The 244,957-nt window shown below is 41.0% G+C and overlaps 6 protein-coding genes across 14 annotated transcripts in view; 4 read left to right on the top strand and 2 right to left on the bottom strand.

Annotated features, from left to right (window-relative positions):
* STAG1 (stromal antigen 1) overlaps positions 1 to 53,866 on the top strand; it is a 177,924-nt gene extending 124,058 nt beyond the window's left edge. For 4 of the 6 annotated variants that reach the window (XM_032193432.1, XM_032193435.1, XM_032193433.1 and 1 more), the window contains 21 exons: positions 1,751 to 1,865; positions 4,783 to 4,900; positions 6,039 to 6,142; positions 9,070 to 9,162; positions 9,285 to 9,374; positions 9,556 to 9,759; positions 11,789 to 11,859; positions 17,170 to 17,257; positions 19,172 to 19,252; positions 27,860 to 27,952; positions 31,340 to 31,514; positions 33,879 to 34,018; positions 34,921 to 35,022; positions 36,608 to 36,756; positions 39,339 to 39,467; positions 43,752 to 43,957; positions 47,235 to 47,406; positions 50,393 to 50,503; positions 51,446 to 51,560; positions 53,282 to 53,362; positions 53,456 to 53,866. In XM_032193432.1, the coding sequence (XP_032049323.1) occupies positions 1,751 to 1,865; positions 4,783 to 4,900; positions 6,039 to 6,142; positions 9,070 to 9,162; positions 9,285 to 9,374; positions 9,556 to 9,759; positions 11,789 to 11,859; positions 17,170 to 17,257; positions 19,172 to 19,252; positions 27,860 to 27,952; positions 31,340 to 31,514; positions 33,879 to 34,018; positions 34,921 to 35,022; positions 36,608 to 36,756; positions 39,339 to 39,467; positions 43,752 to 43,957; positions 47,235 to 47,406; positions 50,393 to 50,503; positions 51,446 to 51,560; positions 53,282 to 53,362; positions 53,456 to 53,479 (2,461 nt within the window). In that variant the 3' untranslated portion in view covers positions 53,480 to 53,866. The remainder of the gene's footprint in view (positions 1 to 1,750; positions 1,866 to 4,782; positions 4,901 to 6,038; positions 6,143 to 9,069; positions 9,163 to 9,284; positions 9,375 to 9,555; positions 9,760 to 11,788; positions 11,860 to 17,169; positions 17,258 to 19,171; positions 19,253 to 27,859; positions 27,953 to 31,339; positions 31,515 to 33,878; positions 34,019 to 34,920; positions 35,023 to 36,607; positions 36,757 to 39,338; positions 39,468 to 43,751; positions 43,958 to 47,234; positions 47,407 to 50,392; positions 50,504 to 51,445; positions 51,561 to 53,281; positions 53,363 to 53,455) is intronic. The other 2 variants (XM_032193436.1, XM_032193437.1) reach the window with 1 other exon arrangement.
* Positions 53,867 to 58,450: 4,584 nt separating this feature from the next.
* Positions 58,451 to 86,387, bottom strand: PCCB (propionyl-CoA carboxylase subunit beta). The gene is made up of 15 exons (XM_032193438.1): positions 86,208 to 86,387; positions 84,628 to 84,747; positions 82,564 to 82,632; positions 80,629 to 80,685; positions 77,120 to 77,233; positions 74,324 to 74,434; positions 72,959 to 73,067; positions 71,894 to 72,014; positions 68,080 to 68,161; positions 65,895 to 66,018; positions 64,823 to 64,930; positions 61,260 to 61,360; positions 59,992 to 60,090; positions 59,693 to 59,786; positions 58,451 to 58,632 (listed from the first exon to the last, which is right to left on the bottom strand). The coding sequence occupies exons 1-15, from the start codon at positions 86,385 to 86,387 to the stop codon at positions 58,511 to 58,513; spliced, it is 1,611 nt and encodes a 536-aa protein (XP_032049329.1). The 3' UTR covers positions 58,451 to 58,510.
* Positions 86,388 to 97,572: 11,185 nt separating this feature from the next.
* Positions 97,573 to 113,187, top strand: MSL2 (MSL complex subunit 2). The gene is made up of 2 exons (XM_032192872.1): positions 97,573 to 97,717; positions 109,755 to 113,187. Exons 1-2 carry the CDS (start codon positions 97,576 to 97,578, stop codon positions 111,350 to 111,352), a joined length of 1,740 nt encoding a protein of 579 aa, XP_032048763.1. The 5' UTR covers positions 97,573 to 97,575; the 3' UTR covers positions 111,353 to 113,187.
* Positions 113,188 to 114,610: 1,423 nt separating this feature from the next.
* PPP2R3A (protein phosphatase 2 regulatory subunit B''alpha) lies at positions 114,611 to 165,996 on the bottom strand. 2 transcript variants are annotated; one of them, XM_032192870.1, is made up of 14 exons: positions 165,917 to 165,996; positions 152,286 to 154,731; positions 142,382 to 142,642; positions 140,450 to 140,553; positions 138,171 to 138,273; positions 136,457 to 136,531; positions 131,290 to 131,376; positions 129,501 to 129,657; positions 127,635 to 127,683; positions 127,023 to 127,112; positions 125,605 to 125,780; positions 124,967 to 125,085; positions 123,246 to 123,352; positions 114,611 to 115,001 (listed from the first exon to the last, which is right to left on the bottom strand). In XM_032192870.1, exons 2-14 carry the CDS (start codon positions 154,266 to 154,268, stop codon positions 114,911 to 114,913), a joined length of 3,402 nt encoding a protein of 1,133 aa, XP_032048761.1. In that variant the 5' UTR covers positions 154,269 to 154,731; positions 165,917 to 165,996; the 3' UTR covers positions 114,611 to 114,910. The 2 variants fall into 2 exon arrangements, with proteins under 2 accessions (XP_032048761.1, XP_032048762.1); XM_032192871.1 differs by lacking the exon at positions 114,611 to 115,001 and adding an exon at positions 116,681 to 120,073.
* Positions 165,997 to 168,664: 2,668 nt separating this feature from the next.
* On the top strand, positions 168,665 to 177,554 carry DBR1 (debranching RNA lariats 1). The gene is made up of 8 exons (XM_032193474.1): positions 168,665 to 168,861; positions 168,948 to 169,072; positions 169,172 to 169,252; positions 170,557 to 170,642; positions 171,872 to 172,096; positions 172,945 to 173,025; positions 173,942 to 174,087; positions 174,630 to 177,554. Exons 1-8 carry the CDS (start codon positions 168,665 to 168,667, stop codon positions 175,303 to 175,305), a joined length of 1,617 nt encoding a protein of 538 aa, XP_032049365.1. The 3' UTR covers positions 175,306 to 177,554.
* A 1,051-nt stretch (positions 177,555 to 178,605) lies between these two features.
* ARMC8 (armadillo repeat containing 8) lies at positions 178,606 to 240,128 on the top strand. 3 transcript variants are annotated; one of them, XM_032193035.1, is made up of 22 exons: positions 178,607 to 178,723; positions 180,446 to 180,522; positions 194,768 to 194,839; positions 207,782 to 207,924; positions 208,026 to 208,123; positions 209,953 to 210,045; positions 215,183 to 215,263; positions 218,955 to 219,030; positions 219,121 to 219,211; positions 222,546 to 222,606; positions 224,545 to 224,745; positions 227,413 to 227,508; positions 229,291 to 229,373; positions 229,705 to 229,786; positions 230,449 to 230,535; positions 232,631 to 232,723; positions 233,222 to 233,371; positions 235,229 to 235,324; positions 236,997 to 237,092; positions 237,499 to 237,571; positions 238,889 to 238,982; positions 239,797 to 240,128. In XM_032193035.1, the coding sequence occupies exons 1-22, from the start codon at positions 178,676 to 178,678 to the stop codon at positions 239,828 to 239,830; spliced, it is 2,025 nt and encodes a 674-aa protein (XP_032048926.1). In that variant the 5' UTR covers positions 178,607 to 178,675; the 3' UTR covers positions 239,831 to 240,128. The 3 variants fall into 3 exon arrangements, with proteins under 3 accessions (XP_032048927.1, XP_032048926.1, XP_032048928.1); XM_032193037.1 differs by lacking the exon at positions 178,607 to 178,723 and adding an exon at positions 179,197 to 179,214; XM_032193036.1 differs by lacking the exon at positions 194,768 to 194,839 and having other exon boundaries at positions 178,606 to 178,723.
* Positions 240,129 to 244,957: the final 4,829 nt, after the last annotated feature.

Here is a 244,957-nt window from a genome sequence, read left to right on the forward strand (position 1 = left end):
TTCCATGGATGTGAATCATACTGCACTGATGACTGTGCGCAGCACATTGCCACATCATGGTAGTTAACCTTCTGATTTTAGGGTTTGCAGTTAAATGTCTTTTAGTAGTAGTGTTCTTTTTCCCTCAGTGATTGGGAGATCAAAATTCTTTAATATACTTATAGATACTATACTATCTACTATATAGATACTGCCAAGATACACAACAGGAAAAAAAATCAATTAAAAATATCAGTTTTTCTTTGCCTTTTTTTTTTTTTTATTATTTTTCTGTGGTTTATTTGTGATCTAGGAATCTACATTCTACCTGTAAGCTTTTGTGTGTGGATTTATGGAATTACATCTCTGTGATCAGACATTGTCTGTTTTAAGGAATTAATTTACAAAATTTGGTTACATTTAGTCCCCTACATGATGTTTTACAAGGAAATGGTTTTTTTTAAAGTTACATACTGAAATTCCCTTATAAATTATATGTGAAAAATAACTTCAAAACATGAACAGATGGTAAATAAATTTGTTTTAAGACATATCTATACCTTAGTGTAAAGACAAAACTTTATCCTAACTTTTCTTTACAATGAGATACTATGCTATGTTCTGTTAAAATGTCTCTCTATGTATAAGTAAATAACATCAAGGAAAAAATGTCCCAATCCTAAGATGTTTTCTCTTTGTTTCTGCTGACATGTGTTAATTTTAAATAGAATCTAAATTCTATTAAATTGTTAATTTTAAATAGAATCTACTCGAAGAATTTGGGATGGGATTTATCTTGAATAATTTTATACATTTAAATACCACTTTCCAAGTGAAAGCTAGTCAGTGGCTTCCCCCTCTGTAGTTAGCAAAGGAAGGCAAATGATACAGAAGATCACTGACTGAGCCCTGAGGTGGATATTTAAGATATTTCAGCACCTGCTGAGGTGCTTGTCTCTCACCTGTTAGATGAGCAGGGGAAAAAGCATGATGTCTTTACCTAAAATGCAAATGTGTGAATAATTTATCCTTTTCAATGAATTCTGTGAGTGAAATCAGAATACTGGGTTTCACATTTAGAATTTGTTTCATGGCTGCAGCTTCTCTGTAAAAGCAAGGAGCAGTTTTTAAACTTCTCAAAGTAAAACAATCATTGCTGTAGCTGAAATGTAGGTATATCTGAGATCTCAGTAAGCTGCTAACTTTGAGTGGTGAGAGTAGTTTGGAGCTAGCCATGTATCAGAGAACTCAATGCAGAATGTATAATTCACCTGGGGAAAAAAAAAAAGTAACTTGACTGGTAGCTTGCGTTATCATTTGTGCCGCTACTGGTACCCAAGGTTGTTTGTTTAGTGTGATGTTAGGTTTATTTATACCACATGTTAGTCAGCACCACTACAGTGAAGATACAACCATAGTTCTTAAGACCTTGTAAGTGCTACCACCATTGTAAGATTTGATAACTAAAAATATAAAATTTTGTAAATTAGGCAAATATATAAAGCTATACAAAATCCTTCAGTATAAATATGTTCTAGAGAGCTTTTTCCTGTATGAAATTCCTCCAGCCCTGTGAACTTGAAGACTGAAGATAAATTTCTCTCTTCAGGCAGAAAGAGGTCATGCCCTCTTTCCCTTGAAAAAAGAGCTTGAGATACTTTTGCTGTGCTTTATGAACAAATCTGCTGTATCAGGAATGACTGTTCATCACGTTTTTGAAGAAATAAGATTTGTGTTGATAAACATCACAGCTCCTTTTGCTTATTTTTAGACTGTTCAGCAGACATGATCCCCAAGCTGAAGAGGCTCTAGCAAAGAGGAGGGGGCGAAATAGTCCAAATGGAAACCTCATTAGAATGTTGGTTCTTTTCTTTCTTGAAAGTGAGGTAAAAAAAAACATTTTTAATTTTCACTTGTTTAATAGAACCTGGAACTTAAGTAGTGACTTAGCAACATACAGTAACAAGTTGGTTGTTTTTTCATAATTTCAGAAATACTGTATGTCCTTTACTCTGCCCCCATCTCCTTGTCCATCAAGCAAATTCAATCCAAAAATCTTCTGCATGGTCTAGTTTGTTCTTGCATGTCCCCAGGGTATGTACTTACTGCTTCATTGCTGGTAGTACAGTGTCTACCAGGTTTCATTGCTACGTAGAAATGTTACTGGATGTTTTGTTTTTTTTTTAGATGACCAAGTTAGGAGTATAATTCTGGGGTTACTCTTTGTGAAGTAAAATTATTTGAACCAGAAAGGAACAAAATTACAATCAGAATCATGTCATAATTTGGAACGGAAAGGATCTGAGGGGCAATTTAGGTCAAAGTGGAGTCAGCTATGATACAAGATGAGGTTGCTCAGGGCTTTATGCAGCTACAGCTTAAAAACATCTGAGGATGGAGACTGCAGGCGTATATACAATTGTGTTTGATGGCCACATTCATGATGGGATTGTGCTAACAGTTAATGTCTATCGAGGTTACATATATGGGATATTTTATGGTAAAAGTGCTAACAGTAACTTAGGCAAGGAAAGGCAGTTGAATGGAGGAAAAATTGAAAAGATAAACTGTCAGGTACAGAAAGCTTTGAAGATACTAAGGGAGAAAGGTTTAAAAATGATACATTTGATTCAGTAATTAATAGGTGGCAAAGGAGGACTGAAAAAAAGAGTGACAGAAACATTTCTCAATAGAATGAATGGTAGTATTTTTTGTATAAAAAGCAAAAAAAGGAAGGTATTGCTACCAGGTGTTTGAATTTTTATGAGTGCTTGAACTAAAGACTTGACTGTGAAGATGAAAATAAATAATCAGAGATTCTGAGAAGGAAGGATAATATTTAGGTACAGTGTTAATGTTTAGTTAATGTTAGCTCTGTTTAGAAAGACCTTAAGAACCAACAAGACTGGATGAAACATTGCTGCCTGTGTGGGCCTCCAGTCAGCTATCTAAATGTATTTCTAGCTACAGCTTCTTCAAAAACTAGATTATAATAGATCATTCTGTCTTCTAGTGAAAATCCTGAGCTGAATGCAGAGAAATGATGAAGTTTTTGCTACCTGATGTAAATCACCCAGTGATAGGTCATTAGGTGAAGAGATCAAATAGCCATGGGCCTTAGATATGCCCACAGCCACTAGAAGATGAGAAAAACCACATGCCCAAATAGACTAATTGGCAGAGAATGAGGAATATTTGTTCCTTAGATAAGATACAGCATAAGAAAATGGGCTTACTTGCCTGCTTCATTAGGACAAACATATTCTTTCAGATTTCAGTGTCAAAGTTGGTGTTCATTGCCCGTCCCTCACTAGAAGCTGTTATCTGTTGATGTGGCGCCCGTGCTGAACTATCGTTCCTAGTGTCTTCATGCCTTAAATCCATGCGTGTGTGGTGGGGAGTTACCTAGAATTATCTTGTCCATGCATATGACAAGAGAATGAACTCGTTTTTGCTCCCAAAGCCATGATCAGCAAAATGTTTTCTCATCGAAGCCATACGCTGCTTGCTGAGACCCTTCTCTCTCAGGATTAGCTTTTGCTATCTCTGTTTTTGAGAAGGTTGTTTCAAACGAAGTAGGATATCATGACTCCAGTGTAAATAAAGAGCTAGAAATCTGGGAGTTTCCATCTGCATGGGATGAGAAGATATAATCACTGCAGTCTGAGAAGGTGCATTCAGAAGGCAGTAAAGGTGCCTCTATGACAAGCATCAGAAAGCTGACATTTTCCTCAAAGTTTACAGAAACTGAAAAATAAATAGACGTACTAGCATCCCGTTCCATAATCTCTTAGGTGTTTTCCAGTTTAGAAGTCATTTCCATGTCTGGCAAGCAATTCAGCTCTGCACAACATGTTTGTTACTTTTTGATAGTGTTTAAAGATTAGTTTCTAAATCTGTAGAAGCCCATGTATCATTTTTCTCAGTTTACAACAGTTGTGCTCATTCATATAGAACCCTTTTTTGCAATTAAAAATAAGTTACTGTTCATTCTATACCCCCTGAAATCAGTAGGATTTCTACTGCTGTTTTCCGAGAAACCAGAATTAGTATACAACACTTCTGGCACTCCATCTGTTGTAGACAAATCACAAAACTATACCTGTTGATGACTTTGGGTTGTTACATGGTTATTTCAAAATGTAAATGCACATATAGCTAGCATGAAATTTGTAAGTATCTTATTTTATAATTACTGTAGTCCTAACATTTTAAATGCTCTGTCTCAGTTATTGTTGTATTGTTTGAATTGTGTTGATAAATACTGCTTTTTTTTTTTTCCTGTCTCAGTAGTTAGATGTAATACAAACACCGTTATACAAATTTTCATTTTGTTGTCTGTTGCATTCACACTGACACTGAATATTATACTAAAATTAAAAAATATTTCCATATCCATGTTCTGCACAGAAAAATAAATGCCTGTTCAGAAAGAATGCATTACAGACCCTTCTTAGTCTCATGTCTCACCACCTCTCCTTTTTATAATACAGTAGGAAAGTGAGAATGTGTAAGTTTTTGTCTCCTAAGTCAGAACTTTGAGAGGTTTTTCACAACAAGCTACTTTATGGAAAGAGAAGCTCAATTTATTTTACTTCCATTTTCCATTGAAGTTTATTGCCATTGTCATGCAATTGTATCATTCAGATGAAGGAAGACCTTCCAGAGTTAGTTTCAGACTGAATTTTCTTTCCCCCTCGTGTAAGAAGACATGGACACAGTTCATGCCTAAATGCTTGTGACAGTTGAGGAACTACAGCTTGTACCAGAACACTGTATTGACCATTGCTTTGGATTTTCTAGTTGCATGAACACGCAGCCTACTTGGTGGACAGTTTGTGGGAGAGCTCTCAAGAACTGTTGAAAGACTGGGAATGCATGACAGAATTGCTCTTGGAGGAACCAGTCCAAGGAGAAGAAGGTATTTGTTTAACCTCTCTGCTGTACTGATATTGCGCAATATTTTTAAATATGCCTTAAAAAGGTGCTTCACTGTGGCAGATAGAAGTATTTGTTGTGGTTTGTTTAGACAGCATATTTGAGGAAGTACAAATTACTTAGATTTTAATTTCATCCATTTTTAATGCACTCTGCTTCAGAAGCAGCAGTTTTGCATTACACTTTACAACTCATGAAGTCTGCTGTAGTGTTGTTGCCTAATATTAAAGTCTAGGGTTCTTGTCTGAATGTTTAAATGACTAGTGCATACATGAACATTTCAGTAAATTCAGTCGCTAATACAATTTTGAGTAAACAGACACTTCAGGTGGTGTTAGTTAAATATGGGGATTTTCCAGACAGTGTTAAATCCTAGTGAATTCTTAAAATGAAAAAAATAAGAGAATTCTTTTGCAATTAATTTTGTATCTTCTTTAGTTAAGAATATATCTGTGGGCATCAGGTAGCCAGGGAGGTTGGTAGCAAAGAGTTGCTAATGTTTGTCATTCAAAGTCCCTTATAATTCTTTAGGATTTTCCTTCTTCAAGTACCTTCACAGTGGTTAGGTGGTTGAAAAACCAATGTAGTCAGTTGTCTCTGTGTTTCAATGTCTTACTTTCGGTATTCACTGCTACAGTTGTGGTCTTTTATTTATATGATAATTTCCTTAGGAAAGGACCTGGCACTTTGGTTCTTTTGAGGTTTCTGTATAGCCTAGCAGTGTTTGGCCCTCTAGATGTGAACAGAAGTACTTCAAAAAGACCAGAAATAATACTTAATGATTGTGCGAATATTTTGTAAGGAGTGACAGTGAATAGTCAGTCCCTCTCTGTCCTCCATGACACTCATTATTTTATAGATCTTTGTTGTATTCCTCCCCTTCATTCATCATTTTTCCAGACTGCCTTTCTCTGGACTTCTTTCAGTTCTGCCATATCCATTTTAAGGTGATGTGACTGGTAATGCACAGAGTGAGCAAGCAAGCTTTCGTTTTATGAACAAAATGATGTCTTTTTTTCTCTCTTCCCTGTATTTTACAACTGCATTCACAGATTTATCTTCTTTAGGATGCCTTTCAGGCATCATCAAAGCTGATCTTTGTTGTTCTCTTCCCTCCATAGCAATGTCTGACCGGCAGGAGAGTGCTCTTATTGAACTGATGGTGTGTACAATCAGACAAGCTGCTGAAGCACACCCTCCAGTAGGCAGAGGCACTGGCAAAAGAGTAAGTGGTACTATAATGGGTAGCTCAGACCTGTGTGTGTTATTATGTTACCATATTAACATAAAATATTTTTCTTTAATACCACATTTTGACACTTCTAAATGGGATTTCTATAGTTGGTGTTTCATGTGAACGTTTTTTGAAGAAATATAATGTTCTGTTTTTAGATTTAATTTTTTTCTTTTTCACTTTGGGTTTTGCTTTGATGAGTTAAGTAATGCAAACTTACAGCATGAAAATATTTTTTAAATTATTTTTAAATTTCCTTTTTATCATACCCCTGGCTTAGACTTGGAATCTACCAGCATTTACAGCCTTCACTGCTCATCTAGATTAGAACTGAGAGTATAGAGCTCAGGAATAGAACAAGATTATCTTTGGCTGTCTTCATAAAAAGTAATGTGCTGCTAATATGGACATTCAATTTGAAGAAGAAGCCAACAGTAGCTTCATCTCAAGAGTAGTTAAGTACCGGAAAATAGGCTGGGCTGAGTGATTGTGCAGTTTCCATTGCTGGTGGTTTTCAAGCTCTGACTGGACAAAACCCTGAGCACCATGGTCTGACCCCAGAGCTGATTCTGAGGAGGAGGGAGGGATGGGACTGCAACCTTGCAAGGTCCATCCCAACCTGAATGCTTCAGTGGTGTTATATATCCATCCTCTTAGGCCTTTTCCATTGAGTGCTCATAAAATTTCAAAATTTGATATACTGACCATACTGTTTTCTAGGTTCTTTTTTATTTATTATATAGTGGCTCTTTGGAGATCTACATCAGCTGGATTCCATCCCTAAGGCTAGGCATGCACTTTAAGCGTTTGAGTGTAAGTCATCAGGTCAGGGTAATCAACAGCTTTCACCTGTATTCTCTATAAATACAGCGTTCACACTCCAAAAGAGTCTTAGCTTCTCAAACTTCTTTCCCTGATTTTTTTAGTCCCCCTCTTATTTAGATTAGAATGTAATGAAATAAAACCGTGTGAACATTTGGTACTTCTTTTAGGTTTTGCTCTGAATAATCATAACTAGATTATTAAAGGAATCCTCAGACCTACTTAAGGTGAAATTTAGAGATAGACTTATCACACTTCATTGCTAAACTAAACACAGCTACTTAGCTTCTTAATTTTTATGTACCAAAACCAGATTAGCGTCATGTCCTATAACAGCATGCCAGGAAATGTTCCAGGAAGCCATCAATTTAAACTTGCTTTTTGTACTTTACTTTATAATGCATATTCTAATAAATTCATAATTTATTAAAACATTTCAGGGATAAGGGGGGCAATCTACAAAGGTACTTTCTCAGATTTGCATGGGCATGTAAACATCTGCTGTTACTAAAACCATATTGCAAGTATAACTTCATGTTTTGCCTCTAGCTGTAAACCATTCTAGAAGATGAAACAATATTTAAATTAAAGGAAATATTCATGTTTGTATTCTCTGTTTGGAACACTAAATAATGTTACTATTAGCTTTCTGGGTAATTTTTCTCTGTCGAAAGATCTACATTTCAGTTGACTTCAGAAAATTTCTTAGTCTTAGATTTTCAATGTCTCTATTTTTAGAAAGGTAAAGAATAAATGTCAACTTCTGAAGGATGATCAAAAGAGCGTCAAGATCCTTAGGGACCCAGCTTAAGTAATAGTGCCACTGAACTGAGCAATATTAGGTCACCAGGATACGACTGGGTTGTTCAAGTGTGGGATCCTGAGTTGCTAACTGCCTGAGTTGCTAGCTGCATTCGTCTTGCCTTCTGATGAGCCAGCAGCTTTTGTTGGCATGGGCGAGAGCTGCACTGTGTGCTTGTACGGGAGTTGTATTTGCTGCCCTGTGTTTCCATCTGCTGTGTACTATGGAAGTGTTTTCTGACCTTACTGACAAACATTTAGCTGTTCCCCTTCACTTCCATGGTCATTTGGGGTTCCTGCTTACCCAATAGGCTACTTGTCATCCAAGCACGTTTTGTTTCCCACTGACTCAGAGGTGTAGGTATGACATTGAGCTTTTGCTTCTTTTCAGTTAGATCATGAGTTGTGGGTTGGTAACTTCAGAGATCTCTTGACTTGTCAGTAGAGGTGTGTCATGTTCTCATGATCTCACTAGCCTATTCTCTGAGCTGAAATGGGAGCAGATTTCTAATTATGCACTCACGTTCTTGTGAAATAGTTTCCACTCTGACTTTAGCTTGTAACCCTTACTGTGCAGTCTGGCAGCTTTGCTATATGTAAATCTTCAGCTAATTTTAATATTTTGTTATAATTGTTTTCAAAAGTATTCTATGTGACCACTCTCCTTTTCTGAAGCCAAGAAGCCAACTCGAAGCTTTTATGAATCGTGCTGTATTTATTATTATCTATCTATTCATTGTTTTAAGGTGGTTTTGTGATGACAGCATTTGTAGCTTCAACATATCTGTCACTGAAATTTGTAAATGAGTTCTGTGAACTTGGATGCATGTTCTCATTGAGAATTACATTCCAGTCAAGAGATGAGGCCATTAATCTGTTAATGAAAATCACTGTTACAGTGAGGTTTGGTTTTGGCTTTCTTAATTATACTTCAGTTCGCCCTGAGGTCCTACAATGAACACTTTGTTTAATGTGTGAGAGGCAGAGCGCAATTCATTTGGAAGCAGTAACAAAAGTTCCACTGACTTGGGTTATATTTGAATTTCAACCCTAAAAACATGTTAATGTGTAGCAACAATATCAGTCTGTGATATTTTTGTTTTCAATCACTTCTTTTAGGACACATGGTCCTATTTAATCACTCTTCAATCTAAATGTTTCTGAATGTTTTTCCCTCCTCTTTTGATTTATTAAAAATGTACTTGCATGAGTTTTTGTTTTTAATATCAACATCAAAAATATTAATACTATATGAAGAAATTATATTTACTGTAGCTATTTTTGATCACTTGCAGGTCTTGACAGCAAAAGAAAGAAAAACGCAGATAGATGACAGAAATAAATTGACTGAGCATTTCATTATTGCACTTCCTATGTTGCTTTCAAAGGTACCTTTTTCTACAAAATAAATTGCTCACTGGCATTTACAACTGACTTAAAACTTTTTTATTTTGTAGCGTAGATGTTTATTTTTACTTCACTGTTTTGTTTTGTTTCAATGATGTTCTAGTATTCCGCTGATGCAGAGAAGGTTGCAAATCTCCTGCAAATCCCTCAGTATTTTGATCTGGAAATCTATAGCACTGGCAGAATGGAAAAGGTATAGTACCTTGGGCAAGAATGCTGGTTGCTTTCAAGTATCTGATAGCTATTGTAGTCACACAGCACTGTGCCTTCATTTGGCATATTAGCAATCTAACCTGGTGTATTTTTGACTGACTTTTTCTTTGAGTTTCATTGTTCAGACAAGGTGAAAGCTGAGCTTCTTTTCTGATCTACAGCATCTGGATGCCTTACTGAAACAGATTAAGTTTGTTGTGGAAAAGCATGTGGAATCGGATGTTCTTGAAGCCTGCAGCAAAACCTACAGCATACTCTGTAGTGAAGAATATACAATCCAAAACAGAGTTGACATAGCCCACAGCCAACTTATTGATGAATTTGTGGATCGATTCAACCATTCTGTAGAGGATCTGCTGCAGGAGGTTTGTTTCCTTAAAATGAATTTAGTTAGACTATGTAAAGTACATTATGATAGACTGGAGAAAAATATTCCTATATTCCTATTAAGTCATGAAGTTATCTATGTGAAGAGACAGTACAGCAACAACTGTATCATAATTATTTGGAACTATTTCTTCATGTGGAAAATTCCCTGGACTAGCATTAAATCTGCAAAGAATTGATGCTGTAAAACAAAGACCACGGGAAAATCCTACTTCTGAAAATGTATTCTAGTATTTAAACAGTTCACATGTGAAATGAAATGGATGAATAGGTGAAAGCTGAGGAAAAATACAGAAAAAGGTGCATTTACATTTATGCTTGGGGTGATTCCAGTAGTCCCAAATGGACTGCAGAATTAAAATTGGATTATGTCTTGAATGGAAGAGAGGATTTAGTCAAATATTTATGATGGCCTATTGAAAGAGCTCTGGAAAGTAGGAAATAAAGATACAGGTCTGAAACCTGGAGGTGTCTGGGATTTTCTTCCCCTGAAGAATTTAATCTTCAGAATGCATAACACAGAATACATTAAATAAGGATAGAAACCTTACTCCTTTTTTTTTGCTTTACATAAATTTGTGTAGCACTACCTAATTTGTTATAATTCTCCTGCTTTTTAAACATAACTTAGGGGATGCATAGATCTTTTTCTGCACATCATATTGTCATGCATTGTGATAAATCCACTTAATTTTTGACGTACATTTCTAGAAAATTAAGCTACAGTCTTTATTTTAGAACTGTGTATTAAATAAATTATTGTTTTTTTGTCTTTAAGTAATATGTTATACAGACAAACTTGTCATTTCAGACTAGATAAAAACTAAGTAAATAAAAATAAAATTTTATTTATAGAGTAAATACAAATAAAGATGTATGACATGGAGAAAGATGTGGAGACAAAAATAAGACAAAAGTGAGAGTAAGCAAGAAAAAGTATAGCAATAGCAAGGATTTAAAATGCTGGCCTCTTTGATATTCTCTGCTGGATGATTCTTTGCAGAATAACTGATTTTCTTAAGCTTATTTTATAATTTCAAATAGGTTTTATATTTGAAAATTTGTATGCTTGTAGTCAAGCAAGTATTACATTATTTTATGGCTTCCCACTAGGTTGATAATGAGAGAAACATTGATTGACAATTGCATCTGAAGGCAGGGAGATGTTTTAATTGTTGGCCTTTAGCTGGAAAACAGCTAAACAACTGTTCCGATTGATCAAAACAAAATGGAGAAGAATTGCTCTAAGTGGATTATCTATTTCAGAAAATTGCTGGAAAAATTAAGTTTAAGAAGCGCCTTATTTCCACATATTTTTCAGTTTACGATAAATATTAGGATAATGATATTTTAAAATGTAAAAAAATGAAAAATTCAAGATTTGTTTGACTTGTGCAGTATTTATTATTGGACTGTTGTTTCCTTAGATTTGTAAATCTTAAAACCAAAAACAAATAACAAAAAAAGCTTCCATCCAGTTCTGAATATTTGTCATTCTGTGCAATGTAATTGTCATGTATTACAATGTGTGACACAGTGAATAGCAATGAAGGATATGAAAAAAAGGAATTTTCCCACTGACCATTTTGAAATACTTTCTATTGACATCTGCAGGCATCTGGTTCAGAGTGAGGCAAGCATTCAGCTTTATACTGGTAGCACATGGTTAAATTGCAGTTCAGTAATTTCTGTAAAATTAGATAGTTTGTGTGTTTGTTTGTTTTGTTTTTTTTTGTCCAGGGAATGGTTTCTACTACTGGAGGGTTCTGTTTTTTTTTTTAATTTTATTTTATTTTTTGCATATTGTTGAGTGATCTTGCTTTTCCTAGTGCTATGCAGTAGTTATTTAATTATTATTATTACAGAATCTAGATAAAAGTCACCGTAAAATTTAGATTCCATTTTGCTGTCAACATAAAACCTCAAAGAAATGTGCTCCTCTCCATGCAGAAATGTACTCTCGGGTGAACTGCTGAACTCCATTCATTAATTTCTTTTCATTTTCAGGGAGAAGAAGCTGATGACGATGACATATACAATGTTCTTTCAACATTAAAGAGGTTAACCTCTTTTCACAAGTATGTGTTTTGTTCCCTTGAAAATTTGCAGCTATCATTTCAGCAAGTATCAGCTGGTGTCTGGTGTTAAAAAATGAGAAAATTTAAGGTGTAAAATATGAAATAGAGATCAATGAATGACTGGTGGCACTTGTACTACTTCTTGGATTCATTAGTGTCCTTGGCTAGTTAATGGCTACCTTTACAGGTTTAGTTTGCAAATGGCATAGCCTCCCTTGCACTAAATGATTTTATACCTGTTCTACCACAAAAATGATACTCTCCTGCATGTCATATAGTCAGTGCACAAGGGACACTTCTTATCTCTGACACCTGTGGATGCAAAATAAATCTTCGCTTTGACCTTCAGCTTAGGAAAGCCCTGGAGGAAGTTTTCTGTTTCTCAATGCCTTTGAAGTGTTTCTGCTCAAAATTAGGAAAATGAGCAGTAGTAATAATTAATGATTGACGATAAAAATTTGGAAGATGCTTTCTCTTCCTGCAGAAGTGCCAGGAATAGTTTCTTATGGATTTGTTGACAACATTTTTATTTTGTGGGTTACACAGATTCTCCTTCACTAAGCTCAGAGTGAACCAGCCAGCTGGAACCAGGCAGCAGCTTTCCAGGGTTCTGCTGCTCTCAGTTCTACCTTTGGGCACTCTCATAACTTGTAGAGCAACCTGGAAATTTTCACTTGAATTGTCTGAATTTTGGTATATAGCACAAAGAACTAATCTTCCCCTTGTATCAACTATAGGAAGTAACTGCTCTTGTTCAGCATGTAGGAAAGCTTCATATTCAGATGTCTGAGAGCCACAAAGCATTTCTTCCTTATGACAGGATTTGAGAGGATCCTTTTTCTGCCACCTCTTTTATACCGGTTAGTGGTTTTGGATTGGGGGTTTTCGTTCTCTTTCCTTATTGTGCTTAGTATTCACGTATCTTGAATCCTGTATTGGATCACTCTATGATACGGTTCTGAACTGTCTGCTCTCTGTTTCCGTTCAACAGGAGTCCCACAGAGATCATTAAATTGTGTCTAATTTCTGTAGTGCAGCAGGCTGACACGTGCAAATTAGGTTTTCAGTCTCCCTGGTAACACACTGGAGCCACTTCTGCTTTTCCTGAGAGGACTGGTGAAAGCTGTAGTTCACAGTGAAGAAAAAAGCACAAATTTAAAGACTTCCCTGAGGTTCTCCCATATTTATTTTTTTCCTTTACGTTTCCAGATCTCTAGAGAGAGATTTCAGGTTCTAAACAAAGCTTTGTGGAATGACACACAAATTAGGGTAAGGGACATCTACCTTCATCTTTAAACAATAGGAAAGAGAAAAGAATTAAATCTTAAAAGAGATGAAGAGCATCTGTGTATCATTTCTCAGCAGATTTATTACAAATAACAAATTATTATATAAAGATTATAGTTCAGTGGGAATTTCTGACTAATATCTGCTTGCATCTAAAGAAGTAATGAAATCTTTTCATTACTCTACTGAATGTTACATCTGCCATGACTTATTTGTGAAGGGAAACAATCATACTATCTGACACAGAATTTTTGCCAAATCCTTAGCTATGAGGTTAGGATCTTCAATTCTAAAGTTGCATTGAGCATTCTAATCTCAAAGTACAGTTGCTCTTGTCTGATACTGTCACTGTCTGTCATCTACTGCAAGCCAAAGTCAATGGAAGAAGTTGAAGTTGCAGGCTAACAACAGATCTTTCAGATCTTATAAAACTGCTCTGACAAAGGAAAGCAGCTGTTGGGGGCTTTGAATAGAAACAAGTCTCTCTTGTGTTTCAGTGAAATTTACCTTATTTGTGCTTATATTTCCTTTGTAGTTACTGCTTCTTCATACTCTAGGAAAAAGTTGGAATGACCATGGCAGGAATTATCAGAAAAGCCTTCCAGACCAAAAAACCTTCTGTACTGAGATTTCCCAAGCCTGAGCTAATCCTCTTTCCAAGTGGATCATCTCCTGACGATTTTTCATTTGGGAATGACTTAACTTTTAAGTGGATCCTTAGAAGATCAAGAGGGATATTCTGTAGACCATATTTGCTGCCTAGTTTTCCTCCCATTTAAGTTAATTTAAATCAAGTTTGTTAATGAAGTCAGTCAGTACTAGAAAAGATCCATCTCCCTATATGCTGGAACAGTGCAACCAATTCAGTGGGAGATGGATGTTTTGGAAAGGCCAGAAAGCTACTTCAAAAAGAGTTTGCAGTACACTTTATAATTGAGGTCTTCATCAAACAAGGATATTCGTATTTCAATATGAATGAAATTCAACATTACAATGTTTATTTCCAAGTTTTCAGAATGTAATAATAAATTCTTTGAGGTCTTCTGAACAGAACACCTGGAGTAAACATCTAAGCTTGTTTTCTAAGATTATTTTCTTTGCCAGGGTCTCACTGACATTATAGCATTTTTTTCTCTCCTTATGTACATGGAAATAATCTTTCCATATAAACTCTTTCCAAATAGTCTCAATTCATCTGAGCTTTCACAATCAGTGCTGTAGCAGTTTGTATATCCGCAGTTGTTATTTAATCACTCCAGTTGATTCCATGACATGAATCTCAAGTATCACCTCTTTTCCTCTGGATGTGCCGTTTTCCATACTCCCTTGTGTATAGAACATTGTTTCTTATTTAGAAATCAGGATTGTTGGTATTACTGCCCAGTAGTCCTCAAACATAATACAGAATTTGATTCCTTCCTGCCTCCACTCTGATTTCAGAAGCTTGGTGATGGCTATAGTAACTCTCCAGTCATGACTTGCGGGATCAGGCAGGGCTCTTCCCAGGATAGATATGTTCATGATCAGATATTCTCTTCCTGTTAGAGAAACCCCTCACTTAACCTTATTTTTCCAGTAGTTGACCAATACATCGTAACAGATTCCTTCAGACTAAGTTATTCAATCTGGAAGAAGTAGAAATGATGATAAATGAAACCTCAGTAGAGAAATAAGACTGCATCCAGCAGAGCTGTTCAAAGCCCCAGGTACTGCTTTTGTGACTTTGTGCTGTGTTAATAAGAGAACAGTTTCATGGGCAGAGAGATCACTTCTTCTCCCAGGAATTTTTGTAGGCTGCTTTCCACACTGTCAGAAACACTGCGGCGCTGGTACCTTTACTTCATCTGGCTACTTTCTGGTTGAAATATGTCCCAAGAGACAGTGCTTACCCATAGGGATGAAAATAAACCTCCTTTGATGAAGTGTTGGGCCTTGTTTTCTGTAGTCCAGGAAGACTCTGAAATGGAAGGGATTAAAATAAGGAAAATGCTGTGTTGTATGAATTTTCATTCTTGGAGCCTCCGTGTTGGAAAATCTGAACCTTTGTGGAGGATTGGGTTGTGTCCAGTGTATCTTTCACTATCATTTTGGTTGCTGAGTAGTTCAAAAGAAAAAAGTGTACTAGAATATGCCTAAATTTAATGTGGAAGCTTTTATTCAAGGAAGTTTATATTGAAAAAAACACTCTGAAAATTGTCTCTAGTTAGTATTTTTCAGCTTTGGAAGCTGGATAGCTCTTCCTGAGGACAGTTGCAAGGCCAAGCTCCAAGCAAAAAGCTAAGGTGCCCCCAGCTGTCAGGATAATGGGGAATGCCCCCTGTGACAGCTGCCTGACAGGAAGGGCTCTAAAATGAAAACACAGACATGAGACAATTTTTCATCTTGAATTCTCTGTAGAGTAAGCTATGGCGATATCTGCATCTGCACACCAAGGAGATTTTACTGCTTTAATTACAGTGCTGTAATCAAGGATGTACAACTCTGCCTTGCTAGCAACCCTGTGATTTGCTGAGGCAGGATCTGTGTGCTTTATATGACTAATCAGAGGCATTTCTCTGACAGCCTATCATTTATCTATAAAACATTTTACTTCCACACTTTGAAGATAAATCCAGAAGGGGGGGAGATGTTGATTTTTTGTTGGGGGGGGGGCATTGTTTGTTTTGCTTTGGTTTAGATTTTCCTATAGTTTTTCTTCTGTTCATGGATCTTAATTAGAAGCTAAGATGCACCTTTGTTTAATGGCACAACCCTAGAGAGCATACTTTATTTATTTTCAGCTCAAGGACATTAAGTGCAACATTTTCTGTGCAAATTTTATCAGTGAGGTTTTCCAGATTATGGGGCCAACACACTCCAGACTGAGAAGCATTTCATACTAAGGGTCTCAGCAGGATCTCAGAGCTCCTGATTCACCCTCTGTTCGTTACAGAAGTAGAGAATTTTTCTTTCTCACTGAGCAGGGTAGTTAATTATTTAAACAAAGTCAGGCAGCTCCAACACAGGGCAGAAGCAGAGGGGTGGGAAAAGTGAACATATCTTGGTGATGAAGGTGCTGGGATGAAAGGGAGCCAGACAGATGAGACTGCTTTATCTAATTTAGACTAGCCAATTCAGTCTGAGCATCCCTTCTTCCAGGTGAGTATTTTAATCACCATATTTTTTATTATTTTGAGGTGGCATTCTCTGTTATAAACATATAAATGGTTTCAAATTTTCAGTTTTACTCGACTAGAGAACAGTATTAAAATTAAATTTGTTATGAAATATAATTCTTGTCTTTCATGTAACCTTAATGTTTTGTAATTTATTTAGCATTTCTCAGTTCTTTATTAAAAAACTATAACATAAGCTGTTGGAGATGTGTAAGACTATAAAGTAAATGTTGCTAATCTCGTTTGTATTCCTCTCCCTGACAAATCAGGTTGGTACAATTGAAATGTGAAACACTGAATGGAGGGAGTGGTTAACACCATCTCTGTCTCATATACATGTATATCATTCTGACTTCAGATATTACAGGATGTTTAGTGATAAAACATAATATTTTTTGCCAAATGATAAGGCAGAAGATTATGTAATTTTTCCTTAAAGCAATTTTTCATTCAGTATACACTACTGCAGTTGGGCTATAGTTGCTGTTGCATGCCGGAGAAGTGCCTTCTGAAGTTCTGCCAAGGTTTAGAACAAAAGAAGCAACAATTACGATTTAGAGGCAACACTGAGAAGGGGATTGTAGCTACATTTAAGTAACTTTGAAGTTGCATGGTATGCATCAAGTTTACCTCCTTCCTACAGAAATCCAATGTAGTAGAATATTATTTTCCTCTATCACCAGAAAACCTAACTTATGCTTTTAACATGATGTGAACTAATTGTGCAGCTGCCTTGTCAGCATGCTCTATTGTCTCGGCTTTGCAAAAATACCAAACTGTTCACAGAGCTGCCAGGTCAGAGTATATTCTTGCTGTGATGTGAAGTTTTGAGAAATATAACTAATCTCTTTATTATCTCTTGTTCTAGCGCTCATGATCTCACAAAATGGGATCTGTTCAGTAACTGCTACAGATTACTAAGAACTGGAATTGAACACGGAGCTATGCCTGAACAGGTACCAACAGCAACATGTGTCTTGCGTCATCTGAGGATTCAGTGTTTAAAAGACTCTAGTGATAGAGAAGTTCAAGGAATTAATGCACTAGTGGCAGTTATTTAGGGAAATTGTGGAGTCTTAAATGAAGTTACTCTTCTAGTGAAGCGTTGTCCAGGAGGTGGAAAATCTTGGATACTGCTCTTGTTTTTTCTTTTTACTCTGTGTGATTTTGAGCTACTTGCCTCACCTTTCACCTTTCTCATTTGTAAAGTAAGAAATAACTAATGTTCCTGGCTGTAAAAAGCACTCCATAACTCATGATTTTTACACAGAAACCCATCATTTGTAAACCTTGGCTGCAGTTCAAATTGTTGCAGTTATTTTGCATTGAAGGTACAATGGATGCTTATGAAAACCATGAACCTTTCTCATTTCAGTTAGAAGCTAGTTGTTAATTCTAATCCAACTTCATTTAGGGGAAAAAAAAAATCCATTACATCTGTTGAAGTGTTTTTCAGGTAGGAGGTGTTGGTAGGTCTGAAGCTTTTCTCACAGCCAACGGAGGTGAAAGTAGCTGGAGCCATAATAGAGACTGACTCTCCTAGCCAAACTCACTGCCACATGCCTGTTTCGAAGCCAAGGCTTTAAGCTGTGGGACCTTCTGCTCTCTCAGTGTTTGCTACTTAATGCTGGAATTGTGCTGCCTGGAGGGAAGGGGCCAGCAGATAAAAAAAAAAAAAATGTTTTTGCAACTGCCAGCCATCTTTTCAGCTTCTGGGCTTAGTAGATACATGTGTAAGCTCCTCAAATACTTCTGTAAGGCATTGAAAAAAACTTCAGAAACCTGAACTCTCCTCAGTATTTCTTTCCTCAGTCCACTGGAAGGAGTTTGCTGGAAAGGAACAGTTTGGCTTTTAGTAATATATTAAAAAAAATCATCTTTTAAAGCAGTTAAAAGCTGTTACAAACTTGACTTAGTATGCACAGAATCATTAACTGTTGGAAGCATCTTCATACTGAAAAGACTGTGGAATTTTTAGTACCTGTTATAGAACTGAAATTTTAAAAAGGCATTGATGCTTTTTAGGACATCACAAATACTAATCCTGTCTTTCCGTGAGAAAAATATTTCATAGAATCATAGAATCATAGAATATCCTGAGTTGGAAGGGACCCTTAAGGATCATCAAGTCCAACTCTCGACACCGCACAGGTCTACCCAAAAGTTCAGACCATGTGCCTAAGTTCACAGTCCAATCTCTTCTTAAATTCAGACAGGCTCGGTGCAGTGACCACTTCCCTGGGGAGCCTGTTCCAGTGTGCAACCACCCTCTCTGTGAAGAACCCCCTCCTGACGTCCAGCCTAAATTTCCCCTGCCTCAGCTTAACCCCGTTCCCGCGGGTCCTGTCACTAGTGTTAATGGAGAAAAGGTCTCCTGCCTCTTGACAACCCCTTACGAGGAAGTTGTAGACTGCGATGAGGTCTCCCCTCAGCCTCCTCTTCTCCAGAAGAGGAGGCTGATTTATTACTCTTTTTCGTTTTTAAAAATTGGGCTACTAGTTCATTTGATAACGGAACAAATTTCAAGGCATTTTTACGAGTGAAGTAAGATTTATAGGTATTTAAACAGATACTTTTGAACTGAGATATGTACATGTTGGGTTGTACATCTGTCATGCTGTGATGTCACCTTTTGCTGTATTCCCAGGCACAGTTTTCTGTTTTGTTTTGTTTCCTAGCATATCCACAGTATTTTTTTCATTGTAATAGGCTAGTTTCTTATTGCACCAACCTGACTCTTGAAAACAAAAGATACTATCTGAGAGCTGCTCCTGTTTTTCTCCTCAAAATGCGTTATGCATTTTACATACACTTCACTGATTTGTTTGGTATTTCCAATATGCTCAGATTCTGTGTTTCCTCTGTTACAGATAGTTGTTCAGGCACTGCAGTGTTCGCATTACTCTATTCTCTGGCAGCTGGTAAAAATCACTGAAGGCTCCCCTTCCAAAGTAAGTAGATTATACAAACTTTGCTGAAGAAACACAGCTTAACCTAAAAAGACATAAGACCTGATTCTTTTTAACTCCACCAAGTACAGTCATTTCATGCCCTTGTGAAGCTGATACAAAGTTTGTGTTTTGACTTACTCACTACTTTAAGATCTGTTTAATATCATGCATATGTCTCAGTAAGCCAAACAAACAGTAGAGGCTTGTCTCCATCAGGATTTGATACTAGCTGATTTTTATATTTTCATTGCTGAAGATACTTAATGCACTTTATTGTGAGTTTGCTGTTTGCATGAATAAGTTGACAATGCTTGCCTAACAGTTGCAGGCAATGCTACTGATTTGTACACCACAGATAGCTTAGTATTTTTGTGCATTTAGCTTGTTTACCTTTTACATACGTCTTTCATATTGCTAAATATAAATGTAGACTTACTATCAGGTGACAATACTAATAAAAAGCAAGTGTATGCAAGTGTCATGCACTAAGGACAATGTTGCATGTAACTTGATCATTATACTTAGCTTTTCCAGGGCCTTTCCTTTGCAATTTCTCAGTGAGAGGCCAATACCTGGTCTTTTAGGACTTCTTCAGAAGTAATACATCACATTAAAGTTGTATGAAAACTGTAATAGTAAGTGTACTTCTCCATCAGCTTCAAGTGCTATCCTAAAGTACTAATAAAATCAGTGTTTTATGTACTTAAAATGATAATTCTATTGTAATTTTTTTCAGTGTTGACATTGACATTTAAAAGCTACTAGAAAATAATTACTGTTACTACTTATTCTGAATTTTGGAGGTGTTTTCTCAATCTCTTTGACATGGTAGTAGTATTTAGTATCACATTTTGTTAGAAATGGCTCAATCTTCAAAACAGGATTAGGCAGACAGGACTGTTCTTTGCTGACACGAATTGTTAAAACATTCCTAACACATTTCAATTCCTTATACCTGGAAAGACTGGATATATCCCGTTTGGTTTAAATGAATTCAGAATCTCATCACAATAAAGCATCTCAAGTCCTCCTAGCTAGCAGCATTGTTTTCCTTAGGGAGAAATTTCACTTTGACAGAAGGAGATAAATAACTAAAACAAAATTCAGGAGGCCATATAACACATTAGCCTGTAAGTCCATAAAACCAACACAGCAAAGCCTGTTCTAATGGTTCCCTAGTAAAGAAAACTGGACTGCTGGTTATCTGTACTGGGTGCAGGGAGGTAAGAACTTTGAGCACTTTGGTCGACCATTCAAGCCTAGGTGCTGTCTTCAACAGCTTTATTAAATTCCTTCCCAAGTGCTCTGATTGTTGGGGATTTGCTAGGTGACTTACCCCCTCCTGAAGATTCCCAGCAACTATGTCCTCCTGCTTTCTGGGCCTTTGAGCAGTGGATGCTATCTTGCCCTGGTCTGCTTGTTGCCCAGAGCATTCAGTGAGATTATCATCTCCCTTCACTGCATTTTTCCATTTTTTTTAAATAAATACAGTGAAATGGTGCAGTATAATATTGATAATGCAGAGTGATAACCAGTACCAATACTGGAAAAAAGGTTTTGTGTTTTCTTGTCTCTAAATTTTAGCAAAAGAAGCATACTTAACATAAAATGCATATAGTAGCCAATGTATATGTCATCTGTCTGCACAAGACCTGGTCAAGAGCTTTGCATTTTGGTTTCCAAGTATTAATGTGGTCTGTTGTTTGCAATGTCGACAGGGTGGTCCAGTTAAACTGAACAAGAAAAGGCTCTTTACTTTGGTGAATGGGTTTTTCTTGCAGACAAGCTCGGTGCAGTTGTATATTTTTTCCTACTTTCAAAATAGGATACATTTATGTGATACATTGTTTTATGAAATGGATGAAAAACAGCTTTGACCTTCTAGTACTATTCATGCATTCTGTTCTGACTCATATTAGTCATTCTGTGGATCATAGGAATTTAAAAGACTATGAAAGTTCTGTGGTGAACAACCATCTGAAGTACAAGTCAATTATGTTTCTGGAATCCCCAGTGAAAATCATAATCACTCTAAGCTAGAGAGCTCTTATTACTTTAATGTTTGGGTTTTCACCCCACACCTACAAAAGTAATCAATGTTTTGCATCCTTAGTTCTACAGAGCACTCCATTAATGTCCTTCAGCTCTTCCTACCTGGCCAGGAGCCACAGCTTTGCCCACATGTGTTTGTCCTATGTGTTCTTATATGAAACTTTTAATTTTAATTTGGTGACTGTGTAAATGAATCCAGAGTGCAGTGTATCAATCCTTTAATCTGTTAGATCATTTTACCCATGGTTGTTTGCCATGATTTAGGCTTGCTTATAAGTTAGCAGGCATTAAATGGAATCAATCACTTCAGAAGTAAGATGTATGGGAAGACAAAATCATTAACGGGGAGCATATCAGAATGAAGAATGGTGTATTTCATTAGCATATTGAAGTTATGCAGGCTCTTAAATGAACATTTCTGACACGTAATATGTAGATCCATCTACCTTTTTAGTGGTCCTTTGCTGTAGCTGTAGCTTTTCTATACATCTAAGGACATATGGAGGTGATGCTTTGTAGACTGAAGTAGTATCTTTAATAGACCAATGAATATAGCTGTAAAAAAATATAGGATTTTGGGCACATAAGCCCTTGAGGTTTAAAATAACAGAAGATTTCAATACAAAATATAAGGTGAGAATAATTTTATGGTTTCCATTTAGATACAGACCAGGTAAGCTGTCTGTAAAAGAAAAGGAGAAAGTTGTTCGTACCTATAGGAAGGTGGGAGCAAGAGAATTGGAGGTGATAAGTTACCAGGTGGGAAATAGGAGCTGGATAGTGGGAAGGGAAGGGAAGGGAAGGGACAGATGAAAAGGCTAACGGGGAGAAAATAATTTATAATAGGCTGTAAAACTAATCTGTCCAAGTCTTTGTTTGTCTTGTATCTAGTAAATTTATGAATTGTGTTCCAAGGCTCGTGTTTAGAAGGTGATTTTTTAGATTTCCCTTGAGCATCCAGGCTGAGAGGTCAGAGATGGAGGGATTGATTTGTAAGAAATGTTCATCCACTACCAGCTGGGTCATACTCACAAATGGTAGTTGCTTGTTGCTCTTTCAAAGTGAGTTCTTTGAGCAAAATTCAAAATTGCTTAATAATTTTGTAAATAATTTGGTTCTGGGGTAAGGTCATACATGAAAACTAGGGATATACATCTGGGAACAGAATCTTTTAAGAATGAAGTTATTCTTTATCTGGTGTTTAGAAGGCTCTTCCAGAAATACAGCCTCTCTCACAAAAGGATTGCCCTTGTTTGGAAGCTGTCTGTTTACATCACCATGGTGGGCATTATGCCCAAGCCCAGGATGCATTTATTGCTTTCTGAGGGACACTTTATATTACAGCTGTTGGGCATGTCTTGAATTCTGGCTGACTACATGAGGCTAGGGGTGCTGGTCTGTAGGCTTAATATGTGTGGCAGGGAAAAGCTGTTAGACTCTTGCTGAAATCAAATCAGAGTCAAGACAGCTTACTGATTTATTAAAGACACGTAATTGACCTGCAAGCAGTGAAATACATCTCCAGGATCAGTATCAGCAATACAGCAGGTAAACCACGATATTTGACACTTCAGAAATGCTAAATTAACATACACACATTTTGAAGTACCCTGCTGGTAACTATTCACAAGTGACTCTAATCCCCTCCCCAACATACACAATTCAGAGTTACACACACATTTAATTACATATGTACACCTCCGCTCCCACAGGATGTGGGAAGTATATGTCCACTGCCCTTCTTTAGGGAGCAGGAGATCCCCTACTTACACACGGCTGCTCTTGGACATGAGGGTGCTCCAGCTTCATGTGTATCCACGCCACTTCCTCCAGTCCGCAAATCCATATGCCAGTGCAAAGCACTCTACAGAGTCATCTGGACACCCTTGAGGTGTGCGTTCTCACGTGTTGTGCCCCGGACTGGCAGTCCTTCAACAGGATGCAGGCTACTTAGGGCTTGCAGCAAGGAGGATGCCCCACGAGGCCTAGGGAACGGTGGCAGCGCTGCGTGTCTGGCGTGGTTTCACTGCCCCGCCACTCCACCCCAAGGGGGCTCCTTGCTCACAAATTTTCATGACTCATAATTCTTTTCAAAGTGATTTCTGCTTTTCTCAAAGGCTTCTTGGTAATCTGGTTACTGTTCAATCTGGTCATTTTAAGCAGCTTCATTGTTAAGTTTCCTTTTAGCATTATCGGTTTTTAGGCAAACACCCGCTCAGAGCGCTTGGTGGTGGCTGTTGCGTCCACACACACACTGTTGCACTCATGTTCTCATCATATCAGCTGTTGGCATTCAGGCTTGTTACCAAGAGGATGCTCTGCAGATTTCCCCACACTGTAATACAGTTTGCAGACTGCAAGTTTGATCATAATACTTAAGAGAGTGATATAGCACAGAATATTTTAAGGACATTTTAATGGAAGGGTTGTAATTACTGATTATTTGAAGTAGTAAGAAAGTCCAAATTCTCTGCCAAATAAGATTCCACCAGTTAACCTAAATACATCACAGAGTTGAGACAGAGTTATTTCAAAACTCTTTTTTAAGGTGTGCTGTGGAAAAAAAATGGCATCCTGTAGTGTCATCTTGGTGTCTAAAATCTGAAAGGAAACATTGGCGGGTAAGGATGACATGTTTATGCCTGGAAGTATCCCTACTCTGGTGCTCTAATCGTTGGCCTTGCCTCTTGTAAGTGTTCAGAAGAGGCTGAGGCCAGGACCGTGGCTGTCGGTGAGCAGAGCAGGGCTCTTCGTGGTAACCTGCACATTGCTGGGGGGAGGTGATTTATATTGTGCCATTTGTGGGACCGGTCTGTTGTAGCCTAAAGAAAAAGCTTTCTTCAAATTAAAAGGGGCTTGAAGGTAGTTTCTAAGGAAACTGATGATCTCCCAGTGAGAGTTCTCTTGTCTGTAGATCATGGGGAACAAGTCCAGTGTTCTGAGCTAGAAGACAGGTATTAGATTATACAGTTTTTTTTTTTCCATCTAGATCTATGCATGCATGCAATAAACCAGGTGCCTGGGACCATTGTACAATGCACTGTACATGTACATAATGAAACGGAAATACCTGTAGAAGAATAGAGTCCTGAATCTTAGAACAGTAAGAAAAAGGATGAATAGAGCAGGCATTCATAGCCAAGAAATAGGCAAAACAGTTCTGAACGAGCAGCAGCCAGACTAGCCAAATGCATAGCTGTTACTAACTGATTAGTAGGCAGAGGAATTAGTGGAGAGGAATTAAAGGATTTCAGGAACAACGTAGTGACTTGGTGACTTCATATTTATATTGGCACAATGAAAGAAAGCACAAAATGCTGAAGGGAAGAAAAGAGTCACAAGATGCAAAAGGTTGTGCTCCCCAGTAGCGTTGAGAGCTAAGGGTTCTTGAACATTGTAATGTCTCTCAAAGAACTGGAGTTGCAAGAAGAAGGAAGTGAATACTCAATACAAATAGTTTAGAGGAAAGGCAATGGTAAAATATGAAGAAACGCCACTAGCAAAAGTACAGCATTTCTAAATAGCTTCAATGGAAAAAAAAAAAAACAACTTCAGTTTAAAGCTAGAAAATAATTGCAAAATTTTAGGTAAGTCTTGTGAGCACAGTTGTTCCATTACAGTTGGTGGCAAAAACAGTTTAAGTCCTTGCTTTTAGTGGCTCGTTCTTGTTCCATGTACTAGTTAAATTTTATATAATCTGTACAGTTCTGGAAAGGATTATTTTTATCCTGTAATCCAGTTCACAGTGTGACCCTGTGGCTTTAGCCTAGCAACCTAGAGGACAGTAAATTTTTTATACAATTTTTTTTTTTTTTTGCTGAAGCCCACATACCATGTAATCACACCTCAAGAACCTTGGCTGTGTGCCTTAGAGTGGTGAAAGACTTGAAAATCTAATTCATTTTTTTCCTTACCATTTTCTTAAACAAACAAACAAGCAAGCAAAAAAGAAAAAAAAAAATCATTACCACTCTGTAGTAGTCTGGAGACTTCTCCAAATTTAGCAAAGTTCCAGATGGCCCTGTTGCACTGTTCAGGGGGGCTTTCTTTTGCTGTTTCTGACTTTCCAAATTGAATGTTTGTCATGCCAGCAAGCAAGAGGATAATAAATAGCATGTACCTAGGTGTTATTCAGCTGTTGACAGAAAGAAAAATGGGAGACATGCAATTTTTAACCTTTATCTAGGATTTTTTTGTAGGTTTTAGTTTCTCTTTTGAATTCATTAGCATCTAAATGGAAGATAATTATGATGAAAAGTAATTTCTATAGATAGAAAGAAATTGAAGTGATTGTAATACCAATGCTTAAAGGTATAAATCATATGATTATGTAACATAGCAAACATGTAAGCCTAGCATCAGTCCTAGGTAGAATACTTGGAATGGCTGATAGAAAACAGTACAAGGCTGAAGGACACAAAGAACATGGCCAACAAATGAGACTGGAAGGAACAAGGAAATTTGTTCTTGAGAAGATCGCATTTTTGACTGATAAAAACACTATTTTGAAATAGGAATTTCTGTGGACATTAGTATCACATTGCATTTCAGGTTAATATGTGTATTTAATGTAATTTATATTCAGTAGCTCCAAACTTGTTAATATATTAGTTAAAAGTTGAAATTGGGAAATCATCACACAATGCAACAGCTTCTGATACGTTCCAAGAGGAATCCGTTTGCAGCTATAAAGTGATCATTATTTTTAACAATTATGAGGGAAGGTAAAGCAAAACTTTTTAAAATGTGGATCAATTGATAAACAAATTACAATTAAATAAGCAAAGAGGCATTTTAATGCAGCCAAATAGAAGACATATCTGGAAACAAGAATGCTGATCAGTGCAAAGTTGTGACTTAGAAGAGAGCAGAGCTACCTAACATGTCACGTAATTGTGGTGTAATGCAGTTGCAGAAATGGATCCTTGCCTTTATTAACAGAGAAAAATGATTAGGAGTAAGAAGGCAATATAACTTATAGATCTTCAGAGTCCAGATTAGAAAACCACGCTTAAGTCTATTGAAAATTACAAGAGGTTCAGAGATTTAGGAACATACTGATTGCTTCAGTGCACTTGCAGACCTGTCTTCTGTTGTGAATCAGTACAGAAAAAGCATATGGGCCACAAAAAGGCTTTCAGTAAACAAATAATAACAAGATCTTACGATAGGATGCAATACAAGAAATTAACGCTAGAAATGAGCTGTATGGATTGAGCATCCATCATAATCGAAAATTGGTGCATATGCACTATGTAGATTCTTCAGATTTAGGTTAGATGTTGTTCTGTAGGGCACACTGTCTTCCATCAGAAAGCTGATACAGGTAGGTACCATGGAGGGAATGTCAGCAGCAGTGGTATGCCAGCAGCCTCAGTGCGAATTAATGGCTGTGATGAACCCTCCTCTTTATGAGATCTCTGATGGTGAAACCTGGGAAGTGAAAGATCTTCAAAGCAACGATTGCAGGTGAATGTAAGCAATGCAGCCGGACAGAGGCAGACAGGGTAGAAGCTGTATTTGTATCACCTGAGCAATGCAGAGTAGCAGAATCTATAAATCAGTGCTGACAAAGCTGGTCATTTTGACAAAACTTGAAGCTAACACAAAGTCCTAGTGATTTGTGGTTTGTATTTTTTTTCTCTGTGTTGAGATTGGTCCTAATGTAAACAGAGTAATTAAATAGGTGCCCAGCTATGCAGTTTTCAGTAAATTTCTTGGTTACAAGACAGAGGCTGTCGTAGCTTTTCACATAGGAGCTTTTCACAAATATTTTCTTCTGTAATTTCTTACTTCCAGGTGGCTGCTTGCTACATACTTAGGATTATGCTCCAGTATCTTATGTTTTATTTTGATTTGTTTTCACCAGTTCACTTTGTTTTCCGTAAAAAAATATGTATTCATCAGGGTATGTCATAGGTCAAAGTACCCAGCTTTCCTATTGAACCTGCCACTTCTGGTACAGCTAACATATACATGGATTGTCTCTAGATGAAGGTGATCAAACCAGGCGTTTGTTTATTTTATTTTATTTTTTTTACCTACAAATCATTCTTCCTCCAGATTTACAAACCTCCCTCCTTCTTCCTTAAGTCATTAGATTTCTGTGATATGCCCTCACATTTCCAATATCTGCACATAGTTAGGAGAATGTTTTTGTTGAACTTGAGACACCTTATTGGTGTTTTTTGTTCACATTGATTAATCTACATACAGAATTCTTTATAAACCACTATGTGTGCTGACCTTGATGTATTGAACATTTTCTTCTGAAACACTTATACTCTACATCCAAATAAAATACAGATAATTTTACCTCAGGAATGTATTGTTTTATTATTAGTATTTATTACAAGGAACTTTGAGCCATTCTTCTGAAAATTAATGACTTGTTTTACTCTGTGCTATATGAATAACATACATTTCATGGCCTCTCTCTTTGTTTTGCTAATGTATAGTATTGAATATATGAAATTATCGCCATCCTCTTATTTTGATTTTTCCTAGCAAACTTTTATTAATATTTATATATTTCCCTTTTATTCCTTATTCTAGGAGGACTTACTGGTATTGAGGAAAACTGTGAAATCCTTTCTGGCTGTCTGCCAGCAGTGTCTATCAAATGTCAACACTCCAGTAAAAGAACAGGTAAGAGAAATGTCTGTCACATGCTTTTACAAAAGTGTGAGTATTAAACTGTAGGAAAACTCAAAATGACACTTAATACACCAAACTTAAAATAAAGTCATGTGTGCCTTCTGTCTAAGTAAAACTGAACAAACACTTCATAAAATGAACTGTATTAAAATTATGTTCAAAGCACAACTAATGTCACATTCACTTTTGATATAATAGCGGATGCTTAGGCTCATGTTCAGCTGTCTGAAGGCATTTAACTGAATCACCAAAAATTAAAGTCTATTCCTTTACTTAATTACTGTATAAAAAGACAGAAACAGGCACTTTTAGAGGATGATTGAGGCCTCAAATTGGCTAAATCTTTCTCTGTGTATTTCTGGATAAGTCAAATGTCTGAATTTAGATTGGAAAAATTGAAGCCTTGATATTTATCATTATTTTGTCATCCTAATAATTCCATTAAATGTAGCAATTCATGCTAATATTGTGTCTCTTTTACCCATGGTGGCTAATGAGAGAAAACTGACATTTCTAGCAGTACACATCATACTTCTGTATGTTTTCTAGCAGGAAATCTATGTTAATTAATTTTACAAAAATACTCTGAATTACACTAAGAATGTAGTTTCACACTATGCAAAATTAGTTGCTTGACTGATAGGTATGTCGCCTTGGTAAATCAGAATAAAATATCCAGTTACACAGTGCCTTCATTATATAAAAAACAAGGGTTTTTTTTTTAGATTCTCATGAATGTAGTCATTACAACTCAGGTTGCTATGCTTCCCTGTTTGGAAAGCTGACTGAAAACATAAGTGCATACATTTCTCTGCATGTGAGTGCATGCCAAAGGTTTGTATTTATGAAATATAATTATAGTAAGGTATCCATTTTAGGGGATTCACTGTAGTTATCCAGGTATCTGTGTTAGATTTTTGGAAAGCCACACATGCACAGAGTGAGAAGCTTCTCCTATATATGTATAGAAATTGAAATAAATTAAACCCAAGGACTTGTTGAAATAATTTGTGAAGTAATTTTGTAGAGATACAATAAACAATAGCTGCTTTGTTTGCAAAGATGTTAGGAATGTTTGCTGATTTCTATCAGGTCTGTTGACATCTTCTAGTTGTCTAAAATTGCATTTCTGCGTCAGCACTTCCACGATTTTGCAAAGACTGTAACTAAGTGGCACACATGTACTTGCTTATGTTTGTGTTTTGTTTTTTTTTTAAGATAATACTTCTTAAAAGATAGTTTTATTTTTTCAAAAGATAGTTCTGCTTAGTATTTACGCTGTGTTCTGCAAGTTGATGAATATGAATATTAAAGGCTCAGAGATCTTCTTACCTTACGTATTTTTAAAGGACTCCTTTATGTCATTGTCTTACAGCAGATTTAAGTTTAGTAATTCTATTTAGTATTCTGAGTAGTTACTCTTAACATAGAATATATTTTATTAACATTGTATAATGTAAAAATAACATCTAACTTCATGAAAATACTAACGATTCTAGCATAAACTAGGTTTAATGTTGCTTCTACATCAACAAATGGTAAATGATCCTTGCCATGGTTTTGTGCTTGATGTATTTTGAAATGTTTTAATTCTCTTTCTCTCAAATCTTCTTTTAATTGGTAATTTAAACGTTTCTTAGAAGCTCCTTTTCAGTTCACAATTCTGTGAAAGCTTTCAAGACTCTGCTAGACAAAGCCATGGCCAACCAGATGTAGAGACAGCAAGAGTCCCAGTCAGAGTAGGTTGGGCTAGAGACCTTCCAACTAATTCTTCTATGAACTTTTTAATTTTCTTCCTTAAAAAGTCTCTTTCTGCAAGTGCAGGAACTGTTCCTTAATCCTTTTATTTTGCTAGATCTTTGGAGAATTCATGTTGTATTTTCTCAGTAGCTTATTTGTTTCTTAATCTATACATTCTTCTCAGAGAGAGTCAATTACATATCGAAGGAGAGAAAAGAGTGTTAAGTATTTGTTAGAAATAGAACTGAAACATTACAAATTTTCTTAGACTGAGTGAAATAGATCTGTGACTAGACATATTTACAATAGACATTTGTACATGCTGTCTTTATATTGATCAGAAAAAAAACTTTCACTGTGTAATTTGTACCCACCTGCTTTTTAGAGGTCTACATTAGTATTAGCTTGAATGTCAAATGTCAAATGCATATCAAAGGAGTTTAGAGCAGCTGAAATCATCACTGAAACCAATCCCAATATTTTTTGGATGCTGTGAAGAAAAATCCCAAATACTGGCACCTGTCTCCAAAGTCTAAATTGATCATGGTTTACAACTATTTGCATTTTGTTCTTGTGTAAGTGTAGCTCATTCAGATTTTATAACATACTCCACAAGATGAGTGAGCTGGTGTGACATTTAGAATTCACAAAGAATTCATGGTGGAGGTTTGTAAAGCAGGTTGCTACCACTCACAACTTTTCTGAGGGTTCAAAAGTATGTTTAAATAGACATTTAACTGTATTCTTCTTCACAGTTAAATAAAAACTTGATCTAAAGTCCATCTTAAACGCTAATAGGTGGGAGTTTATAAAAGCATGCATTCAGCTGTTTATAGAGGGGAATATAGGACTGAATTAAAGCCTACGCTGGATTTCATGAATCAGGCAGGGCTATTCTGCAGTCTGTGTTCATTTGAAAACCCCTTTGGCCTACCTCCTACCTGGAAATTGTGATTGATATTGCCTGGAGTGAGACTCCTGCAGGCTCCTGGGAAAGACAGCATTTCCAGCGCTAATCTTCTAGGAGTCTTTTTGCACATTTGTACTTTCAACCTTCCCCTCTTTCTCTGTTCTCAGAATCAAAGGTTAAAGATAAAGAAATGAAAATGATTAAGAAATACTTTCTGAAAGATGCTCAGGTGTTGAATGTAATGCAGATGAATACAGCTGGCTATAATGCTCCAACATAAGCCATTGGAAAGAACAATATTATTCTCATGCATGGGAGTATGCAGATAAACCCTTGAAAGAAACAGAATTATTTATAGCTACTTTTTTTCTGTTCCCAGGTAATAAGGGTATAACAGTAATGAGTAAAAATCATTAAAAATTCTGCCCTGATTGACTGTTACCTAGATTTGAAAGCCATGCAGAGTTACTTGGTTGTTTCCGCAGAGAACTGTGAGTGAAATTCTGCAAGGATTTCATTGCTTACATCTGTTTTCCTGTATTTTCAGGATCTGAGAATGACTCAGCTTGGATTTTGCCTTATAATGTTACTCTTTTTTTTTTCTCGTTTAACTTTTCTATCTGTTTAATAATAGTGGGAAAATGTCCAGAAATCAGATAAATCGTATTTTGTTTTGCACTTACTTGACTTATGCTTCTTACTCTTAATACATCTCTTTTACCTTTCAGGCTTTCATGTTGCTTTGTGATCTCTTGATGATTTTTAGTCATCAGCTGATGACTGGAGGTAGAGAAGGTCTTCAGCCTTTGGTGTTTAATCCAGACTCAGGCCTTCAGTCAGAACTTCTCAGTTTCGTGATGGACCATGTCTTCATTGACCAAGATGATGAAAACCAGAGCATGGGTATGTTTAGCCTTCATGTTTTCTACTTTTATCTTTTTTCATAACAAACACATAAGAGAGAATAAAACAGAATTTTCAGAAAAGTTTGCTCAAAAATGTTTTCAGAATTACTATTCTTTATTGGTGGGGGAGGTTTAAGTGTGAATATGAAGTATTCAATGTTATATCTGTTAAAGAAGAAACAGTAGTTACAAAGTTCACTTCATTAAAATGGGTGTTTTTAGAAGACATGGAACTGGCCTGTAAACTACATTTTATTAATCCATACAAAATTATTTACTGATCTTTTCCTTAGTATTTATTTTCAAAAATACTGAAGTCTTAGTTCAGTGACAGACTTCGTTTAGTATGGCTTCAAGGGAAAAAGTATGCCAGAAGAGTACATGGAAGAAAAATCCTTTCAAGTTTCAAAACAGAGTTACAGGACTGTGAGGTGAATCTTACCATCAAAGCTCTAGGCAAGGATAGTCTTAAGAAACTCTGGTGTTACTAAATAAATACCCACTCTGCTCCCCCCCCCCCCCCCAAAATAAATAAATAAATAAATCAAGCTCAGGATTGATTTGAAATTGTTGGAGACTGGGAGACTGCTTGGAGAAGTATTGCGTGTGCTTGCTTTATTGTTATTTCCTAGGCGTCCGTGTGTGTGTGAAAGTTTTGAGAAAAAAACTTTCTCTTTGAGAAGCAGGAGTTAAAGCATCTCTTCTTCCTCAGAAGGATGACTGGAGATTTTTGGCTTTCAGTCGGGGAGGGGTGGATTTGTCATTGACATCTGTTTTTAAATAACTCACTTCTGCTGTGTGTTACAAATGCCTAAGTGAGATACAGAGGTACCCAGCTTCTGAATCCTAAATATCTTTGGACAAGCGATGGATTCCCAGATGGTCAAAAAATATGAAACACCTGCTGAATGTGTACTGTAGTGTTCTTTTTGCAAATTTTGTGAATTTCCATTGAACTCAGTTACTTGTATGTTATGGTGGCATATAAGTGCTATTTTTGATCTGTTAAGACAGTAGTGGATAGAACTACGGTCTCAGAGAATTTACTCTTGCTCTAAAGGTCCTTTCATCCTTCTAGCTAACATCTTTTTTGAGCATCTTTTTAAGGGTTATAGTGGCCTAAGAAGAATGCATTTTGACACACAACTTCACCAGAAATCCACAGTGCAAGTTAATCATACTTTGTGAGTTCAAAGTTCAGAGTAATAAGAATAGATTTTAGGAGGACAGTATTTATTTTTCTTGGCTCTTGAGGAACATTAGGGTTTTTAACATCCTGTGATTGGACTGGGAAGACAGCAAAAAGATGGATGAATATCTTTTTATGTAATCTCCATTCCCTAATGCTACTCTGACTCCATGAAGTCAGTGTGATGATTTACAACTTTTGGCATTAAGAACATATCAGTAACTATAAAAAGAAATGAAGAAAAATGGGGGGATAGGGGGATGCTATTGGGCTTCAATTCTATGGGTTAAATCATCCAAAAAACAGCATATATACATACGCACAGTCAACTCCACTGTTTGTAAGAGGTGTCCTGTTGGACAATACCTGACTTACACACTGTGGCTCTGTGGAAACTACAGTAAGAGTGCAGCAAAAGAGTCCTTGTGACACTGTGTTCCTCCTGCCCCCTACACAGGCCTGTATTTCTTCAGACTGGTTGGAAGACTTCCATTAAGAATGATCTCTTCTAAATACCACAGAATATTTGCTATTATTACAGTTGTTATAGCTGATTTCATTTTCTTCTATAAAATGTGTAATACAGTTTTACTATATGATAATATATTTCACATGTGTATAGTTTCATTTTCATTCACAGAATGGAGCCTTACATGGGGATTTAATACATATGACGTTAGCACTCGATGTCTCTTCCAACTGAATTTTATTTCCTGTTGTTTATAGCTGCTGTAAGACCGTGGATTTCATACCTGCAATCCAAGGCATGCAGAAGAAACACTGGCTTCTAATTTCTCTATATTAAATATTTATAGTTCAGTTTTGTTAAAGAAGCATCTTCAAATGTCCTTTGATTTCAGAAGCTAAACACAAAGCATTCAACAACTCTTCATTATGGCCTTTCACAGGGTAAAAAAATAAATGATTCAGTTCCATGTGGATTGTGTTCAGTATTACTCAGGACTATGGCATCCTTGGTGAATGGTTTGTCATCTTCCTGAACTTTTCTGAAGGTCCTAACATTCAAGAATAATCATTTTTGATTTTAGCTTCTCCTGCAACAATTGTTGCTTCATTTTAAATAATTGATTTTTTTCTAAAAGCTACTCTTTAATAATGTTGTTTTAGAATATAACATAATATAAATTTTTTTATTGTTGTTGATGCTTTCAGAGGGAGATGAAGAAGATGAAGCTAACAAAATAGAAGCCTTACATAAGAGAAGAAACCTCTTGGCTGCCTTCAGCAAGCTGATAATTTATGACATTGTGGACATGCATGCAGCGGCTGATATCTTCAAACACTATATGAAGGTACAGCTCTGTGTATTCTCCCCCTCCTAAGTGAACACAGATTGTTGTGTCAGGTCACTTGTTTTTCTCCCTTCAGTGCAGTAGGTAAAGATTGAACACTTGAAAGCTTTTCCAGCCTTGTTTGATTTCCGTACTAGTTTTTCCTTTTTAAATTATACCTGTCACTGAGAAGCAGTAAGCTCGGAATTTGCCTTCCTACACAGCAGGAGTGCCTTGTTAAAGGCAGCATCAAAAGTTGGTCCTACATGGTGCCAAGTAGTTTTAGAGAGACTTACTTTGCAGAGAATTTCTTATCCTGCTCCTCAAATGTGTTCCTAGAATCTACAACAACAGTTGTTTGTTCAATGTCATATTTCACTGGGAGTCTCTCAATCTTGGTGCTTGCCAGAACAAGGAAGCGGATTTTTTTTTTTCCTATGGGAAAAGATCATTTTAAACAGGAAAGCAGTAAAAAAGCTTGGTGTTGTAAGTGGGTCTGTCTGCAGTACCTGAATGTTTTATCAACTATCAACACAGGGTGTTTCCATGCAATATTTAGGCCCAATGAAATTCAGAAAGACTTGCTGTTCAGCTGCGACTTTACCCTGTACTTGCAATTTACCTATCAGAAGACATGTATGTTAGCACTCCTTACACTGCCAAGCTACATAAAGCCCCTCAGTATATGTCAGATTGCCAGGTGTACCCCACCTGTCTCTCTGTAAGAGATGAGTCATCACAGAAGACAGAGCAGCAGTTTCAAGCTGTATTTGAAATTGTTTTTTGGTCTTTTTAAAAATAATAATAAAAAAAATACCTTTTCAATACAAGAACTGCAAGTAATCTTTCCATAAGAAAAGCTGTGAAAAATTATATACGAGTTTCAATTTTAAAAGGATTTTTTTGCCCACATTTTTTCCTAGTACTACAATGACTATGGAGATATCATTAAGGAAACCCTGAGCAAAACAAGGCAAATTGATAAAATCCAGTGTGCAAAGACACTCATTCTCAGTTTGCAACAGGTAAGAATATTGTTTTTTTTTTATTAGAAGTCCTTCATTGCAACAAATGCTGGACAGGATATTTCTCTGGTGGCCTTTACATTGAAGCAAAAAATACACTTCTGTTAAAAGACTATCTTGCTCCTCAGTTCAAGTTATCACCATTGCTTTGTCTCTTTAACCTCTGTATTCTTAAGGCAACAATAGGCAAAGTTTTGCCAGATTAAAATGGAAGAAAGGGAGAAAAAAGCCTTGATGGCAGTTTGGTCCAAGCTGATTCATAGTGTTTATTTACTGGTACCTTTCAAGCAAGAAGAATTAGGATGACTTTTTCTCCTCATAATTAGCTGGAAGTAATGCATCTTCTTTCTATTTTGTCTAAATATTGATTGATTTTTCAAACTTTGAGATAATTAGTTTGTCTTTCGGTATTATTAAGCATGTTTTTTTCCTCTGAACAGTTTACTTTATATCAACCATAAACTCTTAGTTTGATACAAAAACCATCATTGTTCTGCTGGCAGCACAAAGTGTGTGTTTCACTAAATACTGTTTGGGCACTGGCAATTCCAGCTATACCCATTACGCAGAGAAATTTCTTACATAAGTTAGATGTTTTCAAATTGGCCGGGCCATCCAAAATTCACTCCATAGTACAAAGTGATTTCTTACAACAATCTGAAAGCTGAGTGAGATCTGTGAAAATGTGAGAAAAACAGAATGCAACAGAATACACGATGGCAAGTGTAAAATTAGTTCCTGTCAGAACCTGGAGAGAAGAAGAAACCAGGTGCCATACCTGTCAATTGTGTACAGCCTAACACCGTGTCATGAAAAAAAATATGTATTAGATAAGCTATTGGCAAGTTTCTAAGTGATGGGTAGCAGCCTGTATCAATTTTTCAAGGAGAAATCATGTAAAATTGAGCAGCTTTCATTAGTTATATGATAATAGATCCTGTGGATAGGAGAGAAGGAGTATATTTAATGAAATTTGATTTAATATTTTTGTTGACATAGTCTCCTTTGATAGTGTCATTAGCAAGTTAGGAAAGCGTGGTCTAAATGGCAGTAACATAAGTAGATACAGAAGTGATTGGAAAATTACTGAGTAAATCATTGTGCTGAAATGGCATTGTCAAGCAAGCTTTGAAGGTATTTACCCTGTAACACTGTTCAGATATTCATTGTCTTGCATGATGGAATAGAAAATTTGGTTCCTAAATTCCTAGATTATACTGATCTGCTGGGTGGTGCAGGTACTTTAGAAAGCAGCATAAGAATGTAAAATCATCCTGATGAGTTCAGAAAACAATGGATGCAGTCCAATGAAGGTATGTGCAAAATGCTGCTTGAAACTTATTTTCCACACAAGTACAAGGTGGGGGCCAGTTGATGAATATCAATTACAAAGAAGAAGGTCTGGGAACTGAAGCAGATTAGAAAATGAACGTAAGTGAACTCTGTAAGATCTTTGCTAAAAAAAAAAAAAAAAAAAAAGTGATCATAATGTCCATTCGTAGCCCTAGCTGGTTAAGAACAAAAGTCTTTGTCAAAAACTGTGTTTTCTAGCTCACGGATTTTAACAACTGTATTCTTTCTCTAGCTGTTCAATGAGCTTGTTCAGGAGCAAGGTCCTAATTTGGACAGGACATCTGCCCATGTTAGTGGAATTAAGGAATTGGCCCGTCGGTTTGCCCTCACTTTTGGCTTGGATCAGATCAAGACAAGAGAAGCTGTGGCCACACTACACAAGTGAGTGGTGGTAAATAAACTAGATTTTTATATTACTTAGGTTAGAAGTTTTGCTCAGTATACCTCTTCTACAGGGACATAATCTTAACCTGGTCCTGGAATAATGATTTATTTCTTCTAATTCAGGTAGAAAAATAATGGGGGGTAAATACATATCTGTCTATATAAGAAAGGAAGAAAAACTAGCTGCTGCCTGTTTATTTGTGTGATTGGAATGACCATGTTTATCTATCTCAGGTAAAACCTTAGGTATCATACACAGCTGTGAGGACTGTATCTAACAAGCGTAGATAGCTCTTTGTAACACAACATCGTGGATTCTGTATGCACATAGAGTTTTTATAAAAAGATACTCCAAAAATATTTTGTGCTCTATTTTTTTTAAGCAGATTGAGGCTTTTTATGTAACTAGTGCGTAGGAAAGCATAGAAAGGTGCTTCTAAATTTAAATTATGACATCCACATGCCATAAAAAAGTTAAAATATTAACATTGGCTGTCTCAGAGTGTTTAGACTAAGACTAGTAAAGCAATGATCAGGGCTTTGAATCTGAAAGGATGTGAATAATAGAATGAATATGGCCAGGAAAAAAACAAGAGTGATGCAGAAGTTTGGAGGAGATGAAGTAAAAATAAGTCCTATATGAAGATGGCTATCAGAAGAATTGTACCTGCTAGTTTACACTTCCCTCCTAAGTCTGGACAGAAACCCCAGATTCTCCTTCTTACCCACCTTAAGCTTTCAGCAGATATCTGGGGAACTCTTGGAGAGTTGTAATGTTTGTCCAAACAAAAGGTGACGTCTTAGCACTACTCGAGTCCAGATGGCACCAGTGTAGGTGGTGAGTGTGACCGTTCCAGTCACATTGCTAAATAGTGTGTCATACTCCAGATGGGAAAAGTGTGAGATATTTCAGACCAAAAAGTAATGTGAGTTCCTTCATATCTCAAGCTAAGCATGCTGTTGTTTTGTGTTGAAGACGGCATCTTTTTTATTCTGCCTTCAGATTGGTTAATTATGACAGTTATTTATCCTCATGATGTATAGGTAAGGTGATACGTATTTTCTGTCACGCTTAGTCCTCACCATCATTTTTTGCTGCTTCCTTAAGCATCCAGGTCTGAGGCCATCTGCACCAATTTTTTTCTAAAGTAGTTCTCAGTGTGAGGAGGCAGCTTCTTCCCACACTGTCATCAGTCACTGGTCATGTCATCAGTACTAGCGAAGACTTCCAGTGAAAAAAACACATAGATCCTGAAAGAGTCTTCTGATAATCTGTCTTATCTCAGTACCCTCAGCCTTGCATGCCCCATAACTTCTCATGTACCGAGAACAACTGGCCCATGTTGTCAGTCCTTTCCCAGAATTCAGGGGGAATGTTGTAATACGCAGTGAACCTGGATCCCTCTGAGAAGAAGAAAGTTCCTTTAGCTGTAATAAATGGTTCAAAGTGACTGAAACTGAAGGTGAGTAATGAAAATAAAGGAAAACAGATGTAATCACCAGGCCCAGTCTTGTCCGCTTTGTCAAGTACATTTTTGAGCATCCTTTATGCTCTTCTCAAGGCTTTTTTCATAGCATAAATACCTTTGTTCTGACAAGAGAACCTTTCAGCAAGCAGACTGTGAGAGGGCATGTGAGCAGACTAGGATGGCACAACATCTACTCCTCTGCCATGGTCACTACAATACAATTGCCAGGAGAACCAGAGCTGCAGATACTCCATGCATGTCCCTGAGAAAGGTCCCCATTCCTGGCATCTCAGCAGTGTTGCCATCCTGGCTGTTACACCTCAAGCTACAGTGCTCACTGTTTGCGTAAAGGCATCTGACAGCCAGTCGTAGGCACAGGTCTTGTCACTATAGTTTCAAGATGTATGAATGTACTTGGGCATTTTTAGGCTCAAATATACCAGTACCAACAGTTTTTTCAAGATTTATAGTCATTCTGTGCTTGCCATCCACTCTCTCCTGCACTCTTTTCTGGAGTGCAGGACCTGAAAGGAAATCAATATGCTGCTAGACACTTAACTGTGAGAAGGAAAAGAAAGGTCCAGACATGCATTTGCCTTTATTGGGTAATGTGAAAATAAATTGTTTTATTTAATCTTAAATGATAAAGCAAAGATAAGGGACTTACACATGGATCAGTGTCCGGTAAGTAAATTCTCTTCTCTGACTCTTGACACATATGTTTCATCTTGTTATTTCTGATATCTTGTGCAAGCTTATGCTTCGTGCAAAAACAAGAGCAAGCCAACTGGCCATTCCTGCTTAAGGCAGTGGCTTTCAGCACCTGCCAAGTTTCTTACATTGTGATAAGTTCTTTTTAACCAGGCAACTGGCAATATCTTGTCTTTGAGTTTGAGTCCTCATAAATTCAGAGGGAGCATTTGATTCCCCTTAAATCCAAAAGCTGCTGTTTGCTAGCAATGAAAAAAAAAAAAAAAAAAAAAAAAAAAAAACCACAGAAAAAGTTAGGATTATCACAGTTTGGATTTGGGGCAGCATTTGGAGGTGATGGGATGACTTTTTTTTATGTTCTAACAAACATCTAAAAATTTTGAAACTTCTTTACTGCAGAGATGGAATAGAGTTTGCCTTCAAATATCAGAATCAAAAAGGACAAGACTATCCACCTCCTAACCTTGCATTCCTTGAAGTGCTTAGTGAATTTTCTTCTAAACTCCTGCGACAGGACAAAAAGACTGTGTAAGTAATAGTCTTGCTTTCTTCTGTGGGTTTTGCTGAGTTGTGTTAATCAGTGTAGTGTGTGTTTAAACTCTCTGCTTTGACATTTTCATTATCTACTGGGGGTTACAGGAAGTCCCAGTGAGACTTTTCACATACTTATTCATCGATTTGTATTTTAAAGTAATAAAAATAAATGAGAAAAGGAGAATCAAATCCATTGATTGTTAGGTGAGCTTTAGAACTTACAAAACAAGGTTCCTTAAAATTTCCCATGGGGCACAGAAAATACAAAAGAATAATTTTTCAGGCTAGCAGAAAAAGGAATGAACTGTTAGTAACACAGAAAATTTACAGGCCTGTAAACATTGCAGTAACATCTCTTTCTGTTAGATATTTATATAAAATATAAGCATTTATTTTTGTTTAGATTTAATATATTGAGTTAAAGTGGGCAATAAAGCATCATCAAGGTTTCTGTTACTGGCACAACAGCATAGAAAGACAGGGTGAGAAACAGCACTGTTGTTAGTTGGGACAGAGGAAGGTGACAGAGATCTCAGGGGCTAAAACAAGCAGCCTGAATTTGGTATGTCAGGCAATGACTGCAGATGAAATACCTGAAAATGAAATAAATCAGGTATTATTGATAAGAACTGAATAAGCAGAAGGAAATACTGAGCAACATTTGAAACAGCGTCCAAGGGTAGCTTTGGATATTAAAAGAATTGGTGAAGAGAAAACTGCATTAGTGAAGGCAAGTTCAGAGTAAAAATGTGTTGTCAGCATCACTGCAGAGATTACAGTCTATGTTCCTAATATGTTCTGTAACAAATAGCTGGGATTTGGCCACAGCATAAAGGTAGTAAGGGAAAAAGGAAAAGTGCAGTCAAACATCGTCCTAGCACTATGTGCCCAGTGCAGAACCAAGTTCTTTGAAGAGTTTTATAACCATTTAAAAATATAATTGCCAGATCTTCTCATTTATGGTTGTAACTATCTTTCCACTTGGTTTTCTGACCAAATAGAACTAGCTGAACTGGCTCTTCCTGTCAAGTGTTTCAGTAGTTTTTCAGTCAAGATATTTGTTTTAAAGGACCTTTCTATTGGGGTTAATAATTATGAATTTTATAGCTCTGGGCTTGTTCTGTGTTACAAAAAAATGCATGCATCTTGGTTAACTTTGTGTAAATTTTAATGTATAAACAGTTGAACCAATTTATTTAATTGTATAAGTAATTTGTCAAATCAGCAAACACAGTACAAGAAGTGGTTGAACCAGCTTGAGAATGAGATGATCTAGTTGAGCTAGCTTGGCACTTGGTTTTTCAGTCTGCCCTTCATTGTGTATAGCCTTGAGTTTTGTCACCCTCTATTTTCTTCTTCAGGACAGGACTTATCAGTACAAGGATTTTACAGCTTCCTTTCTAGCCAAAGCATGGGTTCTCCTGCATCTGTTAGCTTAAGTGTCTTTAGCCTGATTCCAGTTGTATTTATTGAAGCTTACTCTTCCTGCACAGTTGTCATCCCTTCCACAAGATTCTCTTCAAGTGTCTAAAGTCTGAATTCGTATTGCATGTACACAGTGTGCATGACAGCTTTATTAACCTGATCCTTTATATGAAATTCAGTGTTTCAAGGAGTCTCATTCCTTAGCATTCCACATCACCATTTATTTTTTTTCTTATGTTTTTGTCAGGACTGCAAAGATTGCTGTGGTGGAAACCATTTCTCCTGATTTTATCTGACTTTCTTGTAGTCATCTGTATCTGAGCTATTTATTTTAGCTGCATTTTGAAGATTAATGGAAAAAAAGAAAAACAAGCAAACAAACAAACAAACAAAAAACAGGGCATGATTTCTTAGATCTGTTCTAAATTACTGTTTTAAGATGAGTTCAGACATGCCCTAGATTCCATTGGCTGTTGTGGCTGAGTAGAGTCAAGATTACTTGCTTACGGGCAAAGATGGTTTTCTGGGGATCTCTGCGTTCCTTCCCTTGAGAGATCTGTCATGTTCGCACCCATCAGGCAGTGGGTGCGTTGCCCATAGTGCTTCGCTGACAGTTCATTCCCAGCTATGCTCTGGACAGTTGATTTGCCCTTCTCTGTAGAATGACTCCTCCAATCCAGAGGGACCTCGCCCCCTCCCTGCAAAGGGGTAGCCTACGACCAGGAAGGTACATGACCACCATCTGGTGGAGAAGTCCTGTGTACAGGATCATTTACCTCCCTCCCTGGCTTGATCTCCTTCTGCCAAGTGACTGTAGTTAAGCTCAGCAATGGGCTGTTAGTCTGGAGGGAAGAGTGCTCTAGAATAACCCTGCAAGTCTCACCAGCATATCTCCTGTCTTCCAGAAGCCCTCCAGCTTGCCTCCCCTACTTAAAATTATCTACTCAATATGTCTGCATGTGCCATCTGCCCTTGGTGCAAAATACCATTCCTGTCACAGTTCAGCAAACACTGCTCTCTAGCTAGGCTTCTACTTCCTGGTTTATTGCTTTATTGTTACTGTTACTTGGGGGGAGAAATGGGAGATTTTTTCAGTTTGGGGGTGAGGCAGTAACACTGGTTTAATTTAGTTTTGCTGTCTGATTTATTGATTTGACTAATTCTTTTATATGTAAGCCCCAGAATTAGTGATAGCCATTTATAGATTTATTCACATCTATGGGTATATCATAAACTATACATTTCAGGGGCCAGGCTCTTACAGTTAGCAGGAAAGTACTAACACAGTTACAAACATGCAGGGCAGATAAAGGCAAGGAAATCCACAGGAATTCATCTAAGACGGTACAGAGGTGAAATGCCTATGGAGATGTTTCTCTCCAATAGACGACTTAGACTAGACAACTGACTGCTGGAGCACCAGCACATGTTCTTACTGCCACAAGTTTGGAGTTCCTAACCTGGCTGAAGCTGGTAAGAACTGCCAATATGAAGCTGCTCTAAAATGGTGAGCAAAAGTTGTCTCAGGTTTGGCATCAAATAAGTAGAGAATGACCAAGTGGTACATTTTGTCTTTCTTTACAGTTTGGGCATAACCTGTGCACTCAGGTTGTGTGAATATAAATTGGTTGCAGGAAAACTTCTTACATTTCAAGGCAGTTCTGCAGATAAGTTCTGTGAAATCAGGAGGCACTCGCATGTTGTGCTGTTCAGTACTGTGAGAGAGAGCAAATAAATCAAGAATTTCCTATTCATTCCAAGGTTTGGATATTACTGGCTGTATACGTGGAAAGGGGAAGCAGTCACAGTACTGAATAAAAGAAACAGAAAAATGTCAGTTTCTTGAGTAAAGTGATCCTATTCACCAAATAGAAACAAAATCCCATTAAAAAAAGTTTGATGTGTTTGTTACCCAGACATATATAGTGTGGCTCCTTCTCCTATTCTTTCATCTAGACTGCGCAAGAAGTTTGAGCCTGTCATGAGCTTAACTGAGCAAAAGGGAGATGAAGAATTTGTTTCCTTACTGAATTTGTGGGTTTGACTCTCAAGTGATGATAACCTGGCAGCGTGGTGTTGAATGAGATTGTAATCAAGGTGTACGTTGTCATATATTTGTTGAAAGACAGAAGTAATGTTGAAGTATCCTGAGTTCGGTTGCCTAACTTCTGAATGCTTGGTTCTGTAGCTTGAAACTCATTAGAATCATTTTATATGGATTTGCTTACTCATTTTATGGACAATCTTAACTAAACAATCGTTGGAAAAAGAAAGCAATTCAAATGCCCTCCAGGCCATATACAAGAAGAAAGTTGTTTGGTTCTGATAAATTAATACATGTTTTGGACTTCTCCATAGCAATGGAACAGATCTTCAATATTTTAAATGAAAAATAACTGCTTGCATTTAAGGAAACCTTTCTTTTCCTGTTACAAGATGCAAAAGAATCTAAGAGTCTTCACAATAGTGGTTCTAATTCAGTCTGTCTGTTGACACAGTAGCAATATATAGAAGTGGCTTCCTTGCTATGCAAAACAGAAAAGGAATTCAAGTAAAGCGTGCTGTGAATGATTGCAGACAAATGTGGGAGGAAGATGTCAGGGAGAGAACGTTTTGTATTGTTTATCTGAGTAACCTGCACGCAATTAACCGTGTTACTTTGTTTTGAGGGAATTATGTGAATTCTTAATCAGTTAAAGATACAGTGCCTTATCAGCGTATGTTATTAAATTAAACTAAGGAAACACCATGTGGGATTACTGTTAAGCTGTCAACAATATGAAGAGGCCTTGCAGATTAATTACAGGGAAAGCAACATGCTGAGCCTCTGCACTCATTGTCTTCTATTTTCAGTCACTCCTACTTAGAGAAGTTTCTGACAGAACAGATGATGGAAAGAAGAGAAGATGTATGGCTTCCACTAATTTCCTATAGAAACTCACTAGTTACGGGTGGCGAAGACGACAGAATGTCTGTCAACAGCGGAAGCAGCAGCAGCAAAGCCTCTTCAGTGAGAAATAAGAAAGGGCGACCGCCGCTACACAAAAAGAGAGTAGAAGGTTTGTATGGTTTATGTTGCCTACTTGAGGAATTTCTCATTTTGTACATACATTACAGCTTTCCTTATACTTTGTACGTAGAAATAACAAGACGCTTGTTCTGCAAGCTTAAACACTTCCTTATGAGAAATGTCATCACAAGTCCTTATTGCTGCTTGTCCACACTAAGATTTGCTGATTGAGAACTACTGAAAGCTTTTATTGAAGTTGGAAACAGGAGGTGATTGTAGAGCTACCTGTTCTACACCTTTCTCAGTCACCGATTCTTGTTTTTTCTACCTGTGTTTCAGCCTGGAGAAGTTGTTAATAAGGTGTTAGAGCAAACCCAAGGCAGAAATTCAGATACAGATCACTATTTTTGTAGGACCATTGAAGTATGCTAAAAAGATGCGTGTTTTTGTTCAAAATGGTATCAATACCCGGTGTATTTATTCTTTCTGTGATTTGAGGAGCATTAATCAGGAATTTGGCCATGATATCCAATTTTTTTTACAAGATTGCATCTGTTCCTGGTTAATCTGCATGAAATCACAGGATGTCATGCACATTTATGTGAATATATGTTTACTGTTTCAGTACAGTAAGGTATAAGTGGGATCTGTAAACTTCAGAGATTTTTCCAAGGTTGGAATCTACTGTAGTAACCTCTCAGTGAAGAATCTAAAGCCAATTCTCCTGAGTATACAGCCATTTACCAAAATACCTGACTTCAAAAGTTGGTCTGTATGCACTCCTACTGTCAGGTCCATTCTCTCCCCTGCAGCTTGTGCTGAGCAGTACATGAGATACGTCTTTCAGTTTCTAACAGCCAACCTAGAGTCTAGGTAAATAAAGCACTGCTTGCTTCAGACATTATTTTGCTTCCTTCAGGTTGCTTTGTTTTTCACAGAATTCAGCTGCTCACGATTTTTTCTTTCTTCATGTTATTATTTTCATTATTCTACCAATATCCTTATTTTTCTTGGAAAGTGTAGTAATATCCTTGCTTCCCTATAAGGCGAGTCGTAGGCTTAGGCTTTATGACATTGTTTGATCCACCTCTTTTCATTTCCTCTTCTTTCAGTGATTAATAGAAAAGTTTATTTGCAACACTTTCCTTTTGACTATCACCTTTCCTCATAACAGCTGTGGTCCTGAATTTTTCACCAACATCACTAACTTAAAATAATGGAGGCCCAAATCCATGGTTATTCAGCTGTTTGTTCGGTTCCTGAAAAAACTGAATGTACAGCAGTTTCCAATGAGCTGCGGTACAGACTATGCCAAGACTTTTTGTGGGTCTGACATCTACAGAGTATATGAGGGTCTGCTTACATCTTATCAGCACTGTGTCATCAGAAGACACCAAGGATTTATCTTACCTTAGGCAGCGTTCCAGTGTCACTGTTCACTACAGTAACCTGAAATTCCCCCATTAGTAATTGGTGGCCAGAGAGAGGACAGATAAACACTGCCTCTCCTGGAGTGCTCATGTGGGTGGGATATGTGCATGTCCTTTGAGCACTGTAAATACAGCTCTCGGTTACAGTGTGACATCTAAGAATAACACGTTTTAAAGACTACCACTTAGGAAGTGACTCCCTTCTCCATTCTTCTATGTGAAACCTAACAGACCTTAAATTCACAGATCACTATGCAGACCTTTATTACTCATAAAAGCTTTTCTGTACAACCTCAGCATATAGGATCAGGGAGGATGCAAGGGGTTTATTTTGTGTGTACAAATAATGAGCTCATGAAATAATCAGAGATGTAATCCTCTTCACAGAAAATAGCTACTTACTGTTTTCTGGTCTGTAGAACTTGAGCTGTGAAGAATCAGTCTTATGAACAGTTGGATGCCTACAAATTACCTGATGGTCTGTACACAGCATGTACAGGGGTCTTTGTTTTATTTTATCTTTACATATTTTTATAACCCTTCCAAAAGTCCTACCATTAATTTCCATTTGTCATTAAAATCACAAATGCGGACCTCTCTTTGAATCCTACTAAGACTAAAAAGAAAAAAAAAATCCACTCTAAAGGAACTAAAGCAAAGACTTGGTCACTGCAGAAACTATCATAGTATCGAAGAACCAGAGCTAGAACCCCATGGTTCCTTTCACCTAAATCCAGTGTCTGTTGGGTTCAGCAGACTGTCCAGGTTGGAGAACATTCCCTGTTGTTACTGAAAGTCAATCTGCTCCCTGTATTAGACAGTTCTTACATTTCTTTACAATGCCTTAAGAAAGTGAAACATGAATAGGATTTAAAAAGAAATAGCATTATAAAAGGTAAATTCAAGGACAAATAGGCAACTTTTAGACAACTTTTAAGCCTAAAGGGTAGTAAAAGGTATAGAAAAAAATGAAAAGATACATTGAGATCCCCACCTGCCATCTCACTATATATTTCTTCCTGTTAGTAAATCTGTGATCTTGTCTTCTCCTGTCCTGTAATCTTGTCTTTCACTTGCTCCAGCAACTTCTGCATGTCTCTTGCCTACACGCTTGTCTGCTCTCTCACATGCTCCTCTCCTTCTCAAGCCCTCCACTCTCCCCTCTGGTTTGCTCCCTTCTCAATATGAGCACAGCATCCCATTTACACCTTCAGTCAGCTTTCCATCTCCATTTCTCCCTTCTGCTCTAAACTCTAAATATACTATCTGAAATCATAGTTCAGAGTTCACACCAGCCAGACCACTCCTTATTTAAAATGTCCCCTCTGTACTTCACTGAAATGGTTCTTACTGAAGCTTCTAACAGTGTATTCTGACCAGATTTGGGGTTTTATCCTCCCTCATTTTGGTGTTTCACTATGTCATTTGCTTTATGCATACGAGATTCATGGTCTTATATTTAAGTTACCAGCTAAATACTTAGAAATTATCTGCTAAATGTGTGCAAGGCACCTGACCGTTTAGGCAGTGCTGGAATGCAATATTTGTTTGCAATGTTTTTTGTTTTGTTTTGTTAAATATTTCTACTTTTAATAATACTGCTGAGAATAACTAGTAGTAATCCTTCCTTAAAATAACACAAAATTTATCATTTTGAGTATTTACCCAGTTGATCTCTTAAAGGCACACTATTTCAATAGATACTAAACTATTAAAAACATAAATTTGCAGAAGGTGTTGCCACTAAAATGAACTGTATTGAAGTGTGTCAGTAGATGGAAGGCTTTAATTACTAACTTAAGGTTCAGTGAGTTTGCTGGAGGGATGCTAAAGGCAGTAATACTGCGCTGCTTATTATTACAAATGAATCAGTAATTTTAAATGTTTCTTTCCTAGATGAGAGTCTAGAAGGCTCATGGCTGAACAGGAATGAAAACATACATACTCCAGGGACACTGCAAGCACCACAGCTCACCTCAACTGTCTTGAGAGAGAACACTAGACAAATGGGAGAGCAGATCCAGGAGCACGAGTCAGAGCAGGGATCTGAACAAGATTTTTTACACAAGTAAGTGTTGGAACATCCCTACTAAATACAGTGACAGCCAGGCAAAGGCCTGTTACTTATACAGATAATCTGTGGTTCCATAGACACAGTGTTTATCTGAAAAAACAACTGGAAAGGTCTTGGCTATAGCTCAACAATACTTTTATTATTTTAAACTCTCAGGAAAAATATGTTGTAATGAAATCAGGGTAGAAATTCTTTGTTAAAACTATCTCAGACCATAACCATGTGATTATGGTTAAATCTTTGTAGTGTTTGTGGCCTCAGGCTGGATTGAACCGTTTCTCTAAAGACCTGTTAGATTTTCCTTTCTTTCCTTCTGCCCTTGTACAGTTAAGGTTCTCCAGACATCTTAACTGATTTCTTGTAAATTAACCCTTCAGTCCAACTCTAGCTACTGAATTAGTAATTTCCACTTCTGGGCAATTTTGCAGGCAGTTTTATTTGGCCCTAAATCATGTACACATTTTTGTCAGTCAACTCCATTTAAATCCATTTAGAGGGGAAAAAATGGTGGTGGTTATCTGTCAGTAGTTTATTTAAGAACAAAGATTTCAGAGACTGCTATTATTTGCTAATTCTACTAATTTGAAGATAAAGTAGTAACTGTTTTGGATACTATTTTTGTAACTTTTATAGCTAACTTTACTGATCTGGTTTATCTGTATAAAAGAGCAGTATTATGCTGGCCAGATGAGTCAGGTTTCTGCCAATGTAGTGTAGTAAACCTGGCCATGGTTTTCCTCTTACTTCTGTCCATCATGTTTTTCTTGATATGTATTCACCAGCTTCCCAGTTCTTCCCAAATGTGCAGTCACCCTGCTGTATCCTAAATTCTACTGCTTCATCCTACATTCTCTAATCATAGAATTTTTTACATTGAAATAATTATTACCAATGGTCATTATGCCTTGGGACGTTAAATATCCTCCAGTCTCCAATGTCAGTGGTGTACATACAAGCTATTAAAGCTTGTGGCCATAGGTGCTCGTAAAATCTGAGCAACATAAAAGAAATGTCCTCTTGAAGGCGCAGCCTGGTCTCCCTTGGCTGTGTGTGCAACGTGCGCAGGCAGCAGCGGAACAGATGAAGCCCTGATATGATCCGTGAGTCAGTGCTCAGCACAAGAGATAGTTACAGCTCAGCTGGCTACAAATAACTCTTTATTTTTGGAGCACTTATTTGTTGCTTCCATAAATGGGTTGAGCCACCTTTCTTTCCCCATACTAAGCATGTGACCACCACAAGACAGAGTGAGGTAGGGTGGGAGGATTTCTGGGCTGCTTCACGCTGCAGCAGGGACTCGCATGGTCCTGAGTGAAGGACATGGGCTCAAGTTTTCCCAGCTGGTGCTCCCTGGAAGGAACGAGGGTTGGCACATAAAGGTATGAGCGCAAGGCAAGTGGGGGCATGGATTTTATTTTCTCACCTCTACTGTTCAGTCTGGCAGAAAACTCCAGCTGGCCACAAAGAAAGCACAGCTGAGGAAGAACCCCTGTTAAGTCAGACCCCCATAGTATCTTTTCACCTTACTCCCATGGCACGTGTGATCTGAGTTCATGTCTCTTGCTTGCCTTCCTGCAGCCAAGGATTTGCCTCCCCAGATGTTGCTGTAACTTCTAGGTTAGAAGGAAGACTTTGTGGTTCTCAGTTTCTCCTTTTTTTCTAATCTGCAGTAAAAACAAAAAATAATTGATGAAGTGAGAGCCTTTTTCCTGACCCTCTCTGATCTAACCTTGGTGTGCTGCACACTAAGCTAAGTCTCTCTCTGTGAATATTTAATCATTTAGGGAAAGTGGGACAGCTTCCACTCACTCACCATGTTTCACCCTCCTGAGCCTGATGAGCAGGACCCGCCGTAAGATGTGGGAGAACCTTATTTCTGGGGGGGAGTTGAGCCACGCTTTTCACCTGGGGCTCGAACCCCTGTTTCTCCTATCTCAGATGAATGCTGCAAGCAGAGTACTATTGAGCATCACTCTCCTCTGTTTTTTTTCAAAGAGCTGGATTCCACATGCAAGTTGACAATGTGAACTAAAGGAGAGGGGAGGAAGTGTTTCCTTTCAGCCTGCCTTCAGTTTGTCTTCCCCACACATGCTATAGGTCACCTTAGCTTCCCATTTAACATGCTCTCACATGAGGCCCAAGATACATTACAGCTGGATCATGATGACCCTTGTGAACTGAGCCCAAGGATCCTGTGCGTTCTGTAGGAAAAAATCACTTAAAATTAGTTATGCTTACCTGCTGCACATAGGCATCTAATGCTGCTTTTAAAATGATGGTTGAACTTAATGTCATGGTTACGGTCTTTTCCAGCCTAAATGATTTTATGATTCTATGAAAAATGAGGGTCAAAAATATGCTTACTGCAGTCTGAGATTACGTCATTAAAAACTGGTGTTGCTCTTGAAGAGCTGCACTTCTTTTCCTACTGTCTCTTTGCGCTGCAACACACAAAACATACCAAATATATTGCTGTCTACTGCTGGATTGAGTTGGTGTTAAGTACAGCCTTTCAGCATTTACATGTGGGTAAGTTACTAGATGCTGAAGTTGATGGGGGCTAAATACTTAAAAGCAATTTGTTTTTCACTTTGTGTGACATTTTTGTCTTAAAATGTGTGTCAGTTATTAATTTGGATCTATTCTGACTCATATTTTGCCTGATCTGAGGCAGTGAAGTAGGATTTAATGAATTTTAGAACGACTCCCATTTCAGGTGCATGCCACATTAATAAATGAGTAATGTTAGCATTTTATGTAGCTGTTTTTATTACAACAATTAATGGATTTTTTTGTGCACATGCAGTGGGAGGAGACAAATTGCAGAAGGGAATCCAGAAGACTTGTACAATGATGGATGTGATTTAAATATCTTAATCTGAAACATACCCAGACACAAAACTTGAGGAGATATTGTCTAAACATAGCCAACTCAAAATTGTTAGTGTTCTCAGTCATAATGCTGCTTTATGTTTGTTAGTCCCCAGATGCAGATATCTTGGTTGGGCCAACAGAAGCTAGAAGATTTAAATCGAAAGGACAGGACAGGAATGAACTACATGAAAGGGAGAACTGGTGTAAGGCATGCAGTGTAAGTGTGTTCAGAGCATCCTCATCTCCAGATCAGATTCATTTTAGGTGCCGAAGTTGCATTTAAATGTTACCTTTTCTGGGTTGTTGCTAGTAATTTCTGTGACATTTAACTCTTCTTAATAAAGGCAGAGTAACAGCTTTGTCATGTTGGGATGGGTACAGGGCCATATGGCCCCTCTAGCCCTGTGTCCTTCCTCTAACCATGGCTGTGAGCAGGTGCCTGGTGAACAGGGCAAATGTGCGGAACAATCTTCCATAATTCTCTGCCAGCCTTCAACTATTGTGAGGCAGTTTCCATGAAATGCTGTTATGTCTATTAAGTAATTTGCAGTGAATTTTTCTTCTAAGTTGTTGTCCAGTCTTCCCGTGAACCTGTTTAAGCTTCTTTTATCTACATCATCTTTTACCAAGGCGTCCCACTGGGATACACATGGGCGAATGCTGAAGCGTTCTGTTGTGCAAAGTGCTCCGTGCTCTGGTGCTGATCTAACCAAGTCTTCCAGCATGTCAGTGCTCTTCAGGACGGGGGACAGAGTCTCTTGCAAGATCAAGTCCTTACGGCATTAAAAACTGGTTTGGGATTCCATGGTGGATTCCCAGGCATTTACCAATGATCTTGACAAACAGCGTTAACTCCTTTTTGTAAAAGGGCAAGCAAACACAGTGAGGTTATTGCCTTTTTCTTGTTAAGGACAGTTTTAATTACTGTTTATAATGATACTACACTAGACTTCTTGCTTTTGCCTCTGCAAGTGCTAGGTTTGTCTTTACATAAGATTTTCTTCAAGCTAATATTAAGAAAATATGCTGGCTTGATTCTTAACATTTGATTTTATGTGAAGATATTAAGGGATAGGATTTGAGCATTGTTCTTAATGAGAAAGTTCATGGTTGGGAAATTCAAATGCTTGAAAATTATTTCTTTCTCTTTATTAAACAGACGAGGTCTAATGGAAGATGACGCTGAGCCCATCTTTGAAGATGTAATGATGTCTTCACGAGGTCAGCTAGAGGATATGAATGAGGAATTTGAGGACACAATGGTCATTGATCTGGTCAGTAAATCTTATTAATAGCAAGTTTAAGATGGTTGAAAGATAATTTAAAAGGCATTTTTAGGTGTAAACAAAAATGTCCAAAATTTGAGCCTAATTTCTTGTTATCTGAGCATTAAAAAGTGGAAATTATCTGAATATTCCATGGAACCCAAAACTGCAGATTCAGGCCCAACTGATGTTTTTTCATAGAAATACAAGAAGTACTGCTTAGCACTCTTCATGATGTTCTAGATTCAGGCTGTAGCAAGTGCCTGAAGCACTCGTTCACCTTTAACTTGTCACCCTATGAGAATTTGGTTGTGAATTATAGCGTATCAGTTGTATCAGTGCAGATCACACCTCTCAGGTGAGTGCTAAAGGAAGAGCTGAGCTGACTTGCTCTGCAGTCAGCCAAGTGCTAGATCCACTAAAGGGCAGAGGGAGTGCTAGTGGGGAAAAGAGGTGAGACCAGCACACCCCGTCTGATTGAACATCACACAAAGCTGCCTGCTCAGCATCACAGAGTGCAAAAGGATGGTCCAAAATCCAGTAACAACTTTTGACTCAGGCTGTTGCTTGACATCATGAAGAGTTTAGAAATTTATAATCCAAAGTTATCCTGGGTGGTGTTTCGTTCCCTGTGCCATTGTCACAGGCATCACTAACTCTCTTGCTGACAGGTCTTTATGAAACTTCACTGTGATCACAGCGTTGTTTCTGTTCTTTAGTTCGTTTGTTTTCTGGGAGGTAGGGTGGATAGGGGATCCTTAATCATGCTGTCATCCAGTTTACAGCCACACAGAGTTGTGCTGGCACAGCAGAATGGAGAAAGCTGTAGCGGATAGGCACTGAGAGAGTACCTTACACTACTGGTATTGCTCCTAACTAGGTGGCATCATGAGATTGCAACTTCGGCTCTTTTTGTGATAATGTGACTGACTAAAGGCAGGATTGTGTTTACAAAGACCATAACCTTACTATAGCCTCTGTCTACTGAATGAATTCTTTTCTTGTAAAATGGGAAGGAGGATCAGTTTGCATTATACACTTCACTAGTTTTTATGCTTTCATATTTCTCCTTTAATATCCAAATTATAAGGCGTAGGTTATTTTAGGACTAGGCTATAATATCTTGGAAAGAAAATGTAGGCAATAATTCAGTTGCTGAGATTATTACTAGCATTCAAATGATTATCAAGTAAGTTAAGTCTTTCTTTAAGTGGCAATCCATGGAAAGGAAATGAAGGAATTGTTCAAGCCAGTGCAGGTCACATTTATTCTTAACATTTCTATGGCAGGACAACACAGGTCAGTCCTCAGAAGTATTCTAACATCATAAGGACTGTTTAAAAAAATCCACTTTCTGACCATGTCAGAGCTGGGATTTCATCATAAATGTAAAAGCATAAAGCAGACAGTTTCTATGCAGTCTGGCACACAGTCTTAATACAAGAACACCGTTAAGTCAGCAAGGGCCATATGCAAGTCCTTAGCCATGAGGATGGTCTTAAACCTACTTTAGTATCCATCAGTTTTTATCCCATTCCTTAAATAAAATGTGAATTTAAGAAGTACTCTCATGTGTCAGAGCCTATATTTGTATCTGAGCTTTTATGGAAATCCATGCATAGCTATTTTTTAAAGGAGCAGGTAAAGACATTAGTGCCTGTTAGCCACAGGAGTCCTTTATAGCCAGTTAACTGATCTCATGTACTAAAATGTCTGACTCACCTCTTTAGCCACCTTCAAGAAACCGACGAGAACGGGCTGAACTGAGGCCAGACTTCTTTGACTCCGCAGCTATCATTGAGGATGATTCAGTAAGACTTTACTAGTACTCGCTGTTTATCTGAGGTTCTTTTATGATTACTGCTGCACTTAATTAATTACTGTCTTTTAAATCATTTTTCTAGGGATTTGGAATGCCTATGTTCTGAAGTCTGCTGAAGACATTTTACAAATTTGGAACTCTATTGTTTAGAGCTAGAGGCCTATATACTGTGATAGCTTGTATGAAAACCACATTTTTGATGTGATACGGTTTGATTTTTAACCAAATGATTAAGGTCAATCCCTTTTTGTAGTGACAGAAAGAAGAGGAACTTCTTAATGACACAAAGGAATGTTGGCCAATCCAGTCACCTCAGAAAGGCTGACCTAAAAAATCATTTGTATCCCTGTTCTTGACTGTCCTAATACAGATTTTTTTTTTCTGGATGAGGAGGAAGTTTTAAATTGTTAAGACAGCTGTCAAAATAAACACTGTTCTACATATGTTTTCTGAAAACAACATTGAGTGAAAACAGAACTTTTTACCTTTATTTTTCTGCTGTACAATTTAAAACAGTTTTAACATTTGCCTTTTTATGTTTTAAAAGCTAGCCATTTTTATTAAACCTATGCCTATCAGCCATTGACTAGCAATGATGCTATAAGCAGGTCATTCTGGCTACAGAAAAGTGTTTTTGAACACACTGGATTTGATTAACATTATGGTACGCTTATGTCCTCTCATAGGCATTGAGAAGAACACTCTTATAGAAGAGGTTAGAATTCTAATGACGTGCATCTCTGCCAAAAAATTTCAGATTCTGATATGATAAACCCAGATTTTATACTCTTGAGAAGATTTATTTTTATTTATAATGGGACATAAAGTAAGAGATGTCCATGAAGCCACTTTTCCAACAGATGCTGTGTAACATTCATTTTATATAGCACATGGGGACACAAAAACAGTAAATTTTCTATTGGTACTTGCTCTGTGCATTTTTAGCAACTTATACCAGCAAATAAAGTATTCTCAGTAAAACACACAAATGGTTCTCAAGTAATCACTTTGCTGTTTTTACTACCTACTTCAAGCCCTGCCAGTCCAAGGTACATAAACAGCAACTTTCCTATTTAAAAAACAAAACAAAGCAAAACAATAATTCAAGGGTGGGGAAAAGGAATCACTTTAGCATACTAAAAGCAATTTTAACTGTACCATAAAAAAGTCTACTTTCCATGCCGTAAATACCCTTTTGCGCTATTTTTGTAAATTAATTTTGCCAGTTAGAAGTACTGTATGTGCTGCATAGAAATTTGTGCTTAGATGGTGAAGTTCTTAAGCTTACAATGGAATACAGCTACATTTTCAGTGTTAACTGTGCATATTAAGAGTAATTATTTGAAAAAAATACGATTTTTCAAAAAAGTAAAAAAGTCAAAAAAAAAAAAAAACACAAAAACCCAAAACATTCTCAGCTAATTCATTGTAATAAGAGATTTTTCAATGTCTTCAATAATTTGGAATTTCATTATGCTTCGATTTTATGACTCTGCCTAGTAGCTGCTACTTAGTTAAAACTGGCCTGATATCAGAGGTGCTGGCCATCCACAACTTGCACTGACTCTAGTATCTCTAAGAATCAGCCCCAAAATGTTAATCTTCCTTTCTGCATTCTAATGTTAGCATTTGAGATACAAAGCAGATTGACCCACTTGGAGCACAGCAGTTTTAGAGGTGCTTATTTTTTTTTATTTTTTTTTTTAGCAACAGCAAAATAATCATGGAGCTTTTTTTATTTTACAAGCTTATTTAAAAACAAAACAACATTAATACCCAGTGCTTACTTGCTGGGAGGGAAAAGAATCTAAAAACAAACCAGCATTTCACAAAGCTGAGGTTTGTTTTTTTTGTACAACATGTGCAGTTCTCAGACAGAAAAAAAATGTTGCCAAAAATGTTTGACTAGGTAATTCAGCCATTCCTCTGAAATCGGTTGGGTAATGTATAAAACATGAGAAGTGGCTCAAACTTAATAAAATAACATTACCTCCCTTTCTCTTCTGTCCATCCCAAAGGTAATAGGGGTGGGTAGGAATGGCTGCATTAAATTGTCATCACGATAACTCTGTGAGCATAGTAGCATAATAAATGCTGCCCGGTTTGAGTCATAGTCTCAGACGAACCTTGTGCTTCACAGTCCTCTGTGTGGAAAACTGATTCCTAATTTAACATTGTAGAATACTGTATAACAAACATTTATTATCACGGTACCTGCAATGGGTTTCCAGTTCAGTTTGCAGTCAATAGGTTTTTGTATTATGAGTGTCTCCTTGATTGGTTTTGCTAGTAATTCTGTAAATTGTACATTTACAATATGAGGTTTTTTTTTTTCCTTTTGTACAATTTAAAACTGATGCTTCACCTTTCATTTAATAAACTATTCAAAATCATGAGTATGATGAGCACCCTGTTCACTACAACTTTTTAAATACTGCTTTGGGCCTTCACATCCTGTCATCCCAGGTATTAGTATTATTATTAATATATTATTATAATATATTATTAGTAACTAGATGAAATACTGGAAGATAGTTCTCATGTAATATAGGCTTCACAACCAAATTTCTTACACCTACCTTAGCTGATCAGCCTAGAAGAAAAGGAAAACCCTGTCTGTTCTTTTTAAGTTTTTCTCTGCTGCAGTATATTTTTGTTTTTTGGTTGATCTTGGGGGTTTTATTGTGGGAGTGCTGTAAATTTGGTAGCTCATCACACAGTTTGGGAGAGTTGCACTGTAAAAAAGCCTGAGTGTTCTCTGTCTTTGCCATACTGTAAAGCTTCTAATGTTTAAAATGTCACAAAGTTTGAGAAAAAATTTTCTCCTGTCATGTACGTCTCAAATGATCTGGACCATGTAGAAAGAAACAGATGTGGTTAAGGCCTGGAAGGGCTAACCATCAACTGGGCTAAAGGAAATTTTGCAGGTTCACTAAATTAAATGCTTTTTGTTATTCCCATGTCTCAGAGAAAGAAATGCTATTTTTGTCCAACCCATGAATGATTTCATCTTTGTAGTGCCAAAGAAAAGTGATTTACTTGTCATCTGGCATGCCTCCCAAAGAAAAATCATCTGAGACAGAAAAAGTAACAAGATCCAGCAGGTGAGGAATGGGGGATTCAAGGAAAAGACAGTACTGTCTTTTCAGAAGGATTCATGGTCTGAACTGCATTCTGGGTCTACAGAGACACAGCCTGAACGCTGACTCTCCGACTGCTTCTAAGTTATGCGTAACTCCTGATGCAAAACGGAACACAGTAAGTTGCTTGCCATGCTTCTAAGTTCAAGGACTTCTGTTTGTTGAAAGGATTTTTATATCTTATGTTTCTGCAGGGGACTGGAATTCAAGAGAAGCTTGGATAGCGTGGCCAGATCAGCTTTCCAGTGTGTTTCCAAAGCACTGTGCAGGTAGAGCAACTGAGTGCTTGGAAATCAACAGGATATACAAGCCAAATTCTTGCAGTGGCAAGGGGTAGAAGAGAGGATGAAGTCTACTTAACAAAGGTTAGGAAACAAGAACAGTTGGTTATGCTTTTTCCTTTGTGGCATAACAGTTGGGGGATCTCATTTAGTGTCTCCTGACTCTGGTCAAACTGAAAAAAACTATGTGCGTATTATTTTGCTGACATAACTTTTGCCTCTAGACTTGGGACAGCCACTCTCTCAGCTACTGATTAGCTTTGAAAAATTCTCTTATTCCTTCTTGATTAACTCTTACAAACTCTAGATTAAACCATTTCTCACCATACAAGAACTCACTTCATCGCAAGGACACACCCCCATATCTACATTTCAGCTTACCTTGCCTTATTGTTGCAGCAAGCTGTTTCCCAGGGCCCTAGGAGCAGGCAGTGCTGAGGTGCAACCAGGTACATTCATGCAGCTTCAGTGTGTTTGCGGCCAGGACAGTATAGCTGTAACCTGAATACATTGCCTCCAGTTATTACAAAGCTAGGATCATACTTGAAACAGTCCTTCTGTACTGTCTTTTCAGGTTTTTTTTGTTTGTTTGTTTGTTTTTTGTGGGTATACTCTGCAGGCTCCATGGCTGAAGCCACCAGGACACCAGCCTGCACCTACCTGGGAAGAGATGCTCCCTGGAAAGTTGCCATCTTATCTCTTTCTTCCACTTCACGTGCTTGGGGAGTGAACAGGAGCAGCTGTGATGTGCAGGTGTAGTAATTCTCTACCTTATAACATTGTACTGTTAATTACTGAGGTTGCTCACAACAGACAGGTCATTACAGGACTTCACACGCTTGGCATGTGTTTGCAGTAGCGCTAAACATGATAGTAGCTGTTACTCACTAGCTTCTGGGGCTGTAGTTACAATGCAGCTCCTAATGTTACTGGGCTGTGCTCAGCCTGAACATCTACTGGAGTGGTTCCTTGCAAGTCTGGCAAATAATCATAGGAAAAAATTACGCTGGAAGGCACCTCTGGAGGTTTCTATCTCAACCCCTGTTGAGGGGAAAAAAATTGTGTCCCCCATTGGAATGTCCCTTTTTTTCAGTTTGGGCAAATTGCCTTGTGGCCTTCAAGGGGAATCTGGCGCCATCTTCCTTATACCACCTGTGCCCCCACAGCGTGGGTACAACTTGATACCCACCTGGGACCCAGCACTGCTTCAGCCAGGAAGTAAAATCTACAACTTGGGAAAGTCTAACAGAGGAACAGAACAGCTTAGCCTGAGATCTGCAAAGCTTGGATTCCAGTGCACCAAAATCCAAGCCAAGGATTTCTTCTCTGTTAATCCACGGTGCAGCAAGTAGTCAGATTCCAAGGGTGCAGACCCAGGGCTGTGCTTTAACTGCACAGACGTCTGAAGTTTCAGCAGCGAGAGGTCACTGCTACTCTGCCTGACTGAGTCACCTCAAGGGCTCAAAGAAGCATTCAACCTTAAACAATTAGTAACAGCTTGTCTGCAGCAGGCATTGCGGGTTATGCAAAAAAATGGTTTACAAAGATGAACCAGTAAGATCCCAAATTAAATGAGATACGTACTATGATTTATTGATGATCATTAACAAAATCAAAGTAAAATACTTCTATTGCAAGGTAGAAAGCCACATAAACAAAGTATTTGTATTCAGAATAGTGCCATGTCTTCCAGCATGGCCAAGTCCCTCCTTACACTCACAGTGGGATATTAGCATGTTTCTTCCAGGGACTGGACTGTGTTTTACTAGCCAGCACATCAAGGTCACGGCAGATGCGCGTGCGGGTGGTTGAAGGCTGGATGATATCATCAACAAACCCTGTAAAAGCAAACAAAAAACAGCCAACCATGAAGAGGTTGCCTGTCAACCTTCTATATATAGGTTGTGATGTAAATTTTCAAAATCAAAATAATATTTGAATAAACAGTTCACAAGTTACAAATTAACTTAAGAATTTAAAAATAGCCTAAAGAGGAAATACTCCAAGTTATAAAATTAGACGCAGTTGTTTGTTTGTTTGTTTGTTTAAAAAAAGCAAAAGCTAGCAAGCCAAAAAATTTTAGGGGGAAGGGACTTTATTGAGTACTGCACCTGTTACTGCAGAGTTTCAGGCATACCATCTCCACGAATCTACTATTAATTAGTCTAATTAGTCTGACTTAAAGGTTCAGAATTGCTGATTAGAAGAAGAATCCTTTAACTTTGCATGTACATCAGTCTATTTTTTTCTGGCTCAAACAGCAATAATAGTCTACTACAAAACCAGAAGGAGCGATGCTGTAGATACTAGTTGTGGTGGAAAAGATCTTGGATTGAGACTTCTCAGCTCTATGGCACTATTTACAGGAATTAAATGTAGTACAAAACCAATAGAGTAAGCCAGCATAACTGAAAACATGTAGAGCTGACTACAGAGTCTACAGAGCTGCCTTCCAGAGCACAGTTAGTGCTTTGAAGCTGGAAGTAAAAATTCTTTTGAAAGAAAACCAGGAAAAATCATCCCAAGGATTCCTGGACTTCATCACTGAATTGGACTGTGACCATTTCTTAAGGCTACTGATCTGCATCTAGACCCATCAAGTAAATTGTCAAAGCACCTGTAATTTTTAACTAACAGTCTTGCGTTTCGTGGTGCTTCTATTGCCTACAAAATTGGAAGTAAGCTTTTCAGTGCAGTCCCTATATCTCAGCAGTTTCTTCCCATAAGAAGCCTTTTGGATGTGTTTTTGGTCTAGACGTGGCTTTCCTTCTCATGCACAAGTTATGGTATGACTTGCCTAAATAACTTACTAGCAAAAAGTTTACTCAGTAGCTACACATTTATCTACATGCAGTGTCAAACTCAAAACAAGGGACACAATGTGTAAGATAACGATACCTCTCATGGCTGCAGGAAAGGGGTTTGCAAATTTTTCCACATATTCTGCCTCTGCATCTGTCTCTTTTCCTCTGAAAATGATCTGGACAGCCCCCTAGAAAGATAAAGTTCACAGGTAAGTGAAAGTCTTCAGCCCACACAGCAGGAACCTGTCTGCTTTACCAGCTTCCTCCCTGCTCCCCCGTGTGCACACAGGTAAGTTGTTTCAGAGAAGACAGTCTTCATCTGGCAAAGCTGCCAATGTAAAGACTGTGATGGCTGCTGCACACCATCATGAGAGTCAGCCTGCGTTTATTCACCTTGGCACCCATCACTGCCACCTCTGCAGTAGGCCAGGCATAGTTCGCATCTCCTCTTAAATGCTTTGAACTCATCACATCATAGGCACCCCCGTAGGCCTGGAACAAAAACCAAGGGATTAATTAACATGAAGGGACCTCACAGAAGCAATAGCTTACTTTCTTCCTGCACCTTTTACCATTCCAAAAACAAGCAAGTGGGGCTAGACTTGTACCTGTAGGAGAGTGTGCAGAGCCTACAGGCTGTGATTTGGTCCATCAACACAACCGTACAAGGCTCTTGGCTTTTGCAAACACACGTGTTCAAGACATTTTCACTTCTTTGGTCAAAATCATGAAGAATTGTAAGAACTCCACTAAAACAATCTCTTCAGACTAGACATCACAAACTAGAACCACAAAAGAGCAGGGAAGGGAGCTGCTGAAATGCAAGGCCATTCTTGATGGCAGATAAAAGAGGAGTATGTGTATCTGCAGCACTAGGCCTCACCCTGCACATGCACTCAAACAAACCGACTGCCCTGCTTCTGGAATCTCCAGGCCAGGGAGCGCAGCACTCAGATCTGCAATGCTCCACTCTGGTACTGGAAGTGGTCCAGACAGCAATGGTAAATGGATACTGCAGAACTGCAGAGCAAACTGCAGCAGAGTCTGTTTCAAGGCATTCCTAAAAACTACAGCAAGGATGCAAGCTTGGGAAAAAAAAAGTAATATTCAGAAGGAACAGGGAAGGCAAAGGGATGGAAAGCTGAAAAGTTTTTTTTTTTTTTTTTTGCTTTTTGCCATCCTAAGTCTACCAGAAAAAAGCTCATCAGGAAAATAAAAAAAAAACAACACAACTAAACAAACAAGCAGAAAGAGAACAGGAGGGACAAACCAGCAAGAAAAAAAGTGGAGAGAGATTTAGCTAAGTCTTTGGGAGCATAATGTACCTCATAGAAAAAGAGAAAGCAAGAAAATTAAGGGGAGTATAGGAGAAGCATATCGAGGAAAAGAAACAACACAAGCGTTAAGCCTGTGAGGAAAGCAGAAAGACACAATCAGCACTGCTTCTGGAAAAGGAGACTGAAGTTGCAAGAGTACGGTGGCAATATTCTAAGAATAAAAGAAATGGCCTCTTGTACACTGACAAAGATAGGACAAATGGAGGTATAACAACTACAGAAAGCAGGGGGATAGACGTACAAAGCTTCACAAAAGTAAACTTGCTGTTAATAAAAATACAAACTCATTTTATAAACCACCACCATGGAATTATACCAACTCACTTTTCTGGTGATGACAGTAATTTTAGGCACAGTTGCTTCTGCAAAGGCAAACAGTAGTTTGGCACCATGACGGATGATTCCGCCATACTCCTGAGCCGTACCTACAAAAGACAGAAACATTTTTCACTCCAGGAGGTTCACAAAAAAAGGATATGCTTTTGGGCAAGTGTCATCATCTATTACCAGCAGCAAACAACAACCAAAATGGTGTTAATATCCAGGAGCAGGTAGTATCGCAGGTGATGTTCTCCATAAGATGCTGAGCAGTTCTACAAAACACCTCACCAAAAGAAGCATAAAGTAAGTCTCTGTGCGTGTAAGGTCACAGCAGTGTAACACTCACCAGATGGTATCATCCCAGGAACAAAATTCAGTTGCATAATTTTGAAGACTCCAAATATGATTAGCAGAGAAACATGCAACCTAGATTCACTTCTCCAGAAACCCACACTTCCAAAAGCCTTTTTTCTAGACCATATTGTCTACCAGACCAAAGACCTGTGCTAGTCTTCCTTCAAGCAAGCCCAAGATGATAGACCTTAGAGGACAGAGCACGAAGTCCTCTGTAAGCAATCTCAAAGCTGGTAGTTCATGAGAACGAACATATGCAGCAAGTAGGAATACAGGTCATACATTTTTAGAGGCAATCCTACAAAGTTCTATGACAAGAACAGGCCTAGCTGATAGTCTGAGTCATGACTTCTCTGAAGATACAATCAGAGTATTCAGCAGCTGTAGACTTTTATCAAGGCGCAGCTCCAGCAAATCAATACCTTAAAAAAAAAAAAATACACTATCTTTGACCTCTTTGCAAAAAACGTAACAAAACCAAAATTGACGGTAATGCAATTATCAGGTTCAAATTCCTACCTGTGAGACCCACAGAAGATGGAAGACTTGTTTAGGTTTTTTGTATTTGCCTACGCTATTGAACTTGCAGAAGGAAATGGTCAAACCAAAAGTCTGACAAGATGAAAAAGCAAAAATGCACAAGATTCCAAAAGAAAAACATACAGTGATGAGCAAAAGCTGAGGTAATTACATGCAAAAATGAAAATAGGTAAATCCATGTCAACACTTGGGATCAGTCAGAGCCTTAAGGATAACTGATTGCTTTCTGTTAAAGCAAGCCAGGGGTAAAAACAAAACAAAAACAAAGAACTTCAAGCTGCACGTGACCCCAGCTTTTGGAGCCACCCATACGTTCAGAAGACTTGTCTCAGTGTCAAGATCTTAGGCCCCATACTTGCAAGAGCAACTCCAACCTTTCTGAGGAAGAAGTTCTGCAGCAACTATTTTCCCTCTTGCTGGCACAGTGTTCACAAGACAGATGATTCTGATCCAAGCACCAAAAGCCCCAGCTGCAACAGCCAGTTGAGAGAATACGACCACCACAGGAGGTGTAACAAATTGATAAGTAACTTTGGAAAAGCCTTTACAGAATTCATAGAAATGACAGAAAAACACTGCATAGATAGCAAGAAAGACAGCTAATTAATTCATCACCAAAAGACTAAGTAACTGCCAGAGGACACTTGGTATTGCTCTGCCTTGTGTACCCACAGACCACGCACGTGGAGGCAGTGCCTCTGGTTACCGTCTGTCATGATGGTGCCAGCAGTAAGGAACACGGATGGGATGAATCATGGGTGAGGACTGGCACTTGGAAACAGCAATCTCACGTAGTTCATTTCTAGGATTTCTGAATTTCATACCTCTGTGTATGTAACTCCCCAGTTATTTCCTAGCAGTTCATTCACCTGCTGACTTTTTTTTTTCCTCTTTCAGCACCTGAGGTTAACCTCTTAGAGCAATTTGGGGTCTTTTTAGTGAAAGGTTTAAAAAATAGAGGATTTTAAGTTAAATATGTTTTGTGAGATATTTTTTTTTTTTAAACTTACTTGGTAGTCTTATTTGGTGGCTTGACTTCAATGTTTCCACTCAAGTGTAATTTGAGTGTCCAATAGTGTATGCCTACACTTAAAAATGTCCGTTCTTAACTGCAATTTCACTTTGGGTTCTTGTATTTCCCTCCAGAGCGTTGGACTTGTCAAAAGTACAAAGGCTTTACAGTGGCAGACATCTGAACAGCCAGGTCTTATCCCTGGAAGCTGTCAGAAAACATCTAAGATGCTCAACCTACACCCAGAAGCTGGCAAGTACAAACCCTTCAATCTAGTCCCAATCTTAGTTTCTAATTCAGACTTAAATTCATTCAGAGTATGTTTCTTGAACTGAAATTCCTAATGGTAATGTACAAATTTTTCCAAACTCTGCAAAATACAACAGTGTAGAGTCACTAAAAAGCCTCAGATCATATTTTCTTTAGCTTTCTCTATTCTGTATTTATCTTCCATTTGTCTACTTTAAGACAACATTCAATTATGCCATAAAAAAATACTATTTCTAACTGGCTACATGGAAATAACTTTGTTCTTGGGTTGTATGTGGCCACACAGTGGCTACTGAAGTGCTAAGGAGAACCAAGTTGTTTCTTGATCCAAATAAGAATAGGAGAGTGTGTCTACAGGAGAGAAGGGAAAGGAAGCAAGAACAAAGAGGAAGTTATCTTCTGTATTGCCTCATTGCTAAAACATGCAAAATGTATTGCATTAAGATACGAAATTGAATGTTGACTAGTGGCATTGACTGCATTAGTCCAGTACCTCCAACAACAAGCAGATTTTGAACACAAAATGCATTTTCAAGGTGCCCTCAACTGACACTCCTAGCACAGCTTTGACCTGCGGCCTCCCTGCCCACAGGAGGATCAGCGGAGCTGCTCTCCCACAGAATCCCACCCGCAGGGCTGGAAGCTGGGTACTGGACTGCTCGCCACTGCATCTGGGGAAGCCCCTGCCTTTGCAGAGCACTCTGGTAGCACTGCCTAGCCTATAGGCACATAAATAAAACAGATGAGTCTTTAAATGGACATGGAGTCTCATCACAGCAAAGAACATTAGTGTTATTTCCATGTCATTTATGGCACGGACATCATCTCCAGAGAGCACAGGGTTTTTACCCTAGATAGGCCACCAGCAGCAGCTTTGCAGTTGTACTGGAATCCCAGCCAGGAGGGCAGCTTAACTCTCCTAGACCAACAGGCCTTCACCTCACCCTCAGCCCTGGCCAAGTGGTCGTCCCAGTGTCTGTAAGCAGTCTGCTAACTAGTTCAGAACTAACTTGCTGTACAAACTGCCCTCTCTTCAGTGAAGCCCTGCAGAGCTCTGTCATCTTAAAACACACTTGCAGAAATATTATTGGCTTATTTAAGCAATCATTTGTTCTGGAATATAACCTGCATATCACATCCTATTGTGATGAGTGGTGTACTTACAATATAGAGTTTTTTGTTTGTTTGTTTGTTTGTTTGTTTGTTTCTTTCTTTCTTTCTTTCTTTCTTTCTTTCTTTCCCCAAACAGTAGCATTTTAAAATCCATCTTATTTAAGGTCCAGTATAATAAACAATCTTCTTAGGGAGTTATTGAAACAGGTTTTTACACTGCCACCTTCTCCTACCTCCCCTGCCCCAAAACTAACTGAAATAAAATGACAAGGCATACCTGGCAAAAATCCAGGAACATCCACAAAAGTAATCAGAGGAATGTTGAAAGCATCACAAAAACGAACAAAGCGGGCTCCTTTCACGGAAGAATTTATGTCTAAACAGCCTAAAGTTAAGAAAACAGGGTAAGGTGTTAATGATCTGCTAATGGCAGTAATTCAAGGCAACATCAAATTCACACTGTATTTTAGCTGTACTGTCTTGAGAAGAAAAAAATCTTATCTATAGCTAATGTAGAGATTATAATGAATTTTGCTGTTTCAGCACTAAGATTGAAGTACGAATTACATTTCTACAAGCAGTCATTTCATTTTTCTGAAATAACCTACAATTTCAATATCCTCTGGCAACAACCATTGTGCATAGAGAGCTCCTATCCCAAGAAGTCTCAGGTTAAATCATATTCTTGTAATTTACAAAAAAATCTTCTGTTATAATTTTATCTGCATTGATTTTTTTTTCCAGGTCATTCACTGGAACTATGCAAAAAAATTTTTGCAAAAAAAATCTCTCCCCAGTTAAAAAGGGAAGGGTGATCTTAGCTACAGGTGTTTGTAACTTTATATCTAAATTACTTGAGATTGAGCCCCACACTTGTACGTCTGAAACTTTCATTTCAGAAATTTGCATTTTCAGAAGAGCTACACTACAGAAGAGCTTTAGGTATCTAAATGCTGTGGAATTTAAGTATGCAGTTTCCATGTTATGTTTAATCCAATTAATTACAGGCTGCTGCCAAGTCAGTGGTGGTCTTCTGCCCACCCTGTTTATGTGCTGCTACCACTTCCCTTGTGCTAGATACAGCAATCCTTTTGTTACATGTTTTTTTGATTCAGTAAAGAATTGTGTGGGTTTTTCTCAGGCAGTTTTACAACTCTCAGCAAGCAAGTTACAAAAATGCATGACGAGATTCAAGACAAAGGAAGTGGTAGAAAAACGCAGTATGATTGAGTGGCAGACAATACAAACCCTAACCAGTTAATTTCATAGCCAGGCAGCAAGCGTGCAAAAAAAGACAAAACACAGTTCATTAAAAAGTTTCACATCAGACTCCTACAGCTGTTTCTAACCTGATGCTACTTTGGGTTGGTTGCCCACGATCCCAACAGTTCTTCCATTCATCCTTGCAAATCCAACAACAATGTTTCTGGCATAGGAAGGCATGATCTCGAAGAATTCCCTTTCATCGACAATCTGCAAGAGAATTAGGCAGTGCCCTCAGGATGACATGTTTATTTCTCTACATAGGCAAACACAAAATCAGCTGTTAGTATCAGAAATCTTAACATTTCAGAATTTGCCGAAAAAGAAAAAAAATGGAGAAAAAATATTTTTGTCATCATCTTTGAAAGAAACGTCTAGTTCTGCATTTATTATCAAAATTGCCACTTAAGCATTCCATCAGATAAAATCATCTTTAAGAGACTTCCTCTGTAGTAAGCCTGTTTTCCTAGCTTGTAACAAATAAAGATCTCAAGCCAGATGCTAAGAACTTGTTTCTCACAAGGCAACTACTGGCGAACTGCACTTTTAGAATAACAGTTTCCAGTGATAAAAAGCAAACAGTACTTCTTGAACTCGGGAACTTTCCACTATATATTTTTAATACCTACGCTATTTCTTTGCAAGTTCAGAGCGCTTTATTAATAATAGAGACCAACGTAAGATGCTCTGCTGCAGCCAAAGAGCTGTGCACATCTCTGAGGTCACTGATGTTGTGTATGATAGAGGGGAACGGAGAAACACTTATCTGCAGCAGAGGGAATAAACGAGCTACATCAAACACACCTAACTGGAAACACAAATCCTTGGTCGCTGCACTTCTCTCTGAGGTTGAAGTTCCAGTGCGTGCTCTGCAAAGTGACATCCACTGGTGTGTAAAGCAGCATCAAAATTCACATGTTCAAAAAAAGATCATAATTATACATGGAGCACTGGCGACACCTATACATGGCTGCCAAGTGTTTTCTACTATAACTCCTTGTTTTCAACTATTTATGACAACTTCACATATACGCACTGCAGTTTGACAGTCCTTCCAGAGAATGAGGCAAATGAAAAGGTGCAAAAAATCTATTATTTAATGTATTATTAATACTTTATTTCCTTTCCTAATACTTCTGAGAGTCTGTAGGTGTTTGTTTTTATCCCTAATTCACTTAAGAATGTTTTTAAATCTCAGCTTTTCACTTGGAACAGATAGTACTGAAATTCAGAATGGAAGAAACTACGGATTAAAAGCGTATCCCGAGCTTTCCTTTTTCCCCTAAAATTAATCTAAGGGCAGCCAGTTGCAAATTGAGAAGTGTTCACTGAGTAAGGGGTTGGAGAGAGACAGTCAACTAAAATAGCAAAAGGGAAAAATCTGGAAAAATGCTACAAACCTGAACTCTCCCCAGCCACCGTATACAAGCATACACAGAGTGCCTGTGAAACTGCGTTACTCCATCACCTCAGAACCCTCAATCACCTGCCATTCAGCATCTGACTGGTAGAAGTACCAGATGGAAATTGTAATATTCAAAATGCAGACTCCCCAGGTGCTCTGCACCTTACAAACCTGTTCTCTGCACATTTGTTTACAATGTAGTAAGTTGTTATAACTGTAAAAAATGAATTGCTCACTTAGGCAAACGAATTACCAACATTGCTTATGTTTCTTTCATAAAATCTCCATTATTTATATATTACAATACCAGTTTTTGGTTAAAAAAGAAAAAAAAAAAAGTTTCTTTCCCAACCACCCTCCCAGGAGACGTGCCTCACTCAGTGAAATATTGATGCTAGAGTTTGCAAGCTTTTGAGTGCTTGACTTAGAATTAAAAAGACATTCTTGCATTTTGTGTATGTAAGTGACTCAGAATAATTGGTGACGTGTAGCCCTTTGAAAGTCCTCTATGAAGTTTATTACCTTTTATGAAAAAAGTGATAAAATTCAAGACAGCAGTTAACAAAGGGAGGTTCAACTTTACATGGAAAACTGAGTTATAGCATCTTTTATCTGTACAGTTATGCATGCAGCATGCAGAGATATATCCTGAAAAGAAACACTGAGATTCCTTTCATGTGCTAAAATCTTGTTTCTGTAGCTTTTGTTGTCCCTTCATGCATGACCACTACACAGGGGAAAAATAAGTAACCTGTACAGACTAAAAATCTTAAGTGGCAGGTTATTAGCTTCTTTCCATTATTTACATCTATATATACACAGAATGTAAGATATTTATACTTTTCTCAGCAGACTGGCAGACTTACAGCGTGTATGATATCCAGCATGTCGTAGGCTTTAGTAGATTCCATTGGGACAATTGTGTCCAGCTCAGGAACCAAACGGTCACTGCAGAAAATAAGGGTAAAAGCAACAGTATTTCCAGATCAGGTGAACACCAAGAAAAGAACACAGGCAAGCAATTCCCACTCTGAAACTTCATGGGAGCTGCTCCTCGAATGTGGGGAAGGAGACAACACTCGCTGAAGCCCCTGGTGCCGCCAGCCACTGAGGGGATGATTTGCTGCTCTGAGCTCCTTGGGGAGGAAAAAGCCTAACTGACCTCATCCTGAAAGAGACATCTCTTTTGCTGGTACCTCTGCCCATGAGCTCACCCCCTGGACATCCACTTTCTCGTCTCTGACCAGAGGAGCCACTGTTGATTGCCTGTGCTGAGTGCCAGGAGGCAGACTGCAGGGGCACTGGAGGCAGGTCCAGCAGCACTTGGGGAAACCATTGGGCAGATGCTCAAGTGTTCACCAGAGGCAGCACAGCCTGATTTCCCTGGAGTTACAGCTGCAGGGCTGGGATGGTTTCTCCTGACAAGGTTTCCTTGTCATGTACCTGGACCTACTGCACATAACAAATTTAGTAGCTGCATATTTACAACTCTGTGCAGCATGGACTTTCCCTGCCCATGCTGTCATTTGACTAAAACTGTCATTTGACTAAACTTAACCACAGGAAACTTTTCCATACTTGCCTCCCCTGCACCAACCAAGCAGAGAATGGTGGGAGGAGAAAGCACGTCCATTCACAGCCTCTTTGGTGTAATGGCTGGGGCTGCAGGATCCTTACCATTATTTGAGTTATCTCAACAACGGTGCACTTCATGTGGAGCTTCACATTTACCAAAATTGTGCCACCCTGTTAGCAGCTCACACTATCAGCTACCTCCGTCTTCAGTTTTATTAGTTTTGTTAAGGACTTCAAAAGTGTTTGCACTCACTGGGCCTCTGGGCTAATTCGCAGTCCCAAGGGGTGTCAATTTTTATGAGTCACCGCTGAAAAGGCTTCCAGGAATATATTTGTACTATTCCTTACAAAACCACTCTTCTCTATCTGTTATAAATTGTGTTTCTGCAAAGTTTTTCTTGGATTACTATTTTAATGATGCCATGATTCATACACTTAAAACGATACAACCCAAGGCTCTACACATCCAATTTAAAACTGAAGTAAATGATCTGCAGTTTGTCAGAATCAGGCAAAAAGTAGTAACATCAGTCCCTCAGCTGTCTCTGTGCTCACATGCAGGGACTAGGCAGGCACAGCTCCATGCATAGAGAGAGTAACCCAGTGAATCTTACAGCGATGTTTCCAGTTCATTTCCACAATTAAGAGTATTCCATGCAAATAAATTTATAAAATGTTACAATGAAACCTTAATCAGCTGAAAGTAACCAAATCAGGATACTGAACCCCAAGCTACAATGAGTCTAAAGCTTTTGTTTTCCCATGAAGTAGGTACAAATGTGTTTTAAATTCTGTCTATTACTTATGGATCATATTCTCAGGTATCCCAAGGGATAAGGAAAATGGAAAATAGAAATTATTGCTCCCATAAATTCACAGAGATAGAGAGGGAAATTATAATGGCAGTAAAATCAACAACCATTGGTAAAATGAACACATTACCCAGGAGAAAAAAATTGTCACAGATAAGGGACATCTGGAGCTTTCTAGTAGGGTCACTGGACACAAAAGGCTGAGAATTGTGTTTAAGATCTCGTTTATCAGAAAAGATTTGTTCTTCATCATCAAAGCAGTCATCTGAAGACCGAGAGCTTGAGAAAACTGTCACCCAGATCGTTTTCTATTACACAGAAGTATGAAATTGCACGAGGTTACCAGCAGTCAGTAAGTACCTCCTCCAGAAAGTGTATGCATACTTCAGGCTTTCAAGGAAACCGAACTTGCTTACAGTCAAAAACACCATTAGTTAAAATCACACCACACAATGTAGAACTAGACGTTCTTCAAAGCTGGCGGCCGTAAGCACCATAGGAACCCTCTAACTTTTTACAGTATTCAAGCCACTGGCATTAGAAACAAAAAACTAACCAGCATGAGTTTCAGCAAACAAACCTGACATTTCTCAACACCCCAAAGAACCTAACTGGAGAGGGAAAGAAAAAATAGAGAGGGAGAGTGCTTCTGGAGTTAACAGTGAAGATGAGAGTATTTCACATTTCATTTACATTATTAGTGGCAATTCTTCTGGCATAAAAATGGAGCAAGGAGAATTAAATTACTCTAGTGGAATGGGTTTTGACTGAAGGATCAACCACAATTCAAAGCAAAAGGAGTCCACTCAGATGTCAGCGTGCTCAGGTGAAATATTACCAATATAAGTACTAAGAAAACAAAACTGGAGAAATACTGGAGATGCTGCTATACAAACAGGTAAATTTACCAAGCAGATCTGTCTTCACATGTATAAAGACAACTAAGTTGAACTTCTTAATACAAATTACTGAGTATTTATTATACTGTGATCCTCTAATAATATATCCGGTGCTACATAAAAAATTGTCTCATTTAATAAAGAACTAATCTCTCAATTAGTAGCTACAGGGTAACTGAAGCTTCTCACAAGCAAATAAACTGCCCATCATAAGATACAATGATTAAAAAATGGACTGTTGCTTCCATAATGAAATTCAAACATCACATTCAAGTCTACAGAAGCTAAGTATCTCTTACAACATGTTGAATGCTTAGAAAACAAGTGCTTACCTCAGAGATAATCCCCCAAATTTACCAAACAATACAAGAAATTTGCTCTTGTTTCTCATTATCAAGATAGAGCAGTCTTCCGGTTTAATAAACTCTTAAAGATTAACATCATAGAAAATTTAAGGACATGTAACTAACTGATTTTGTCTGACCATTCTCAAAACAGCAACTGGCAAATTTATTTCTCTTAACAGTGAACAATGTATTTCAGACACCAAAACAGTGATCTGTGAAATTGGTCTGAAAAATCTCCCCAAATTGTTTCAAAGATATTGCAAAGAACGGTGAGCACAAAGAGAGGATAACTGTCCCAACTCCCACGTTCAAATCTACGCAAAGACAAACACCACACACACCTAAAACCAAAAGGAAGAACGAGTGTAGGAGCAGCTCCCACACAGGGAAGTGTGGCAACCTTTCAGGGTTTACCTCCAGAAAGGGCTGAACGAGGGGTGCAGCTGGCTCAGGTTAAAAGGCGTTTATTCCACTGACATTCTGTCTTTACTTCCACGAGCAAGGTTTCCTACTGAAGCAGTCCCATGCTGGCTCTCTCTGTCTCAGAAAAAATCTGATTAATATCCCAAAGGCCTTTCTTCACTGTCAACTACATAATGGGCCTGATAGACAGCAACCTAACACAAAAAATGTTTAGCCTCCTTTACCTCTGTTGCTACCACACCTCTAACCTTAACGAACCAAACTTACCCAACAGACACATTACTGACAAAGCAGGGCAAGATCCCCACTTTGGTGCACTGTGCAACCTTCTGCCTCACTGTGTTCGTTTGAAGGACTGTGAATCTGGATACAGATTACTTTTCCCCAAGTCCTGTATACAGCCTGCCTAACACTGCTTTCAGAAAATAAAACGTTAAATCTAACAATGAGCATGTACGTATATACACATGCACAATGAAACACCTCCCAGATTGCCACACTACAGCACAGGAGTATCAGCCAAGTGCCTGGGCACAAGACACTCATTTCTTTACACTCCTTGTGCCAGAGAAGCCATGAAATTCAGTGGTCAGAGACCGCAGATCTCAGCCAGTGTCCTCTTACCTGGGGTCGTGGCATTCACAGACTGGAGCAGGGTCACGGTTGCTAAGAGGTAAATAATTAAAGAACTCCCGGAGATTAAGTAAAGCATCTATATCATTCTCAAAGGCCCTGTGTGCGACGCCTGGAAAGAAGCAATTATTGTAATTATTTTGCAATGTTTCATTTTCGAGTATGTATCCATAAAGATACAAAGAACTAACAGCAAGATCTTTTAAACATAGTCTATTAACAATTGGGAATTTCAAACAACCAAATCTGACCAGCTAAAAATGCCTACAAAATGCATGGCTATATTAGCCTTTTTCCATAGCAGGCCTGGATTGTTGATTTTATATTTAAAATAACGTGAACTGGTTTATCAGCTGTCACAGGCCTAGCAGGATCCCAACCTCCTGGAATTCAATCCAGGTTGTGGACTCGAGCTTTGAGCTGCATGCTCTTCTGTAAAGGCTGGATCCAAAGGGGGTGGGTGTGCACACGCACGTGTGTGTGCCTGGTTTTGTTTCATCAGCAGCACAGTTCACACAGAATTTGAGATCCCAAATGAGCCTCAAGAAGATTCACAAGTCACCAAGTCTCCCCAGAAGAATTTTTTTTTTTTTTAAATAGAGCTCCATCTCACAATGGCACTTGGTTTTCAGTTGGGAAGTTCAACCAGCCATGCTACTAGGCAAACAAGGCATCGTTAACAATCTTTTCGACCTATGCAAATTTCTGGAAACAAGCAGAAAACTCACCACCCCAAACCTGCCTTGGGAGCTCTGCCCTCCTACAACCTTTTCACTTCTGGAATCTTCTGGATTTGCTACTTTCTCCTCAAAATACCAGAACTCTCCCGCACTCCTACTTTTCCTATTTTGTCTTCCATTACTAAAAGGGACTGCTAAGAGAGCCCTACATGCAGTAAGATCACGAGTCTAAGTAGAGCTTTAACGCTTAGACTCAACTGAAGCAATGCCCGTGACTGCAAAGATCTGTATTAGGTAATCAGCTGTGGAGCCAGAACAACTCTGTCATATACTCTGAAGAACAATTAGCACATGAAGTAAACTATCCAGGCCTCACCAGACACAGCTGTGTGCGTCTTCGCACCCCCAAGCTGCTCTTGTGTGACATCTTCATTGGTAACAGACTTAACTACATCTGGGCCAGTGATGAAAAGATAGGACGTATCCTAGGGGAGGGAATAAAGCAAAAACAGTCAGTAAATACTAGACCCAAGCTGAAAAAGCACCTAAGGAAAAGTGACGGTCTCTAGAGACTTTCTCCAAAATAAGAAAACAGTATAACATAAGGAAGAAATTCCTAAAAAAAATCCCTATTGTATTATACTACAAATCCACAGAAAAGTCAGTTATCTACAGGTTACTTGGGAAAGTTATTCTTGACGTTCCATGAAGAATAAAACTGCATCCAATTTAATTTAACCTAGCCTCAATATGGAGACATACTTTGCCATTTCCATACACCTTTTATTTTCAATTTCTGTACTACTCTCTCTGCATACAATATCTGTTTATGCAGAAAAATAATTTAAGACAAAAACGAATTGTTATGTAAAGACTACAGCATGTGCTGCTATTTCCTATGACAAACCAGGAAAGACTTGTTAGCACTGAAATACACCTGAAGAAAGACAGATGGAAGAACTTTTTGCTGAGTATCCATGGAACTTTAAATTGAATAGGAAAGAATAATTATGGTTCTACCAGTCAAAGTACTAGTATGAAATGCCTAAAAAATACAAGGGGATGAAATGTTTGTCTCATCCCACCTATAAACACTGAATTTGGATGTTACAAAACTCATTAACAAAAATTCTTCTGAAGCTCTTTATAGGCATTATTCTTTCTCTAAAAATCAATTGAGACAGCCTTTTTCAATATTTCCCTGTCTGTGTTTGAGCAGGAACTGTCACAACCTACCTGCAATCAATACCTGCCAGGAGCACAACAAATCTAACAGTTTATAAAATGAGGTAATGGTGGGTGTTCAAAACCAGGTTGTACACTTGCCATGCTACCTGATCGTATGGAATTGGCAACCTTGGCATTCCATTTGGTAATGGATTGGACGATTTGGTAATATATTAAGTACTCTTATATCAAATGCTTTAGACTGACTTTCTTTAAAACTGACACTTAATACAGAAACTATGCAGTTTTGTTGTTGTTTTTAAATGAGTATCTTCAACAAAGTGCTTTTTAACAAAAAAATTAATCATCTCTTTCTCTATCCTATGTGCAAAATAATGGAACAGACTATTCCGGTCCTGCTGACAATGACATTAATGATATTCCTGCAGCAAATTCCAAGCCTTTACTGTTCCAAAGCAGGAGACCCTCACCAACCAAATCCCTGATCCACAATCAGTCTGACTGTGACTGATCAATGCAACGAGCAGCACATCAGGACACACTGCACCCTTACCTTCACCATGAATGTGAAATCAGTTAAAGCAGGTGAATACACGGCTCCGCCAGCACAAGGGCCCATAATGAGGGAAATCTGAGGAACTACCCCAGAGCACAGAACATTTCTCTGCAATAGACAAAAAACAGACATCTAGTTTTTACACGCCCACCCAAAAAAAAGTGTCTGTATCTTTAAATCTGTTCAGACATTCTGCAAGAATTCACAATCACAAACAGGAGAAGACAGCTGGGTTTATTTACTGGGAGACAAACAGCTGGAAAGAATGCCTTGATGCAAATAAAAGCAAGATAATTGTTTCTACTGTTTTGCTTCTTTCTGTTCCTGAGCACAAAAGTACAAACTATCAACAGGCAGGAGAAGGTCACCACACCATACGAACTCTACTGTTTTAGTCACTATCTTAATCTCCCACATTCTTGCACTAAATCCTCCATACTTGCTCAAAACGATAACAGAAGCAAATTAAGTGTACTTACCTCCCAAAAGTGAACTGCAACCTGGTCCCTTAATTGGACAGAAGGGGCCATTGCACCCATACTGAGAACAAATCCATTATGCAATACTGCAAGGAAATGTCCTAAGCATGAACTCACTTGTCATGTTTTCCAAGTTGCAATAAATTTGATCTTTCTGTGCATCATTTCCAGCCTTATATTGGAGGAATAAAGGTCCAGAGGGATAAGAAATTCAGTATTAGAAGCGGTTGGCAATAACACCTGGAATACTGAAACTGTCTAAAGTGAGTATGACAGATCTGGAGCACTTCCCAGAACTTAGTGATACACTTTAAGCATCAGTTAAACCTATAGTTTCTGCACCTCATGTTTTTTTGAAGAAATACTAAAACTTGGTAGAAAGGGAAGTCCATGTAAGGGCTCTTTTAATCTCATGTAAGGCCTCTTTCAATCAAAAACAAGACTGGCTGGCTTCTCATGGCTACATTTGGAGCTTCGTATTCTGTTTTGGGCCCCAACAAGTCTGACAAACTGGAACGCATCCAGGAGATATCACCAAGACTGTCAGAGACAGTAGGAGTAGGCAGTGTCCAAAGAGAGGCTGCAGGAATGGGGTTTGTTCAGCCTGGCGAACTAAAACCAAAGGGAGAGCCTTCTGCTACTTGCTGTTATGCTGAAGGGTTCTTATACAGAGGACTGAGTCAGACTCTTCAAAGACCCATTTTTTGGGAAGCAATGGGTTCAAGTCATAGCAAGAGAAATTTCAACTAGATAAAAGAAAAAAAAAAAAATTGAAAAAAAAATCTATGAGGATGGTTTAGCACTGGAACACAGGCCCAGCAAGGCTGTCAAATCTCCATCCCTAGAGATATTCATAACATGACAGGACAAGATTAAGCAACCTGGTTTACCTTTAAAGCTGACCCTGCTTTGAGCAGAGTGTTGGCCTATGAACCTCCAGATATCCCTTCTGACCTGAATTATTCTGTAATTCTATTCTAAAGTGGTAAAGCTGATGGTTGGCCATGGTCAGCCATTAATCAAAGAAACAGAAAAGCAAGAGAAAAGTTAATTTTGAAAAAAAAAAAAAAAAAAAAAAAAAAAACCATTGCCCCAAACATACCACATGGTTGTAAAAAAGAAAGAACTGGAAACAGGATGAACTTTGTCCTTTTGGTCAGTGCTACAAAAATCAGATGGCATTGACTCATTCAGGTGCCATTATGTTAAAAAAGAAAAACAAAAGCCAAAAACACACATGCAAAACTAAAGCAAAAAGAAAACTTCCAGTAAGATGACTGATGATGATTCTCAGGATCTATCCGTCACTTGCTTTCAAAACAATTCTAAAACGTGTTGGTGATTATTACTTTTCCACCATTTGCAGTAAATGACATATCTCATTCCTACTGAAAGCACATCATGTTTGTGTTATGTTCACTTACTTTAAAACTGTGTGTTTTGGAAGGCATAAAAAATAATGTCATTTCAGTGTAAAAAAGTCTTTAGAATGAAAAATACAGTAGAAACAAAATTTTCACCAGTCTAATCAGTCCTGGCTGTCCTCAAACAGTAAGATTAATGAGTTCCATTGTACTGCAAACTGTTCATCGCACAGAAACCTCTGATTTGCATTTTTTTTTCTTCTCTCATTGACCCACCATCTTGATAGAACTTGGTGCTTCTGATCTGAGTTCTCACATCATCTTCAAGCGCGCAGTGTTTGATTTACTCTACATCCCCCTTTCTGCAGCAGAAAACTCACCATTATCAGCCCTACTGAAAGCAAATCTGCTCTGTCAATTCTTGACATGTCTGTATCTCAGACAGGACACAGGGACAACTAGCGGTGGATTGCAACCATCACTCACCTAACAAAACACTAGAGCGTGCCCACTTGTCTCAGAAAACACATCAACACTTTGTGAGAAATTACAGCCCAACACATGCAATTTGTACTCAGCGTGAATCACAAAATTAAATAGTTGTTTGGGCTTCTCTTCCAATTAAGGAAATTGCCTGTTCTTTCGACAAAGCTCACTATCTAGTGAAACTCCTACAGAGCTTTTAATCAGCTCACGGTATTGGACAAGGTTTAGCATTACTACTGTTTAACAGATGGGTAAATGGAACTAACAAGTAATTTGACTAAAGCCAAAACCAAGAAGAACCAAGAGGACAGCCTGTGTCTTGCAAACTGCTTTATCCACCAGGTAACACTGGCTGAAATAGGATGACAGCATCCTAAAAGTTTACTTATAAACACCAACTTAAAAACAGGCTTTGTCCTTCTTTATGGATGGCAAGCCTTCTGGTCATCCAGCAGGCTACTTACCAAAAATATATCTGCATAGCCAGCCAGTGACTCCACTCCCTCCTGAATACGGGCTCCTCCTGAGTCATTCAACCCAATCACAGGCGCACCAACCAGGGCAGCTTGATCCATGACCTGGAGATGAATACAAAATCCTCGTTATTTACCTAGGTAAGCTAAAGCAGCCCCCACCTTCCTCGTCAAAGTGTACATCCCCTAGAAAAAAATCCACCTAACAGAATTTGAACTGCTTGCGTAGCGCTTAGCTTCTTCTCCTTCTCTTGTGTTAATTAGCAGTCCCTAACTGCTTACGGACACACCATGTTTTGTCTCATTCAGACTGTAGGCACATTTAATCCCTCACGTCCATCAATATTTATCTGCCTTACTAGCTCTGCATCACCCAGTGCTTGTGCTAATTGACACAGTCACAGAGGTTTGGACCAGAAAGGGCCAGAGACTTCTCTGTTCATGAGAAGTCTCAATTGCACCTAAACCAGTCCCTTGTGCAAGTCCAACCTATTCTTCAATGTTTACTGCAGTGGTGACCATGTAATCTCCATAAGCATTATATCTAACACTTGACTATCGTTCTTCACAGAATCATCTAGGTTGGCAGAGACCTCCAAGATCACCTAGTCCAACCTCTGACCTTACACTAACAAGTCCTCCACTAAACCATATCACTAAGCTCTACATCTAAATGTCTTTTAAAGACCTCGTTACAAGTTCTTTGAAAAGACTACATTTTTGAAATTTAGAACCATTACTTCCTTCTCAACACACGGTAGACAGGGAGACACTCTGTCATTTACGAATGCCTCTGCCTTCATAAACACCCAAGTACCTCAATCTCCCCTCTGTCTTCTTATTTCCCTTCATGTTCCTACACTAAGCAACATCAATTCAATCACATGGTCTTTCTACAACCTGTTCTCCAGCTCTCTGATCATTTTGGTAACTTGCCTCAAGATCATACGCAATACCGCAGCAGAGTATTGAGTGGGAAGATTAAATTCCTTACATGTTATTTTAAATATCCTTGCTTATTAGATCCCAGCAAAACATCTGCTATTTTCATAACATTGGCATATTATATTAAAATCTGCTTCAACTCCTAAATATTTTTTCTGTAAAACTACACGTGGTCAATCAATCTCCATTTTGGTATTTTAAGTTGCTTTTTCCTGCCCTTTCAGTCACTGTTACTCAATTATATCTTATTTCGGACTATTTTTAACTTTTTAAAAGTCAGTCCCGTCTTCCAGAGGTCTTGCAGCATCCACGTTGGATTTTATATTGCCTATAGAAACACAGTAAGCATACTCGGTCACGTTCAAATCAGTAGCACCTCAGCAGTACAACTCCAACCAGAACACGAATCAGAAATAACCGTCTCTTGAGTGTCTGCAAGTAGAAACAGCTGAGAGCTAACAAAGTAAACCAGGGTTCTTCAAGCTTTGTGCCTGGGTGCCCATTTAAAAGTTGGAACATCGCCGTGGCAGACATGGGGAATGACTTTCCAATTTAAATAAAATCCCAGGTTTAAAAGCCATCTGTGTGGGTTGCAAGCAGAGGCACTGTGAGCCGCGAGTGGCCTTGTTTACTTAGAGAAATGTTAGGCATGGAGTTATCAAATGTCTTATTAGAAATCAGTTGGCATTTATTGCTTCTTCCCAGAAGGCCTGTTATCCTATCAGGTCAGGTTAGTGAAACAAGTTCACCAACACTTTTTACTGCCTTCCAAGGACTTACAAGACGGATTAATTACTTATTTCAAGGTGTTTCCACCTAAATTCCTAAAATGAAAACCTAAAATAAAGCACACATCAGTATGCACATTTAGACTACTGAAAATGTGCTTATAGACTTGAGAATAGACTTTTTTTTTCTGTACTGCCAGTTTTTTGGGGAACATTTCAGGCTTCACTCTCAAAAACACTTATTTTTCTTCATCTCATGGACTCAACAATTGTCTTGAAACTTGACATCATAGGTGCACATTAAATAAATAGGTTCTGAAGTGTTCTCCACCACAAGTGGAACACATACTACCCTGAAGAGCCACACTAAATCCCTATTGCTTCAGGGAAACCACAGGCATTTAATGTGGTCTGAAAGACCATAAGGCTCTTCTGCAAAAGGAGTAGGCAATCTGTAGCCCAGACGTACCTCCCTGGTAGATGTGCTGCAAGATACCAAATAGCCCTGCCCCTCTGTAACTCCAGGTAAAAAGCCCATGGCAGATGATCACCACCAAAGTGGCAGATCTCCAGAAAAGTCCCACTGAGCAAAAGCAACTTCACCCCTACATTCTGTGACATTTTACTTGCCTCAAGCAACCGGTAAGGTTTGCAGGAGCCAAGATTGTCTCCCAGAACTGATTTCTGCTTCCCACAATCCAGCCCAGTAAGAGCTAAAAGAAACGTGACAGACAGCACACACCCAGACAGTCTTCTCTGAGCTCTGCGCTGCCCAAGCTGCAGCCTCAGACTGAGCAGTTAATGCACCCAGACCCTTCAAACTTTGGAGTCTACCACTGAGACTGATGCCAACTGAATGCAGTAACAACAAGAAAGACTCTTATTTTTTCTAGATTTGCTAGAATACTCTCTCTGCTTCTTTAGAAAACTGAAGTTAAAAAAAAACAAAAGGCAGGAAGCATCCCATCATTCCAGTACCAGTACTTCCCTCCCATCACAAAGAGACACTGCAAAGCTCCAGTGTAAAAGGATAACACAAATGTTTTTCCCAATATCAATACCTGGTAAAGCCAAGTATTTATGATCCAGCCCAAAGTCTTTGTGTCTTCCAGTTTTATACCCTTCACTGCTTAAGGGTGTATGCTAAGAAGTAGTAATTCCAGCAGGAAAAAAGGCCTTGTGCTCAATACCTTGATTCCAACTGCACAACAAGAAAAATTCTGGAATTTTCCCTCAGCCCATGCCACTGAACACCCATGCATGAAAGAGCCGTTGTCCTCCACACCCCTGGGATTCAAACACCAGCTTTTCCCATGAGACGAGCAGGCAAACAAGAATAGCCACAAGTGCCTAATAACAGAAGCTCTGAGTATCAAGGTGACCTCTAAGTTGTAAAACTGTTTGTCTTCAGATTCCTTACTTGTTACATTTGCTTTTTATAAATGCTACACTTCACATAGCACTGTTTGTAGGAAGAAGTTTCTTCCAAGTCATTCCATATTTCTCCAGTAGACAATGGCTACTTAATCTATATTCATAGTTCGCAAGTCTCTCTAAGCTTTTGTACCATAGCAGAAAGTCAACTTAAATAAAGTGTATATTATTTAGGAAAGCCCTCTTATACTTGGAAAGCTTCCAAAGGGTACCTCTCTGCTCAACGGTGCTGTCACATCTTACCAAACAGAAGGAGACAGGCATTTTCAGATTGCCAGGGACATACACCATAGCCCACTAAGTCAGTCACAAATCATCTTCTCCAGCACAACATATTGGAAAAAAGGACACTGACAATCTTTTTGTCATTGTTTTTTTACTGGGAAATATTACCTTGCAGATCTTCTGGGCGTGAGCTCCGGATAAACTACCTCCAAATACAGTAAAATCCTGGAAGCAAAACAAATTCGGAGATTAGGGAAAGAATCATTTCAATAAGCAGATGAATTAATCCCAATAACTGACCCTGATATAAAATGTTGCAAGTAAACAGAATAATCTCGCAATGCTCTACATTTGGTGAGCTGCTCCAAGGCAATCTGACTTCCTACAGCAGCCTGCAGATCACTCTTGTTCAATCCAAGTCTTCTTTACACGTAAAAAGATCTTTTATACAAATTTGCCAGTGAATTCTATGTTAAAATCACAAACTTGCTATGTCTCACTTACTTTTATTATTCTTCAAGCAAACACTCTCTACAAATATATGTTCCTCCTTCATGGAGGAACTTACCAATAGTGGAGTAGACTGGAGTAAGCCTGAGAAAATTCATGTCAAGGAGGATCCTGCTGCAAGGAGCAGCAGTAAGATAAATCTGCAAACAGGCAGAAATCCAGAACTGAAAATGTGATGTTGCTCTATACTATACTCATGAGTTATGCTCCAAGAGTTTATTATTCTTTCATGGGTGCTGCAGTGACTGTGTCAGACAAAACTGAGTGTTGGTGCTACCCCTGGGCCTGGGCAGATTTTGAACAAACAGGAGGCCCTGGGAGTAATCCAGAAGGGAAAAGGGAGATTGACACCTACTGGCACCAACAGAGCAGGTCAACATCTGGTGAGTTTCACTGATGCATTCCCACTGAGATGAAGAAACTCTAAAAATGGTGTTGACAGAGAACACCATGACTAGCAGTTGAACTAAAAAGGAAGTGACATCTCAGGCAGCAGCTGAATTTGGAGAGGAACACATTTTTTTTAATTTTTTTCTCTCTCTCTCTCCTTTTTTTTTTTTTTAAATGAGGGCACACATTTAAATTCTTTTCATATGAAAACTGACCTTTAATCTTGTTCTTTGAACAAGGCCTCTGTTCAGCTTCTATCTTATGTTCAGGCCCTGGTATCAAAAATGCCTTTCCCTGGAAGGACTACATACCAAAGACAAAACAGGCAGGGTGCACACCTCGCTCCAAGGTCACAAAGCAAAAACCATTAGTGCCTATGGTGGCGATTTGAACCAGGGCTACTTCGCTGCCCAGAACAGAGGGACAGGTATAAATGAATGACAAGAAAGCTCTTCTTTCACCGTGCTAAGACTTAACTAAAAGAAATCTCCATCTATGGTGTTCCCTCTGAAATATTTTTAACACAAAAAGTACAATTAATCTCTCTCTTTGACTAATTACAGATTTCAAATCTGAAAAAAAAAAAAAAAAAAAGTTCAAGGTTGCTTGGGTACCCTCTACCAGCAGTTCCAGCTGACACCTCCGGCAGGAAGCCCTGGCTCCGCAGCTTCAGACGGGATGGCAGCTCCCAGAGCTCCCAGTAAGGTGGCTCCCCGAGCTCCCAGTAAGATGCCCGCTGACACTTGTGTTGCTTCAAGAACCCAGCCATGCACAGCCAGCTGCAGTGACACAGCCCAAATTCTCACATGCTTCCAGCACATTGTGCTCGCTGGTTCCTCCACGAATTCACTCCTTGCATTTTGGGGGGGCTCCTCCAGTCTCTCAGCATATCAACACCCCATGGCATTACACTGAAGCAGTGACAGTTTCTGACTTCAGAACATTCTCACTGGCTCCGCATTTGCTTCATCTCAACTTTGTCCATGACCTCATCTCTTGCCAAAAAAAAGTTTTTAGAAAGGCTTTTTTTGCCTCTTCTTGTCTGAAAGTGCCCTGCTTCTCCCCACAGGATGTTGTATTTATCTCATGTTAATTGGCAGAAGGTAAACAGGTATATTACTACATGGTCATGGTGAAATGTCGTTAGTTTATTTCAAAAGATAAGTTAATGCTATTTAAAGAAAATGAGAAGCAGGAACATACCTGACTGAAAACATAAGCCAGTCTCCCATTAATCCGTCCACGGCCAGTCACCACACTGTCTCCAGGGTACTACATTAAAAATAAGTAAAATTAATTTAAAACAATAATTTAAAAAATCAGAGCAGCAATGACACCCATTAAAAGAAAAACACATTAATCTGTATTGACTCCTAGGTCAGGGCAAAGACCACTGTTCTCAAAGGGCTGGGCTTTCATGTTTGCAGTGGGGGATCCACAATGACTTGCCTCAGTTCTGAAAAGGAAGAGTGGAGGTAATGCCATGTATTAGTTGTGTATGCACATAAAGATTTGTGTATTTTGCAATTTCCCCGCAAATTTCAGTACATCTGGAGTTAAGGCAAACCATGCCCTCATAGATAGGATGTACCTTTTATTAGAACCAGCTGATGATTTTGAAAGAAGAGACACAGTGCATGAACCTTTCTTCAGGTCATAAATATAGCTGAAAACACTTAAGCTGGATCTGTCCTATTTTTCAGTCTGCAAATATGGGAAGAAGAAAGAATTGGAAGAGGAAACACAGCCTGTGAATCTTAAACATCTCCTTATCAATATAGTCTTGCTTTTGACTAAATATATAGATGTCTTTCAAAACAGCAGCAGAAAAATGAACTTTACTGCTCTGTCACAAAGGGATTCCAGGCATTTCAATGCTTTTTGCTGTTTGCAGAAAAAGCGTATCGTGTAGGGTCCACTCTAAGGCCCATTTACACACAAGGTAATCTGTTCTCAGGAAGGTCACACCTGTTTCTGGGCTCTTCTCAAGCTGCACTGCTACCAGTTTATGGTTTTTGGCGTACAGGAAAGCAGAAAACGCATCTCCAGTTCCAGCCTTCGTATCTCAAAGATGACTTCTAACTGCCCAGGCAGCCCATAGAGTGTCCTGGAAGCGACTGCAATCCTCACACTACCTTCAGAAACTTCCAAAAACCCAGAGAAATTCAATGCTAAACTAATGTTCCAGCTCACTGCCCACCAAATAAGTCACCTGTCATGAAACACAATCTGTAGCTCACTGAAAGGTGAATTTTGAAGGACACGGAAAAAATTAACCCTGTTGTCACCCTGGGGACTTTGCTGCTCCTCCTATCTTCAGAAACAGCACCTTGTTATCAGAACTGTGGGATGCAGCATTGAACACCGTGATGAAAGGCAGCACAGGAGTTCATTCAATTTGCTGGGGAACAGTAAGAAAGAAAAAAAAAGGTGTTTGCTCCTGCACTCAACCAGAGCAGAGAACATCTAGCATGACACCCACAGCGTGCAGCTGCAACTTGAAGGACTACAGAATGGTCAATGGTTGAATTAGCGCATAAACAGAAGCTGCAGCCACCGTATGCAGCACCGGGCAGCAACACACATGGAGCAACTTCTCACCACATCCCAAAACAGTACAACCCCCAGGAAAGAGGGCCTTTTGCTACAGGAGGACTCACACTGAACAGGCTCATCTGCACTAGCCGTCTACACATCCCAGCATGTTTGTCAGCCACTTCTGTACTGCACTGCAACAAAATACTTTGCCTGTGTAGGGATTTTTTCAGGCATTGATGTTACTGTGAGAGACTTCAGGGAACCACAGATTGTTCCTCTATATGACAAACCTCACGTACCATGTTGGTTCAGGATACAGGGCCACGTATCACAAACTGCATAAGCGAAGCAGATTGCAGCTTGTTAACAGACCAGTATAACTGCTTGAATTTCCAGACGCATCAGATTATAAGGCCCTAAAGGGTTTTATGACTCTGTAGTTTGGCAAGTATAAATATAGATCTGAATTATTATTTATCTAAGACATATCCAAGGAGATATTTGAACCAAACAGGTCATCTTCTAAAAAAGTTATTAAGTTTAAACAATGGAAAAATAAACCATGTGAACAGTTAAAAGGAAATTACAAGTGACAAAAGCGCATTTGCAAACCCCTTCCAAACCCAAAACAGTAAGATAAGCTGTGTGTGAACAGAAGAGTATTTTCAACTGCTTGGATGGCTGAACAGCAAAGGACAAAGAAAAAAGAGTTATATGAAATCAAAATACCTTATTCTTGCTAGAGTCCATCCCAAAGTCAGAACATCTGTGTTCCACAAACATGTCATATTCATCAAAACTGTCAGGGTCCAGCAACAGAAGAATTCGTTCTCTTGCTGTCAGCTTTCCCTGAAATGGAGCAAGCAACAATTAATGCAGCCATCGGGTAGATCTGGCTCTGCTGACCATCGGTGGACATAGTTGAATGAAACAGTCCCTTGCTTCATCTGCTATATTGGCCCCACTAAGCAACTGCACGCCCCTAATCTGGAAATAAGTGATTATCCTCCTTAAAAACAAAGATAACACAAGCCAAGCTTTGAAAAGAAGGCTGGCTATTTGAACAGCACTGCCACAAGATAAAGGAAACAATCTCAGCGTCTTTTCAACAAGATATAATAGCATCACAGCTATTTTTGCTTACGCATTTGAACGATATTAAGGCCTTTGTTCTATTCCGAACCATGGAGCCATTCCGCAGCTAAACCAGCCTTTACCAACAGTTCAGGACCCTCAATGACATTTGACCGTGTCAAGCGAAAAGAAAAAGGAAATATAACAGCCTGCAGGGATTTTCTGACAAGTTCCTTTGGTTCTTTTTCTGTTGGACACCAACACAGGCAAAAGTACAGCAAGGGCCAAGAACCTAATTAACTAACCAGGTACGCATGGCCCTTGCTCAGTACTAATGATGCCAAGCAGCAATAAGTGATGATTCTTTTTGTAAACTTTGCCTTCTAAACAAATTTACTTCCAAGCCAGGTAAGCATCCGCATACAGAGGTCAGGGCTTGCTACAAAGCACGAGGTGTGCACCCGCACTGCCTTCTTCCTGGGGACTCTGCCTCAACACGACATTCAAGCACCAGGGCTCCCCTACAGAGCTTCTGGCCTGAGGGTTAAAAAGTTCACGAAGAGAACAAACGTAGGATGAACGCGAGCTGTACGTTTAATCTGTATGAAACACGGGATATGATGTTCGAGGGCCCTCGATGAGCAGAAATGCTTGTATATCAGTATGTCAGTGTCCCCAACTAACTTGGTAAGCCCTGAACTCCTTCCGATGCTGTGTGTCTCCGGGAGGGAACTCGCTGACGGGCACAGTGGGCACCCACACAGCCTGCAGGTGAGCGGCTACTGCTGCCAGGCCACCGAGTACCTCTGGGGCCCGTCCAGAAACACCGAACAGCAGCAGGGAAACGGTGCTGCCACCTCCTCGGCACTGCCTAAATTCTGAGGCTCACAATTCAGCAGTCGTCGTCCCTCCCATCTGCCCTCTCCCCTGCCCTGTTTCCATTGCTCCAGCTCCGCGCTGTCCCCTCGGGTCCCTCGCTCCAGACCCTCGCCGCCGCTCTCCCTGCCCTGCCCCTCGCCCCAGCGCTCCGCAGCCGACGGAAACCCTCCTTTTGGCACGGCGAGCAACAGGTACCGCCGCTCTGAGGGGCCGCCCCGGCCAAGCTCCCCTACGGGACAGCTCCTGACACCCAACCCACAACCGGCCCGCGGCGGGGCGAGGGCGCTGGGGGCCGGCTCCCCTGTCCTGTCCCGCCGTGCCGTGCCGCCCCCCGGTGGGACGGCCCCGCTGCTCACCCGCTTGTGCTGCGCCTCGATGCGGGCCGTGCCGCCGCCCAGCAGCGCGGCTCGCCGCTTCTCCTCGATGCGCTGCGGCACGGCGGGCGGGCGGCCCCCCGAGGCGGCCCCGCGGCTCCCCGCAGCCGCCCGGCCCCGCACCGCCCCCGCCGCCCGCCGCAGCAGGCGCAGCGCCGCCATGGCCCCCACCAGCACCCGCACCCGCACCCACACCGGCGCCTGCGCACGGCCCGGCCCGGCCCGGCCCCGCGCCTCCCCGCGGCCGGGGGACGCCGCGGCGCTGCCCCTCAGGCGGCCGCGGGCAGCCGCCGGGCCCCGTCACGGCGCTGCCCTGCCCCAGCGGGCTGCCCGCAGCTCCCCCCGCCTCCGGGCGGAGCGGGCGCCTCAGGAAATTTGCCTCGCAGAGCAGGCTGCGAGAGAAAGCGTTTGGTAGGCGTTGGGCTGCCGCGTTGTGCTTCTGGGAGCCAGAAAGTATTTGCTGTGAAAACGCAGCCCTGTGGTACGGAGGAGCCGATTCCCTCTCTCATGGTAACAGGCCATCTGGCTCTTGTCACAGCACGCTTTTGTAAGGATAAAAAAAATTAAGATCCCATAGGGAGGTAGAGGCTTAGCCTGTCTGGGGATCACAAGGTGCGCGGGCCGAGCGGCCGTGGTGCAGGGCATCCTCCATCCTGACACCGTCAGTTCCCAGCAGGTCTCGGTTTTGCTCCAAACTAAACACGATTTCATGTTACCTCCTGTAGCCGACCTGAGATGCCAGCTGCTGAGACACCACGGGGCAGCTGAAAGGAACTGAACTCACGCTGGGTGAGCATTGGCTTGTGTGTCAACATCCTAAGCACAACCAGGAACGTAAGCATGGCCATGTAGATCTCACAAGGGTGTCTGAAGAATCTCCAAAATTGTTGGATTTCGTAGCATATACAAGCTACCGTACAATAATTCACCTTGGAAGAGCTCTCAGGCTCCAGTCTAGCCACCTGCTCAGAACAGAGACAGCACTGAATTTATGCTAGTTTTCTCAGGGTTTTGTCAGTTTGATCTTGAAAGCCCACAAGGATTGGGACTGGCATGCCTTTGAGTCCCTATTTCAGTCTGACTGGCCTCCCAGGGGAGACTAATTTCCCTAGGAAACTACTCAGTTTAGGTCAACTAACTCTTATCCTTGAACTACACACCTCAATAAAGAGAGGAGACAGAGACAGGCTCTTCACTACTGGAAGGCTGCTAATAGGGGTGTCCTCAAAGTCTTCTCCTCTCCAGGCTAATGAGGAAAAAGCTGCCTTTCCTCCTAAGACACCCTCCAGCCTGCAGCCACCATGGCATCCCTCTTCTGGTCATCTACCGAGCCTCAGTGCAATGCCCAACCGTGGAAACAACCATACTGTAAGAGATGCTGTGAGAAGCCTTTCCCAAGTCCAGGTGGATGACAGCCACTGCTCTTCCCTCACCCACAGAGCTTGTCGGCTCATTATTAGGAGGCGCTGAGGTTGGTCAAGCATGATTCACCCTTGGTAAATCTACACTGGTTATTCCCAATCACCTTCTCCTTCATGTGCCCCAGGAAGGCATCCAAGAGGATTTGCCCCATAGTTTTCTTCAGAGACCAAAGTGCAACTGACTGCCCTGTGGTTCCCTCACAGCATCCTCCTTGTTCTTTTTGTTGATGGGTGTAATGCTGGCCTTTCCCTAGCCAGTGATCTCCCCTGGTCTCCACAACCTTTCAGAGATGCCTTGCTATGACAGCAGGCAGCTCTCAGCACACTCGGATGTCTCCTGTCTCATCCCCCAGACTGTGAGGGTCCAGCTTTCTCAGTAACCGCTGACTTCCTCCTCCTCCAGCAGCAATTGTGCCTCTTTGCATCCTGCCTCAAGGCATGAAGACCTGGGGAGATCTTGTCAGTGAAGACCAAGAAAAGGCAGGCACTGAGTACCTCACGCACACCCTGGCTAGCGTGGGACTGTTTGGGGCTGTAAAGTTTCCAGCCCTCCACACCCCAGCCAGAATAACTGCAAGATATCAGCTGCATTCCTGCCTATCTGAGGCAGCTGCTCCTCCACAGCAGCTGAATAGGTACATGACACTCCCTGACTAGGAGTCAGTCAAAAAACAAGAAGTGTAGGTTCTCCCTGATCGAGAAATAGCCAAAGCAGCAAGCAGATAGCAGGACATGTTTGAAGTGAAAGCCTCCGCTGTCCCTCAGTGGAAACTATTTGTTATGCTGCAGGTTGGTCAAGTATCACTCAGGCTGGCTCCAACAGCTTCTTCATTAAAGACGCTTGTGAAGAGCAATTCTGCAGCTTTAGAAATTAAACCAACCACTATTAAGAACACAGATCATATGCAAGGAAGGTTAGAAAACTGCATTCTGGGAACTAAGAGACTTCAGAAAGACCCCATCCTGGAAGAGAAAGTTGACTTGCCTCAACGGCATGGCAAAGGGGATACTAGAAGCAAAGAAGCATTCTTCAAATAGTTGAAGTGCTGCCCAACAGAGGAGTAGAGGGGAAATGGAATTTAAACTGTTGTAGGTTACGCGTAAACAACAACTACAGAGTGGAGAAGCCAAAAAAGACTTTTAGGAACTTGCTAGAAGTATGAAAACTAGTAAACACTTTTTCAAATACATGAGGAAAAGGAGGCATGCCAGAGAATCTGGCAGTCAGACAAATCAAGATTAAAGGGATCACTCAGAGATTATAAAAGCATTGCAGAAAAAAATATATATACATATAATCTTTTATATTTGAATTCAGTGCAAAAGAACTTAATATTTCTGTGCCAAGAACTCTTTTTACTTGATGAAGGGACACACTGGAGGTTCTGTTTTACCCTGAAGACTGGGAGATTAAGTTATAGAATAAACCATTAACACTGATTAGAAGCTCTTGAAACTAAGTTGTCAATGGATGAAAAGGATGGTCCTGGCATGAACAAACAGCTGTTTAGGAGACAAAAAGTAAGAGTAAAGTGTAGGTTTTCACAGTGAAAAGAGTTTACCGGTGAGTCCCAGAGGACTGAGTTGGGACCTATTCTGTTTACCACAGCTATGAAAGATACAGAGAAAGCTTAGTGAACTGCAGTTTCCTGCTGAGACCAAGTGATTTGGTTAACAACAGTTACGATGCTTGGCAAAATAATCACAGAAGGACCTCACAGAACTCAGAAAATGCTGAAATCCAAGTAGATGTCAAGTGATGCACCGGGGGGAAAAAAATGCCAAGAATACATAGGCATCAGACTCTGTAACTGTCTATTACCAAAAGGAACAAGTTCATAATACCTCTGCAAAAAACAGGAGTTCAGTTTTCAACAGTGGTGAAAAAGTAAACTGAGTACTAGTAAGGATTATAAAGGTGATCAAAACAGAAAACATGTTATGCCTCAGAATAGAGGCATATCTCTAATATTGTGGGCAGTTCTCATCTCCTCTAGCACATTGTGCCCCACTCTTGAAAATGAGACATATTTATGTAAATTTATACACTCTCTAGTACTTATATACACACACACAAAAACATACAACCAGAAAGAGAGAAAAGAACAGAGCTGATAAAGTGTACAAAGTGACTTCTGTAGTTCTGTAAGAGAAGAAAGTGAATAGTCATCTACCTGGAAAAGGCACAGCTGAGGTAGCATTACAGACACCTACAAAATCAGGCTTGGCATAGGAGGGTGGCTGGGGCCTGACCAGTCACCATCTATTCCAACATAAGTATTACAGGCTTCAACTGGAACAAGCAAGTGGATGATACACTAAAAAAAAAAAAAAAAACAAAGAGGTATTTTCCATACCATACAGAGCTGAAGTAAGGAAATACCAGAGGATACTGTGTGTGCCAGAAGTATTTGGAAAACACCTGCACGAATTAATGGAAGATAAATTTATCTAAGACTATAAAATACAAAGGTATTACTGCTGTCTTCAGATATATCCAAGATACAAACTGCTGGGAGATAGGAAACTATGCTAGGAAACTAACACTATACGCTTTTATTATTACTGTCCCCTACATATTTGCTGGTGGCTGCTTTTGGAAGCAGGATACTGGGCTAAGTTCTGACACAGTCATTCTTACAGTCCTGTATTGTTGTTTTAAGTTAGATATTGTCTTAGAGATGTGACAGAAATGTCACAGTTACCCATGCAGTCAGCAACAAAAATTCCCCAGGTAATTTCTCAAGAAACGCAATTCAGTGAAAGAGGAGAAAGGATTTGGAGGCCAAATCCAGTTACAAGAGGGCTTTGAACCACGAGAAAGCAGTCTCCCGCTATCCATTTTATCATGTTCAGGCAAACGGTAATTTGTGTATATTTTTGGTAAATAGAAGCAGTCAATAAAAAACAGCTCCGTCATCAATTTGTATTCCTATAAGAAACGGCCCAAGGTCATGACTGTTGGTTGATTTGTTAACTCAGGAGGGTAACTTGGGCATATAAAAGGTAAATTCTTTTTCCCAGCAAAGTATGTACAGCAGCACTCTCAGTAAACCTAAATGAAGCAGTGGAGCACGTCCAGAGGTGAGCAAGTGTTTCTGCACTAGCAGTTTGGCTCAGAATCAGCCTGAATAATTAGTGCTAATCCCAGATCATCTCTACTTGCTACGTGCTGTTCCAAACTGAACTAAAGTGAAAGTCCTGTTCTGGCAGGACTCCTACGCTCCTGGAAGCCCAGGTGCTGAACCAACTCACAGCACAGATGAGCTAGAGATTCACAAAAATCAGCAGACCTCAGACAAGATAAAAAGCCAAATCTGGATTCATAAATATTAAAACCAGATCAGGGATCACATCAGACATGCTGTACAACACAAGGTTGTCTCAGTTGTATATTTTATTGCTATCAAATATTGGTATTACATTGTTTAAAACTGAGAACTTTATATTCTTTTTTTCTGATGTGGTAAAATAATGAGTCTGTACTGTTTTCTCAAGACTCTGTCAGAAGACCTCTGAGTAAAGATAAAGCATTTGTCAGGGGAGTAACTACAAAGTATCTGTTGAAATGGGCAGTTGTAGTCTTCCAGCTTCAAAACCAAGAAAAAAACAGCACGGGAATTAGCAATCTAACTATCATCAGGCAGAAGATTTTTCATTAAAATACAGAAGGTCAAAAATGTGTTAGTCAAAGGAAAGGTGCACGGAGGGCATGCAGATCTAGGAAGTCACAGTAATATGTATTTGCCTGGAGGGGTAATTAAGCAGTCAAGGAAATTAGTAAGACCAGTGTTTTCCAGCAGTGCTTCTGTCCTGTTTGCAACTCAGATCCAAAGGGGAGAAGTCAGAATATCCCTGTTTTGATAATAATAATAGTTAAACCACCACGCTAAAAAATAGCCCATGTTTCTGAAAGAAGGGCTCCTTTATGGCAGTTTCTGTAGTGCTGGTCAACATTGCTGCTCATGAGCAGCTGGGGGATGACCAAAAGGGAGAGGAGCAAAAAAACAGAATTTGCTCAAAGGTCCAAATTGATTTTTGATTTTGAGCTCTTGCAGTGTGACTTGGAAACAGTCATCATCCTGAGCTGGCTAGCGCATGGGAAAGCTAGAACAAGAAGAAAGTGGCACTTCATCTGAACTGAAAGAGGCCCTGAGATTTTCCTGGCATTCATGGAAAATAACAAGAACTCTGAGCCTAAAGTAACAACAGTTGATTTTGGATTTGTGGTACTGTATTTGTAAGAAAAGGCTGGAAGAACTTTTATTTCTTTGTTTGGCAATAACATGAAAAAGGAAACAGCTTCAGCGAGGAGATGGACAGCTGTGAGCTTTATCAGTATCATTCCACATCTAATACATATGTTGGAAATCTGCTTTGTGACATTTTCAAAGATACAGTAAACAGATTTATTTTTTACATTAGCCACAATATAGTCTAAACACACAGTTTATTTAAATACCACTACAGGGAAGAGAAAAAAAAAAAAAAAAATGAAAAGGGTACTTTTATAAATATAAAGTAGCTCAACATAGAACATGTCTAGCATCTAGTAAAAGCTCTAGGGCCCAGTTCTGGAAAAAGGAGGAATTGATCTCATTGATCTCATCTGACAGAACTTGGGAGTTACAAAGATCAGCCCCATGGCTTCTGCCTATACCTACACAATTTAATAACAACAGGAGGAACTTGATTACCAGAGATCTAATATGATATGCAAAATGCGTGACCGTACTTGATGCCGATTCAGATAGAACAATTATTAGGCCAGGCATGCTCACACAGCTGGAGAAGAGATTGCAGTTACACCCACTAGCCTGTTTCAGGTTCATGAAGTGCTGGGACAACAGTCATCCTGCAAAGGAGAAAAGCTGTACCGAATAATAAATGCTGAGGAACATGTCCTACAAATTCAGTCTATTATAATTCCTTTTAAACTCATCACCCAAATGAAGTAACTGAATTGTGAGTGACTGGCTGGTAGCCAACAACAAGAAAAACTCGCAGCAGGAGAGGGTAACATTTGTACTGAGATCCCCAGCACCTTAAAATTCCTGGGGAATATGAAGTGTCAAGGCCTTATGAATCCAAACCAGAAACAAATTCCTGCTTGGTTATCAGGTGTTTCTGTAAAGCAGCAGATAGTTTAAAAATAAAGTAACCACAGTTGCAGGGCACTGGTGGGCCTAACAAATACTCTTATAGAACTGCTCAGGGTTGTGTATTTCAACATTCAATAACAGTGTAAAAAAAAAAAAACTTTCTAGCTTAGAACAGGTACCAGTAAAGATACAAATTGCATTGCACTGCTTCAGGTCTTGAGCTTGATTACATAGATGCCTTTTTTCTTTTTTTTTTTGGAAGGCTAGTTGCAAGTACAGACTCCAATAAAGAAGCAGGGATTGGTTTCTTCATAAATAGATGTGTACTTGAAATAAAGGGCCACCACAGCTCCTCCTATAGCTTGTAAAAATAAGATATCCCTAGACGTGGCATTGAAGGCATGACCTTCTCAAAGCAAAGATAACCAGTCTTAGAGAGAGACCCTCATATTAGACCAGTAAGCAACTGGAATTCCTTTTGGAAAATGTGGCCACTCCAGAATAACACGTGAGAACACTTTTGGACACATAGGGAAAAAAACTTGTTACAATGGGAAAGTCTGTTCATTCATGAATGCAAGATGAGGCAAAACCAAGGGATGGGGGGATGCCTGTATGCCATTTTACCAAGACTCTGAAGTCACATTTTTATACTACCTCAGAAATTTGGGGGTGACAAAACTAAAAAAGATATTTTTGTACGACAAAATGGAAGAATAATTAGGTAGGAAGGAAGGAAGGAAGGAAGGGGCACAAACAAGGTAATTGATGTTTTGTTGAGGTCTTGTTGGGATGGTAGCAGGGGGGTGCAGGTAACGAAGGATCACCTCACAGGAAGGCCCACAAGCTTTGCAGAGTAACACTGACCATCTTCACTTCCTTCTGATTGCTTTTTGGCAAAACTCAGTCTTAGTCTTTCTTGGAAGCTGTGAGAAGGTTTGGTTTTGCTCATTTCTTCTGTAGTTACTGTGATTTAGTATTTATTAGTGTTTGCCTTTTTTATTATTATTATTAATTAATTGATAACATTGGCTCTGAAAACACAAGCACCATTGACTATGTTAGACTGTGACTGTTACAATCACTCCAGTCTTACCCTGTCTCTCTTTTCATGATATCTGGCACACAATGACACAGAGGAAAACATGTGTCAAACCCAACAAGCCAGCAATTAGAATCAAGTTTGTCATTGCCATTGGTCTCCTATTTGTCTGGAGAAAAACAAAACAAAACACCAAACCACCAGTTTCATCATGTCAGGCTTTCTGGAGCAGCATACATGGTCACTTTTTTTTTTTTTCTTTCCCTTTTCAGCTGATTTAGTAAGTCAGTGACTTTCCCTTAAAGACGCAGCACTACACTAATTATATGGTTTAGGATATGCCACTTTCACAACAGAAGGATCTCTTGACACAGGGAGCTCCATCACCTCATGGTTTATGTAATACATTTACGATGAACCATCCATTGAGATCTAAATAGTTATTCTGTTCAAGTGCTGTAGTAAAGACTCAAAGGCTTAAAACAAGTTCATAGGCCATATTCTAACCTAATCTAAATGAAGTGTCTAGTTCTTCCCAAATGCAGCCATGGGCAGAATTTTCAAAGGAACTGGAAATGAAATAACATCCCTATTCTAACCTTATTCTGATTCATTTTACACTGAAAATAGACAAAAGGTTGTAAATCAAAAGATTAGCACACCAGCTCAGACTCTATGCGACCAAATAACGCATTGATCCGTGACCACAGTCACCTGAGGGCTGGTCAGTCAGATGGGCAGGGAGGGGTGTGCAACTGCAGAGGTAGCTGATGGGTAGTCTTTAACCCCCCTTGTAAAGAGAAGGTGCTTATTTGCTGGCCAAGACTGAGGAATTTGGTACACTGAAACAGCACCAGGTCTGAAATATTGAGTTGATTTTTACACACAAGGAAAATATATAAGAACTTTTTTTTTTTTTTTTTTAAGTAGCATTCTCAATAAATTTTATAAATACATAGCCAATCTAGTAAAGGCTACTGAAAGCTGCTTCCACTGGCATATGAAATAGTTTGTTGAGTGTTTCAGGGCTTGCTTATTATCCAGCACATACCACCAGCTGAAGAGATAGACAAGCAATAGGAATACTTGCACCACAAGGCTTTTAGTACCAGGGAGCTGCACAATTGGCTACCCCACAGGGGAAGGCAAGCCTGGAGCTTGCAACAAGGCAGGCAGGGGCAGTACAGACACTGACAAGAAACACAGTGCCACAGTACCCAAACAAAAAGAGCAGAACAGGTCCAGCAACAGCAAAAAGAGCCAGCCCAGCAATTGCCATACCTCCGCAGTGATGAGGTGGGTCCAAGGTAAGAGCAGGAAATCAGCAGGCCAGGCACAGCAAAGCTCAGGAAAGGGTAAGGTCTTGAGCTTGGAGGCAGCTCCTAGGGCAAAACAGAGAGGGCATAGCTGAAACTTCTCACAACAGGGCTCTTTCCTCAGCAGTCTGACCAAGGTCACACAGCTGTACCACATCAGAGCTGGCCTCAAGCTCAGGCAGGCAGCCAAACCTCTGAGGGCAAGGGGGGAAGACCCTAACTAGACCCTAGTATTAATTGTACTACTCTGTGTCCTAGTGATCACAAACAGCTGAGGGCCTCAAGAATTGCTCCTGAGTACAGTGATGCTGATAGAAGCAATCACAGAGGTTGGAAAAATTATATCTGCCTCTTGGACTGTGCTAATAGAAACCTGGACCCTCAGGTCAAGCATTTGAATAAAACAAAAGTCAGATGCAGCAGATCAACTGGCAATACTTAAAAAAAAAAAAGCACCATGGGCTTTCCTTGGTCAGAAGCGTATCAGCTACCCAGTCTTGCTATCACATTTTTGTATTAGGTTATTACTGCAATTTTGAAGAGTAAGATTTACTTGTAGTTCTACAGGAAGCTTGCATTAACTATCCTGCGAGGCTTGCAGTTGTTCTCAGGTAGAACCCCAACCTATGTCCATCACAAAATGTAAGAATAATGCCATCTACACCCTAAGGTTAAAGCTGTGTATGGGGATACTGAAGCTTGGTCCTGGAACACTACAGATGCCAACTGCTCAATCTAGGTCATGCACAATGTCCTGAAGGACTACATCACAGAAGTCAGACAAGACTGGTAAAACCCTTTGGATGTCAGCTGTCAAGTTAGCTCCTCAGACAGCAGCCAGAGCAGAGGGATGTAGTCAGGGAAGGGTTGAGAAAAGCATTCAGGACACTGGGTTTGTACTAGAGGCTGTGATGGCAGCAGGGAAATGGTGTCTTGGGAGGGGTGTGCTTTGAATGTACACCAAGGATTGGGATAATGGCTGAAATGCTTGGAAGTTGGAAGTTTGAATCTACCCTGGAAAGCTGCACCTAAGTCTTGTAAGGTGGGCTAAAGGCAGACTAGGTGGACTAAATCAGGTGTGTGTTGGCCTGTGTCTGGTGCCAGGGACCCCTCGTGTGTATGCGTTTCTGGCAGAAGATGGGATACAGGGACATATATAGGAGAATATACTGGTGTTATACTTGAATGTTACTTCAGTTTGTTGTTGTGGTTTGGTACATAAGCTATTTATGGAATGTGGCTGTGCAGTGACAAGGACCAGAAGTGCTGTGTGTGTGTAGTTGGAGTCAAGACCTAAGTTCCTGCGTCCTGTTTGCACGTTAACGTTGCGGTGGGCTGGGACGCTGGGGGATTCACGAGAGGAGCCAGGGAAAACAAAAAGTCCCAGCGTCACTCCTAGGTTATTCCAGCATGGGCAAACCTAGGTGAACACGGAGAGAGCAGAAGTTCTGTCAGAGAACGTTCCAAAGGGCCACGCACGTTCGCAAGCAGAACTCTGCCTCGGTGGCGCTGGCAGCACTGCAGCGCGGGGCCTGTGCGCGGGGAGCGTTTCCCTCAGCGCTGCTCGCAGCGGGAATGCCACAAGCTGCGGGCACACAGCCCCCACCGCCGCCTGGCACCGGGGGGGGGGTCACCAGCCCCGCTCCTCACGGCTGCCCGGGGCCCGCGGGGCGCCCCCAGAGGCGCGGCGTGCCCGGGGCGGGGCGGCGGCGCTGAGGGGACGGCGCTGAGGCGGCGGGGCCCCGCTAGAGGGCGCTGCCCCCCCCCACCCGCGGGAGGCGGGAGGCGGAGGGGGGGGGCCGCGGCCCCGGCCCCGGCGGCGGCGCATGCGCGGCGGCGGCGCTGGGCGGCCGCGGCGATGGCCCCGCAGTGACGGTTGGCGCTGGGTAACGGTCGCCGTCGCCATCGCGGCGCGGATCGGGCGGCGGACCCTGCCCCGCCGGCGGCGCCCGCCCCGCGGCCGCGCAGCCAGGAGCGCCGGCCCGGCCCCGCGGAGGAGGCCGCGGTGATGCGGCCGCGCTGAGGCCCGGGTGCATCCGCCTCCCTCCCTCCCCCCCCCACCCCCCCTCACCTCAGCGGGCGGCCCGGCCCCGCCGCCGCCGCCCCGCGCTGCCCCCGCCGCCCCCGGGGACGCGTCGGCCGGGCTCGGAGCGCAGCGGGGCGGAGCGCAGCGGCAGCGGCAGCGGCAGGGCCCGGCCCGCCATGGCCCGCGGCCTGGAGTAGCGCCGCCGCCGCCGCCGCCCCTCGGAGCGCCGCGGCCGCCCGGCAGCCAGGCCCCGGCGGGGCCGGAGGAGCAGCGGGGCCGGGCCCCGCGCCGCGCTGCCCCCCCCGCCCCCCCCGCCGCCGCCGCGCGGCTCCGGGCGGCCCCGGCCCAAGGTGACACCCGGGCTGCCCCCGGCCCGGCCCCGGCCCCGGCCCCGGCCCGCGCCCTCGTCTCGGCCCGGAGCCGGCGGCGCGCGAGCGGCGGCGATGAACCCGGTGAACGCCACTGCTCTCTACGTTTCCGCGAGCCGCCTGGTGCTCAACTACGACCCCGGGGACCCGCAGTCCTTCTCCGAGATTAACAAGCTCCTGCCCTACTTCAGGCAGTCCCTCTCCTGCTGCGTTTGCGGTGAGGAACCCTTCTTTGTTCCCGGCGCGGCGGGGCCCCGGGGCTCGGCGCGGCCCTCGGGCGGGCTGCCCGCACCGCCACCGGGGAGCCCCGGGGAGGAGGGGGGCGGTGGGGGCGGCTCCGGGCGGCGCCTTCCCCGGCACCCCCCTGCCCCCAGGCGAGCAGGGGGCGTGCGGCTGGGATCGGGGGGTGGTCGGGGGGGGGGGGGGGGCGGGGGGTTGTGGTGCCGAGGAGGGGGCCGGGAGCAGGTGTGGGCCGAGCCCGGGGGGGGTGGAGGGAAGGAACACAAACACACGCCCCCAAAAACGTAAAGAACACAAAGTAATGCAGGTGGAGGGCCAGGAATGTCAAGCGCACAAAAGAAATCCGAAGGCTGTTAGTGCGCCGAGCAGATAATTAGCCCGTGACAACAACCGCCGCGGCGAGCACGCAGGCCGGCAGCCTCCCGCCGTTTCCCCGCTGCGTTTTTCCCCCCGAAAAAAAATAAAAATAATAATAATAAAAAATAAAAAGCGATCTGCGGCTGGTGGGCAGAGAGGCAGGCAGCCGGAACCTCGGCGCTGCCTCCTCCTGCGCCCTGAGCTGGGGGCACGTGGCCGTGCGGGGCAGGAGGCTCGGGGTGCGCTGTCAGCCCCCGCCGCCAGCTCGCCCCGCAGGCAGCTGCGGGAGGGCGGCCGAGCTGTCAGAGCCCTGGCTTTGTGCGTCCTGTTGTTCTCCGCTGATCCCAAGCCCCGGCCCTGCGTGTGTTTTTGTTGTCTTCCCAGGCGGGACTCGTGGCCTTCCCGCTGGCGGGTGTTTTTTCTTTACTAGCGTGTGTGGTCCCGGCAAGGCTTAATCGAATTAGTGGCGTTCGCGAAGTTAAATGTTGTATTTATTTACAAGATCGGGACTTCAACTGTTGAGGCTGCTAAACAAGTCTCGGAGGCTTCCTATCCTGTAGCGGTAGCTCCTCCCACTTAGAGTCTTAGAAAATAGAGATCAGTTTGTACTGGGAAAGAGGGAGCCTGTTCCCAGGATCACGGCATCGTCATTTCCTGATATAATTTGTCTAAGTTTTTTTTTTTTTTCCTCGCATAACCACTGTCAGTATTAATGCAACTCGGCTCTTTATCTTTCACGTATTACCTTGGGCCCTGTTACTTCCAACGTTTAACTGTGTTTCCTTCCATAAATCATTGTTGCTTTTGCTCACTCATTAGTTTCTGCCTAAAAATATACTAATATTTCTGTGGTGTTTTTTTTTTTATTATTATTATTTTATTAAGATACTTATGTAGAGACTGTGTGTCTGATGTGTCCATAGGGACTCACTACTGTACTGCCGGACCTCTCCACTCTGAGCCCAGTCCTCTGAAATGCATTCTTTGTTCTCCTTGCCTTGACTTCTTTCCTTCTTGGCCTTTTGCAGTCTTATTTTTGCACTCTGTGCTATTGGAATTGTCTATCTATAATTTGTCCCTGCCCAAATTCCTGAGCTACTTTCCCCTCTTCAGTTTTCTTGCGTGGCTTTTCTGTCACTTTCAGTTTGAGGGGGCAGCCTGTGCTCGTTTAGGTTTTCTTCTATGGGCTCGTGCATCTGTGGATACTCAGACCTACAAACTACTTCTTGATGGTTCTGCTTCATCTTTTATTCAAATTTTAGGGTTGCTGCTTTGGCTTTTTTTTTTTTTTTTTTTTTCCCCTACTGTGTCTGACTTTCAGATAACTGTAGCTGCTATTTGTTTCAAATGTTTTGTCTATAAGTGATTCCCCAAGATTATCTCTCAGCGTCTGGACCTCTGTGGCCCAGTAGCATACAGAGGCCTCAGCAAGTTCCTGGTTCTTTATGAGGCTGGGTGCTATGCACCCAGACCCTAAAATAAAGTTTCTGTCCTGCAGAGTTAGTGAAGTGCTGTTCTTGAACCTGCAGGCAGTTAGTCATGGGAGAGCGCTTCTGTCCGATACAGAACTGCCCGTGCTGGTGTCAACCAGCAGTCGTAAATCTTTGGCTCAGACTGGTAAAGGCAAATTGACATTCTTGTTTGCTTTTTGTGTTCCTTTTCTCTCTCTTCTGTCATGGGTGAATGTTGGTGCCTCTTCTCTCTTCAGCCCTCTGACCTTGCTGCGGTATTTCCAAAACGTTTTTTTTTTTTTTTTTCTTGTACACATGGGGGCTAAGAGCTGCTACGCTTCCTGGCTATGTGAGGTCATTTAAAGCCCATCTTCTGCCTTCCTTCCAGCCATCAGGACCTTTTTAATTTTAGACAGCACTTAGACAGATAAAGGTTGAAGTAGTGAGGCAAAGATCACTTTGTGAGATGTCATTGATCACAGGAGCGGGTGCTTTGACCGTGCAAAACCTAACAGTGTGTTTTGAACACACGTAAAGCTTTTCCGACATTTGCTCTTTTTGCCCATCTGTAGTCCGTAAACCGTGAGATCCAAATGCTGGGGTGCGGGTTTGAGTACATGGGACATTGCGTGTCCGGTGCTTTCCTTGCTCAGAACTTGGTGAAATGAGGTCTTGACTGTAAAGGTCTAAAAATCATGCTTTGTTGGAGAAATGCTGCCTGAATTATCAGTGATGCATAACCCCCTGCACTTTGCAGAGTTGCGTTTGTTCAAGTCCCGTGCAGGACTTCTAGCACTTCCCTTGGGATTTCACTCCCCAATTTAGCGCTCCTCATGTCATCAGCTGCAGTATTTAATCTCTCAGAATGCACCCCACTATGCTCTGTTATTCTGTAGGTATTAATTCTGCAGTCAAGACTGTCCGTTTAATTTTACAGAAGTGTTTTTAGAGGTGACAGCTACGTAAATCAGCTGACAGTATTGTGCTTTCACTATTTTCTTAATGCACTAGACATAAACCAGCTGATTTTCTTCTGAGCTGATAGATTTTTAAACCAGCTCTCGCAGCAGGGGTGGCAGAAGTGTTTGGACCCACGTAATTATGAAGTTCTAATTAAAGTTATGATTTTAGACTCAAATTGGCACGCCCAAACTTACATCAGCAGAAAGCTGTAATGTAAATACAGCCTGGCGTTGTGAATCAGTCAGCTAGATCTGTTCTGGGTGGATTTGAGGTCTCCTAACGGCTCCTACCTAACGGGCTGGAAAGGTGCAGTTCCCCCGATGGTACGGCAGCGTGTGTGCTTTTGGGATGTGAGTGTGGTCATGCGCTCGTTTTCTAGACAGCGCTGTAGGCAGTGTGTTGTCCTCACGGGATGCGTAAGGTGACGTTTCCTAGAGATTTTTAAACTTAAAAATAACTCCTCTGAGCGTGCTTTAGAGAGAAGGTGTATGCCATCCGTGTTTTGAGGACGTGAAATCTGCATTTCAGCCTCTAGACTAAAGTGCTTGTTGTTAAACGGTGTGCTGATACCTCGTTTCATTTAAAAATAGCCTTGTAGGATTTATGCAACAAACTTTAATGTTTTAAAAACACTGCCTATTGGGATAAAAATCTTCTTAAGAGTGACTCGCTCTGTTTCGAATGCTGTGTAGGTTACTGCAAGTCACTCAGAATCTCAGTTGGCGCTGCCACATTAACACACTTTTTTTGCAATTCAGTTAAAATGTTTAAGTGACAGATTTTGCCAGTCAGATCAGCTGAGCTTTTTATCCTTGGAAGACTTCACCCTGGAACCTCTGACGGATATTTAAAAACGTTTGACAGATTGTCGCTGCCGATTTAGAATGCGGAAGCGCTGGAAAGGTTGCGGGGCTCCAGCGTAACGCCGCGTTGGGGCGGGCACCCAGAGGCTGCTGGGGCTGTGGAAATGCAGGATGAGAACCGAGCTCTTGTCCTAAGCATCCTGTAATCTAAGTAACGGGATGTGAGACAACATGTGGCTTCAAAGAGATTAAGGGGTGGGAAGGAACAAAGAAACAATGTGGTGGTGCTGACCGGTGCCCTACACGGCTCCGCTGGATGCTTTGAAATAGCTCCGGAGAGTTTTAGGTAGGGGGCTGATGGCTCCGTGGTCAGGTAGCATCGTGGAAGCAACTGCCAGCATGGGAATGGCATGATTTAAATAAAAAGAAGTACTTTGTTGACTTGTTTTCTTTTCTTTGATGATCAGTATAGGGATGTTACTTCCAGGCTGCTCTTGTATAAATGTTTTAGCCTGTTTTTTGAAACTTTTACGCTGTAGATAGAAGTTGAGCCTTACAGAGTTGATTCAACTAGCTAGGTTTGAATTTTCTCCAGAGTTGGTGTTACATCAAGTCGTGTAAGCACCTGCATCTCTCTTCTACCCTGTCTGTGTTGGCAGCCTGGTGATGGTTCCTCCTCTTCTTCCTCGCCCCTTTTTCATTGCTTCGCCCTGCGCTGCTCCGCGGCGTGCCCTCCTCCAGACCCCCTGTCTGTCTGCAGCTCTCAGCAGCAGCGCTACGGATCCCAAGTAGCGCTTACGGCTTTGGGCTGTGCTTTGCCACTGGCAAGTTGTGAAGTAGCCTTTTTTAACAGCAGAGCAATTTCTTTAAACTTCCGTAATGAGCGTTTCTACCTAAGGGAAGAAGCTCCAGAAGCCAGTGGAATGCAAGCGAGTTACGGGCCTGTGGTACTGAGGTATCACATACTGTGGTAGAGTTGCTGATGGTACTGAGGCAATTGGAGGCATGCAGCAGCTATGCGACGTCCTTTGGAGAAGGAAGGGTTGTTGTGTGACACCTAAATAGATATAAAACTTCTAGAAAATTCAATTTCTTGTCATGGAGATGGAAAAAAAAAAAAAAAAAAAAAAAAGGAAGGAACAAATTCCCACTGCTAAAAACCATAATTATATGCATGATACTAGACTTACTGTTTGGGTTTTGAGCCGTTCCTGAGTGAGTTAAGCCTGGATATCAGTGTTTTAAAGAGAAAAAGCATATTTAAATTTTGTGATGGAAGAATGGAGGGTACGATTCTCATTCTTTGTCCGTTCTCCTTTTATTAGAGAGGGTGAAGGCTGATTTGTGCCAGATCAGTTGCCTTTTGTGTTTGAAAGTAATATGCGTTGGTGACTCTTTCTAGGTATTTTTTGTTGACATTTTCTTCTTTTTTCCATTTTAACTGTCAAAAAATACTGTCCAGCTATCACATACATGTATGGGTGGCTTTTAAGTGTGTTATTTCCCCCCTAAAAATTACATGCAATGGTTACCAAAACACTTCTGACTTTCTGAAGAATGTGCAAAATAACCAGAATCTGAAACGGCTATCACGGAGCATGAAATACAGGACAAAGTACCTATAAAATATCTTCTGTTGCAAGTATTCTTTTCCTTCAGCTTTTGGATATAACCAGCCTATGAAATTTCCACTCTCGTATCTCTGAATGCACCAATTTTTAGCCAATATCATGTTGGTTGATTTTTCTTCCTCTTTATCTCCTCAATTAAATTCACCGTTTCCCTTTCCTGTTTGAAACCCTGCACGTGACTCTTGGGAGAAGTGCTTTTTCAAGGTTGTCTGCTTTGTACTGCCTGAGTTTTGACAACACAAAGCTGTACCAGTTGAATTTCAGTGGGTTTCTTAACGAAAGATACTCTAAAAATACTCCTGTCTTAAAACAAAATTGGAAGCATAGGAGGAAGAGAAGTTCTGTGGTTTCCACCCTGAGGGCTGGTTGGTGCCAGACTTGAAAAGGAGGTGGCAAAGCGAGGGTTACAGTATTGTCTTCTGACTTGATTGGTGTGTTTCTCATTGAGGCAATGGGAGATGGACTAGTTCTGATGATCGCCTGAGGATATTGATTAAACGGATTACGTTTCAGAGTGTTTAAAGAAAAGTTAATATGTTGCCAACAGGCACCTTTGTTGGGACAACTTAATTGCCCAGGTCTATGGACTTAGGGAGTCCAAACACAGATTTCTTTGGTTTGTTTTCTTACTATGTTATGATTTACAGGTTAGTTTGAGTAAATACGGAGTAAGGAGGTGCTTGATATTAGGTTGGAATTCTGCATGAGGCCAAAAAAGATTCTTGACGTTTCCATGTAACTTGAGAAATAATGCACAGCACGTCGAGCACTGTACTTTCCAAGGAGTTAGAATTGTCCAGCTTTTACCACAGATTTTGCTTTGAAGTCCTTCAGTGATAACTTTGTGGATCTCCGTCTCCTGAGCCTTGTGATCATGGCCCAGTGCTCGCTCCTTCTCCAGTGGGCTTGAAGAGCAGTTGTCTTGAAGGTCGTGCAGTTCACTTTGATGGCGTAAGATGTTTTGTTTGGTGGGGGGAAAAAACAGTTTTCATTACTTCTTGTTTGCCTTGAGAATGTGATAATTAAGTAGGCCTACAAGGTTCAAAGCATGTTTTAACTCTTTTGAGTGCTTATAGTGTATGCAAGCATGCTAAAAGTGTCTTGTACCCCCAGTAGATGTGTCAACATTGCCATTTAAAGCCTCTTAAAATATAGCAGCCTTGACTTTTGGATGACATAGTTACAGCAAAACTTTGCCACCAAGGCCATCACAGTCATTGCAAGTTAGGTGTTGAAAGCCTGCTTAGTTTAGGTGTCCTTCTTCGTTTCATCCCTTCCTTGCAGCTGGGAATCCCCCGTGCTCGTCAGGCAGAGTGAAAGCAGTAGATGGCCGTGGCTGTTGAGCTTTCCACTTGCTTGCTGTGCACTATAAAGTGCGGGTCACTTCTAGTGATGTGAATGCAACTGAGGATTAAAGATTTTGTTTTGGCAGACCAATACTTGAGATTAACCCCAGTGCTACATTCATTTATACTCGTAACAAAATTTGACTTCGTAATTTTGTCCCAGTTGGCTTCATCAAAATAGGATTTAACAGGTTACAGCAGTCTTAAAACTTGAAGTCTTTAAACATGCAGTATGTAATGTTACAGTAAGATTTGCCAGGGGCGTTTCATGTGTGGGGCGTTTACCCCCTTTTCTAGGGCACTGTGTTTCTGCCTTTGTTCAAGGTAGATGAGAATGAAGGGAGATGGCCTGTTTTGAATCAAGGTCCTCTTTTTTTTTTTTTTTTTTTTTTGTATTTCACCCATTTGGAGCACATTTGCTGGATACTACACCTAATAGTCATGTTGATTCCCAATTCTTCTCCTCCTTTGGTCCGTGAGATACAATTTGCAGATGCTTCCCTTCTTCCTGCAGCTGTGAAGTAATGCTCATTAAGGAACACAATAGGAAGTATTCCTTGTGGTCTAAATGACCTCCCTCCTGGCAGCAGCCTTTCCAGGACAGCTGTGGTATTTTGTAAATAATATATTAACAGTATTTTCTTTGTCTATGCTGCTTATGAAGTGTAAGTGCTCATATTCGAGTAGATGTTGGTGAACCTTTCGGAGAGTAGGGTAGTTAAGATCTGATGTTGTTTAGGGAAATGTGAAGCCTCTTACTGGAGGCTTTGTAAGAACATGATTTTGCTTTTGGTGTATTAATATCCCCCTTGCAAAAGAGGGTGAGCAGAGATGAGGCGAAGTTTAGTAATACCAAGTTATCTAGGGTAGTAAAAATGAAGGTCTGCATTGAGTAAACGTGGCAGGATCTGATGAGGATGAATGACTGCACAGTAAAATGGCAAATTAAATTTAGCTCAGATAAATATAGAATGATAAACATGGAGAAAAATATTACAAACTTCTCAGAGCTCATTGGTTTTATATCTTACAGACTTAAATAAATTTGTGAATGTATAGAAAGTGGCACCATTGATGGCTACCAGCCAAAAGCAAGATCTTGGCTTCTGAATAGAAAACTCCGTGGAAGTGTCAGCTCAGTACTGGCTATCCATCGAAAGTAAAACAAGTGTTAAAAATCAGAAACTGAATAGAGAATGTAGCGGTGAACTTCACTGCGGCGCTGAATGAAGCTGTGTCTGCCAGAACCCCTCACTCTGGGAGGGAGAACGTGGGGAAATGCAGTACGTGGCTGGGAGACCCGCGGTGGTGTGGAGGGGAGGGGCAGGGACCGACTGCGGCCTCGTCCAGCACGCGACCCGGAGACTGCCGAGTGAAACCAGCCGGAGTAACGATTCAAAGCAAAAAGGTTATTCTCAGCACGGTGCCCAGGGAACTTCTTGTCAAAGCCTGTTGTGACTGATAACACGTTAAATAGCTTGGGAGGGGAGGCAAACCTCTGGGGAGAGTCTGAGGCTTACTGAGTACGTGGAAATGCCATCTCCTGTGAGGAGCATCTCAGCGAGTGATGGCCAAAGGCTGGGCAAGCACTTGGGGTTTGTTTCCTCCTTCCTACTCTGTGCCCACGGCATCTGCTTTGGGCCACCAGGGAGAGGGGATGTTGTGCTAGGTGGATCTTTGGTCTGACCAGTGGGGTCGTTCTTAGGAGTTTGAGGGTGGGCTGGATCATCTCCGAATCATTTCCGTTGTATTGTCTTGGTGAAGTTTATAGTCTTACCTGAGGGGCTTTGCTAATTTGCAGCAGCAATGAATGTTACGCCCAGGGAGCCTGTGGAGCCACAGGTTTGGAATATTCCAAAGCTTAGTACCTCCAGAGTCTTGGTAGTAGCTCAGGTGTTGGCTTTCTGGGACACTGCTGTTGACTTAACAGCATTCCCCAAATACTAAAACTAATGAAATCTAAATTTCTGGAAATTGCATCTCGTGGTCGGTTTTTTTTTTTTTTTTTTTTGTTTGTTTGTTTGTTTTTAAGTTTAACAGTACTAAAACTGACCTGTGATAGGTGCCACAGAATCCATAAAGAAAGAAACTTTGCAGAATGAATATTCAATGAGATGTGAGCTCAAGCTGAAAATATTCCCATGGTTCAGGCATTCCCAATGTCTCTTCTGTGTAGGTTGCTGGCATTTACTGAGGGTAGAACTCACTGTGTTCTTTCCTCTGGGGAGCATGTAAAGTGTTTTGTTTTGTCTGTCCATCTGTCTTTCTCTTCTCAGCTTCTGGATTATTTTATTTTTCTTCCAGATTTTTGTATCCTCTTTTAGCTTTCATACCCATTCAGCAGTTTCAGCCAAATTTATTTTGGGATAAGTGTAATTTTTGGGGCTAAATGAAATGCACAGTTGGCAATGAGATTTAAAAAAAAAAAAATCTAATTAAAAGTCAAATTGTGACTGTAAATTGTTCATTTCGTCTCATCTGTAAGTATTTTAATACTTGGTAATCTGCCACACACTGATCATTGTAGCTCCAAGTAGCAAAACCAGGCTGAAGAGGACCAAGGCTGAAGAGGACCAAGGCGCACACCCAGCTGCTTTGTTTCGCTGGGTGCTAATGCTGGAGGCCTTTTGGTGGTGGAAGTGCTGTGGATGCATGCGCACTTTTATAATGGATTCTGCAGTCTCGGAGCATTAAATGAGAAGTGTTGCGGGCGTTTGCCTCTTGCTTTGGTCAGAGCAGAGTTTCTGCTGTGCCTGGTGGGAATACCCAAGATCCTGAAGGGCCAGACAGTCGTTGAACTCCTTCTGCCCAAGGACATGGCTTGTGAGACCAGCTGGTGTGATTTAAAGCTTTCTTTTGTTTCTTCCCCAATGGAAATTCCTGACTTTGCTCACAAACGCAAATCCTATCTGATGACCACCATGGACATCTCTGCCTGCCTTGCTGTTTAAATAGTGTCATTGAAAGGGAACTTCAGCATTTTCATTGCAGGTTACATTGTGTGGCTTCAGGTTCTTCTTGGCTGTAAATCTTCACTGCTTAGCTCAAAGAGGGTTTTGCTGTTGTCTTTGTAGGGTCTTCTGGGGTCAGCGTTCCTCAGTCAGCTCTTCCTCATTAGATGAGCAAAGAAAAGTTAAATATCTAATCTTTGGTCATAAAATGCGTTTTTCCAGCCAAATATTGCTGTAATTGTGTGTTGAACCTTTCGCTGTTCTGCAGCTTCTTCTATTTGCTGTTCCTCCTGTATCACTTTTAGGTAGCTGTGATCAAATCCTGCCCATTTCTGTACGGTCACTCTTCCACTTCCAGTGTAATGAGTTCTTACTTGTCATTCTGTTGATGTCCGTCACCTGGTAACTTTATAAAGAATCTATTTTCCCTCAATGTATTAAAAAAAAAAAAAAAAAAAACAAAAAAAACAATGATGCCTTAGGCACTGACCCGTTATCTGCTGCTCAAAACTCAGCTTAAATCAGGCCACTTCTGAAAGGTGGCTCGGACAGAGGAGGGCTGCTGCAAGTATCAAGGGATTTGGGCTGCAGAGGGAACAGGGGATAGATAGTCTCCATCAGCTCATTCACAGAATTCAGGATTGTCGTGAAATGACTGTGCTAATGCAAGTTTCCTGTTACTTCAAACACACAGAAAGTTGAATTTTCAAAAATTTTCAGCGGTGAAGAGTAGGGAGGGCTTGGTTGGGAACGGGGTGGAACATTTGGGCAAAAGATACAGAGTGTAGGGGCAAGTTTTGTGTTTGGAGGCTACTGCAGCTAAGGATCAGAACAGCAGGTCTTGTTCTCCTGCCTGACGGACTGGATTCTAGACTAAGCTAATACAACATAGAAAAGTTGTTTTTTCTTATGTAGTTCATAAGTTGGTGCACTCAGCTAGATTCAGCAAATTGTATCCCTCTGAAGGGCTATCACAAGAATCCAGAAGGGAAGGTTCACATGATTAAAATTTCCTTGGAAGCGGCTGATGAGAGAAAATACCTTTGATTAGGACTTTTTATCTCAGTCTGTTTTACTATATGCACTTTGCTTTCTCTTCCCAAATTGCAGAATTTTATTCATGTATTCCTAACAGCATATTTGTACTGGGGTGGGAAATCTGGGAGAGGATTCACTGATTGCTGTAGCTCATCCAGCAAAGGCTCCTCACGGGGAGACAGTCCTGATCAAAGCTGAAAATCTGCTGCTGGAAAGAAGGGGAAGAAGCCCGCTTCTGTAGCTGGCTATAGATACTCTGAAGTTTACTTAGAAGTTAGAATGTCTTTCTGGCCTAGAGTTGGCTAAAAATAACAAAGCAATACTGTTGTTTTATGGATGTAGTTACTAGCTGGATTATTTCTATGCAGAATTTCAACTTTTATCCTTATGTGTTACAGGGCTGGTTCTTAACATAAGCAAAAACATCCTTCCAGACCTAGTTTCAGAGATCTGGAGATCTGACAGGTTTTCAGCACTAGGTGTCTAACGCCTGTGCTGTCAGGTGACTTGAGTCCATTAGCAACAGTTTTTTTTTATTTTTTTTTTCTTAGCAGTAAGATCTCAGAGAACATCTCTTGTGATTTCCTCACCCCTGCACAGGACACGCGAGCTGTTGTTGACACTTGAAGTATTTAAGCATCATGGCTGTGACTACTACAATCTTAGGTGTTATTTCACTGTTACGTGTCTGTGCCTTGGGAAACGGGGAGCCACCGCTCCCTAGGACTTGTTAATAGTCGCCCTGTGCCAAAACAGAAAGTGCAACAAAAGCTAGCTATTAAGGAGCAATAAATATATTTATATTCATTTTTATTGAAATACAGTATTAGGTGTTTTATTTGGTGTTTGTAAGAATTCGTGGGGGGCATTTAACTGTTCTTGTTGCTCACAAAGCTGAAATCTTTGTGCTTTATTCATGGCGTTGACTGTCACAAAGCTATGCTCTATTTTTAGTCCCGGCCAAATGAAAAGTAAAACAAAGTCTCTGCTGTGTGTTCTTTCCTTTTGGGGTTGGTATTTCATCATTTTTACATTCCTTTTAGGGTTTCCCTTTGCTCAGTTTCCATTTGTTTTCACTAATTTCATTAAAATCTCTGCAGTAGCTCTTCATGGGGGTTTGTTGTTGCACTTTTGGAAAATTCATAGAAATCTTGTGTGTTTTGTAACTTTCAATGGAAGAAACTGCTGAAGGGAATGAAGGGGCTGGTACTGTTTTAGCTAAGAGGGTTTCTAAAGGCTGCAGCAGCATGACAAATTATGGTGGGATGTTCCTTTGTGTTTTTTTTCTAATGTTTTAAAATCAGATATGGCAGCTGTGAGAATTTTTAGACTATTGTTTGGATGGTATGTTTTCTTGTGACTTGCTCAACTTTTTCAGGCATTTTTTTTTGGTTTATGTTACAAGGAATTCATCCTATGTTATCCTGGAAATGTGGCTTGAGTTCATTGTAGTCTTTCTTTTTTTTTCCCTTAGGAAATTTGCTACAAGACCCTATTGCTCCCACAAACTCCACATGTCAGCATTATGTCTGCAAACCTTGTAAAGGCAAGAAGATGATGATGAAACCATCATGTAGCTGGTGCAAGGACTACGAACAGTTTGAGGAGAATAAGCAGCTAAGCATTTTAGTGAACTGCTATAAGAAACTCTGTGAATACATAACGCAAACTCCACTGGCACGAGATATTATCCAAGCAGTTGATTGTTCTGCAGATCTTTTGGCTTTGCTCAAAGATGGATCACCACTCCACGAAGAGACGGAAAAATCTTCCGATACAGCCTTGGCTTTGTGTTTGACACATTCCCCAGTACCTTCAACCTCAGAACTTACAAACGATCCTCCAGCTAGTTTTACGTCAGTACCTGAAAGCACACACAACGCTGATGTTAGAGGTTCTGTTATCAACGGGTTGCCCAATTGTAATGGGCTTTCAGTGGATAAACTTGGAGTGAATATCCCTTCTCCTGAACACACGAACACGATTGATGTGTGCAGTACTGGAGAGTATATAAAAAATGAAGATATCTCTAGCAGCCTGCAGCCTGTGTGTGATACCGTTTCTACTAGTGACTTGTGTACGACAGGCATTGACATCTGCAGCTTCAGCGAAGACATAAAACCAGGTGGATCGCTTCTCCTTAGTGTTGAGGAAGTTCTACGGAGCTTAGAGACCGTTTCAAATACCGAAGTCTGTGGTTCTAATTTGCAGCCCAGCTTGGAGACAAACATGACTAATGGCCCTTTCCTGCAACTTTCTCCCCCACCCCTTAGCCATAACATTTTCATGTCCTCAGATGCTTCTCCTCATGGAATCTCGTGTACAGCAGCAACGCCTAAGGTGGTTAAGTTAAACAGAAAGCGGTCTCGGTCGGAAAGCGACAGTGAAAAGGTTCAACCTCTGCCCATTTCCAGCATCATCTGTGGCCCAACGTTGGGAGCGTCGGCTCCTGTAACAGTGAAACAGGAAAACAAAATGTCTTTGCAGCCTATTGCAACTGTACCTAACGGAGGCACTACTCCCAAAATCAGTAAAACTGTGCTCCTGTCTAACAAAAGCATGAAAAAGAATTTAGAACATGCCCCTAAGAAATCTCACCCAAAAGCCAAACCGGGAGTGCTGAAAACAAAAGACAAAGCAAAGGAGAAAGTTCCTAGCAGTAACGTTATGCCAGGAAGCCCAACAAAAACTGTGTATAAAAAGCCACAAGAAAAGAAGGGGTGTAAATGTGGTCGTGCCACCCAAAATCCAAGTGTTCTTACATGCCGTGGCCAACGCTGCCCTTGCTACTCTAACCGCAAAGCCTGCCTTGACTGCATATGCCGTGGTTGCCAAAACTCCTATATGGCTAATGGGGAGAAGAAGCTGGAGGCATTTGCAGTGCCAGAAAAGGCCTTGGAGCAGACTAGGCTTACTTTGGGCATTAATGTGACAAGCATTGCGGTGCGCAATGCCAGCACAAGCACCAGTGTAATCAATGTGACAGGGTCACCAGTAACGACATTTTTAGCTGCCAGTACACACGATGATAAAAGCTTGGATGAAGCTATAGACATGAGATATGACTGTTGAATCTTTCTTTCTTTTCCCTGCCATCAGTAGGGGAACTGCGACAGTTTTAAGGCAGCTATGGTTCTGTTTAACTTGCTGGAGCTCCTGCGTTTAGATCACTTGTATCAAGTGTTTTTCATTGCTATGTTATGTGTATTAGTGTCTGGGAAATAGTTGCAGATAATGGAGGAGTTACCCTAAAACTGTTTTCTAGTTCTTACAGCACCTCATAGTTTGAGATGAATTGCTGATGTAAATGATTTTATCACAAGATCTTTGGCAAGGAATATATTAACCTCATTGTACACGGTCATGCTTTGTGCTCAGTCAAAGCTTCCGCGTAAATGTAGCCAAGTGGTATCTAGTTAGTCCATTTCAACTGTGCTAGATTATGATGTAGAAAAGTAATTATCAATCAGTTACAGACACTACTGCTAGAAAATCACCTAGTGTTCCTGTAGGAAATGCAGCTTTAAGCTGGGGAAACCAGTCTGAAAAGGCCCTTGGGTAACTTTTGATTGTGAGAATTGGCAATGGAGCAGTTTAAAAATGAAAAGATTGGGAATATAGTGAGAAAGCTAATAGCCCCAAAAGAGTCAGTCTCCAAACAAGGGTCAGGAAGATCAGTTGCTTAGACGTGAAGGTTGAACTGCTGGCTCCAGTGTGCTGTCCCGTTAATACCAGAGTTTGCTTTTTCCTTGACAATTCCACAGGTTGTTTTCCTGATCCGTCATTGCCCCTGTGCCAGCTCCGTTTGTTTGACATGTTGTTATTTTGATTGGGGCGGGAAAATTGTTTATACACAAAGCTAGTTTTATTAGCACCATTCTCTTTTTTGTGGGTTACAGAGTAGAGAGGTTCTGTGGCTGTTCCCCCCGCCCCAGGCAATGTCTGCAATATACAGAGACTTCCAGCAATTACCACTGCTGATTTTTTTACCTTGTGGGTAGTGCTTTGCTGACAGGTATCTTTCAGCTGGGGCAGATGATTATTTTATCTAACAAATATCCAAAATATCTGACCTTAGAAATCAATCTGTATAATTCACCCAGAATCCATTTCGTTCTTCTGTGATGTATTGAAAGTTGCTTTCAAAGGGTGATGCTTTTTGACCTGGGCTGAAAGGCTTCAAATGGAAAAAATAACACAACGTTGGCAAAGAGCTTATCTCAAAAAGCATTAAAAATGAAAGCACCTTTGTAGAAATGCAGCTTTATAAAAAAAAAAAAAAAAAAAGTTTTATTTCATCGTAATTCCTAAATTAGAGTAGAAGCATTTAGTCTTGCATTTAAGATTTCATTGGCAACCAAAAAAAAAAATCAGTTACTTTGTGAAAGCGGAAGTTTCTCCTCTTTGAATGATACAGCACAAATGGGCTGACTAGAACACAAAACATTACCTTCTAATTTAAAAGGCAATTCCTGTTTCAACAGCATGTTAAATAGTACGTGAATTTTTCAAGTTAGTTATAACTGCTTCCATCTTTCCTTTAATTCATCTAACGAAATCTGCAGCGCTTTCTGACCTAACGTTAGGTGTATTTTGATTTGGCACAAAGCATATACAATGATGGTTACTCACCTAAGAAATAAGCAAAAACCTTTGGACACAAATGACACCTCCTTTTGTTTTGTAGTGTACCATGGTGTCATTTTCTGTGAATGTGGTCAGATCTTTTTGTTGGTTTTGGTTTGTTTCTCCCCCCGTCTTTTTTGTGGGGTGGGTAGGGTGGGGGGTTAAAGCCATAGGAAGAAAAATGTGATGTACGTGTCCAGTCTGTACTTTTTTGTTTTTGTTTTGCAAGAAGAGTTGAAAAATATTTTTGATAATGAGTAAATGGTGGAAAATGCTTCTTAGTATTCTTGTCTTTATTTGCCAACCCAAGTACCTAAGATCTGTGTTTTTTAGCCCTCATGAGATTTAATGATGTCCTATTAAAATGTATTTAGTTAAACTTGTATGTGATTTTTGTGTTGACCCAAGAGGATCCTACCATTTTCTGACACGGTGGTTTGGTCGTGACCTACTGATGTAAATCTGTTTATTAGTCCACTACGTGTAAGAGAAGTAGCCAACCCGGAGTGTGGTTTAAGGGGAGTGAGATGTGCAGCATGGGTTGCTCCTAAATGCTTTTGCAGAGCTGTTAAGTTTTGCTGGGATTGTTGATGGTACATTTACTAGGACTTGGATTACATTCTGTGCGTAGTACCTTCGCTCCACAAATGCGGGAGGACTTGGAATCTTCAATTGCTCACTGCTGCATTGAATATGGTACCAACATTTGGTGTTTTAGGTCAAGTGTGTTTGGAACCGTTGACAGGGGAGCCCTGATCGTTACTGTAAAAGTGCAAATGGTAGATTCAGGTTGTTTCTAAAAACATTTCCTTTTATGCTGCCACGTTCTTGAAATGTATATTAAAATTCTAATTGATTTAATAAATGTTAGTTTTCTAATTCTATTTTGCAACTGCTAAGGGCATCAGTGTGGCATATGTTGAACTTATTGTCTAAATACTACTTAGTCTGTTGATGACTAATTCTGTAATTGTTTAAATTAGGGCTTGTTTGGTTTGCTTTTTCTTTTAAACCTCCCGGCTAGTAGTTGTTGAATAAGCTGACTGATGGAAAGGATCATAATGTTTCTGAAAAGAATTGCAGTGGTTCTAGTTTAAGAAGCTTTAGTTTCCATTTTACAGGGACCTTACAGCGTGGTGTTTGGGGACCTTCCCACCGTTGCTCATTGTCAAAAGGAGTTAAGTGAAAACTCCGTCCAGCATAGCCCACGGCAAGGCCTCGCTCCCTGTTGGCCATATGTGGAGAAGCACTGGGGAATCACTGACAGAGAGCAGTTGCAGTGATAATTTTAGCTCTAGCTTAGCCTGTCTGGCCTGGGCTGCGGGATTTCCCCTGTTGCTGCCGACCTGGCGTTCCTGCTGTGGTGCTGTTGATGAGGGGAACTTTGCTCAGCGCTGGCACAGAGGAGGCTCCTCGGGGGTTTCTTTTCATATAGGAAGGGTGTGATACTTCAGCCTTCTTCCCCGTCCGCCTCAGGAAGTGATAACTTCCAAACTTTAATCAAATTCTGTTGTTCGTAGAGCTGGATTGGAAGGAAAAAGCAGCAAATGCCTTGCTATGGCAGTCTTCCTGCCTGGAAATGTCTTGAAGAGATGGAAAGAACAGAGCTTCCTCTGGAAGGGGCAAACTTTTGATCATTTTTGATGTGTACCAGTACAAAGCTAGCCTAGTGCTTCTGGTCATCTCAATCCGAACATATGGAGGACACTCTTTCAAGAAAGAGAAAACATTTAAACTTTCATTTTAAATAGAAAGGCTCTTTCCATGTATCATGCATCACTGAAATCACTGGGTTGGAATTAAAGGCTGGAGGGAGGAGGGGAAGGGAAGTGAAACGGGAAACAAACGCTTGGTTTGTGTTGACTTGGCTGCTCCATAGCAGATCATTCGTGCAGGTGATGTTCTCTCACCTGTCCACCCCTAACATACGGTACCTGGGAACAGTGGGGTCGCTGCAGGCTCTTCTGTTACTGTTGAAGTCCCTGCAGAAGTTCTTGTGCACACTCACAAATTTGAAAACACTCCCACAAACGGAGGAGGCAGGTAACAGATGCTGTCTTCTGCAGCTGCTTCAATTTGTGTCATCGTGGAGTTCCTGTGTATGTAAGACAGAAAAGGAACGAAGGTGACCTCCCCCCTCCCCCTCCCCCCCCCCCAAGTACCATCAAATTTTGAATTGTCAGAAAAGAACCTTGTAGAGATGCAATGTACCAGCAGTCTGAAATAAAACCTGAAAACCCTGCTTTCAAAGGCAAGTACTTCTTGCACAGCAAGAAGCTTGGGGTTCAGTGAAACTAATGGACTTTGAAGAAAAAGATCATACAGATGTGGCACATGAATCTTGCAAAGAATTCTGGTATGATCCAGACTAAAAGCATCTCTTTACTGCATGTAAGCACACACCCCAGCCATTTTTTATGTATTACTTTTTATACAATCATATTTACAGTAAAATCTCAAATTGCTAGCAGTAACTTTCCTGAGGAGTGAAACAACAAAAAACAACAGCTTTGTATACGTTAGAATATCTTCAGATGTATGCAGCATAGCTGATGAAATTCACTCTGAAAGCTGTAATACTTCTTATAGTACTGATCATGTTGCAAGCACATCTTCTTTGTCCGGTCTTAACTATTTCATTTTTAGAATTGAATTGCATTTGGTATTTTCAAGAAAACCAGAGGTCCCTACTGAAAAGTGTGCAATACACAGATATCCACGGGAAGAACGCTGAGCTGTCAGTCGCATGGATGAAGTCATAAGATAACACAGCGATTCTGCTTGAGCATTTGCATATAAAGAAATCATTTTTGTTTTGTTTTGTTTTTTCCTTCTTTCCATGCCACTTGCCAAGGATCCAGGAGACGTCTGTTTTAAGGAGAGATTAAAATGAGGGACTTCAGAATTTTGGTAAGTCTGCACAGGGATGGTGCTCCACGTTGAGGAAGATGTGAGGAAGCTAAGTGCTAGGATGGCTTCTTTTCCACAGTACTTTATAGAAGAAAGCCTAGCCTTTTGGTTTTGGTAGGCTTGCTGGATGGTGTGAGCTCAGTAGCAATAGGGAAGACAATTTTGGGACAGCAGCTGGAGATTAAGTGAAAAAAAAGACTCTATGCCACTACCATGAGACAGGTTTTACTTCTTCAACTCAGAAGTCCTTTATTTGCCAAAAAGAAAAAGAAATTACAAAGTAAAAATACAAAGATAAAACCATGCCAGCACAAAACGTCTCCAAACTACTTTTACAAAGTATGAGAACCTTTATTATTTAAATATTCAGTTTCTAAAACCATCACCCATATACCATCAAAAGATTAAAAGGGTAAGCATCGTTTACATGTTTTTATTACAGCAGCTCACGCTCTTCACTGAGGTTCATTTTTAATTGCATAGACCTAGGTTACTGTGATTTCGAAGTGCCATACTCCAGAAGTACACACCGTTACAATGACACTTCAGTGACCTCTTTTTTTTTCTTTTGGTCTTTCAGACATGTTTCAGAAACTAAGCACAGTACCTCGGTTGGAGTATTTCAAGTCAGTTTTCTTAAATTCTTAGCTCACGAAAGCAGGAAGGTTTTCTGCCATGTTTTCTGTAAACCTGAGACTGACTGGAATTTCTTTTTGCTGTCCGTGTCTGTTTTGCAACACTGCCGCTTGGTGGCAGACCAGCAGAAGGGGAACTACGCCACTGCCTGGGCTTTGCGGACAAAAGCTGTAGTGAAGGAATTACTACTGATATTAAAAAAAAAAAAAAAAGAAAAAAAAAGTCAAGCTAGTACCATTTGAGCAGTAATGCATGTGGTTGTATCAAACCACATCTCCTGTCTTAGTACTGCGGGGAGAGAGTGTTTGTGAATATAAAAACAATAAGTGAGGTTTTCTATAAGGACACAGGGCGTATTTTTGCTAGATAAAATCAGATTAGAGGGAACAAATATAGACATATTCTTTTATCATGCAAAACTGAATTTTACTCATTTTTCTGACTATTTATAAGGAAAAAGGAATCCAGCTCATAGTAGATTTCTGAGATAGACTTCCAATGAAAAATGCACGATCTGTCTTTAAAGTATGCAACATCTGAAGTGGCACTGAGGAGGTGAAGTCAAAATCAGGTGGGTTCCTACAAGCTTTCTGTGCTATAATTCTTACATTGCTTTATTTTAGAGAGCTTTGTAGCCTCTGAAACTGGTGTGTGTTGCAGTTGAACAGACTGGTGTCTGTATTGGCAAACATCCTGCTCTTTTTATGTTCTGACTATCCTAGAAAGAGAAACTCTGAAAGTGTGACAGGAGTTCCCAAATGTACTATGCTTAGATGCTGCAACTTTAGAAACCTTCCATCCAGAGAAGCTACAAGCAGGGGGAAGTTGCAAGTCGGATGTAGAATATATGTCATTTATTAATTGATCTGTGGTTGTTGAGTTATGATTATTTGTACATGTATTTGCCCAGGTATGTGAGAAAGGGTGGAATTCTACTCCAGAAGGAAATACTACAAATTACTGCATATTTTGCTTTGAGATCATAGTGGTGGTTTCTATAACTTGTCTTTGTATGTGATGCAGAACATTTGCTGTAAGGTTGTTTGTTTGTTTTAATTTATTATTATTATTCCTTCGATTAGCTTTGATGTGTTGCCCTGCTAGAAAAAAATTAATTGGGTTTGAATCACTCTACTTTCTCAGAGAAGTGGTTGAAGTAAGAGGAAGGTTCAAATTCAGCCCAGAATGGGTTATGTTCTTGTTCTGTTGAGTAATCTTTGTCTTTGGAAAGACTGAAAATTTCATCAAGCTATGAGTTATGGGCTACTAAACCCAGATACTGAAGAAAAGAGTTGCAATGGTTGCCTTGGTTCTTTCAGGTGAAAAGTGGACAGGGCTGATTACGCTTGGCAGTTGTGCAACTTCTATCCTATATACATTTCTGCAGCCATTCCTAGTTTTTTTCTGCATTTGGGTCTTTGTGGAGTCTTTCCCAGTAAAGCTTTTCCTCTCTGGGTTATGGCGATGATGGAGACGTAACTCAAACATCCTGATGTTGAGCAGAGCTGCTCTTGTGTTCTTGTTGCATTCAAAGAGGCATTTAAGGGGCTTACCCATTATGGGGCTTGGTCAGAGTGGTGTCTCTCCTCTCACACCCCCTTAAATCTTCTACTGCAGAATGCAAGATACCTCAAAGTGCCTTTGTTAAGAACCTGGGCATCCAGAGTTTCTCAAATATATTAAAAAAAAAAAAAAATATGCATCCCAGGATCCTGGATTTTTCCATATATGCATCTAGGTAAAATAGCAGCTTTGTTCGTGGAAAAGAGAACAGGTCTTAAGCCCAGCATAACTAAAAACTCTCTTTTGTATTTCGATCTTGATGAGCGAGTAACCTCAACAAGGTAGCAGTATGTCCCACCTAGGCATCAGGAGGCAGGCATGCCACTTCAAAGGCTCCTGGAAAAGTTGAAGCTGCATTGTAGTGAATTGTAGTGATCAGCCAATTACTTATTTGATTATTAATAACACTTAAGAGGTATCATCTAGGGATTAATGTACCATTGTGCTAGCATTTTTATGTGCAAACTGTGCTGGGCTACTAGTGTCTGTGTGTATACACAAGTTGCCCATTAACTGACTGGGTTCTGCCTTTAGCGCAGACGTGGAGCTGCCCGCTCGGAGATCTGATACTGGCAGTTGTCTCTCTGGTATTCTGGCAGCAATTCACGCAGGGATGTCCCGAAGAGTCACGATTTGATATTCATTTGGTGAGGCAACAGGAAATGCGGTGTGCACATACCAACCAAGCATTACATGCTTGGGCACAGTTACGATAGTTAAAATCAAGTATGACAGGTGAAACCTCTGCCAAACAGGAGAAGGTGAGTCCCGAATCTATTCCTTTATCATTTATGGCAGCCAGAAGTGAGGACTGATACAGTTACAGCGAAGACTGTTACAGTCACCTCTGTGCTGAATCACAAATAGCTACTAGTGGGAAAGGAGGGACAGCTCCAGCAGCAGATCATGTGCTGTTACTGGAGACACCAGCTGGAATTCCACAGGGAGTCAGTTTAGTTTTGTCCTTGCAGCAAAAATTCATCAGTTACACCGTTTCCTCTCCAAAACTAGGTCTATTTCATGGGTGGGAAAAAAAAGTCAGCAATATTTAGGGATTGTTTCTTTTACAAGATAAAGAATGCCTCTGTTAACAGAAATTTACCACACTATGTTAGGGCTGATGGTTTTTCTTCATGATCTCAGCTTAGTCTCTTGCAGAAGGCTACAGATTAGCAAGATTACAAGAGATAGGAAGAGCACAAGAAGGAAACAGAATTGATGCACACAAAACACAGCAGTTTCAGCACACCAGCTGGATGTCTCTTGTAAATATGGTACAAAGTAATTTTATGGAGACAAAACACTAGCCTGATTCATAGGGAAGATCCTCACACGCACAGGAGAATGTGTGTTGTAAATTCTCAGATAAACATTATATCATACAGTACTTTAACTAACTGTCCACAGACTGATGAGTAAAATTTGTTCAGCATCATCTATGAAAGCTTTAAATAGCAAAAAGGGACCCCACTCTTTCCCTCTGCAGGCACAGTGCCTTGGTTTCCAGGACACTAGCAAAAATAAGGACTTCATTATGACTTGCATTTCAAAGATTTCTAGATGTACCTTTAAGTTAATTTGGCAGTTCATGTCACGGGTATTAAGTCACAAAGAGACAGGACTGAACTGACTGAGAGATGACCACTGTAGATGTTGCATGCAGTTCTTAGTTTATCGTTAGATGCTGGCATTTATTGCACATCTGGGGACATTTATATGGAAAGATATAAAGGAAACAAGGTGCAATCACCATTTTTAATGAGCGTGCACAATAACACATTGTAGAAAGCCTTTTTATAGAAATTATGTCATTTCAGTTATACAAGAAGAGAAAAAGGGTTCTCAAGTTACAGTGTACAAAATAAAGCACATTGCGCCAATGATGGACTTAAGAAAAACCCCTAAGTGTCCCGGGGCTGACTGCTATCCAGTTTGACAGATATTGATTACACGTTCTCCATTTCTCTTTGCTGAGAGATCTGAGATAACTAGTTTGACTTGTCTCCAGTTTCAGAGGGAGATAAGACTTCATCTGTCTCATAGTCTTCTTCAAATGATCTGCAAAGATAAAAGGTGGGTCTTTAAAAGCTGTATTTTGGTGAGAGCATTTTTCAGGTAAGTTATTTCAGTGGCCACTAAACCATTTGGCTACAATACAGTAACATGCAGGATGTTAATCTCAAGGAGGATTTTTATAAGGCATTGAAAACAGTGTGGCAGTAATCAGTATTCTGACAGCTGACATGACTTTGTGCTCCCATCCATCCTCATTCCTAGGTTCTGAAACAACTTTTCACTGGTGTTTAGCATCTTAAAATTTGAATACAGTTTTAGTAACAGTTGTCAGTATCTTGCAGTAGCCTTAATAGTTCAGTGTAGGAATAGAGTTGCTCAGCCACAGATTCAGGTCCTAAAGGAGATTTGGCTTGCTCAGACTTGCTCAAAAACCCCTGGTTTCCAAAGCATCTTTTGGCTTAGAAGACACTTTGCCATTTGCAGAAAAACAACGGTGGCCACACTGTCATATTCCTCTCTCACTTGGTTTGAAGTTTAATATCCAGGTCTTAGTGCTCATGGCTTAGGGAGGCTTGCCTGCAAGTTCTCATCTCTACCTGGTTGCATATTCGGGCTAGTCAGGTTCTATGCTCTGCAGCAGAGGATGGTGCTTTGGGGCTTTCCTCCCCTTCCTGTTGGTGAGAAATGACGTTTACCAATTTTTTTTCCCCAGCCTCAGCACATCACAGGTTATTCTCTGAACTCCCAAGAAACTCAAAGTCTTCCTTCAGTTCTGGAGGCCGTGCTTGTTACACAGGCAATGGTGCAGCGTGTCTTCCAAGGGCGAGTGCAGCAATAAACGGCGATGAACTCTGATATCCGTGTCGGCAGCGCCAAGAAAGAACTGCCTGCCACTTCTTGTGGTGTTCTTCCCTCTGCTGACCTCTGCGCAGGCAAAAGTCCTCAGGAGCCACTTCTGCCTGCCAGGCTGTGCCTCCTGCCATGGGGAGGGTTCTGTGTACGTGGCACCTGGTGAGTGTCCACTGCTGCCAGGCAGGCCGTGGCTTGAGCTGTGAGAAAGCATTTCTGCTCTGAGAGCCTCTGTGGTCGGGTTCAACTCGTGCTTCTGCCTTCAAACAACATGCACGTGCATTTGCCAGGAAGCAGGCTCGCTTCATCAAAACCTGTACGCAGATGTGTAAACCAGGAAACGTGGCTGAGAAGTGTTCAGATCACCTTAAGCTTCCAGTGAAACAGCATGCTCCAAGGGGTAGTTCCGAGCAAAAAGACATCTTGTCTTCTTTTTGGTGATTGTATTGTGCTTGTGTTTTCCAACAGGTATTTAATTTACCATAGCAGTGCTTAGAAATTTCTGAATCTGCCACTCGGAATCAGAAATAAACACCACAAGATCCTCCTACCTTACAACACCAGGTGGACAGCGTCTGACCAGCTATCAACAGAGTCACAGCATCCGTGAAGTCACGCTGAGTATCCACTATGTCTTGGTGAGATTCCTCTTCCACAAGCAGCGCTCCTCTCATGGGCAAGTCTGCAGGCACCCAGACACTGGTTTTAGGAACCTTCCATCCAGTGAAGCTATGGGCAGGGTTAAGTCTGAAATGTGATGCAGACTGCCCCAATAATTCATTTGTGACTGCTGAATGATGGTTATTTTCATGTGTATTAGGAAGACAAATAATGGATTTCAGATTCTGTCAGCTAACATAGCCAAAAAATCTTCTGCTCCCTCTAAGAGCTCATAAATCCTCTTGGTTTTGTCCCCACTCTGTTTCTGTCATCCTCAAAGGACAGCAGAAATGATGATTGTGCAAAAACCCAATGCCTCTTTCTAGCAAACTTGTTTGGGCATCCAGCTCTGTTTTTCTTTTTCCCGTCCTTTTTTCCTGTGTGCTCTGTTGCTATGTTCCACAAATGAGATCTAATCCTGCTGCCATGACTACAGAGCTTTTCAGGGGCTCTTAAAAGCAAGCAGCAAGGTTGCTGACATGCTCTTTACAGGAAGAGACGGAGCTGTTTCAGACAGACTTCAAAAATGAGACGTCACCTGCCAATTCAGTTTTTGGTGAGTTTGGTGATCTGTGGTCCTGCAAAGCTTTTATGGCAGACTCCTATTTCTTTTCTGTGCTAAGCATACAGGTGTTGCAGAATGGCTGCAGGGAATATAACAATTTTATCTTCCATCCTGTGTTACCTCATCTTTCATTGTGAAGGCCACAAAAAGGCAAGGCAGCTCAAAGCAGCTCGTTGTTGTTTGGATGCACATCACAGGGAGAAAGGGAAACACAGCTCTCAGCAGCTTAGCAAATTTCTGTGGCTAATTACTAGATGCTACTGTTATCCAAGACGTTTCCAGTGTGGGAAGTTTTGAAAATTATGCAATTGTCTCAGCACTCTTATTTAAATGGCTCTATGAATACTGTTCAAATGGACAAAATTCTGAATCATGCAAGATTAACATGGGGTGAAAGCACAACCTACTTCCTTGGATGTGTGTTAGAGTAACCATAAAGAGATTCTAGAGAAATACTCTCAAGAAGGTACAACCGCAGCCACAAGTCTAAAGGATAATTACAGCAAACCTGCATTAGGAAACTCTGTGGGATGCCCTTGCATGCGGCATTCCTTGAGCTCCTGCTCTGCCTAAATTGATTGATTCTAAGGATAGCTGGAGGGTCTGTCCACAATTTTACAGACATTTACAAACATAAGTGTAAATATTGCAGAAACCAACAGCTTTAAATAAAAAAAAAAATCAAAACAAAATTGGTAAATGAATTAAAATGTTGAAAGAGCTTATAAAGAGCACAGACTAACAGGCATATAAAGTCTAGCAGAAAGTAAAGTTATTTGACTAAAACAAAGTTTCCACCACAATCATAAGTCTAAGAGCTACAGCTTCTGATCCATGATAGTGTGCATGATTAATACATGCCCAGGACTAGCAAAAGTCATTTGAGCTCTTTTTTGTATGGTTGCCAGAAGAAAAAGGCTTTGTCCTTTTTCTCAGCTATCTTCACATCTGTAGCGTGTGTAGCTAATTCAAACGGCTGCCACAAAGAACTCAGGATGTCCCAAGCCCCTTGTGTCAAATATACCAGTAGTGCCTTTTGGAGCAACCACTTCAGGCTTCGCCATGCTCCCATGCTGAGAGTCCAGACCTCAGCTGGAGCCAGGCAGCGTGTCCCCAGTGCAGTGCGACGCCCATGCTTACCCTTCTTGTAACTGCTCGTTCCCAGACTCCTCAGCCACAAGAATCTCATACTCTTCAGCAGCATACCTGTCCCAGTCGGAGGGTTCAGGGCCATCATTTTCAATATCCTAAAGAGAGCAGATGGTCAAGCACACCGTGTCTATACCTCTCTACAACTATGTTTACAATAAGGTCATGTGTGAAGCACCAGTTCTAGGGAGCAACTGTATAGAAACAGGTAGTCAAAAATGTTAATTGAAAGATTCATAATTAAAGTGTTTTAACATCTGCACATAAATGACTAAGAAAAAATACATCACATAGTCTACAAAAGTCTGTGACCCGAACTGCCAACGAACAGAGCCTTCTCCATTTCGGAAGTGCTGAATATTAATAACTGCATGTTTGCTTTGCTCTAGCTCAGAAAGCCATGCATCTGTGCACTTTGTAATTGGTTAAGGGACTTAGTAATTTAAGATCTTTAATTAATTGTTAATCATAACTGATCATTTGTGGAACTCTTGACAGTTTGCTAAGCTTGGGGAAATTTAAGAAATGGTTACAAAATAATACCCCTGTAAATAATTGGCCCTCTGCTATTTACTGTAGGATGGGGGGGATAAGTAATACCTCCTGCTCCCACCTGCCTGCTCTTATGATGATCCAGTTTAAAAAAAAAAAAAAAAAAAAAAAAAGGCTCTGGTTTGGGATACATTTAAGCCTAGAATTATGGAACCACAAAGTTCTTCTTACAGGTAATGTGGGAACATCTGGGAAGGAACCAGAGTTGATTTTGGCATCCCCACCACTTTGCTGTACTTTGACCAGTTAAGAGCTTTCTGAAGATAAATTTTTAAGCTGTACTTATCTGGTTTCAGTGGATAGGTGAAGGGAACCTGAGAGGAGGGACTTCACACCAACAACTGACAAAGCTCAGGTCTCAGAACTACAGCTAGTCTGACTAACAACTGGAAAATACAGAAGTGACAACCTCTTACATGTTTGCTGGGTAGGAAGAGAGGATGGTGACTGCAGCCAGGCACAATGTGCAATATCTGAGCTTTCCATCTAGTCTACCACCTGTGGTTAGATAAGTTGGCATCTCATCTGCCTTGGTGCCTGTGGTGTAAAGGAGGTCTCTGGTTCTGTTTAGGCTACTGAAAAATTGCTAATGCCCTTTTAAGGATTAGAATCCAACCAGACTACTTAATAAATCTTCCCATGTAGCCTATTTATTTATGAGTGCAGTTCTGTAGGAGACATGAAAAGACAATTGGGATCTGAAGTTTTCAGATCTCACAGCTCTAAAGGAACCAAGTTCCTTTCTAGTGCTAGTCTTTCAGCCTGATGAATGAGTGCAACTCAGCAGGCTTAGGTCATTCTCTCTAGAATCACAGTGCTACACAGTGCTGGTGTAATAGGATCAGTGAAGGCAATCAAATCATAGAATAGTGGAATAATTTGGGTTGGAAGATACCCAGGACATTTTTATTCCCAGCTTCTGGTCAAATCAGGGTTTGCTATAAGGTCCAATGGGGAAGGGTCAAAGCTTTGTCCAGTCACATCTTGAAATTTTCCAAGGACAGAATGTGCACAGCCTCTCTGGGCAACCTCTTCCAGTGTATAACTGCCCTAACTGTGAAAAAGGATTTCTTATACTCCATTGGATTTTCCCTATATCCAGTTTCATTCCAAAGATGGGTTTGAAAAGGCCTGTATTTAGAAATAAAAGTGATTTATACCTTTTGCACTGCAAAGGGATCCCTCTGTTCGTTGTCCAGATATTTCTCTAAATTGAAGAAGGTGTTGAAAAATACATGAGCCATTCTGCACCTCTTCAAGTCTCGCAGGGTTACTCTTCCTGCAGAAAAAATAACATGACACTGTGCTAAGTTTTTCCTCAGTAAGAGACCAGACCTGGTCTGGTCAGTCTTGTAACAGCTTTGTAACACCACAATGCTGTAATATTGCAAAACTTCCAACTCAGTCAAGAACTTTAACATTATTTAATACATGGGTGTGTATTAGTTCTAAATCTCACACACATATGGAGGTCTTTCACAGTCACGTAAAATGTGAAAGAATGTGAGGGAGGGTGGTAGTTTCACAATCTAGGCTGTCAGTACGTTCCACAGCTGGAATATACAAGACGTGTTGCTCCAGTTCCAGCAAGTTCATTCATAAGGCCTCTCTCTTGGAAGCATTTCAAACCTGTTTATGTATAACACTAAGGCACAACAGCCATAGATTTTACTCTGTACAGTACTTTCAACCCTGTGATTCTAACACAAGACTCTACCTACAGATGGGTTTCACAGTAACGTTACTTTCTCAATCCACCATAGATCAAAGAGCACGGAAACTCCCATTAAGGACTCACCCTCCCTCTCTGGTTTAACAAGGTCAAGCATCTGACACAGCAAGTCCTGAAATGGCAGTGGTTCTATGCCCATCACTTCCATCCGTTCACATTGCTCCTCATAGAAGTATTCCAGTTCATACATGGAGAGCACCCCGTCCCCATCCAGGTCCATGCACCGAAACCAGTACTCAATGCTGGGAAAGAAGAGACAGGATTAGAGAAAGCACGGTGACCGACCCCCACCCCCATTCTCTAATTCTCCTGCCCAAAGGCTGGCATAAAACCAGGAACGCAAATACCCTTTGGGAAGGATGAGGGCACAGGCCAATACTCAAGAGCACCTCCTGTTAGTCTCCTTTTAGGTGACTTGTGAGTGCAGCCACGCTCATGACCTGTGTCACCAGGCGGCTGTAGCAAGTGCCCAGTGTGCAGCAGCTCAACTGGCTCACACAGCTCATGGTGTCCCTGTCCAATTCAGCGGCAAAACTTGTCTGAATACAACTGACCCTGAACCCAGGACTCTGGCTGTACCTGAGTGACCCTGGTGAGTGATGAGGTGGGCATGGTATGCACTGATTTTCTCGGCTCCTTTATAGAAAAGGCAGTGCTTTAAGGCAGCTGCAGAAGTTAAGTTCTTCGCATCTTTACTCATAAAATTCCTTCTCCTAGTAACTGTGTGCAGACCTAGTTCAGCTCTGCACAATAGCCTCCCACCGGCAGTACAAACCAAACCCACTGTCAGGTTTTACACAGTGACACCATGAGGTTTCCCCACAGCCCCTTCCTAGGCACTTGCTACACGCATGAAGGGAACGTTCCTATTTGTGGCAGACCTCACAGGGGTTACCCTGTTGCCAAGAGCAGGCCAGGAGCTGCAGCCCCTGCTACCACGGACCCCCCACTGCAGCACATGCCAGCCCTCGCAGCTTGGCTGAGCCATCAGCTCGCCTGGTCACAAAGCTGCACTCTGCCCGGGGAAGCAGGGGCTCAGTGCTGACAGATGGTATCTCTGGCTGCTTCTGCATAAAGGGCCAGGGACTGCCCTTGTGAGGAGCCATCCTGCCTGCAGTCAGTGAGATCAGGACCTGTAGGGCAGTGTGATGGAGACCAAACAAATTCAGTTCTTCTTGCAGATCACTACTGCTCTCCAAGCACTTCCTCAGTGATAAACCACTACTAACCTTGTGCACACAGGGCAACAGAAGTGACTGATGACTACCCAAGACACTTAACATTAAAAGAAAACTCTGCTTTAAGCAATTTCTCCTCAAAAAAGGCAAATGATTGGACCAAATGTTGGCAGTAAGTTTTTTTCTTCCTAATAATCATGGAAACCCAAGCTGCTGTCTGTTGTGGAGAGCAGTAGGTCACAGAAATTTCTGTAAACTTAACTGCACTCCTTAATAATTTTATTAGGGCACAGGAATCAGTCAAACCTTGTAGCACTCCTTTTGTCTTCCTCCGAAATGAGCAGCCACACAAAATCAGCATAACTCATGCGGCCTTCCTTCTGAATTTCATTTCCTCTGGAAAACACATGAAAAAAAAAAAGGCTCCTAAATACTCAGAATGTTATCAACACATTTTTTAAAAGCCCTGAATAATTTGTGAGAGAAAATGGGACATCACTGCCCATTCAGCCTGTATTCTCTGCACTCTACAGCAACAGTCCTTCTGCTCTTCCCTTCAGGCACAGCGTTTGCTACCTCGCTTGCCATATACACTCCCACAGCAAGTGCTGGGCTGTTTTATTTTTTGGAGGCTTTGTACTAGTGCTCTCCAGCTATCTCTGTGCTGTGTGGGGCACAAACACACAGTGCCTGCACGTTCCCACTGGCTACAGACAGTTTGTTCTACAATGAGGTGTGTAAATGATCGTCCTGTGGGATTTCTGAAGATACCCAAAAGTCCCACTCCATTTTCACGCAGCTCCAACCGGAGCACCATGTTGGAAACCATACTGGGCAGTAGGATCTGAGAGTATCCTGCATTTCTAATCGGCCTGACAAAAATTCACTTCCATTCCCAGCCAGTACACTACTCCTCACCTCACCACAGCGCCGCTGAATATTCGCTCAATGATCCTGCTCGATAAAGCTGGAAACAAAGAAAACAGAGAAAATGAAGCTACAGGTCACAGGGATAACTACATGCAGTTGTTTATGCTGAACCCACATGAAGTAATATTCCATTGCTAAAAGAAAGCTCTACCTACACTGCCTGCCTAGCCACTTTACAGGTCTCTGTTTCACAGCATTTTGTACAAACCAAAGATTATACTGCCAGCGTGTCTGCCTTTGGATCCTACCAAGCACTGTTATATCCTGAAAGTATGGTAACTGTACGGGATGTGGCTTGTTGCACATGGGCAGTATTGCTCCTAGTTCGCTGCAGGAGGACTGATAGAAGCAGACTACTTCAACGTGTACTGCAAAGGGCGTTCAGCTATCAAGCAAAACCCACACATCAAAACGTTTGTTAGCAGAGCACAACGTATGGCAGTCCTGCGGGGACTGACACCTCCCCTTCACACCACCCCTTCTCCCTTCAGCTCCACAGCATGCAGTGCTCCCAAGCCTCCTGTGTAACAAACACTCCACTCCCACGCTCCAGCCTCCCCAAAGGGACCAAGTTTCAGGCAGCACCTATCTGAAGCTGGGCACTCCTCATCCTCAGCCCATTCAGGCCTCAAATCAGCCTCCTCACCCCTGTGACTGCCATACTCACCCAGAACCCCCACAGCCTTCCCACAAATGCCTTCACTCAGAGGACAAGGGCCACCACACCACTCCAACACACGTGCATTCCTACAGCATTGTCATTCTCATATCCCTTTCTTTCTTCCTTGTTTCAGCCCACTAGGATCTTGGCTCCTACAAAGCATTGTGTCCCCCTCAGACCTCCAGCAATTTCTGGCAATTTTCACACCTCCAGACCCCTGCAGCCCAACGCACTGCAACACCTTAACCCCTGGCACCTCCAAATCACACGTGGTGTCCGAAGATCTCCTGTTTCTCCAGGCCTGACCCTCTGTCCTAAAGCTACTTCCCCCAAAAGGACAGCAACCACACAGAGCAGTTCCAGACAGCTTTGTCTTCACAATCAATGTGCTGGTCAACAGCTTGAGCTCTTGTCCAAGACACGAAATCATGAATCGTAACTGTAAGTGTATGGGCATATATCATGCTCCAAGATCACAATCTTAAACACAGCCAAACTGACTGGGTGCCTCCATCTAGCCCAGCAAACAACCCATACAAACCATAACCACACATTCAGTGCCTCTTCACTAGCATACTTTTTCAGCCTCGAACCACTTGCAGAGCACAGACTTCCTGAGCCAGAGGAAGTGCCTTTGGATTATTCAACCCCTTGTGGATTTTTATCCCATTAATTTATCCATCACACTCGAACCTCTGAAAATTTTTAGCTTCTGCTCAACTTGAGGCAAATAGTTCCAGACTGGACTTGAGAGACAGTCTCCAGAGTGCATCTGCAAACTGAAATTCATCAAGCTCCGAGAAGCCTCTGAAATTTCTCTCATACACAACAAGATTGTATTTCAGCAGTTCATGGGGGCTTTTGCTCCTTGTCCATAGTTCAAGTACCTGCAAAACCCTCAGCAAATACAAAGGTAGTTTCAGGGCACTATTTCTAGATTGTCCTTCTGGCAGTGACCCACTGTAGCTCCCTCTCTAGCTACTCAAATGGAAAACAGTATCTACTGCATTTCTCTGTGTTTAAGCCCCTAAAACTAGGTCTGTAAATCAGCATTTGTGTAAGAGAAGGATGGCTCCACTTAAATTTTTTTTTGAGGCATCAAATTAACTGCATTAAAGCTAGGCTTTACTCTTTAGTAGGAGCATTCTATTTTCAGCAACACCTCCTCCCACCACAGCTTGCAGGCAGCATACCTTGATCACTGTACCTAGCCAGATCCTTCTGGCTGATATAAAGGTCATGGTCAGTGTCCAGCTCCCAGAATTTACAGTATATAACATAGAAGTGCTCGTAGGAGAAATAATCTGTGATCTGATTTATGTCATCCTCTTCTTCCAGGAGAGCAAGAGTCTGAAACAGTACAAATAAAGTGGGAAATTAAACCTAGACAAAAAAGCATTTCAGCAGCTCAAGCCCTTCAACCTCTAACGAAGCTGGGTGAACACTGAGAGCTAATCCAAAACGTAGCCTTTCCCACTGCAGGAGATTTTGTTGCTGTGTGTGATATTTAACAGGCAGTCACAGAGCATCTAGCTTGACTATCCTGGTTAGCATATGTGTAGAATACTTTTGCCAGTCCTGTGAACAATTCCTGTTAATTTTCAGCTATAGCGAAGAGTCACGCAGACGAACAAGAACACAACTGCTTTCTCAGCTGGGATCCGTTATTTGTGAACTACCTCTGACCTGTACCAGAGGCTCCTAGAGCCATTTACCACAGCAAATCCACAGTTCTCCACAGCAACTGAGATCGATCTTGATCCTGACACTGCACACATCCCAGTGTGCAAGATCAAGTCCTGCTCCAGACACACGCCTGGACGGGGGAAGGAGGCAATCACACTGAACGTCCTGGGCTGTTGCTGACAGGAATCAGTCTGCTTTAACTGGGACAGATTTCCAACCAGGATGTTTGTTACCGTATCTTATTAAGAACCAGTTAGTGACAGCATCCTTGTTTCATTCCCACTTTACAGCTACCTCTGTCCTTCCCTCTGCTCCACCTTCCCACTGGTGTCTCACAGGGTGTCTCACGTTCACCTGTGGCACCCCCCTGCCTGTCCTTCCCCTAGCACTGGGGCTTGGACGGGCACAAGACTGAAGGGAGTACTGATTACTAGCTGGTGTGATCAGTGGTGCAGAAGAGGTCTGAAAGGAGGCAGAGCATGAATTCATGCCCAAGGCTTTCAAGAAAGCACACTACATCTGAAGGGGCCGACAGGATGCAGCAGGGAGATCTCACTGCTTTAGCTGTGTCTCATCTTGACCATTCAGCCTAAAGACTTATGGCTTTTTAGGTTGGGCTGGAGCTCAGCAGCCTTGTACAATTTTAACCCAGTGCTCTTTTGGGCAAAATATACAAAGAAGAGAGACCCTTATCCTGAAACCTTTGTCCAACACCCCCTGCTGTGATACATCCCAGGGACTGTAACAAGTGCCATGCTTCATTTGTCAGTTTTTCTGGAGAAGCCTACTGCAGAATTAGAAATCAGTACAAACTGGATGGTGCATCCTGAGATGCACAGTCTTGCAACCACACAGCACAACATGCCTGACCAACTGTCAGGCGGCTGATTGCCAGCTGAGAGGCAGGAAATTGGCTGTCCTACCCCCCACAGATCATAGGCAATCCACCAGCTATTCTTGGCTGCTCCATGAGCCACTTAACATAGGTGCACTGCTGTCTTGCTTCCCTTCCTCTTTGGCTAGATCAGGAGCCAAGAGCCAATCTGCCTGACGCAGCTTCAAAGCGGGTGCACACTGTCACCCTTCTGGCACATCTTCTGGCCAGTACCCTCTCGGCTGCCCTGGTTCTTGTACTCCTCTCATCTCGACTCCAGCACAACTCCTCCACCAGTTCTGGCACCGAGCATTTGGCCCACCTCGATATGAGCCAGGCAGTTCCCTCACTACACAGCACACAGGAGCAGGAACACAGGGACCTGTGCATTCTACATCTTCTTCAGGCAGAAACCAACGTACTTGCAAGAAGTTGCTTTTCCTCAGCTCTGTTAGAGTGATCTTCCCAGACCAGGATCGATTGACTGTGTAGAATATTCTCTGTATAACCTGCAACATAAACAGCATTCTTTGAACCAAGTCCTTAAACACAGCAGTTAGGGAATTGAAAGAGGATGTTTATTTGGTTTATTCACTCATCCTAAGGAGACCTCTTTTTGAAAACTATTTTTTTTGTACATGCTGTTATCCTTAATTCACTATGCAGTTTGAAAGTAACATTTGTTTCTGAAACAATATTATCCATTTCCACTCTGCAAATATTTTCACTGCTCTTAATTCACATCTTTGAGCAAGCAGATGCATTATTTATGTCAAGTAATATGTTCAAAGCGCAGACAAATCACTCAAACAGTTTCTCACGCTTTAGGCACTGCAGCTCCCACGATCTCAACAGATAGCGTTCTGCATTTCTGAAAAAATCGGGACTTTTGAAGAGGAAACAGGACATGTAGATGAAAGCAGCAAGTGTTGTCTGACCTATTGTGTCTGTAACAATGCCTCATCTTCTTGGTGGCTCCACTCAAAGTAATCAATACAGATTATCTGGCTGCATTTGTCTTGGATGTGTTTACATCATTCAACTCCTCCACTGATCTACCTCTCAGGAAAGCAGATAAAAAGCACTGTAGGGAGTGTACACGCTCCTGAGAACTCAAGGGGAACAGTGCACACTATGAGGCCGAGCGCTCACAGGGACCTAAAGAGCAAGTTGAACCCTCCCTGGTCCACCCCTTGTTAGCAGGCCAAGCATCAACAACATGGAGCAGGGAAAATGCAAGGGTACGATCAAGTGCATGCAAGGATAAACTTAGTGTGAACGAGATCATATAAACCACTCTAATATGACATCTTCAACATGAGAAATTAGAAACCAAATTAATGACTACCAGCACTGAAATCTATGGAATATAATTCTTGTCAACAAAACATAACGCAAACAAACCTGTGATGTCTCTGACATGTTGACATTTTATCCTAGGATTTTGGTAAACCTTAATAGCACATGCTACTCCAGCGTGAAAATTAACTTTACAAAACAGGGATATAATAAGGGATTAAATCTAGTTAACAGATAGACTGGGACTGGTTTCTTTCTGAGCCTAAGTGTAGTTCCGAGTGGGCTATCACCATTTAAGGGCCGTGCTTTGACTCAGTCACACGAGGACAGGTTCTTAGTCCAGAACAGATTTGCAAACAAGTATGAGATCATTGCTAACAGCCTGCTTTGAATACACGGATTGGTGAAGTAGTAAACATTGATGAGCACAAATAGTTTTGGGAGCAACAAGACTGATTTGAGGTCTCAAAATGTATCCCAAAATGAGAGAACTAGCAGTCAACTTAGCTCATCATGATACCTGTTGGTGCCTATCCCGCTCCTCAGAAGCCTACATAGGGATATGGGGAGGTATGGGACAGCAGGAGAACTTTTTGTCCCTTAAAATACAAAAACTAAAAGCTGAAATCAGCCTACTTCAGACTGACACGATTCTTTTTTTTTTTTTTTTTTTTTTTTTAAATAAGTACTCCTAATTATTAACCAACAGAACAACTTTCAGAGAAACACAGCAGGATCTTCAATCAAGGATGGATGTCTTTCTAAAGTTGGGTGTCAATTCAATTAAAAAAAACATATACGTCCTAACTATAGCAATCATTGAGCAATGTTCTATAGCCCATGCAACGCAAGGGTTCAGCCTAGGTAACGACAGGGGTCTTTTCCACTTTTAAACAATTAAGAAGCTGTCTCATTCTTCTTCAGTGCCACTGGCAGCCACTGCAATTCTGGACTATTCTTGAACTTGGTTTGGCCTTTGCTTCCAGGTTGCCAAAGAGTTCAGTGGCTGAAGAGTGTCTTACCTCATACATGACCCAGTACCACACCTGTCAACTCTGCAGCAGTTTGCAGCAATACAGGCTTCTCACACCATTTCAAGGACTCAGAAATAAAAGTCCCACAACAGAAAAAGGACCCCCTAACTACCAACATTTTTCTTTTCCTCTGCTGGCTGGCTAATAGAAGACAACAAAGTATCTCAACACTATGTTGGTGACATGCAAGAAACCTTTCTTCTATCAGATCAGATTGATAAAGATGTGTCTTCTGCTCTCTCCTCATACATCAGGCATACAGAGCAAAAATGTCTTCTTTACCATGTCTGGTCACTCAGTGCAGGTTTTATTATTCAAGTAACGGTCCAGTTTCAGTGGGTAGTACAGTGTCTATGTATGTATAAAGTATCATTACTTCTCTCTTTGCCAAGTTACAAAGACAAAGCTGTCAACAACAACAAAAGCATTTCGAAAACATCCTAGGGCATTGTCACACAGCCTGAGACGATCTGCAACACTCAAGCCACAGCCAGTGTCTGCTGTAACAGAAAATCAATTCCTGTGGCCTCCCTGTTTTGTCTCTCACGGAGAGCAACAGCTGCATGATCGCAGCTGCACCGCGGGCTTCGAAACCAGGCCCCAGGCGCAGGCTGCTATGAGCAATTCTGCTCAGCAGCTATGACCTTACTGAAAGCCATAACTCTGGCTCTGTTCTGCCCAGTGTGGAAGGCTGTTTATTCCAAATTCATAAGCCTTCAGAAGGGGAAGCCCCTTCCCTATCTGCCCAGTCCTGTCACGTAATCTACATCCAGGTCCAAAACCACTGATAGGTCAGTTCTAGACTTTTTCACCAGTCCTCCCACAGAAGAAAAACACCACCATTCTGGGAAAATAAATAAATAAATAAACAAATAAAAATAAATCAAGGCTTTATTAAACCCTGCAGGCCATCTTCACTTTCCACATTCAAATTGGTAATACTGCTTGAGCTGAGCGTTTTTCAACAAGCAGGAAGTTTTTCCAAGTTATTTTTATTTGCCTCAGCAACAGCATGCAGTGCTAACATTGAGCTTTCTTTGCACACTCTGGGAGAAGTCACGTTTTAAAGCTTTCATATGAAATGTCTCATGATATTCTGCGCCATCTTCACCAGCTTCAGGAGTCTGTTGAAAAAACGCAAGTATTTTAGTATGCTGGCAATACAACAGCTCACATATACTGATGCAGATTAAAGTACAGCTTATTGTATCCAAAAGGCACCTCTAAAAGGTGCAAAAAAAGGCAAAACAAAGAATTTGAAACATCTTATCCATACTAGACTGTTAGCTTACTCTCAGGTGATTTCAACCAAGCGATGCTGTATCCAACAATGAACACAAATGCCAGTGTCTCCTTATGGCCCTCATCTGCAACAAAAAATGAAATGTAATTCCTGCTCTTGCAGCAAATACAGCACTGTCACTATAAGTGTAAGGCACTCTACCTTGAAGGGATTGAAAGGATCCAAGCAGTCTCAAAATCCAAGGACAAAGCTGTTTCCTTCATTACCTCCCGGTGGAAATGCTGAATTTCATGACATTAAAGACAGAAGTGCCAAACTGTCTGTGGGTGGAGATGTGAGAAATCGGAATTCCTGGTGTCAGAGAGAAGAGCCACTGCTGCTGTGGGCCACGTACTGTCACTCCACATGGGAACAACCTGACCCAGTGGACTGTATCTCCTGAGGTCTTGACTCTGCTCCAACTCAGTGATCTGGCCAAGGCCAAACACAGAGCTCAGAAGGAACGTGTCTGTCAGCACAGACACCCAGAACAGCATTGTCCTGCCAGCATGAGGAGTCTGTGAAGGACACTGCAGCTTTGTAAGATTCGCTGCCACACACCATCCACCTCAAACACCAGCACCATCATTTCCTGGGTGCCTGAGAGCAAGCTTAGACGGTCACCACTGTCAGAGTATTGTGTGTAAGGGTTTCTAAAGGCTCTCAAGCTGAAGTAAGGAAGCACAGTGGAGATGAGCAGAATCAAGAAGCACTGAGGAGCTTTATGTACACACAAAGCATCCAGTTCTGTGACCAAATTTATGGTGGTCACACAGGACCTCATTCAGACACAAGGGAAGTTGTAGAAAGGAACAGATGTTGCTCTTCTTAGTAGCAGCCTGGACTTCAGTTTTGAAGCAGAACCTCAGCTTCACACGGCTGATCTCTCAGACCAGAGCATGCACAGCACGTGGTGAGGTCCAGAAACCGCAGCAATTCACCCATTTGTGTGCCTTCATAATCTCCTGGACATTGTTACACCTACTCTGACCAGGTACTATGCTTAAGGTACCTTGTTCCATGGGGACTGAAGGTGCTGACAATACACTGGTGTTCACTGTGGTATTCAAGCACATGTAGACATTCGAAATTGTTTCTTATTAAAGATTTTCATAAAACATTAGTGTGATGGTTCAGGATACGCCCAGAGCAACGGAGTGTTTTTCTGCCATCTGCTCTTTACAGGAAAGGGACAAGCTTGTGCCTGCCAGTAATCTCTCAGCTGCCAACACGTGGTGCAGCTGGCCCCCACGCAGAGCCTGGCAAGCCAATAGGAGGCAGCTCTCTTTAGGCCTTTCTTTATCTGAATTTGTTATCACTGCAGAGATAAAACACCCTATATTTATACCTTTTATTCATATTCATACCCAACATGAGACAAGTTAGAGGCTTAAAATAAAATCCTGGAAACTTATTCAGGTAAAGCGCAAGTCTAACTCCTTACTGCAACGTTGGAACAAAGCTACAGAACAACAAACAGTAGTCACAAAAGCTCAGCAGTTCAGAAAGACTAGACAGGCTTTCTGGCACATGAGATACAGGAGGGATGGACATTGGTATAAAAGATGCTTTGTACCATAGAACAATCTGATTCTCCGTGCCTAAATGACAGAAATCTTCAAACATGAGACCTTCCATATTTGGTCAGTCCAGCAGAACTAGGGGTAACTTAGCAGCTCTCAAAGACCAAAGAAAGACCACTCTTAGGTTCCTTCATCATGATTAAAGGCCAAAGTTGTTTTTAAAGATTTGCTTAAGGCCAGAAAGAATGACCATTACGCTTTTGACTGACCACTTGGCTGACACAGACTGAATAATTTTTTGTTTTGAAGTAGTTCTTAACAAAACTCATTGCTAGCAATATGAAAAACATAGTTTTTTAAGTAACTGAATGATCTGCTGATGGGCACAATGACAAGTAACAAAGGAGAATTGGCTCAGCAGTGTCACAGGAGATCAAAGAAGCCAGCCTACCGTTGTAATATACCGGGAATGGAACTCCGGAGCGTCCTTCAGGAACGTCAGGCCAGGATGCGTTTCTACCACATCCTGCAAGAGCAAATAAAATGAAACATTTTCTTCTCCTTTTACTTAATGTTCAGATGTTACTGGGTTTACAAACCAATACTTTTGCTTATTTTTGAAACAGTATTTGCAGCATTAACAAAAAAATATGAAATGGTATCTTTTAATCTATAAAGTGAACCTTCTAGAAGTAAAAGTAGAATACATGTTCTGGGCAATACGCACCTGTTGGGCCATTTTGATTTACTTAAGGACAGAAAAACAAAGGAAGAGAGTTAGTGAGAGGATGAAAACTCATTTTTAGTGAATGAGACAAAAAATTAGATTACCATGCAACCATCTCTTCAAAACCATTTTTCCATTCATTGAAGATATTAATATTTGTCAGAGATAAGTGTCAGAAATGAATTTTCTTTGAAAGGCTAAAAAAGTTGCTTTTCATGTCCTCCACAAAAATGACAGCTCTTGTGAACCTTAGAATGCATACAGATGTGACCAATGCTTTTCCAAAATTTACTTGTATAATGTATGGAGATTTGTTTTTCTCAAGATCAGCTTTTTGTAAGCCAAGCACTCACTTGTGATGCCAAATCTGCCAAGAAATGCATGACCAAAGACAAAGAAACCGCTCAGATCTTGAATGAATCACCTCAGGTCCTATATGCATCAGAACGTCTGTGTAATTTTGGTATGTCTGACTCCTCTACTCCTTAAGAGGTGTTCAGAATTTTGCTCTGTTTATACCATGACGTGGCAAAGGGATAGAGTAGATACAGTGCCCTTAGGGGTGTAATATGACCAGGTTTTGGCCAGTCTAACTTGACGTCTAATACGATGGTGTCGTATGGTATAATATTGCTAGTCTCTGGTTGACTGACAAACAAGATTGTACACGCCTTTGGCTGAGCCAGCAGCTAAGAAGCAGAGCTGCTATCAGCCAGGAAAGGCAATACGCCCAGTGGAGAAAAGGTGAGAAGTAACATGAGAAAATTTACCCATCAGTCCCAGTTAAACTTGTCTGAGACACAAACATCCAGTGCAGACAAAATCTTTCCCCAGTAAAGCAACTAAAACATGGGTTTTGCACAGAAGGCAGAGTGTGTTAAATCTAAGAATATTATGGAGTGGCTTCAAAACAGTATCAATAGATAATCAGAGGAGCAGATGGACCTGATTTACAGAGAAACTACAAAAAAGATAAATCTATCCAGTGCTTGCCTAAATGGCCACAATACTTTGCTTTCATACTTGCTTTGTTAAAAATATGACACCTGAATTAAAGGGAAGGAAAGAAAGAAATTAAATTAGGATGCATAGAGCTTTGCCTGAATATCAGGAAGAAATGAAATCAGGATGAGGAGACTTTAGCCTGAATATTAGGAAAGGTATCATCAGTGTAATTTATGTACTAACAGGTGCAGAGGCACACACAGAGCAATTGGGACGGCAAAACTTTCTGCACAGATTTCCAGGGGATATTGCACCTGATAGCCTGGCTCAACAATTCAATTGTAATTGCAATGTCAAGCAACCCACCCAGGTGCTGTTCAACCAAAGGTCTGCGTATCCTTGGAAAACATTTAAAGACATGAGAATAGAACAGTTGTACAAAAGGAACACTGCTCCCTGTCCCCATCAATTCACTGCCGAACAGCTGATGTACCTGAAGGAGCGGGATGAAGTCCTCCTGCTCAAGGTAGTCACAGCTAGGCTTCGCTACAAGGTAGGTGAACCTGGATGCATCATCATGGCAGTTACGTAGGATTCTGCAGGAGAGATGAAAAGTTACTCCAGCTGCTTTGCGTCCATCACAGATCACAGCCAGATAATCCAGAGCCTTATCACATGTTATGCAATACACTTGCAATATGTATTATGCAAAGTTGACCTCAATACTAGTATCAGTTTGCTTCTTCAGCAGCACCAAGGCACTTCTGCTCCGTGGAGCTTTCTTTACATTACTATCACTGTGGTAAACAAAACGTTTCTTTCTGAAGACTGTTCTTATTTGATTCCACAGCACCTTAGGAAGTAACCTGACTTTTCAAAAATGCTGCATGCTCACTGACCTCATTTGAAGTCCAGAGGACCAACCTAATAAGATGCCGTAACGGATGTGCTTCCCAATTTAATCTTTTAATACATTTCATTATTTGAAGATGCTGTCCAACTGCAGTGACTAAGTTTTGAACCAGAAAAATCACTCCCCAAAAGGGGAATGAGCATCACTTATTAATTATGTCATGACTGGCTGCTGTGCAGAGGAAGTCATGGAGAATAGCCTAATGAAAGAGTGAGCAGGGTTGAGAACTGAGAGACACAAACATTGAACCATAGCGCTGAAATGCCTCTAGTTTTCTGCAGAGATCACACTAACAGGCCTGATACTAAAAAAAAACAAAACAAACAACAACAAAACAAAACCAAAAACTAGTGGCTGACAAACAATTCTGTCAGCTGCACATTTGTATCATGCTGTCAATTAACAGATACATTCTAAATCAGCTGAAGAAAAGAGGTGCTTTTCATTTTTTTTTAATTTATAAATCATGCAACATAACAATGGGTTCCAAAGCCATGTTTTAGTGCCAAACTAAAAGCTCTGATTTTCAGAAGTGTTCTACACCTAGCAATGCCTATTGACTTCAAATGAGATCAGGAAGCACACAGCAATTTGAAAAAATAGGTTACTTACTAAGATGCTTAAATATAGACTTCAGTGATTACAGATTCCTGTTTTAAAATTACGGCTGTGTTCATGCAGTTGTAGTGCAACTTTACAAAGAACACTACTTTTATCTCTGAGTATCACGTTTCCAGAAGTAATTTTGCAACCGTTGGGGGGCAGGACAAAGTGGGGAAAAAAATCTTTCTAAAAGAGAAATTAAAGTGAGGAAAACATTAGGCTTTTAAATGGTATGGATTAAAGGAATAGAGAAAAGGTGTGTGACCGCAGTCTGCGAATATCTGAAGGATGTACAAGTCAGAGGAAGTGAAAATATGTGGTATCACACGTGAGGGATTGAGGGATTAATTAGAAGTAATTGCAGGAACCTAAGAGAGAAAAAATACCATCCATGTCAAAAAAAAAACAAACATTTACTGATCAGTCATCCCTAATATTTTTGTAATTTTGCCAGGGTAACTAGAAGATGTTTTAACAATATTATCACAGGAAATAGTTTGGAAACTCGGGGTTAAAGACTATTTCAAAAATCTGAGGGGTTATCATTACATCAAAAGATAGAAGTCTCTGGATAGGAGGTGGAGATATTATTCAGGTGTTTCACAAAGATTAAGTTGCCCTGGAGGAAGAAGATTAGGCAAGAGGACAAGTCTGTTCCATCTTGCACCTCTGAATCCCAACATGATACATGCAGAGCTCTCAATTTGAAAAAGAAGCTTCAACAATGGTATGTGGAAACAACGATCGAAACCCACAGATTTGACTGTAAAAGTGTGCTTGAGGAAGGTAGGAACTATCAAAGCTTAGTTTGGTCCACTTGTGTGGTGCTTCTTTATTTCACAATCCTTCTTCCTGCCCCGCAACAGTTTTCCTCTCCCCATTCCTACGTGGCACTCACTTAATGCACCAGCATATCAACAAGGCATCAGATAAATATACCCAAGAACCACTGACATCTGTCAGCTCTCTCTGAATATCTGACATTTCTTGGGACTCTGTTAATATATTCTATATGCCAACCAGAACAACATTTCATCATCTATACAACTCATGCAAATTTTTTTGATGCAGCATGAAAATCAGTGTTTGGGAATTTATACGGAAGGAAACTTAAGCTGACAGAGATCTTTAGGCTGTTTATTTTCCTCTAAAGAACGGACAAAGATTTGAAAAGTATGGTGGAAGAAGAACAGAGAAACATCTATGGCAAATTTTTCCTTTTTCAAGAAAGGGAGTTCTGCATTTGTTACACTCACTTTCTCCACAAAGATACAAATGAGTGTACAGATACGCATCCTGTCCTTTCTCCTCCTGAGGCACTGAACATGGGTGCTTTCCAGTAGAGTGGGCAGCCACAAATCTGTAACGAAACACAGGAACAAAGAGGAATACAACAGCAGTCACAAGCAGAGCCTGCTTATACACCAACTCCACACTTTCACGTATGGGAAATGAAGCAGTAATGACATACAGGTGAGTCAAAAAGCTTTTTGCTGTGTGCCATGGTTCAGAATCCACCCATAACATTCTACTTTGTTGCATGCCTTTGTAGGCAGCTGAGAAATACATCCTGTCAGGACCAGAGACTCTCTCAAGCTCTTAAGTTCTGATTTTCACTATTTAGCAAAGCAAATGGAGAGGCACCTCCAGAAGACCACTCACACCAGCTACCTTGCTGACGTACCTGATAACGGGATAACCCGCTCTTTGTATGGGCTGACTTCTCATTGACAGCAAGGGAACTCCAGTTCTCATCACAGACAGTTAATGACTGAATATCTGAAGGTGAAGTGATTCCAGTCCCATAGCTTTCAGTGCAGTGCCTTTTACCCTGAACAGCCCATTTCCCAACGCTGCTAGATCTCAGCAGGATAACCAAAAATGAGTGTCCAAATGGAAAGTGGCCAACTCCAGCAGAAGGACTGCCCAAACACAACCTTTTAACTAGCTGCTGCCTTAGCATTTCTATCTGGGTAGCTTTCAGAGCAGTAATCAGTGAAAGCTCATGCATTTTGGGCTTTCTAGTGCCTCAGAAAAGCAGGCTTAAAATTACTTCAAACACTGAGTTGCTGATACCTTCAAGAAGCCTCTGCTTTACTGCAGAGATCTTGCTAGCCACCTGTACGGCTCCAGCCAAGGCATCAGAACATCTGCAGAACACAGACCTTGGATGGAGTGCCGCTGATCGGGCAGGGTGCAGGTGGGAAGGATGTCACGCTAAATGGGAGGAAGAATGTTTGGAAGAAATCGTTGAGTTAACCCCTTCTATTTTCCCCACAAACCCTATTCAACCTCATCTAGTAAATGAGATGGCTTACAAATGTGCCGCTTGATTCCTCTAAAAGCAAACATAACACAAACCAAACCCCAGTCTCTCCTTTTGGAAAAAGCTTCCTTCTGAGGAAACAAGTGCTCCCCTTGGACAGAACATCACTGCTCAACCTGCAGCGCCAGGGAGGCATTCATGCACGGGGCAAGCTGAGCATATGAGATGCGTCTGACAACTGCCAGTTTTAGATCAGCATTACTAAAAACTATGGTTGAAGGAGAGGAAAATAGAACAGCCCATCTGCACCGTGCTCCCACACAAGTGCTGTGTTTTGTTCCCTGAAGCCAGGAACTCATTAGCAGACTGTAGCTACGCCAAGTCTGCTGACACGTGCATTATGGATATTGAACATATGCATCTCAGTGCATCAGGGTTGACTAAGCATTCCCTCTTCTGCTGTGTCCGAGGTGGCGTAGGCTGGAAGTTGCTTTCTCAAGCAATACTGTTACAGTGTACACAGGTCATGTCCAGATTAGGGGGACAGCCAGCCACAGAAAGGGTAACCGATACTATCTGAAGCCACAGAGGCACTTAATTTTCTGCTATCATCTAAGCATAATTATGGAGAAACAGGAAAACAAATACATTTTTATCTTGTAAGAAACCTGAAAGAACCATTTTGTGAATTACAGCAAGATGGAGTGTACACATCAGGCGTGACACTCAGCAATCTTTTCCCACAGCCACTTTAACTGAGATTATTTTTATCTTCTTCATTTAAAAGAAAAAACAAAAAACCTTCAGAGCAAAATAATACAGGCTCTTTTTCACTAAAGAATGAGAAGAAGAAGTGTTTTAATAGCTTTACATTCATTCTTTCTCCCTCTCCAAAAAGTAAAGAAACCCAGGGAGTGGTTACCTTTGCAATTTTCCCCATTTCACAGATGTTTGCTTTCTCATCCTCAAACTCTGTAAAGGCTTCTTCAATCCTGGCAATGATCTCTTCATGATTAGTGCAGACATTCGGAAGTCCTTTAGGGAAGTAGAAACGTGGAATGTTTATGGACAAAGGGGTACTGCTGGTGGCTTTATTCACAGGCAGGAGAGCACAAGGGCTAACCACTGAGTTCAAAGGGACGGGGGATGAAGTTCCAGGTTTCTTCTCTTGTTTACTTTGAACCTGAAAATATAATTAACAAATACTTTTTTTTTTTTTAAACACATAGAAGAGGAGAAATAGTTTGTGTTCTGAGTGACCAGGAAAAAAAATCTAAAACCATCAACAATTAAATTGTAACACAGGGATAAAAATATATGTCTTAAGTATCAAATTTACAAATTAGCACAATGTCAAAAGTTGAAAATTTAGGATATATCACAGCTAAGGCTGCTTTTGCATAAGATCTGTGCATTTTGCTTGTAGCTGTGGATTATAATATACAATTTAACCACAGGAGAACATACTCTGCAATCCAGTAATACCAGAGAACACGGACAGTGTTTGCTGTCTCTCCATATGCTGGGCCCTGTGCTATCGTTTTGCCCCACAAGCAGTACAGCACCACAGTCTGTTCCTAATTAGTATTTTTCACATTTTTAAAGTCGTCACCATATAAGCAGCAGAATTCAGATGTTGGAATGCCCAGAGATTAAAAAAAATCCTTGCTCCCCCACAAACACACACTCTCTTGGGAAGAGGCAATAGGCTTGCCTATTGCACAACGGTTCAAATGCAAGAGTTGTTATTAATATAACAACATACGTGATAAGAGGCTAATAAGGAAACAGTCAAGTAAATACAGCTGCAGCTTTCAGTTTATTTATTCTAGATATTTCAAAACAAAATGGTTTTAGGATAAAGTAGCCAAGTCTAGGTTCACTCAATACAGAAGAATGTATATGATGAACTGACTAAATTCTTTGCCTTATAATTTTCCAGGTATTTGGAGCTTTTCTTAACATATACTGAATAACACAACTTGCCATGGGTTTGCCTGAAGAAGTGAGAATTGTAAGAGCTTCCCTGAGCCATTTTCTCTGAAGTTTAAAATACTTCACAATCTGTTCTTCAAAGACCTGTAAAACCACAGAACAAGGGATTTTCCTTCCCTTCACTCCTTTGCTTCACTGCTCTTTCTTTGAATGGGGAGGACCTCTTCCTTCTTCCAAATGCCATCCCACTTCAGGAGCAGGAACACGTGTGCTTGCGCACGTACGCCAGCCCAAACAGACTTCTGTACTGTAACCACTCTACGCTCACCTGGAGCTTGCATTTCTTTAAATTCTCCTCTGCTGCCTTTACAAGAGGCCTCCAACTGCCTGGGAAGCAGCGGGGTGGCAGACTGGGCTCTGGCTCCTCGGTCAGGCTGGTGATTTGGCTCGGAGGAAGCACAGGGACATGGCTGCTTCCGTTCCTACAGCCTGCCGCCACCCCACCTGCCCGTCTGTTTGGTGAGCTTCAGCCACGACCCAGCTCTGCTCCGTGGTTTTCACCTCCTGGCTTCCAGCAGAGGGAAATTCCTGCTGCTCTCTTACCGCTCGGCATTCCCACCAAGCAAAGCTGGAACAGGCACCGCGGTGCCACCTCCTGCCATTTGACTCCTCTAACAGGACTTCACGCCAGCTCGTCTCCAAGAGCCACGTCTCAGCAGCAGGTTTAGTGCTCACACGCAGACACGCACCGCTAGCTGCCAGGACCAACTCTAAGAAATGACTCAAACCTAACAAAAATGTCCACATACCAGAAGAAACCAAAGAAACATATTGTTCTTCCAAAGGACTCATTGCTTTACCAACATGTCCTCATTCCCTTACAGACTAATGAAATTGGATTTCCTCCTTCGAAGGCCTCCAGCTGACCATCTCTACCACGGCTCGTCCACGTTGCCCCGAGCCCCGTTTTCCAAAGAGCAGGGCAATCCATTTTCCTCCAGGCATTGCCCAACTCAGCAAGGTTTGGCACCAGCTTGCAGAAGCTGCAAGCCAGCCCCCCGGGATCTAGGTGAATTTCCCGACAACCCCAAGCCAAGGCAGGAGGTTCAGCACCTGCGGGACAGAGACAGGGATGCTGCTAAGCCTCAAATAGTGAACCTGTTCAGGCACAGCAGCCGGCCTTCCCAGGGAGGCTGAATCACTGACTCCTGCCCAGGCCAAGGCAAACAAGGTGGAGGCAGAGCTCACAAACAGCTTCTTTTCCGAAGATCCTACCGAAGCAATGGAAAGGGAGAACATTTCTGGCCTTTGTCTTCTTCTTTCTTATTGAAGACCGAGCCATCTACAGCACCAAGGAAAACAACAAGCAGCAACCAGCTCCTGATGACACTGCTCCCCAGGACAACCTCGCAACTTTTATCCCCCCTAAAAAATCACTTTGGAAAAATGTTTCTAGAATGGATATATCCCGATGTCAATCACTATGGGCACAGCAGGGAGTTAATGACAAATACTTGTGAGTCACTCGTGAAAAAATAAAGGAAGCGATATGGGGGGAGTTTTGTGGCAATTCCTTGGGGAAGAAAAAAGAACAACGGTTCCTTCTTCCAGAAGTTAACCATAAATGCTATTTGCTTAGTGGAACATCTCTCCAAAAGGGACGTGCATTTTCAGAAGGACTATAGGGCAGTAAGCTACAAATACTACAACAAATCCTTTACCTCTGCTACCAATTGCTATTTTTTTCTAAGAAGGAAAGTAACATCACAAACCAGTTTTAAACACTGCTTTATTGCACGGTTTCAATTACCTTAACTAACATCCGTCTATCCACTGTGTCATCTTTGGCCAGCCACACAATGTATTTCTGGGCAGGCTGACACAGTGACATCTGCATTACAAATAAAGCAGGCAGCAGGACGGCCTCCCTGCACCACGCACACAAAGCCCAGAAACTCCCCCAGCCTCCCGGCAGCACCGGGCCCAGCACACGGCTCCGCGAGGAAGCGGCATCGCAGCAAGGGCTCAGATATTCCCTCTTCTTTTCTCCTGGCTCCAAACCTCCAGCAGGGTCCTGGAGGATAAGCTGACCCGTTCATTGCTTTCTTCAGGAAGAGATTCTCTCCTCTTCTGTGTAGGGCACAGTGACTCAGCCTGGTTACTCACACTCCACAGGGCTGACTTAATGTCTCCTTTCATTTTTGCTGTTCCTGCCTTACTGAAGTTGGAGGATAACTGGACGCAGGCCATCCTCGGAGATCAGCGGTTCCCCAGAGCTGATTTGTATCAACAGCCCAAAACTTTCCCTTCCTTCCTTTCCTGAAGCCCTTCCCCACCATTACACCCTTCTGCTGCCTCTGTCCCTGCGGCTCCTGCAGAAGGGGAGAGGCGATGAGAAATGGTATTTCTGGATGCAATTTCTTCCTACTGTAAATCGCAAACGTACCAGCTGAAGCAGAGCGCTACTGCAGAAAAACCCCAATAAAACAAACCAAGCAACGCGGGCCCACAGAAGGATTTAGGTGGACGGGGACACGAGGCCAGCCCTAAGCTTCAGTCAGGTTCCTCACGGCCTCACCCAGCCGGATTTCCAAACCACTCGCCTCATGCCTGCAGCCCCTCCAGCCCCGCTCCCAGCTCTCTGGCGTCCCACCAGGCCGAGCTCCCATCCACCAGAGGCTGGCCGAGCCTCCCCCCCTTGGCCTGTGGGGGACCTCACCTCTCCCTGCCCAGCCCCTAATGGTGCCCTGAGGTGGTTCTGGTGCTGTGGGGAGGCACTGCTGCCCCTCAGTGCTTCATGCAGTTCTCCCCCAGGGAGTGAAAAAGCGTGTTGCAGAGATTAACCTTATACACTGACTTTAACCTGGCACCAGAAGCCATGGAATCAAAACGTGCCCCATGCTACAAGATCCTCCGGGGCTATTTTAAGAGCTATTTCTTAGGAAACAGCTGCACCGCTGGTAATTTCACCTTTTTACTTCCTCACTGGGTCACCGATCGTCTTAACAGGGACGAGGCTCACGACGGGGGATTTCAGCACACTGCGACCCCCGTTACAGGGGTGGCTACCCGCCGACCTGCTGTCCTAGCACAACTACTCCAGCCTTCCCCAGCTGTCCCCGAAAGCGAGCACAGAAGCTGGGATTATCCCAAGAAACCAATCTTTGGTGCAGTTTCCATTTCTTCGGCTACATCTCCTTCAACCACAGCCCACCAGAGCCTAGGAAACAGCCCAACAAAGCACCCTGTGATGGCCAAAGCTTTGCCAAAGCCAGGCAGGCTGCTCTGCGCCCAGCCTGGGTGCAGCAGAAAGCTGGGCTTGTCCAACATGCAACAAGAGACATTCAGAGCAATCACACAGAAACTGGGCTTTTCTTACAAAAATGCAGGGAAGACCTAATAGCCTTTGGCTGTTTCTCCCTGTTAAATCACTGCCCTTGCCATTACGCTTTCCCCTTGTTTACAAAGACACTTTAACTGTGCGCTCTAAGCCTGGGAGGTTTATTTTTAAACCTGCTGGTATCTTGCTGCAAATAACTTGCTGCAAATAGACACGCCTGGAGGGGACAGTTTGATTCTCTGATCCAATGAAAAATACAAAGCAACAGAAAAAAAAAAAAAAAAAAAAGTAAAAAGAAATGCCAAGTGCTCAAACCTGGGCCTGCTGGAATGACTTCAGCCTCTTCTTGAAGCGGGACGGAAGAACAAAATCGCAGCCCTTCGCGAGGAAAGCCAGCTCCCCGCCCAGGTCTGGGTCCCTCCGCAGAGAACGCTCCTTGATCATCATCCTGCTCAGCTCCTAAGCTGCTGGTGCCCGCTCCAGAAGGGGCACGGGGACTCTGCAGGAGACCACGTCAAACCCCGCAGGTTGCTTTCTTGGTTTGGGTTTTTACAGGCACGAAGTGGCAAACGGCTTCCCGCAGAAGCATGCTAGGTCTTCTCTCTCTTCAGCAAGACAACATCTGGAGATCGTGTCTCGCTCCTGAAGCCAGACCTCCCTTTTTTACCTGATATTCAATGTATCCTTCAGTACCACCAGGATCTTCTGCCTTCTTGTAATACTTTAATTGAGAAACATGATCTACAACAGAATCTATTTCCCTGCTGGCTGCATGACAGACAATCTGTCCTTGGCTTGTAATAGGCCAGGGGTAGCATGGGAAAGGAAGCACCCACCACCACGACCAAGGTGCTAAAATTAGACGGGCTGCAGAAGGGGCTAAATATACCATCTTCCCCAATAGTTCCTACTTTCCGTGCTTCAGCGCTGAAACATGAGGTGCGAACTTGCATCAGCCAGACGCGGCTGGAGCGAAGCCGCACGCGATGCTGGTGGTTTGAGGGCCCTGCCTCCGAGGTGATGAGGCAGATCGGCACGAGCTCCGCTCCACACCAAAGGCTGTAATTTTCAGGAAACATCACTTTTTCCTTCTTGCCTGGAAAAAGCAAATCAGCCGGTTTCTCCAACACCAAATGAGCACATAAGGATGATCTTGGATAATGAGCTCAGGCATTTAAAACGGCTCTTAATAAAGTGGGTTTTTAAAGACATCAAAACACATCATCCTTTTTATTCCCTTTTTCCATAACTCTCACGAGGCAAAGGCTGCTCCCCAAGCCGTTCCCAAAGCAGTTCCCAGGAGACGATCTGCTCTTTTTCTCCGTGACCTCCAACTCTTGCTCTGACTTTGTCCTGCCCTGCTACAAGCGTGTTCTCCCTCACCTATCACGACAACAGCGCTGAGCAGCGACCTACGTCCAGTTCTCACCCAACAAGATGCCAAGCACACAGTCCTGCAGCCTGCTTTCCTTCCTTGGCTTTAAGAGTCCCAGCTACTTCACCAGGTTTCTTTCGGAACCCAATAACAGAGAACATCATCTCAGTTCTGGCCTTGCTTTTCAAATACAGGATTTTAGTAAATGGAAAGGTCTCACCGAGCCTCACCAACAGAAGAGGATGAAAACTGGACCCCGTGCGCCTCCGATGTATCCATGGTGCATTCCGTATAGCCAAGAAGAGCACCAGCTCTACACGTTGTCAAAACAGATTAAAATTCTCCAGCAACAGCATAACTCTTTGTTGGTTTTAGAGCCAATGAGGCTGAAAAACTCATCTTGTATCAGGAGGCTTTGTTTCAACTACCTTCAGATGCCCACTTTAAGATAACAAAACTTCGTGCAAGCAGAGCTTGTATCTGTCCTGATTACAAAGTTAGCCCACGTGCCACAAATATCTCCCTGCATGTTTGGTGTTGGTTCTTTTAATTCTTTAATTTCACCGCATTTCTTTTTCTTTTTTATTTTTTGGTCATTTCTGATTCCAAGATGCTTTAAGATGCAGTTACTGCTTTCATCTATTTCAGTAACTATTACCAAACAAATAAAAAAAGTCTTTTGTTACCATCTGGGGTTAGAAAGTATGAGTAGTTGATGCTGGAAAAGAGCGCAGATGTGCATGCAGCTTAACTGACCGGTGCTACTAACATCTGATCAGAACTATTTGTAATACACGGGGAAGGAATCTGATTTCCCAGAAAGTTTTCCATTATATTGTGAATGTGTTTTGAGAAAATGTGATTATTTAACATCGCAGCTAAAGGCACTGTGGTGTTATAGAAGACACTTTTTAGGGTTAATTTCCCCACCCAAGGTCCTCGAGAAGCACGTGATTTGCTCTGCGAGACAAAGCACCCCAAGCCTTAACTTTCTAGGATTACGAAGCAGCTTTAATTGCACTCAGAGCATGCTTCAGGCCACCCATTGAGGCACGCAACAGACGTTTTGACATCTAAAAGCAAGGCGTGTGGCCTCAGGACAATGCTGTAGGACAGACTAAGCTGCAACCCCTGCCCAGAGGCAGCTGCAGCGCCCGTCCCACCACAGACCCAGGGCTCGTTTTCTGCTACCGTAGCATCTCGCACACAAGCAGCAGGTGCGGTAAAAAGGAAGATTCAGAACCCTGCAATAGGAAGCGGAAAGGCAGGGGAAGAGAGAAATAGGAAGCAGGACAGCTCCTTCTCGCTCAGTGCAGCTCAGCAGGCCTTTGACATGGGATCCCCACCCGGAGGCCCTAAAGGAGAGGCCTCTTTTAGCATCGAACCCTTGTCATGGTTCCTGCTCCCAAAATTATTCACAGACTTCACCCAGTGGTTCTTAAAATAAAATGCATGGGCAGGGCTTGGAGCAGGGGCTTGCACTACCCAAACTTGATTCTGAAAGCAGAACGAGCTTGTGAGTTTCTTACAGACTTTTCTAGGGTACTTTTACTGTGGCACTAGGTATTTCGCACGCATTAATTACCCAAACTCAAATACTTCATCAAACCAGCACACGGAGAGGTTAAGGTCAAAACCTTCCATCACTGACTTTTCCAAGAGCTTTGTATAAGACATTTGCCTCAAAAGGTGACCCCATTTACCTCCCCAACAGCCCCAAGGACCAGCACTCCTTCAGACAGGGCCAGCCCAACCTCTACTTCTTCACCACCTGCGGCTTCACTCCTTACCTTTCTCCTATCTACAGGCAAAACATATAGAAAAATACTTTTTTTTTTTTTTTTTTTGCTAGTCTTTCTCAGGCTAGTAAACACTTGTTGTATTTTGGTGGTGCGTTTTGGTTTTTTGCTATCCTTTAGCTAGTCAGACAGCTGACCTGCTTTCATTGAGCCTCTTCTTTCAAAAACAATGTATAAAAAGGATCAGCACACAGAACAGGAAATTTTAAACCAAATAGTCGGTTTAGAGATAAGCAGCGGAAAACTGGATCTCAGAATGGGAAATGTTGGACAGCCTAAAAGCACGCCGAGCTTCCTGGCCTGCCTGGACGAAGCGTGATGCGCTCATTATGGGCTCTGCAAAATTGATGGACTTCTTGAGTGCTCATTTCCTAGTTTCTAAATATTTGGGTTCTGAAAGCAAAGAAGCGAGTGATTCTATTGTTCTGTGTGGATGACCATCATTGTTTTTCTATGATAAAGGGAAAAGTCTGTTGCTGATACAAGTTAGCCCAGATTTCCACTCAGATAGGCCAGTCTGAACCAGCAAACAGTCTGGGCTGAAGTGGCTTCCCCTTTGCTTTTTCCTTGCTTGAGGGATATTAAAACTGTCACAGCCCACATCAATGAAAGCTGCACTGCATTTTCATCAATATTAGATCTGGTTGTGTGTGCGCGTGCCTGTACAGCTATTTGGTAACAGCTTTATGAAAGAAAACACAACAAATACTTTTAAAGCTGATGCGCACACCTGCCATACCGAACCCGAAACACCAAGGAGCTCCAGCCAAACCCAGTTAGCTGCAAGACTTAGGGGTTCCCCACATGCTACACCTGGAGAGGGCCTCGCACCCATGACCACATCTACATAAAGCACAGCAAACCTCAGAGTGAGGCCAGTAGAAGCAGCAGTGCAGGGGCCTTGGATCCATCCTGCTAGGGGCCAAGCCACTGCCCAGGGGACCGGCAGCACGTGCACAGTGCTCAGCCCAGCCCCTGGGTCCCCGGGACAGTTTTCTTCTGTGAGCTTTGGTTCCAGGCACCGACACAAAGCAAAAGCCGAGCTGCAGCGTGCAGCAGGAGCTCCTGTAGTGCTGCTGCGGACGGCAGGCTAGGAGCAAGCACACACACACAGGACGTGTGGATGAGGAGGGAAACAAACCGATAGGGGACCAGCCCCATAAGCTGTTTGACAGACAGCGTAAGCGTATCCAGTTCTCAAGTATTGTAGAAGAACAGCCACAAAATTCAGTGTCACACATGAGCAAACATTTGTGTTTCAAGTTCACAAGATTAAACAAAAACCTCGTAAATCTCAAGGCAAGAGTAGCTATTAAAAGATGACTTCAGAGCTTTTGGAGTCACTTAATTCTGCACTCTGAGGAAGAAGCCCTTCTGCCTTGCTGGAGATACCAGACAAGGTTATGCTTACTGTCTTCCATAAGCAAGGATGTACAGAGAAACATCAGAAACACTTGAAAAGTACCTAGTCTAAAACAAATAATAAACCCCAGTTGTATCAATTCAGTTAAATAACCCTTCTCCCCTCCCTCCCCCTTTCAGAATCGCACCAAATACCTGCATTTTCAGGCATACAGACCGTTTTAAAGACATGCAAGTTACGGTCCTGCTGGAAGGAGCTCTGAAAGCTCACTGCTAATCTGGACACCTTCTCAAGTACGTAAGAGGAAGGTGCATTTTGGAAAGTAAAGCTCTTTATACTTTCTATGCATTTGGGACTTCGGCACCCTGTTGTTTTGAAAATTTGGCACTAGCACTTTCCATTCAAAAGCAAAGGACTGGGCAGACAGCGCTGGCTCCCCTCGAAAGCGAGCCCCCATCAAGACCCTTTTGCTGGGCAAACCTGCTCCTCACGTGAGAGGCATGCTGTGCAGACTCCACAATGACCGCACTGGGGACGCAGGAAGGGGAAAATAATAAATCTTCCTAAATCCTGACCTTTGTGCCAGTGAGGATCTCTCTTTAGGGACCAGCGATAGGCAGGACAAAGAAAGTTGTTGGAGCCTGCTCTGAGATGGGAAAGGGAGAGGTGGAGCATCCAGCTCCACGGCGCTGGTGAGAGCCAGACCAGTACCTGCTCCCAGGAATAAAGTAGTAAGCTGAAAAATTCTCTATTTTATAAAACCTACCTAAACAACATGCAAACTCAGCCTACAGAAACACCAGCAGGACAAGGACAAGGTTAAAGGTGAAATGTCAGGGCCCATTTTGTTTGCTCAGGTTTTGTTTCCTGTTTGTTTTTAAATAAATACTACTGCTGGATGAGCACATTATTCCACGCTGCAGCATCCAATGAATCACTTAGCACCTGTAACTTTTTCTTTTCCACATTTTCCCATGTTTGTTCTATTACCCAGTCAAAGCCTTGTTCTCTTACCTTAATCACTTCTGGGGCCTGCTGAATCAAAGCTGGAACAGAGTCTCTGGAAGCAGCCCCAGCACAGCTTTTCTGCCCCGGGAGGATGGACTGAGGAGGAGCTGTTAAAGTTTCCTGAAGAATCTGCATCACTTCCTTCTCCTTGGACAAGCTTCCCTTGCCTGTCTGGAATTCCACCAGTTCCTGGGCAAAGTCCTCAATGCTTTCCAGAATACGCAGTAAAAGGACTTTGTCCTCTTCCTCCATTTTATGGCCGTTGCTTTCCATGATTTTTGACAGAGGGGAAGTAGGGTCAACAGGTTTACTTTTGGGTTCAAGAGCCAGAGGTAGTACCGGCCTACCCTGCCAGCCAAGCACCTGCAAACGGGCAGGTTCACTCTCCTTTAGGGGTTCCCTAAAAGTACTCTCCATTTTCTGTGAGAAGCACTCCAAGTCCAGCAGCAGTTTATCTATCTCATCCTTATCTATCCTGCACGTCTGTTCCCCTTTGGAGACATCAGCTTGGGAACCACGTGATACAGAATCTGAAAGCGGCTTTAGAAGTTTCTCAGGAGCACGGGGAAGCTCGCTTCCCACTCCAGCACGTTCTGGCTTCACATCAGCACCTGCGTCTGAACAACCAGAGAGCTGGTAGCTGCGCTCTAAGCTCTCCCAATCCCCTTTCTCCTTTATTTTCCCTACTGCTCTTTCCCCATCCGACTCCTCCTCAATGTACAGAGCCTCAGCGGAAGACGTGCAGTCAGAAGGGCTTGTGGCCGGTAACTGAGGTAGAGCACAAGCATCTTTCCCAGCTCTCACACTGCTCTCCTGTGCGATGCCGTGAAGGGAGTTTGAGGTAAAGCTCACAGTACTTGTCTGCACGGACTGAGAGGTGCCCGTCACCTCACTCTGATCGCCTGCTGCTCTGAGAGGAACCGTGCCCGAGGACGGCAGCTGAATAATGTCCTCATACCTAGGTGGCTGCTCATCTCCAAATATTGGGGAAAAGGGAGTTTGCTGCAGACCATGAAGACAGTTAACTAATTCCACCAAGTCACTAGCTTCCTTGTGCCCAGGTGGCTTGAGCTCAAAGGGCAGCTTTTTTAGGTATGAAGAAAATCTCGTCATCAAATTCATATAAATCATTTCTGAATTAGCAAGGGGATCACTGCTGTTGCCTCCACTAACGCTGTCTGCAGATTTCTTTTTGATGCAATGCTTTATGATGTCGGTGCACTTTTTCAGATCCTCTGAGCACTTGAGCAAGATGTCTAAGCACACCTTAATATCTCCGCCAGAAGAACCATCCAGCTTGTGCTTTTCCAAAATTTGGGTAATGAAGTTTTCTTCAGAGAAAGAATGAGGTGAGAAGGGAACCACGGGATTCATGCTGACTTCTGGAGCATCGTTGCTCTCCTGCCATTTCTCCACAGGTGAGGGACTCTGCAAAAAGCCACAGGGAGGGCAGTTCTCATCATTGCTGAAGTGCCCATAAATCACGTCAAAATCAAATGATCGTCTGCTGAATGATTCTGACCGAACTTTCCTTCCTTTTCTGTAGGCCACGTGACTGGAAGAGTTTTTGAGTTTCTCAAAGGAGAATTCCTTTATTTTACCACTGGCAAGATTTATTGCCTCACCAGTAATGTCTTTTAAACTGCTAGAAGCTTGCACTGAAGAGCCCTTTTTGATTCTTGGATTATTTGGGAGAATTTGATGATAGTCCTCATTTCCAGGCAAGGCAAGCCCGTTTTCAGAAACAGGAATTTTATGGTCTTGGTTGGCATCTTGGACGCTGAGCTCAGCGCACACACTGTGGTGGGCAACTATACACGTGACTCCTTGCTTAAACACCTGGCAAGTGCCTGTGCAGTAATGCACGGTGTGCTGGAAGTGCTGGTCTATCACCACGCTGCTGTAGCAGTTCACAGTTGTGACCATGAGCCTGTAGGTTGCTGCCATAGCACGGATCCCACGTGGAAGTGAGGCTTCGAAATTCACCATGAACTTAGCAGGAAGCTCACACCCCCACCCCTACTTTTCACAGCCACACCAAATTTAACAGAAACACTCAAATGTCCATTGAAAACATTCAAACCCCATGAGAAACTACTGGCATTGGAAGTCCTAGCGAAGTCCGGAGTGGTATCAGCAGTACAGTTACAGCAATTAGTGCAACTTGCATACGGTTTGATTGAAGGCAACTTGGTTACTGTATTCCACACAGAGAGCTTTGCTGATCAGGAGATGCAGCCCGAGCTGCTCTGTTTCTAAGGGTCCAGGTAGAATCTCCAAAAGGCGTCATAAAATTCAGCCAGCTCTCAAGTAGAAGACAATGGTTTTTCTTGGATCCTTCTCTCTTTTTGAGAGAATCATTAAAAGATAGATGATAATCAAGTAGCATGTACAGATAAAAAATCCACAGTATGCTTGTGTGATCCTCTTCTCACACTGGTAAGGTAGGTCCCTACAAAAAAACACAGGAAAAGTCATTATGACTCTGTGTAACATGCAGCCTTGTCTGACAGCAAACAAATGGCATCAGACCTTAACAACCAACATTCAGGCTCGTAGACAGTGCGAGTAGGCTGATATTTTTCCTTCACTCAAATCTACCATATAAGAACAGTGCTAGAGGAGCTAGCCTATATTTATACACAGGCTGTCTGTGTGTTGCTGTTTTAACAGCTCTATTTTAACCACTCATTGATTTTTTTTTTCCATACTCACTTTTTTTCCTCTCCAGACTGAACAAAACATTACCTTTAATTCTAATGGAGCAAAACATTTTGATCATGTTGTGAATTTCTGGCTTCCATTTTCCAAGACCCTCTAATGATAAGGAAGAGAGCAGCAGAGAAAAGCGCTGTCAGAATTTCCAAACACTCTGGATTATAAAACCCTGCAAACAGCCTGGAGCAAAGCAGATGAACTCTAAGAATGCATGGCCTTTTGTAGAGGCCACGTTGGCTTCCATTAGGCTTTCACCAAGGTCTTTGGGACCATGGCAAAATATTTTAAGGCAGAATAACTGTTTTTTAAGTCTCCTACAACCCATTAATAGGCTGCTGGTGTAGAGACCAAGAGCAGAACGTAACAATTGTATAGAAATTAAGGCTGTGAAAACGAGGAATTGAGAATTTTACACCTAACACAGTCACTTACAGCTGTATTTCCTATCATGATGGTCAAAATTGTACCAGAAAGAAAAAAGGCTGCCTAACTTTGTTATTAAAAGATAGAAAACTCCAGACTCAAGCATCTTACATTTTAGACATTACTGTATCTTTCAAGAACACATCGATAATCAAATTAAACCACCCCGATGGTATTCTGAGCACCCCCTGTTCCTGCACGGAAATCCATCTCACAAAACATGGTTAAACCACACTGCACGGCACGTTTCTTTTGGTGTTTTCAAAGGTAAACACCTAGCACCACGTGAAAGGCCAGACCTGCATCTGACAGGACTGCCCTCCACGCACGTTACTGCCACCTACCTTAGCTCCTAAGTCTGGATGGATACAAAAGGAAGCACCTTCAAGTTCAGTGTTTTAATTAAGGACTGAGGATGGCACAAGACTGATGAATGTTCTCATTTTACCTGTTTTAAATCCTTTATTTGAAGGTGAGAAGAAACGATCTTAAGATTATTTGATGGAATTCCAAATGCGTCACGTCTGCCCGTTGCAGTTAGGCAGAGCTGCACGCAGAAACCCTCCTGGTTTGCTCCGTGCATTATATAAAACATTGCAATGATTGCGTTCAAGATGAGCTAGCAACTGCTCCAGCTACCACGCTGGTATCTGTAACAGGCTGCCACCTGCCCACCGAGCACCACCGGCCAACCTGCCTGCTGTGCCAGGGCCGGCTTCACAGCCGCCTCTGTGCCTGCCCCATGCTGCTCCTTCCTACACCCACTGGCACCACCCCAAAGCCCCACAGGCACAGGAGGGCCTTCCAAAGGGATGATCAGAGGTATGGGGTGTGCCCCAGCCACAGCCCTGAGTCAGGGGATAAAGGGCGTAAACAGAGCCGTTTTTGAACCCCGGGGTCCTTATCCCACCAAGCACAAGGCCAGGTAATAAGACTCCACGCCCTGCAGTCACTGACTCTCAGGCTTCCCAATCAGGTGTGCTTAATGCCTCTCTGAATCACAGCCACAGTTTAAGAAGTCCTATTGGCTCACCAAGGTGTTCATCTTATAAGACTTAGCGGGCTTTGTTCAGACAGGAAAACCCATGCTTCCATGACTCCAAGAAGTCTAACCATCCCTGGACTCCACGAGTCCTTCTGTCTGACACTTCGAGACACAAGGCTGCAGCTTGCTCTTTTCTGAGTCTCCACCAACTACAGACAAGCTTCCTGGCATTTCCTGAAAGAGAACGTACACATTTAGAGAAAGCAGAGATCATCAGAGCAGCAGAATCGAAGAGGATTTAATATTACTCCCCAAAAAACATGGGACTTCTCCAGAGCTCCTTCTTCTCTCCCCTGTGCGGCATATCAGGGAGACCTCTGTCACCTCTCTGCTCATCCTCTCCTCTCTCCTACTTCCCTACTGCACAATCTTTTCACCACCAAAGAAGAGTCTGAGTTACACCTAATTTGGGAAATAGTTGCATCCTAATGAAGTTATGCCTTAATTAGAAGGATAATGTGTTCAACCTCACTGTCTCCTCCTGTATCAGTCCAAGGGTGATTTCCCCCTACACTGTACTCCTTGCCCTGGGACTAGGGCAGTTTCTCCAACCCTTTAAACCGTCTTCAAGCACTGAAGCTTTCCACGTCCTCACGGTTATTGCACAAGGAGTTCTTTGGGGAAGAGGTCTCCCAGATTCCCTGCCTAACCTGACTCTTCTTCAGTTCAACTTCAAAATTCAAACTGTGCCTGGCACCAGCTTACATTTGCTTGGGAAGCGGAGATGGCAAGAAGAACGATTGAGTGATTATGCCCTAAGCCACTGCCTGGCCTTGTTAGGGAGAGTCAGCCCCTTCAGCTTTGGAACAAGGCAGGCCCTTCAGACACGCTTGCTGCATTCTCTAATCTCTTTCCAATTTGTCTATTTCTGTGGTGCTATCACATTCGGGAATCAACAAAATCCAGACGCCAACTTGTCAAGGCTAAGGCAAGACTACCTCCTCCTCTGCGCTCAGATGTCTTCAGCACCTTTTACTGCTGCATGTCAGGGAAAGAAGTAATCCAAGAATGAATATTAAGAACCTGATATCCTCTTTTTTTCAACCAGATTAACATCTTCTCAGTGATCACTACTTGCCTTATTTTCACTGTCTGCACAAACACACTAAGGTTATCGGAGGTGCTGGGTGCTTGCCTCCAGCTAAAGACCAAAAACCAAAAACAATCCAGGCAGCACAACTGCTTAGGGATGCGGAGGAGAAACTGTTTTTCTCACATTTTACCGGCTTTACTTGACCAGGGTTAGCACATGCTCAGCTCACAGCTTTACTTATGCATCAAACAGGATCCAGCATGTAAACCCGGTCAAGACAAAACCTTAGAAAAGCTCCTTCCTGTTACCAGATCTGGGAATCTGGTCTCAAACTCAGCTTGAATGGCCTTTTGTTGGGACTGAGTTGGTGACTAAACCCTACGATTTATGAATAGCAACAATGGAAAGCCTGAGTGCATTAAGAAAAATTCGTACTTCCTCCTTTTCAGCCCGCCATTTCATTCCAGTTGCGACTCTAGAGCAGCCCCCAGTTCAGATACGCTGCAGACAGATTCTGTAATTAGGACTGCTGCCACGAAACCAGCTCCAACCCCGAGGATACAGGATTGGTTTCACAATGTAAACTGTGAATGAATAGGGCTTCTTGTGCGACTGCAGAATAATGCTTTATGTCTTTCCTATCTGCAAGAAGGCATGAATCACTTTACAAGGGAAAAAATTATTGCAGATACTAATGATATAAAAGGTTACTCCGCAACGCACAAGAAATTCTATTCATGTAAAGATTATGCTCGAGTTAAATAACTGAACAATGACAAGCTGTAAGCGAGGGGACTGTCAGCCAGCACTCGGCTTACTTGCAAACTGCAATCTAAAAAGCAGGCCTCTACAGGCTCTGAAAGTTTCAAAGCAGGCAAAAATCCTCCTTCATTTCTCTCACCAGTGCTAGCATCAATGTTAACAGGAACCAGAAATGAGAAGCCACCCCAATGCAGTATGGAGGAGAGCAGCTTCCCTTCTGCACCACAGCACGGCACGGGCGTCCCTCGTAAACACACTCCTTCCTAGTGGAAGAGGCGGTGGGACGAGCACTCCGTGCGGCTGCTTTTGTCAAAGTACCAAAATCACCACCGCCAAAAGAAAAATCAACAGCTTTGCCACTTGGCCAGGCACCTGTATTGTAGCAGAAGCATCATCACAGCTATATGATCAAGTGTCTGGTCCTACCTCTTGGATGAGCTGGTGGTGCCAAAAAGCACCTTAACTGCATCCCCTTGTTCAGAAATGCTTGATATTTGTTCACAGTGTACAGAACAGAGCAGATTTGGCAGCAAACTATATTGATTATGGAAGACAACAGCTGGCAAATAAAGTGTTTTCTTGTAAAGCACAATTTTCAGCCAGTCTTCGGTACTTTGTCAAATAACAGAAAAATAAAAAATGAATTCATCACCTACTAGTGTAGGTTCTGTAATCCCCAAACAAAGTACAGAACAGCAGTAGACCTTGGATGTATCGTTATCCTTCTTCCCAGCAGGCTCAAGTCAGAGTACTGTAAATTATAAGATTAAAAAGCACACGTGCAAAGGCAGACTCAGAGGCTGGAGATGAGAACAGACGAGGAGTCTCACTTTTTGAGAGCGCAGTTCAGCAGCTCCTGGAGGAGCTGGCGTCAAGCCCCGCTCCACCACAGCCGAGGACTCTGCTCAAACACACGGCCAAGTGGCCGTGGCACCAACAGCCCAGTCCACAAGGTTCACCTGACCCCCAAGGAGTCTATACAGTGTTCTGTAGTCACAGGGAAATCCTTAGAAAATCTAGTATTAAAAACATCAGATGCTCCACCTTTGATGGAACTGTACCAGCAGTAGCTGCAGGATTTTTATTTTTTTACTTTTGCAACAAATGCACTGCTGAATTCGGCAGAAATGCTACAATGAATCATTTCAATAAATTATTTCAAAGCCCACCATGAAGGAGCCGATTCACAAATTGCTATCACTTGCACAGTTTACCTTCTAAAGTTGTTTTAACACAAAACTCATAACTTTTCCTTCCATATTGAAGTTTAGGGGAAAAAAAAATCAAACCATTTGGCTCCTTTGTTCTTTGTGTCCTATTTTTAAAGCTTACAATATTTGATATCCTTAATTGCAGCATGCATAATTAATCTAGGACAACTTTTTTTTTTTTTTGTACATAGGACTTAGATGGGAAGTGCCTGCTGTGCTAACTCTTCAGCCTCTGTGACCAGCAGGAATTTGGTGCACATGCACACATTTCAGCTACAGTGGATCCATGAAGGATCGTACCTGCAGCAAGGCATCTTGTGTTTAGTTTTAAGAGGGTTTAACCAAGTCCTTCCATGCTCTAGAGACTGCAGTGGACTGCTGTGGCTACAGAACCTGACTTCCCTCATACCCCAGGCCAGATGTGACCTGGCCAGACAAACCCCTGTTTGAACCAGAGCATTTCTCTTAATACGCTCATTGTAAGATCTTCAGTACTTAATTACATTTACTACAGAACAGGGATCATGATTTCCAACTTGAGTACGTTCAGCATCAGGTTCCAGCAAACACTTACCAGGCTTTCTGAAGCTGACTTAAGAAAAGCTTCCAGGGAGAGAGATTTCCTCACCTGCAGGTGCAGACACACCAGGATCAAATCGCCTCTTGGCTTTTTCTAGGATTTGCAGGGACAGTCTGGAACAGCAATGTCTTCAAAGCCAAAGCTGTAGCCCTTGTGCAGTGGCTATACGCCAAAGCTCAGGGAATAGCATTAGAAAAGAAATTCTGCAGTCCCACGGAGCACTCTGCTGACTTGCACCAGCTTTCAGCTCGCAGGAGTGATGAAGCTGGGTGTGGTGTCCCTGGGTTCAGTAGCCCTCAGAGGATTGCTTTCCCATGTGCTTAGACATCTCCTGGATTCCACAGAAATTTTTTGCATCCAGAAAATCTTCTGACAACATTCCACCACCCACCAACTACTTTTGATTTGGCCAGTCACCAGCTTCAATACCTCAAGATCTCGTACTGAAACAGAGCACAACCCCTGCAGTGGCTTATGTATCATCCACAGCACTCCTGAATTTACAGCACTCAGCACCACCTCCCTCAGCCATCTCTCTTCCAAGACCATTAGCCCCTGCTTACTCAGTTGTTCTTGTGTTGGCACAATTTCATGCATTTGATCTTTTCACTGAGGCCCTCATCAGCTCTTCTGGTTCAGCTACGTACTTTTTTACGATGAAGGAACCCAAACTGCACACAATATCCACAACAGAGGAGAACTACGTTCAGAAATGATTTTTTAAACTGCCTTTCAGAAATTAACACTATCACTACACAGTGCTCTCACCTTCCAAAACTTGCTCAGTGTTTTTCAGCTAGGACATTCTCAAATGTCTGTTCTCTTAACCACCTGGGTTAATTCGTATCTTTGTCCCTTTTTCTACTTCCTTCAAAAGAAAACAATGATGCTATTGTCCTTTGTGAAATGTGCAGAGACCTGCTCATAGAGAGTACTAAACAAGAGGCAGATAGTCATTCTTAGTAGAGACTGAAGTTTTCATACAGTCTCATAAGAAATATTAGCAGATTGATTGCAGGTGATTGATAAATGCTACAGGAACCAGGCTAAAAACAAGCACGTGTGCAGCAAACCTGTGAAAAGCCCATCAAAGGATGCTGCGGATGCAGAAAGTGCTGGGGAATCAAGGGGTCCTGTCAAAAATTATCACCAAGAATCGTGAGAACCTCCTGCAACTCCAGTCATCTTTTGTTTCTGCTACCCTAATTCTGCAATTCTTAGCATATACTGTCACTTCATTAGTCAGTCTCTCTTCCAGATCATTTGTAACTGTGTTGAGCAACACAAGCCTGACTACAGATTTCCCTGGGACTCCTCTAGTCATTACTCTTCACTAGAAAAACTGACAGTTCTTCCTACACTTTAACTAGGTATTAATTAATGAAAAACTTACACTCCTACTGCATGGCAGTTCATTTCCTGTAAGAAATGTTAATAAAGAACTTCAAATTCTCTCAAGAAATCCATAACAAGTGGACTACTTGCTTGTTTATCTTTTACTCTTTCTTGTCAAATAGCTTCTGACCCCCCAATTTCACCAGCTGAAGTGAGACTTCTGCATTCATGCAGCGAAACATGAAGGTCACTGCACTGGGAGGACTAATCAAGGCTGGCTTCCAAGTAGACATGACCTTGAGAGTCACTGTCTGCGGCAGGATGGTAACACTGTTTTGCAGTCAATATGGATTTGGAGAAGTCAATTTTCACACCAGGAAATCTCTGTTTCAGTAGCTTTACCTTTAAAAACACCACCACCACCACCCAACTCTACCTTAAAAACAACCTCTCTGTTCACAGCAGCTGTGGAAAAGAAACCCAACACTCAAGAAGATTTGGTATCAATAACAATGGTCTATGCTGCTCTTGAAAATAAACTTGGCTCTAGATGCTGAACTATTGTTCTAAAATACTGATGTGGTCAGTGAGCACCGAGCTACTCCGTGTGATTCCTTCAGGTTATCTAGCATGCCGGCGCTGCTCTACCCTTCACAAGCATCAAGTCGCAGGGGCCCTGAACACCAGTATACGAGGAACTCTGCTGTGAAGAACCAACGTATGGGCCTTGATAAGCTTTTTGTTCTGGGTATCAGTCATGGGAATGGGGCAGTTACTATCCTCAAGAAAGATTTCACTCTCTTCAGTTTTTCAGGAATACCTTTCTTTAACTTTCCTTTTGCACAGAGGCTTGGAACTGAAACTGCCCAGACAGGAAAGTGTCCCAGGAGACTGGTTTCCACTTATACAAAGGAGACAGCCGGAGAGTAAAAGCTCACACAATTTTTGACATAATAACTCGCTAAGTGTAAATAATTTGCCAACTAATTATTTCTAACAGACACGGGGAGCAATATCAGTTAATCTTAGCTCATTTAGCAGGCCCCAATATACTAACAAACATGTCGAAGCTTAACAAAGCAAAAGTAAAAAAAACTGTAAGTATAAACCCTACTTAGTTATGCTGACAGAAAATAAGGTGACCAACCAGAAGACACTGAAGGTGGAAGAGATTCAAAACCACATCATTAGCAAGGCTCAGGACAGAGGTCAGAAAGCCAGCTTGATTAAGTAATGTGTCTCTTGACTGTTTATAACCTTATATGGAAAAAGATAATTTCATATTAGCAAGAAACATTTTTTCCCTCTAAACAGTTAAGTTAGTGTTAACAGTATCCAATTAATTTTTGTTTTTTACAAATTGAAGTGATTCTTATTAAAATGTTGAGAAAAGAAAGGAAAAGTTGTGTCCAAGATGGCATTCCTTCAGTTGCAGACCGAGGTTACCATCTACAGATTCCCCAAAACCATCTTTGAAACTTACAAGTGAGGTGAAATCCCCCCTGCAGGCAGACTAACCCAAATTTTTAACTTAATAAAAATATTTTCCTTTATCACACCTCCATTCATGGCTTATATACTTCTCATTGCTGCCCTATCTGACAGCGTGCCTCATCTGTATCACGTTACTCTATTTACTTATACCGAGATTGTGGGCAGAGCTCTCTGTCTAAGGTGAGAATCCGTTTCTCCAGGGTAGCCTTAGTTGCCAGCCTGGCTCCAGCTGGATTACCGTACATCTGCAGGTCAGCAGTGAGAAGAGTGAAAATGCCAAGCTTGGGAGAAACGCTCCGGATCCATGCTGCACGCCCATCCTCTCCTCTGAGGCATAATCACAGGAATAAAGAGCAAGCAGTCATTTCCACCAGTCATACCTTCCACAAGCCCATTCCTGCCAGCCTCTGCTCATGCTCCGAAGACGAGCAGCTGTTGAAATGTAACAAATTAGGCCAAAAGGTACAGCATGTCCCAGCATTCAGGCAGTCTGGCACTGCTACAGCATTTACTGCTTATGACTCGGATAAGCCACACCAGAGGCACAGATCAGCGTGATCAAAGCAACAAGTAATTTAAGGAAGCTTAACTTTTCCATCCCCTTCCCTCCACCAAGGAAAACCAAGGGTGCTTCAGCCTGACCTCTCAGCAAGGCAGAGGAAGTCGTTCCCCCTGTATCTTTACTAACCCAGGGAGCTTTACAAAACAAACCCAGAAAGAACTTCTATTCATTTCTCTCAGTTTAAAAAGAAGCAGATGAAAAGGACAAGCGATACACAGAAGAAGCTGAAAGCCTACCAAGTGCAAAGAATCCCATCATCTAATTTCAGTGAACAGCAATTTTTTATATTCATGAATACAAATGAATATTTATTAAAATGAAGTCATTTTTAACAAGCTTGCTTACATGTGTGACCTCAGCTATCGCTTACTACATCCTGTTCATACGCTAGTCTGCAGAGTGATTAATTTCTCTTATCAGTATAGTATTTAAATGCTTCTTAAACATTACCTTATTTCCACAACTTTTCACTAACGAGGGAGCATTATCTTCATTTTACCCAGTAAGAACTGTGGCAAAGAAGGGAATACATCAATTTTCAGTGCCTTGCCTGAACTGCTAAAGGCACGCGGCATTACAGAACGTTTCATGTAGTCAAAGCACAGCACCTCCCGTTGCAACTGCCCCTACAGAGACTCTGCAAATCAGATCCAAAGACCTACACAGGAGGGCAAACACAACTGTAAAGTCTGGGGGAAGAAGCTTGTCCTGTAACACACATGAACCCAGTCCTGTAAGACAGAACTTAACTGCCTTAACTACAAATAAGAAAATCCATTTCCTCCCACAGTTCAACTTCACTGTCCAGTTTCTGCCAGAATTGGAGCACAAGTTCCAACCTCTAATTTAGTCTTCAGAGAAGTACAGTTCTGTATAACAGGAGAAAACCTAGTTGCATGGGGAAAAATAGCATGTGCTCATTTAAGATTGTATTGGCAAGCATTTGTACAAAGAAAATGAGTTAAAACTCCAGAGAACCTCTGTACTTTACCAAGATATCCCAAATTCAGAGTTACTGTTCAAAGTTATGTTTTCTGTGGGTTGCAGGAAGGATGGAGAAAGGTACTTACAGAAAAAAAAAATATATTGAAAAACCAACTTGCAGTGTGCATCATTATAGTTACACCTCCATGGCTACTGACAGGGGGTGTCTGAGCACAGGGCTCCACTACAGCAACCTCTGGACTGCCTGAGCCACAACACTCATCGTCTACTCCGCAGGCTGCAGCTGAAGGAGCTGAAACATGCTTTACCAGTGCAGCTCTCCAGGACTCAGCGGTCACGTATCAGTTAACTTTACACCGAGGAGTTTTAACCACAGGTACCTTCCATGCTGTGCCTCTGTGCAAATCGTGGGTACAAAATAATAGGACACACAACAGCGGTTGCAAAGGTCTGGGTAATGGAAACTGGCTACGTGCCATCAGGGAACTTCGACTTTTAACTCTGTTATTTTAAATACAATTAATTGTTGCTTCAACTTCTCAGAATCCAGCGGACATCAACTAAATAACTGTATAAAACCAAGTGAAGTCTAACAGTACTGTCAATCTCCTCATAGTTTTCACGAGAATAAGTTCCCTCTCTGTAACATTTGAAAACAGACCAACCAGGCTCAAGAGAGTCACGAAATAATCAAGAAAAGAGAGCTATTTTAAAGAAATGCCTGGGAAGTTTATTTCTTGAAGCAGGCATCAGATCCTACCAGGTAAAGCCATGAGAATACCCCCAACAAAAACACAGCCGGCCTTTGAGGCAGCCTTTCAGCAGCAAACAGCCTGGGGACTATCTGACAGGGAGTCCCAAGCACTGCCAGCCTGCCTTTCCCAGGGAGATCAGGGCACAGAGCAGCACATCTTCCAGGGCTTCCTTCTTTAGTGTGAAGAACAGAGGTAATAAAATTAGTCCCGGACTTAATATTTACATTACTTGCGACCAGCACAGTCTGCAATGACCTTCAGAGAGACTTACTCCAGCAGGAACACATCCTTCAGTAAGTTATTCCATTATTCAATCACATTTTTACAAGTTTATGCCCAACTTAATCTTGGATTTGCCTCCCAGCGAACCAAGGAGCCTAGCAGCCAAAGCCGTTCCCTTTCTCGCTCACGGGCAAATTTTCTCTGGCTTCCTAGGAAATAATTAAAAAACAAACCCTGCTTTCCTGACTACATACCAACAGCTGCCTGGAACGAGAGACCAAAGGTCCAGAGGCACCCTAGGGTCCCGGGGCAACCGGCGGGCGGTCACAGGGCAGGGGAAGGAGCAGCGGCACCGCGGGGCGATGGCTGCGCTGCCCCCCTCCTGCACCCCGGGGCTCCCCCTCCTCCCCGCCTCCAAGCTGGGCGACCCGGGACCCCCCGAAGCCCGCGGGCTGCCCCCGGCCGCCTCCCCGCTCCTTTCCCCGGCCCCCCTCGCCCCGCCGCCGGGCTGAGGGGAGGCGGCCGCTCGGCCCCCGGTGCCGCCACACCTACCCGCCCGGGCAGCTCCCCGTCCCATGCCGGCACCGGGCGCCTCGTTCGTGCTGCCCGGCCCCGCCGGCCCCTTCCGCGCAGCGGGGTCCCCGCCCCGGAGGCGCGGCGGGAGGGCGGGCGGGTGGCCCCGGGCTGCGGGCTGCGGGCCGAGGCCGGGCTGTGAGGGACAGGCGGCGGAATGGCGCTGCCCGCGCTGAGGGGAGGACGGGGAGGAGGAGGAGGAGGAGGAGGAGGAGGAGGAGGAGGAGGACGCGGCCCTCCCTTCCCGCCCTCGGCTCCTCCTCGCCTCAGCGACCCGCTCCTCTCCGCACGCCGCCCCCCTCCGCGGCTTGCTGGTTGCTTTTTGTTTTTGTTTTTTTTTTTCCTCAGCCGTTGTAAAAACCCAGCGGAGCCCGCTGCGGCTCTAGGCTGCTGGCACCCACCAGCAAAACGGCGTGCTGGGCGCTGGGTGCCTGTGGAAGGGGAAAAAGCGAGAGGCAGGGGAGCCACAGGGCGCCCGCAACCGCCGCTCCTCAGCGGGCGGCCCTGCGCTGGCGGTGTGTGTGCTGCAGGTCGTGGTTTGGTGCCGCAGTTACCAGACAATGCTGGGGGAGGAGGCGCCCCAAGACGCCCAAACGTCGTTGCAGGTAAGTCTGGTGGTGTTTAGGCCAACCTCATGGGTTTTTCTCCTCAGGTGATCTCTGAAGTCTTGTTTGGTTGCAGCACCCTCTTCCTTCTGTGGCACATACATACCAACCCTCTAGCCCACCTCACTCCCTCACAGCTTACAGGGACATTTCAGCCTCAGCAGGAACACCTCTGATTCCCCTTTCACACCTCCATTAAATCTCCCCCTCCTTCACAAGCACATAAACTGTCACCCTCTCACCGTCTCCCCCTTGAACCTCTTTTCAGCCACACCATTCCTCCCAAAAAGTCAGCCAAACATACCTCCCTTTTGCTTTTCTCTTCACTTTAGTATCTTCTAAGTGCATTTTGGTACCTTCTAAAAGTGCTAGCAAGCGTTTGACAGGAAAGTCTCCAAGTTTCTCCCATTCTGTTCTCAGATGTGAGGGATGCAATCCTGTCATCCCCAGCCCCTCAGAATACCTTTTGTTCTTTTTAATCTCTTTGGAGATATAAAAACCAAGCTACTTCTATGGCTCTAAAGTACCACTGTCAGCTCAGGAAAAAAAGCGAACAAACAAACAAACAATGTACAGGTTGGTATAGGCAGGCAACAGCCTAAAGGGCAAATACCTCACACCCAAACAACCCACTGATCTGAACCTGTTTCTTGGCACTCTCTTTTTGTGGCCTTGTAGTTCCTTCCCCTCTCACACAGGACAGGATTTGGTCACTTAAGAGAAGTGCAGGCCCTCCATTGTAGGACTGGACATGCAGCCATGAGAGATGTGCACAACCACATCCAGGCAAGGAAATGGCCACTGCAAAGCCCTATCCATAACCAAAGGAGTATTAGTCATGTGGTGGAAGTGGGCTGCACTTCAGTCATTTTTTTTTTTTTAACAGTCTTGAATGACTGAACATAATAACAATAAAAGAGTTAAGCATTAACTTGCCATTACTTACCCTGTAAATAGTAGTGTGACTGCCTCCCTTTGTGGTCTAACTGCTGCGGAAAGTTCAGAGCGGTTTTACTCAGTCAACATCCACACTTAAATTTGGTACGTTAAGATGCATAATGAATAGTGCAAAAATACTAAAATGCTACAGCATAAAAAAAATCTAAAAAACCCTTGCAGACTCAGCTGTACACCAATTTACTGGGGATAAATGACACATGGTTTATGAGAAATGAGCCAGAACTATCAAAACCAAGAATTACAATTATAGTGTCAGTTAACTTTGACTGGCTGTGGACATGGTTGGGAAGGCAGGAAAGGGTAGGGCTGTCTCAGGAAAGAAAAAGTGAAGACCTGGCTGGCTGGAGGAAGTGGAGCAAGGAGGCATCTCCTGGCAGTCCTGGGGAGCTGCCCAGGATGGTGTATTCTGAGTAAGTCGGTATCTTCCAGAGACTCATGGACATTTCTCTTTCACCTGCACCTTTCTAGGAAGTCTGAGGTGTGGCAAATGTGAAGGGCTGCTGCTTGTCCTCAGAGAAGCTGGAAAACCTTCCCAGGAGATGCGATGAGCTGACCGAGCTCTCACACAACACCTGGGTAAGTTTCAGCAACAGTTACTGAAAGGGTTGGGTACACCTCCGAGCACTTTGCTGTGTTCTTACTCAAAGGACTCGTGGGCATTGAAGGCTCAGAGAATTTTTCCCTTCATCCCAGCTGGACTTGGACGAGAGCCCCAAAGAACACACAGTAACCCAATATTGTGAAATTATGAAATGTGTTAAGAGAACACTTACTTTCTGAGTATGGAAAGAGGCTGGCGTGTGGTATTTGCCGCTGTAGGGGGACAGGAATGTCCGCTTCATTCCATGATTACAGGGTATGGAGCAGCAAGTTAACGCTTAACTATGCGATCATAACGTTATTCAATCCCTCAAGATTGTTTAAAAAAAATAATACAGTGGAAAAAACTTGGAGCGGTTTTATTACTTGACACGGATTCGCCGCCCCTCGGGACGAGAAGCTGGGCGCTCTCCGCAGCGCGGGGCTGCCCGGGCGGGTCGCTCGCCTTACGCATTCTGCGTACCGCGCTCCGCAGAGGGCGAGCGGGCGGGCCGCTCGCCGTACGCACTTTGCGTGGCGCGCTGGGCGGGCGCGGCGCGTGCGCGGTGCCGAGGCGGCGGCCATGAAGGTGGCGGTGGCCGGGTGCTGCCATGGCGCCCTGGACAAGCTGTACGAGACGCTGGAGCTGCTGCAGCGGCGGCACGGCGTGCGGCCCGACCTGCTGCTCTGCTGCGGAGACTTCCAGGCCGTGCGCAACGAGGCGGACCTGCGCTGCATGGCCGTGCCGGCCAAGTATCGCCACATGCAGAGCTTCTATCGGTGAGCGCGGCGCGGCGCGGCCCGGCCCGGCTCGGCCAGACCCGGCCCAACCCGGCCCCGCCGCCGCAGCTGTCGTGTCCCCGCAGGTACTACTCCGGCGAGAAGAAGGCTCCGGTCCTCACCGTCTTCATCGGCGGCAACCACGAGGCTTCCAACCACCTGCAGGAGCTGCCCTACGGCGGCTGGGTGGCGCCCAACATCTACTACCTGGGTAGGCTCGGCCGGCTCCCGGCCCGGTTCTCTGCCCTGTCCCCTTCCCCGGCCCCTTCCCCGGCCCCGCCGTGACGAGGCGCGCTCCCCTCTGCCCTAGGTTACGCGGGCGTCGTACGGTTCCGTGGCGTGAGGATCGGCGGCATCTCGGGCATCTTCAAGTCGCACGACTACCGGAAAGGTACGGCACGGCGGGAGGGGGGCGCCGTGCCCTGGCTGCACCTCCTGCTCTCTTCTGAACCGACTGATGCTGGAAACCCCTCTTGGGTTAACACAGGGGAGGGTCTGGAGGTGGCCCGTGTAGCTGCCTGGCAGCCATAGCAGGAAGCAGCAGTGTGCCTTTTCAATGCTGTGGCTGGAACAATCTTGATTTTTCCATGGTAGTGTCCTTCTAGCGTGCAGCACAAGACTGTTCAGTTTTCCATGTGTAAAACAGTTGATTTATAAGTGTGATACTGTACAGACAGACTGGCCAGAACTGAGGCTTAGTGTCAGTAAGTCTTGAGATTTGTTCCCCTCAATTTTTCATGTGTGTGTTCAGGAGCTCGTCCTTGGTGGAAGAGTCACCATCAGTGGCCAGAGACTTGATCATAAATGATGCCAGGTGTCAGCAGACACATAACTTAGTCTTTCTCATTCATCAACATATATCCTTCAGAGAAGCTTTGGAGATGGCTTTCAATCTGCAAAGTATTGAATAGTTGTTGGGAACACTTGATTCCATTTAATACCTATCAGTATTAATTAATTTTTTTTTGTTACCAAGTAAACCAGTTGCATGTCTGGATATTGCTTGCAGTAGATGAGACTTTCAGTAGTTAGCATTACCATCAAAGAAGTAACTTTATTTTGCGTTGCTGCTAGCCTTCTGCTTGTTCCTGTCTACCTTCCATTCTCGGGCTGTGCCAGTACGTTTGCATATCTAACCATGATACCAACTGGCTGAAGTAGGTAGCTATGTTGCATGGCTGTGCAGCAAACAGCTCTCTCTATGTGGTGGCACGTGGCTGTGCAGTGTTACTGTGGAGGTAAGGGATAGGGGGAGGCAAGGAGGGCTGTTATCTTACCTGAGCAACACAAAATCTCAGTCAGGAATGACGTACTTAAGCTTTTCTGGCAAAAAGTACTTGTTTCAGACAGGGCCTGGGTTTTAAGAGTTAAAGTAAAACTTTGAGCAATGTTGTTGTTTTTTTTTTCTTCCCCTATAACTGGTTTTCTGTATTCTCTGTAATCATAAAGAAAAAAAAGATAGAATGGAAGGAACGTTCGGTTTTGTAGACATTTTTACAACATATTTGCCTCACATAAAAACTAACAGCTTGTCAGCGTAAGCCCCCTGTAAAGGAAATGCAGCATCTCCTTCAATTACTGGCAGCCTTGTACGTGGTATTGCTTTAGATGTCTCTGACACCAAGAAGCCAGCTTGCAAACAGTGTTAGGAGGGACCCATTGATTCAGGCACCTACTCTTTTCTCAATGTTTCAGGTCACTTTGAATGTCCACCGTACAACCAGCAAACAATTAGAAGTGCTTACCATGTGAGGAACATCGAGGTCTTCAAACTCAAGCAGGTTAGCAAAATTATTATTTCTTAAACAGTGATGTTTTTAATTAATTTAAAAATGAGATGTTAAAGCTGTCCTGAACAGCGCACTACTAGACAGCAAATCATGCCAGCAAATCTTAGCTAATCTTGACAAGCCATTTCATGCAGGCTGTGATTTCACTACTGTACTTGATGACTGTCTCCTTAATGCTTTGTGTAGAAGGGTAAACTTGATCTGCATCGGGCATAATTGGGAGATTTTGTTTGTTAGATTGGATAAAGTTCAGAGGATGACAGGTACTCCAGCCGTACACCTCTGTTCCAGCTTTAGGAAGATGCATGCTACCTTGTCTAACGTGCAGTCAAAGTTTACAAATGCAAATTGAACTATCTGAATGAGATGATCCCAAAAGGCTGCGGTTGAAGTATTCTTCACCCCACAGCTTGAAATGTAAAGGATAGATTAACTTTGTTTTTGATCCATGTCCCACACCCTGCTTTGTCACAAGAGCTACTCTGTTTGGCTGAGGTTGTGGTGTGAACAGATGTATTTATAAACATCTTGTGAATGATTATTCAGGTTGCCACTGGGGACTCAAGTGTTTAGATACAGGGATGCTGAATATGGGACAAAAGTTTCTGCCCTTATAAAGGATCTGATGCATTTCCCTGAGTTTATTACCAGACTTCGGTTTTGTTCTGATACAGCTGATGGAGATGAATTGAGCATTGAACCAAGCTGTACTTATGATGTTGACTAGGCTTCTCAGGGGTGCTTTCTTTGAGGAGGAATATTGTGCTTAGCCGTTCCATTATCCCTTCTGAACAAAGATTTTGAAAATTCACGAGGAAGATGACTGATAGTGTGTAGAGAACTTGCTCTATAGTTGTAACTTTAAGTCTTCTCCTGGCTGCCTTATGCTTCCTGTGACGAAGCACACCGCCTTCCTCTGACAGCACTGCCTCTTACAAGGCAGTATACATAAAACACAGCTGACAGACCCAAGAAAGTGTAGTACAATCCATGGAGAATGCTTCACAGTAGTCAGAATGGACTACTACCGTTTGACAACTTCAAAGGCCATCTGAAAGATGTACTCATTGCTCTAGAAAGGGAGGTTACTGGTCACAGCTAGCTCTGTATCTGATCTGAAGTAGAACACGATGCGTTATGCATGTTCTGTCTTGTGATGTGCAATTTTGAAACTTTTATCATATGTTTGATTTATACCATATGCTTTTTTGGCATGATAGTTAAAGCGCCCAATGGACATATTTATGTCACATGACTGGCCAAGGAGCATATACCACTATGGAAACAAGAAGCAGCTTCTTAAAATGAAATCCTTCTTCCGTCAAGAAGTGGAGAGCAACACCTTAGGAAGCCCTGCTGCTTCAGAGCTGCTGCAGCACCTGAAACCCACTTATTGGTTCTCAGCACATCTCCATGTGAAGTTTGCAGCTTTCATGCAACACCAGGTAAAGGGAAATAAAACCAAGAGCGTATGCTTCCCAAGGATGTTTCAGAATTCTAGTGCAGGTAGTCATGTCCAGAAAAGCAGCTTCTTAATGTGAATTTGCTTAGAAATTAAAATTCAGCTTAAGCCCCAAAATCTTAAGTGGTCTTAAGACCACTGCCTTATGGAAGTTAGAGAAGTTACAAATCAGTGGTGGCACCACCTCATCTTCAGGGACAGCATGAAATAGGTGAAGTTGCTGCACTTGAAGCTTCTTAATTTTAATTTTACAGAAAAGCACCCTTTTCCCCTGCTTTACTGGGGAAGGATACAGCTTCAAAAGAGTGATAGAGAAGCAAATAAGCAGACTGGTTAACCTGGGACGGGAGGATACCTTTACTAAGGCTTGGCAGGTGAAATTGGCTGCCTAGGTAAAGACAAAAAAAGAAGTCCCTGTAGGTTGAAACTTCTCTTCCTTAATTTGAATTTTTGCTGAAAGTGGTGTGACATGCTATTCTAATTCGCAATTCATTAGATGTTAGAAGGTAACTCTAGACATTTTGGACTCAAGTCTGCTTCTTCTCTTAAAGTTTTTCTTTTGTCATCAAGGCTAGGTATGTTCAGCTGCCTTGGTTGAAGCAGACCTGTGTCTCTTGCTTTATCTTGTTCTCAGTGTCCAACTTTTTGTTAGACATCTGCTAAAGTCTGTCCTCTCTCTCTCTCTCCATCCCTTTCTAATAATCCTGTTCTGCTTCTCTATTTCAGAAACCATTTTAATGTAAATTGTGTTTTTAAGTCTCTACGTAACTTGTGTAGAATACTGTAATTTCATAGAAATGCTAATGACTGTTAACATCTTGTGTTTCCTAGACAAACTCCAAAGAAGAGCTACCAAAAGCAACAAAATTTTTGGCTTTGGATAAATGTCTGCCTCACAGAGACTTCCTGCAGGTGATGACCATGTACAGCAGGTTACCTGATAGCAAGCTGTTCAGATGCAGTCAAACATCTCAGTAGTCTTACTTTAAAGTAGCTGTTATTTGTCTTAAAGGGAAGATGGTTCGTTATCTGTCTTTAGGATGTGTGGTGGGATCCAATTGCCCTAGCTACCTTTGAAGATGAGAATCTGAGGATGGGCTTTTGCTATGCAGAAGTCCATGGGGGTGCTAGTCTGCACCTAAAATCGCATAGGAGAACTGGACTGCAGTAATAACTGCCTCCAGCAGTGTGGTCGTCCACCTGCGTTTAGCTCTATTTTACACTACATTAGAAGGTTGAATTCCTTTTATGGATTATTTAAAATCAGAGCTGACTGGTGCAGCTTGGCTAATCCAAATTGCTTGATTGAGGTTAGTGTCACAGAAGACAAAGTGACTTGTGTTTCAATCGGTCAGCTGCTGAAAGTGTTCTTAAGAACTATCAATGCTAATCTCATTCTGTGCTAAGAATGTCCATAGAAAAACTTGTCGATTCTTCGTGATTTTTGGCTTAGAAGAAGGTATGAATTTAAGAGTAAGCAAATTGTTTTCTAAGTTGTGTAACTGTCCAGTAGCTGGAAGTAGGGAGAGGACGATGCTCTGATTTTGAGTTGCTATAAGCTAAAATACAGAAGTGTTACAGGAGAGCCTGCTTTAGTTGCTGATCGTCCACTTGCCTCCTTACTGCTGTAGGCTTCTCTGTAGGACTGCCATGAGAGGATGTTTGATTGAGGCTATTAGCTTAGCGTACTTCATTCTTAATTACAACTCTGTACCATGAAAACAGCACTTCAAACTTTAATTGCTTTCTGGTGTTAAGAGAAATATCTCACCTAATCTGTTTTATGGTTTTACTTTATTTTTTTTGTTTGTTTGCTTGTTTTGAACAGATAATAGATGTAGAGCATGATCCTGCTGCAGGTGACTCACTGGAGTACGATGCTGAGTGGATTGCAGTCCTTAAGGCCACCAACAGTCTCATTAATGTGACTCAGAGCTTGTGGAATATGCCTGAAAATAACGGCCTCCATGCAAAGTAAGTATCATGCAAAGTAGAAAGTAAAACATGATTTAGCTTGGCTGGAAGTGTACTGACGTTTTATAGCTGTGTTTCTTATCTTATCCTTTACAGCTGGGTTTCTCTATTCTGCAGCCTCTAATGTCTGTAGGACTTGCTAAATGTTTTGGAAAACAAAGGGGATGATAAAGGCTGTGCCGCAGAGCTTACGGTTCCTTTACTGCTCTGTGCAGGCAGTTAGTTTTCTTTGGCAGACTTGGATAACACCATTCAAGGGGCAAAAAATACATGGTGACTAGTCTTCTTGTCGGTCACTGTGAGACTGAAAATCAGGCTTCCAGGCTATACCAGGTAGGTTGGCATCGTATGCAGCCCCTTGGTGTGCAGAGCAGAATCTCAGTATTGACCAAAGGTAATATGCTTGGAGGGAGGGGGGAAGCTGAGAAATTGCCTGTTGTAAGACGGATTTGTTACTGATGTTCTAAAGTTTACATTTGCAGTGGGAACAGAAAATACCTTTTGACTAGCTGCACTTTTGTTAACTTTATGAACTTATTTAGGTGGGATTACAGTGTAACAGAAGAAGCCATCAAGGAGGTGTTAGAAGAGCTGAATCATAACCTCAAAATTCCTTGCAACTTCACCTTGACGGCTGCTTGTTATGATCCCAGCAAGCCCCAAAAAAACATGGAACCAGTTCATACCATCAATCCCCAGACCACTGAGTTTTGTGCTCAGTTTGGCCTCACTGACATCAATGATAGGATCCAGCAAGTTAAAGAAGAGGGCTCAGTACGAGAATATGAGGAGGAGGAGGAAGAGGAAGAGATGGACAGTACTGGGTCAGCAGAGGAACCCAGTGAATATAATACAGATAATTCTGGACTTTCATCCATTAATCCTGATGAAATAATGCTGGATGATGAAGGAGGTGATGAAGACTTGAGTACGTGTTCTGTAGATCCTTCCCCTGATCATCCTCCTGAATTTTCTGCAAGTTTTTCTGACATCAGGATCATGCCAGATTCCATGGCAGTATCATCTGACGATGCTATGGACTCCAATAATGAGGAACTGGAGAAATCTGGCGTGAGTAAGCAGGCAGAAGAGAAGAGCTTGAATGAGAGACCTTTAAAGCGCATTGGTGGTAATGAAAATGGGAACACGGGCATTAAAAAAATCAAGAGAAGGAATCAAGCCATCTATGCTGCAGAGGATGAAGATAAAACAGAGTAACACTTACATGTTGCATAACTAAGTTATCTCCCTACCCCTTTGTGTAGAGGTGGTGAGAACTATGGTGAACTACTCATGCTTTTAACATTATTTGATCTTACACTACTTTCTTGAGGTGAAGAGGCTCTATGCATCTCTTTCAGGGAAGAATATTTAGTTTGATTAAATATCTAAGCCAGAAGCAAGGTTTTCCAATTCCAACAAAGTGCTTTGTCAAAGGACTTAAAGCCCATGTATAATCAGTTGATTTTGCTGAGGTTCTTGGTTATGAGTGTATATATACTATGTATCTTGAGCTGTACTGCTATTCAAGAATCACCGTGCTGGTTTAACAGGAAAAGAACTCTTGAACTATAACTCAAGTCAAAGTGAGAGGATGCCTGACTTATGAGGCTGAACTATTTGATTTTATTGCTTTTGTCTTGTTTTATACTGAACTTTTAATACAAAATAGCATATGCAATAACTGCGTGAACTAAATTTGAGAGTAGAATTCCCAGGATAACAAAACAGCAATAGAAGAGTGAGGATTTTTTTTTCTGCTGACATTCATACCATAGAAAAGCTTCGTGGTCATAAACAAAACAATGTGTATTGTCTAGTATTGGCTTTTACTGTTTTGGTACAGAACCAAGTCCCTTAATTTGAGGCATGATGGTTTTATGAGGACCATGCAAGAGAACATCTCTGTTCTTAAAAACTCACTTGTGTGCTGTTTCTTAGAAGTTGAGAACCATATCGTAAAATTAAAATGCATCTGTTTGCGATGAACAGCTTTCTAAACATGGACGTCATCACTGTCTCAATTCTCACTAATTAAGGCTGTGTTGTATTTTCATGCAAGGTGACTGATGCTTCAGACAGCAATGCTTGCCATCATTTTTAGCCTACCTTTTCACCTGATGCATCTTTTCAGTAGGATGTAAATTCCTAATTCTTACAGCTCAGTCTGGAATTTTCCAGTACCTTCATAGGCTTTACCTATGGCTGGGCAGCTCCTGTTCTCCTTCGGATCTTCTTGGAAGTTTTTTTTTTTTTATTCTTCTTACTCTTCTTCAGTTTTCCCTGAATTAGCAAACGTATCATGCTCCTTTTGGCCTAGAATGCTGTGAGGATAACAAAACTTACCGAATTCATGAAAACGAGTATTTTTAAGTTCCATGGCATCCCATTAGACTCATTAGCCTTACAGTCAGCTTCTACTGGTGTTCTGTGCTGAGCTTTCAGAATCAGAGAAGGAATTCCTCATGACTGTGCCGCCCTTGAGATAAGCAGTAGTTCCCGTGTGCTTTTACTCATCTAAGGCCTGAGCGCTATGGAGAAGAAAGCATTCCTACAGGAAAAGAGAACTGAACAGGGAGCAATAAGTCAAAATAGACTTGTGAGTTGTAGCAGGGAAATGCTTCAACTTCTGTCTTTAAAATCAGTCAAATTCTGGGATTCATCTTGGTTTCTCTCCTGCCAGCAGGTCACTGTGCAAACTAAATGCATATAAGTATTCAAGAACTGGCATATGTCAAAATTAATGCTCTCCATGGTTCAGATTAACGGCTTTATATTGGTGTGCTGATACCATTAACATCCTGGGTTTCTTTTTTTTTTTTTTTTTTCCTTTCCCAGAGGACAGTATCTTGTTAACTAAATGATTAGTTGGACCCTGTTAATATTCCTGTATATCTCTGTGCCTGCTCATCTGTCAGCAAACTCACCAAAGAGGACTGTGGTAAGATGTGATTAAGAATTGGGAGAGCTTGGTGTAACCCCTAGGTTATCTAAAACACCTGTTAAGGTGGCCTCGGTTACTGAAAATAGTTCAGTATCTTTAAGGGTCTTGGGTGTGCAATGTTAAAACCTTTAATCATGCCTGCATTTCCTCACGATCTGAAGAGTATCATGGTAATAAAGTATTTCCTCTGTACCATCAAAAAGATGCGATTTTAAGTATAAAATATGGTATGAACTTGGAAAGTCACTCAAATCTGTGTGGTGTTCAGCTGTCAAATTCTATGTGGCGTGGAAGATGTCGGTTACACTTAATGTATGTTTTTGTCTGATTTCATATGTTTTTAAAGCAAATTGTTTTGTTGTGTCCTCTACTTTCTGATACGTTTTGGCTTTCTAGAAGGGAGACTGCCAAGATGGAATACTGATTTTTAGAATCTTTAGATGTGTTTTCATTTTTTAATGAAGAATGTCAGCATCCATTGAGTGGATTGTGGATATAAATACACTTTTTTTTTGAATATGAACCATGTGTGATTATATAGACTCATTGTGCCCTTTCTTGCAGTTGCTTGACCTCTTTGCAGTTTGAAGAATCCATCTCCACTGTATTCTCATCTACTATGGATTTTCTGTGTCAGCAAGATCCTGTTACATGTAAAGTCAGTTGCAGCTCAGAACTTGATGCTTCTTCAGTTAAGACCAAGTACTCCAATAAGTATGTAAAAAGTTAGGAAAAGCTGACACATTCAATCAGTTTTGGATCCTAAGATCCCGAGTCCTTTAAAGGTAATTTTAGAGTTGTTGAAAAATTTCAGTGTTGCTGAGAAACATCTGGAAAAGGTTGCTTTGTCAGACCTGGTACATTTATACTCACAAACTGGTCAGTAGCTGAGACTTGCGCTTCTTGTAGATAAAAGCAGAAACATTTTGGGGCAGTGCTTGAGAACATTGTTCACTTGTTTTATTCCAGGGGATTTTGTTCAGACTGTGCTAGTAACCTCCTCACAGAACAAACTAAGAACAGGGGCGGAGCTTTTTCAAAAGCAAATAAGTTATTTTCTAAAAATTAAGGATAATCCCCACCTTGTGCTCCCATTATCCTCTGCAAGATCCTTGGCAGCTGCCAACCCCGTGTTTACCGCTTGAAAGCAAAAGCTGCAAAGGAGCTGTGACCGGTGGTGTTCCTACCGTCCCCTTACCACAACTGCTGTCCCCGGTAGGCTGCAGCACCCCCGGGCCTCCAGCTGTGCGCCACCGGGGTCCTGCTACCCCGGCGCTACATCTTCCAAAAATATGCAAAAAGGGGGGTTTAGGGAAAAAAAAACAAAAAAAACAAAACCCAAACACCTCGCTAAGAGCACCAGGGACGCTGCCCGCCGAGCTGGGGGCGCTCCGGGCCCGCTCCCCGCTGGCGTCTGGGGCCGGCAGCGCCGCCAGGGGCCGCCCTCAGCCCGGCGCCGCGTGCGGGGCGCTTGGGCAGGGCCGGGGCCCGGCGAGGCTGCGCCGCTCGGCCCCGCTCCGCCCCGCTCGGTTCATCCCCGCCCCTCCCCGCCCCGCCATGAGGCCGGGCCCGGTGGCGGCCGCGCTCCGACGCGCTTGAGGGCGCCGCCGGCGGCGGGGCTGCGGCTGCTGCTGCGCCGCCAAGATGGCGTCGTGCGTGCTGGAGGCGCCGCTCCGCATGAGCGTCCTCTCGGTGAGTGCCCGCCGGGGGGGCTCGGCCTGACCTTGGCCGCCGGCTGCGGGGGGCACCGCGGGGCCTTTGTGCGGATTGGGGGCGCCCCCGTCCCGGCAACTTTCCCCCGGCGCCGCCCGGCTGTCCTCACCCCCACCCCCCCCCCGCCCCGGGCAGGCCGGGACCGCCGGCACCCGGCGCCGTTGGGGCCCGCCCGCTCCCCTCAGCGCTCCCCCCCGGTCCCTCCGGCCTGCTGGAAGGGCCCCGGGGAGCCCGGCACCCGGTGCTGCGGGGAACAATGCGGAGGGCACGGCGTGGGAGCCGCTTGGAGCAGCCCCGGGCGTCCTCGTCGCGTTGTTTTTCTTTTTCTTGTCCCTCCGGAGCGCGGTTTCTTGCTGAGCGAGGGACCCGTGAAACTGACGGTGGTGCTAGATGCTTGGTTTTCGGGGCCTACCTGGAGAACTTGTTGGCCTGGATACGAATGTCCTTCTGCATTACAGCCCTGCTGGCTGGTAAGGTGAAAGCCAGCGTGTTTTAGAGACGGAAGGCAGTGGGATCTCTGGAGTCCAGGACAATTTACATAGAAATACATAGATCAGGCAGGTGAAAGTCCGCTGCGGTTTGCAAAAATACTGTCCTCATTACGTGGTGGATGCTTACACGTAGAGTTTATTTAGCATAATTTAATAATATTCTTGTAGACAAAGGAGTCCTCCTGCATCTAGATTCTTCTCTCAGGCTTATGTGAGACCACGAGTGAGCTGCTGGTGATACTGGCTGGCTGGGGAAGCAGGCACAGGTTTAGCCCAGAGTTAGATACCTGTGAAGCCACAAACAGTTCTCAATTCCCTTATAGTTCCTTTCAAGCAAAATTCATAAGGGAAAAATAGGAAAAGCCTAATAAAAGGTTGAGCTGGAAAAAAAAAAAAGAGAGATAATGGAAATGTTTTCTGGCACGTGTTTGTGAGAACCTGGAGGGAAAATTCTCTTCCCTTTTCCCACCCGTAATTTTTGGAACGCTTTTCATCTCCAGCTTTGGATCTTCTCAAAGAGAATAACAAATCATTGGTGCATAAATGTTTAGCTTACAAGCATGGTCCTGTTACCGAGAGGAGAGTTCACTTTCTCTTGTAAAGTAGTTATGGGAAATGTTATGGAGAATATTGTGCTGCTGTCCCTGTTGAAGTTGTGTGGGACAGTAGGCGTTGTGTCATAGAGAAGGACAGTGTCTGCAATGTGTAAATTTGTGATGATAAGGTAGGCTACAGTGAGGTGTCTTAATATGCACTTCCGTATTGTCAAGAGCTTGTTTGTCAATATACCTCTTGAGCAACATTAACAGTTCTTACAACTTTTTCTTGCAGGAATTTGTGGGTTTTGTATGAACTGAACATAAGTAAATTGGAATTTAAGGCAGTGCTGATATCTGAAATAGACCCCTTTATGTGTCCTTTTCATAAACTACAAATACCTACCAGCACTCCATTAACTTGCTTTGACTCATAACATATTGTTATCTGCATTAAATACATCTTATTCTTTAAGTCATGCTTAAACTTGGGGTTAATTCTTTGTGCAGATGTTGCCCAGCAGTAACATACTGCATGTTTGAATATGATCCTGTGGTTTTGCTGCTGTCTTGCCTGGTAGGTTTTGTAGATGTGCTTTAGTCATTCCTGTTTTTCTGCCATTCTATGACTTGATATAAACTATTAAAAATCTGTATCATTTTTTTCCCTGCAGGAAGTAACGGCCAGCAGCCGCCACTATGTTGACAGATTATTTGACCTCGATCCCCAGAAAGTTCTGCAAGGTGTCATGTAAGTCATCTGAAACACATTTGGGCTGTTGGTTGTGCATAAGCTAGGTTAACTTGAATCCCGCTAGAATTGTATGTCAAAAGGAAGAAGCTCTGTCTCTTTGAGAAATCTTGTTGGAAAACTTTAATACAAACATGATAGTACTGTTTTAGCACCCTATTGCTATGTAGTGCACGTAACCAGCCTCACAGGTGTCAGAAATGAGGTCAAACGTTCTGTGAGCATTCAGAAAAAAATAATCTTGAAATCTTTCTTCTTCCCTTTGGCCACCTTTTGATTCTCTTCTAAGTCTGCTTTTCTCTAATTCTGTCTTAAAAGAATTTTTTTGTCCACTGCCAAGTTGGTGTACCTGCCTCTTCCTTTTTCCCCCGCTGCCATGCCTGAGTGTTGATTTTTGATGCATGGCTTCTATCTCAGTAAAGGGAACTACAAGCCGAAAGAAACTACTTCCATAAAAATTAATTTGGACACTGGTTATTTTTCAGTATTTCTTTTGCATTCCGATGACAGTGGGTAAGGACTGAAAGATGAAGAAGAGGCCTTGCCCTGTTGAATAGGTGGTAAAACTGGTGCAAGGATCCGGCTGTGTTCTCATTGTCCTTGGGCTATGTGCTTTGCGTTATAACCACATTGTGGTGTGACCAATGAGTCCCTGTCCAGGACTGACTGCTGGTGAAGCCAGGCCTGCTCAGGCTTATCTACAGCTTGCTGGTAGGTAAGCTGCTTGGTTATCTATGAAAACACAAGAACATTTGGTCAAAGGACCAAGTGGATCAAAAAGCCAACAACACCTGTTGTGTTGTGTAGGACAGTCTGACGTGTTTCCGGTAGGAAATAGAAAGTATTTTGGAAGGTGGCCCAGGGATGGAGTAACCACCATCAGAATTAGTATCCCTCTGAAATTACGTGAGAAACAAAACACAAATATAAAACTATCTTGGAAAAACTTTTATTTGTTGAAATATCCTCTTACGTACCAGAATTTTTTATACAGATTAGTGTAAATATTTGCAGGTTCTTAACTCTTCTCTGTAGAAGAGTCTAACATTTCTTCCACTCCTGGCCTTAGACCACTACTCACAAAGCTGGCTTGGCTGGTCCCAAGGTGAGGATGCATCTCATCCCACAGCCACGTGGTTGGCTCAGCCTCCTTGGCAGATGCTCTGGGCACTGGGTGGCGCTCCCTCCTTGCTCTCCTTTCTTCTCCAAGGAACTGGAACCAAGTCTTGGCAATCCCTTCCCCAACTTTCAAGGTGTTACTCACATCTTTGGAAGTCTAGTGACTTCCTAGAACCAGAAATCTTGAGCAGTCTTTTGTCTTAGCTAACACCTTGAAATTATTTGCGTTGTCCATGGGTGACAGTGGAATCTATGCTGAGCTGCCTTTTATTTTTGCCGTAGTTCACGGATAAAATGAATTGATGCAGGGCGACTATCTCGATGAACAGTAGGCTTCTCCAGTTAAAGTTTAATCATCTGTCCTTTTAAAGACACCAAAATACCAATTTCTTTTGCATAGCTTTCTTTTTGGTTTTCTACCTTGGTGTCTGGTTTCCAATACAGGATATGTTATACTACTTTGCCTCATAAAGTTTTCTAAGCTCTTTATTTTGGTCTTCGCATCACGCAGCATTTTCAGCTCATCCTTTCTCTTCAGTACCTGGACGTGTCCTTTATGGATCTGCTTTGCGATTTTTCTCTTTGCATTTTGGTACTGGTACCATGAAGACTACCAGGTGGTGTCTTTGAGGCCGAGCTTTGTACAGGAACTGTTTCTTCTCAAGCTAACTCTCTGAGATATGGGGAGATGATGAGCAGTAAGTTTAAGGAAGCATTTCCCATCCTTTTAAGAATGGCTCAGCGTTCTAGTGGTTGAAATAACTGATGCTGCTGCTTAGAAGCTGCTGAAGGAATTCATGCAAAAGTTATCTTGTAGTTAGACCTTTTAAAGCTACACATTTGATAGGATAAGTGTCTTCAAAGAGTGCAGGGGGAAAAAAAGGGAAAAAAATCACAGCACAGATTTGGTCAGTAAGCTCCATGTGTGACACTTCGGTTAAAATCTTTATTCTGAGAGTATGTCTTTCTAGACATTCAGCAAGTCCTGCGTGTTAGATTTGTTATTTTCCTAATATTAGCGGATGGATGTGCTACAGTCCAATTTAGAGTAGTGTATAAAAAAAATCAGTCCAAGATTCCTTTTGGGTAAAGTACGACGGCTTTGCCCTTCTTCCTTTGACTTAAGGTATCTGAAAAGGTATTGAAGTTGGAACAAACTGAGATTTGGGGTGGTCCAGTGAGGGGTGGAGGGATAAAAGCTGTTGGGGAGGAAGAGGATTGAAGTTCTATCAGAAATGTGTCTCAGAAGCTTTTCAAGTATTCTGTGTAATTCCCTGAAAATCTTTGGTTCCTAAGATGTGCTGTTTTTTTCCTGCATCCTGGCTGAAAGTACCGATGACCTAGATTTTTGTCGTGATTGATGGAACTGTCTGAATATCAAGGTTCACAAAGGGCTGGCTTAAGAGGCTTTGTTTCTGCAAATTGTCTTCAGTTACAGTCATTCTGTTCTTCATATGCTCTTAAAGAAAGCTGAACGAATAACTTCTGTTTGGGACTTTCTTTAGTTGCATCCTTTTACATTTTCACAAAAAACAACTTCTGAATGAGGTTTGATTAAAGGTAAAATACAGCTAAATGCTTCTTGGATTCTTGGATTTCAAAATCATGCCAATCCAGCCGTGGTCTTGTAAATTGAGAAGACTTACAGTTACATATTCTGAAAGTCTTTAAACTACCAACTCTCTTCTTTTTTTTTTTTTTCTTTCTTTTTCAAGATTTGTCAGAGAGATTATATTCAGAATCATCTGTTGTCCACAGAGTGAAGTCTTGCCTGTCTAGGGGCTTTTTTGTTTTCCTTCTCACGGGAAAACTGAAAAAGCATTTCTGTCCAGTACTGCTGTATGTGCTTCTGTTGATCTTATTGCAAAATGTTAAGTTTCCTGGGGAACTTCTGTTTGCATCATTCCAATCATGTTCATCTCAGTATTAATAGTAGGTTGGAAGGGGAGAATTGCGTGTACCTGTCAGTAAATCATTAGCTTCAGTTCAGGATTTGAAATTTTGGGGTTACAAAGATGACTACTGCCTTTTACTGCACCTGATGGAGAACTGTTTAAAGTGCACAAGGCCCGTTTCTGCACGCCCACATCTGTATGGAAGTGTGTGTGTTTGCCTTTCTATTGACTGTCCTTACAAATGAGCAAGCTTAACACAGTAGTTTCCTTCTGTAAGCATAAACTGTTCGTTGTGTATGTGTGTATGCTTGAGAGGTCTTACAGGTTTGCTTTGTGTCTACTTAAGTGCTTTTCTCAGCCTTTCATCTTCTATATTACTGTTCTACAGTTCAAATGTTCTCAAATGCACTTTGACTGCATTCTGCAAGGTCAGCAGCAGCGCCAGGTATGCAGCTACTGAATATATTTGGTGCTGACAGTCCACAGACCACCCCGAACAGATATTGTAAGCGATTAAATGCTGTGTTCTCTCAGAAGTTCTCTTAAATATTTTGCCGTTGTTGGCAGAAGAACAGAACATAGATAGCTCTGTATATTTCTGTGCTGTCGTAAGAGCTTCATGTGTCCCAAGACGCTTGCTGCAACAACAGCTTGTGCTTTGCAGCATGGCAGTGTATTAGACTACAGTTTGGTTTTCATCCACACTTGAGCTCAGGACCGCTTTGTTCAGGTGCAAGACCAATGCCTAGTTTTGTCCACTAATTTATTTGCTGGTTGGAGGCTTTTTTGAGAAACGCTTTGTCATGCATACAGTTTGCCTGATGTCTTCAAAGGCGATCCATCATTTCAGAAAGCTGTGCAAATGGCATCGCAAAGCCTGGTTTTGAAAGGAGCATTCTTTCTGAGAAATCTGGCGTACTCAAGGTGCCAACTGTTTCTCATCAGGCTGTTCCTTAGCAGTCAAAGGGTGTCATCTTGTATAGCTTGTAAATAAGCGCCATCGTGGTGCACTGAGAATTCCCATGCTGCTGCTGTTTCTGTCCTTTTTGGATGTGCTTCATCCAGTCCACTGGGGTTACAGACAAGCGTTTTCCAAACTTGTGTGAACGTTTTATTTCCCAGGAAAAAGGAAGAATCACCCTACGAAATGACGCTGCGTACTGTTGACGGTATGTGCACGTTTACGGGACCTTCCTTTTTCCCGGGGAGCGTGTCCAGTGCTGTGTTGGGAATACTGGTATAGATCTCTGTGCTATATTTAATTTGTGACATACGCGTTTCCTGCACAGGCTGATTTTGAGTGTGTGAGAGTCCGTGTTTTTGATATGGCAGGTACAGTAGTTGGCATCTGGGGCAGAACTTGGGGACCGCTTTGAACCATACAGTTATGTCTCGGAGTCCCTACAGGCTTGGGCTGGCAGCGTTGCAGTGGTTAGTGGTTAGGCTCAGTGTTTTTGAAGACTGTGAAAATGATATTTTGGTACAACCAAGATGTAATCGAGCTTACCTTTGCATAGGTTTTTGGATGCAAAATTATGAGGTGTGTGTTAAAAGCTCCTCTAAGGGGCAATGGACTGGTATTTGCATTTGACCGAGGATGTTTTTACTTCTTGCTGGTTTCTGCCTTCTTCAAAGAGAAGATACCAGAAAGTAGTCACAAATTGGAAAAAAATGAGGATGTGTTTTAAGTAGTAACAATGCTTTTGTGGAACCTATCTTGTGTCTCTTTTGTGGGCAGTTGCTTTGAAATTCGTTGGAAACACCTCAAACTGTACATTTGCTACATCTGTTGTCTTCACTCATGTATTTTCGGATTTGAAAAAATGTTCCAGGCGTGTTTAGATGATTTTATAATAGTGTCTTGTATTTCTCAGCTGTGGCAATTGGATGCACACATGCCTACAGGGAAAGCTGTTTGAAATAGAAGAGACAGCTTCATGGAGTGGGAAGAGAAGAAATTCCCATCTCCGTTGTAATGGAGCAACAGGTATCCCCTTCAGCCAGTTACAAAGAGGCTACTTCTGCCTCTTGTTCTTCATGTCCTGTCAAACAAAAATATTCCCCACAGCAAACAGCACTTGTTTTCACGTTGTGCATCCAAAATACATACAGTCACATTTTCCATCTCTCAGTGGTTGGTTCTGAACTTAAATTTTCTGCAGCAGTCTTGCTCTGTTCTTTGCATATTCCTTGCCTTGGTTTTCACCAGAATGGCCCTATGAGAAGAGATCTTTAGAGGTTCCTGTTACGCTTTGCTTCTGTAAGTTTTCAGTCAGTTCTGTTGATCTTCTAGACTTGGTACTCTGTGGTAAATATAAACTCGTTTGGATGCAGTAGGGAACTTTCAGGTCTAATTTTTCAGGTCAGAACTTGAGAAATTAGATCATTTGTAGATGAAAGTGTTTCTGTGTAGCCTTATTCATGTGTTGAAGGCTGCTGAGTCTTCAGGTGATGCTTCTTGAGATGCGGGACAGGCTCTTTGTGGCTTGGAAATTGAAAGCTTGTTCTTTAGGATGCAGACTCTGACAGGGAAATCTGAGCAGGGTTAGGTGAGAGGGAGCTGGGAGCAGTGCTCCATTTGTTGATCCTCCCTTTCAAGAGGTAAGCTGAGGAATGTAATAGCTAGGCACGTTTTTCAGAGTGGCAGGGGATGAAAATGAAAGGGCCTCAAACATTGTTTGACAATTAAGTAGTGTTCTGTGAAGAGTGGTTTTCAATATAATAGATTTTGCAGAGTCAGGTAGAAAAATAATGTAGATACAGAGAGAAGAGGGGAGGCTATAACAAAGGCAAAGAAATCATGTAATCCTCTGTTAGAATAAGATATTTTCTCCCTTTGGGCTTGCTTTATAATGCAGCAAAAGGTACAAATGCATAATACTGCTTATTTTTTTTTTTTTTTTCAAATAAATTCTGTATCGTAACTCCTGGTCTAAAGCTTTGAGGTGAGCTAAATTACAGGAAATCAGGTCCGCCTATTATATCTGGCTAGAAGTCATCAGGCTGGTAGGGTTGTTTAATATCTCAAGCTTTGTGGCTGCTACTCTGAGCCTGAGGGCATTGATCAATGAACCTGTTGAGGCTCTGCCTTTCAGAAAGAGCACGAAGCTGTCTTCTCCAAAACTGCGCTCCTGATGCCAGCTTCAGAGTAGCAATGCTGCTGCTGTGACGGTTTCAGGCCATAAGCAGGGTAAGAGTAGAGAAGCAACTTTTACCAGACTAGCTGATGTGGCTGGAGAAAATCAGGCAAGTGTTGGTCACAAAGGTCTCAAGTGGCAAATTTCAAGCTAAGCCCAGTTGAATACTGAGGTCATGCAGAGTTTAGCCCAACTTTGTAGATGGCGAACAAATCGATAGAGGAGAGCTGGTTATAAGGGAGAGAGAAACATAGCAGGCATAGGAGGGAGAAATAGTCACTGTGCCCTTTGCATGTGTGTGTGGGAGTTAAACTGAGCTAGGGGTTGGGCTTGAGGGGAATGTGTGCCATAAAGTCAGCAATGCTACCGAGTTTGTGATTCTGAATATCTGGTGTTTGACTTTTGGTTCCGAGGTTCTGATTCAAACCGATCAGAATTGACTTTAAAAAATAGTTCACTTCCCTTTCAAAACAAGCTCGTTTCCAATTTGCAGTATGGGACTATGTTCTTTTAGGTTACCTCCCTGTAAAATGTTAATGCTTCTTGTGGCATTCAAAGGGTAAAAATCTGTTTACACTTATTTGTCTGCCAGGTGATTAAAATGGTTTTAGTATGTGTGCTGTATTGCTGGTGATGAACTGATAATTTAAGTATGTTGGGATTTTTGCTTTTTTTTCTTTGGGAATGGAAAGGTAACAGGAGGGTAAAATTACTTGTTAAAACATGCTTTAAACATGCATTGTCTGAAACATCCAGAAAGTGTCCCCCAAATGAAAAATGGGAGAGCTGAGTATTGATAAATTTTTGTCCTAGTGAGCACTTCCCAGCACCCATTTGAAAAACAAAATTAAGGCATGCCTAAGTACATGCATGCCAGTACACTGTCTCAGCTGAAACCTGTTTGGAGCTAAAAATTGAGGCAATACTTTCAAAGATTTGAGATTATAATCTAGTAGGTAGTAGTTGTGTCAAACAAACAGCTTTTGTTGATCCTTCGATGATTGCTGGCCTAGGCTGGTATGGACAGTGCCACCCAAAATTTATGACTGCACATCTGAGAACAGCTAACCAGGTACCTGAAGACCATTTTAAGGTATTTTCCTGTACTGAGTAGAACTTAAGGTTTCTCTGTGTGAATGACTTGGGGCAGACAAAATTCTTTTGCTACTGACTGGGGGGTTTAAAATAGGAGAATGGGAAAAGAAGACTAAAGCCAAGAGAGTGAGTATACATGATATATATTTGATAGTTTGGGTCATTTATCTGAAGCAACTGCAGTGCTTCTCGGATGGTCTTGCTGCTTCAGATCAGCTGTGAAGAGAGCATTCTGCTGCTCTTGGCTGCTCCGGCCCAGAACAGAGCACCTGTTCCCAAGAGTTCTACTCAAGTGCAGCTGTTTCCCCCACACCTCTGTTCAGATAATCTTTGGTGTTGCAACCCAGTTCCTTTAAGTGGTGGGGTTTGGTTCTGAGGTTGAAACGAGGATGGTGCAGAGCACTAACCGTCATTTGTATGTTGTGGGTTTTTCAGTTTAAAAAAGATTATCTAAACAAGCTAGCTGAGCTCCCATCCTCTGCTAACTTAGAGCATTTGAAGTTTGAAGCTGCATCAGATTTAGGTTTAAGTAGGCAATTTTTCAGCTGATCAGTGATCTCATCCAGCTTGTAGCACAATTGCCAGGACCAACAAAATTACAAAGGATGAGGCAAGAAAACATGCTTGAGAGAGGTGGGAAAAGCAGCAGCTCCCATTTTGCCTGTTAACCTTGAGATTTGAAAGGAACATGAGTTGAAATGAGTTTGGGCAGTGAAAGGTGTGGAGTCATTATGCTAGCTTCTGTGTCGTCTTGCTGAATCGACTGGTTTAGGCTCTTATGTGGAAGCCAAAATTTGATATGAGAGGACTCTGCAGTCACGTCAAATGCTGCAAGTGCTGGAACCTGAGATGGATTCAGGGTGGGAATAAGGTGTGAATGTTTCTGACTACAGGTAGGGGTCATTAGAAACAGCTTACCTTTCCATGTGGGACACTTGCCTTGGCAAGGAAACCTCTAACAAGGTAAGTTACCTCTCCAAATGGGATACCTCAGAGAGGAGTTCAAGGCCTTTTTTGGCATTGTGGTGTGGAGAAGATGGATTAAATGTGCACTTTTAGCATTATTTATGGTAAATTGTATGGTTCTACATTGCTGTAAATACAGCCATATGCTATTTTTCTACAGCACTCTCATTTTATGTGGTGTCTGAGAGAATTAAGATTGGGAGCAACCATGGACTTGGGGTTTACTTGTTGGGTTTGTTTAGTTTGCGTGGTCTGTTAATTGTGTAACAGTTTCCAAGTGTTAAAACACAGAGAAGTTGAGTGCCAGTAAGTGTCTGTGTGCTACTTTGTTCTTTTCTGAGTCTTTTTTTAGATACACTGATTTTTTTTGAATGAGATTAGAAATACTGAAACTTTTCCTCCCAGCCTGATGATTAACTTTAAAATAAACTGTTTTCTGATGTCTGTGGTTTGCTTTGCTTGAGTTGGCAGGAGTTTTTAGCATTTTATTTACCTGGTTGGAGTAGTAATCATGATCAGATAGGTTTCCTGACAAGAAGAGAAACCAGCTCTCCTGTTGGGCATTTAACAGATGTTCAAGCCGTGGTAGCATCCATGTAGATATTAACTATCAAATAGCGGGCATATTTTAACATGTAAAAATTGTAATTATTTCCTGCTGTTGATTACTTTGCATCTGCCCATTAAAATGGGAGAGGGGGAATGAGGGAGAAGGAAGAAGAGTCGAAAGCTGGAGAAAGTGTAGTTGTCCAAACAACTTGGCTGGACAGCTTCTGTCTCAAGTCCAGCCGCTCCAGGTAGCATTTGCTTCTGTGAAACTGAAACCTAGCAGCTCTTCTGAACTTGGGGCAGACAGTTCTTAATTTAGCTCTGTCCTCGTATCCGCTAGCAATATCCCAAATGTCTTTCAGATATTTGAATTTTGAGTTTTTGCAAACCTTACCAGAAGGATGCTTTGCTCCATCCTATCGCTCTAATTTTGATCTGTCTGTGCTCGGTAAATCTTCTGGTCTCACAATGCATTGTTTTGGATGCTTCCTCTGTGCACTTAATCTTTTAACAATCTTCTGTAATTTTTATGTATTAGGAGTAAAAGCTCTGGCCTGGAGTGTCTTGGACTACTTATTCCTTCTGTGATTTTTCATCTTACATTGGATATTCTCCTCTGTGTAGGGATCTTTTAAATTAGGCTACCTACTCTATTTTCAAAAGACAAGCAAGATGAGAAAATATGCGGACTGTTCATTTCCTCTTCTCTCTAGTTTCTTTTACTTCTTCCTCACCAAGTCAGTCCAGTTTGCTCCATGGTCTTAGGTGTTACATTGCTAGAAGGTGACTTAGGAAAGTTCCAGGGCTTCCTATAAGGTTTTTAAAGCTTATGATGTTTGTGCTTGATTTATTGTGTTTAGAAAGGTGGGTAAAAACAAAATCTTACCGAGGAGTTCATGTACTGTGTTGCTTTCTCATGGTCTCTTTTGCAGAACAGGTACAGGTCTCAAGGCTTGCTAGGAATGCTTTAGAGGTCTGCTCTTTTTCATCTGGGATGTGAATTTGCAACAGTTCAGAGAACTGTGCACTAATTACAGGGCACCTCTGGTGTTTTTGTCTCAGAGGAAACCCAAACTTAGAATAAACTTCATGAAGATGTTGAACTTAAGTAATTTCTGCTTAGGACAAAGGTCAGCACTTGAAATTGCTTCTACAGTAAGAACATCAACAGCCTAGAATGCTAATTGCCTCAGTACTTAGACACCTCGTAAAACTAATTTTTACTGGTGAGGAATCATTAAAACCAAAAGACTTTATTTTACTTGCAAATTGTTGTGTTTATTACTGCTTCTTGCTTCTCTGAAGTGGGCTACATCTGGTACTTTTAAACAGGAACACCTTAAGAATCAGAATAAAAGCATATTAACTCCATACAAAACTGTCAAATTAGTTCCTCTTGTAGCTTTTGTCCAACTGCATTTATATGAAAATTAGATTTTTTTTTTTTTAGTTTAATATACTTCCGACATACTTTAAACAATCATACTATAACCCTATATTGACAAAACTAGCATACGTTGCATCTTGAAAGTGTTGCTTGTAGCAAGTTAATTGAACTGATGATGGTTTCTGGGTTGCTATGTTCCAATAGATTGTTACAGCTGATAAACCTTACCTGATACATTTTTTCCCCTTTTCTAAAGTTTGGAAGAAGAAAAGTCTTTCTGTTTCTCCAGCTTCTACATACTTTAATAACTTTAAACTGAATTGTCACAGGATTGAACTGATGAAACTGCATTCTTATTGATTTAAAAAGCAGTAAGAGAGGGGAAAAAGCTGATTTAGCACTTCAGGAAGCAATATTTCCAAGAAGTTAGTTAGGACAACTCCACATTCTACTGCTAATATCCTACTTATCCTGCTTGACTGTTTTTCATGTAAATTATTTTACTGCGTTACAGTAAATGTAAGCATGAAAATCACCAGACTTTGCATCTTTGCATTAAAATTAATTGTAATTTGAGTTATTTCATTAAATGAGTTTTTGAATTTAGTTTGAATGGAAACTATAAGGACACGGGATAGTTAAAAAAGAAAAAAAAAAAAAAAAAACGGAAAAGGGAAAAAAAACTCAGAAGTGTCTTATGACTTCTGTCATATGGAAGCTTCATTGTTTTTGATATAGAACCATAGTATGGTTTGGGGTGGAAAGCGGCCTTTATGAGGCTGAGAAACCTACATATGTATATTCTTAAGATCTACATTTTTCTTCTGAAGCTGCTCGTGCTGTGCTTGTGGCAGTAGGGTTGTGACCTAACTGAAAGCTTGGAACTGATTATTGGGAAGTTTGTGTATCTTCTTCTTCCGGATCACAGTCTTCTCACAGATAATGCCTAGAATTGCCATAGATCAGTTGTTCTTTTGAAGTTCTCGTGCCTTCATAATTGTTCTTGCTGCCGTTTCCTCCCCCTTTCACTTCAAGGACTTCTTCACAGTAGGAAATGGGAGCAGTGTGTGTGATACTTGGAAGCAAAGCGAGCATCCAGTTTTGGACTGCAAATTTCTGATCTTTCTTAGTTACCACTTGTTGAAGATAACGATCTTCACTGTTCTTTCTTGGATGAATCTCATGTCTTCTTGGATCTGAAGTCAGTCAAGTTCAGACTTGTCAGAGATGATGTTTTCAAGTATGGGAGTTACACTCAATTCTTCAAGGTGCATGACTCACCAAGGACCTGGTAGACTAAGACGGCACATGGCACTTCTTTACTTCTTATGGAGATTAGCTTACTGATCTAGAAAATCTCCATAACACAGAATATGGAATTGTGTAATTACTTTTCATAGTAAACCGAATTAAAATCTACTGTTATTCAACTTTGGGTTACACAATTCTAGGGGTGTTTTTGGTTTCAGTATCTTCCTGTTTCTTCTGTATTAAATAGACTATTTCTATTAGTTGCAAATTTGAAGAGAGCTGTGGCATGTAACTTGGGAGTGCCAAGACATAATGTACACAAGCATAGTGATCCTCTGACAGTTTTAGGTCTGCTTACCAATTTGAAAGTATTTCACTTGATTGCAAGTTGGAACTGCTTGAACCTGTGTTGGATTTGTCTGGTATCTCAAGTTTACAATACTTCTTGTCTACTCATCACGACCTTCCTAAGGAACTTTATGAACTGGGATGGAGAAACTCATCTGAATCCTTTACAGATCAGGACTGTGACCTCACTAAACGTCTGAATTCGTGTTATGGAACTTGGCTGTGTTCACGCCACTTCTGAACGGGTCTCTAAGTCAAATCCTAATAAGCAGTGCTTGTTGTGTATTAAATGGATATAAAGTTAGCAAGTTATTCTATTGTGAAGTTGTCAGAAGACCCTTTTGTGTCTCTTGCACCATCTAAAATGTGTAAAATCATCTGAGGAGAGCATCAAACTGTCACCAGAAAACAGAGTGTTTGGCAATTCAGTGTGCCAATCCTGTCTTCAGGATTCTTCAGAGTGCTTGGCAAGTGCCTTCTCTCTTGCTTCTCAAGATGCCTTCATGGGGAGGTGACATGATGCAACCTTTCTGATGATTTTGAGAGCTGGGGTCTAAGAATAACAGGTTAGGTAGCCCTGGAGTGGCCCTAGCAGTTTAGTACCTGAACCTAGCTCATCTGTTGTACAGTTTAAATTCCTTTCAGAGATCTGGAGCATTGATTTTTGCCATTGATTTGAAATTACTTTTCTACTTTAAACACATTAAAAAAATAATTGGGACACTTTCATATCAAACCTTCAGCATAGAAACCACTGATGTGCAATTACTGAGTTCCATGCAGCCTTCAAGTTCATTCCTTAATTTTTTGTGGATTTCGAGCTTAGCCACTCATCTACTTTTCCCCTTTGTTCTCTATCTCCTGTCATGAGGTACAAACTCACCAAACTTAGGGGAGATGTAACAGGATAGTCCAATGTTCTCTACTGATACCTGGCTGTATACAACTGAACTGTGTAAGCAGATTTCTATTAAGTAGTGTCTCACTTGGCGAGTCAAGTAGCTTCATGCCTCTGCCTGTTTCAAGAGTTACACTGAACTGCAGTTTGGAGTTCAGTCTGCTTTCAGGGCTGCTCCTTTGCTGGGACTCCAGGATCTCTGGCCAAACTTGAGAATTTAGCTTGCTTCCTTTTGCTTAAAATTCCTGGAGCACTCTTCTGCAGCTCTGTAACTGGATGCAGCAGGAGAGTGAGTCACAAGGAGAAATACTGCAGGAAGAACGGTCAATTACCTTTTACTAATTGAGGTTTGTATAGGTTGTGTTTACAGCAGTCCAGATGTTGCCTGCCTTGACCAAGAAGCTCTTTAGAACACATGAAGCGCTTGGGCCAACTGCTCATTGCAGTGAAACTTTTAAGAACTGTTAGTGGTATGTTCATGCAGGCCAGGGTGGATCTTAAAGAACAGGGCTGCCCTAAGTCTCTTGAGATTTGCAGACAGCAAGTCAAAGTGATATAATGGCAACAATATGCACTAACTAAAGCAGTCACTAAAGTTCCCAAATTATTTGAATGAATTATAGGCATAGGTTAGCCAGTGATGAGTAATTTTGCAATTTTTTGTTATTTTGGTAAAGAACTATCTTAATTTGGACCGTTTCCCCCTCCCCTCCCTGTAATTTATATAATAAAGGTTCCTACAGCTAGAAGATTTCCTAGAAATGTCATCTTGATTTTCCTGAAACTGGTTGTAAGTTGCTAGCTTTCTTTCAGATTCTCTGGATGTTCATACATGCTCAATGCGCTCACATTTAGGGGAAAATCCATTAGAAGGTGGTGATGCTTGTTAGCATATAGTAACAGTTTTCTGAACAGTAAGGTTGCAAACCACGTGTTTTCATAGGACTTGGTAGCGTGCACAACCAGTGTCCACTTCCCAAAGTGCTGCCCTTGCTCCTTTCCCATAGTATGATTACCTTTACCTGTAACGCTCAGATAGGGAAATGCTTTTGTTTCAACTTTGCTCCTGGGGTTTTGAAATACAGATGCTTAGGTGTCCTGCTGAAATTGGCAAAGCCTGTGGTGAGAAGAGAATGAAAACTCATTCTCATTCTTTTTTTTTTTTTTTTTTTTTTTTTTTTAACTTGTCTATTCCTGCACCCAGTAGAGTATTCAATTAGTACTTGAAATTATCAACGTTTGATTCCCCAAGCAATATATATATATATTTCTCCCTTTTAGAAGTCTAGTGAATAAATGGGCACAAAGAACCAGTCTGTCTAATTTTGCTCAGTGATGAGACTTCTTTATGTCTGGTGTGCATGTGAGATAGTTTGGGATTTTGCTTACTTGCATAAGCTGGGACGTAACGGAATCCCAGAGCTCTGGGGTATGTGGCTGTGGGCTGTGGAAACTGCACTGGAGCACAGTCCTGTAGGTGCAGCATGAAGACGTGAAAGGGTACTTGATAAGCCTTCATGGAAATAGTAAATTCTATAGATTAAGCCCTCAGTACCTCAGCATAATTTACCAGGGTTTGTTTTTCTTTCTGGATTTACAGAGATATGAAAAATGCTGTAATTGGAAACAACAAACAAAAAGCCAACTTGATTGTTTTGGGAGCAGTTCCAAGGTATGTCCTTTGCTACTCTCCTTTTCACTGATTCACAACAGGTCTGGAATAATGATCCATAGATCACAGGCACTTTTTTGTTTTAACTTTGATTGTTGACTGCATACTTTAATGTAACTGAGAGACTTGAAATATCTGTTAAACTCATGTGTTACAGAACAGGCTGTTGAGTAATGCTTTTATTTTAGAATTTCATAGAGTTCCTTAAAGTAGTCTCAGTCTTTTTTATTAAACTTTATCAGTTCAGGAATTAAATCTGTTTTTCAACTTTAACATTAATGATGGATGAAAGTGGTTGTATCTTAATCCTATTCTACAGCCAATATCCTGGTGAGTGCACAAGTGGAAATGTGTAAGGTTGTTTCAAGTATAATTTAAAAATACTAATAAGCATCTGAGATAATTTGCTTCTCTTCTCCATCTGCATCAAAGGATTAAAAGCCATTGATCATGCTTATTGCTGAATTACTGCTTCAGCTGACACTAACATTTTCTGGATCCTGATTCCAATAGTACAAATTTAACAGGTAACTTTAGCTACTGAATTGCTTACTACAGCTTTCATTTCACTCCTCTTCTCCTCCAGCTTTCTTTCAGCTACAATTTGCAGCCATGACGAAGGAAAACATGGAACAGTGCATTACTTATGCTAATAGTATGGGACCTATGGATCCTTTTGCTTAAATGGCAACTTGGTCTCAAACTATCCTGCCTGAGGCAGCTTCTTCTGACTTGTCAAAAAACGCACTTTGTTTGCAGGGAATATCTTCTTCTCATTTACAGACTGAGTTTTGTGTTAAGGCTAGCCCTTTAAATTCTCTAGGGATTACCAGTGGGGAAACCTACTCTCCAAAACCTGGTGGATTATCTTCTGTTTTGACCAAATGTAAGCAGGCAAAGAGAAGACTTGACCCAAGGTGTAAAGATCAAAGTGGGCATTTGCTAAAGCTTATGCAAAGTTTAAGGATTTTTTTTTTTTCTGCAACAGGCCCTGTGGGATTCTTGTGACTGACATTTATTCTTGTGGTTCCCGTTTTAAAAACAGAGGATCTCTGACTTGAAATCTAGAATCCACCTTTTCTTAAATTTTGTAGGACTTCATGTTCCTTCAGTTATCTTACTTTCTCCTTTTAGTTGTTCTACGCCCAATACTGAAAATCCAGAAGGTTGTTTTTTTCCTGTTAATATCTTCTGGCTGTGCAAGTGAATTATATGATTAACCTATTAATGCAAAGAAGGGACTGTGAAACATCTTAAAAGGTAAATGGTTGTGCTTGTTTTCAGTTCTGTACAAGCTATCCTCAAACAGCACCAATTCTTACACCAAGGCTTTTCAGAATAGGAGTACAAAAGAACACGAATCAGCCATGATATTGTAAGCAAAGACAATTCTCACCGGCTGAAACTTGTGGCTTTGTCCACCTGCAAGTACCTTTCTGAAGGCTGTAGAATTTCCTCGGGGTGTTTCAGACAGCCTTAGATTACAGACAATTTTTATTGGAAAATTCCTGTTTTCTCTAACAAGGCAGTGGGAATTCATTGGATGTTTGACAAGCCTTCTAATTCATTAAATAGCTACTGAAACTGTGAGTACAGGAATCCTTGTTATTCCAATCTGCAAAGTCAAACTTTTCCCCAGTAAGAATAGGTATAAGGAAGCTAGCATCCTTTGCTTTAAGTCTCCTCTGCAAAGCTAACTACACGCTTTCTCATAGTTAGATTGCAGTCTCCCAAGGAAAGCTGATTCCTTTCTGTAACAGTGTGGGATTTTTAGAATTCAGCTGCTACTGCTTTGTCCTGGGGTTCTACTTCTTGTTTACGCATTTCTTTTTCTCTTCCCTGCTTCCCCACGTGTTCCTGCAGAATGTTTTCATGTGGTGAGAAGAGACCATTGTGATCCAAAGCACACCTTCACATTTCTGTCACTTGGTGCAGAAGAAAGCAGCATGTTCATATACTAGAACAGATCCATATGAGGTTTGGAAACAAGTCAAGGAGAAGTATCTTTGATTTGAAATCAGGCCAAATACTAATGGTTTGTACGAGCAATACCTGCTTTAATGTATTAGGCTGCTACTTGGTTGGAAAGAAACGTGAAGTCCTTCCAAGATCTCCATACAGGAAGGAATTACTGGTGCAGAGTAGCTGAATCACTGCCATTCTGGGTCAGCGGCCTCCTGTGTCCGTAAACTGACTGTAGAGTGGTGTCATCTTTAGAAAGAGACGTGTATCTACATAGGAAATGGCATTTGCTTTGTACCTTTGAAGGTCAGTCTGACCTGCGGTCACTTTCTGACCATTTGTTCTGAAGATGGTGCTAAGAAAAACAAAAGCTATTAAAGAAAGCTCTCAAAATTGCATTAAGCAGAATTGTTGTGTCTGGGCACTCTTGTATTAAGAACTGTCCAGATGTGCGTATTGATGTGGTCTTAGCTGATAGGAATGTAGATAAAGCCAGCCTATATGTGTATGTGGGTTTTGTTTCTTATGGAATGATTTTCTGTATCTCTTCCTCTATGCAGAATGAAGCACTGCCCTGAGTTATTCCTTTACGTCCTTCTGAGATGCTGAAATCAGGCACTACTTTCAGGACTTGAGAAATTTTACTTTTTGAAATTGTTACTGTTAATAGAAAACAGAATTGCTAAAGTTCAGGGGAGAAAATATTTTAATGCTATAAGATCTAGTTCTTCCAGTGGCAAGCTGGCTTAGAAACTATATACAAAGTCAGCTATTCTTGAAGATGGTTTATTTCTTTTCCTGTCCTTCAATTATTTTATTTGAATTTCTTTTTCATTTTGCTCTACATGAGCACCTGCAGAGACTGAGAAAATCCCAATTACTTGTGTACTTCTTCACTCGACAGTTTTGTAAAAACAAACGCTGAACTTTTGTGCCTATCAAAATGCCAAACACCTCTTTGGAATCCAAGTTCAGTATTCAGAACTTATTGTCAGTTACTTTTGCATCCTTAATTTCAGGAAAATCATTGGAAATTTCCAGTTCAAATGTAGATTTTTTTTTTTTTATTTCTTTTTGTAAGCTATCTTGATCGGACTTCTGACTTAGTGAAACAACATTCACTTAGTAGCAGTTAGTCTGTTAGCGCTGCTGGTTCCCAGTCCTCTGTGGGCTGTTATCAACCCCCCTTTCTGGTGGAGTCAATGGAGATGAGAAAAACATTTGTTTGCAGTTGAATTCAGGCTGAAAATCATATTCCTGTCACTTGAGTTCCCCTGTACCTTAGGTGTCATTCTTAGGTGTAAAGATTCTTGCTTAAGTGTCTAACAGGACGATCCAGGTGTCTTGCCCTTCTTTCACATAACCTAAGAAGCAGAAGAGCACCCTCCACATCTTGTATACTTTTCGTACTGGAACACGGTGCACTTCCACTGTGGGAGCAGGCGCAGAACTGCAGAGTGAAAGACCACCCTGTTACCCAAAGCTTTTCTTGGAGTTACTCAAATAAATGTCAGATAGCATTTTTAGTTAAAACAAAAAAAAAAAACAAAACAACAAACCTCTTTAATTAGAAGATAAGCATCACGTTTCCTATGCTCAGGTATTTAGGGATAAGACGTTTGTGCATATATCAACTACGAGTTTAGTTTAATACCTAGAAATTATGTCTATTCGTGGCCTGGAAAGCTTGGCCTCATGGCTGAGATGTTGAACAGTGTGCTCTAGTTGATCTCGGGTTGAGCAGGGGATTGAACTAGAGGTCCCTTCCAATACCATCCAGTCTGTGATTCTGTGATAGGATTTAATGATGAACTGCTTTTACGTGTGTTTTTTTGCTTGGGGTTGTCCTTGAATTCAGGTACTCCCTCTAGGAGTTCTGTTAATTAGTGTCCTGTATAGTACTACTCCTAAAGGACTGTCCATCCTCTAACTGTTGGAATGCAGGTGTCTGCTTGACAGGACCATCTCTGGTACAGACAGGAGTTGTTAGCACGTGACTGAGTTTTGGGCTCTAAATCCGTTGTTAGCTAGATAAGGTAACACTCCCTTGTGAGCAAGGAATGCGGTTTCTATTAAAGTCTTGATTCCTTAATTCATAACTTTAGATGCTGAAACTATGCATGAAAGATGTGTTCATGCAAATATATGTCTTGTGCTTGGTTCATGTGGTCATGCAAATCTCTTTAATTGCTGGCTGATTCGGATTAGAAACAGCAGTATTGCATGCAGTTCTATCCCCAAATGGCTGGAGGCTGAAGTTCTCTCAGCCATCTTTGGAGATCTGCAGAGATCCACGAATCTAGTATTGAATTTCGGTAAAGAAGGAACAGCACAGTAGTGGATGAGGTGTTACCATGTGTAGGTCTGACATTTTTTCTTCATTGTACATTGGGCAGTAAAAACGTTGAACTATTTCAGAGAGCAAACTTCTCTTTTCAAGGCAGTGGAAGGCTGGGTTACTAGACAAATACAACTAGGTTCAGCAATAATTTGTTGAATCTTTTCTAGTTTCTAATCTTAAGTGGCTACACAAACAAAAAAAAAAAAAAGTAGTTTTGTTGGAAAAGTTCTGGTATCTGTAAAGTAGAAAGAGGTGAATGGTGATAACTGGTATGAGAAGTATTTAACCTCTGTGTGACTGATGGTAAATGGTATCTGCTTCTGACTATTTTTGTATCTGATGCTTTGTTTTCTCAACTTCTTTTTTAAAGAATTAAAAGAAAAAACCCTCATTAGCTGCAGAGTGTTTTCCTTGATGAAGGATGAAGAATATTGCAGGTTTGCCTAATGAATAATACACACCTTATCAGCATTCAGTACATTTATAAAAATATGAAAAACTGTACCTTTGGGGCATTTCTAGATTTCCCACCCATCCCAATCTCATTTTGCTGTGAGGAGGGGAGAAGGGAGCAGCCAGTTAGTTTCATGATATGGACAGGAGAGAAAAAACCTCATCATGGAATGTCTACCCCTTTTAGAGAGAGGAGACTGCAACTCCTTCCTGTGTAATTTACCTGTGTAACACCGTTTGTAAAAGAGAAAAAAAAATCTGAACCATTCTTAAGCATGAGAGGATAAAGCATGCCTGCAGTTGCTCCTGCAGACCTGTGAAACAGGATTTCTAGTTCAAGGACTAGAGATAGAGCATCTCTAGAAATGTGAAATGACAGATATGAATCAAGCAATATTATTTTTGTGTGTTTTGGGTGGTAAATTGGACTTGTATGGCAGCCCCACAGAAGTAGAGCAATATATGTACTCTGCAGAATGCAAGGGCTGCAGTTGGTGACAGTGTGATAAGTCTCCAGCAATTAAATTGTTGAAAAACAAGACAGTAACTTCAAATGATTGGTGAGCCTGCCTCAAACCAAGGGCAGTGACTAGATGATCAGTTACGATTCCTTGCAGCTCTGGTTCTGTGATCCCCAGTTCCTATCAGTTGTCTGCTGACCGTGCAGAAGTTGTAGGGTGTTCAGGTCCACTGGTACTGTATGCCCGCTGCTGGTGGGCCAGTAAGAGGTGTACCAGTTAGCAGCTGGGCACGGCTATTGAAACGTTCATAATCTCTGGTACGTTACCAGCTTTCTTGCAAGAAGTTGGGCATGATGCTTGGACATAGTATTACTAGGCTCCTCGTATATGTTAACAAGGTATTTTTGTCTGAACTTCATAGACATCCCTAGGAGTGCAGGGCATGGTTATTTCCTGATGGCTTTTTCTGTTCCTGGCTGCACTTTGGGATTTCCTGTGTCAGGTACTCCATGGGGTGGGGATCTGTGCCATGACCTAGCAGCTTGTGCGCTTGGGTGAAGAAGCTTCATCTGTGGTGCTGCTATTTGTAACACCTTCCCCATACTAGGGTGGTAAACAGTGTGGAGAGCAGAGGCCCTAGTAGGGCTGCCGTTGTTGTCCCTGTTTTTTTCTTCAACGCAAGTCAGGAGTCGGGGCCTATCTACATAATTATACCTCTTTCTACGAGGAATAACTCTCACCCTGAGAGTTATGTGTAACTGGAAGAAGGTATTCTTCTAACCCTGCTACGAAGTAAATGTGAATCAAGGCAGATATTCATAGTCAGCAGAATTGTATTAGAACTGTTTTTTTTTTTTTTTTTTTTTTTTTTTTTTTTTAAAGAGCTTCATAGCCTTCTGTCTCTGAAATGCCCTTGTAGTAAGAAAAGGGCATTGTAAAAATACTTCTAAGGGCATCCGTTAAATTGTGATATTTAATTGGAACTTTAAGTTTCAGTTTTTTATTTAAAAAAAATAATATGCAAAATTAGCTTTGTGATATCTCTTGGAATCTGTTTGTAAGGAGCTATAAGAGTCAAATCTATCAAAAGTATTCAAGAACCTATTTTTGATATCCTTTCATGTGCAAATATCGAATGATGGACGGATGCTATCCCATGGAGTAGAAATATGGTTTAGCCATTTTATATACAATGAGGAATTTCAAAACACAAAGGAAGAGTCAAACATTGTTTAATTCATGTTATAACAAAGCAAGTAACTCTTGCTACTCCATGTTGCAGTCATTTTCGGAAGAAACTGATCATGAGGGTGAGAAGAACTTGATCCTAGTACCTATTTACTCTTACATGAAAAATGTTTTTTCTTTAGTTCTGACTTAGGTAGGTATTACAGTTCTCCAGTACTGGATTTAGTTTACAGCAAAAATCAAATTTGATGGAATTTACGTAATTCTTATAGGGGAAAAAATCATACAATATTAATGTAAGTGAAGATGTCTAAATGTTGCAAGAAGTTACAAGAGCTTCAAGCTGAGACTTCCTTTTGTTCCTGAAAGAGAAACTTTCTTTACGATTTACTTCCCTAGAACTTGCAACATCGTAATACATCCCCTTGTAGAAGTAGAAGGGTTTTTTTCTCTGTAATCCACCTGTCAGCTATGTGTTTGTGTTACTGAAGTGATACTTTACCAGAACTGGTCTAGAGATGATAAACAGTCACTTGAATTAAAAGATCTCGAGATACAAGGTACTAAAACTTGAACGCTTATTACCCTGAGCTCTTTTTCCACATGCCTGCTTATGGGGTTTGATGAAGTGCTGAAAATGTTCTGTTACTAACAGCTGAATTTCACCATCACTTTGGTGGGTATTTTAAGAACTTTGGAGATTTTTGTGACAACTTGTAAGTGGAGTGGAATGTCAGAGAGTAGAAATTTCCATTATTTTTAGCTAGCTGTGTGAGGTCTATGTCAGAGCAGACTGACAAGGTCTAAATCACGCAGGTGTCTTTTGGTGAACAACTCTGATGCAATGCCCCCATGTCAATTATCTTCAAAAGGAAAGAAAATATGAACTGCTTATCTCCCTCGCAAAGCTGCTGTGGTTATTGTTTGTTCAGCAGCTACATTCTTTAAAAGTTTTCTCCCTAATGCCTAGAATATTGCATGATTTTCCTAGATGAATCCCTGTCAGTTGTTCGAAATACATTGTGCCTCCAGCTGACCTTATTTGCAGTTCCTAGGTGTAGCTGTTCATGTTCATTGACGTGTCTCTCTGGCTGGCTTTACTGTCCTATCTCATGTAGGTACAATTGCCTGGGTACCTTTACTGGCAGCTGAGAAAGAGGCTGCAATGTATTGCTCTTAAACGTGCAGCGATGGAAGAAATTGTGTCCCATATAAACATTAGATTAGGGAAACCTTCTAGAAACTTGAAAAAGTCCAAATACTGTGTTCTAAATTACCTAGCAGAAACCTTGGATTAATGTTCATGAAGATGTTGCAACATCTTCCCATTAGGCTTAATTTCATTTTCTGTCCCATTGGGATGAGTTTTACTGGGGGATCACTGGCTGAAGAGTGAGTGAACAAGGATGTTAGCACCTTTTTGCATCTCCCATGCTTTTAGTATCTCCTCAAGCTCTCAGGCTCTACATAAAAGAATCCTGGTGGTTCTAGCAGAGCCTTTTTCCAATATTTTCCTCCACGTTCAGTGGGAGTCAAATGGCTGGCTACTTCCATTTCTGAGCCTCACACCAACACCCGTAGGTGGAGCTAAGACAAGTACCCCAGTAATTTGTTTTTCTAAATCTCCAAAATCTGAATTGTAACATTCTTTTTCTCCCTACATGCACGTGATATTTTTCTACCTTTTTATACTTTTAATCTCAATACATGGGAGGAGTGGATTACAAAATTGTGTCCTTGCTGAATTCGTCTGTGGCGGACCCTGGAAACAGCAAACCAGTCAAGGGTTGTGTTCTTGTCACAATAAAAGTATGCAGTCTTTGTCTGTAATGTTTAGTGGTAGTTTAATTGGTACAGATGTAACTATACATTAGTATATGGGTTGTCTTCATTTGAATTCTTTAATAATTCTAGAGTTTGTCATTTAACTTGCTAATTTTCAGTGTTACTTGGTGTCAGTTCTCTCTTTAAAATAAAGCAACAGAAAATGTTATAATATGCATGTTGAGTTCTGTGGAAACCCTAAATTGAAACCCAAGCATATATTAAAGATATAGGAAGGGATATTATTAATATTTCAAAAACTTATTGTATGTAAAAATCTGAACTTAAATTTTCATCTCACTGATTATAAAGCTGAGTTAAGTATTTCTATTTTAAACACGGAGACCATAGATTATAGTCAGCGTGTTTCATTTTCACACATCTGCTCCAAGTGTGGAGTGTTAATGGGAAAGAAAACAGCAATTATGTTCTTCATAAGAGAACAGCCTTCAGGATTACGCCTGCTTTTGGATTTTGTAAAATCCCCTTTAAGAAAAAACAGAACTGAATGTTTTATGGTCTGACTGATCATTTCTGTGTACAAGGAACAGATTGATTATCGATAATTATCAATTAATAATGAATAATCCAAGACAGTTATTGGTGTGCTGTGTATAGAGAAGATGCATCTCGGCATTTTTTTCAGGATATTATTACTGAAAATGGAAGGAAATACTTTTGCAAGTCTAAACTGAAGTCTAGGTTATTGAAAGCTTTTTTCATACACACACACACACACACACACACTCAGGAAAAAAGTGTCAGATACTGATGTTATCCAGCTAGCGGGTGACTGTGTATGTACCAATGGTTACATCAGCGGAGTCTCCCTGTATTCCCCAGACAACTCAGTGAAAGACCGGCTTCTTTCTTGTCTTAAATGCCTTATTTAAGATTAGGTATATATATATTTTTTATTTATTTTTTTCCCCTGTAACAAAAGTGCTTCAGATGATTCCAAACAGAAACTCAACATGTCTCCCAAGTTTTAGTAGTGGTTTGTGATAGTGTGTAAGCTTTCCTCTGCAGGGGGAGGGGAGGGATGCTGTTGGCAGCTGGCTTTGTCCCAGCGTTCTGATAAATATTTCCCTTATTTCCCATTTCAGTCTATAAAAAACAACCCACCTTACAGCATGCTGCAGGCTCATTTGTCCTGGCGTATGGCTGTGGATTTAGGGAGGATGGAGGCTTTAATCTCATTTTGGAAGTTATTTTGTTTGCTTGATGACAACATTTCTATTCCATACGTGCTGAATTAAACTGAGTCAGTTTTGTGCTCCTGCATCATAAATGCATCATACTGCATCATGGGCTGGATGTGAGCCTGGCTACGTCTTACACCTTCAGTCCATGCATTCTGATGTCCCTGCATTTGAAGGAGCAGGTTGAGAGAGTATAGTGACAGCAGCAGGAATTAATTTTAGCAAGACTTAAGTTATTTCCTACATACTAAATCATTTAAAATAATTATAAAATAAATGTGTACATATATATATGAAGATTTATGATACATATATATATATACACACTACTTATACCTGAAGCTGAATGTTAACAGGCTTTTCTTTTTACTCTCTATTCTCTGTGCCAAAACACAAGGTTATTCATGTGTCCTTGCTGATTTCTGCTCCTGGCTGGTCAGGATTGATGGATTGGTTGTTGTGTGTTTTCTAAATGCCCTGACTATTTGAAGTCAAATCTTTCAGCTTGCTATTTAAATAAAAAAAAAAAGAAGAAAAAAGAAAAAAAAAGCCAAACTTGTCATAAAGTACTACACATCATACAAGATGTGTAATTGTTTCTTAGCAGTGTAGTTACTAGAAGAATATTTTGAAAACTGCACTGCAAATGTTTGCTATGTGTGTGGTAGCCAGAAACGGTCAAATGAAGTCAAGTCTTGGGTGTTAAAACAGCTGTACAGGTTACTGCAAAGAACTTACTCATCTTCTGATCTGCTTGTGGCAACTCCTATCAGTTTTTTTTTTTTTATGTAAGAGTTTTGGGGTTTTTCTTTGCAATTTGAGAACATCAATTAGAGCAGTAGATGGGATTGCTCTGTCCATATAGTACCGTGGTGTCCAAAAAGACATCTCTTCAAGGATCAGTTTTAGCCAGCATCACTCGGTGCATTTGGATTTTACCAAAGAAGCTTCTGTTTCCTGGCAATTCTTCCCTGACCTAGAAGGCTTAGATCAAAAGCAGCTGTCTGTAGAGAAGTAATGGTAACACAAGGTTATTCTGTCCTATTAGGATTGGAAGTGAGATGCTTCTATTCTTTTGATAATTTCGCATAACCTTAATTATGTATTTTACTTCTTTTATGGTCTTTCAAAAACAGCACTTATCTTTATATTAAACATTGCACAGCTGATACTTCAAAGAAGACAGCGCCAGAATTTTTAGTTCTAGAAGCATGTCATGTAATTGGCTGAAGTATGGTTTTTGTTCTTTTTCTAGAAGCCCATCACATAGGTACAGTTAGAGTTTGCCCAAGCGTTATGTGAGCTGTACTGTGTAACCACGGATAATCTGAGCCTTTTATATATATATAAAAAAATTTTGTTCCATTGATGTTAAAGAGGTGCCCAGAGTGAAGTGAAAACCTTACGGCAGATCAGTTACACCGAGCCACTTGAGGCCAAAGTGCTCCAGGAAAGGTGACTGTTAGCTGTTCCCTGTAAGAAATTTTAGAAGGTTTATATATATATGTGAAGGGCTAATATGCATGCAATGCAAACTTGATAACAAGTATGAATAGAGATTTATACAAGAAATTCAGATAAGTTTCTAAACATCAAGAGTAAATGATCTTTCAGATAAAACAGTGGGGGCATGGGGCCTTTTACATCCATTCCATGTGTGGAAAGGTGACAATAACAGAAGCAATTCTGAAATGTATGCTATTCGGAATTTACCAGTCTGATTCTTTGAATCTGAAAGAATTTGAAAGGAGGAAAGGTATTGGGGTTGATTGCATCACACATGCTAACTGAAGGATGGAATTACTGTTTTTGCAATTTGTGTTTGTGTTTTAGAGCTTTTTTTCCACTGTCAGATTAGCTACATCTGAAAAAGGGTGCAGTGGTGCTTTGGGTGACACTGGAATAACCTTATCTTCCTTGTTAGTATTTAACCGGCATTTAGGGCAGAACAGATTACTTTTGGATTGCACGTCTGCTAATTTTTCATTCAAAAAAATGGTTAGCAAAACTGGATGATTGTTTTGCAGTTCTCCAAGACCTTGTTCGGTGATAGTTTGAGACGTAATGCATGTCCTGCTTCTAGGTATTGAAGAGACCTTTGATCTCAGCTCTATTCCTCTAAGCACGTAGTTTTGTCTGTTGGCCTCTTATTCTAGGTTTTGAACTTAAGGGATTCTAAGAAGCAGATCTGCCTTATATAAGGGGGAAGCATGTGGAGTGGGTGTTTAAGATACCCTTCCGAGCACCTTTTTGTGAGGGGCTGATGGTACTTCCCTAACTGTCCCTTTCCAGTCCTGCGTTCCTAAATTGCATTTAGCTACTGTATGTCTGGTTATTTTTTCACTTGCCTTTGATTTTGGCAGTCAGCTTTGGGAGGATTTTGTTCAGGGGTCTGTTCATCTGAGTAGCTAATTCTTTACCCTTCAGCAATGGGATGGATGTTGGTTGGTGCCTTTGTGCTCTGGGAGAAGGCTTTGGTGTATTACCTGGTTTTGGAAGAGACCCTTTCAAACCAGACAGAGCAGTGCATTACTACACTGAGACCATTCCTATCTTCGCACAATAAATCTAGAAAAGTGACTGTGTATCTTGCATACACAGACGATTGTATCTCAATATCCCAGTCATCTTACCTGTTATAGTTCTGCTGAGAATTGTAATGAGGGAATCATTAGTTAAATGTATCTTATAAATGATGCCGATCTTAAAGTGATTATCTTTTGTGCTGGTACAAGGTAGGAATCTGGTTACTCTCTGGGCTCTTTGTGAGACTCGGGTTTATACTGAAAGTGTTTGGTGACCTCTGCTGTGATTCGGGTGCTACCAATATAATCTGAAGCATGTAAGATCTCCTAGGTATCTTGACACTATAAATTATCCATGGTGATTGAAACCCAAAGATACACATCTAGCAAGATGTTTGTTTTTTTTTTAGTGCTGAAGTGATCATGCTTACCTACTACTCAGCTACTTTTCTGCTTATAAAACTTTTGTGGGCTAGCTTTATGTTCTTATAGGCTAATTTCTCAGTGTTCACTCCTAGCACTGATGTTGATGCTCGATGATGGAGTTATTTTGCAGCTGTGATCCGGAAGAAGTTGCTGCCAAAGATAACACGCATCACAACAGCAGTAATCATTTCTCTAGGTGTTAGGAGTAATGTGTGAGGTTCCCTTTCCCACTGACGTCAAACTACAGACTCATTTCCTTTAATTCAAATTTGGGATCTTCCTGGTAACCTGAAAGACATCATCCTGGATCTCATTACAGCGGCATTATATTTTTAGAAAAAGCAGTGTGGTATCTTCCTAGCATAACAGCAAGTAAAACCTTTGTAGGAACATATAGTGTAAAAATACTCTCACGACAAAAATGTTCGATGTACTCTTTTGTTTGGATTTCATCCTTGCATTGAGGACTTTATCTTCTTTACATAGCAGGATTTAGATTACTTTTTTATTTAACTGACAAGTACTATTTGAATTTTCTCTAAAAGTAATTCTGTTTCCAGGTTGCTGTATTTGCTTCAGCAAGAAACCTCCAGCACAGAACTGAGAACAGAATGTGCAGTGGTCCTGGGAAGCCTTGCAATGGGTACAGAGAATAATGTCAAATCCCTACTAGACTGCCATATTATTCCAGCCTTATTGCAAGGTACTTTTCTCTCACTGTAATCTGCGTAAGTAAATGTTTCTGAAGTACTTAAATAAGCCAAGAAAATGAAGCTGAATATTAGTTTTTGCTTATATGTATAGGATTACTATCACCAGATTTGAAGTTTATTGAAGCCTGCCTACGATGTCTCCGTACCATTTTCATTAGTCCTGTAACTCCAGAGGATCTCCTATACACTGTAAGTTGTAAGCAGATTATTCTGTTCTTTTAATTATAATGCTGTTCTAGTGTGTTAAAGCTTACAGAGTTGGGAGCTTTCTAAAATTAACAGATAAAGACAAGAATCTGTTTTAATGGGTCAAATGTGCTACACCACAGAGGAATTCTGGGGATGTCATCAGTCTGTTTTGCTTTAACTTAAGGAAGGAGACGCATAAAAGTTTCAGAGACCTGTTAAGACTTGAGAAGATTTTAATGTGTTTTTCTTGTGAGCAAGGTTGGCTCATTAGCTGCTTTTGGTTTCTTGTAGAAATTTGCTGTTCTAGTTGTCATATGCCCAAAACCCAGTACCTGTTTAGTTTACCCACTAATGCAGGCTTACTTTGTGAGGGAGAATCAAGAAGACACTTCGTGATGGTTATGACCACCAGCGCTAATAAAATACACTTGAGGGTTTAATACCCAGTGTTGTCCCACAACCAAACCAACTCCTTGCAAGCCCTTGGACACTGCACTTGAGAGTCAATCAGGGTGTTTGTTTATATGCCACGTGTAAAGGCAGAAGATCAGGTGGAGCTACTCTAAACCAGACTCTAAGAATACTGCTTAGAATAGTTTGTCCTTTGCTTTTCTATGCACATAAGAATGCAATGAGCGTGGATGTACAGCTGGTGTATCTGGAAGTACTCCAGTTCCTAGTAAGTAACTTTTCCTATAAGATGCTGAAAAGGCAAATATGTCTGTACTATGCCGATCCCTTCCAGTGATTAAGAAACAAACAATTGAAACAGAAGTCACTTTTGTTCTCTGCTTTCTGTTTTCTGTTGAGATGAACAAGTCTGGATTGTTGGCAGCAAAATTTTGTAAAGTAAGTCTGCTAAATTCACAATATTTAAACATACAAATCTTAAAAATAAATATTGAAAAGCTTTGTTTAATCTCAAATATGGATACAAATAGAATAGGAGAGACTTAATGCATGTTTATTTAAAAATAATAAGTATTTAAAAGGAAAAAATATTAAAAAGAAGAAGTATTACTAGAAACTTCCCAAATAATTGAGAAATAAAGTGTCAGAAATCACTGTGCGTCTCTGAATCATAGCTGTTGGGCTACTGTTATTTTCATTATCATAAAAGTAGCTAATGAGCATGAAGATTTTGTTCTACTTGTAATCCACTTCTTCCCTGGTAAGAGAGTTGCAATTTATTAGTCATTCTCCTGCAGGTAAAACAGAGTCTGATTTACTTCTGTACAGTCAACTTACAGTGTAAGTTCTCTGGACAGGAAGAATCCTTGAGTTCTTTCATCTCCTCTGTTTGGCATTCCTTTTAACATTATCCCCTCTGACTGAGAGGTACTGGTAAAAGTAACTGATGGCTTTAAAACGTTGTCATTTTGTACCTTGCCATAAGGCTTAAGAAGTAACTGGCTGTGTTTTCAGAAGGGAAGTTCTGTGTATAATGATTTTCTTTTGTTGTGATTTACTTGGAGTTCTTTTTTTGTTTTGTTTTCCCATAAAGTAAAGGTCCTGGACACAAAAGCAAGAGCTTTTATACCTGGCACTGACTCCTATGTCATTTCCCTATCCTACCCGCCATGAGGGTGCCTCTTAGAATTGTCACTTGTGTTTTAAGTATCTCCTGTACTACTTTAATAGTCTTATGTCTTGACCTGATGAAATTGAGAACTCCAGTGTTCCATTCTGGAACAATTTATATTGGGAAATGAAGAATGTGGAATTAGGAAATGTATAGAATATGGAATTAGTACTTCTTTAACTAACAAACTGTTGACAAGCAATGCTGAAATGGTCTTAATAATTTTTCTTTTCTGGCTTGTTTCCAGGATGCTACAGTTATCTCCCACCTCATGGCACTGCTCAGTAGGTCTCGATATACACAGGAATACATATGTCAGATCTTCTCACATTGCTGCAAAGTAAGAAAGAGAATACATGTTCTCTGAGACTTGCATTTCTGGCATATAATAAACTGTATGAGATGATAATATTGTGGCAGGAACATAAGGACAGTAATGACTGAACTGCCATTGCTCTGGACTCGTTGTCATGTTTTTTGGGGTTGGTAGATGTTTCTATACAGTAAAACAAAATATGCAAATAAGTAATTTTGGGGTGTCTCTGTATGTATATGTATATGACTACTAAACAAAATCAACGGTCTAGGCAAATATCAGTTCTCACTATTATCGGTATAAATGTAGGAAGACTTCATTTTTTTTCCTCGGAAGTTTCACAAAAGTGTGAGCATCTCTTTGCGGCTTGCATCTGCTTTCAAACCATCTGTTTTAAACCCAGAGAATGGTTTCTAAGAGGTGGTGTAAGCTGAGAGGAGAAACCATACTCTTCTCAATTGAGCTCTACCAGTTTCAGGTTTATCCAGATACATGTTCATTCCTGTTACATAATGCAATTCTCCTAATCTGGGAAAACTTCTAATTTAAAAACAGCAACAACCCCACCCCAAACACAGTTTTGTTCTCAGGCTGTCTTGTAGTCTTAAGACATCCTGATTTTCTGCACTCTGGCCCCAGTTTTCCCACACCACTGTTTTATTATATAATTATTGTTTCTTTTGTTACTATACCTGCGGGTTATGCACTAACAGTTTCAATTCAACGTAGAAAATCAGAATTTTATGGCATCTTTCCCATTTAGAAACAGTTTATAACTAAAAGATCATAGATTGCATTTATCTGTTAGACTGAAAAATAAAAATATTCCAAAATTGATGTATTTATAAGTATTTACCTCCAAAAGTCTATATTACTTCTTAAAAACGAGTCTTTGGAAATTGTGAATTGTTTCTTTGTTTTGCATGTATGTTTATCCAGTTTCATGTCTTCTGTTAAATGAAACTGGGGACTGAAGACTATAGAGTGATTTAAAAATGGAACTCAGTTGCTAATATTTATAGAATTATTAAAGCAAGCGTAGTAAGATAAAATCCTGCACTGGACTGTAGAAGTTCAAATCGAGATAATGTTGGGAAAGGAATTGGGTATTTTAAGAAGAAAAATGCACCAGTGGCTCTCCTTTCTGCCTGTTAGTTTTTTATATATATATTTGTAGATTTGGAAAGTCTTAGTGCCAAAAATATTGTAAAGAATAAAAAACCTAATAGGATTTGAATGAAAATGTCTGCTTCTCCTGGAGCTGCTTTTAAGTTGAAAATTAGAGCAGTTGGAACATCCAAGTGGTGTATCCTTCAGTCTTCTTATTGGGGGGGAATACAAATTTGAGTAGGAATTAGTCATTCATCCAGCTTCTCCTTATCTGGGGATGAAGAGAAATGTTGTACGGGCATGGAGCAGGCAGTGGGAGAACTGCAATGCAAGCTGATTGTTCCTAGTTACTGTCAGGTCAAGACACAAGTAAGTCCTGCCCGTCTAATAACAAACATGGGCACCTCGTGTTTAAATGGCCCTTGAACATCTCTGTAATAGGCTGAGTAACTTGAACTGTTGAAAAGTTAGGCCTTGTTGGCACACAAGAAAAATAATGCAGGACTGATTACATATGGAGGTACAGAACGCTTGTCCAGTCAGGGTTAGCTCAGTGGCAGCACAAACCCTGCTGGCTGTGTGAAAACTGCTGTGTAACTTCAGGTAGCTAGCCCAATCTGAAAACAGTCACAGTCATCCTTTTCCAAATGAGTTGCTTCCTTTTAGCTCTGCTGACTCCTGCTGACTTTCATCTCAGATATATGGTTAACAAAATGTAAGCCCAGTCACACCAGAAGAGAATAAGAAAGGGCGTATGAACCCGCTCTACTGTTTGCCAACACCTACTCCATCCCCAGAGCCTCTCTCAAACAAAACTCGCAGTGAATGTTTTCAGAAATCCAAGTTTTTGGGAGGAAAAGGCTGATATTGTGAACAGACAGAAATGTGAATGCACAGGAAAAGCAGAGTAATGGCTACGAATCGTAGGACATATAATTGCTTTTACAGAATAAATATTTAGCTATGTAGCAAAGAAAAATATTTGTGGTTGAGTAAACAGATTATTAGAAATGTTAAATTGATCAAGAACTCATTTCTCTCTTGTTCTGGCAAATGCATATCTTGAGTGCAGCTGTAAACTGTCCCCTTCTTATTTTGATTAATTCTTGGATTTCAGATCTGGTAATTAAGACAAAACATCAATTCTGTATTCTCAGACTTAATAAAGTGCATCTAGTAGAGTGAAGCAGGGGATTTTCTGCTTTGTGTGAAAAGTACATTCTTATCACTAAAAAATACTGAATATTTCTGAACGTTTCAGTATTCAGAACATTTTTAATGAAGACTCCCCCTAAAAAGCCATGATTGAGAGCACCCTTATTTATTTTCCCTGAAGAAATGTTACTATAAGTATTGATGTTTTTTTTTTTCTCTCTTCGTGTTAATCGATTTATGCATTAAACAACTGGTGACATATCTCAACTTCTCCCCGCCTTGTTTCTGCATACTCTTGTCTGCTTAGATCTTGTGCTCCGTTTTCTCTCTTCCTGGCCAGAATCTTGTTTGGTTGGGTTTCTCAGGTTCCTCGTTTTGTGCCTGCTTGGATTTCACTGGAAAAGCTCAGACCTGTTCTCCTTAGCTAGGAAATCCTTATTTCAGGTTCCTAGCATATTGCTGTTGTTTTCTGCTTGTACATCATGCTTTTACTGCTTGTCACTGCGTTTTTAGAGTTAAAATTGAGTGGTGGAAAATGCTGACTCTGGAAAAGAGCCATTCTAAGCAAAGGAAAGTGTTGGCTTACAGGGGAGTGGATGCAGTTTTTAGCATACATAGTTAGGACTCTATCAACATACAAGCAAAACCAAGTGAACTGAAATCAGGTTGATGTGCAAGGCTTGTTAAAATGCAAGTCAACACATACTTTCTAAGATTCTCTATCACAATTGATTTGTTTCCAGAGAAAGTGATGCGAGTAGGTAAGCTTTAATATTTTAATGGTCAAGTGAGAAAGATAAGGTATGAGTTTGGAAAGAAACGGTTGGATGAACGATTTGAGAAGATAGTGCTGGAAATTATATCTGAACGTGGTGACATCTCTGCATAAGTAATACATTCACCGCTGGCTGAAAATTAAAATCTCGTGTCTGGGAAAGATCCAGGATAAAGCCTGTAATCAGGGCCCATTCAGAGAATGTTTTCTTATGTGATCCTAGGCCTGGTGCTGGATCCCTGAACCACGGTACATTTACATTTAGGTATCTGCTTTTAAAATTCCGTTATGGAATAAATTATTACGCTGTCCTATCCTTCTTGAAAAATCAGCGTTTTATGATGGAAAAATATACAAGAAATATGACTTCTCTCTGGAATATTACATCTCTTGATTATATTTGGAGAAAAAAATCCCTGAAATAGAACTGGCTTCTGCAACTCTGTTAGGATGCCCAAAGAGAAACAGAGTGAAAAGGCCTTGCTATTACACTGCTGTTGGAGATACTTGGAACTAGAACAGAATGATGCATTGTGATATCAAGATTTCAGGTGTATGTTTGAAGCTGTCTCTATTTCTGAGTTGGTACTCAACCTGACTGTGCATTGAGCAAGCAGGATTGGTGCGTACAAACACAGCGTGTACAGATTGGATATATTCATTACATCAAGTTACGCAGCTATGAATATGCCCAAGTGTTACTTGCACCCCTCCTGTTTGCACAGTTTACCTCTTCATCTCTTTGAAAAATCTGTAATACCCACGAATTACTAGAACAATCTAGGTCAATATGATTTTTTTTAAAGTTTAAGTTCATTCATATTTTTCACATATTTTAATATCTGTTCTTCAGCTTCAACACTGGCATAGCTGCGGCTTTAAATCATTGCCTCAGCCACTTCTGTGTGCCAATGTAAGTTGTTTTCCTACTTCAACCATGCTATTTTAATTGCATTTTTTTGGTAGAAAGCTCTTGGTGGCAGTAGCAGCTGAAGCATCTCTTAAAGCACCAGATATGTTGCATCTAAAAGGAACTTTCATACTATTTTTTCCTTAGAGATAAGGGATGTTCCAAAACTGTTCCTTTGAACATAAAAGGAATCTGATTTCAGCTGTATCTCAGATGTGAAAATTAAGCGTCACTTATGCATACTGGGGTGTGTAGATATGCCCGTGAACTCAGCTGGGTTTGAATGTAAAATTAAGGAGTGAAGATGCTTTCTTCACTTGCAGATTAGTTGAGAAAATGTATCGAGGTATGATTAATGCTGTGACATTACAAAAGCTGAATTTAAATTGTGCATGGCCGATGTTTAATGCAAAAAAAATGACTGGAGTCATGAATCCACTTCTAAAGAAGTGTTTGTAAGTCACAGACCAAATCTCCCAAGAGACGCTGAAAGCTGTGGGCCCCACTGGTGTTTTGTGGTTTATTTCTGACCTCATTGAGCCTTGTCATGCTACAGAATTTCTGAGACCTTTCTACTGCAGAATTCAGTACTTGTGTTTAATTCCAAATGCTTTTTAAATCTTGGGAAAATATTGATTTATCAGCCATTGTTGACTTAAGTCTCGAAGCCAATAAATGGGTGATGGCTGTCTAGATTTATGGCTAAATATGTTTGAAATTAAAATAATCTGTAGGAGGAAAATGTGAATCTGTTCTCAGTGCACTGTCACATTCTGTCTGGAAACAGTTTTAGAACTAATTCCATTTCTTCTGAAGTTAGAATTGCTGAAAATGTTTAATATTACACACACAAAAAAGTTAGTGACTGGAGATACTTTAAATGATTCATGGAAAAAGTCGGGAGCTTTCCATTGTTTCCAATATGAGGAATAGAAACATAAGTAGTCTATCCATGTTTGTTTATTTATGAAAAATAGTAGTTTCCTATTGAAGTAAAAAGTGAAAATGATCACCAGAAAAGGACAAATGCTATAAATTGGAGATGGACTTCTTTATTTAAGAAATAAAAGGTTGGTATGCCAACTGATTTCGAAGTATATGCTAGTAAATCTACCTTTAAATACTTGAAAAAAAAAAAACAGAGCTAGTGGAAACCTTATACATGTTCTTTAAAAATATATATAATTGCATTTTTATGTTTTTCTTTGTAGGGTCCAGATCACCAGACAATCTTGTTTAACCATGGAGCAGTTCAGAATATTGCACATCTGTTAGTCTCCACCTCCTACAAAGTAAGACACTACAATTATTCGGTGTTTTGTACGTTTTTATGAAAGGGATGCCAGTAATGTTGATTTAAAAAAGAAAAAAAAATATATATACACATGTATGAACTAAAACTGTAAATACGCGTAATGTTCATTTCTAGAATAAAAATTGTTTTTACCTGCCATATGGATTTCTATCAAAATGAGACCTATTATTTTGGAATGCTCTGTTAAGTTAGAATATCATTAATTAAAACAGAGTTGGCATTTGTTGATCTGACAGAGAACAGTCACTTGGTTTGTCTAATATGCTGAATGTTACATGATTAAAAAAAAAATAAATCAGAAGAAAAGCAAAGGTGAGCTGTCTTAAACAGAAGTCATCCTTGAAAAAACATGAACGTGGAATCTGTGAAGGCCACCGGCTACCAGTGTTTTCTGCTCACATGTCTCAGCTCCATCCTCTGTTATGTTTTTGGGAAGTCCGTCCTTGGCTATCTGAAAATACCACTGCTGGGAAGAAGCATCATAGTGTACGCATATTGTGGTGGCAAGGAGGGTCAACTACCTGTTCTCAGTCTGAGGCCAAAATTTCAAATCCTAAGCATAGCTATAGGAGTCTGCTGTAAATTACTTAAAATGTTTGAGTGTGTGAAGTGCTTTCCAAAGCTTTTCAGTGTAACTTGGTGTTTTGTTTGTTGTTTTGTTTTTTTGGAGAGCTAGCAGATACCTGGTATGCAAATAATTTTGAAATCTGTCAGAAGCCAAGCCTGTGATCTCTAAGCAGTCAAATTGTTATGGACTTTCTTATGAAGGTATCATTTATTCCCTCCTCCCCAAATGTATGAATATCATCATTCTAAAAATTAGAAACACATGAAAGCATCTTTATTTATCCTGAGTTATTTTTATTGCAATATCTAATACAAAATATCTAATGTTTCTGTGCCATTTTTATTTTGTTGAAAAAAGGCTGTTCGTTGCTTGATGAAGACTAGAGAACATAATTGTTCTTGTCTTATTTCGGTCTGCAACCTAATACAGAACAGTCTCAGTAACTGAAGTATCTTTCAGCAGGAAAGCAAGGCTTCAAATAAGAATTTCATGTAAAGGGAAACTTGGTGTTTTGTTCCAGGGCCTAATTATCTTATGTGGTGGTTTTGGTTTTGTTGGATTTTGTTTCTTTTTATAAATCCAGTTGGAAGTATGCTGTCTTTAATGTTTCGTTAGTGAGACTGACAGATTTCTGTTTTCTGTCTTGTAAAACTTCTGTAAGAAGTTTTCACCATGATAGGGAACATTTTGTTCATTCTTCCATCAGCTGATTTTTTTTCAGCTTGTGTTGTAAGGTGAATTTTCCAAGCCATGTATCTGTTTGAACCTTTCCTGATTTTTTTTTTTTTTTTCGTTCAGCTTTTTTAAAATAAAGAAATAGGAGCTTGGTAAAATTTTCAAGTGGCTTTTTCACCAACAAGATACATGTAGTGTTGCATTAAAATACATATTTAGTCCTACCTAGGAAGATGTAGGACTGTTTATTCTTTTGCTAGTTTGACCAAACTTTTAAATTCTAGGTGTAAGGGCTGAACCACTTTTTGTTGCTTTTCATACACTTCGCTCCATTAATACTCCCAAGGTTAACAGCTTTATTGTTATCTCAGCTGCTTTCTTAGCATTCTCCATTAAATAGAAATTCTTGGCCTTCTCATGTAATTGATGCATTTTTGTGGAACAAAAGCTGTTTCATTCTCATACTTATCTACCCAGTTTCTTAATATTTAGCCAAACAAATAAGAGCATGACAGGAAACAACAGCATTTAAAAAGCTTGCACATTTTTAATACTTGGAGTAGAGGCCAGTAAGGTATCTCAAGTGATTTAGTTGATAGGACCATACCAATAAATGTCAGAAACCCCCTAGAATGGGGTTTCGGTTCCCATGAAAAGAGTTTGTGTAGGTCTGCCAGGAGAAATGCCTATTATTTTTCTTTGGTGTTGGGATTTCCCCTTCTGCAGTTGATGATGTGAGCATCTTTCCCACTTGTTATATCATTCCGAGTGTGCATTTTTCACCAGCAAGATGTCCAACACGAAGGGACTACAGCTTTTACAGTGCAATGCAGAAAATCTTTTCAAGAGCATATTTGCATGTTTTTCCACATCCTTGCATTGTGTTTCTCATGTAACTACCAAAGTAATTGCCATTAAGTAGACAGTACTAGAAAAGAGAGTAATCGTAGTAATTTTTAAATCTTCTATTAATAGAGCAATATCACATAAAATAATTAACTTCCAGGTAGACTTCAGTGGTTCTGATTAGAACATCTATAATGCCTTCTCCCACCTCCCACCCCCCTGCCCTGCTGTTTCTTCTGGCTTGAATGCAGCACTTCAGCTGTGGGTTTGACTCTTTTCAGTGCTTTTTGATATACAATCTCTGTTTCCGGCTGCTTTGAAGCACGCACTGTATTCATTAGATCATCTGAGAAGAAATGTTGTCAAATGAGGCTTTTGTTCTGAAGCCAGATATCCATTTCTGCTATCCATTTTTCCTTAGTAAGGCTTCACTGCTACTGATGAGAAGAGATCTTACAGTGGCTGTAATGAGATATTATAAAATAAGTGCACAGAAGTTTTATTGTCTGGGCTGTTGTTATCTACCTTTGGATTTCCATGTTTCTAGGACTTTTTTTTGAGGAGGGTAGGATGGGCCTAAACCGAACTTGCAGGAATTGCAAATGCTTTCTTTAGTGACAGGGTTTTTTAGGTCAAAATTGTGTTACATTTGCTTTGTTGTCATACTAAGCATGTGGTAAGAGGAACATGGAAAGACATGGACACAGCTTACCTATGTGGAACTGTAGACGGTGAAGTCGAAGTCTAATATCTGAACTAAATTAGATTCTTTATCTGGGAAGATGATAATGAATGGTCTTCCCTGTGTCAGAAAAGAGGTTTTAAGGGCTTCATAGCCTCGCCTGACTAGGTAACCAGGAAGGTTTGATGGTTAAATGGTTTCGGAGTATAGGTTGCCCAGAGAGGTTGTGGGGTCTCTCACCTTGGAAATAACCACCTGGACATTGTCCTGGGCAACCAGCTCTAGGTGGCCCTGCTCCATCAGTAAGTTGAACCAGATGACATCCAGCGGTCCCTTCCAAGTTGCAAATCGTTTGTATACAGGTGATAACTGAAGTTGTGTAATAGCAGCACAACTTACGATATATATTTGCTTTAAGATTAGTTTAGAATCAGTTCTACAGGATGGTTCTCTTTAGACATTTTTATTAAAATCACCTTTAAAGACTTCTGAAATATACATCCTAGTGGCATGTGGTTTAGATTCTCTTGGGTACTTATGAGTCCTCAAAAGACTTTAGTATTGTTCTGATACCTCCATTTTTTTGTTGTTGTTTGCATGCTTATGAGTAACCACAAATGAAAACTACTGTTTCTGAAAGGCTGTTTCCCACCTGCCAGTCCTGGCTTGCCTCTTTTTCATGAAAAGTTCACAACATCAAATCTAGAAAGGGTAATTCCAGCAGGGAGGTCACAGCAGTCAATCTGTGAGTTAGATGTTTCCATCTGCCTTTTATCCAGTGTCAAACAATCTTATTGATAAGACAGAGTAATTTCTGTAAGCCTATACAACAGTATGGTCCAATTTTGCTGTTAAGTTAGCGTTTACATTTATGTTTCATATCATGTTTTTACACAGGTTCGAATGCAAGCCTTGAAATGCTTCTCAGTTCTAGCCTTTGAAAACCCACAGGTATCAATGACTCTTGTAAATGGTGAGTATAATGCCATGATTACTTGTTTGACACTTATTTTATTGACTGTTTGAATCAGAGTTGTTTTGAGTTCTCTTTCATCTCTTGCAGTGTCAGTTGATGGAGAATTGTTACCGCAGATTTTTGTGAAGATGTTACAAAGGGACAAGCCTATTGAAATGCAGCTCACATCAGCCAAATGGTAATTTTCATCAGGAATTAAAATGGAATAGTGTACAGTTTAATACTTTTTAACTGTTGCTTTTTTCCTTCTTGCAAAGTTGTATGTGAACTAAAACTTCAGGTAGCAATAATCACAGATATTATTACATTACCTAAACACTTGAAGGAATCGTTCTCACCTAGTAAGCTCACAGCATAACTTCCACTTTTCGTTGTATGTGAACAAGAAAAAATGACAACAACAAAAACATTGGTGGGCAGCAGTTTTACCAGGAATGTGTATTCATACATGGATTCGCTTTCATACATGGGTTTGCATGGAATTTGCTTATGTTAAGTTTTACTTTAAATAGGCTATGGTCAGTTGTGTGTCCTTACAGAGTATAATACCAATTATAATACTTACCAGGTGTTTTAATTAAAATAATTATTTTTTAAGCTTCATATGTTCATACAGCAGAATTAATGTTATTAATTTTATAGTTCAAATCAATCTTTCCCTTTTGGTGTAGGCAGGTTCCTCTGTGAGTAACAGTAGGGTTGCTCACTTCATAAGCTGAGAATTGACTCTGCTTAAGATCCTTACCCATCTGTTTTGTTGAAGATGGTGGAATAAATGACCCAGGTGACTTAAGAGAGAAAATTACCTGTCATTATAAAGTACTAAAAGCAATCATAAGTCAAGAGTTTGGCTACTGATACACTGTTTGATTTGATCTCTTATAATTCTCTGCATTTACAACTTTCATTTTGGATTTTCATGGCTTATTTTTGAAGTGGGTCAGTGAGTTCTCTGGTTCAATTCACCAAACAATTTCACTGACACTTGTGTTAGTGCAAAGGTTTTAGTTTCAGGGTGAGAAATAAGTGGGGTAGATACGATGGTCTCTTTTGTTCATGTTGCCATGCTATGATGACTTAACCCATTCATGAAAGTAGTTATAAAGAACTGGGGAGGGTAGCGTTGTTTTAGGAGGGTAATCCCCCCCCCCCTTTTTGGGAGGTTGGACTGGGAACCTCCCACACTACTTTCCAACCACAGTTGGCTATGTAGTCTGGTTTTACTGGTTTTGTTAAAGTAGTGAAGAGGGCAAGGTAAATTACCTGTCTTGTAGAAGTCTGTTGCAATTGATTTATTTGTTTCTTTGACCATTCAGAGAAGATACAGATAATTAGGATTAAAATTTTAATTTTAAGTATGAGAAATTATATCTTAGGTCAAGCTATGTGGCTGTTGGCAGGCTGGAGTTAAAAATGTGTTCTGAGTTTGGATTGTCTCCTTGTTGTGGGATGAATGCTCTCAGGTGTGCTGGTGTTCTCTACTGACCTGCTTCAGACTGGAAGGAGCTGGGTGGAGGATCTCATCCGTTGCTGTTGCTTTGCAGTACTTTTGGCTCAGGTAGACTTCTGAAGGCACAGAAGGAAAGGGCACAGTGAAAAGCACAATAGGGAATTGCAGGAAAAAGGAAAACAAACCAACGTCTTGTGTTTCAGACTAGGTTTCTAATTAGTCACTGGGCAGTCATCTTTCTTAGTAGGGCATTCAAGGCTTCAGATTCTTAATAGTCTAAGGCCTTACAGAGACCTACTGGTTTTTCTTCTTTAAGTCCACTCCTGCTTGATTCCCTCCAAGTCAGTATCCCTTCTTTCCTCTCTGTTGTTCTAGGGAGAGTAGTAGATGAAATTGTCACAGGTCCTCTTTTTTTCTGCTTCCAGATTAGACTTCACTTCTGCCATGCCAGTTTTGGTCAACTAATGCAGAGCTCCATTCTGGTTTATTAGTAGAGTCCTTGGAGTGCAGAATTAGAGTTCCTTTTGTGAATCTATGAAGCCTTTTGTTAAATTTGTTTGAATCCAGACTGGAATACAAGGATACCCTAAGAAGGTTCCTTTGTTTTTCAACAATTGAAATAGACCTGGAAGACCTGAGTTAAGACCTCGATTGAAATGGAGTAAGGATCTTTCATTTGAGCAGCAGTGTTGGCACAGAGGGAGCAATAGTAAGCCTCTTGGAGGAGCGATTTGCACCTAAAAGTGGAGCAGCAACCTTTTCTACTAAAAATACTGGAATTGCTTCCATCTAAGCCAAGCCCATCTTACCTGAAGTTAAAATACTTTAACCTACTTCATGTTTGAATCTGAGCCGCTTTGTCCAACATAGGATCTAGCTAGAGTAAATGGCAACTGACAGACTCGTGCTTTTCTCCTGATTGTCCAGGCATGAAAATGAGTATTTCCTCCTGTTAGTTGCAATGGTCAGACAGTAAAGTTTATAAAACAACCTCTGTGCTAACAGTCGTTATTTTTTCACTTCTAAGAAATAATAATAATAATAATAAATTGATTATGGAATTTTGGTTATGTCTGCCATTGATAGGTGTTGAGCTCTTAATTGAGAGCTGAAATAGTAGTTTTAAGTCACTTTTCCTGAAATGCAATTATTTTTTTTGCCCTCACAATTGCAACATGCTAATATTTAGTCAGTTGCAATGGCTTAGTTCAAAAGCTACTCAACTGTTCCTTCACTGAATGCAGAATAGGTACCCTCCAGCTTTATTCTGTTTCCTTGTTTCTGAGCAGGTAAAAGTGATAAACCACGTAAAACACTTATATTGGTCAGTGAACTGCTCGGCTTTCTGGTATTTTGTAGTGCAGAGATAGGTGGATTAACAAAGCAATTAATACATTTGCCACCGTGTGTCAACACTGGAGTTTGAGACCTTGGACTTGTCATTGTCACTGCTTAACTTTACCACTAATGTTGGCTAATAAAGCCCAAGTGCAGCTGTGATTCAGTGTCCGAGACTTAATCGGGTTCTTCGTCAGCAAGGATGTGCTTATTCTAACAGTGTGTTAAGACGTACCTGTGGACAAGCATCAGAACTGTACCACATCTCCTAAGCTAATGCAAGGTGTGTATGGTTTTTGACCAAGCTGTCAGACTGTCAACCCTATATTGACTCTTCCTTATTGTTTTAAGCGCTTGCCCGTGCTGTGGGTGGCACAGGACAGCTCTGTGGATATTGCTGCTTTATCTTAGTGAAGGTTGTGAATCTTGTTTTGTTGGTATAAGAGGTTTGTGCATCAGTCAGACTTGATGGTTAGACCTTTTGTTTGTCAGGTGTGGTGTACATATATGTCAGTGCTCCAGCAGGATGTTCTGTGCTATAAATCTACCTACAGGTCTGCCCGTAGTAATTTGCTCATGTTCCCAAGTCTAGTAAGCACAAACGTATTGAAATCAACAGTAGAGCAGAGGGAAGTACCTTTCATTAGTATAGCTGATTGTTCTGCAACATCTTAAGTGCATAAAAAACAAAGATAGGTGAACGTGTTTTATTATGTTCTTGCAGCCTTACTTCCATGTGCAGAGCTGGAGCAATACGGACAGATGATTCTTGCATTGTTCTTAAGGTGAGCTGATTAAAGTTTTCTGTTGAAAGCAGTTTTCTCGTGTGAGTCTGTGTTTTTATTTGTCTAGTATAAAAAGTAAGTCTGTTATACTGAAGATTTCAAAGTACCAAGTTTCCCTGATTTTTATTAAAATATTTTTTTTATTAAAATGAAAATCAGTTACCTTAATTTCCCATTTATGCCTTTAAGCTTTTGTAGTAACATGGCTCTTTTAAGAATTTTAAAATAAATAATCATACCAAAGGGTCCATATCCAGGAATAATTATCCCGAAATTGATTATCCCACAGCAATTTGAGGTTTGTAATCATTTAAATTACTGTTCTCAAGTAAAATGGAAACAGTGGTCCCTGCATATAAACAAGGCACTGCCTGGTCTTTCAGTAGCTTATTTCAGAAGACTACAGTCAGAATGCTTTCACAGTGTATAAATGAAGTCTTTCAAAAGCAGATAACTTCTCAGGGTTCACAATGTTTTTGTAGGTTTGTCTGAACGTTAGTGCTCCCTACTTCGGCTAGGGGAATTTGTTGTTTTTTCTTAAAAAACAAAAACTAAACAAAAAATAAACATAAACAAACAAACAAAAACCAATGTGGTGCTGAAATGTGGATTTGATCTTTATGCTGCATGTAGCTTTACTAGGAAATTCAGTAAAGGAAACTTCATTAAACACCATAGAAATGTCATTTCTTAAGTCACATTTCTGTAGGTAGTCAGGAAAAAAAAAAGCTGTTGCTGAGCAAGACTGTCAGCACGAGATTAGAAAATAGTAACACTACCACTTCTTGATTCTCAGTGTTATATCGAAATATTACTGTAATACTGCAATAAGAAAGTGTGTTTGCTTTCTTTTATAATTGTCTACCAGACTGCTACTTTCAAGTTCTCAGTATGTTTCAGCACCCTTTTTTCCAGAGAATAACACATAATTCAGACTTAAGAAAATGCAGTTTAAATGCCTGAAAGATCTTATTCCCTCCACCCCCATAAGCTTCTCTGTTGTGAGAATGAGAAGACCCATGTTCTTGTAGCGAATCTAGCAAGTGAAGGAAGAGCCTGACCAGCCACGCAGTTGTTATCGGTGTTTAGTGGTGTGAGAACTGATACCCAGTAACTTCTTACAGTTCTGTGTCTTTGCTGTGAAGGCTAATCTGTGGTTTTAGATCGCCTCATGGGAACAGACAACTGATAAGGGTAGGCATGACCATAGCGTGTGCTGCAAGGCCCTGGCACTGCAGGTAGCTCCTCTTAAAGCAATGACTGCTTCTCACCATCAGAGGCTACTGGTTACCAGCTTCTGACTGTGATCTTGTGCAAACCCTGGCTTCTGCTAAGTTACATGTTGGACCAGAGAACTGTCAGCAGTGTGTCAAGAGCTGTCCCTAAGTCCGATGTCTTGGTAATGCTGGGGAAAGGGTAGGTTCTATGTCAGATACTGCAGTAAGAAAATATATTTCAGTGTTCATAGCAGTAGAGTCTGGTACATCTATAGCTTTTGTTGGTGGCATTTTGGTATCTATCATTCCAGGTAATGACAGATGAAAATCCATATGTTGGAGTCAAAGGCCTGTCCCTCCAGTCTTTTGAAGCAAGAAAATCCAAAATGTTATTCATTCTGATGTAGCTAATGTTGATAGTGAAATCTGTTCTAAACATGACTAAATATCACTTCTCAACATGACATTTATGCAGACTATTTTGACTGCATGAGAACTTAGCTGAAAGTAGCTTGCTGTATACTTAGTAATGCCTGAGCAATTTCTGTCTGTAGTCTTTAAAACCATTAAAATTATTTTTATTTGAAGGTACCAGTCTAAAGAACTGTAATGACAATTGCTCTGGGATAGCTATTTGAGTTTGTGAGCTGCTTTATGAACATAGCTGTTCCAAAAAATGTTGGTGGTTCTTTTTTGTTTTGTTTTGTTTTAAACTTTTCAGACTCTGCCATGTTTGGTTCGAATGTGTAGCAAGGAGAGACTGCTGGAGGAGCGAGTAGAAGGTGCAGAAACTCTGGCTTATTTGATTGAAACAGATGTGGAGCTACAGAGAATTGCCAGCATTACTGACCACCTCATTGTCATGCTTGCTGATTACTTCAAGTATCCCAGTTCAGTGAGTGCAATCACTGATATCAAACGGGTATGTTTCCCTTCTGAGTCTTTGAAAGTGGGCAAAACCAGTAATAAGTGGGCTTGGAATGTTTTTTTATTCTTCTTAAGCCTCGTGTCTGAGGTCTTCAATGGAAAGCTGGCCAGAGGTCCAGCCATGATCCTGACGCATGTAGTTCCCAAATCTTTGCTCATTCACTGCTTTTCCTGGAGCCTGAAATATCCAAGCCAAGAACTTTGTGTATATTTAGACTCTGCCTCCTGTAAGAAGGATGGTGCTGTTCTTTGTGGAACACAGAGAAATGGACTCTGGGTATTTTAAGACAGCCTCAGCATATGAGTTTCATGATGTTTTCCCAAGATGGGAATGAAGTACTAGACTGTGGCATCTGTGATGTTCTTTGCAGAGTTTAACAGGCTTGCCTTCAGGAACCAGAGCATTTCAGCTTCATAAGGGATAGTTCATGTGATACAACTGATTTTAATTCATAGGTCAACTTTGTGAAAAACATCAAGTTCAGAGATGGTTCTGCTCTATTAAGCAGAAAAACATTTAGATGTCATAGCACTTCACATTATGTGCAGATATTATCTGCATTTGCAAGAGGTTGGATAAACAGATACCAAAAATATACCTTGGAGACTTATTTTCTTAGGTATTTTAGACACACTCATCTGTGATTTTTTTTTTTTCCAGCTTTGCATAAACTTTCCAAAGCACTAGTAGATCAGTCAACCTCAGAAGCAAGATTGTTCTTGATATTCTTTGTAGGGAAATATGCATTATGTGTTCCCTTCTCTCACCGAGTGTGATTTTTAGAAAGTACCCCAAAACTGGATTACAGAGCAGTTGTTTTTCTCTGAAGCTATCCCACGAGGTAGATACACTTTTCAGGTTTTTGTAGGATGAAATTGATACTGCATATACAGCTGCCTTGAAGCCTGTGTAAAAATGCAAATTAAAACAAACAAACAACAAAAAAAATGACCTAACTGTAAGTAGCAGTATGAATTTAAACAAGCAAAAGGAGGTTTAGCAGTTGACTGGAGAGTAATAAACATTGGCTATAGCATCAAAACATGATAAAGGTTCCAGTGTAAGTGGGACAATTATAAATACGGCGTTGCTCTCTCTGAGTGTTCAGAAAGAACCTAAAAATAGTCAGCTGAGCAGCCAGGGTGCTAACTGTGTGGGTTTTATTTCTTTATATTTAAAAAAAAAAAAAAAAAAAAAAAAAAAAGCTTTGAGTTACACGCTATAAAGTAAAAACTAGGTGAGTGAGGACTCTGCAGAACAGAATACTTACCATTGTTAAAACAGGCATAATACATTCTGCTCTAATGTACCTGCTCCAGAGGGAATTAATCATACAGCTTAATTTTAAGGTGCTTTTAAAATTATTTTTTAATTTTAATGCTTTGCAGCTTAATCCTAGCATTTTTTTTTTTCTGGCATTTTTTTTTTTATAGACTTTAAGTTTTGCATTGTTATGTGGAACCCTTTGGCGTACAGACTTTTGAGGGCTGTCTGGATCAGAGTAACTCTGGTTGGAAGGGACGTTAAGAGGTCTTAGTCTTAATTTTCTGTTCAAAGCTGGGTCAGTGCTGAGTTCAGATGAGGTTGCTTGCTGCTTTATCCAGTTGGCTCTTAAAAATTGTTATCAATGGAGTTCGATCAATCTTTCTGTGCAATCTGTTCCAAAGTTCACCTCATAGTGATTTTTTTTTTCTTGCATTCAGTAGGAACATCATCTGTTTCAGCCTGAGTATTGTCTCTCCTTCTTTTGCTGCACACCTCCTTTAAGAGTCTGGCTTTATGTTCTTTGTAATCTCCTTTTAGATGTTGGAAGGCTGTTCTTAGGTCTCTCTCTGCTCAGCCTTCTCTTCTCCTGGCTGAGCAAGCCAGTGTTTACTCCATGTGCTCATCCAGGTCTGCCCTCCTGAAGTCAAGGCTTTATACTGTTTTCCTTGCCCTCCTCACGCCTTGCAGGAACTTGAACACCACTGTTATCCCTATAACTAATGCTTCCATTTGATTTTCATATCCCCAGACAATTTTTCCTGATTTGTGAGCAGTGTATCCAGTGGTGTATCACTGTAACCTGCCCATCTAGCACCTGTGTTAAGAAGTTACCTTTCAAAAACTTCCTAGACAGTTTGCACCCCTTTGTGTTGCCTTTATATAAAAAGTTGAAAATCAACATTCCCCTTAGGCTGTAGATCCTATAATTTAAAGATGGACTTCAGTTTTTTCTTTTTCTTCAGTTCTCTTGAGTTCCTTTGGCTCCAAAGTGGTGTTTTTTGTTGTTGTTGTTTTTTGTTTGTTTTTGTTTTTCACTTCTGGTTTCTTTCTGTTAGTTTCTGTTGGGTAAATAAGACTAGGTTTCCCCTTAATAGCGTCTGGATAGAGCAGTAACGTTGTAGAAGTGTTTTGGCCTCAAATTGTTGTGAGCAGATATTGTTTAAGTTGACTTACCTGTAACTCAGCAGAGAAATTAACTGCTCTGTTCACTACAGTTACTGCATTCAATTGTTAAGTGTGGACATCAGCTAATGAGATGTCAGTTCCTTTGTGTTTCTGGCTGCTCTTGGTGTGGTAGACAAAACCCCAGACCAAGATACTAGTTTACAACAAATGAGGAAACACCACCTGTAATTTTTAGTGTCTAACTTTGACATCTGTGTTTTGTTTAAATAGCTTGACCATGATTTGAAGCACGCCCATGAACTGCGCCAGGCCGCTTTCAAGCTGTATGCGTCCCTTGGAGCAAATGATGAAGATATTCGAAAAAAGGTGAGTTCAAGAAAATGTTAGCATCCAGACAAAGACAGCTGAAGGAGCATGCAAGAATGTATGTTTTGCCTCTTCTGCCCTTTTTTCTTCATTTTAGAATCATAGAATTATTAGGGTTGGAAAAGACCTTAAAGATCATCTTGTCCAACCATCCTCCTGGCACCAATATTACCCAGTAAACCAGATCCCTAAGTACCACATCCAATCTTTCCTTAAACACCCCCAGGGACAGTGACTCCACTGCCTCCTGGGGCAACCCGTTATAATGCCTGAGTGCTCTTTCTGAGAAGAAATTTCTCTTAATGTCCAACTTGAACGTCCTCTGGCGCAACTTGAGGTGATTCCTTCTAGTCCTATTGCTAATTATCTGCAAGAAGAGGGCAAGTATACGTTGAAATGCCAAGGCTTGCTTTCAGTTATGTTAATACAAACTTTTACATTGCACTTTTCCGGCATGGGGTTTAAAGAGAATTAATATCTTTCAGTAACAAAACAGAGTGAACTTTATTTATACAATCTTTTCACTGTGGTGAACTAGATTTTGAAAATAAACTCTTCAAGATGTTGTGGTCCTTGCTAGTCAGAATAGAATAGGGACCTACAAATTTCATCAATCATAGCATAAGCTATGCAGGGATATAGTTATGGCATACGAATATTTTAACGTTTCTAAAACATATGTTTTGAGGGGAAAAAAATACATCTCCATTATGGATCCTATTATAATACAAAGATTTTTTCTGAAAAACAAACATAAATTCTGGGAAGTGTAATCATATTGTGAAACAAAGTCGCAGTTTTTTCCATGATTCTGAAGTGACCAAGGCCTTTGTGCTGCTGAAATAAAGCAGTTGGTGTGAAGGAGACCAAACTCTACTCAAACAACACGGGCAAGAGTGGAATATAGGAGCACTCATTTAGTTAAGAATAAACATGCAGAAAGTGGAGGGAAATTAAACAATGAATGATGAGAAGTAGCTTTTTTTTTTTTTTTTTTTTTTTTTTTGAAATAATGTGTTGTTGCAATGTCAACCAAAAATGGCAGGTACAAGAGGCAGAAGAATTTTCTCAGCCTTTGCTGGCTAAAGGGGAAAAACAGAAGGAAGAAGCACATGGAGAGGTAGAAGGTGGAAAAAAGTTACTTAAAAGATAAGCCAGGAGATCTATCAGTGGGGAACGATTCAGGATCTCCAGAACTCAAACCCAGAAATTTGTTTTGTTGCAGGATTAACTTCTTTAGTTAATAGCAAGGATCCCATCTTTTAAGTATCAAAGCATTGTTTTTAACAGATGGTGGGTGTGTGTAAGACACAGCCAATTTATTGTGGAAGAACCATCTTTCACCCTGGTATACTAACTTCATTTTATCCTAGTCTTCAATGCTTCTGCTGGCCCTGTCTAAATATGGAGGATGTATGACTATATCTCTTCCAGACCATTCCAAAACATGTCTCTCATCTTTAGTTTGTATTTATTATGTACATTCACACATGCTGTCTTCTATTTTAATATGACGTTAAAAGTAATGCATATATATAGCCCTCTTTTTTTTGAGAATTATTAAAGTAATTTTGAAAGCAATAGTGGAACAAGTAGTATAGACGTCTACTAAATTGTATGCAGATGCACACTTTGTTCCACTTAATCCAGGACTGTAAACTGGCTTAATGTTTTAAGCTATGTTTTTTGTATATGATATTTTAAATATTGCAAACAAAAAACATCAACCCATAAATGTTCATACTGTTTTATTCATATAACATTACTTTCTTTTTGCTCCAGATCATTGAGACTGAAAATATGATGGACCGTATAGTGAATGGCTTATCTGAATCTAGTATCAAGGTGCGATTAGCTGCAGTCAGGTAGGATGGTTTTCTGATTCACACAAACAATTTTGTCATGTCAAAGTATGATGTTGCATTTGCTAGAACTTCTGCTAATTTTTCAAAAGCTAAAGTGTTAGTCTGAAATCTTTTCTATTGTTGGAAAACTTATTAGGGGAAAAATACTTTGGACTAGTATGATATTTTCTTTTTGCTGTCTGCAGGCTAGTAATCCCCAAATTCTGTCTGTATCCTAATGTGCAGAAGCAATATATTTAGCAGTGTATTTATATGTGTAGAAGCATCTGTATAACTCTGTGTGTGTGTCCGTATACTTTTTTCACAACAGAGGTTTCTTTTTCTGTTACAGATGTTTGCACAGTTTGTCCCGTTCTGTACAGCAGCTCAGGACAAGTTTTCAGGATCATGCTGTATGGAAACCTTTAATGAAGGTAAGTGAAGTCAAGTTGCAACCACTCAAGTGTTCTGTTCAGTTAAAGTGGTAACATGGAGGATATGGTGTCTGTTCAATTTGAATGTCTTTCTGTAGAATCGTAATAAAAATTAACTAGAAGTCAAATTCGATGACCTTCTAAGAGTCATAAATCAACAAAAAGCCAAGCAGTAGCGAAGAGTGCTGTAGTCCATGCTTGGCTCTCTTTTTTCATTTTTTAAGTCAGTAAAGCTAAATTATTGTTAGTGTTTAGTCACATAGGATACTAGATCTATATCTACTTTGGTTTCAGGCTCAGACTTGGTCTATAAGTGCTACAAGATAATTTAGATCTACGTTTTTCCCCGAAGTTCTCTACCTTATAGATCTCATTGCAGATACTAAAACTGAATCCAAAGAGCTCAGCAAGGCTTTTTAAAAATAATTTCTTTTAGAGAATGCAGTTATCCGTAAGATTGAAATGGATCAAAGTGCTTAAAGTATATACCATCATGTTAACTTGAATGAGCACTGTATGGATCTACACTACTAGCATCAAAGCATCTCCTAATGTGTAGCATATCGAAGTGCAGCATAATTACAGGTATTCCATTTCAAAATGATGCCTTCCTTATCCTCTTAGTTAACAGAGATGCTCCACTCTCCCCTTTGTGACTACAGGTTTTACAGAATGCTCCAAATGAAATGCTGGTAGTAGCATCTTCCACGCTATGCAATCTTCTTCTGGAATTCTCTCCAAGCAAAGAGGTAAGTATTTGTCTGTTACCTCTTATTATTTCTGGATAAAAGCTATGTTATACAGTGGCTCGATAAGTATAAGGACACCTTTATTGTTAGCAAAGGCTCATAAAGCATTATAGAGTTGTAATATTAGGCATACTGTAATCAGATAGCTCGTTAAAGATGCATCGGAATAGTTAAATGTAGTCTCTAAAGGAAAAATATAGATACAATTTTTGACTTCTAGTTGTAAAATGTGATTATCTTAAAAAATAAACAATACAAAACTCATGAGCAACAAGAAAACAAACTGTAATTGATGATATGATCCGTTGTCTTGCAGAATTTCTACTGTAATCTTGAAAATGCTGGCATAACTCAGTCTCGTGGTTTTTATTATTGCTGTTGACTGAAATATACAGGGTATCTGTTCTTGAGTTTAGCAACTCATCTGCTTTTCATACAGATCACACATACATATCAATATTTAATAAAATGAGATGCTTTCCCAAGTCCGAAAAAGTTCTTACAGATAGTGTTTGCAAGATTATGGTGTATGTGGGTTCCTGTTGGGCAGTTTGGATTACCTTCTTTTGATCAATTGATCTTGGTGGTTTTACTCATCTCTGAGAAGACAGAAAATGAACTAAAAAAACACCAACCACAGCTCACTGGCCTGTGGGCTTTCTTGTTCGTACCACCAGTCACAGTCAGCTTAGTTTTTCTACTTCAAATTGCAGTGGAATACTGAATTTTCTATCAGGGCACATGGTTCACGTAAAATTATCATTGCTAAAACAAAATACTGCTTGTGGAAAATAAAGGAATTTTTAGAAATGTTAGATTTCAAAGCATCTGTAAAGCATCTAATTTTTATTTGATATATTGATTATTTTTTTTTCTCCATGATATTTTCAAAATTGTGTGTAAATTAGTAGTCGCTTAAACAAAATTGAAGTGGATCTTTATTCTAACCTGCAAAAAAAGCTTAGTCAAAAAACAATTTTGGAATGTCTCCTATCTGCTGCTCCTGTGGAGAATTCCCTAGGAGCCAGCCAACTACCGCGTCCATAGAGAAATCACGGTTCCCTGGCAGCTCATTGCAGTGCACAAGCACCTGGGACCAGATGAACTTCGGCACACGTTGCTGGCTGGTTGTTACAGGCTGGCTGCTATTCAGAGAGACAATCCTCTTCCTATAAAGTACAGCCTTTTATGTACACTTCTGATCAACTAAGGTCTTAAGCAGGGGGAAAATTAAACAAATTTCTCAAAAGCTCACATGATGTTCAGTTATTCATTGCTTTTGAAACAGTAACGTCTGAAGCTTAGCACCTTATATGTTAAAGCCTCATATATCATTGGATGCATCCTAAAAGGCATGATCCTAAAAAGCAAAAGCACATGAGCTCTTCAGGGCTTAGATAAAACTAGTAATCTTCAAATTCAGTTCAGCTTGAAAGTAGTTCCAAATTTAACTATCATTGCATTAATCAGTTTGAAAGAGAAGCTGTGTGTCTGTTTTTCTTGTTGCTTAAAGATGTGATACTATGAGGTTTTGAATTTTAATCTGATTGTTAAGAGCAGTCTAGTTTTCTTGTGCTATAGTTTTTCTGTTGGATTTTAATTTGGTCTGATTACTAAACATGAAGTTTAAAAGTAAAGAAAGATACCAATAGCTTTCATTGTCCATAAACACTTTTAACCAGTTACATACATCCTACCTGATACTCAGAAAATGTAATTGCTCGAGGAAGGTAGTGTTTTTAGAGAGCAGCCCAAAACTGAAAGCTGTTGGGGAAAAGATATTTGCTTACATGACTGTGGCAGATACATAGATGGTATCACAGCAGTATGTGCATATATACAAGTGTACATGCATACAGATGCACATGAGAATAAGGCCATGTTGACGCGAATTTTTCATAGAAACTTACTTTTGAATGCATATGGATTTAGAGCATGGCTTGGCCAGTTCATCAGAGTGGACTGAACATTTTGTAAACTGAAGAATAATAAATAAAATACAAAAAAGTCTTGCTTATATATATTTAGTTTTATATGTATGTCTAATTATTCTAAGTAGTGTTTTAAAATTTTCCTTCCCACCTGTTCATTTTAGCCTATTTTAGAATCAGGAGCCATAGAACTTCTATGTAGTTTAACACAGAGCGAAAATCTTGCCTTGCGAGTGAATGGCATTTGGGCTTTAATGGTAAGTAAAACACTGTTGAAATACTTCTTGGAATTGCACTTCTTAAAAAGGTTGTTAATGTGACCTAAAGAACTTCTGAGTTGTTACTAAAAATAAGTGAAATCTGGCTTGTCTTTCCACCTAATGAAAGAACAAAAACAGTATCAGTCTGGAGTACTTCATCAGTTAGTGATAAAATAAAACCCTTCAATTCTCATACCACTTTGGTTGCTGTGATCAGTCAGGGAAACAGTCAAGCAGTATCAGTAGTGTGCCAAAGACAAACAATAGACCTGCTAATAACCAGGTCAACACAGTCAGTTGTAAAAGTGCGTGGAAATTTAATTCACTGCATAATTATAAAGTCACTCATATGAGGACATCATAGTTCTTCATAAATTCAAACATTTTCAGGATTAGTTTAAAAAGGATATGTTTGCAGTTAATAATCTACTAAGAGTGAAAAACCCAAGCTTAAAGTTTAAAAAAAAAAAAAGGCAAAATTTCTGTCTCTTTCAGAATATGGCGTTTCAAGCAGAACAGAAGATCAAATCAGACATCTTACGAGGTCTGAGTACAGAGCAGTTATTCCAGTTACTTTCTGATTCTGATGTAAATGTTCTGATGAAAACTTTGGGACTGCTCAGGAATCTTCTTTCTACTCGCCCAGTAAGTAGAGCTGGAAACAGACTTTATGACTGTACAGATGATACAAATTAACTCTTATTCTTGCTGGTGAAACAAAGATTTTGGCTGAGAATACAAATTATATTTCTGTTTGATTGCTCTTTGATACATTGCTAAAACAGGCCTCTGCTTTGCATTTATCCAAGTATCTCTAAACAAATGTTCAAACCAGTGTCAGAAAAAGTTTGAAAGAATTCTGTACATTCACTGGAACTTGGTAATTATCAATTACAGAGCTAGACAGTTACATTTAATGATCAATTCTGTTGCATGTAGCTTTCAGCAAAAACATTTTGTTGTAAGTCTAAATGCCTTTCTGTGCAACTCACCCAGAACAACAAGAGGGTTGTACTTGTCAATCGAAGTGTGGAGAGGTACTTATATTAAGTAGACCTGTGTTTCTTCTTTCTTGGCACCTGAAATATGGCTGTTCTTACCCAACTACATGGAGAGTACTGGCTTTTTGAATTTGACTGCGGGATTGTGCACTTAAAAAATACATACATTCATTTTACACACTGAAATAAAATGGTTTGAAAATGTAAGCCCATGAATTGTTTTTGATGGTAAGAGGTATTTGTGGAGGAAAAGGGATAATCCCCTGTAAAGAAAAAAGGGAAAGTATGCAGCAAACATTTGGCAAGGCAAGGCAAAGTTTGTGTGTGTGTGTGTGTGTGGGGGGGGGAACCATGAAGCCTCCACTGTGCGTTTATTCATATACTGTTTTTACCACAAAAAGGTCACTGCAAAATGTCTTCTGATATTTGTATTCAGTGAGTCTCAGTAAACTTCATAGAAAATTTGCTCTGTCTTAATGTGCAAATTTTAATGTGAAATGAACAACCAGTCATTCATTAAATTGACCCTGAGCTCTGACAACAGTCACTTAGGGTGTTCCTCAGCTGAAACTGTTTTAGCTTCACCTGCTGTCTGTAGCATACTTTGGAGCCAGAATCAACCATTATCATTCTGTAACCAAAACTTCATCCAGAATAATTTACGTGGCAGCTTTTGAATCAAGTTTCATTACTAGCAATTTTAAGAAGTCCTACAAGAATCCCTATCTTTAAGACATTCCATCTTAAAAAAATGTAGTGTATATTGTGTGTTGGTAACCTCTAGTGGCTGTTTGCTGTTGCTCCTGAGTTTTGTTGTGAGTTCATCATAGTTTAGTTGCACATTTTTCTGTTATTCCTCATGACTTATTATATTCTAGTATAGGTGTTTATAGTTCCTAAGAAAATGGCCCTTTATCTGTAAGTCTGTAACCTGGAAAAAGTTTTCCTAGACTACAAGTAATTTATGTACCTTATCTTTCTGAATCCTTTAAGATTTTTTTTTAATGTGGATATCATACCTGTAACTGTACAGTGTTTCAGTAAGTGTAGCACAAGTTCCAAAGGATTTAAAACAAACAAACAAACCGAACAACAACAAACAAACAAACAACTTTCTTACCTTCTTTGAGATCCTCCTGTTTTAAGAGGGGGAGAGAAGGTGGTTCCTTCCAACTGCAACATCATACCAAGAGCTTGTGTCCCCTACAGGATTTAATCTTCAGACTGTGGCCTCTATACAAGTGGGAAAACAGTGTTTTTCCTACAGGTTTCAGTGAAATCAGAACCAAGGCTTGTATCTTGCCTTCTGAAACAAGGCAAGGCTTCAAATGAAGAGACATATTACAAAGTTTTCCTGTTGTGATAGACTTTTGGGTTTGGGAGACCCCACTATGAGCTAGGATTTTTGTGCAGTTTTGCTACTCTTTAAGTAATTCAAGTAGGAATGCTACTTATTTGTCTGGAAAGTTACGCTGACTGTGTTTTATCATTGCTTTGGCAGCACATAGACCATATAATGAGCACTCATGGGAAGCAGATCATGCAAGCAGTCACCCTTATTCTGGAAGGGGAGCACAATATAGAAGTCAAAGAGCAGGTATCTTTTTTTTGTTTCATGTTGTCATGGCAGAATACAATTTAAGAAACACCTAGAAATGCTTACTGCTCCCAACATGGCATTTTTGTTTGGGATTATGATGTGCTATGAGCATTTTACTGAGATCTGTCAGTTTAAGAAGTTTAGTACCTACAAGAACATTCCTCTTCAGAGCATGTTACAAACATGTTTGAGTTCCAGAATGTTTTTTTAAATTTGACAAACAGGGGAACACTATACGTGAAAGCATAAGAATTAAATCTAAGGTAGTAGCATGGCAGCTAGGGGGTGGGAGGAAGAAAGGAAGAGAGTAAATCCTTTATTTCACGCTGAGGAAGGTTTCCTGGTTACTTGCTTCTACAGCAGCTGTTGGAACAGTCAATAATAACGAATAGTATCGTTACTTGCCTTGCTGGCAGCAGTGCATGTTCTGCTGGGAGATGTGGTATCCCAGCTGTGCTGGATGCCTGGGGGAGCCAGCAGTGATTGAAGGAGAGGAGGCGGCAGCAAGGAAAAAGAGTGCGTTGCTGTAGCCCAGGAAAAGGTGGGGAGGGACACACTCAATGTGCAAGAGGAAAAGGAGATTGTCAATAGGGTAAAGCATCCCTGTTTTTATTATGGCAGTGTAAGGGGGCCAGCTCAAAGGTATACTTGCTGTGGGGATGCTACACCAAAAGTAAGAGGATAGAATTATGCTGATTAACAGTTATGAAAGACAAGATGGAAACGGGGCTCTCTGCAAAAGCCTTCCTCATACAGGGCATGTGGTGATGAATAATGGTGGCAGCGAGAAGCTATGGGAGATTCCAAAGGGTTGCTTTGTCTTAGGATGGGCATTGGTAGCAAACAGCATGGCAAATAGCTGTAAAAATGTAGGTAAATCCAGACGGTCTAAATCTCTGCTCAGTAAGGAATGGGCTGAAGGTAGAGAGGTCTTTGGCCTGATCATTCTGCAGTGCTCTCCCGTAGTCATCCCTGCATGTCCAGAAAACATGGCTGAGTTCTTCCACAGCTCTTTGGGGAAGAATTTGCAGAGCATCTCCCTGTGCCTCCTGAGAACCAGGAAAGCTGCCTCTGCAAGTCTTAATGTGATATGCATGTAGTGCCAATGTGGGCTTAGTTGCTTCAAGGTTATTTTGTAGGATTGCTTCTATAATTTGCAAGAAATAATCAGATGCGTTAGTAGTTCACTTGTGTTACCTCTGCAGGTAAGATGTGTGGCTAGACTTGGAGGAGGTGGCATTATTACTCTGCTGGATCAGCAGATAGACCTCTGTTTTTTCCCTTTCCTGACCTGAAGAATTGGATGGATTTTTCTTTTTTCCTAGTTCTGATACAGAGTAGAGTACTTTACTTTCCAATGTATCTTATCTTTTCTATGCACTGCATATTTCCCTGACAGACTTAAAATTTTACTAATTTAAATGAATTAACGAATGAGGCTTTTTATTTTCAAATGGCAATGACTTGATTTTTGCCAGGGCTGTTCAGCCACAGCTGTTAATTCTTTGGCATTGGCCCCAAATGTAAGCAAGCTGGAAACTTCAGATTAAAGATATTAAAACTAATTAAATGAATTGTTTGTTACAAGTTCAAAGCTGTCAGGAAAACTGTATAAATCATGAAATGTGATCTGCAGCCAAATAACTTACCAGTTCTTTTTTTCTTTCAGACATTATGTATACTTGCCAATATAGCAGATGGAACAACAGCAAAAGAACTGATTATGACCAATGACGACATCCTGCAGAAAATCAAATACTATATGGTATGGGGGAATTTCTCTTAAGGATTTTATGTTGGTCTTTTGCCAGAATGAAAGATAGCACTTTACCATGTATTCATGTAAATCCTTATCCAGTATCATGCACTTAACTTTTATGTACCCAGTTGTGTTTTAGAAACCACGGCGTTCAGCTCTATATGGCAGAGTGATACTGAAAGTCTGATTAAAAGGAAAATCCAGTAGTTATTTCTCATAAGAATGTTTTGGTGATCTAAGCAATACCTTTAGACCTCTTAATAAGCATTAGGAAGGAATTGGCTACTGAAGTGCTGAAGGAAGTTACAGATAAAAATTTGTCCCAACTTCGCTACCTAATTTATTACAAGATGAATGTCAAAATGTAAATGTGAGAAATACTAAATTTGAGTACTATTTTTTCTATATTTAGAGTCATTCAAATGCTAAACTTCAGCTTGCTGCCATGTTCTGTATATCTAATCTCATATGGAATGAAGAAGAAGGTAAGAAAGCCTCATTATTAATACATAGACAAGTTACTACCCTCATCAAAAGGCTAATGTAACACACTACTCAGTACTTGCAGTGCACAGCACAAAGGGATCCAAAGCATAAAGGGAGATGTCATTATAGGTATATTATGGAAGAAGTAAGTGAGGTCAGGAGGACGTTGAGGAAAATCACAGAATCACAGATTCTGTGTAATTCTTTGTAAATTGTAGACTGTGTAAAATGTGGAATTGTTGCAGGGCAGGAAGGGGCGATACAGGAAGAGTGTCAGTAAAGAGGAGCTAATGAGAGTCAGCAGTGGGAGGCTTCCATCTGCAGCATTCCGTAAAACCTGAAAATTCCGTAAAACCTGAATTGGAGTGAAAGAGAAGCCTAGTGGGAGAGCTTCCAAGTCTAAGGAAGCTGTGGAAAATTGTCGTCAGAGGGAACAGGTTCACTGGAGAGGACAAATGGCAACTGATTAGGAAAGGGACTATTTGGAAAGGAATTTCCCCCAGCATGGATGACTTAATTGGTGGGTTGGGCAGTGAGAGTCTGAAACCAGTAAAAAGATTTGTGGGTGAAACTGGAAGGAATGGAGAAGGTGTTCAGTAAGAAGAGTCGTGGTCTGGAACAATGGAAAGTAACTAGGAGGTAGATGAAGGATGCTTCTGCACAAAAAAATGTGATTTTGTTGTGAGGAGTGGAGAGGGCAAATGGAGGCCTTCATGTGGAACTGGAGGGAATGGTGAGGGAAAGGTGGGTGGGAGTTTGTGTGCTTTGAGGAATGGTGGAGCTAGGAGGAGGACCTTGTTAGATGGATGATTTACAGATCTTCAAATTGACCATGCTGCTCTTCAACAAAGGAACTGGTGTCTCTAGGGTATCTTTTTCCTACTCGTATTCCACATTTCTCAGGTGACAGAACTTTAGTCAGCATGTGACACTTAGTTATGCTCCTGGTGGTTCTCTGCTCGTAGGCATTCCACAGCGCCTCAGACATATCTCCAGTTCTCTGCATGCAAATCTGAGAGATGAGAGTAAAGAAGCTTGACTTCAGTTGCTTGCTTTAGGATCAAATGTGTTCAGGTTTTTGCCTTCAAAAATTTCTCTTCTTTGCACTCGAGCACACTAAAATACAGAAAAGAAACTAGAGCTCCCTTTTGAAGTAGCCACAGCTGGGGGAGGTTTTCATTCCTGCGTTTTAGCCAAACTGTGTTCCATAGCCCCTCCTTAGGCTGTTTTCTTCTGCCACTCCTTTCTTCTCCTTTCTTCTGTTCTGCATACATTATTTTTGGTGGTATTCCCAACGATGTGACTTATTGTTTTAGGTTCACAAGAGCGCCAAGACAAACTACGAGACATAGGAATAGTAGATATTCTACATAAATTGAGTCAGTCATCAGATCCAAATCTGTGTGACAAGTAAGTATAAAAAACATAAAAATCCAGAAACAAGATTAAACGGAAATCTTTGCTTTTAATTACGTTATTTTCTTCTGGGTTGCTGAATTGGATTGGATCTTGGAAAGGCCAGTTAAAGGCATGACAGCATGGTTGGGAGGTGTTGGGCAAAAGGAACAGCAAAACACTTCAGGGTGTAGTAAACACTGAATTAACTGAAATATTGATAAAACTGCAACCATAGATTTTTAGGAGGTATTCTTAACAAAATGTTGTGAAATGTTAGGTCACATCAATTGCAGTCCTATGCTGACTGCTGCTTTTCTACCTCTCACCTCTGTTGTATGTATTTAGTAGGGGCAGTCTGACTAACTTGCCTCTAGTATGTTCTGAGTTACTGATTGTAGCATTGGATTTCTCAGCTAAAGGACCTGCTTTTCATGGTGCATCTGTATTACAGAAGAATTGCTTTTTACCAACTGAAGGGAGATTTTTAAAAAAAAAAAAAAAAAAAAAAAAAAAAAGTCTGTTGATAACAAGGTTCAATATGCTTCTTAATTCCCACCATACTGGCCAGTTGCTAAGATTATGCTGAACATCTTATATACTTGATGAGATCATCTTATTCTTAGGTGTAGAGTGGATTCTTGGTTACAGCCCACACCGAACATTTCTGCACCAGAAACTAGATTGTTCCAAACTGAAGGAACCAGCTACTTGGCTTCCTTTCACCTCATTAGTTCATCCTCCTCCTTACTGGCATAACACAGTTTTGGACAGAAAGTTGATGATAAAGCTGAACCCCAACACTTAACAGGTTGTTCTTCTCTTGCAGGGCGAAGACAGCACTCCAGCAGTATCTTGCATGATCAAAGACTAATTGAATCTATGGACACCCCTCATGTCTACTTAAGGAATAGCAGGAGATATTCCTGACTCCTTATATTTGCACAAGTCACCTTGGGCTGCATTTTTCTCAGGTGCAGGGAGCTGCTTTGCAGAAACAGTTTAAATGATCAGGTCTCCAGTGCACTTGAGAATTTTTTTTGAGGTAGTTTCTTTACTCAGAGGACTCTTGGGGGGTTGTTTTGTTCTTCTGTTTTTTGTTTTTGTTTTTTTTCCTGAGCTACCTGGACTTTTGAATAGAACAATCAGTCGTCATTTTCCTTTTGGGCCTACAATTTTCTGCTTTTGCTGCAGCCTGCGTGTGTGTGGGTGTGTTTGAGTGTGTGCGTGTGCTTGGATGAATGTGTGTGGGTGTGATACCTCAATTTTGTTTTTCCTTTTTTGTGTGAAAATCTTTTTCTACAGGTTTTCAAGGGTTGACCATTGTTTGCTGTACGAATACTTCAGTGAATTATATACAGTTTGAATGAAATGTTATTTAAAAAAAAAAAACTGTTGTATCCCATAAAGTTTATTTTGAATTTTGAACAGATGAATGTTTTTAAGTAAAATATATGCATTTCTGAACTTCAGCTTAACTTAAATTATACTTCCTTTCTAAAGAGGAAAATAGAGGGAGACAGTAGACCCCAAATTATAAGCAGTACGTTCTGTACTGACAAGATCCAAGAGGTAGCATTTTGCTGTCATACAAGGTCACTTGGTACTAGTGATATACTCAAATCAATGGAATGGGTCAGCTGGATTGCTTCAGGTTCCTGTACAGTTTTTAGAAGGCTCATACTTTAGAATTAGCATGACTGACTTTTCTGGAAAGGAACAGGTGGCTGCAATAACAGCATGCATAAGCTATTGCTTTAGAAGCCAAGGATTTGCTTGGATAATTGCTGAGGGGTTAGTTTATTTCACTGGTGATAAGTATTTGCTGATCACTGATATCAATAGAGTGAACAGCATCTTGCAAAAGCTACACTTTCGAGAGACCAGAAGAAGCTGGCAAGCAGTGATTAAGGGATTGCTTTTGTTTTGCATCCTTTACCTCCAGACATAGTTAAGTGGCTTACAAATTATTTCCATTAACAGGTGCATTAAGTTAGGGAAAGGAATGGAAAAAATACAATTTTTTTCTTTTTACTCAGTCACATTGCTATAAATCTTGTGTATATATGCAGATATACACACTTGCATGGATTTGGATACCTGGATTATAAGGGAGGGGATTTTACTACATTCAGAAGCTAGATTGTCCATAAGTTGCTGAAATTGTGCCTGTAAGTGTGGAGAAAAATTGTGAGTACAAATGAAGAAGACAGTGTAAGGTCAGGCTGGAACACAAGACCCACCCAGTGGTGGCAGGGGTCAAATATGCATAGGAACAAATGAGAGCAGCAAGGAGCTCTCCTTCATGCAGTTTCAGGGTTCTTGCTTTCTTCCCGTGTCTACTTCTGATTTCAGTTTAGACTATAGTTTTAATAGTCATAATCTCCAAACACTATATTTACGTAGCACTAACGGGCACACTAAAGATTGCAGCCTATGTCTTAAACCAAAACTTTCTTGTGTTACGTTGAGCTTCAGGAAGGCTGCAGCAAGAAGAGAGGTCTGTAACTTTGCTAACCAATTCTGATAAGTATCTTAATCTTTAATCCTAATCAGAAGGTCAAATTGTGATAGCCTTACTTTTTTTCCAAGGTAACTACTTGTGTCAGAAAACGTGACCACAGTTTGGCCTGGAATTTGAATGTGCTATGTATCAGATAACTTATCACATGATTGCAGAGGAGATATATACATTTCATGTAATTTCTTCCACTCTTGAAAGACAAATAAAAGTAAGCACCTGACACTTTTTCCCCAGGCATTGCAGTAAGCGACTGGCAGTTTTTTAATGTCCTTCTGCAATTTTTTTGTGATGGACTTTGGGGGCTGAACAAACAGAAAAGTGAAAATATGTGAGAACTTGATAAATATCAGTACCTCAGAAGTGAAGACTTATTTATAAAAATCAATCATATTTTTTTGCTTGAACTCGAAGAAAATTCTGTGAGGCAGGTATTACTAATGTAAAACTTTAGTGTGCATCTGGCTTCTAAATTCACACTCCTGCTATGTACATTTAGGAACTCAAGTTCTTACATATCTCTTTTCCCCCTCCTCCTCCATTCACGTTTCTAAAAACAAATCTAAGTTTGATGCTATAAAACTTCGGTGCCTAAAAGTGTTCAGAAAAAAAGGTGAGTAAAGTATCTATGTACATCTTTGAGGTTGTTTCCTGAAATTCTACCAGAAAAGATTTAAGAAAAAAAAAAAAAAAGTAAAAAAATAAAAATGCTCAGACAATCTCGTTGCTGCATGAGAACAGTTGACATTTTCCACAGGTGTGAAGTTGATAGGACAAACTGTTGGATGAGAACATTTTTACATTCAGTTAAGCTTTGTGAATAATTTTTGATGTTGCTATAGGTATGTACAAAAAGAAGAAAATACTGTAAATAAAAAGAACTTTACCAGAACATCTAGGTTTTTCTGAACTTCATGGAAAAATCTGAGCTTTCTGTGCCATCTTCTCCACTGCCTCGTAGCTGCTAGCCTGAGACTTACAATGGGAGCAAACTTGTTGGCCAGATGTTTACCAGCTTTTTTTGGGTGGCGGCATCTTGTGAATTAGTTACAGAGTTGCTTGCATCACCAAAACAAGTAGAGCTTGTCTGAACAGGATACACATCCTCAGATTTCTGGTGTCCTTCTGCCATCTCTCTTCTAGAAAACCAATCATAATCAATTTTTATATGTTCTATCTTTATATCTCTTCAGAGGGTCCAGTGATGATGGCCAATCTGTGAAGGTGTGTCCAAAAGCACAGTTTTTCGTGGAGTTTGGCATGCTAGTTATCTGACAACTGGTATGCTTGGTTGTACCTCACCTCCCCCAGCTTATTTGGAGCAGTCTCTCCCACTCAAAGTCAAGTGAGACTTAAAATTTGTCTGTTGTTCCTGTCACAGATTCACATCATGGTACTGAGAGAAGCTATGTGATGTGCTCAAAAGCATCTAGTGTCAGTATGTTTTTAAGGCAAGCATCTCATATCTTTTAAAATCTATTTACAGTGTTTAGCCGTGTAGTAACTGCTACGCCTCCAGCATGAAACTGCTGAAGCATAAAGGCAGAAGAATAATGGAGGTGCATGAGATTAAATTCTTGAAGATTACAAAATTGGTTTACTAAGAGGACTGTCTAGCAATCCTGAAATGTAAGGACACGATAGGTGTAAACATGTAAAAATCCAGTTGTGGCCAAAATGATCAGGACTTTACTGAAGGCTGAGGACTTTACAAAAAGCTGCTGGGGGTGTTCAGGGGTGCAGCTTGCTCCTCTGAGCTGGTGCTGGAGGCACTGGGCAGTGTCCCTTGGGCTTGGCAGTGGCAATGAGGGAGAGCAGTGGACGTGCCAGAAGCCAGACTCTCAGCCAGGAGAGACCTTGTCCAGCTGGAGACCGCCGTGAGACAAGAAGCCCCCTGAGGCCTGCTCATGGAGCCCGAGGACCCTGGGCACAGGAGTCAGCAAGGGTGAGCAGCAGCATTGCCGAAACTGGCATCGCCCTGCGGGCCTGACTGCAACCCAGCAGTGCGCTCTTAGTGCAAACGAGGAGGGGAGAAAGCTTTTAAAGTTGAGCTGCATTTGGAGTGTGGCCAGCAGCTTACCCCCCCTCAGCTCGGTGCTGGGGAGGTCAGGGCTGGCTCCCGCGAGGGGAATCACGGAGGTGACGGAGCCAAACCCTCCTGGCTGCAGCACTGCCGAGCAGGGGGAGCGGGCAGGCTGTGCTGCTGCTCCTCCCCGCGTTGCCAGGGCTGCGGTAGCAGCATTGGGGCGCTGCCAGCTGCCGCGCAGGTACCACCAGGCCCCGGCCTCGGCCCTTCTGCAACTCTCTTGGGACTTGGGACGGGGTGGGGGGCTCCTGCTGTGGTTTTGGAGGTGTGTGGTGGTTCAGGCCCTGCAGCAGCACTTCATCTCCAACCCTACACCTTTTGCATGATGTGAAAGGCACTATGTCCTGGAGAGAGGAGCAAAGACAAGTGAAAAGCTTTCTCTGTGCTGCAGGTTGGCCAGCAGTTGGATTCGCATAATTAGAAGACTTCTGCTGGGCTTTGCACTGGGGGGTGCTGCTCAAAGGACCCTTGTTGCTGTAGAAGAATGGCTGCAAAGAGAAAGGAGGTAGTCCTTCAGGTCAGTAGGAGCCAGCTGTGATAGAAATGCCTTTTAAAACATCTTTTAAACTCACAACAGTGGGAGGAATGATGTTCAGTTCTAGGGTAACTTGCATTCTTCTGGCAGAGCCCTATTGCGAGGACCTCGTGGTGGAAAAGTGTTCCTGAAGGCAGGTGGGAAGCGATGGCAAGTGAGCTATGTCCCCCAGAGCCAGGGTGCAGAGAGTTCCCTGCAGGTTGTGTTGAAGGGCTGTTAACGTGCTGCCACTGTCCTGCGGTGTGGCTGCTTTCAGAGAACACCCATGGATGTTTCACAGGATTGTTCGTAGCACTTCCAGAAGTAGAGACCAGGAGGGGAAAGGGGCATTCTCCTGGTTGTTTTTTGAGTCTCTCACTGAATGTTTCTGACCAGTTCACTTATTTAGAAAGGTTGCTGCAAAGCTGGAAAAAAAAGTTAGGAGGTGCAAGAAGAATTCAAAGGCTGAAAAAAACTATTTCACAATGATGCACAGAGTAAATTTTCCCTATTTACGCTGTGCAAGAGACCTCATGATGCTTTGTTAGGAGGAGAGAGAGGATTTCTGAGAGCAGATTAGCATGCAAAATCATAGAAAAAGCCCAAAAGTAGGTCATTAACATCTTGAAATTTTGAATGAATTTCTTCACACAAGAGAGATACTGAAGGAAGAAGTGCATAACCTTGTTTGTTCACTGTAAGAATTGGAAAACATGGGGTGAAAGTTTGAGCGTTTGTATGAGAAGGATGATCACTTTGTTGAGCTAGAAATTATTTATGCTGCTTGTCTCCCTGTGTTCGTATGTGATGGGGAATGTAATTTAAACAAGATTTTTCACCTTTGGCAACTGAATATACACCCAGTTTAG

The sequence above is a fragment of the Aythya fuligula genome, chromosome 9 (assembly GCF_009819795.1).
Source record: "Aythya fuligula isolate bAytFul2 chromosome 9, bAytFul2.pri, whole genome shotgun sequence".
Lineage (NCBI taxonomy): Eukaryota > Metazoa > Chordata > Aves > Anseriformes > Anatidae > Aythya > Aythya fuligula.

What these genes read in the sequence shown, in the direction of transcription:
- PCCB (XM_032193438.1), bottom strand. Translation starts at nt 86,387, where the DNA reads ATGGCGGCGCTGCGCCTGCTGCGGCGGGCGGCGGGGGCGGTGCGGGGC. An exon ending in TCGAGGCGCAGCACAAGCGG is followed by an intron (nt 84,748 to 86,207) that starts GTGAGCAGCGGG and finishes GCTCCATTTCAG; the next exon opens with GGAAAGCTGACAGCAAGAGA. An exon ending in ACGCCCAGAAGATCTGCAAG is followed by an intron (nt 77,234 to 80,628) that starts GTAATATTTCCC and finishes ATTCATCTCCAG; the next exon opens with GTCATGGATCAAGCTGCCCT.
- MSL2 (XM_032192872.1), top strand. Translation starts at nt 97,576, where the DNA reads ATGAACCCGGTGAACGCCACTGCTCTCTACGTTTCCGCGAGCCGCCTG. An exon ending in CCTCTCCTGCTGCGTTTGCG is followed by an intron (nt 97,718 to 109,754) that starts GTGAGGAACCCT and finishes TTTTTCCCTTAG; the next exon opens with GAAATTTGCTACAAGACCCT.
- PPP2R3A (XM_032192870.1), bottom strand. Translation starts at nt 154,268, where the DNA reads ATGGTGAATTTCGAAGCCTCACTTCCACGTGGGATCCGTGCTATGGCA. An exon ending in ACTTCATCCCGCTCCTTCAG is followed by an intron (nt 136,532 to 138,170) that starts GTACATCAGCTG and finishes TTGCTCTTGCAG; the next exon opens with GATGTGGTAGAAACGCATCC. An exon ending in TTCAGCGGCGCTGTGGTGAG is followed by an intron (nt 127,113 to 127,634) that starts GTGAGGAGTAGT and finishes TGTGTTTTCCAG; the next exon opens with AGGAAATGAAATTCAGAAGG.
- DBR1 (XM_032193474.1), top strand. Translation starts at nt 168,665, where the DNA reads ATGAAGGTGGCGGTGGCCGGGTGCTGCCATGGCGCCCTGGACAAGCTG. An exon ending in GCCCAACATCTACTACCTGG is followed by an intron (nt 169,073 to 169,171) that starts GTAGGCTCGGCC and finishes CCTCTGCCCTAG; the next exon opens with GTTACGCGGGCGTCGTACGG. An exon ending in CAGCTTTCATGCAACACCAG is followed by an intron (nt 172,097 to 172,944) that starts GTAAAGGGAAAT and finishes TGTGTTTCCTAG; the next exon opens with ACAAACTCCAAAGAAGAGCT.
- ARMC8 (XM_032193035.1), top strand. Translation starts at nt 178,676, where the DNA reads ATGGCGTCGTGCGTGCTGGAGGCGCCGCTCCGCATGAGCGTCCTCTCG. An exon ending in AATTCTCTCCAAGCAAAGAG is followed by an intron (nt 230,536 to 232,630) that starts GTAAGTATTTGT and finishes TGTTCATTTTAG; the next exon opens with CCTATTTTAGAATCAGGAGC. An exon ending in GATCCAAATCTGTGTGACAA is followed by an intron (nt 238,983 to 239,796) that starts GTAAGTATAAAA and finishes CTTCTCTTGCAG; the next exon opens with GGCGAAGACAGCACTCCAGC.